Below are 225,699 nucleotides of genomic sequence, written 5' to 3'. Positions count from 1 at the left end.
CCTAGCACAGGGATTTGTACAATTACTGCTTCTTATTATAAATGTACCAAATGGAAGAAACAATCTCGAGAGGAATCAGCTTGTGAAAAGCCTTGCTCTTAAGTGAGAATAAGTTTAATGTGGCCAGAAATAAGGGCTATCAGGAGAATATTTCAATAATGAGATTATGATGCTCATTTGCCTCGAGGGCCTCTGTGAAACTGAGAAAGGCCTGGTTCATCTCCATTTATTAATGCAACCAGGATATCAGAAAATATAAATAAATTATGGGACAGGGTGACACAAAGTTGTGATGTGGTCTTAAATATTTCTGTTTAACAAATTAATGCTTTTCCTTTAACTCCAAAATACAGTGCATTATCATTCTGTGATTCATACAATAATTAGGCGTGTGTGTGCTCTGTCATGCCCAGCTCTTTGCGACCCCAGGCACTGCAGCCCGCCAGGCTCCTCTGTCCATGGGATTTCCCAGGCAAAAATACTGGAGTGGTTTGCCATTTCCTTCTCAAAGGGATCTTCCCAACCCAGGGATCAAACCCACATCTCCTGCATCTCCTGCATTGGCAGGTGGATTCTTTACCACTGAGCCACCTGGGAAGTAGGTTATATTAAAATACATTCATTCTTCATGCATGAAAGTGAAGTGGTGTTTTAAACTTTATTGAGTGACATAATTTAACCACTTTGTGTATCTCTTGTTGCTGTGGATACAATTTCATTTAGAATTGATGTCTAAATCTGAGAATTTTCAAAAACTGAAAACACAAGCCAAATGACCCTTTCAGCCACCTGTGACAAGTGCCATCTTACAAAGGTTCACTAGAAATGTTTTAAATAGATGCAAAGCATATCCAAGTAAAAATTATCCACTCATGTTTCAAAAGAATTATACACTCATCCTCCATAATGAGGAGAAATAATGTACAAGTTTCCAATGCATAAGCCCTCTCTGTCACATAAATGTAAGCTCACAGGTGTTGACCAAATAAACAAGATACGACCCACTGGATATTCTCAAAATATTAATTTTTGATCATTATTAGTTACAAATAAAGTTTTTGAGTATAGTACTTGCTAGATACAGAAAATAAAGCAGTTGTACCTTGAAGTCAACCTTCACTAAAGAATTAAATAACTTGATTAAGTGGTATAAATGAGGCACCAAGTGAATGAAATAAACATTTTCTATAGCAGTGAAGAGGATTAAATCATCATAAGTGGCTGGGGTAGGTGGTCAGGGACATTTGTTGGAAAACTGGAAACTGGTAAAATTTTAGCCTAGCAAAGATAAAATTTAACTCATAAATTTAATATCCTAATCTTGGATCTGAAAACCAACTACATAGGTCCATGGAGGGGGATATGTGAGTTATCTGAAACTCATATTAAAATAAGTCTTTAGTGCTATTGGTTAACAATAAATTTAAAATCATTCAACAATGTCATTGAAAATAATCTTAACCAATAGTACTTGAGATATATTACACAGAAGAAGGAAAGTGATAGTCCAGGCCACCCTGTGTTGGTCATACCACACATGGACAGATGTCTTCAGCTCTGGAAGTCACAATATGCGGAACTGAAAAATATGCTGCCACATTTTCAGAAGAGAGTAATCAGAATGATGAATAGTTCCACGAAACTTTAGATAGCTGGAGAATGTAAGATTCAGGGGAATAAAAGTTTACTCAGTATAAGAAATGGCTTTATAACTGAATTACCTAGAAATATACTGGGCTAACTTGAGTGGTAAATTTCTACAGGAAATATTTAAACATGGGCATGACCACTAGGCAGAGATGTATGATGGCATGCTATGGGGGATGATGAAGGATAGAAAGGATGCTGGATGTTCTTTGCTTGCAAGTCACAGAAACTTACTTGAACTTCTTTAGGAATGATGAGAGGTGGTTACTAGAAGAATTTACACAGTGGATTGAAGACTGGAAAACTTGGCTGTGTTCCAAATAGCCCCGGATGTTTGCTTTCTGTTTATTATGGCCATCATGATCTTTATTTCATGGAATTTTGGCTTTTTTTCTGTGGATCTATCCATTCCTCTCTTGCAGCTGACCAGTTAGTCACTCAATTTTCCTGGCATATTTCCAGGTTCAGCTAAATATTTTCATCTCCGTTGAGCATAGCCTTTTGAACTATAACTCCTCCTGGCAAGTTGACAGCCCAGAGATGCGTTCTCTTTGGGTTAGTTTCCAATCCCTTATCCAGTCAACGGCCAGACCATTGGACCAGCTATTATGGCTTTCTTGCCAAGCACTGGGGAATAGGGCTGAGGAAAACAGTTTGAGCTAAAGTTGGACCTGGGCCATGGCCTGAGCCATGATCAGTATACATGGAAGCACACATAGTTTTCAGTTTCCTTTGGAACTTGTAACATCCTAATTCTGTGATGCAAGAGAGAACTGGAGTTGGACATCTACAATTAAAAATAAGATAAGGTTAGGTTATGACAATATAAAGAATATGGTGGAAACATGTATTATTGGAATAAATGACATAAGAAAGAAAAAAGGGGTATTTGGAACTAGATAAAAGCAGATTTTCATTTGTTTTATTATTATTTCTCATTACTTTTCAGTTTGATCTTTGGGCTTCTCTGGTGGGTCAGTTGGTAAAGAATCTGCCTGCAACGTGGGATACCTGGGTTTGATCCCTGGGTTGGGAAGGTCCCCTGGAGAAGGGAAAGGCTACCCATTCCAGTATTCTGGCCTGGAGAATTCCATAGACTGTATAGTCCACAGAGTTGCAAAGAGTTGGACATGACTGAGCAGCTTTCTCTCACAATATTGATCTTTACTAAATACTTTACTCCTGTTAACGGTAAAGTTACCATGTATATACTGCTAAACAAAAAGTAGAGAAGGTATGCACTTTCTTAAAATATAAAATATTTTTTTAAAACATGAAGCATTGTGAGTATTTCATAAAGTTAAAAATCACATATTATATCATTACTGGCTGATTTCTGTATATTGAAAGCCATATGGGGAAACGAAGTGAAAGCAAGAAGAAACAAAGCATTTTTAAAAATTGATCTTTTTTTTTAAGGTACTTGTTTTTAATTTCAGTTCATTTTGCTTTAATTTTCCTTTCCTCAGCTGTGTTTTTTTTCTCGCAACTATTCCAACCTATCTCCTTAATTGTTGTTCTTTAGTCACTAATAATCCCTAAGTCATGTCCGACTCTTTTGTGACTTCATGGACTGTATCCCACCAGGCTTCTCTGTACATGGGATTCTCCAGGTGAGGATACTGGAGTGGGCTGCCATTCCCTTCTCCAGGGCATCTTCCTGACCCAGGGATTGAACTCACGTCTCCTGCATTGGCAGGTGGATATGAGACTCTTCAGAGGTTTTCTAGAAAAACGTCAGTGTAAACAAAGTAATCTCTTACTGCATAGCCAGGCAAGAACTCAGGCCAGTTATAAAAAAGTTTTAAAATAGTATGGGCAAGAGTGATAAGAATCTCTGTATGTTTGTTATAAATACTACTACCTTCTTCAACTTAAGGACCCACATTTCCCTAAGGGCCAGAAAAAGAGCAACACAGAAGGCAGTCGTTCTCACGACCTTGCTTTGCGGGGACCTGACCCAGATGTTGTGAGAAATACAGGACAGCAGAGTCCTTAGTGAATTTTTGTATGTGTGATGCTGTCCTGGGCTTGAGTGTCCCCACTACAAAGGTAGAAAAAAAAAAAGTAATTGAATAATGTGAAACATGCTGCAACCAAAATGTGAATTATCTAGAAGGAAGAACCCATGGACTTGATGATTGAAAATGTGAAATAGTAGCATCAACCAGAGTAAGAAGACCATAAAAAGGCTGTGTGTATGTTTTGAAATTTAATGTAAAAATCAGAATGTTTTTTGGTATGGAGTGTGTCCTACTAGAAAACCTATAAATTTTCTCCATTAGTGAGTTCCAGGGAAAAATAAGAGCAATCTGATAAGTTTAAGGTACCCCTTCTCCCCTTTCCTCCCCCTCACAAATTAAATGGGGAAACTGAAAATAAATCATGTATACTTTTGCTTTTATTTCCCTTTTGGGGAATTGCCATAACTGCATCTTTATCTTACTTTTAATGATCAAGGTCTAGCTCCAACCCTACTTTGCACTGTGTAATTGAGGAATTACAAGTTCCAGAGGAAACTGAAAACTATGTGGTGTTTCCATTTATGCTGATCATGGTTCAGGCCATAGTTCAGGCTCACCTTTAGCTCAAACTATTTTCCTCAGTTCTTGGCAGGGAAGCCAAAGTAGCTGGACATGGACTGGTTGAAGGATTGGAACCTAACCCAGTGGTTATCAGGCACCATAACTCTTCCCTGATTCAGCTAGAGGGAAAACTACATTTGTTTGTTTGTTCATTTTTCCATAACCTAGTTAGAAGATCTATTTCCCTTTGAGAAATTCCTTTTGAAATAATTTTCTATTTTAAGTATTATGTGACTTTGTGTACTTGTTTTATTATGTCTCATTTATATACTTCCCACATATTTATGGGTAAGGAAAAGATGAAAAATAATGTTAAAAAATGAAATATGAAACACAATAAACTCTGAAATTATTGTCATGCCATATTCCATTTGTGATAGGTTTCTGTGTTGGTTCATATGATCTCTAGTCACTTTTCTGATAAGCCACCAACTGACATCTTTTTGTGTCTGCTGATAAGATTTGAGAGAGGCAACCTCTTCACTGATTCCAGTTATAATAAAAATATTCACAGTCAGACATGGTGTTTGGTGGTTAAATTATTCATAATTCATTTTTCAAGATCCAGTGAGCTAGTCCTCAAGGTAGGAGGCATAGGACCTGGGATCAATATTACGGGGACTTCAGATCATCTAGACACCTATTAGTCAATTTGGCTACACAGCATCTCTAAAGAGTTGTATTTGGGGTCTAGAGGATGGTACAAACATTTTTAAACTTTTCTCATGTTACAGCCAGCCCAGATAGAGTCTCTCTCAGGAATCTGGGAATTCCACCCACCCTTTTTTCCCCCTCTTTTTTTGTTTTCAATTTCTTCTCCCAACCAATTCTCTCAATCCATTCTTCCTTCCCCTCTCTTCTCAGAGGATAGACTCCAGTTTGGATGTAGTAATGTCGAGTCTTGACTGTCTCTGGGCAGAACTTTGATCCTTCTTTATATTTTGTACACAGTGGAACAAAAAAAGGCTAACTCTGTTAACACTGTCAACTGTTACTTGCAGCCTAAATCATGCACACCATTTCCATAAGGTCTTATTAAGTTTCTCTCTTTACCATTTTAATTTTTAATAGTTACACACATTTCAAAGAGAGGAACAACAGCATCTGCATTTTAGCAAAATGACTCTATTCTCTGTTATAACTGATGGAAGCTTCAAGATTTTCTAGGCAATCTGATTGGAGCCAGAGAAGAGGAGTTTGTGGGGCAGGGGATGGTTGGTGGTTACCTTGTTTGTTTTGAAATCACCTTGGCATAACAAATACTAATTAAAATACAGCTTTATTTTTATTTCTTGTTTTTCCCCTTAAAATTTATTCAGTAGGAAAATGTTCCTTCATTACCAAATGGTATTTGCAACAGCTCCCATGATGATTATAGGTAATAGACTCTTATGGTCTTGATTCAGTAGTTGAAGTTTTCCCGGAAAATGGGTGGGCACTGGAGGTCTAGGAGGCAGAGGGAAGACTTGGCTTCTTCTTCTTTGACCCCTTTATTCTCTTCATTTTGCCAAACAGATTTTGGTATCTCTGGCATTTGAGAGTCTAAAAAATGTTTCTCTTTCAAGTTCATGACTGATGTCCTTTAAACAGGCTTCTGCTCTTTAGACTTAAATGATAAAAGCTTTCTCTTTCTCTTGTAGGTTGATTTCATGGGTTCTGAAAATTCCTCTTATATTACTGATGGTCTCTCTATTAAAGTTCCTGTAACTTTACCCCAAGGATTGTTTATTCCCTCAGAAGATCCTGGCAATCTGGCAGTCCATATTTTAAGTGTATGCTCTGAGTTTTGAAAAAGACATACATCCTTGTAACCATTTTGCCAATCAGGATATAGAATATTCCCATCACTCCAGTGAATTTCCTTGTGCATTTTCACAGTCAATCCTCTTGCACTCCTGAACTCAGGCAACCCCTAATCTGTTTTCTGTCACTATAGGTTAGATTTTCCATTATAAAATTTCATGCAAATAAAATCATATTGTGCATATTTATTTGTGTCTGGCTTCACCAACTTAGGATAATGATTTTGAGATTCATTCATGTCAATGAGTATATCATCAGTTCATTCTGTTTTACTGCTCAATAGTATTCTACTAATTGATACAACATAATTTGTTTATCAGTTTACTTGTATATTTGTGTCCAGTTTTCAGCTGTTATGAATAAAGCTACTGTAAACACTTCTGTACAAGTCTTTGTATGGGCAGTTGTTTTCTCTTGGTGAACACTTAGTAGTATTTTGGGTTAACATGATAAGTGTATGTTTAGCTTCATAACTGATGCACAATTTTCTCTCCCATTAGCAGCGTATGAATGTTCCAGTTGCTCTACATCCTTCCCAATTCTCGATATAGGCAGCTTTAAAATATTAGACAATCTAGTAGAGATATATATATATATATATAGTGATACCTCATTTTGTTTTTGATTTGCATTTTACTGATGGCTAATGAATTGAACATCATATATCTTATTTTATGAAGTAGATGTAGGAGACACAGGTTCAATCCCTGGATCAGGAAGATTCCCTGGAGAAGGGAATGAAAACTCACTCCAGTATTCTTGCCTGGAGAATCCCATGGACAGAGGAGCCTGGTGGGCTACAGTCCATTGGGTCGCACAGAGTCAGACATGACTGAAAGGACTTTGCACAAGCACATCATTTAAAATAGTTTGTTCAGACACAGTATCCACAATTCAAAAGACCCTCAATAAATTTTTGTTGAGCTTATAGTAACTGAATACAGAAAATGTCACTCATTTAACGAATTGTGTCAAGTTTAAATAATTCTCTGGTATTTATGAGTCACTGAGCAAGTTATCAAAGGAAAAGGCTAAAACTAATTCTCAAGAAGTTAAAAGAAATTGTACATTCTCTTCTGCCTATCAAATATCATCTTCAGGCAATTTGCTCACGGCCACATAGCTGTATCAGAACAAAGATTGAAAACCACATTTTCTTCATTCTCAATTTAGTGATAGTGATAGTGAAGTTGCTCAGTCATGTCCAACTCTTTGCAACCCCATGGACTGTAGACTGCCAGGCTCCTCTGACCATAGGATTTTCCAGGCAAGGATACTGGAGTGGGTTGCCATGTCCTTCTCCAGGGGGTCTTCCTGACCCAGGGATCGAAACCAGGTCTCCCGCTTTGCAGGCAGTCTCTTTACCATCTGAACCATCAGGGAAGCCCGTAACTAACTGATGGGCTGGGACAATCCACTGCAAAACCCAGGGCATCAGTCTGTTTCATTGCTTTGTTATCATTAAGTAGCCAGTGAGAAATAATCTGATAAAAAGTCCTTGGTTTTACACATAGAAGTTCAGACAAAAAGTTGCCTGAAGCAAGATTCTATTTAGGCAAAGAAATACAGGAAATAGAGCATTATAATAAGACTCAGATGTCAAGAACAGGAAACTCCTGTAAGCATCATTGATTTGGCCATTTTGATGAAATTGTTTTCCCTGAAGCCCTCTCCTTTGTAGTATTCTTTAACAGAAAAAGTGTACTTAGCCCTTAAGGCATATTTTAATCATTATTCCTCTCTAACATGGCACATTACATCGACAGCTCATTTTAAGTCTGAATTTTCCTTATTCTGAAGTACTTGCTTTGTGTATGCTATTTTTTTCCACTGAATTATAGTGTACAAGGAGAAGTGGGCTCTCAAATCACCAGACAGAATATGTGAGCATCAGCTTAATTTGTAGTCAATATTCATTATTGCTCTAAGATTCGTTCCTTTGGTAGTTTAATCACAGCTCTTAACAACTGCCTTGAAATTTAGAGATAAAAATAATGTCTAATTTTGGTATTCTTAGAATCTGTCTGTAGACTAAGCTAGATGGGTTTACTTCAGAGTTTTTTCCCATGTTAAATACTATGGAATCTGCTTTAAATCCTTTTTGAAAAAAAGTGGAGGTATAAATAACATCCACATACGGTATTTTATTCTTTAAGCAAAAGGATTGACAAGAGTTTGATTTTTCTTTTAGGCCTGGTTGGCCTGAAGTAAACTTGAACATATATGAAAGAAATTCAGCATAGTTGAGTAATTTGTCTACAATCACACAGTTAATGGTGGCAACTCCTGGAATAAAGTTCAGCTAATGTATTCTTTAGCCATGTGTTGTCCATTAGCTTCTAGTCCTTGGATTCCCTAAGATTAAATTTTAATAGTTTATCTTCATTTAATTGGCAAAGGGACTAATGTTACTACAAAATAGAACTTTTCCTTTTCCTTTCAAAAGGCTATATTTGTGTGTTCTCCTAGTAACTCTTTCTTATTCCAGTTGCTCAGAACCAATAAAGATAAATAAAGTGGACCATTTTAAAAAATCTTTATTGAATTTACTACAGCATTGCTTTTCTTATTTTAATGTTTTGGTATTTTGGCCCCGAGGAATGTGGGAGGTATTTTGCTCCCAGACCAGGGCTCGAACTCGTATGTTAACAGAGTCCAGCTTATTCCATTCACAGATTGTTCTTAACTTGGATTTGACTGACTATTTCTTCATGATTATATTTAGACAGAATATTTTTGGCAAGCATACTAGATAGATGATGATATATCTTTCTAATACAGACTGTAAAATGTTTAAATTCTGATATTGCCTTTCTTCTAAGAAATGATATCTTTTGGCCAGCACTCAAGTAAAGTAGGAACATCACTTTTTAAATTGAATTTATCCTGTTTTATGCATTTTGAATTTCCTCTCCTGATTTTTCCTAGTTTATTTACTTATTTGCAGGGTAACACAATTAATTATAGTTTTATTAATAAGAAAAGAAAGGGAAAACCCTGATGTAGCTGAAATTACCTTAAGTTACTCATCTTTGGGCTTCCCAGGTGGATCAGTGGTAAAGAATCCGCCTGCCAAGGCAGGAAATGCAAGAGGCTTGAGTATGATCCCTGGGTCAAGAAGATCCCCTAGAGAAGGAAATGGCAGCCCTCTTAATTCTTGCCTGGTAAATCCCATGCAGAGGGGAGGTGTGTGTGAGGTCACAGAGTCAGATACTACTGAGCACCACTCTACTTACTTTGAGGTCTGATATTAATTTTTTTCAGCTTAACTCCATTACGTATATTCTCCTGATCTAAATCCACTAACATCAGTTGTTGAAAACAAACTTATTTAATGTATCAACTAGTTACAATTTCATTTTATTTCAGTAACCTAGAAAAAAAATCCTAAATTAAAAAAAATTTAATATTTTAAAATTGTTTACAGAAGGGCAAACCTACCATTACATCTATCCCTGATGTGACTTCTCATAACAATTTTGAACAGAACTTTACTTTGCACGGTTCAGTTGAAACAGAATAGTTCTTCCCCCTCCCCTACTTTCTCCTTCTTCTTCTTTCTTACTTGTTTGATGTGTTTGATCTCCTTTCCTTTCAGCCCTAAATAAGTAGTCAGTGGTAGGTGACTGATGACTGATCTGAGGATCAGAAATTCTCTTCCAATGCCTAGGATGCTTTCTAAAAAAAAAAAAAAAAAAATCCCCCAATAATTGTAATTTCAAGGAAAATCCTTTTTATTTAGCCATCCTCTGTTTATCTTTCCAGTTCTCTTCACTTCAAATTAAATGGTATTTTCTTTTTCCCTAAATACTTAACTGTAGTTTCTTTGACTTCTGTCGGGTGTTAGTATGTTGATTCAATGCATGTTTTTATGAATAAAGAAGGGAACCAGTTTAATATTTTAGATAGTGCTGGAGTTTCACTCATTTGACCTAACTTGGATTCCCAGCAAAATGAGTTCTTAAATATGTTTATTACTGTTTGGCCAAAGGCAGGAAATGGGTTTTCAATTTGCACTCTCTCCCGTGTCTACCCTTCCTTGGTCTCTCCCCTCCTCTCCTCTCTCTATTGTTTCCTTCCTCTCTGCTCGCCTCCCGCTTCCTTCCTTATTTCCAGCGTTAGCTTTAAAGAGGAACAGTAACAGAAGAAATCAGAATATCTCTAGCAGACTTGTCTCTTTTGTTTCCAAACCACTACTAACAGCAGAATTACTCATAGCTCCCCCACCACCCACCATGCTATTTAAATATCCCTCTTGGGACATATTTTTCCCTACATTTTCTGTTCTACTCTGTGGTCATGGCTGTGGGGGAAACACTGAAAGCAACGCCTCACACACATGACCACATAAATGTTTATTAGTTTTTTATTTGTAAATCTCTGTCCTACGCAATCTATACAGTTTTTCATTGCTGACATCCTTGTTTATCACTGATTTCAGATAAAAGGCCGATTTGGTAGTTCGGAGAAGATCGTATCCTCGCCCTTGTTTTGAATGACAGAGAGCTTAAACCATCACAAGCCAATGAGAATGTGTGCTTTCTTTAAAACATATAAGACATGTGGCTTTGGCAGTCTCTTTTGTTTATCTTGCACAGGAACTCATATTGGAAAATATTTAAAACCACCTTAAATCGGCCGATGGGCTATGGTTTCTCTTTTAATTTATATTAGCTTGGTAAATATTTTCTTGAGTGTTTTCTCTGCAGTGGGTGCTGAATCAGATACTAGGGATGAATAGGAAATTGGCCCAGCTACCAAGCTTTTCACCATGTGGCTTCAGTAAAACAGAAGACAGTTTTATAGTAAATAGTAGATGCTAATAAAAGCACACTGTGTGCTGGGATTTAAAAGCTTGCATTTGGGTAAATGATTTAATCTCCCTGGATCCCATTTCCTCTCTGTAAAATGAAGGAGTTGAATTAAATGATATTTTACACTATCTAACGTTACAAAATCATTTTACCAGAGTTGTGCTGGGCCTGATTGCCGTCGGCGCTGTTCGCTCCTCTCCCTTCTGCTCCGGGGGTGCAAGTGATCCCCTGCAGGTGACTTTTCCAGGCTCCAGTGTTAGCTGACTTCTGGGAGGATTAAGTCAAGGGGAGGCAGGCTTAAGTCCATGGGGAAAGACTGGAGGGCAGGGTAACAAGTGGATTTGGAGGCGAAAGAAATCAAGACCACTCCTTGCTCCTCTCAGCTTTGCATGGCTCCTCTAGTTGTTTTTATCCCCTTTGTGGCCCCAGCCCCTACTGTGTCCAGACCCACCCCAGTTTCCGCAGGGTCATCCTGGCCTCTTGGTTCCAGGTATTGCTCATTTTTCCGTTGTTCCTACAGTTTAAGAATGATAAACCTTCCTGCTGTTGCCCATCGCCAGGGTTAATTACAGTGGCTGTTTAACTCTTAGCCTCACCATTCCCCATGAACCTGCGTATTTCCCATTCCTTCTACTGTGAACACTGGAAATGGTTTCTGTTTTTCTGGTTAAACTGTGACTAATCCACAGTGTTTACTTTCTATTTACTTTATAGCAGTGAAAGCGCTCTTAACAATTGAGGAAGAAAAATATAAACATAGATACATTCACTGAGCTCACCCAAACTAGATCTTACAGTGAATACTGGCATCAAAAGAAATGTTTGTTTTATGTCCCTTTTGGTTAATTATTGAAGGAAATACAGGATCTACTTTTTTATTGAAGTCACCAGCTTGAGTTTTTTGAACGTTAATGCCCATGTAAATCAAGTTGGGGGAAATCTTTAAAGAAGTACTACATTAGATTGTGTGGTTCTTGAGTCTTAGGACATAAAAATGACTTTATTATACCCTCTACATCTACAGAGCGTATCACTTTTCCATCAAGAATATCAATGAAAAATAAAATTATAGTGATAAATGTATTACCAACCTAAAGTTTTGGTAAAAAGAAAGAGATGTAAGAAATTGTTTTACAGATTTGGCTAAAGCACTGTGCTTTTCCTGCATTTCTTTTATCGCCACTGTCTTTAGGTTGCTAAGATACTTTCTTTATTTTTGGCAGTCTCACCAGGAAAGGACAAGAATACAAACTGAGGTGATTTCATTTTTAAATGATAATGTAGTTATCTCTTGTGGAGATTTTTAAAAATTTGGTTTATTCACCCAAAAAGAAAGAGATAGGATATAAATTCACTCTATTTCTCTCCCCCCACCAAACATTGGTTATAAAGAAGGAGAGACAGTCATGGTGATTGGGTGACAAGGAAAGTGATAGTATCAATGCTGATACATTGAGAATCTGAAAGAGAGGAATCAGGTGGATACCTGTCAGAGGGTCAGTGTGTTCATTTCCCATTGCAGGTGACTTAGAGCACACACTTGATAGCTTAAAACAGCATAGTTTTATTCCTTCACAATTCTGGAGGCCAGAAGTCTGACATCAGTATCACTGGACTGAAGCCAACGTATCAGCAGGGCCACGTTCCCTCTGGAAGTCAAAGAGGAGAATTTGTTCGTCTTGTCTAGCTCTAGTGGCTGCTGGCATTCCTTGGCTTCTGACCTCACTGCTCAATGTCTGCTCCTAGGGTCCTATTGCTTTCTTCTCTTCTGGAGTAAAATTTCCTTCTAATTCCCTCTTATAAAAACATTTGTGATTGCATTTAAGGTCCACCTGGATAATCCAAGATAATCTTTATATTGCAAGATCTTTTCTCACATCTGCATAGAACCTTTTGCCACATAAAGTAACATTCACAACTTCAGGAGTCATGATTGGAACATATTTTGAGAACTTTATTCAGTCTAGTATAGCCAGATAAAGTGTGTAAAGAGATTTTTGTGAGTTTTGTTTACATGTGGTCTGTAAGAGTCTTTGCTGCTGCTGCTGCTGCTGCTAAGTCGCTTCAGTCATGTCCAACTCTGTGTGACCCCATAGACAGCAGACCACCAGGCTCCTCTGTCCCTGGGATTCTCCAGGCAAGAACACTGGGGTGGGTTGCCATTTCCTTCTCCAATGCATGCATGCATGCTAAGTCACTTCAGTTATGTCCGACTCTGTGCGACCCCATGGATAGCAACAAAATATTCCTGTCTTCAGGACTAAGATCTTTTAAGGATTGAAGAATATTCTTAACATCCTGGTTTCACGATGGATGTGAAAAGAATATATTCTATGGCGTGGATGAGTAAAAATGCTGCTTTATTAAAACCAATAAAGTCAATTTTAATATTCTGTGAATGTTGTGGAAAAGTGTGCATTCTCTGTATAAAGTCCAGCTTAATTATGCCTATTCAGTTCAGTTCAGTTCAGTTCAGTCGCTCAGTCGTGTCTGACTCTTGTGACCCCATGAATTGCAGCACGCCAGGCCTCCCTGTCCATCACCAACTCCAGGAGTTCACTCAAACTCACGTCCATCGAGTCAGTGATGCCATCCAGCCATCTCATCCTCTGTGGTCCCCTTCTCCTCCTGCCCCCAATCCCTCTCAGCATCAGAGTCTTTTCCAATGAGACAACCCTTCTCATGAGGTGGCCAAAGTACTGGAGTTTCAGCTTTAGCATCATTCCTTCCAAAGAACACCCAGGGCTGATCTCCTTCAGAATGGACTGGTTGGATCTCCTTGCAGTCCAAGGGACTCTCAAGAGTCTTCTCCAACACCACAGTTCAAAAGCATCAATTCTTCGGCGCTCAGCTTTCTTCACAGTCCAACTCTCACATCCATACATGACTACTGGAAAAACCATAGCCTATGCCTATTATTGGAAAAGGCAGTGGCACCCCACTCCAGTACTCTTGCCTGGAAAATCCCATGGACAGAGGAGCCTGGTAGGCTGCAGTCCATGGGGTCACTAAGAGTCGGACACGACTGAGTGACTTCACTTTCACTTTTCACTTTCATGCATTGGAGAAGGAAATGGCAACCCACTCCAGTATTCTTGCCTGGAGAATCCCAGGGACGGGGGAACCTCGTGGGCTGCCATCTATGGGGTTGCACAGAGTCGGACATGACTGAAGCGACTTAGCAGTAGCATGCCTATTACTGTATTTTATAATTCTTCTTGAAAATTGTTTCATCTCCTTGATCCACTTGTTAAAGGCTATGTTAAATTTTAAGTAAATGGCTTCTTTCCTTCTTAACAGTTTATATTTTATGTATTTCTATGCTATCTGTATTGTTAATGATTAGTATATTTTTATTGTACATTATAACTTTCATTGTTGTTCAGTCACATCTGATTCTTCATGACTCCATGGACTGCAGCATGCCAGATTACCCTGTCCTTCACTATCTCCTGGAGTTTGCTCAAGTTCATGTCCATTGAATCGGTGATGCTATCTAACCATCTCATCCTCTGTCGCCCTCTTCTCCTTGGCCTTCAGTCTTTCCCCAAACCAGCGTCTTTTCCAACTAGTCAGCTGTTCACATCAGGTGCCAAAGTATTGGAGCTTCAGCTTCAGCATCAGTCCTTCCAATGAATATTCAGAGTTGATTTCCTTTAGGATTGACAGATTTTATCTCCTTTCTGTCCAAGGGACTCTCAAAAATCTTCTCCAGCACTACGGTTCAAAAGTATCAATTCTTTGGTGCTCAGCCTTCTTTATGGTCCAACTCTCACATCCATATATGACTATCAGAAAACCATAGCTTTGACTATAGGGACATTTGTCGGCAAAATGATGTCTCTGCCTTTTAATATATTGTCTAGGTTGTCATACCTCTCTTTCTGAAGGGCAAGCATCTTTTAATTTCATAGCTGCAGTCACCATCTGCAGTGATTTTGGAGCCCCCCAAAATAAAGTCTGTCACTGTTTCCACTTTTTCCCCTTCTATTTTCCATGAAGTGATGGGACCACATGCCATGATCTTCATTCTTTGAGTGTTGATTTTTAAGCCAGCTTTTTCACTCTCCTTTTTCACCCTCATCAAGAGGCTCTTTAGTTCCTCTTCACTTTCTGTCATTTAGAGCGGTATCATCTGTATATCTGAGGTTGTTGATATTTCTCCTGGAAATCTTGATCCCAGCTTGTCCAGCTTGTGATTTATCCAGCCCCCCATTTTTCAAGATGTACTCTGCATATAAGTTAAATAAGCAGGGTGGTTTTTCCTGTGGTCATGTATGGATATATGAGTTGGACTGTGAAGAAAGCTGAGCGCCAAAGAATTAATGCTTTTGAACTGTGGTGTTGGAGAAGACTCTTGAGAGTCCCTTGGACTGCAAGGAGATCCAACCAGTCCATTCTAAAGGAAATCAGCCCTGGGTGTTCTTTGGAAGGAATGATGCTAAAGCTGAAACTCCAGTACTTTGGCCACCTCATGCGAAGAGTTGACTCATTGGAAAAGTCTCTGATGTTGGGAGGAAATGGGGGCAGGAGGAGAAGGGGACGACAGAGGATGAGATGGCTGGATGGCATCACTGACTCGATGGACGTGAGTCTGAGTGAACTCTGGGAGTTGGTAATGGACAGGGAGGCCTGGCGTGCTGCAATTCATGGGGTCTCAAAGAGTCGGACGAGACTGAGTGACTGAACTGAACTGAACTGAACTGAACCATATAAAGCCTTGTCATACACCTTTCCCAATTTTGAACCAGTTAGTTATTCCATGTCTGGTTCTAACTGTTGCTTGTTGATCTGCATACAGGTTTCTCAGAAGACAGGTAAGATGGTCTGGTACTCCCATCTCATTAAGAATTTTCCACAATTTGTTGTGGTCCACACAGTCAAAGGCTTTAGTATAGTCACTGAAGCAATTGTAGATGTTTTTTCTGGAATTCCCTTGTTTTTTCTATGATCCAATAGATGTTGGCAATTTGATTTCTGGTTTCTCTGCCTTTTCTAAACCCAGCTTGTACATTTGGAAATTCTTGGTTCACTTATTGCTGAAGCTTGTCTTGAAGGATTTTGAGCATAACCTTGCTAGCATGTGAAATGAGCCCAATTGTGTGATATTTTGAACATTCTTTGGTATTGCCCTTATTTGGGATTGGAATGAAAACTGACCTATTCCAGTCCTGTGGCCACTGCTGATTTTTCTAAATTTGTTGACATATTATTGAGTGCAGCACTTTAACAGCATCATCTTTTAGGATATGAAATAGCTCAGCTGGAATTCCATCACTAGCTTTTTTCATAGTATACTTTCTAAGGCCCACTTCTCACTCCAGGATGTCTGGCTCTGGGTGGGTGACCATGCCATCGTGGTTATCTGGGTCTAAGACTTTTTTTAGTGTTTGGTTCTGCTGTATATTCTTGTACCTCTTCTTAGTCTCTTCTGCTTCTGTCAGGTCCTTATCATTTCTGTCCTTTATCATATCCATCCTTGCATTAAATGTTCCCTTGATATCTCCAGTTTCTTGAAGACATCTCTAGTCTTTCCCATTCTATTGCTTTCCTTTTTTTCTTTGCATGGTTCACTTAAGAAGGCCTTTTAATCTCTTCTTGCTAGTCCCTGGAACTCTGCATTCAGCTGAGTATATCTTTTCCTTTCTCTCTTGCCTTTCATATCTCTCAGCTATTTTTAAAGCTTCCTTAAACAACCACTTTGCTTTCTTGCATTTCTTTCTCTTTGGAATGGTTTTGGTCACTGCCTCCTCTACAATGTTATGAACCTCTATCCATAGTTTTTCAGGCACTCTGTGTACCAGATATGCTCCCTTGAATCCATTTATCACCTCCACTGTTAATCCTAAGGGATTTGATTTAGGTCATACCTTAATTGCCTAGTGGTTTTCCCTACTTTCTGCAATTTTGTGATAAGGAGTTCATGATCTGAGTCACAGTCAGCTCCAGGTCTTGTTTTTGCTGACAGTATAGAGCTTTTCCATCTTCAACTGAAAAGAACATAATCAATCTGATTTAGTATTGACCATCTGGTGATGTTCATGTGTAGAGTCATCTCTTATGTTGTTGGAAGGGGGTGTTTGCTATGATCAGTGTGCTCTCTTGACAAAACTGTTAGTCTTTTCCCTGCTTCATTTTGAACTCCAGGGCCAAACTTGCCTCTTACTCCATGTGTCTGTTGACTTCCTACTTTTGCGTTCCAGTCCCCTATGATGAAAAGGACTTTTTTTTTTTTTTTTTTTTTTTTTTGGTGTTAGTTCTAGAAGGTCTTGTAAGTCTTCATAGAACTGTTCAACTTCAGCTTCTTCACCGTTACTGGCTGGCGTATAAACTTGGATTACTGTAATATTGAATGATGTGCCTTAGAAACGACCAGAGGTCATTTTGTTGTTTTTGAGATTGCACCCAAGTACTGCATTTCAGAGTATTTTGTTGACTATAAGAGCTACTCCATTTCTTCTAAGGGATTCTTGCTCACAGTAGTAGTCTTAACGGTCATCTGAATTAAACTTGCCCATTCCTGTCCCATTTTAGTTCACTGATTCCTAAGATATTGATGTTCACTCTTGCCATCTCCTGCTTGACTATGTCCAATTTACCTTGATTCATAGACTTAACATTCCAGGTTCCTCTGCAATATTGTTCTTTATAGCATTGAACTTTACTTTCACCACCAGACATATCCACAACTGAGCATCATTTGCACTTTGGCCCAGCTACTTCATTCTCCTGGATCTATTAGTAATTGCCCCCTGCTCTTCTCCAGTAGCGTATTAGACACCTTCTGACCTGGGTGCTCATCTTCTGGTATCATATCTTTTTGCCTTTTCATAATCTTCATGGGATTCTTGCAGCTAGAATACTGAAGTGGTTTGCCATTCTCTCCTCCAGTGGAGTACTTTTTGTCAGAACTCTTCACTATGACCTGTCCATCTTGAGTGGCCCTGCATGGCATGACTCATAGCTTCATTGAGTTACACAAGCCCCTTTGCCATGACAGGGCTGTGATCCATGAGGGGTCCTCCTACTGTAAAGGAATTAATTTGCTGTTTTTTTCATTTCTATTGGCTTTCTAAATTTGACTCACACATTTTTGCCCTTATGAGACTATACTGTTAATGATCCCAGATTTTGCTCTTTAGATAGATTTAGTGACTCCAGTCTTTGTAATCGGAGAAGGCAATGGCAACCCACTCCGGTACTCTTGCCTGGAAAATCCCATGGACAGAGGAGCCTGGTGGGCTGCAGTCCATGGGGTCGCAAAGAGTCGGACATGACTGAGCGACTTCACTTTCATGCATTGGAGAAGGAAATGGCAACCCACTCCAGTGTTCTTGCCTGGAGAATCCCAGGGACGGAAGAGCCTGGTGGGCTGCCGTCTATGGGGTCGCACAGAGTTGGACACGAATGAAGTGACTTAGCAGCAGCAGCAGCAGTCTTTGTAATATAATAATTATAATGAATAGGAATATATTGCTGATAATATAAATTATAATTTTTAAAGTGTTTTTATGTTTCATGGAGGCATTTGTATAATAGAGTGTCTTAAAAGCATGGGTCTGGACTCAGACTACTCTGTAGTGCTTTGTAAAACTGGGAACACCTTTTACTCAAAGCTGGCTGTGATCGTATCTGCTGCTAAGGGGGTTAATGAGACTGAAGTTCACTAGACAAAAGACAGATGGCTACTCAGCGAGGTGAGTAAATACAAACACCAGGTGGGCAAATTATCACCAGCTTGGGTTATTTAAAACTCTGTTGCTTGTCTTTGTATCTGAAGGCTTGGTAAGTCATTCTTCAATCTGTACCATTTGGAATTACCTATAATCCATGACTGGAATTATTATATTTGAAATCAGAACCTGGGTGTACTCAGTGTGAATAGGGGTGTTTGAGAGGATGCAATGTTTTCTCATAAAATATGAAAAAGCATATATGAGAAATGAGAAAAAACATATATAAAACATGAAAAAACATTGCAGTGGGAAGGAAAAATACATACTTGTCCTAGGATAGTGATACATTACCAGAGTCATTTTCCCTCCAATGTTTTCATTGTGGTGAAATACACGTAACATAAATTTTACCATCTTTACCATTTCAAAGTTTGTAGTTCAGTGGTATTAAGCACTTGCATATTGTATTGAAAACATCACCACCACCCATCTCCAGAGAAGTTTTCATTGTACAAAATAGAAACTCTTACCCTTTAAACAATATCACTCAGTTTGCTCTCCGCCAACCCCTGGCAGCCACTACTCTTTCTGTCTCTGAGTTTGACTACTCCAGGTTAGTCATATAAGTAGAATCAAATAGTAGCTATCTTTTTTTGTGACTGGCTTATTTCTCTGGGCACAGTGTCCTAAAGTTTCATCCATGTTGCAGCATGTCATAATTCTCACACTTTTTAAGGCTGAATAATATTCTACTGTATGTATAGATCACATTTTTTTATTCATTCATACGTAGATGGACATTTGAATTGTTTCTACCTTTTATCTGTCGTGAATAATGCTGCAATGATAGAGACATTTTAAAATGTGGATTTAGAGCATTTTTTTTCTGATAGAAACATGTTGATGATAAATGGATCATCATAAGAGTATAAATCGTGAATGTTTGTAAATGAGCCAGAACCAGAAGTCCTAGTCTGAAAGCATAAATTGTAGCTCATGGGATTAAATAATAACCCATTTTGGTCAAAGTGTCACCTACGAAGAAGATCTTATGGTGTAGGAACACCAATTGTTTATCTATAAAATGTTTGGTCATCATGACTTTGAAGATTAAAACTTTGGTATGATCACCCACAGACTTTTGGGATTCCTGGAGCCAGTCCTTATTCAAGTCCCAAGTGAACACTAGCAGGTCTGAAAAGGAAAAATAGAAGCAACTACTGGGAGTGATGAAAGATATTCATGGCCCAAGCAAAGACTTCCTAAATGAAGTACACAGTGAGCCAATGCAATAACTAGAAGGGAAATTATGGTGACTGTTAAAGGCTGTTTTAAGACGGGGCCCATTGCTGCTAACTTTGGCTGAATTCAAGACTGCATCGAGACTAGGGTACACTGAAGTTCTCTGGTAGGGTCAGTCATGTAATTTTTGCTTCTGGGTTTCAGGACTGTTGATGACTTAGAACCGAAACTAAGGCTAGATCTGTGGTTGACTATGATTTGCATTTTTTTCTCTCTAATCGTATTAAATGACTAGGTTTCCCTTCAAGTTATACCACCAAGGCTTTGCTCGGATCTTAATTATTAGGGGTAAGCTCTTGTATATTCCTGCTTTATCATAGTGTTAGTTCAGTATTATGTGGGTGAATTCAGGGAAGATGTAAGCAGAGTCTGCAACTGTCCTGGCCAATGAAAAAAGGATAGTCCTACTAAAATGTCTTAGACTTTTACCCTGAACGCAGATGAAAACGGCTGTCAGTATCCTAAAGGAGTACAGATGTGCACTGTTATTAACATCTCTTAGAGCTCAGGGCACGATATGTGCTCATTTTCTTAAGCAATTCTGGGAGTGAAAACTGTCATTTTGGAGAATTGTGTCTTTAACTTCCATTAATAATACAAATGGAGAAAATGTAGTTGGGAACAGTGTTGAATTTTTAGAGATCCAAAGATATCTTTATGGAGAGTGCATTTGCTCTATTAAATCTCCATCAGGTAAACTCATATTTTAGAGGAGTGGTAAGAGAAAATTTCTGCAAGTGTTTAAGCCTGGGAAAATGAGAGGGGAGAGATACAAAATGGGGCTGTATGAACTAGGGTTGTAAATGAGAGGAGAAGTGAGAACCAAAGAAAATCTCTTAGTGGAAAAGGTAGGAACTGAAAGGGAAATATCCTAAAGAAATGCAGATCAGCCAGAATAAAACTGCCAAAAAAAAAATTAGTTTCAAAGAAAAGGAAGACATTAGTGGGGTCAGATATTGATTAAAATGGACTGAGATGAAGATGGAGAAAAGGGTACTGGACTCAAGAATTTGGTTATTAGTAACAGAAGGCAATGGCACCCAACTCCAGTACTCTTACCTGGAAAATCCCATGTACAGAGAAGCCTGGTAGGCTGCAGTCCATGGGGTTGCTAAAAGTCGGACTTGACTGAGCAACTTCACTTTCACTTTTCACTTTCCTGCATTGGAGAAGGAAATGGCAACCCATTCCAGTGTTCTTGCCTGGAGAATCCCAGGGACGGCAGAGCTTGGTGGGCTGCTGTCTATGGGGTCGCACAGAGTCGGACATGACTGAAACGCTTAGCAGCAATAGCAGCAACAGTCTTCATGAGCAAATTTCAAAAGAGTTGTAGGAATGGAAACCAGGGGTTAAAGGAACTATGGCAATTGAGGAAAGACATGAAGAGTCAGTATCTTTGCAAATATAGAATTGGATGAGTAACCTGGGCCAGTCCAGCTTTTTATCAGAGAAAGTCCACTTCCTACAGCTTAGGTTCTAACAGTAAGAATGGGAGACTCTTTTAAAGGGGAAGTTTCAACCTTTATTACTTTTCTCACAACAGAAATTGTGATCCAGTGGTGATATCCAATCATGATTATCTTACCTCAAGGTAATACTCATTAGGACTCTGAGGAGCACATTTTTCTGTTTGATGAAACCATCAGAAAGCAAGCAGTCATGATGTCTAATCTTAGAAGGGTTTTGTGTCTTCTGTGAAGACACTCAAGGACCTGTAGTAACTTGCTTAAGACTGACTCTGGTGCATGTATGAGACAGTCAGACTGTACATGGTGCCCACTGGATAATCTTTGACTATAGTGAGATTTCCTGAGACATTATTTTAATACTGGGATTAACAACTGCTTATAGAAATTCACAGAATAAATAATTTATAGAGGGAAAATAAAAGTGAAGTGTAATTTTAAATTATATTTTGCAGCTTATTACTATGATATGCATGTAATTAATAAATAGCACTTGGCTTTGTGGCATACAGGAGATAGCTTCCTACTTTGCTGTGTGTGTGTTAGTCACTCAGTCATGTCCAACTCTTTGTGACCCCATGGACAGTAGTCTGCCAGGCTCCTCTGTCCATGGAATGTTCCAGGCAAGAATACTGGAGTGGATTGCCATTCTCTTCTCCAGGGGATCTTCCTGACCCAGAGATTGAACCCGTGTCTGCTACATCTCCTGAATTGGCAGGCTGGTTCTTTAGCATCTTAGCCACCAGGGAAGCACCCACCCCACCCTGCCATAACCTATGCTCCTGTTTCCATCTAAAAGCTCAAAGTTCCGTCTTTTATTTTGAGGACTTTCTGTTCTAGAATGGTTTAGCAGCTTACAATCCATCACATTGTAGCTAGCTTTATCTACCAATCTCCTTCAGATGCATTTCTTTGTTTCAAGCTCCTCCAGTCAGATTTCTCTGTCTCAACATCCTATTTGCTCATCAAATAGGAGAGGTACCTTCTTCTCTGCATATGGAATCCTTGGGTTTTACTGAGCTGAAATTTAATACAGGAGAAATAGGAAAGCTAGTTTGCCACTCAGAGGGAGGGTGGTGTGTTCAGTTTGCAGATAGGAAGGTTTAGATGGCCTGTAGGCAACTGTGGAGGGATTGGAATTGAGACTTAGGTGGAGATTACTGTGGAGATATTGGAATTGAGATTTAGGTGGTAGATTACCGTGGAGGGATTGGAATTGAGGCTTAGATGAGAGGTTACTGTGGAGGGACTGGAATTGAGGCTTAGGTGGTAGATTACTGTGGAGGGATTGGAATTGAGGCTTAGGTGGTAGATTACCGTGGAGGGATTGGAATTGAGGCTTAGGTGAGAGGTTACTGTGGAGGGACTGGAATTGAGGCTTAGGCGAGAGGTTAGGTTTGGGAAGTCAATGGTGTAGTCATAGTAGGAAATGATCATTGGCTTTAGAAGTCAGGATCAGTAGCCCAAGGGAACATATATGAACGGATATTGGAACTGAAGACTGAATCTTGTAGCAAAAGTAAGGAAGAAGAGTTATTGAAGGAGACGCAGAAGCCAGATAGAAAAGCAGGACGTGCCTGTCACATACCTCTCACAGTAGGCCTTGTAACTTCAAATGTAGATTTGTGAAGTGATTTCTGAGTGAGATCATGCCACTGTATTTTGTATGTATTGACACTTAATTTACTAATAGTAGACACTTAAAACAAACCAAATTGTTTGGAATATTAAAAAAGGAAGTGGCTTGGACTTCTACTGACCAATGGTTATATTGGAAGGAAAATCAGGAGGCTCTTCTGGGAATGGATAATCAAAGATATCAGAGGTGTCAGATGTTGAAGAGACATCAAAGAGAGTGAAGACAGAGAAAGGATCGTGGTATTCACCAAGACCACTGGAGTGCCTTAAGTGAGGGGGTCCAAGTATTGTGGTAAAAGGAGGTCAAAGAATTAGTAGCTGGTAAGAAAATGGTAGTAGTCTCAAACACGTTTCATAAGAGAGTTGGAATTAGAATTTTACAGTGTGTGTGTGTGAATGTGTGTTGCTTGTTTTGTATGGTGTGTGTGTGGGGGCCACTTTCCCTTAGTGTGTTCGTTTTGCCTCTTATGTCCTATCTCTGCCAACACTTCCTATTCTTTAGGAAAATGGAATCCCAGCTGGAAGGCAAGCCTGTCATTCAGTTGTCATAGTGCCTGAGCACAGCATAACAGGTTTTTTATTCACACTGTGGTGCTGAAAGTCAGAGGTAGGTTCTAAAAATTACCCTGGCGTCTACTGTATTAAGTTATCTATAAAAGAGCTTTTCAGAAAATGGGAGTGGTTTCAAACAACCCACTGTGGAGAGGACAAGTGGGATCTTGTGTGGAGAATCCTGGAGCCAAATGTAAATACCTGCTGTCTACTCTTTCCCAACTGCTTCCTTTGAGGGCAAGCAGGGGCCATTTAAACAGGGAACTGGGCAGGATTTTACTATTATTGTTGTTTAGTTGCTGTCGTGTCTGACTCTTTGCGACCCCATAGACTATGTCCCTCTAGGCTCCTCTGTCCACTGGGATTTCCCAGGCAAGAATATTGCAGTGGATCACCATTTCCTTCATCAGGGGATCTTCCTGACCCACAGCTACATGTTGTTATACCACAACCATCAATATCAATGACTGCTCACATATCATCACCTGAGCCAGAACCAGGAACTCGGGGATTGACTTACTGTGGTAGTCAGGTAAGAAGTACAGGAGCCATTGTTTATGACATGTCTACAGAGCTCCCAGGAAGCATTTATTTGACGTGTACATTTAATTCTACAGTCCACTGAAGAGCATTCCATGAGGGTAGAAGGAACATGCTCTAATCTTCTCAAGTTTTCTTCTCCTCTGCTTTTGTGCTCAAGCACCTGCATAATCCTTGTAGATCCTACAGAAGGAATAGGCAGAACCAATGTCCATTCCTGGTGTCAATAGACAGAGTGCAAGTAGCTTAATTTGGATTTGTTTTTACCTTTCTGATTTTTAAAAAATACCTGTGCTGTGTAACCTCTGAGCCAATGCAGTGAGCCTTGGAGGCATTGGTATTTGCACCATGAATAGTATTTTTTTCTCCTCATAAACACGGGTGATTGTTCTACTCTTGATGATATATCCATCTGTCTGTCTCTATTCAATTCTCATTCATTCATTCATTTGAACATTTATTAGGCCCACCCCAAGTGCTATGCCCATCCAAGGAAACACAAAAAGACTGGGAATATTCCTTGCCAACAGGACCCAAGACCTGTACAAATGTTGAATCAAATCTGACTGGAATTTAGATCAGGGAAAGAACACATAGAGCTGAGAACAAGAAGAGATAGGTTCTGATAAATTTTCTATTGAACAGTTAGTCTAAATAGGTCTCTATATGGTAAGGATTGGACCAGAAATTAAGATAAGTTGGATTTTAAGTCAAATTTTGAACTCCTTGCAGGAAAAATGTGCATATATGCAGGGTCATGGTAATTAGAGTGCTGGGTCCTATTTTAAAACACTTTAATCCTGTCTGATTCAGAATTTCATTTCTTGAAGGATTTACTTGCATCATATCAAGGTGCTCTGGTCCTTTAAGTTTCTGCTGCTGCTAAGTCACTTCAGTCGTGTCCGACCCTGTGCGACCCCATAGACGGCAGCCCACCCTTTTAAAATCTGGATACTGCTCTGTGCCTAGGCCTTGGCCCCTGTTAGTGAGTGCAGAACAATGAAAGTTTTCATCAGTTTTGTACATTGACCACTAGAGGGTAGCATTTTACTTCTTTTAAGATTTGCTCCTACAAAATGCTGAGCTGTATCTGGAGGGCTTTGTGGTGTGGAAGATCTTCAGATGTTTGCAGTGAAACCCACCACTCCCTGACGGATGTGTAAAAAGCAGAAGAAACAATTCTATGTGACTCGTAGGCAGAAAACCAAATCATTTGACCAAGTTGTTAGTCTTTATGGTTGAGAAGTTATCATGACAATTAAAATCGAAATTCATAATTTTACAGAGCCTCATCAGGATGATTTGTTTTCAGAGTACATTTGTCATGTATTTTTTCCTGGTTTATATTATCAACCTCTGTGAAACTTACAGTGCTTTCAAAATATTTCATTTCTTATTAAAGTGCCCCATCATACCATAGTTAAACACACACACAGCCTTTTGCTAAGAAGATGGAATAGCATACAGGATCCAGTGGTTAGATTCAATAAGTAAATGTATACTGAGCATCAGTGGAGTACCAATTAAGCATTGTGATTTATTAAAGAAAAAAAAAAAGTCAGTCTTTTAAATAAAAAGCAGAACACTTGCCTTGGCAAGAGCCAAGTGCCTTTTGCAAGGCTGGCTTCTTCTTAATCCTAATGGATGAAATGTCATTTTCCAGACAGGCCATTCCTGACCAGCTAATCTACATAATGAACCCCTTCCCTCATTACTCTGTTTTACAGCACCCTGTTCATATTTGTAATTGTATACTCACCTCTTTGTTTACTTGATCGATGTCTGTGTTACTCACAGATAATGAACCCCATGAGGTCAGCAATCAGATCTATTCTGGAGCATGTCCAGCATCTAGGGGAGATCCTGGGAAATGGGATGCATTCAGTAAATATTTGTGGAGTGGTTACATTTCTTGTTCTATGCACGAAAACCTTGTTAGGTAAATCAGTTACATTCTGTTAGTATTATTTATGTCAAATAACATTATGAAGCCATATCCATTAGCAGCTGTTCTTAGTGACAACCAAAATGTTTGTCAAAAATGGTTCTTTAGTAGGAAATTGGATTTAGCCTGGTATGGGATTTTCAAATAAAATATTCTAATCCTTTTAAAGATGTAATGTGTCAGCATATTTAAGATTTATCAGGTCTGAGGTCCAAGAGGGAGGGTACATATGCATACGTACAGCTGATCCACTTCCTTGTACAGCAGAAACTAACATGACATTGTAAAACAATTATATTCCAATTAAAAACAATTAAGTAGGTCTAATATTTCTGTTTCTGACAAATGTTCCCACCTGGACTGCTGGCATCTGTTTTGCCTGGGCTGGTGTCTGAGGGCTGATTGATCAAGGCTGTGTTATACCTACTGATAAATATTTTGAATATCACCTTTGTCTTTTATCTTTTGACAGCACAGATAACTTCACTTTTTTAGAGGAGTATTGATATTTAAATTAACTTATTGGAATTTTAACATAGTATACACTAGAGAAAATGTGTGTGTGTGTGTTGTGTAGAAATCACACAGGCAGATCAAAAGATAAGCAATTAGAAGTATTATGCAATGGACTCATAAAAGAGTTTGCTGCAGAGTTAGCTGAAACTTAACTTCAGAACTTGAGTTTTTAAAAATATTTATTTATTTGGGTGTGCCAGGTCTTAGCTGCTGCATGCAAGATCTTTACTTGTGATATGTGGGATCTAGTTCTCTGACTAGGGATTGAACCCAGGCCCCCTGCATTCGGAGCATGGAGTCTTAGCCACTGGACCACTAGGGAAGTCCCTGGTTTTATATTCTGAGTTGGGGGAATGCAGATCTGAGAGTCAAAACTCTCATTTTGAGCCACAACTGCATAACTTCTGGCTCCTTAACATTGGGCTTTACTTACCCATTTGTAAAATGAGGTAAATGGACAAGATATCTTTGAAGTCTATTCTGGCCATAAATTTTTATGATTCTTTAGCACGTGTTCTTTTAGTAAGTAGAAGACTTTCAAGATAAATACAGGGGAAACAATAGTATCCCCCTATTCCAGTGTCTCCAATCTTACCCACTCCTCAAGGTAATACAATTAATATAGCTGTATATTCTTCCAGCATTGTTCTTGGCACCAATAAATATATATAAATATATGTAAGTTTCTTTATCCAAAAAAAGGTAGATAAACACTTCACTTAGATGTGTTTCCTAACTTATAGACATATAAATATCTTCAGTGTTAATTTTTTGTCACAATGCTGCTGCTGCTGCTGCTAAGTCACTTCAGTCGTCTCCGACTCTGTGCAACCCCATAGATGGCAGCCCACCAGGCTCCCCCGTCCCTGGGATTCTCCAGGCAAGATCACTGGAGTGGGTTGCCATTTCCTTCTCCAATGCATGAAAGTGGAAAGTGAAAGTAGGAATTCACTTGGTCATGTCCGACTCTCAGCGACCCTCTGGACTGTAGCCCACCAGGCTCCCCCGTCCATGGGATTTTCCAGGCAAGAGTACTGGAGTGGGGTGCCATTGCCTTCTCCGTTTGTCACAATAAATAATACTTTAATTAAGTCATTATAGAAATATGACTGCCTACTGAAGTTTTATTTTTTCTATAGGATACATTTACAATCCTACATTTTTTGGTAGGATACATATGAAATCCTGCATTTTTCTGTAGGATTTGAGGGTCAAAAGTATGTGAAGTTTTCGTTTTAACAGATAATTCTTGATTTCTTTCTAAAATGTTGGTGATAATTTCAATTCCCAGCACTGATGTAAAAGACTGTTGATTTACCTGCATCCTTGCCGACACTGGGGTTACCTTTTTAAAAAAATTGAGTCTGAAGACTGAAAAATGATGCCATTTTTGTTGAGTTTGAATTTTTAAAAATTTTATTGATGTTATAATTATTTTTTTTTTAATTTACAATATTATATTGGTTTTGCCATACATCAACATGCATCTGCCACGGGTGTACCCGTGTCCCCCATCCTGAATCCCCGTCCCACCTCCCTCCCCATACCATCCCTCTGGGTCATCCCAGTGCACCAGACCCAAGCTTCCTGTATCCTGCATCAAACCTGGACTGGCGATTTGTTTCTTATATGATATTATACATGTTTTAATGCCATTCTCCCAAATCATCCCACCCTCTCTCTCCCACAGAGTCCAAAAGACTGTTCCATACATCTGTGTCTCTTTTGCTGTCTTGCATACAGGGTTGTTGTTACCATCTTTCTAAATTCCATATATATGCATTAGTATACTGTATTGGTGTTTTTCTTTCTGGCTTACTTCACCCTGTATAATAGGCTCCAGTTTCATCCACCTCATTAGAACTGATTCAAATGTATTCTTTTTAATGGCCGAGTAATACTCCATTGTGTATATGTACCATAGCTTTCTTATCCATTCATCTGCTGATGGACATCTAGGTTGCTTCCATGTCCTGGCTATTATAAACAGTGCTGCGATGAACATTGGGGTACATGTGTCTCTTTCCCTTCTGGTTTCCTCAGTGTGTATGCCCAGCAGTGGGATTGCTGGGTCATAAGGCAGTTCTATTTCCAGTTTTTTAAGGAATCTCCACACTGTTCTCCATAGTGGCTGTACTAGTTTGCATTCCCACCAACAGTGTAAGAGGGTTCCCTTTTCTCCACATCCTCTCCAGCATTTATTGCTTGTAGACTTTTGGATAGCAGCCACTCTGACTGGCGTGAAATGGTACCTCATTGTGGTTTTGATTTGCATTTCTCTGATAATGAGTGATGTTGAGCATCTTTTCATGTGTTTGTTAGCCATCTGTATGTCTTCTTTGGAGAAATGTCTAGTTCTTTGGCCCATTTTTTGATTGGGTCATTTATTTTTCTGGAATTGAGCTGCAGGAGTTGCTTGTATATTTTTGAGATTAGTTGTTTGTCAGTTGCTTCATTTGCTATTACTTTCCCCCATTCTAAGGGCTGTCTTTTCACCTTGCTTATAGTTTCTTTTGTTGTGCAGAAGCTTTTAATTTTAATTAGATCCCATTTGTTTATTTTTGCTTTTATTTCCAATATTCTGGGAGGTGGGTCATAGAGGATCCTGCTGTGATGTATGTCAGAGAGTGTTTGCCTATGTTCTCCTCTAGCAGTTTTATAGTTTCTGGTCTTATGTTTAGATCTTTAATCCATTTTGAGTTTATTTTTGTGTATGGTGTTAGAAAGTGTTCTAGTTTCATTCTTTTACGAGTGGTTGACCAGTTTTCCCAGTACCACTTGTTAAAGAGATTGTCTTTTCTCCATTGTATATTCTTGCCTCCTTTGTCAAAGATAAGGTGTCCATAGGTGCATGGGTTTATCTCTGGGCTTTCTATTTGTTCCATTGATCTATATTTCTGTCTTTGTGCCAGTACCATACTGGCTTGATGACTGTGGCTTTGTAGTAGAGCCTGAAGTCAGGCAGGTTGATTCCTCCAGTTCCATTCTTCTTTCTCAAGATCGCTTTAGCTATTCGAGGTTTTTTGTATTTCCATACAAATTGTGAAATTATTTGTTCTAGCTCTGTGAAAAACACTGTTGGTAGCTTGATAGGGATTGCATTGAATTTATAGATTGCTTTGGGTAGTATACTCATTTTCACTATATTGATTCTTCCGATCCATGAACATGGTATATTTCTCCATCTATTAGTGTCCTCTTTGATTTCTTTCATCAATGTTTTATAGTTTTCTATATATAGGTCTTTAGTTTCTTTAGGTAGATATATTCCTAAGTATTTTATTCTTTTCGTTGCAATGGTGAATGGAGTTGTTTCCTTAATTTCTCTTTCTATTTTCTCATTATTAGTGTGGGAGACTTCTCATTATTAGTGGGAGACTTCAATACCCCACTCACACCTATGGATAGATCAACTAAACAGAAAATTAACAAAGAAACACAAACTTTAAATGAAACAGTAGACCAGTTAGACCTAATTGGTATCTATAGGACATTTCACCTCAAAACAATGAATTTCACCTTTTTCTCAAGCGCACATGGAACCTTCTCCAGGACAGATCACATCCTGGGCCATAAATCTAGCCTTGGTAAATTAAAAAAAATTGAAATCATTACAAGCATCTTTTCTGACCACAGTGCAGTAAGATTAGATCTCAATTGCAGGAGAAAAAATATTAAAAATTCCAACATATGGAGGCTGAACAACATGCTGCTGAATAACCAACAAATCACAGAAGAAATCAAAAGAGAAATCAAAATATGCATAGAAACGAATGAAAATGAAAACACAACAACCCAAAACCTATAAAAGCACTGTAAAAGCAATGCTATTCAAATTATGAACAATAGTTTTATTTCTCATAGAAATTCTACTCTCTCATATCAATCTTTTAACATATTGTTGCATTGACTTGTTATTACTTCATTTATAATTTTGCACCCAAATTTGTTAGAGACATTGATCTACCCAATTAAGAACTATATTACCAGGATTTGAAAATTTTGGTCATCATATTTTCATAAAATAAATAGGAAGAACTTTCTTTTTCTGTACTATGGAATAGTTTATATAGAAAGCAGATTATCTGCTTTTATCTGCTTATTATATGATCTTTTAAGATTTTAAAATGTGACTTATTTGAATCAAATTGTTTTAACATGCTAAAAAGAATATAGAGGGATGCTACATTTGCTAGAATTTTTTTCAAATTTTACTTCTGTCTCAAGAAGCATATAGGGGAGAATAAAAAGGAGCTTGCTTATTTATTCCAAGGAAGCTCTAAGCATCAGACAATTCTCACAAAGCAATTTTGTGGAGAAAATGAATAATAATAACCCAAAGGAAGTAAATTCATACCACCATAATTCTCTTTACTGAAAAAAAAAATATCTTTAAAATGAGGAGCTAAGGAAATTAAGCCTATAGGGAAAGTTTTAGGTTGTTTAATTATGAGGATAAACCCAAGCATATGTTATTATAAGCACAAAGTTGTAGATACTAATACTTCCTTTGGGATAAGAGTAGACAGTGAAAATGATTTCTAGCTAGGTCCATTCCACAGAGATGGATAAAAAGTTATTTATTTATGAAATATCCAAATCAATGACTATACAAAATGACCCACTCATAACTGGCCCATTTTCTAAGACCATGTGTGTGTCTGTATAAATGTACATTTTGTTTCTCTTTCCTATTTACCCAGTTTGATTCCAGTAGCACTTCTTTTGCTTGTCGTTTAGTTGAAAATTATAAGTCCCAGGACTCATATCCAGGAAATGCTGCTTCATTTAGTTCTTCCTTTGCCTTGACCAATGAAAACTTCTGGATTCCACTGAAATTTTTACATGATGAATAATTATTTTGCATAATCCGGAGCAAAGTGTTTTCTGGTACCATTTTTTTTCCCCTGAATAGTCTCTGTCATTGTGTAAGAATGAGGCAATTATAATAACAAATGTTTGAATTGATCCACCTCTTTAATATTATGAAGCAAAAAACTTTGTAAAGATGTTATCATAGTCCAACAGCCAAAGTCTGAACAGTCAGCATAAGGAAAATGGAGACATTTCATAACAGGCCTCATAATTTCTCTGAAGCAGTATATACTGAAGGAATGTACATGTATATGCTTTTGGGAAAAATCATATACAAGGGATGTGAGCAAGGGATGAATAAAGAGTTCGTGCATGTCAACTACTCAGGGAGAAAAGATTGTGTATCCTATTTTGTTTGGATATGTAATAAAACTAATTATGTAGAATTATGGAGACCAGCAAAGTCCCTGAACACTCCCTGTGTACCAGTTTTTGCATTTTTGAAACTGGAAATACTGGCAATAAATTTTTTATTAAGAAAGATTACATGAAAGTGTATTTGTTGTAGATCATGACTGCAGAAAGAGAAAAGAACAGATGCAGGCTTGGGAGGCTTAAGATGAGTGTGGAAGTGATAGGTGAGTCTCAGAGAAAAAGAATAGAAATTTTAAAAGATTAAGAGATCAAAGGAAGGGAATATGTAATTATGGAAAATTAATTTAAAAATTATTAGTTTGTAAGACATATCTTTTTCTGTCTTCTGAGGGGCATTAAAAAAAAAACAGAGATAGTTCTAAAGTTGTTTATTTCTCTTACTATTCAGTTTTAAGTGTAATCACATTTTATTGCTTAATGTGTCTGTAGATAAGTTTTCTGTTGTGTTTGACAGTGAACCACGATGTTGCTGAGATCAACTAAATTTTCTTAATTTTAACTTTATCTTGAAGGTGAAACATCTTAAGAGTGGTATTGATACATTTGTATTACACAGATGGGTTCACTTTCCTATTTCTATGGTTTTTATATCATATTAACCACACTGACAACACTCTAGATCAGTGATTGGCTTTTTCAACATTTGACTAAGATACTTCCACATTTCTATATTTCTATCGTGTTATTTATAACACTTCAAATCAGTTTGGTAAGACATTAGATGAACTATATAAATCAGCTTCCTTAATTGCACACTAATAAGCTTAGCTTCTTGTGAAGGTTTTTGTTTTGAACAGGACTGTGGAGGTGCTTGTGTTTAAAAAAAAAAAAGCCTCTACAAATAGGGAAAGATTGAGGCTTGCTAATATGGAACCCAGATCTAGTTGCTTAAAAAAGAAAAGTATGTAGGAAGAGCCTATAATTTTCATTACTATCTTTGGGCTTGGAGAAATGCCCAGGTTAGTGACAAAGGGAATTTGGGGGAAGACTCTAAATCTACCACATTGTAAGAGAGAAAATGGAAAATCTGATGGATAGCTTCATTTAAAACATAAGCCATGCAAAATCTTTGAGAGTTAAAGTAGTAATAGCAGGATCTCCATTGATTGTTTTTTCAAATTGAAATATATTAATACTATGATTTAAGAACTTAAATTCTTTTAAAAATAAGCAGCAATGCAGTTGAAAGCCATTAACTACAGTCAAACTGATTATGAATTTGCTTCTTGGGCTGGTTTTCACATGTTTCCAGCAATCCCATCTTGAAACCTTATTGTCTTCTCTGATTTTTATCATTTCTTTTAAGCACCATTTCTCTTGCATCCATTCCTTCCTTTTTCAGGCTCTGTTTTATGATGACTAAGGCATTGCTTCTCATACTGGAATGTACACATAAATGCCCTGAGGATTTTATTAAAATTCAGATTCTGACTCTCTAGGTCTGGGGTGGGGCTGGGGGGTTGCATTTTAATGAATTCCCAGTGATGCCTGTGCTGTTGGCTTGTGGGTCCTACTTTGAGAAGCAGGACTTTCCAGGATATTACAAAGGCCTCCTATGTGATGATCATGAGATTGCTCTTTCTGTAGCACTTTCTAAAAAACTCTCTCATTGTTGGAAAACATTTCATTGCTGGATCTACCAAATCTAGTTTAAAACCAAAATGAAGTCATTTGCCACCCTTCAGAATTCTGCTCCAACTTTCTAACTTTATCCTCCACCACTCCCTTTAGAGAATGTTGATGAACCCGTTTGCAGGGGAACAATGGAGATGCAGACAGAACGGACTTGTGGACACAGTCGGGGAAGGAGAGGGTGGGATGAATTGAGAGAGCAGCATGGAAACATATATATTACCGTATGTAAAAGAGATAGCCAGTGGGGATTTGCCGTATGACTCAGGAAACTCAAACCCAGTGCTGTTTGACAACCTAGAAGGGTGAGATTGTGGGGGAAGGTGGGAGGGAGGTTCAAGAGGGAGAGGACGTATGTATACCTGTGACTGATTCATGTTGATGTATGGCAGAAACCAACACAACATTGTAAAGCAATTATCCTCCAATTAAAAATAAATAAATTTTTAAAAAGAATGTTGCATTTTGATTAAATAAGTAAAATTTTCTGTCTCTGCAAAAGTTTTAGTTCTACCTAAGGGGTGGATCTAGCATGATTACTGACTCTTTGACCCCCACCTCCCAAATCCACCCCAGAAGAACAGGGGGAGAAAAATAGAGGAAATCGTGGAGAACCCCCTGATTTGAGGGATGTGGTAAAGGGAGATGTTTTGAACTCATGTGTGATGGTAGCTTTGCACAGGGACAGAGGCAGCCCAGCTAGTCTGTGCATGTATGCATGCTAAGTCACTTCTTGTGTCCAACTCTGTGACCCTATGAACTGTAGCCTTCCAGGCTCTTCTGTCCATGAAATTGTCCAGGCAAGAATACTGGAGTGGGTTGCCATGCCATCCTCCAGGGGATCTTCCTGACCCAGGGTTTGAACCCATATCTCTTAATGTCTCCTGCATTGGCAGGTGGGTTGTTTTTTAATTTTTTTTTTTTTTTTTTTTTACCACTAGTGCCACCTGGGAAGCCCCAGCCTATCTGTAAGAGGCTCAATTAAAACCTTCTCCCTCCATTTCTTTGGAATGATGCAATACCAAGCTCTGTACCTGCAAACTCAATCCAGGTGTTCCCAGCAGGGCAAATAAGGCAGTCTAGACACCTAGTGCTTTTGAGAAGCAGACCTCAGGACTTTCCATACTCATTCCTTCCTAAGCCTTGGGGTTGGGGAAGTACAGTCTCTTACATTTGTGAGGTGAGCAGTAATTTGCTGTGGTTTTATGTATCATCTTAGATTTAATTAGCAATGTTCTATCTCCTCTATGAAAAAATCTTGGAGGTATTACTTCTATGTTCTGGAATAATTTAAGCATAATTAGAATTATCTGGTCTTTGAGTGCTTAGTAGAATTCTCTTATGAAGCCATCTGGGCCTATTGTGTTTTCAGTTGGGTAATTAAAAAATTTTTTTTCCTACTTTTTAATATGTAAATTAGTCTACTTAAGCTATCTATATTTAACAGGGTCAATTTGGATCAGTTAAACTTACTAGGAAATGTCTGTTTCATCTCTGTATTTTTGGCATTGAGTTCCTTCTCTTTCAGTGGTTATTTCTTATTACAGTATTTATGCCCCTATCCTTTTTATTCCTAATTAAATTAGCAATGAAATGTCAAGCTGGATAAATCACAAGCTGGAGTCAAGATTCCTGGGAGAAATATCAATAACCTCAGATATGCAGATGATACCACTTTAATAGAAGAAAGTGAAGAGGAACTAAAAAACTCCTGAAGAGGGTGAAAAGGAGAGTGAAAAAGTTGGCTTGAAACTCAACATTCAAAAAACTAAGATCATGGCTTCCAGTCTCATCACTTCATGGCAAATAGATGGGGAAACAGTGGAAGCTGTGACAGATTTTATTTTCTTGGTCTCCAAAATCATTGTGGATGGTGATTGCAGCCCTGAAATTAAAAGACGCTTGCTCCTTGGAAGGAAAACTTTGACAAACTGGACAGCGTATTAAAAAGCAGAGATATCACTTTGCTGACAAAGTTCTGTGTAGTCAAAGCTATGGTTTTCCAGTAAGAGTTGGACCATAAAGAAGGCTGAGCATCAAAGAATTGATGCTTTTGAATTGTGGTGCTGGAGAAAACTCTGAGAGTCCCTTGGACTGCAAGGAGATCAAACCAGTAAAGGAAATCAACCCTGAACATTCACTGGAAGCACTGATGAAGCTGAAGCTCCAATACTTTGGTCACCTGATGTGAGGAGCCAACTCATTGGAAAAGACCCTGATGCTGGGAAAGATTGAGGGCAGAAGGAGAAGGGGGCAACAGAGGATGAGATGGTTAGATAGCATCCTCAACTCATTGTACAGGAGTCTGAGCAAACTCAGGAGTTGGTGAAGGACAGGGAAGCCTGGAGTGCTGCAGTACATGGGGTCACAAAGAGTCAGACACGAATTAGCGACTGAACAACAGCAGAGTTATTAGAGCAAGTAGTTTTCCCCACAAAACCCAACATTTCATTTATTAATTCTAATAATTTCTACTTTATTACTTTCTTGTGCTTTCTTATGGTTTACAATGATGGTCTGTAAACCTGATATCTCAAGATAAGATATCTTGTGCTTTTCTGTATATGGAAGGATGCAAGAGCCTGGGCTCACTGAAATCATTCCTCTGATAGTCATCTCAGCTTTCCGGGGTCAGTATTCTGTGTTTTCACATCCTGAGTTCCCTCAGAGTGCATTGTTGGGGCGTGAGTGGTAGCTGTAAATCTGATATCTTGATGGCTGCAACATCCTTTGTTTACTGATATGGCAGGCATCCCTTTTTGTTGTTGTTGTTGTTGATACTTTCTGTCCTTTTGTTTGTCATTTATTTGAGATAGAAAGAATGACTACTTTTTATGGGCAAAAAAAAAAAAAAAAGAAATTGCTGTTTTTGACTCATGGATGAGCCCAGAACTACCTATGGCAAAGTGTCAAGAATCTTAAGCTATCACACTGCTATTTTATATAAGGCTATGTTATATGTCTTTATGCTCAACTCCATTATTCCCTGGTTATTATTTCATGTTAGTGAAGTTTATACATATACCTTCACTTGGCAAGTTGAATATTTTGAATACTAAGCTAAGAAATACATGTACACACCCAATCCGTCCCCACATTTGTCCTGCTGTTAAGCCAAGAGCTACATAGAAATTTGTTAACCAAATCTGGGGTATACTGGTTTGTTGGGTTACTTAAGGCTTAAGCTCTTGGATTCAGGATCCAGGTTGCCTAGGTTTCAATCATGGACCCTCTGTTTGTTATGGTAACTCTTGGAGGCATACTGAAACATTTCCGTAGGTTTCCCCATGGGGTTGTTAAAAAGGATTAAATTAACTCATGTTTGCAAAATGTGTAGAGTACTGCTTTTCACTGTTTAACAAACTAAAATTTAAATAAAAAATTAGATGCTACCAGTATTAATGATCTTTTGTCACTTATCAGAGCTTGTTCAAATTTTTGCCACATGATGGATCTCAGAAATTCCCATCGGGTAGCTGGCCAGGTGGGTGCTAGTTTGGCAGGCTTCAAATCTGACGCTTGGCCTCTGTGCTCAAGGTCTCAAGATGGTAGCACAAACTCTGTTCTCTCTGGGGGTGGAGAACCGTTGAAGCTTTTAGTGAGATGAATGTGAAATAAATACACATAAGAAAAACATACTGTCTGACTTTGCCATGAGATATCTTTTAATTTAGCAATTCCAAGACAGATCTATTTGCAAAATGGGAATAGATACCCAGGTTAGGCTGATAGAGGACTCAATATTCTGTTGCTAAGGATCTTAGCCTATTCATGGTTTGCTATTTTTAGATTGTGTAAGAATGAATCAGAGACCTATGATTAATTATTAATGATTGTGAAATAACACTGTTGGATGACAGGAAGTAGAAAGTTTTAATAACACCTGCTTTGAGGATTACTTTTAACAAACACATAAAAGGGATTTTTGAAGTTATAGTTTGCCTCTTTGGAACATTGCTTGTTTTGAAATATTTTTTTTCCTAAGTGTCTGTGGTTTAGTCCTATCTTGAAAAGACCTTGGCAATGAGAAGCTCTGAAAAGATTAATTATAGCTCTTTACTTATTAGCATGCAAACTAAATTCTTAAAATTGGTGAATGTCTGACAGCCTGTCAGATTAAAAGAAAACTGTTTTTTCACTTTGGCTTTCAGTGTCTATAGTAATTAGTGATATTGATCATTTAGTAAGCCAAGGCTCTGTGCTCTCTGGGTTAGCCTGATAAGAAAACTCAAGGGTAGAGAAGTTAATACTTGGTCAGAGTCATACTGGTAGTAAGGGATGGATTTGTTGTGAGCAGTCTGACTCGAAAGCCTACACTTTAATATAGATTTATTTTTTGTTTCATGTTGAAGACCCCTCATATATATCTAATCAAGAACATGATCAGATTATATCTTGTATGAATTTTATTCTTTCATATCTTACTACAGCCATTCATTTGTTTAATAAATACTGAGCACACACTAGGCTAGTAATTGATACGCTTGAGTATTTATTCACTAATGGCTTAAATGTATCATTTTACTTAACCCTTGCAGCAACCTCAGGCCCTAGTTTGGAGATTTACTGGGTACCAGATGTTGCTGACCGGAGAAGGCAATGGCACCCCACTCCAGTACTCTTGCTTGGAAAATCCTATGGACGGAGGAGCCTGGTGGGCTGCAGTCCATGCGGTCGCTAAGAGTCGGACACGACTGAGTGACTTCACTTTCACTTTTTACTTTCATGCATTGGAGAAGGAAATGGCAACCCACTCCAGTGTTCTTGCCTGGAGAATCCCAGGGATGGAGGAGCCTGGTGGGCTGCCGTCTATTGGGTCACACAGAGTTGGACACAACTCAGCAGATGTTGCTGACACAGGCGTTGAGGATAAATGATGAGGAGACAAAATATTCTTGTTTTCTTGGATCTTATCCTAGTGAGTAGAGACTGACAATAAAAAAAAATAAGCAAGTGATAATATAAAGCTCATCTAAAATGATCGTCCACCATCAAACTCCAATCAGGGTAGGGAGTTGGAGAGTCAGGGGCATGTGTTCTTACTTCAATAGGGTGATGAAAGAAAGTCTCACCAAAGAGATGACATTTGAGCAAGAACTTAAAGAGATGGAAGAGCAAATGAAGTCCACATCTTACTACATTTAACTTTAAGAATTTCATAGTTGAGGACATGTACCAGATAGCTTTCTTTTACTCACTTGCCCAGGATCCACTCTCTGCCCTCTATACCCTTCCTTTTGTCATGGGAGGACAGGCTGTGTGAACCACATCAAGAGGCAATTTTGGGAACTTCTAGCATGAGATCAGAGAGGAAAAGAGAGTGAGGTCAGGATATTTATTCCCTATCTGTCTCCAAATGGAGACTTGGATAATATGGGGCATCAGAGAATCATTAGCCCTATTTTAGCAAGTGAAAATATAATACTATAAGATGAAATAATTTGATCTAGGTATAACCAGGATGGTGCAATTAAGTTAAAAATGCAACTTGCTTCAAGTACCTAAACTTTTGCTTACTGAATTAGCCCATGGAAGGGTATAGTTCTCTTTAGAGACCCCCTTTATGCACTGATGGCATTTATTGACCCTATATCCAAAAGAACATATGTGCACATGCACACACACACAGTTGCTTGCAGTTTCATTGGGTTAACAAACTTGTTGAAGCTCTTCTGCTACTGAGTTGTGGGTTCCAGAATAGGACCCCTGGCTCTGTGGAAATGAGAGCCGCCTCCTGCCTTCAAGTGACTTGTTGCATGGAAATCTCAGCAGCTACCATGTAACTGCTTAGTTTTGTGGTTTCAGTGAGAAAGGCATTAGTTGCTCAGTTATGTCTGATCCTTTTGCAACTCCACAGACTGTAGCCCACCAGGCTCCTCTGTTCATGGAATTCTCCAGGCAAGAATACTGGAGTGGGTTGCCATTCCCTTCTCCGGGGATCTTCCCGACACAGGGATCAAACCCGGGTCTTCTGCATTGCAGGCAGATTCTTTACCATCTGAGTCACCAGGGAAGCCCCTGTTTCAGTGAAAAAGGTAAAATAAATATTCTCCACTGTATTTGGAGACTAAACTAAGCTTTAATATGCTTTTCATGTCTAGTCATACAAGCAAGCCATGCACTGTCAGGAAGCATTTTCAAAATTAATACTTTCTATAGATTGCATATGTTTATTAGGAACTACAATATTTTATTCAAAGGTACAATGTGTCTGGAAATGATTTAAAATAACTTAAAGTATTATTCTGATATACTATCCTCATAAAAAATATAGAACAGTTGAAATCATCCTTTCCTCTAGGATGACCCGAGTTCTTTGAGGGCATGGGCCCTTCTTTGTCTCTGAATTCCCCACAACATAGGAACCCATCAAATATTGATAGCTATAAAATATTTCCATTAAAAAATCACATTTATATTAATTGGTGATAAATTGATATGAACAGTTCACGTTCCTATATTCAATAACATCTAAAGGAGGTATTTAATTCAGGGTAAGGATAGTGAAAGAATTTGTGGAGATGGACTGAACTCACACTTTTAAGGCTTTGGGTATTTTCTATATAAGTTAGCAGGCACATACACACACACACACACATGCGTGTACATGCACACTATAAAAAATAAAAAAACTATGACTCTTTGCATGAAAATCTTCAACAGTGTTTATAATTCAATAAGTTGGTGGTAATTTTTTGTAGCTTCTGTAGGAAACAAGTACATGTACCTAAAAATAAACAATGAAAAAACTTATCTGAACCATTTAGAGTAAGACCAATATAGTCACATAATTCTACATTTGCTTTTTCACTTTTCTAAAGCCGTGTGTAGAATAGACACAGAAGAAGGAAAATAAAAAGTTTGTGGTTGTCTCATGAGCCCACAATCCCTCTGACCTCTGGTTCCTTCATCACATCACCTTCTTTGAGTCTGAACCTCCTGGCTCACTTTTATAAGGGCCCCTGTAGTTATAATGATCCACTAGGATAATCCAGGATAATCTCTTCACCTCAAAATATTTAGTTTAATCACACCTGCAAAGTCTCCTGTATCATGTAGGGTAACACAGTCACATATTCCAGGAATTAGGGCGTGGCCATCTTTGGGAAGCTATTGCTATGCCAACCACACTATGATAATGAACTTCTTCCTTCAAGTGCTGCTGCTCTTTGAGCTGGGAAGTAGCTACCTTGGCCCAGAGTTTTAATTTCTAACCACAGAATTACAAATCTCAGTCTTTGCTTCAATATTTATTAATGAATAGGGTTTAGTTCTTTTTATTTATTCATGAGTTCAAGCCTTCATTTAATCAATAAACTCTTAGCTATTTATTTTGTTGACAGTGTGCTTCTTTCCAAGAAATTCTGTAAAATGTTAACTGATTATTTGACACAGATACAAAATGCTGCAAGTTGCAGAGGTGAACTAATTGTTATTGTTACTAGAGTTGTTATTTGCTGTCTGATGATGAGGTGTTGGTTTGCTTTTTTTTTTTTTATGGAAAGAGTTTAATGCTTAGAGTCTGATACAAAAGCAGATTTCCCTTTTAGGTAGTACTGTGAAAATATCCATGAAACCATCATCAAACATTGCCTCTCAGCAAGCAATTCAGGAGTATTAACGATTCCACTGTTTTATGTCCAATATTCTCAAGGTAGCAGTAGATTTCCCTAAGAAAGATGATGTGGCTTACAGAAAAAAATAATAGCATCAGCACTTTTTTCCCTTCCAAGTGCAAAGGACTATAATTTTTAAGAACCATCCCACTGTAGTTGTTGTTTTTGTTCAGTCACTAAGTCATGTTTGACTCTTTGCGACTATATGGACTACAGCACACCAGGCTCCCCTGTCCTTCCCTATCTCCCAGAGTTTTCTCGGATTAATGTCCATTGAATCAGTGATGCTATCTAACCATATCCTCTGCTGTCCACTTCTCCTTTTGCCTTCAGTCTTTCCCAGCACCAGGGTCTTTTCCAATGAGTCAGCTCTTTGCATCAGTTGGCCAAAGTATTGGAGCTTCAGCATCAGTCCCTCCAATGAATATTCAGAGTTGATTTCTTTAGGATTGACTGATTTGATCTTCCTGTCCAAGGAACTCTCAAGAGCCTTTTACAGCACCACAGTTCGAAAGCATCAATTCTTTGGCATTCAGCCTTCTTTATTGTCCAACTCTCCCAGCCACAGATGACCACTGGAGAAACCATAGCTTTAACTTTACAAACTTTTATCGGTGAAGTGATGTCTCTGCTCTTTAATACACCGTCTGCTGCTGCTGCTGCTAAGTCGCTTCAGTCGTGTCCAACTCTGCATGACCCCATAGACGGCAGCCCACCAGGCTCCCCCGTCCCTGGGATTCTGCAGGCAAGAACACTGGAGTGGGTTGCCATTTCCTTCTCCAGTGCATGAAAGTGAAAAGTGAAAGTGAAGTTGCTCAGTTGTGTCCGACTCTTAGCGACCCCATGGACTGCAGCCTACCAGGCTCCTCCATCCATGGGATTCTCCAGGCAAGAGTTCTGGAGTGGGTCGCCATTGCCTTCTCCAATACACTGTCTGGCCATCTCTAAATCATAAAATGCCTAATCACCCAGAATCAGCCTCATTCTCAAAAAGAGGTTCATGGAATGTTGAAACCAGAAGAAAAACAAGAGATTATTTAGTCTAATTTTTTGTACAAATGAGGACTCTGAGACCCAGAGGGGAAGTAATTTACCCAAAGTCAAACAATTAATTAGAGCTACACTAGTATTAGACTCAGTTTAATTTCTTTGACTTTTCTTTTGTGCATATTTCCATTAAGAAATATGTTTTGAACCTTCCCTAAAAATATGGCTGTGAGTTTTAGCACGATGCTGCAACAGAAGTGACTGCTTGAAGACCCCTTGTCTTGTTCTTCTTTTTCTTTTTTTATGACTATTGCAAAATATTACTTACATCTGTGTGTGTGCATGTTATGCAAATCATACCTGCTGGTTTCTCTTAGTTGCAATGACCAATAGAAATATGGTGCCTGCCTTTAGAGTCATTGGGTAAAGTCTTGAGTTCAATTGAAATCTAAGTGAGTACATGGAAGAACCAAATGGGTGTTGCTGGCTTCCTTATGAGTCATCAGTGTAAATTATGGAGGAAGTAAGAAATAAACCTTGACAGTTGATGATATGTCATGACTTAAGTAGCAGCAGCTCAGGGAAGCCAGGATGTGTAAAGAAAAGAGCCTGACTAGACAGGGACAGAGGAGTGAAGAGATTTAGGTTAATGTACAGCTGAGAGAAAGGCAAATTCCCCATTCTGACCTGATTCTAATTTCAAGTATCCTGCACCTCTTCCTCAGTATCCTTCTCTGTAGTCGCTGAAGATGTTTAAGTGGAGAAGTGATGTTATTGAAGCAGTTCTTTATGGCATGTAATTTGCCAAACTGTGCTGAGTGTTGTGGAAAAGAGTGTGTCCAGATGCACGGGGACCAGTTTGGAGGTTAACAAAAGTGTCTAAACACAAAGTATTAAGGCCAGTGGGAACTCCAATCACAGAATCCATGAGGCGCCCATGGTCCACCTCCCTCCCCTTCTACAGCAATAGGGGACCTCTTCCTCCTCTCATCAAAGGCCAGTCTCTCCTGTATTGTCAATGCTATTCTTTCCCATTTCCTCAAGAACTTTTCCTTTTATATCTTTTTTCTATCCTACTTCCCGCCTCCTTATTGGTCTTTCATTTTAACATTGTCAAATCTCTTTCATCTTAAAAATGAAATTTCTTCTCAACTCTAGCCCTGCTAGAAGGCTAGAGATTTTTGTTTCCTAATGAACTTTTTTGATGTCTCAAAGAACTGTCAAGATGCACTGCTTACATATGCTCAATTACATAAAATCACACAATGACTTTGCATTTGCTAGCTTTTTCATAAATTAACAAATAAGTCCCATCAGTTTTGATTCCCACTGCCTCCATACAACTCTTCTTGCTAAGGTCACCAGTACTCTCCTGAAGCTACAACCCAGGCACACTATTTTCTATCCTGACTTGCATGCCCTCTGAACAGCTTTTGCATGGTTGACTGCTCATCCCATCTGGAAATAATTTCTTCTTCTGGTTTCTGTAACACTGAATTCTCCTCATTTTCCTCATTCTTGAGTCCTAGTTCTTCTTTCCTTGGTACTCTACTCTGATTCCCCACGGAATCACATTCTTTCTAACCCCTTCAATTATCATCCATACAGCAATAGGTCACTAATTTATACCTCCAGTCAGGATCCTTTCTTTGGACTCTGAGACATGTATATCCATTTGCTTAAGCAACAAATCCACTTCAGTGTCTCAGAGGACCTCAAACACCTGTTTCCCCAATAGAACTCACACTGCTGCTGCTGCTGCTGCTGCTGCTGCTAAGTCGCTTCAGTCGTGTCCGACTCTGTGCGACCCCATAGATGGCAGCCCACTAGGCTCCGCCATACCTGGGATTCTCCAGGCAAGAACACGGGAGTGGGTTGCCATTTCCTTCTCCAGTGCAGGAAAGTGAAAAGTGAAAGTGAAGTCGCTCAGTCGTGTCCGAGTCTTAGCGACCCCATGGACTGCAGCCCACCAGGAGCCTCCATCCATGGGATTCTCCAGGCAAGAGTACTGGAGTAGGGTGCCATTGCCTTCTCCCAGAACTCACACTATTTACCTGAACATCTCTTTCTCCCACTGATTTCAGACAACTGAGCCACCATATCTTGCCTGGAGAATCCCAGGGACGGGGGAGCCGGGTGGGCTGCCGTCTACGGGGTCGCACAGAGTCGGACACGACTGAGGCGACTTGGCAGCAGCAACAGAGCCACCATAACCCACTTTTTCATGTGAGAAACCTGGGTAATCATAGATGTTTCTTGACACTTTCCCTCCTCTATTCTGTGGCATCTAATCAGTCACTGCATCTAGCTGATTCTGCTTCCTAAATATCTTAAATATTTCTTCCTAAATATCTTGCCCCCCACTCCATTTCTGCTGCTGCCACTTTAGTTTAATAAACTTTCATAAGTCACTTGAGCCATTGTAATTGCCTCCTTATGATTTGCTCACTAAAAAACCTCTCTTCCACCTCTGATTCATTTTCACATAATGGCTGGAATGTTACCATAAAAACCTGTGACAGCCACCAGTAATGATGAGAATTTTGATATAAGGTAATTTGTGATCGGTTACTACTCCCCATCCTTCCTCCCATTCTCAAACAGAGGTGAGGTAAAGTTCTCATTTTTTATTGGAAAGGTCCAAAGGAGCTGGCATCATCAACTCGATGGACATGACTGTGCAAATTCCGGAAGACCATGAAGGACAGAGAAACCCAGCATGCTGCAGTCCGTGCGGTCACAAAGAGCCGGACATGACTTAGGGACTGAAGAGCAACAGAAGGAGCTAGCGAGGCCCACGGAGGAAACTTCAGAAACGCCTATCTTGGGACATGGATAAGGAACTTCCACTCCCCCAGTTTTTGCAAGTCCGGCTTCCCTACATGAAATCCTCAAAACAAAAGGTTTCTGATGTTGCTGCTATTGTCTTAGAAATCCTTTCCGTAGCACTCAGCATCATCCTGACCATCCTGACCAGCATTTCACCTTGAATGGACAACCACCATTAGATGGTGCCAAACAGAGGCTGGGATGAGACCCCACCAGCTTGGGGGAGTTTGGACAGCTCTTCTGACTCCCACAACTGACAGCCTACTGTCCTTGTGGTTCCTCCAGGTGACTCCAGTAACCTAACCTTAACAAATGTTATGTTGGTTTAATGTATGTTTTCCACGTTTAATGGCCATGGAAAATCCGGGACCACACTTAATGGAAAAGCTTTAGTGAATTTTTATAAACTGAAATCAGAATGTGTCACTTCCCTTGTTAAAAATCTCCCACAGATTCCCCCTGGCCCCCGAGAATAAAATCTCTATAATCACATGGGTTCTAAGGCTTGACTTCAATCGCCATTACTTTTGGGGAATGGGCAGTGGGCATGAATGTGGAATCCACTTTGCCTATAAGACTAGTGAATGGTGGGGCCTGGGGCTTCTGAAACTGTATTTCCTGTCTAAAGGTATTCAGAGTCAGTTAAATATAAAACCTAGTAAATTAGAAATATGCCAAAGGAGGGGAAAAGCAATTTGACTATCACTCCACTCTGGTCACATCTGCATCATCCTGCCCATTTGCAGGTTCGTGAAGATGTCAAGCTCCCTCCTACCTCAGAGTTTAAGAATAGACCATTCCCTCTGCCTGGAATGCTTTCCTCCTTCCTTCTACCTGATTAATGATTTCTTGCCTTATATATATTACTTAGAAATCACTTCATCGTGGGAATCTGTCCCTTTTGTACTCCCAACTTAAATTAGATTCCATCTCCCTGTTCTAGCATACTTATCCTCTTAGAATTTTTTTTTAAAATTATGATTATCTAATATCTATCTTTTCCTCCCCATCCAGCCACCCATCTATCCACTGAATCATCCTTTCTATAAATCCTTCTTAAAGATCTGCTTTTCACCAGGAATCTTCGATTTGTTGTAAGCAAACCTATGGCAGGATTTCTAGCATTGAGTGGTTGGAAAATGAATACAGACTAAGTAGACAAGGGGATTGGAAAAAAAAAAAAAAGCCTGGAAAAATGGCAAGAATGCCCTCAAGTAAAATATAGGACAATTAGGATAGAATCAGATTTTAAGGCAAGAGGAACTGTCCTTTTATTTCAAGACTGTGATGAAACCTTCAAAGATTAGTGTCTAGTATACAAGAGAATCTGCAGGACTAGTTGAGAATCATCTGCAGAAGTATCATATATGAATGAAGCTCTGAGAATACTGACAGTCTCTGAGGTATAGAATGGAAATAAAGAAGAAAGAATGGCATATTTGAAGGACATCCCAAGAAAGTTAGCTCAAGAAGAATTTTTCACATTTTCTACATAATACAAGGTAATAAAAATCACTTTTTCCTAAAAAAGAGAATACCTCAAGTAAAATAAGAAGGTTAAAGTCCCTAATGTATACCATTCCACTAGCAAAGAATGATATAATACTTCTGAGGTGGAAAAAAAAAAACAACCAGTATGGTTTAATTCTTGTTTGGGCAATAATTGTTCTGTAGTTGTAAAAGTTGGAGCCTTAATTAGCCAATTAAATCTTGCTTTCCTTATCCTATTATCTAAACATATATTTTGAGATGTTGAAAAAACTCTCCTTTATTTGAAACAAGCTCTGAAAATATTATTCGATAGAAACCCATTTGCACAGTGATTGAGTCACAACAAATCCAGATTCCCGGAATCTGTGAGAAAGACATGTGCTTGTCATGTCATCCCTGCTTGAGGACCCGGCAAGTTTCTCGACCAGGTTTTCTGTGTTGCTATGCTACGTCTAGTCACATGAGGGCAGCAGAGAGGCAGGTAGACACCCGCCCTGAAGAGCAAATCTGAGAAACCTGAGGCTCTAATTTTGGGCGTAGTGTTTTCAGAAACATCCTTTCAAAAGTTAAATCGCATGTTTTATCTTTTAAAACAATCGTGGTCAATCGGTTTGCTTACTTTTCTTTTTTAAAAGAAAAGGGGGACCTGCATCTAGGAATAGGTGAATGCTTGTAAATACAGACATTTGCAATCACTGGACAGAATGTACTTCCTGATCTTTCTTGCGTAGTTAAATCTAGGACAAAAGATTTACTTAGTAAGTACTCAATTATACCGTCTTATATCAGAATGAATAATTATTTTGATCTAGCACAGTCTAAACCCCATCTCCTGTTTGGAGACATATGGAGGCACATTTTAATGAAATGTAGTTTGTATGAAAGATTGCTGAAATGTACCAGGCTTTGTATTAGCTTTGTGAACTGTCTCTGGCTGTATGATAGGTTTCCACAGAAAGTTATTGGGTCAGTTTGACTCATAACTGAAACTTAATGAATGCTCAACTATAAAGATAGAGGTTAACCTATTCCACCTGCCTCAGGATTTCTATGTCTTGAGAATCTCTCTGTTCTCATAGCCAGATGCCTTTTCCCCACCTGCATCCCACCTCAGTTTCTAGCCCCTCCATTCTGTTACCTAATTAAATTCTCCAGGCTCCTCAAGTCACAGCAGAGGTGTTTTCTCCAGGCAGCCAGCTCCACTGCTTTTCAATCTCCTTGGCTATTGTGTGTCTCTCCCGTTTCCTCCCATGGAGTCCTGTAAGCCCCTCTGGGAACTATGCCTTGTTCCTAATTTTATCTCCAGCACCTAGCATTGTGTACTTAGTAGGAGCCAACTTAAAAAAAAACCAAAAACTTAAGAATCTTTATCAAGTCTTTTCAAGGAAACATAAATGAAGGGTAAGAGTAGCAGAGGACTCTATACTGTGAAGAAATGGTTAAAAGAGGTTTTGTTACCCTGCCTATTGTAGGGTGGGGATGGGGAATGTAACATTTGAGGCCAAAGCAAAGATGGTGGAGATCAATTTTTTTCAGCAAACATTTGACAGTTGGATATGATTGGCTAGACCCAAGGCCTACAACTAGTCCTGTATGAGTCATATGACCCAGTACTGATGAGAGCTGGGGCTAAAAAGAAATAAAAGCATGTTTGTGAAAATGCTTTGTGTCGTGCTAAGCACCTAGGAGAGCGAGCGCTGTCATCTGTTTAAAACAAAAGCAGCAGCTTAGACCTTGTAGTGATCTTAGCAAAACACTTTTCCCTTCCCTTAGCTTTCTGGTTGTTAAGGTGGTTCTCTCAAGGGCATCAGCTTGTGCTAGAGGTCACTGCGGTGTGATGAGGAGAGAGAGAAAGAGCTCTTTCTGGAGCAGACTCAGCTTGCCTTCTTAGCATCTTGTTGCTAGGTAACGGCTCCGCCAGTGAAAGCTCATCTCCCTCTTCAAAGATGGAGTGAGGTCTTGTTGAGGGAAATGCAGTTTGTATAAATTGGACCATATGCAAACAGTATTTTGCTCTAATCCTCAAAATTGCCTTATTCTATAAGGAAGACAAATAATTCCTGCTTAAAATCCTGTTACTTAGCAACCAGATACTATAACTCTTCTCTTTTTGTTGCAAAGCAATATACTTCCTTTTTAATCTTATTGATTTATTTTTACCTTTCCACCCATATGCCTTTCCAAATTGATTTAATGAGATTCAGCAGGGCATTGTTTTGTGGTAGTATTTCCCTAGACTGCTGAATTAATTTCCATTTGAAAAATTACTTCAGATCTGCTGCTTCTAGCCAGCACCTAGCATATTGCTTTTAGTGCATATTATACTATGATAAGATATAATGGGTTGTCAATTCAAAGAGCCAATATTTAAAGAATTGGTTTTTTAAGGGGAAGTGTAAATAAGTTAGTGTTATTTGTAAATATCTAAAAAACCTACACGTGGCTTACTAGACTCTAAAATTTCGAAACTCAATATGGAATAATTGCTTGCTGAGAATTGTGAAATACCCATCAGACTCTAAGAGCCTTTTGTATTAAACTTCCAATATTTCAAATTGTAGGTCAATTTAGAGAGCAAAATTTGCAATTTGCTTTTATTTTCATCTCAAGATAATGTTACAAACTTTTGGAAGCTAGTGGCCAAACTGAAAGAGCCACATAATTTTTTTTTTAATTCTGGAAGACTTCTGAGTTTATAAATAGAGATGTTTTAACTTAAAAGCAAGGTGTTTTAAAATTCTTTTCTAATAATTATTGTGTGAATTAAAAAGAAAGGGTTTATTGGAAGAAAGCCACGTGAGGAGGTTGAGAATATGTCTCAAATCCACCCCCTGAAAGGTGCAGGGCTTGGGATATTTACAGAAAGAACAGGGTGGCTTGGGGAGTGGGGAAAGATGAATAGAGATGAAAGGTGAGGTAGTGCTCGCTCTGTGCAGGTGCAGCTAAGCTACATGCTTCTCCATGGGAAGTGTGTTCAGAACATAGTTGCATTAGTATGTTATAAGGGTGGAGCTTTTGGCCTTCTCATATCAAAAGGCCACTTATCAGATACTTGTGCAAACCTAGTTGAAGGGTCGGTGGTCCCAACCAGTCTCAACTGGTTTGAGCTCAAACTGGACAACAACTGACTCCAAATTCCTAAAAAAAACTTGAGCAAACATCTTAAGACACTTGGGTCAGAGACACTACTTTAAGGGGCAGTAAAGGGGTCTTTTTAGGTTCTGTGGTGCTTGGGGAATATGCAAGTTTTCATCTAAACAATTAAAGTGAGCTGAACAGTGAAGGCAGGTTACAGTGTATTGTTTCTTGTTGTTAGGTTGCTCAGTCATGTCCTACTCTTTGCGACCCCATGGACTGCAGCACACCAGGGTTCCCTGTCCTTCACCATCTCCCTGAGCTTGCTCAAACTCATGTCCATTGAGTCAGTAATGCCATCCAACCATCTCATCCTCTCATCCTCCTCCTGCCTTCAATCTTTCCTAGCATCAGGGTCTTTTCTAATGAGTCAGCTCTTCATATCAGGTGGCCAAAGTATTGGAGCTTCAGCTTCAGCATCAGTCCTTCCAATATTCAGGACTTATTTCCTTTAGGATTGACTGGTCTGATCTCCTTGCAGTCCAAGGGACTCACAAGTCTTTTGAACGCCACAGTTCGAAAGGATCAGTTCTTTGGTGTTCAGCCTTCTTTATGGTCCAACTCTCACATCCATACATGACTACTGGAAAAACCATAGCTTTGGATGGACCTTTGTTGGCAAAGTAATGTCTCTGCCTTTTAATTATGTTGTCTAGGTTTGTCAGAGCTTTTCTTCCAAGGAGCAAGTGTCTTTTAACTTCATGGCTTCAGTCCCTGTCCACAGTGCTTTTGGAGCCCAGGAAAATAAAGTCTGTCACTCTTTCCATTGTTTCCCCATCTGTTTGCCATGAAGTGATGGGATTGGATGCCATGATTGTAGTTTTTTGAATGTTGAGCTTCAGACCAACTTTTTCACTCTCCTATTCACCCTCATCAAGAAGCTTTTTAGTTCTTCTTTGCTTTCTGCTATAAGGGTGGTGTTATCTGCATATCTGAGGTTATTGATATTCCTCCCAGCAATCTTGATTCCGGCTTGTGCTTCATTCAGCCTAGCATTTCTCATGATGTACCCTGCATAGAAGTTAAATCAGCAGGGCGACAATATACAGCCTTAACATACTCCTTTCCCAATTTGGAACCAATTGGTTGTTCCATGTCCAGTTCTAACTTTTGCTTCTTGACCTGCATACAGGTATCTCAGGAGACAGATAAGGTGGTCTGATATTCCCATCTCTTGAAGAATTTTCCACAGTTTGTTGTGATCCACAGAGTCATTGGCTTTGGCATGGCTATAGTTAAATGCAATGAAGCAGAAGTAGATGTTCTTTTGGAATTCTCTTGCTTTTTCTATGATCCAGTGGTTGTTGGCAATTTGATGTCTGGTTCCTCTGCCTTTTCTAAACCCAACTTGAACCTCTGAAAGTTCTCAGTTCATGTACTGTTGAAGCCTCACTTAAAGAATTTTGAGCATACTTTGCCAGCCTGTGTGATGAGTGTAATTGTGCGGTAGTTTGGACATTCTTTGGCATTGCTTTTCTTTGGGATTGGAATGAAAATTGACCTTTTCCAGTCCTGTTGCTACTGCTGAGTTTTCCAAATCTGCTGCCATATTGAGTGCAGCACTTTAACAACATCATTGTTTTGGATCTGAAAGAGTTCAGCTGGAATTCCATCACCTTCACTAGTTTTGTTCATAGTGATGTTTCCTAAGGCCCACTCCAGGCTTGATACTCCAGGACTTCACACTCCAGGATGTCTGGCTCTAGGTGAGTGATCACACCATCATGGTTATCTGGGTCATTAAGATCTTTTGTGTCTAGTTCTATCTATTCTTGCCACCTCTTCTTAATATCTTCTGCTTCTGTCAGGTCCATACCATTTCTGTCCTTTATTGTGCCCATCTTTGATAAAATGTTTCCTTGGTAGCTCTAATTTTGTTGAAGTGATCTCTAGTCTTTCCCATTCTATTGTTTTCCTCTATTTATTTGCACTGATCACTAGGAAGGCTTTCTTCTCTCTACTTGCTATTCTTTGAAACTCTGCATTCAGATGGGTATATCCTTCCTTTTTTCCTTCGCCTTTTACTTCTCTTCATTTCTCAGCTATATGTAAGGCCTTGTCAGACAACCATTTTGCCTTTTTGCCTTTCTTTTTCTTGGGGTTGGTTTTGATCACCGCCTCCTGTACAATGTTATGAACCTCTGTCCATAGTTCATCAGGCACTCTGTCTGTCAGGTCTAATCCCTTGAATCTGTCACTTCCACTGTATAATCATAAGGGATTTGGTTTAGTCATACCTGACTGGTCTAGTGGTTTTCCCTACTTCAGTTTAAGTCTAGATTTTGCAATGAGTTTATGATCTGAACCACAGTCAGCTCCTGGTATTTTTACTGACTGTATAGAGCTTCTCCACCTTCACCTGCAAAGAATATAATCAGCCTGATTTTGGTATTGACAATCTGGTGATGTCCATGTGTATTGTTTATTAGACAAGTTATAGTTGAATGGATCTAACTGATGACTACCGTCAGTTTCAGTTTGACACTTGATTGCTACCCAACATGAAAAATTCTGATCAGAAGTTGGAAAACTTGAATCCTTGAGTGAGTTTAGTGAGGTTGAAAGGATTTTCTGTGCCATTTAACTTTTTTATTTTTTCCTCCCCTTACTGTACCCTCCTCCCTCTTTCCCTCCCTCCCTTTCCATTTCCTTCTTTCCTTCTCCCCTCCTTCCTTCCTGTCCTTTCTTTTCTTCCTATCCTTCTTGCTTCATGTGTCAGTCCACTTATCATTTGTTGATCTTCTTCTCTGTTAACATTTTTTGGTAATGATGGAACTCTGCCTTGAATCAGACTAAGAAGAAAAAGGGTTTGTTCACAACAGAGCTGAACAGCCCCATGTCACGGTCTGCAGTGCCATCAGAATGCTTTTCCTCCCTCTCTCAGTTCTGCTTCTCTCATCATGCTCTTAAACTAAGTTTATCTGTGTATCTGTTCCCACGACTTTTGTTAGCTTCCTGGACCATATGTTCCTAGTTTAAACAGAAAGGGAAGACCTCCAATTTACCAATATTTTTATCCTAGGAAAGGACCAAAGAAGGTAATCTTGAGTCACATACTTACTCGAAAACCAAATCGTGTGGCCATAAAGTAGAAAAATGAAAGAAAATAACAGCTCCAAATGTTTGAAAAGGAGGGGTGTTTGGGGGGAAGATGATGGTGCTGTTGATTTCAAGGAGAGGAATGCTAAGCAAAGAAAACTAAAAATAATCACTACCCCATCATTTGCCATGTACTTCAGGAAAAAAGATTGGTTAGATGTACTCTTGGATTATTAAAAGTTCAACAGCTAATGGGATAGCAGGTTTATAAGCTGATACCTTAAAAGCAGTGTTACTAATACAATTAAAGCTTTCATAGGGTTCTCTAGGATCTTATAGAAGGTGAACCGGCTTGCCTAGGAATACTGAGCTGCAAAGTAAGAAGAAATATGCTTGGTGAGCTGTGGAGATGGTTGTTACCAAGGACACTACACTTTTGCAATGATACTTATATTTATATTTTCAATCTTGAATAGTGTATAAGAATATGCCAGGGTAACAAAGGAAGCAGACATTAAGGCAAATGAAACAGCATAGACAAGAAGAACATGGTACATTTATGAAATGTTAGCCATTCAGTATGAATCAAACAATGAGTAAATACTGGGACTTGCTGGGAGATGTTGGCACAAAGAAGCAGGAACATTATCACAAAGACCCTTAGGGGCCATGATAAAGTGTTCAGTTTATCTTGTATGTGAAAAAGAACCCTGAGCAATTTTAGAGACAGGGAGAGTTAGTCACTCAGTCATGTCTGACTTTGTGACCCTGTGGACTGTAGCCCACCAAGCTCCTCTGTCCATGGAATTCTCCAGGCAAGAATACTCCTCTAGGGAATCTTTCCAACCAAGGGATCGAACCAGGTCTCCCTCATTGCAGGTGGATTCTTTACCGTCTGAGCCACCAGGGAAGCCTGTAAATACTGGAGTGGGTAGCTTATCCCTTCTCCAGGGAATCTTCAGGTAAGTACACATTATTGTGGAACAATATTTAAAATGAAAATGGAAAAGACATTGGAGTCCTCATTTTAAACCTGCCTCGGAGTATGTATATGGAAGTGGACCCTACTGTACAGACACCTTCATCATTATTGGTTTAAATTACTGCCTCCAATCTTTTCAAGATGCCACACACATAGACACTATTAATATTTATACAGCAAACAGTTGGCTTTAGGAAGGTGTTTCTAGCCAGGGTTACCAGCCAGGAGTTCTGGGTGCTCTAGGCCTTCAACTATCAGCGGTGAGGGGTGACGATATAGATTCATCTCCACAGACAGTAACCTACTTGCTGCACACTGTGGTAGCCGAGAAACTCTAGTGCAGAGATCTGCCTTAGAGGAGCAGCAGTCACTTGTTTGACAGGTAGTAGAAATAATGATAAAGTCATGGATGACAGTAAATTGAGATGGGAAATGTTCAACCCCTTAAAACCTTTCAAGATGTCTTATTCGGTGTTCTTTTTTCTTTTTAATTAAAAAAATTTATTCTTCATTAAGTTCTCTACATATGAACCTTCAAGTTGTAAACTTTCAAAGATGTGAACTTGCATTCCATTAACATCAGGCATAAGTATAACTGCAGCTTGCCCTCCATCTCCTATTGCGGATGATCCTTCAGCTCTACGATCTCCCACCTCCTCTCCCTCCTGCAGTCAGTGACTCTTCTTGCCTGTTCACTTGATGCCAGCCCCTGTGTGCCAGCTGTTGTCATGCACTACAGTATTTTTCAAGGCACGTTAAGTAAGATTAAAAACATTTTCTTTATTTTTTTTGTCTTTTTTTCAGGAATGTATTATTTGTGTGAAAAGTAAACCTATTACAGTACAATAGTATATAGCCAATTCTAAAGTCACTTTGGTTGGATACCTATGCTAACTTTGTTGGACTTAACGAACAAATTGGACTTACAAATGTGCTCTCAGAAAGGAACGCTTTTGTATGTAGGGAACTTACTGTATTTTTTTGGGGGGGGGCACTTTACTTAATCAACAGAGAATTTTATAAAGACAAAGTTCTTTAGAAAAAACAGATTATTGTGTCTCCCTTACCAGAGCACATGCTCGCTGGTGTTTCCTTCTCAAGCAGAAGAGCAGCACCCTCCTCCGTCACCACAGCAGAAACTGGATGGGGTAGAGAGAGGGCCTCAGAGAAAGTACGGGCTAGACTTTGACCCTGAAGCTAGGTGAAGGCACCCTATGCTAGGACAAAGCTCTGCATGGGGCCCTACCCTGCTAGGGGTAGGAGTGGAATCGGGGATCTGGTGTAGGGGTATCAGGAGAAGCCAGTGACCTGTAAGGACGTTCAGCTGAAAAAAATATGTGGAAGTAAAATGTGTGAATAATACAAATGCATCATTGTAATGGGCACTTTTTATATAATTTTACCTGTTACCATTTCTAGTTTAAGTATGTACCATCATTACCTCCCTCCTGCAATTTTATTTTTCATTGTGCCATTATTTTTCAGATATTCTCAATAGTACACCCATCTTACACATCAAACAGGGATATAGTCAGAGAAATGTTCCACACAAATAGGTCTTTGAACTAAACTCAGATGTTTGCATTGACTATGCTGTTTAAAATTCATTTATTCAGTTTCTAAGCCTGTTTGGTGTAGTGGTACAGATACGAAATTTGTCAGTTTTCTAAAGCAGAGCCGAGAAGTTCTGAATTTATGATGTTTATAATATTTTTACAGGCAATAGATATACATCTGTAAGCTTATTACAAAAACCACTTGAATTTTTTTGTTCCTTTTACCTATTAGAAAGATTATATCTCTTGACCACACTTAACCTATGAGCTTTTCTCTGCTCTTTTTCTTTTTTTAAAAAACAATTTACTTATATACCACTCCATTTAATTAAAAGAAAAGAGAATTAAACCTTTATCATAAGATTATTATCACAATATATGTCATATTTGGTTGAGGTACTAGGAACTCAATTAGTGGAAGCTTCATGTTAGTGAAATGAAAAGTTGGAGAAAATGCTTCCACCTTCCCCGTGTCATACCACCTACAAATAGTATTAGGAAATAGGGATCTTCACATAATGCATCATGATACTCAAAGTTTCTCTTGATTCCTAAAAGGAGATTTCATCAGAGGATCATTAGAATGGCAGTGCTATACATGCAGGTGAATTAGAAAAAATACAGTTATTTGAGGGAGCTTCCGCAGTGACTCAGTGGTAAAGAATCTGCCTGCAATGCAGGAGCTGCAGAGACATGGATTTGACCTCTGGGTCAGGAAGATGCCCTGGAGGAGGGCATGGCAGTCCACTCCAGTATTCTTGGCTGGAGAACCCTGTGGGCAGAGGAGCCTGGCAGGCTACAATCCATGGGGTTGTGAAGAGTCAGAAATGAATGAAGCAACAGCATGCGTGCACAGTTATTTGAGAAGTAGCATATAGACTGAATTATAGGGAACCTGGAAAGGAAATGACAGTAGTTGATAGCACAGTGCCTCTGATTATGATGAACCTTTAAATTAAATTTGTTTTGGAATCTGCCTGCTTTATGTTGCTAATGCAAATGTTTTACTTGTAATGGCAGAGATGAAAATATCCGGTTAGATCATCTCCTGCCAATGTAAAATAGGCTTCTGAGTTATGAGGGCTTTGTCCCTACCGCTATAACACTGTTGAATCAAACTCAATAGTGTTGGAAAAATATATCCTAATGTTAAAGGTAGTTATTCTGATTTGACTGTCCTGTTAAAAAGCAGCAGTAGAGTCGAATATCACCATTATGATTTTCAGATAACCCAGTTGCATAGGAGGTGACTCAGCAGAAGTGTCAAAACTGAAAGCAGCCTGTTATGTCTGATGAACTGCCAGTCCAATGCGCAGAGAGCTTCACTGATCTTTGATGCTATTTAGGTTGATATGTAGATTTTCTAGCCCAGCATTTTCAAAGAGTCACTATGCAGCAACAGTACTAGATCAAAAGCAGTGCTAGTTGTTATTCTATTGAACTTCAAAGAGTCATTGAAAATCATGAAGCAAGTTAAGGGGAGTGTATTTTATATTTAATACCAGAAACTCATGAAAAATGTAAGGCATAATGTCTTGGCTGAAGTAGGGATATTCTAGTAGCTTTGTGTTTAAAATTTCTCCAGCTACTTCTCACCGCAGCCTCTCATGACTTCTCAAAACCTATGGAGATGCAGATAAATGGGAATTCTCACAACGCAACTGCAGTCTGAAGCTGAAACTTAACCTGTTTGTCAAAATCTGAGACGAGTTTTAAATAACTTCAACAACCATAGATGAGATTTTTAAAGTGCAGATAATATACTTTTGGAGAAGGAAATGGCAACCCACTTCAGTATTCTTGCCTGGAGAGTTCCATGGGCAGAGGAGCCTGGTGGGCTACAGTCCATGGGGTCGCACAGAGTTGGACACGACTGAGCGACTGAACAACAGAGCGAACAACGTGTTTCTGTGGTGGCTCAGACAGTAAAGAATCCACCTAATGCAGAAGATGCGGATTCCACTCCTGGGTTGGGAAGATCCCCTGGAGAAGGAAATGGCAACCCACTCCAGTATTCTTGCCTGGAGAATTCCATGGACAGAGGAGCTGGCGGACTACAGTCTATGGGGCCCCACAGAGTTGGACACGACGGAGTGACTAACTCACACACACTAATGTGAACAACAATGAGTAGCTCTCTCAGAATGTAAAAGAAAGAGGCAAAATAAGGAGAAAAATCAAATCAAATCTTTATGAAGAGTCAAAAATGGAAAGTCAATCTTAAAATTACACATGTTCTGAGGAGGAGACTTGAATAATCAGAAGTACCAAAGATAATTGTTGAAAAATGTCATCAGATGATAATGATGGTTGAACGAGTTCTCTCTATTTATTCCAGACAAAATCAGTATGAAGAAATGTATAGGTAGCCACATCTTGGTAATTAAAAGTATTCAAGTAGAGTTATAAAATATTCAAAACCATTGAGGTCATAAAAAGTAACTTCTTTGTAACAAGATAAAAATCTTGATGGCATCAGATGACTCCTCTGCTTTATAGGAAGACTCCTCTGCTATGTAGGAAGATAATGAAACCAGCAATTGGTACTAATTTTCCATAAAATTTATAAGGAAAAGTGTTACAATTCAAGGATTTTATATAGAACCAATTCTTTTATGAAAAAAGACAGGAAAAGTAATTCTTACATTAGCAAATTCTCAGAAACCTCCTTATCTGTATATTTTTAAAGTAACATGAAAATATACATTAGTGAACCAAAAGACAAAAATTACAAATTCAAAAATGAAATGTCATATAAAAAGCATTTAGGGCCCTGCCCTTACTTTCTATGAACCTCAAATTTAGTAATCTCATGGGATTAAGTGTTTACAGGTGAATTTGGAGTCCAGGTTACCACCTTAGCTTTTCCATATTTCTCCCAGCTCTTTACAACCCCTTTGTAGCACCAGGAAGTCTGACATTCTTGCAACATTCGTTGACAAGTGGTTCAGAAAATCTGTTTTAACAACACAGTTTAACCACACTGAAAGCAAACTGTCTTGGTTAAGGCCAGTTGCTGGAAATTTGTTTACATGAGAAAGTTACCCACCCTATCTGTGCCTTAGTTTTCTAATCTGTAAAATGGGAGCAAAAATAGTACCTATGTTATAGAGTTATAAGAATCAATATATATTGATGTTCATTATTATTATTTCATATTTTGGAGTAATACTTTCTATTATGTATTTTACATGTGTACGTTGGAGAAATGAATAAAAAGCAACAATCTTCTCTGATGGCAATAGAATATAGTATAAATATACTGCTTATACTGTGTAATACAAATAGGTATAACATAAATTCTTCTCAGCCACTTTTTAGTAGTGTGAATTTTCACAAGTTGCTGAGTCTCCCTGAGCCTTGAATGTTTTCGTCTATATAATGGGGTAAATGATTTAATGTAGGGGTAGGGTGTCCAGCACATCCTGGTTCGCTCTGAATGTTTCCAGGTTCTAGACCTGAAGTTCCACCTTCAGAAAACTACTCAGTCCAGACAAACTGGGACCAGTGGTTACTTTATTATAGGGTTGTTAAGATCTCACACATGCTTAGAATAGGACCTTAAAACATAAGGTTCAATAAATATTTTCCATTATTTGTATACTTTTTGTAGTAAGTCTTCGAAATCTAGTGTGTATCTTACACGTACAGAACGTAATTTACATCCACCATGTTTTAAGTGCTCAGGAGCCACAGATAGCTAGTGGCTACCATGTTGAACAAACAACTTCACACTAATGCTAGAATGAGTTGAAGAAGATAGGTACTTCCTCCAGACTGCATTCTTTTCTTTCTACCAAGAGGAGGATGATAGTTTCTCATCTAACTTATTTCACATACTCAGAATTTCCAAATCTATAAATTCTTTTGTGAAGTCAGATATTGTAGTTAGATGAAATAGAAGGATATTAGTTTATCTCTGATTTGGGATTATCCACAGCATTGATAAATAGCATGATACATTTGAAAGATTTTATTCAACTACATTCTGAGAGGAGCCAGGCCAAAATGCGTTAAGCTAGGAAAATCTGTGGCTTATTATATTTTACCATTTACTTATTTCTACATGGTTTAAACTTAGCCACATTATTCTGGGCTAGAGAGCAGCTTGAATATGTGAGGCTTTTTTGGTTTGAAAATAATTTTTTTCTAAGAAATTATTAATCAAAATAAGAAATACAAAACAGTGGTAGCTAAAGTTTAATGCTTCCAAATTTTTGTATCAGTTGTCTACACCCCAGACAACTATGAACGGGTTGTAAGAGATATTTGTTTTGTTATCCTAATGGATTTCAGAAACTTTTAAGGCTTTTCTCAGCCACTGCTAAATTTTAGATGTTCTGCCTTAGTCTTATGGACCCCACATAGATTATACAGTCAATAATATCATAATTAAAAAATGAAATGAAGGCAATTAGATTTTATCTTCCTCTGATACTGAGTCCTGGTTAGAAATGAAAGTAAAATAGCAATAGCCTTTAAAAAGATTTCTTATTGCTACTGCTACCGCTAAGTCACTTCAGTCGTGTCCAACTCTGTGCGACCCCATAGACGGCAGCCCACCAGGCTCCCCCGTCCCTGGGATTCTCCAGGCAAGAATACTGGAGTGGGTTGCCATTTCCTTCTCCAATGCATGAAAGTGAAGAGTGAAAGTGAAGCCACTCAGTCGTGTCCGACTCTTAGTGACCCCATGGACTGCAGCCTACCAGGCTCCTCCGTCCATGGGATTTTCTAGGCAAGAGTACTGGAGTGGGGTGCCATTGCCTTCTCTGAAAAAGATTTCTTAATGTCCTTTAATTACACCCATTAAGTGAAACTAGGAAAAGTAGCTCAAACTAGACTCAGCCTTTTCTACATATTTCTGGACTTGAGTAGTAAAAACCAATCCAAAATCTATTCTCTGGTTATTGCAGAAAAAATCTAGAAGGGAGATGTTGAGACTATCTGGCCCAGGGTGTCAAGCTCCATCTCAGATGCCAACCCTAATTGATTATTAGTGGCTGTATGTAAGGCTGTGCTAAAAACTGTGAGATCTGCTACAGCTCTCTGTAAAAGATGACTAAAGTGAGGGGACATATGGGCATCCTTACCTTTCATTAACAGTAATCCTTACAGAAAGGGAGCTTCTTGCCCAGTAGGGGAAAGGTGAGAGAGGTGCGATCATTATCTCAGCAGACTGTCTGGAGCTGCAGGCAGTATTGTGTGAAAAACTGGGTCAGCCGGCTGCTACGTCTAAAGGAGAATTTTGCTATTGGAATTCTACAAAAAGGGGTAGAATCCTGGTACAAATGCCATTATTAAGGGTAGCTGCTTGCCCAAGCTGACTGTATGTGCCAACATGTTTGTTTAGTGGTCACCAGTGGGCATTAGCAGAGTGTGGAGTGATAATAACAAAATATAAATTTTAAAAAGTGGAAATCTCTTAAAATATGCATGGAAAAGGCAAAGCAAAATATTCTAAAAATCATTTTTACCTGCATTTTACTGGAGAGTAGTTTATATTTGGATCTTCTTACAAAGAGATACTTTTTAATGTGTAATTATAGACTGTAAGAACTAGAAGTAATTTTGCTAAATTCAACCTCATCGTTTAACAAATACATAAATGGTCCAAGGAAGATGAGCAAGCTCTGAGGTCCAAGAGTTAATGTGTATTAGAACTGTGTCCAGAAGGGGTATTTGATTTTAGTAAGGGCTCAGGATCTGAGCATCAGAGACCTGCTGTGCTGTGCTTAGTTGCTTAGTTGTATCCGACTCTTTGTGACCCCATGGACTGTAGCCCACCAGGCTCCTCTGTCCATGGGGATTCTCCGGGCAAGAATACTGGAGTGGGTAGCCGTGCCTTCCTCCAGGGGATCTTCCCAACCCAGGACTGAACCAGAGTCTCTTGCATTGCAGGCAGACTCTTTATTAGCCGAGCTACCCAGGAAGCTTAGGGACCTACTAGGATCCCTTAAAGATTATTTATTTCATTTTACTTCTCATGGATAGAGGTTTCCCAAAATTGTTTTGAACAGGTAGCTTTTTATTGTCTTTAAAGAGCCCTTTTATATTTTTTTATTTTCAACACCTAAATATAAAAGGGAAATCATTTTTTAATCTTTCCCATATTTCACTTCACTACTTTCCTTGAACTACTTTTTTAAAAGAAGATAATCTAGTAATATCTTTCTCATCTATTACCTCATCTTTTTAAACCTATAAACAATTTCAGTAAAGTCATATTTTAGGTAAAGAAAATCCATAGCTAATAAAAATTATCTGTAATATATAGTTTAGAGCTCTCTTTAGTCTATTGCACTTAATGTCTAGTGACTGGATGACTCAGTGAGGGAAAAAAACCAACATTAGCTATAATTATATGTAAAATTTAGTTTGGGGAGTGTTATAAAATGTCTTGCTGTTAGTGAAAAGATAATATGTTTATTTATTCGCTAAATATTTTGTTCTAGGTACTGGGTATAGTGAAAAGTTGAACACCAAATGCCCATAAGATCCTCCTATTTCAAGGGTAGAAATGCACAATTAAAATGTAAAAATGATATAATTTTTAAACAATGTAGATAAAATGCTACTGAATACAGAAAATGTAGTCCAGGAAGACCTCATGGATGAAATGACATTTGAGGTTTTTGAGAATTTCCAGGGCAGACACGACTAAGCGACTTCACTCTCACTTTTCACTTTCATGCATTGGAGAAGGAAATGGCAACCCACTCTGGTGTTCTTGCCTGGAGAATCCCAGGGACGGCGGAACCTGGTGGGCTGCCGTCTATTGGGTCGCACAGAGTCGGACACGACTGAAGTGACTCAGTAGCAAGGCAGACAAGACAGGGCATCAGTAAAAGCAGAGACATAATGCTGTGTTCCACTTTTAAGGAACCGTGAGTAGCCCAGAATGACTAAAGTTCAGGGTGTATGGGATGAGGTGACAGAAGATGATTCTAGAAAAGTGTATTGTATACTGGAAATATATCCTTAATACATGGAGAGTGGTCAGTTTTTTAAACTTGGAAAGTGGTATAATGAGATCTGTATTTACAAAGACAGCACTCATGGCTGCATGCAGGGTAGATTGGAAAGGAGAGACTGCAGGGAACCGAAGGGAACTGACGCTGGGAGATTTAAGGAAGAAGGTGTTACTCAGGAGAGCGGCCTCATGGTCTCTCATATAAGCTTCCTTCTCTCTTGTTCTCTTTCTACTGATTCACTTTACATATGTATCATTTTGATTCCTTGAGACAGACTACAAGACTTGTCATGATCTGGCCCCTGTCTGCCTTTCAAGTCTTGACCCACCTTGCTCTTCCCATTTCTCATAAACTCCAGTGAGCTGTGTGTCCTTCCATTTCACTCATGTTACAAACTCCTTCCAGTCTCAAAGCTCTTACACACCTAGTGACTCCTGCCTAAACCAGGCCAACTAATGTTTTTAATTGAGTATATAATTGCATTACAATGTTGTGTTAGTTTCAGCTGTACAATGAAGTGAATGAGTTAGATGTATACATGTCCTCTTGGGGCTCCCACCCCCATCTCCCATCCCATCTATGTCACCACAGAGCGCCAGACTGAGCTCCCTGTTAGGCTAACTATTTTTTATGTTGCAGCTTGGAGTTACTTCCTTGAAGGATTCCTCTCCTATATTCCTTTCTCTCAAAATACACAAGCACTTGTGTACAAACATATATACCCTAGTCCTAGTATGTTCCTCCTGTCCTCTCCTTCAGAGTGAGGTTGTATAAAAAGAAAGCCTAGCCTAGACTTGGAAAATAATCACTCATGCAATTGTGTGCTCATTGTCCATCTCCTTCACCTGAAAAGGTTTTAGATTGTGCTTTTGTTTTTAGTGCCTATGTGCTCAGTAAATATTTTTGAATAATTGAACATGGTTATTCATCTATGGACTATACAACATTATTGCTCAGAACCAAAGTCTTTGTATCTGTGAGACAGAGTAAGAGGAAGAGAGAAAAGAAAGGTTCTGACTGATTTAGTCATCCTTCCATCAGCTTTTTTTAACCTGAGGTTGAAGGTGGCAAGATTATTCAGTGTGTGCTGCTCACTCAGCAGGGGCTGTGGGCATTGGCAGGTTTCATAACACTGGGCATGACATGGCAGATACCCCAAAGTATATTTAATATGTTAGTAGCCAGATAAGAGGAGGTGAGAAATTTATATATGGATATGCAGAGGACATTTCAGAACAGAAAGCAAACTATACAGATGGAGAATGACTGACCAGGCAAAAATGTAGGCTCAAAATTATTTGGATTCTATTCAGTGACTAGCTGTGAGTCAATAGTATAATGCTGTCATTTGAAATATGTTAATAAGAGGATATTATGTAACTACCTCCCATACTGGTCATTTATCATAATGCATCTGTTCTAAGCTTCTCTCCTTTACCTACAAATGGTAGAAGAGAAGAAGACTAGTGTGATGGTGAATAACAGAAATTAATACTGTGAAAACTGGACTTATTAGAATAACCCAGAGAGAAGAATATTGAGGAAATATTATTTTGATTTAAAAAATGTTCTTGGCCATAAAATATCAATCTAACTTTTAATTGCTACTTAGGAACAAGAAGGAATAAGGTTGTTGTTCAGTCGCTAAGTTGTGTCTGACTCTTTGTGACCCCATGAATTGCAGCACACCAGACTTCTCTGTCCATCACTATGTCCCTGAGTTTCTTCAAACTGATATCCATTGAGTCAGTGATACCATCCAACCATCTCATCCTCTTTTGCCCCCTTTTCCCCTTGCCCTCAATTTTTCCTAGCATCAGGGTCTTTTACAATAAGTCAGTTCTTTGCATCAGGTGGCCAAAGTATTGGAGCTAAAGCTACAGTATCAGTCCTTCCAATGAGTATTCAGGGTTGATTTCCTTTAGGATTGACTGGTTTGATCTCTTTGCATTCCAAGGGACTCTCAAGAGTCTTCTCCAACACCACAGTTCAAAAGCATCAATTCTTCAGTGCTCAGCTTTCTTTATGGTCCAACTCTCATATCCATGCATGACTACTGAAAAAAACCATAGCTTTGACTATGTGGACCTTTGTCAGTAAAGTGATATCTCAGCCTTTTAAAACACTGTCTAGGTTTGACATAGCTATTCTTTCAAGGAGCAAGTGTCTTTCAATTTCGTGGCTGCAGTCACTGTCTGCATTGATTTTGGAACCCAAGAAAATGAAATCTGACACTTTCTACATTTTCCCCATCTGTTTGCCTTGAAGTGATGGGCCTGGATGCCCTGATCTTAGTTTTTTGATTGTTGAGTTTTAAGCCAGTTTTCTTACTGTCCTCTTTCACCTTCAAGAGGCACTTTGGTTCTTCTTCACTTTCTGCCATTAAAGTGGTATCACGTATCTGAGGTTGTTGATATTTCTCTCAGCAATCTTGATTCCGGTTTGTGATTCATCTAGCCAGGCATTTTGCTAATAAGGTTAAATCAATACAATTATTAACAAGGTCATAATCATTTGGAGGGCCTTCCTTAATGGCTCAGTGGGTAAAGAAACCTCCTACAATGCAGGAGACATAGGAGATGTGGGTGCGATCCCTGGGTCAGGAAGATACCCTGGAGGAGGAAATGACAACCTACTCCATAATTCTTGCCTGAAAAATCCCATGAACAAAGGAGTCTGACGGGCTATACAGTCCATGGGGTCAGAAAGAGTCAGACAGGACTGATCAACTAAGCCCGTAGCACAAAGTCCCTATTATGCTTTCACTGTTATTGCCTCAACGCCTAACATGTGCATGCATGCATGCTCAGTCACTTCAGTCATGTCTGACTTTTTTCAAGAATCATTGCGGTTATTGATTGTCTCTTACCTCTTCTGCATTGGCAGGTAGGCACCTGGGAAGCCCAATGCCTAACATATTTTTTGGCAAATAGGGAATTCTGAATTATAAGTTGAGTGAATGAGTGAAGGTGTTAGTTATTTAGTGCTCATATGTATACCCTTCTACGGAAATAATACCAAACAAATTTGTTGATATCTGAATATTTATAATATAAGGAACTGTCCTAGGATATTTATATGTATAAACACATGCATATGTATAAAATTTATTTGAAATGTAGGTTTTAGAATTATTCGGGTATGGTGTGGCCAGCAGATCAGGGGTGACTATCATTGACAAGATAGATTGTTACTCACAGTTCCCAAGAGGAGGGCATTCATCATACCACTCAAGACCATAGGGGGCCAGGGTCAGTCAGGGGGCAAACAGGTTAAGGAGAAAGGAAGTGCAAAAGGCTTTATGGTTATTTTCACCAGAAAGAATGAATGAGGCAGGATAAACAAACTTAGAAGGTTTAGGATTGGATAGTTTGAATAATTTCAGCAAGCTTGGGGCTATAGGGGTGGTTTCTAGTTGTTCAGCACTCAATCCTTCAGTGATTTAGGGCAGACAGTGTCCTCAACTATGTGTGTGTGTTCAGTCATGTCCAACTCATTGCAATCCCATGGAGCCCGCCAGGCTTCTCCGTCCTTGGGATTTCCCAGGCAAGAATACTGGAGTGGATTGCCATTTCCTACTCTAGGGGATCTTCCTGGCCCAGGGATCAAACCCATGTCTCCTGCATTGGCAGACAGATTCTTTACCACTGGGCCACCTGGAAGCCTCCTTGCCTATGGGAGCCTGATGAAGGAAACTGGGTGCAAGTCTGTACTCTGGGCGGGTATGGACTATGATATGCATATCAGAGTTGTGCTCATGGGTAAGTTGTTTGCTATCTTTAAAAATTAGCTAACCCTGGGAGACTCAGTCCCCACTTGGGTCCACAAAGTCCCCAGATGTCAAACCATCATAAAATAACAGGAAAAGAAAACCCCATGATTAAGTCACAACCTCCTGAGGTAAAAATTGTTATGCAAAATTTCAGATGAACATGGAGGCATGGAGAGGTTAAGTAACTTTCTCAAGGGAACACAACTAGTAAATGGTCAAGCTGGATTCAAACCGGATAGTATAGCTTCAGAGATTCAGTTTTTTAATATCATATCAATACTATATATACCTCATATGTACATAGTCAGCAATTATCAAGTGAGACAAAAAAGAAAGTGTAATAAAAGTACACACAGAACCAAACAAAAAAAAGCTGAGCTAATAAAATCATGAGTATAAATGTGTTTAATCAGTGATTAAAATTTTGGTGAGAGGTAGATAGGTCATTAGATCAGGGAGAACTTTTATTCATACTTTTTTCTTACAAGAAAGACTTCATAGATGATAGGGTTTTTGTTTGCTTTTAAAATGAGAAAAAAAGGGACACAATTTAAAGGCTACATTTCCATATTCTATATTATTTACTCTATTGAATCATGATTTTTTAAAATGAGTTTCTTTGTTAGACATTGGCCATGTACGGCAGAGACTTATTAGTATCTTACCAATACCTGCCATTCTCATTGTACCAGAATGTGTTAAATATGGAAACTCTTGTGGTAGAATAGTTGCATGAATAGATAGATGATGACATGATGATAAATGCATATGATAGACAGATACAAAGTACAGGACTTTTGAAGACAATGGCCTGCCCTGGGTTGCTCTGAACCCCATGTTCCAAACTTAAATTTCTTCCTTATTATAGCTCAAAGTACTATCGACATGAAATAGCCACTTTAGAGAGGTTGAGACTGGTTCTGATTGCACTTGGGTTTTTCAGCAACCCAGCATACTCCCCAGATCATTGTTCCCATGGTCTTCATTCATTAGTTATACAACTGGGATCTAAAGGTTAGGGTGGCCCAGCTGTGCTGAAGCCAAACTGGAGGAACTCAGAGAGATCATGATGGGAGACAGTTAAATATTTAAAGGTAATAAGAGGGATGAGGATTAGTGTTGCAATAAAATGCCATTAAACTTTTTTAAAAAAAATCCAATCAGCATATTTCTCTGTAGGGTTGGTGGTTCATTTTACATCCCTTGATCTGTAGGATGAGATTTGTTTCTCCTGGGAGAACACTTCACCAAGCATACCAGAGTTAATTGCATCTAGCTATTTTAGGTTGTGAAATGAATGCACATTGAATATTAGACTGTTCATATCACAGTCTTTTGCAGAAAGTGAAAAGCAAAAGGGCATATTCCCACATATTTGTTTAAATTTTAATTGCACTTTGAAAAAACCCAGAAGCTTGTAGCCAAGATTTGCAGATATGAGAATCTAGGTTGTCATAGTAGTACACAAACTCTATCTCTGAGATTATACAACAGTGTTTAAAAAACAAAAAAAAAAAGATTTAAATAGTTTTTTCAGCAAGTCAATAAAATATTTCAGAGAATTATTATGCTAGATTGAGTGATTAATCCTGTTCATCACATTCCATGGATGATTTCTTTTTGGTGCTTGTTTTGGTTCAGGAGGTTTTAAAAGCAGGTTTCATGAATAATTGCTAGAGCTATTAATTTACAATGTAGACTCTGGACTCATTTCCCTTATATTGCGGAAGACAACAGCTTCCTGCTTTATATCAAGCAATCCCAATTTGACTGATCATCATTTTTCTTTTATAAATATCTGCAGTGCAAGAAGAGAACAAAATCAAAGAAAGTTGTTTCCATTTGTGATCCATATTAGAACTAGACATGACCTATTATTTTTATTATTTACCAGTTTTAAATATTTCTCTGCTTGCTTTTATTTATTAGCAGTGGCTGGAGGGTGTGAATTTATGTGAGTTCTCTGTTTACTGAAAAAACCTTTTTAGAAAGTTGCATTGTTGTTTATATTATTTGAACTTTCATACTTTAGAGAGAGTTTCAGTAAGATGTAGGGCATAATAAATTAGCTAGCTAAGTGTATTTTAAAGGGATTTTTGAAAAATCATTTAAATTGGTACAAGTAACTCAATTCAGAAATAATTTATTGAACACCTACTATGTGACAGCCTTGTGCCAAACTAGGATTACTAATATGAATAACACATATTCCAAGGAAAGAGTAACTGAATTCTTATTTTTATTTTCTGTTATTGAATTTTATAAATGTGAAATATAAGCTCAATAAAAACTAATGATTATCAAAGTTTGAAAATTTCACTTGAGCCACATTCCTTAGATCTTATATTGGGATGTTTATGTTTAGCTAATCCCCTTGTTTCTAGAAAATAATAGAATTCCTAAAAAAAAATTGATATTAATATATTCTTACTATTCTATTTTTTTTATTGCTTCTGTTTTATGTTTTGGTGTTTTGGATGAGAGTCATATGGGATCTTAGCTTCCGACCAGAGAAAGAACCCACAGTCCCTGCATTGGAAGGCAAAGTCTTAACCACCAGACAGCCAAGGAAGTCTCTATTCTGGATACACAAGAACCAAAATCATCAGTGAATTAAAATGTAACTTACCTGTAACTAGAGAGTGGTCAACCAATGCCATATTAGCACTTCAGTAGCTTCTGCTCTTTGCCAGTGTTCTTTCTGAGGGAGCCTTGGACTAACTGCCTGATGAAGGCAAAGGAGAGTTTGTATTGCTATAGATACAAACATTCCAAGGTCCTGGTGGAGGGATTAGGCTTTTGAGAAAGGGTTAGATAAAGAGCATTTACCTGAGACTAAAGTGGGACCCATGAAGAAAAAACCAAAAAAAACCCCAAACCAACAGCTTACAAGTGAAAAATATTGACAGAATATTCTTGACAGATAATAAACTTTTGGCCATTTTTTGAACTCGTTTATGTGATACTGAGTGTTCTTAAACTACATGTTATTTTTACTTTGTGGTGTGATATTTGTAGAGCTGTAAAAGCATTCTGAAATGTTGTATGTCATATTAACCAAATATATTTACATTAAATCTATCTTTATTTTACCTCTGGTCTATTCTTACATATACCATCTTACTCCACCTCTCTCAAAGTCATTACCCCAGTGAATCAAGAGCTATGTTATTTTCAATTTTTTATAAAGTTTGATTTGAAAACTTTGCCAATTTAAATTAAAATTAATATTTTTTAATGAAGAAAGTTACTCTTTGGGGTTTTATTATTTCAGATTTTCCTTTCTTAGGTAATCTGAGCCATGCCATTGTGGAGTTATTTAACATTGTGTGTGCTCAGTTCATCACAACAAACTGTGGAATATTTTTAAAGAGATGGGAATACCAGACCACCTGACCTGCCTCCTGAGAAATCTGTATGCAAGTCAAGAAGCAACAGTTAGAACTGGACATGGAACAACAGACTGGTTCCAAATCAGGAAAGGAGTACATCAAGGCTGTATATTGTCACCCTGCTTATTTAACTTATATGCAGAGTACATCATGAGAAATGCTGGACTGGATGAAGCACAAGCTGGAATCCAGATTGCCAGGAGAAATATAAATAACCTCAGATATGCAGATGACACCACCCTTATGGCAGAAAAAGAAGAACTAAAGAGCCTCTTGATGAAAGTGAAAGAGGAGAGAAAAAAGTTGGCTTAAAGCTCAACTTTCAGAAAACTAAGATCATGGCATGTGGTCTCATCACTTCATGGCAAACACAGTGGAAACAGTGACAGACTATTTTTTGGGGCTCCAAAATCACTGCAGATGGTGATTGCAGTCATGAAATTAAAAGATTCTTACTCCTTGGAAGGAAATTTATGACCAACCTAGACAGCATATTAAAAAGCAGAGACATTACTTTGCCAACAAAGGCCCATTTAGTCAAAGCTATAGTTTTCCAGTCATCATGTATGGATGTGAGAGTTGGATTATAAAGAAAGCTGAGTGCCAAAGAATTGATGTTTTTGAATTGTGGTGTTGGAGAAGACTCTTGAGAGTCCCTTGGACTGCAAGGAGATCCAACCAGTCCATCCTAAAGGAAATCAGTCCTGAATACTCATTGGAAGGACTCATGCTGAAGCTGAAGCTCCAATACTTTGGCTACCTGATGCGAAGAACTGACTCATCTGAAAAGACCCTGATGCTGAGAAAGACTGAAGGTGGGAGAAGAAGGGGGCAACAGAGGATGAGGTGGTTGGATGGCATCACCAACTCAATGGCCATGAGTTTGAGTAAACTCTGGGAGTTGGTGATGGACAGGGAAGCCTGGCATGCTGCAGTCCATGGAGTCGCAAAGAGTCGGACACGACTAAACCTCTGGACTGAACTGAACTGTGCTCAGTTCAACTCTTTGTGACCCCATGGTCTGTAGCCCATCAGGCTCCTCTGTGAAAATTTCCAGGCAAGAATAGGAGTGGGTTGCCCTTCCCTTCTCCAGGTGATCTTCCCAACCCAGAAATCAAAACTTCACCTCCTATGTCTCCTGCTCTTGCAGGTGGATTTACCACTGCACCACCTGGGAAGCCCATTTAGAACCAAATTCAGTTTCCAGTGTCTGTGTATGTATGTGAATGAGTAGATGTGAGGGAAGGAGGGGCTTATACTTACAGTGAGCTCAGAGAAATGTTAAGGTTATAATAAAAATGTTTTTTGTAATTAATATACAATTCTTTTTGAGCACAAATCTAGTCAGTACTTTCTCATAAATATCATTCTCGTATTTATGGGCAAAAAGGGAATTCAGTTTTTAAATTATTATAGCCTTTGGCCTAAAGCCATGGATTCTTTAAGTAAGTACACATTTGAAACAGAATTGGTGATATAGTCATGAGAATTTTTTACATAAATTATTTATGTAATTCATAACCATTTATGTATTCATCTCCCATATCTGTGAAAGTGCCATTTGTGAGATAGTTGCCAGAAGGAGTTAGGAAAACATATATTTAAAATATTGTTATTTTATCTTTTTTTTGGAAGCCAGTTTACACTCTTCAGCCAGCCAGAAAGAAAAAAAACTAAAAGATTTGACAGCATTTCCTGTAAGGCCCTCAGAGAAGGAACACATCACTCCAGTAGCATTGAATTAGCATGCATGTATGCATTTAGACTCATATAACTGAGTATACACTTGAAGTGTTAATTCTATTCCCCCTGATTCACACAGAACCAGAGACTGTATCTGTTTGCCATGGCAACGCTATCTTGATGAAATGCTTTGGGCCCTTTATCGAAATGAGTCATGCTCTGGTAGTGACAACATGAGTCTCTTTCCCGAGCACTGCAGCAACTGATTCTTGTGTAAGGAGAAGAGGGAATGTTTCATGTTTCATGGGTGTGTGGGCTGTAAACAGAACAAAGGGGTTATCTGTAATTCAGACTATAAATAAATTTCAGAGTTAGCAACAGTATTCTCACTAAGGGCCCTGTTCCAGAAAAGCCTTAAATGAAAAATTTTTGTTTGAAATTTTGCTAAAGAGAATCCAGGCATAATGCAGAATTGCACATTTTTAAATATCTTTCTCTAATTACTTTGGTTTTTTTTTTTTTCATACAGCCTATTCCTGGTAGACTTATTCCTGCCACTCATATAATAATAATATTGCAAAAATGTCCTCAAGATGGTCCAGAGCATTAAGTGTCTGAACCCAGGGAATAGTAAAACAACTTCCATCCACAGTGCTAACAGTGACATTTTTTTTTTTTTCAGAAGACGTGCTGTTAACCCAAGAATGATATTGCTATAAATAGGATGCAGGGGTTTATTATCTAACTTTCTTGCTTTAGTGATAATAAAACTGCAAGAGATAATGTCTATGTTAACATCTGGTAACAACTCTATGACATAATACTATATGTTTCTGTGTATGAATTGTGAGGTCTTTGTATATAATTAGCATAAAGAGCTTGTTACCCTTAAATAGCACTGTTAAATGCAATAAATAAAAAGCACTACTATAGATGTGTTTCTAATATGTGACATCAGACCATTCGACATTGACTACACTTCTAATTTCACTTTTGATGCGTATGTGGTTGATTTTTGAGAGACATGTTCTGATTCTGGCCTACTTCTTCTCTGCCTGAACCATATAATCTCTAACTTCATGATAAATGTATAATCAGATCAATGCTTTTGTGTGTAGTATGTGTAGCGATGTTTTATTTTAGAGGAGTGACTTTCAAATTTTTGATCTCGGGATTCCCTTAAACGAAAAACTATTGAGGAAGGACTCCAGTGAGTTTTTGGTTATGTGAGTTATGTATTACTATTTACCTTATTAGAAATTAAATCTAAGCAATTTAAAAATATATACTAATTTATTTTAAATTAACAAAATTATTACTGGTAACATAAATAACATATTTGTGTGTGTATGTGAAAAACAACTCTATTTTCTAAAACAAAAGGCATTTAGTGAGAACAGTGACACTGTTTCAAACTCATACAAATCTCTTTAATGCCTGATTTAATAGAAGATAGCTAGATTCCTACACCTGCTTCCATGTTTAATCTATGACAGTACATTGTTCTGGATGAAGTGTATGAACATAATGTGGCCTCACCTAGGTATATAACTGGAAAAGAAAGAAGCATTTTAATAACTTTTCAAATATGTTTGGATATGTTGTTGAAATTGTTCTTTGATAACTACAATAAAACTTAACAAGTGGGTATTTCTTAAAAATTAGTTGCAATGTGCCATCTAAAATCAAATCAGTAAACATTGGATACTCTGTGACATTTAAAATCTATTGGTCTGTCTTGCACATGGAATGGATATTCATTCCTATGTGATTTTTTTTTTTTAACCATCATAGATTGGTCAGTTGGAAAATAAGGCTTCACTGAGTTATGCTGATCTTCCCACCATTAACACATTTCATTATACAGCACACAAAAAAATACATTTGTTAATACCATTACTGAACTCATCAGAAAAGTTTTAAGTATTGGGATGCTGTCAGGTTTGCCGCAGTAGATACACATTTTCAAATTTTTATTTCTGCTTGAAAGTTCAAATTTCACCACTGGCAAAATAGTGTCAGTTGTTTTCCTTGAAGTGACAGGATTATTTCGTTCACTTCCAAAAAAGTGCCTGTCAAATACTGAAGTCTGAATAACCATAGCTTTGTCTGTCAGTTGTTCTTTCAAGTAAAAGTGCTGTTCCATGAAAAATGCAGTTAGTTTATCTCCAAACTCAATCACCTATTTCTTTTCCTCAAAATGGCAGATATAAAGCAGAAGGAATTTTTTGTGTGTAGTTCCATTTTGTTACACAATACTCAAAATTCAGGTACACAGTGGTCATGGTTTTATAAAATTAATACTTTTTTCCTGCTTCATCTAGCACATTTTTAAGTAAAATTGGATTTTTGAAATACAATGCCTACTCATACCATTTGGTGTCCCTGCCTTGACTCAGACTAAGCCATCTCCGGTTTTATCTACCTATGCCTTGGCACCATCAAGGCAAATGTCAACATAGTGAAAAAGGCAGATACCATCTTGTATTATGGGTGTCTCGGTACTATAATGAAAACAGTAGACCCTCGAAGGGGTTTTGTATACTACTGTCTAGAACCCGGTTCTACCACTTTATACCACATTCTCCTTACCTATTGCCAGGCAACAAACCACCTAAGAAATTATTGGCTTGAAACAACAATTTATTTCCTCTCATAATTCTGTGAATTAGTTTACTTCATAAGGGTGACTTTTACTTAAGGTTTCTAATGCAGTTGAGGTCAACGGCTAGGACAGAATCATCCACAGCCTTCCTCCCTGTATTCATCAGGGTTCATCAGAGAAATCATTATAATATGTACAGTTACATATAAATATATAAAGGAGAAAATTAGTGGCTGCCATGGTTATGGAGGCTGAAAATTCCCATAATTTATCATCTGCAAACTGGAGAACTAGGAAAATCAATGTAACTCAGTCAAAATCTGTGAAAATCAGAGGGAAGGGATATGTGTGTAGGGCAGTGGGGATGATGGTCTAGTCCCAGTCCTAGCAAAAAGGCTGAGAATTAGAAGCACCAAAGCCTGAGAGCAGAAGATGTTTGTCTGAGCTCAAACAGACAGAGCAAATTCATCTTACCTTCACCTTTTCACTCTATTCAAGCCCTGAATGGATTGGATGATGCCCACCTGAATGGGTGAGGGAATCTTCACTACTCAGTCTCCTAATTCCAGTGTTATTCTCTTCCAGATACACTCTCACAAATAGACTGAGAAATAATGTTTACCCGCTACTTGGTCATTCCTCAACCCAATCAAGTTGATACATAAAATTAGCCATCACACTACCTCACATGTTTGCTTGTGAAGATAGGGCTGGAATAGCTGAGGGATGACTGAGCATCTCACTCTCAAAGTGGCCTTTCCACTTGGCCAGCTTGGGCTTAATAGCATGATGGTCCTGGGGTAGTTGGTTTTCTCACATGCTGGCTGGTTTCTCCCAGAGAGAGTTTTCTAAGAGATACGAATGAGACAGCCAGTTCAGAAATTGGCATCGTGTCATTTCTGCTGAAATCTAGTGGTCAAAGCAGTCACAGAACCCATCCAAATCTGAAGGTGGGAAGCATAGACCCAATTCTCTACGGGAAAAAGGAAAGGAATTTGTCACTATCTTTTAAAAAATAATTTAATTTATTTACGGCCGTGCTGGGTCTTTGTTGCTGCACAGGCTTTTCTTTAGTTGTGGCGAGCGGAGGCTCCTCTCTAGTTATTGTGCATGGACTTCTCACTGTGGTGGCTTCTCTTGTTGTGAGGCATGGGCTCTGGGGCATGGGAGCTTCGTGTGGCTCCTGAGCTCTAGAGCACAGGCTCAATAATTGTGGTGCTTGGGCTTAGTTGCTCCACAGCATGTGGGATCTTCCTGGATCAGGATCAAACACACATCTCCTGTATTGACAAGTGGATTCTTTACCACTGGGCCACCAGGGAAGCCCCTGTCACCATATTTAATCTGCCACAAACAGTGTGGCATAGAGAAGTCATATTCTTAGACTTCTCCAAATCTCCTTTTTCTTATCTATAAAAAGGAGATCACAATAGAGCCTATGTTGCATCATCTTACAATTGGTTGACCTAATCGTGCAGCCCTTAACATGGTGCTTCTCAAACAGTAGACTTCAGTATTCGTATACTCCTTTTGACTTTTATTTTATAGTTAGGCAAAAATTAACCAGTATTCCCTGTGGTTTCAATTCAGCTTATCCTTTTAGAATTTCACCAGTTTGAACTTCTGGCAAATAACCCTTTTCTTCCTTTGCTTGCTTATCATCAGCATTCTATAGGAGCTATTTCAGTGAAGACAGAGAGTGCTGCAGTGTCAGAGAACAGGCTTCGCTCCAGGCTGTATTTCACTGTTGATGAGCTTGCATTAACATTTAATAGCAAGTGGGTCTCCATCCAAAAACTGCTCAGAGTTGGATGTAATGTCCAGGTCAGATCTCAAATCATAAACTCTGTAATATATTGGTAGACTAGATGGCTGGAGCTTGTAAGTAATGCCTCTTACTCTCCTGGGATAACCCCCTGAAGAATGCTTTTATTGTTTCATCCTAAATTTTACTCATTAGCATGCTATTTTACCATGTAATGCTAACAAGCCACAGATCAGCAGTCCCTTTCTGCTTTTTAACTTTAACAGAATTCCAAAATCAAATGGGAAAAAAAACTCTTGTACCACCTGTGAATAAGTCAGATGTGTTAAAATGGATTTCCCAAACTGACAGAACATAGGAAATAACCCATTAAACCTTCTCTGCTAGGTAAGTCATTTGTTACTTTACCTGGTAAACTTGAGTACTTCATCTGTAAATATAGTAAGTTTGTAACTTTTCTTTCATTAAGAGACAAAGGAGAGATATAAAGGCTGAAATTTATAAAGTCCAATTAAGATTTTATAAATTTACAAAATAGCAATTAAGAACCTATGTTGAATAAAAGTATATTTCCACCTTTAAAAAAATATGCTTCAGTGTATCATCATCAACCTTGGTCTAAATGGTAGAGATGAGTGTGGTTTAGCAAGCATCATACTCTCTAGATCTTGTTTAATACTTACTTCTGGTACATATTAAATATTTTAATAAGTAAGTACTTTCATAGTTACTTCTGAGGCTAAAATTTTAACTTTTTGCCAACTGGCAAGGAAGTACTCAGCTTCTACTGCAAAATTTTCTTTCCCAGAATAGAATTTTAATGAGAATGTCATTTGTATGTATTAGTATTAATAGTAGTTCTAATTTTTAAATGTGCGTCTGAGTAGTGAAAAATAATGGAAATTGTTAAAAAAAAAAGAAAAACCAAACCCAAAACAACCCTTCCCATCAGTTAAAGTGCCTTTAAAAAAATATTTTTCCAGACTATATAGTCTTAGGTTCCTTTTTAAGTCTTACCTTCTTAAATCTAAGTTATAATACTGTCTCCTACTATTTGAAAAGTAGCTAATAAATCTTTTCCTATTTAGATGCCAATCTTTTGACATTCACAATTAGCCAGAAACCATCTGTAGGCATGCATCCCATTTCTGTTGCCATCTCACACTCTGGGGCATTTAAGTATTACCAGGAGATCCCTCCTACTTGGCAAATTGTTAATTAGGATAATGGGGGTAATGAACTTGAGGAAATGAAAGCATTCTTTTAGAAGATTGGTTCTAGTTCTTAGTAAACTATCTCCTCAACTATCTTCTAAGAATATGGTTTGGTCTCTGTTTAATATGTAATAGACCTCAGATGACTTCATATTTCTAAGACTTGGTACTTGAAAACAACCAAAGAAAACAGTCTTGTTTTGTTGGCATAGTAACCTCATATACATACTGAACAGACAGGGCAACTTTGATTGAATCAAGTTGATATAATCAAAATTTTAGTCTTTGTTTTAAAATACTAAATTATATCTTATTTCCCCTTTAAAATCACATATTTAGTTAGCATCTGTTTTGCTGTGCAGCACAGCATGTGGGGTCTTAGGTCCCCATCCAAGGATTGAATCTGTGACCCCTGCAGTGGAAACTAGGAGTCCTAACCACTGGATAACTAGGGAATTCCCTAATTAGCATCATTTTAATGTACATTCATTAAGATGCAGAGAGGAAAGCAGAGGTTATCTTAGATGGCATAAACTATGTACTTCCAAGCATAGTTTTTTATACTTTATATATGTGAAATAAATTTTATAGCATTGTGGGAAAGTCAAAAGATAAAGTTTAGCCTGGTGGTTAAACCCATGGCTCAGCATTATGGTGAACAGTGTGGAGATTCCTTAAAAAATTGGAAATAGAGCTGCCATACAACCCATCAGTCCCACTGCTGGCCATACACACTGAGGAAACCAAAATGGAAAGACACATGTACCCTAATGTTCATTGCAGCACTGTTTAGAATAGCTAGAACATGGAAGCAAACTAGATGTCCACCGGCAGACGAATGGATAAGGAATTTGTGGTACATATACACAATGGAATATTACTCAGCCATTAAAAAAATGTATTTGAGTCAGTTCTAATGAGGTGGATGAAACTGGTGCACATTATACAGAGTGAAGGAAGCCAGAAAGAGAAACACCAATACAGTATATTAATGCATATATATGGAATTTAGAAAGATGGTAATGATGACCCTATACAAAAGACAGCAAAAGAGATACAGATGTAAACAATAGACTTTTGGACTATGTGGGAGAAGGCAAGGGTGGGACCATATGAGAGAATAACATTGAAACATGTATATTCCCATATGTAAAAGAGATGATCAGTGCAAATTTGATGCATGAAGCAGGGCACCCAAAGCTGGTGCTCTGGGACAACCCGTAGGGATGGGGTAGGGAGGAAGGTAGGAGAGGGGCTCAGGATGGTCACATATACACCCATGACTGATTCATGTTGATGTATGGCAAAAAACCACCACAATATTGTGAAGTTTTTTTGAAATATTATAAAATTAGCCTCCAATTAAAATAATTAAATAAATTTAAAAAAGGAAACAAAAAAAACCATGGCTCAGGAGTCACCTTGGTTTAAATACCTACCTTCTAGTGGCTGTGTGACCTTGGTTCCATTTCTAAACCTAAGCCTCAGTCTCCATATCAGTGGACCAGGGCTAAAAATGGTGGCCTCTTTCACAGGGTTGTTGGGGAAATTACCTGACATGATTCTTTCAGAGTACCAAGTATATGAATGTAAGGCCTATAAATGTTACATATTTATCTTACAAAAATTAGAACACTCAATTATTTGAAGTTAAATGTGGAAGACATCCAATTCTATACATTTATAAGGAATGATTTTTTTCTTTCTTGTGTAACAATAAATTACAGTAATCATCATGAAAACAAGAGACATTTATATCACTTAACTATAGCCATAAACTTAAGTGCTCTGAATATGTTTCTTCCTTAGCAAATTGTGCATAGTGATTTATCAAATTAAGGATGCATATTTGAATATATATTCTGTGTGTGTTTCTTGAGGAGTCTTATTACAGGCATTTAAAAAAAGTCTGAAACATGAAATAAACATGAGTAAGTAAAGAAATAACCTGTTATCCTGTTGGTACTAATATTACCAATCTCTTTTAAACTTCTTCCCATAAATAAATTCACATGCTAGTGTGTTCATGCTTATGCATATGTTTTTATAATTCAAAGGCTTAAATTATTTGTGCACTTATTTTCTAGACACTGATCATACATTAATATTATTTTATGCCCTGCCTTTTCTTATTTAACAGTATCTGCAGCCAAGAGTTTACCCTACAGATATCCTGCAAAAGAACAACATTACATATGCACAAAATTAAATCATTGTGTCATTGTTTATAATAGGGGAAAAGTAGCTAATTATTTTGAATTTAAAATATCAAAAGTAGAGTTAAAAAACAGCCTTTTTTTTTTATAGTCTCTCCTTATACATAAGCTCTTAACGCTGGTTTATCCTTCCTTCCTGGGCTTTCCAGGTGGTGCTACTGGCAAGGAACCTGCCTGCCAATGCAGGAGACATAAGAGATGTAGGTTCAATCCCTGGGTGGGAAAGATCCCCTGGAAGAGGGAATGGCAACCCACTGCAGTATTCTTTGGACAGGAGAGCCTGGTAGGCTACAGTCTGTAGAGTTACACAGTGTCAGACACAACTGAAGCATGCATGCATCCTTCCTTCTTTGGTTGAATTCAAGATTATCTTCCTCTTCATTCATTCATTTGGTCAGTTAGGTAAGTCACAAAATGTTTATTGTCTGCTCTTTGTTGGGAATCTGCCAGGCCCAGTGATATCACATGATTAGTTCCTTCAAGTGACATATAGCCTTGCCACTTGGTTAATAGTTTCCCACTGGCTCTGGCCAGGAGACAGGCGCCAGTAGCTTTGTGACTCTAAATAACCTCAACATTGAAAAAGTGAAGATCATAGCATCCAGTCCCATCACATCATGGCAAACAGATTGGGGGAAACAATGGAAAGAGTGACAGACTTTATTTTCTTGGGCTCCAAAATCACAGCAGATGGTGACTGCAGCCATGAAATTAAAAGACACTTCCTCCTTGGAAGAAAAGCTATGACCAACCTAGACAGCATATTAAAAAACAGAGACATTATTTTGCCAACAAAGGTCCGTCTAGTCAAAACTATAGATTTCCCAGTAGTCATGTGTGGATGTGAGAATTGCACCATAAAGAAAGCTGAGTGCCGAAGAACTGATGCTTTTGAACTGTTGTGTTGGAGAATACTCTTGAGAGTACTTTGGACTGCAAAGAGATCAGACCAGTCCATCCTAAAGGAAATCAGTCCTGAATATTCAATGGAAGGACTGATGCTGAAGATGAAGCTTGAATATTTTGGCCACCTGATGCAAAGAACTGACTCATTTGAAAAGACCCTGATGCTGGGAAAGATTGAAGGCAGGAGGAGAAGGGGATGACAGAGGATGAGATGATTGGATGGCATCGGATGGCATCACCGACTTGATGGACATGAGTTTGAGCAAGCCCTGGGAGTTCATAATGGACAGGGAAGCCTGGCCTGCTGCAATTCATGGGGTCATAAGGAGTCGGACACGACTGAGGGACTGAACTGGAACTGAATTGAACTTGGTTAATTCCTTTTCATCCTTCAGATTCATTTAGGTATCCTTTTGTACAGGAAACTAGTGAAGACTGGTTTAAGTGCCCACATTTCTGTTCCTCTGCTGCTCCTCTAGCAGCTTGCATATCCTCCTTTTCTTAGCCTTATCGCACAGCATTGCCATTGTTTGTATGCTTCTTTGTGCCCCATGCTAGTAGATTAACTCCATGGCTGCTGCTGCTAAGTCGCTTCAGTTGTGTCTGACTCTGTGCGACCCCATAGACGGCAGCCTACCAGGCCACTCTGTCCCTGGGATTTCTGCAGGCAAGAACACTGCAGTGGGTTGCCATTTCCTTCTCCAATGCATGAAAGTGAAAAGTGAGAGTGAAGTCGCTCAGTCGTGTCCGACTCTTCGTGACCCCATGGACTGCAGCCTACCAGGCTCCTCTGTCCATGGGATTTTCCAGGCAAGAGTACCGGTGTGGGGTGCCATTGCCCTCTCCATGGAGTAGAGTGTATATTATACTCCTAGTTGAGACTGTCTACTCAGCAGTTAGCACAGTGCCAGGGACAGTGGGTTATCAGCAAATATATTAGCTGAATCAATGATCATTTTGCCTGAATTTTGCTTTGACTTCTCCATTGTCCCTATTTATATGCTTTGTTTCAGTTTTTAGTTCTTGTGTTTAATTATTTCTTCCCTGTGTGTGCGTCAGAGCCGCCTGACCCTAATTGGGTAAGACATTGTCTATTTAATCAATCTTTTTCCATGTCCAGAACAGAACAGTTCATGTGATCAAGGCTTTAGACTCAGAACAACTTGTCCTGAAACTAAATTATTTTAAGCTTAAGGGCATGAACCACAGAGTTTTCTATTTTCTCACACCTTCAGGTTCTCTACATCAAAGGATATTCAATAAATATTAAGTAATGTAAAAGTGATTTCAAAGAAAATATTGACTAAATATTGAAGTGGAATAGCTAACATGTCTGATAGTTTTAGAGAGGCAAATCCTAAATAGGACTTGAATTTGGCAGGTTTGGCACCAGCCAGATCTGGATTTGAGCATTGGTTCTGCTACTGACTTTGTGGTCTTGAGCCTCAGTTTCTCTATTTAAAAAATATTAGTAAAACTTATCTCATTGGAGTCTTATGAAGGATAAATAAATTAAAACTTTTATAAATGCCAGGCAGATAGTACAGTGCTCTGTAGAAGCTTTTTCTTTGATCCTTTATAGACTTTATTAATATGAAATAGAAGATTCTTAATATATTATTATATATACATTATAAATATATACATTTATATATTATGTCTGCATTTTTATTGGCTATTTTCTTTTACAAAGAGACCATTTTTATTTATTTATTGCAAATTTATTTATTTATTTTTGGCTGTGCTAGATCTTCATTGCCACCCAGGTTTTTCTCTAGTTGTAGAGAACAGGGGCCACTCTCCAGTTGTGGAGCAAGGACTTCTCATTGCGGTGGCTTCTCTTGTTGCAGAGCACTTGCTCTAGGGCTGGTGGGCTCAGTAGCTGCAGCTCTCAGGTTCTAGAGCTCAATAGTTGTGATGCAGGGGCTTAATTGCTCTGCAGCACGTGGGATCTATCCTGATCAGCGATCAAACCTGTGTCTCCTGCATTGGCAGGCAGATTCTTTGCCACTGAGCCACCAGGGAAGCCCCAAAAGACATATTTTTAAATGAATGTAAAAGTCTCTGTGTCTTTATAATTCTGGGTATATAAGAGTGTATGCAGTAAACAAATGAATTTTATGTTGCTGCTTCCAGAGATGGAGAAATCTGGATACTGCACCAGAGTGTCAAGAGGATACAATTCTGCATATACCCTCCTTTTAATCAGGTGGTCACTAAAAATTTCCAGTTCCAAAATGAGTTGTAGAAAGTACTTATTTAAGTTAAGGAGAGTTGGCCACTTTAAAGTGGAATGCAGGATATATCATTTTTATTTTAAGGTAAATGATTGCTCCTATGATATGATATGCTTTTCAAAGCACAGTATTAAAGTTGAAAAGAAATCTTTTAATTATGCATTTTTATTTTTTTAAGCAGTATTGAAGAAATCATGTTATTTAGAGTAGAGACCAGAATTGGGATTGAGTTGTCTTAAACTCTGGTTCTTGAACTCTGTCATTACATCAATATGCAAATGAGGGAATTATAACTAAAAATAATTTTATACATAGTACATGCAAAAATGTAGCCTAATTCTAGAGTTCAAATTTCTATGGCATCCTCTGTTTCAGAATTACTTAAAATAATTCTGGGAGAGTTGATTAAGTTCTGCTGTTTTGTCTTCTGTATGATAACACAAACTGAGAAATCATTATATATTTAAGTTGAGTTAACATCTTGAAATAAAACTTGAAAAGGGAAAATTACACACATATATGTATATATTTAAGGTTTTGGGGAGGCCAAATTTATTCCCCTCAATCACAGATACAGCTGCACAATCTGAGGTCTATACTGGAGCACAGCCAGCCCACAAGGGTTACTGCCACTCACAGCAAATCTGAATGTCTCCCTGCAGGCAGGAAGATCCAGAAATAGAGCCCGAAAAGTGGAAGCCAAGTTTTCATGTTCTTTCTACTAAAACCCTTAATAAGAGACTTTTCTCCTTCCCTGGGAGGAGTAAGGAGGTGAACAGAGCCTGAAAATATTATTTTCTCACTTTTCCCTCTGGGAGAATGGGTTGAAAATTTCCCCTATGAAAACATGAGGAGCATGTGTTTGTGTGTGTATGTATATATGCATATGTGTGTGTGTGTTATATTGATACTAGTAACACATTTAAAATTTATTCTTTCTCTATATGTATCTCTAGCGTTTATATAAATATGTATGTATACATAAATACATATACATACTCTCCTTATGAGAGAGAGAGAAGGGTGGGGGCAGAGAGGAAAAGGAAAAAATAGAAGGAAATTTTTCAATAGTTTCAAGTTTCAAAGTAAAAAGCCAGATTACTCATAAAAGTCCAGGAACATCAGCTAATTTAAGATAAATTGCCATCATTATTTCTACCTATCTTTGACCTTTTATTGTTATGATTAACATTATTGTCATAATATGTAATATCACCAGAATCATGAAGAGCTTAATTATGATCATGACATCATTTTTCAGAATGTAATACAAGTGTGCTGCTGCTGCTGCTAAGTCACTTCAGTTGTGTCCGACTTTGTGCGACCCCATAGACGGCAGCCCACCAGGCTCCCCCGTCCCTGGGATTCTCCAGGCAAGAACACAGGAGTGGGTTGCCATTTCCTTCTCCAATGCATGAAAGTGAAAAGTGAAAGTGAAGTCACTCAGTTGTGTCCGACTCTTAGCGACCCCATGGACTGCAGCCTACCAGGTTCCTCCATCCATGGGATTTTCTGGGCAAGAGTACTGGAGTGGGGTGCCATCCTAATAAGTGCATTTTGCTTTATTATTTGTTTAAGATCCATTTTCTTATAACATTTATGGTTTGTTTCCCATGTTTTTTTCTGGAAGGATTGTGGTGGCATTATGTTATAAATTCCTGTGTTTATATACTTGATTATGCTTTCAGAATCTACAAGGATAAAGTCTTAACTACATAAATACCTATTTCCTTACTTAAAGATCAAAAATTCTACGTATATTATCCACCAACTGAAATTTTAAAAAAATTGGTAACTTTAGTATTATATATTGTTCTTGAATCATATATGACAAAAGAAATTCACATTTTTATATAAGGACTTAAAATCCAAGAATATGATTGAGTCAATTTTCTTTTAGAGGTTTTTTCAAGAAAAGAGCTTACAGTAATTAAATAGTAAAATTGTTTATATGTAAATTTATTGTTCATTTTATTATTTACTTTTTTCATTTACATACTGCTTTTTCAGGTTTGCATTCTCTGCCAAAGGATACAGGATGTCAACATAAACTGAAGATGTGACCATAGATTTTCTAGACAAAGAAGCTGTGCTTAGAATTTAATGACTACAGAATAAATGAAGAAAGGTTATTTATGTTTGTGCAGACAGTTGAAGTATAAAGAATGCTATTAAATTTCACTGACTCCCATTTTCACTTTTAATTATGTTTTAATTCTAGTTGAATTATTTGTTTTATAATATAAATAAGATATTTTATAAAATAGCAGAAGTTCTTTATAAGTAGTAAATAGATTTCATATTTTATTCCTGTTTTAGTCATTTTTAATTTAAAAATATTTATTTATTCTTATCTTTCTATACACATTAGTGGTATTTAATGAAATGTTCCAGTAACTTAGTTGGTATATAACTTTCTTGGAGAAACTGTATACTCTGGTTATAATATTATTTGTTTATGTTTATTAGGGATTCCCTGGTAGCTCAGCTGGTAAAGAATCCGCCTGCAATGCAGAAGACCCTGGCTGGATTCCTGTGTTGGGAAGATCCCCTGGAGAAGGGATAGGCTGCTCACTCCAGTATTCTTGGGCTTTCCTGACGCCTCAGCTGGTAAAGAATCTACAGTGCGGGAGACCTGGGTTCAATCCCTGGATTGGGAAGATCCTGTGCAGAAGCCAATGAACTTCTTTGTAAGGGCTTCCCTGTTGGCTCAGATGGTAGAGAATATGCCAACAGTGCTGGAGACCTGGGTTTGATTGTTGGGCTGGGAAGATCCCCTGGAGGAGGGCATGGCAACCCATTCCAGTATTCTCGTCTGGAGAATCCCCATGGACAGAATAGCCTAGCAGGCTACAGTCCATGGAGTTGCAAACAGTCGGAGGCAACTGAGTGAGAACAGCAAACACACAGCATTGTTAATTTATAGGAAATTAAATTTCACTGGAATAGTAGTAGCTTTGCCTTTATTAAATCTTAGAAGAAATAAATGGCTTTTCTAAAAATAGCTCTTTGATCTTTTTAAATTTTATTGAAGTAGATAGGTGATCAAAGAGTATTTTTATTGTCGCTAATATCGCAGTCCATGGGGTCGCACAAGAGTAGGACACGACTGAAGCGACTTAGCAGCAGCAGCAGCAGCAGCAACAATATCATTGTATTGGTTTCCCTCCCGACCCCCACCCCACTTCTCTTTCAAAGTACTTGGTCATTGCTTGATGTCCACTGCAAGCAGCAAAAGTGTTCACCACTGTTGTCCCAAGCTTGTACCAACTAGGTCTGCTCTTTCTTCTCAGAGGACAGAGGAGGAGGCCTCTCCTGTCTCCATGACAACCGTGTGTCCTTGGGGAAGCTGCTGGTAGTGAAAGACCTTCTGAGAGCTGGGGGACGGGAGGGGCCGTTTCTAACGAAAATCTCACCTCATTTCCCCTCTTTCCAGCGCAATTTGCTAATTGTGTCTTTCTTTTTTTATGTCTCTACCTAATGCTGTACCCCAAAGCCACACACTCCAAACCTGATTTCATAAACAAAGAGCCATATCACCAGGATCTTTCTGGCATCTGGCACATAGTTTCACCTCCTCCTCCCATGTTTTGCGTTAACTTTAACTTTGTCTCTAGTTCTCCAATTCCCTGAGATGACTTAAATATTAATGATCATTGGAAAGTCAAACAACTGTCTTAGCCTGGGAATATTGTTGCTATACATTATGAATATTTGAAAGGAAAAAATGTTTCTTTCTTTGCTTTTTATTTAGACAGACTTACTAGTATAATTTTAAAATGTCGCTCACAGGAAAAAAAATCGCTTCATGGTTAGAAAACAAAGATGTGTGCTATATAATATATATTATTCAAACCTAAATTTACCAGATTAATTCATTAGGGGATTTGATTTAATTTGCCACAAATTCTCAGCAATATTTAACATATATACTTATTCCTTTAAATAAGCTCTGTTCCAAGAAGATAAGTTTAAATTTTTGCTCTGTGGCTCTATCTAGTAATGGTACTGGGCTGCTACAATAACCTTCTCTCTCTCACTTTTCTATATTTTCTTTCAAGTCAGTCTCTTCCAGTTTTATGGCTTAAACCAGATCCTGAATCAGATAAATTATCAATACTCTTGTGTTAGGAGTGTCTTGGGTCCTGCAGACTTAGCCTGGTGTGGGAACTTCAAATGGAACGAATTCAGATAAGGGGAACTACGTTTCCCAGAATTCCCTTTGCGGCCGGCTTCAGCTTAGCGAGGTACATGCGCAGAACCTGAGCAGCCACCCTGTCTGCGCCCTGAGATGGAGCGTGGCCTCAAGCAATGGGGCCAGATTGTGCCTGTGGTTGCTTGCGTTGTAGGCCCCGGATAGCACTTAGACCTGCGACTCCTCTGGATCCCGCCTGGCCTCCTTCTTCACCTTCTCTGGGTCCTAGACCAGGCTGGTGTTCGGCTTTGCGCGTCAGGGGCCAGCCTCACCGGCAGGCCACTCATCCTTTGGATCTTCTCTTTTGTCTTTAAATCTTGGACCTGGTGCGTGCACAATGAAATATGACCAGATTTAAGCGTGACAGATTCACAATTATATGGGCGACCTTAGCCTTCTTTTCTCCGTAACTAATAGAATAAGCAGACAAGAGGTCAATATAGAGATGCGTAAACACTATAAATCTCTGTACCTCACGATAGGAGAATAGACATTGTTTTCAAAGATGTGTGGAATATTTACTGAAAAAGACTATATGCCATCTCTTAAGTAAATCAGTAAGATTTTATCTTTTAAAATTTTATTTTATTGTACACACACTTAAGAGCTACCCTCAACACATTTTTAAAGTATATAAAATATTGTTAACTGTAGCTACTATGTCGGAGAAGGCAATGGCAGCCCACTCCAGTACTCTTGCCTGGAAAATCCCATGGATGGAGGAGCCTGCTAGGCTGCAGTCCATGGGGTCGTGAAGAGTCGGACACGACTGAGCGACTTCCCTTTCACTTTTCACTTTCATGCATTGGGGAAGGAAATGGCAATCCACTCCAGTGTTCTTGCCTGGAGAATCCCAGGGACAGGAGAGCCTGGTGGGCTTCCGTCTATGGGGTCGCACAGAGTCGGACACGACTGAAGCGACTTAGCAGCAGCAGCAGCAGCAGCTACTATGCTGTACAGAAGATCTCTAGAGCATATTCATCTTGCTTAATTGAAACTTTGTGCCTGTTTTAACTTCCCATTTCCCCTTCCTCCAACCCCTGGCCCAATCACCATTCCAGTCTCTGCATCTATGAATTTGCCTAGTTTAGCTACCTTGTATAAGTGGAATTATACAGTATTTGTTTTTCTGTGAATGTTTTATTTCACTTCCTATCATGTTCTCAGGGTTCATCCATGTTGTCTCATATTGCAGAACTTCTTTCCCAAATAGTATTCCATTGTATGTGCATATACCACACTTTCTTTATCTACTCATCTGCCAATGCACATTTATTAATAGATTATTTCCGTACCATGACTATTTTGAATACAGCTACAGTGAAAATGGGAGTGTTGATATTTCTTTGAGATTGTGATTTCAGTTTTTTGGATAAATAGAAGTGGAATTGATGGATTGTATGGCAGTTTTATTTTTTCATTTTTTGAGGACTCTTCATACTGCTTTCCCATTGTAGCTGCACCATTTTGCATTCCCACCAGCACTGTGAAAGAGTTCCAAATTTTCCAACAGCTTGCCAATGTTTATTATTTTCTTGTGTAGATTAATGCTTTTCTTTAAATTTGGAAAGTTTTCAGCCATTATTTCTTCAAATGTTTTCTCCCTTACTCTCGCCTCTCCTTTCGATATGACCATTGCACATATGTTCGTGTGCTTAATGGTGTCTCACCTTTCTCTGAGGCTGTTTATTTTTCTTCATTTTTTCCTCCCTCTGTTTTTCAAGTGGTGTAATCCCTATTGATCTATCCTGAGCTTTGTTGACTTTTTTGGTCTGCCAGATCCAATTCACTGTTGAACCCCTGTAATGAAATTTTCACTGTAGTTATTGTTTTTAATTCTTTAGTTTGCTATGGTATGATTTGCTTGTTTTTTTTTTTTAATTTTAAATTTTTATTTGCTTAATGATTTAGCTGACCTAATTTTGTAAAGTCTATTTCCTTAGTGCAGCCTCTAATTTCCCTGCTTAGGTTGTTTTCCCTTATTTTTCTCTTTTAGCCTGGATAACTTGATATTACCCTGGGGTCAGCATCAGCACTAGCTACTTAATTGGTCAAAGGTTCTGCTTGAGCCTCCTTGGCCAGTTAATTTTTTCCACTTCACCACTGGATGTGTGTTTGGCTTGGAGGCTTGTTTTCCCAGGCCAGGGACTTTGGCCCCAGGTTTAGTCAGGAACTAGTAGTTAACCGATTGCTGCTGAGGAAGTACAACCTTGAACATGCACACAGTCTTTCAGACGGCCAGGGATGCGTCTGAATTTTTTTAATCCTGGCCTCCTAGGAGTCACTTTTGGGTGAAAATAAACTTCTAGGAGTTTATTTTTCAGTCAGTATTTGGTTGAAGGTTGCCCTTAAACCCTTCATGCAAGTGAGCCTTCCATCCTATTTTGATGGGTTTGCCTGCAGTTCAGAGAGTACTGACATGTCTGCCCTATGTCCTGTTCTGATTTCTCCTGACTGGGTAAGGCGTACTGCACAGATATAGCCTTCTTGACCCATAGACTTGGCTGTGGTCTCAATAGGGCTCTTTGGCTTCCTCATTCCTTGGTTCACTCTATAAAACTAATGGCTGCTCACTGTTCTGCTTGTATCATGGAGATACTGCTGCTGCTGCTTCTAAGTCGCTTCAGTTGTGTCCGACTCTGTGCGACCCCATAGACGGCAGCCCACCAGGCTCCCCTGTCCATGGGATTCTCCAGGCAAGAATACTGGAGTGGGTTGCCATTACCTTCTCCTTCATGGAGCTACTAGCTTCCTCTTAACTAAATGTTCCTCCTAGATAGCTCTTGGTTTTCCATAACACCCTTAGACATAGAGTTCAGTTCCAAGTAATGTTAATCTTAGGAACTGTTATAGAGCTTTTTCTCCTGTTGGCCTGTCTGGACAGAACCCCCATACCACTGCAGCTGAATTGAAGGTTGGGCCCTGCTTCTCTCTAGATGACTTCCTTCTTTAGGAGTGGGCAGTCGATGGTGAGTGGTAGCCCCTGGTCCAGACATGCCACTCCTGGAGTGGAAACTCTGACCTCTGAGTGAGCTATAGTGAGTGTAGTTGGGGCCCCAGGTATTAGCTGTAGTGGGTGTAGTTGGGACTCCAGGTATTCCTCAAGTCTGTCATAACTGGGACAGCATTTGTGCTATGCAGATGGGGACTGGGTGAGAGAAGAGACACCTGGTCCTCTCAGGGAAGCCTCTCTGGAATAGAATTCCTGTAGTACTTGGCTGGGGATGGGGACTGGGTTGAGGATGAGAAATGAAGGCAGCCTGTTTCTCCTGGGACTGAGCACCAGGGGCAGAGGGAGTCCTGTTTTTTCAAGTGTTCCTCGAACATGGAACTGGGGGCAGGGGAAGAGAGTGAGTTGTGGTTCAAATGCCACATCCCTACATATCTTTCTGATATTTAGTAGATTTACTTGAAGGAATGTTTCTCTATTTGCTGTGTGCCATTAGGACAGTTTCCAGAGATCTTAAATAACTGGTTTAATAATTTTGACCACTTAAATAGTTGTTTAGCTGCTGAGTTTCTTACTCACTTATTCTAGACGATTAACCTAATATATATATATATATATATATATATATATATATATATATATTTCACTTATGTGAAGAGTAAAGTTGGTCAGTAATTTTTCCTTGTGTTACTGTCCTTGTTTAGGTTTGGTATCAAGGTTTAGTTTAGCTTATAGGATGGTTTGGGAATGTTTCTTCTTTTTCTGATTTGTGGAAAAGTTTGTATATGCCTATCTTTTCCTTGAAATTTGCTTGAAATTTGAAACCAGGTGTGTTTAGTCTCTCTTTGTATGGGGATGTGTACTTTTAACCATTGATTACATTTCTTTTTTTTAAAAGCTACTGATTAAATTTCTTTTTTTTAAAACTATTGGTTAAATTTCTTAAAGGTTATAATTTTTCAAAAATTTTTATAATTCAAAAATTTTGACAATTTGTAAAAATTATTTTATTGTCAGTATTGGTGTGCTGTTTTTCTCAGAATGTATTCATTTTATTTTTCAAAAATTTTGAAAAAAAGCAGTTTGTTGTATCCTCTATTATTATTTCAATCTTGGCAGTACCTGTAATTTTTTCCTTATATTGTTTACTTTTTTGATCAGTCTTGCAAGAGTCATTAAGTTTAAGACAGAAATTTGTCTTTCTTTATTCTATCACTTTAAAAATATTTCATTAAGTTTTCTTCTCTATCTTGCTACTATTTACCTGTCTTCTTACTTCTAGCTTCCTTGGAATTATTCTGTTTTTAAATTACTCCTGAACTCACTAAGTTTTAGCCATTTTATTTTCTAGTAAAAAGATTTCTGGCTGTAAATTTAAATTTATCTGCCTTTGACTACTACTTTAGATTCATCTCACAGTGTCTACAGCGTGGTATTTTTATATTATCAAACTATTTATAATTTTTATTGTATTTTTTTAATCCTTAAGCTATAAATAAGTATATTTTTAGATTTTAAGATTTTTATTGATCTCCAAGGTTCTTGACATTCTCCTCTATAATGTCTAATGTGCTGGATTAGATTTTTATGTTAGATAATTATATTTTCAATTATCAAATTTTCTTTTGGTTTATTTTATTGCTTCTAATATTCTTTCAATATTTCCTATCTGTTCATTCATTATAAGTGTATATTCTTTTTTTAATCAATTAATTTATTTTAATTGGAGATAAGCATATGTTCTTTTACAGACCCTAGTACAACTATATGACTGCTTCAGAATTTTTACCTGTTAAGTCCAACACCTGGGCTTCTGTTTTATGCCTTTTATTTTGAGTGTTGTGAAAGATATCTTGCAGATTCTCTGGCTTCTATTCTGTTCCTCTGAAGAGTATACGATGAGTTCAACTCCAGGCTCTTATCTTCCCTGCAGTGGGCAACAACTGAAAACCCTGAATGTTTAAGACTTAGCGTGGCTGCTTTAAATCTGTCACACATGGGCAAATTTAAGGGATCAGCCAGATTTATATGGTTCTGTCACTTTCCAGCTGCTGCGGTTGTTTCAAACTGTGCTCTCAACTTGTAAATTTCTATCTGAAGTTCAGCTCCCTCTTTCACTCTGTAGCTTTGTTTTCTCATTTCTCTACTATGAGTTCATGTTCCTGGGACTTTGTGGGAAATCACTGAGGCCTGACCTGGGGTGTGGCCTTTTAGAAAAGATTTCAGTTAGTTTCTACCAGGATCTTGGGACCACCAGCAACCTGTGTCTGCTTTAAATTGAATATTTGCCTTGCCTTTTGTAACCAGGCACTGGTATAAGTTTGGACCATAAATACAGGTGAATCCTGGGTCTATAACTGTGCGTCAGAGAGACTTTTTTCTGTAAACCAGAGTTAAGACCAGACAGAAACATCTGCTGCCTAAGGTTTAAGGTTTTCTTTTGATCTGTGTTTGCAAGCTTGATCCTTAAAAATGCTTTCATTAAGTGTGTAACTTTTTGTGGGTCTTGAATTTATTCAGGATCTCTAATCCACATTGGATCTAAGTCTTTGTTTTCTGTTCCCTGTACACAGGCAATCAAAACCAAGCTATAGGTCACTGGGATCGATAGAACTCCACAGGATAGCCACTGACTTAAGTACTAGCTTACCTTTCACTATCACCTGTAAGGTATTTCCCTTGTTTCCTGGTAAAATTTTTATTACCTGTTTCTAGATATTTTGGGAGAAGGCAATGGCACTCCACTCCAGTACTCTTGCCTGGAAAATCCCATGGATGGAGGAGCCTGCTAGGCTGCAGTCCATGGGGTCGCTAAGAGTCGGACACGACTGAGCGACTTCACTTTCACTTCTCACTTTCATGCACAGGAGAAGGAAATGGCAACCGACTCCAGTGTTCTTGCCTGGAGAATCCCAGGGACAGGGGAGCCTGGTGGGCTACTGTCTATGGGGTCGCACAGAGTCAGACACGACTGAAGCGACTCAGCAGCAGCAGCAGCAGCAGATATTTTGTGACAGAAGGGTTTTAGTGTAATTGTCCCATTGTGTGCTGGAAGTATACATTCACCAAGCAAAATCCTAGTTATCAGTGTATTATCAGAGTACTTATGAGTTATTCAAGTGAAGAATATGTGCATGATTAAGGTAGTGAAATAAAACCTGACTACAATTTTATTCATGCAACATATTTCTAATTGAGAACCACTAAAGAAATCTATTCTTTCACTGGCAGAATTAATGGAAATGAAGTTTTTATTTGTTTGTTTGTTTCAATAGTTTTTGTTAGGCAATTGGCATTACTTGTAAATTATAGTTAAAAGGTATTTCTTAGATATTTGTATATCTTGTAATTAATTGTGACTGGTTTATCTGAATTTAGATGATGATAAATTTGAGAGTCATTCTCAATAAGGTTGAAAGAAAATTTACTAGTGTTACTGTTTGGCACTTAAGTTTTTTTTGTATGTTCCTGTAAGAAATCAGGAAAGATTTGTAAGAAATTGTAAGAATCAATTCTAGTAATATATGTGAAAACTGATAGTCACATACCTTTTAGATATTGGTGATAAAGGGTAAAAGGGTGATAAAATTAATGAAATGTGTCCCATACCTTGTATGTACTGCAATCTATTAGAAAAGATAAGTAAAAGGAGGTAATATAGCACAGTATGGTTCATGGCATCCTAGATGTACTTAGGGAAGTCTGAGGAGAAAGGTTTTAGGGCAGTCTGAGGAAGCTTCATAAAAGATGATGTTTGAGCCAGTTTTTGGAAGATGGCGATGACACCACCCTTATGGCAGAAAGCGAAGAGGAACTGCAGAGCCTCTTGATGAAAGTGAAAGAGGAGAGTGAAAAAGCTGGCTTAAAACTCAACATTCAGTGTGGAGATTCCTTAAAAAACTGGAAATAGAACTGCCTTACGACCCAGCAATCCCAATACTGGGCATACACACCGAGGAAACCAGAATTGAAAGAGACACATGTACCCCAATGTTCATCGCAGCACTGTTTATAATAGCCAGGACATGGAAGCAACCTAGATGTCCATCAGCAGGTGAATGGATAAGAAAGCTGTGGTACATATACACAATGGAGTATTACTCAGCCATTAAAAAGAATAAATTTGAATCAGTTCTAATGAGGTGGATGAAACTGGAGCCTATTATACAGAGTGAAGTAAGCCAGAAAGAAAAACACCAATACAGTATACTAACACATATATATGGAATTTAGAAAGATGGTAATGATAACCCTGTATGCAAGACAGCAAAAGAGACACAGATGTATAGAACAGTCTTTTGGACTCTGTGGGAGAGGGAGAGGGTGGGATGATTTGGGAGAATGGCATTGAAACATGTATAATATCATGTATGAAACAAATTGCCAGTCCAGGTTCGATGCATGATACTGGATGCTTGGGTCTGGTGCACTGGGATGACCTAGAAGGATGGTATGGGGACGGAGGAGGAAGGGGGGTTCAGGATGGGGAACACATGTACACCCGTGGAGGATTCATGTTGATGTATGGCAAAACCAATACAATATTGTAAAGTAATTAACCTCCAATTAAAATAAATAAATTTATTAAAAAAAACACATTCAAAAAATGATGATCATGGCATCCAGTCCCATCCTTTCATGGCAAATAGATGGAGAAACAATGGAAACAGTGACAGACTTTATTTTCTTGAGCTCCAGAATCACTGCAGATGGTGACTGCAGCTATGAATTTAAAAGACTCTTGCTTCTTGGAAGAAAAATTATGACCAATCTAGACAGCATATTAAAAAGCAGAGACATTACTGTACAGACTAAGGTCCATCTAGTCAAAGTTATGGTTTTTATAGTAGTCATGAATGGATGTGAGAGTTGGACCATAAAGAAAGCTGAGCACTGAAGAATTGATGCTTTTGAACTGTGGTGTTGGAGAAGACTCTTGAGAGTCCCTTGGACTGCCAGGAGATCCAACCAGTCAATCCTAAAGGAAATCAACCTTGAATATTCATTGGAAGGACTGATGCTGAAGCTGAAGTTCCAATACTTTGACCAATTGACTTGAAGAACTGACCCATAGGAAAAGACCCTGCTGCTGGGAAAGACTGAATGCAGGAGGAGAAGGGACGACAGAGAATGAGATGGTTGGATGGCATCACAGACTCAATGGACCTGAGTGTGAGCAAGCTCCAAGAGTTGGTGATGGACAGGGAAGCCTGGTGTGCTGCAGTCTATGGGATCACAAAGAGTCAGACATGACTGAGTGACTGAACTGAACTGAACTGAAGTAATAATTTTTCAGGGTGAAAAAATAGAAAGACATTTCAGGCAAAGACTGTAGGATGTGCCAAGACAGGAGAGATATCAAAAAGTTGTGTAATTGGAGATTATGGATTCTGTGGGGAGGAGGCATGAGTTGGGGAGTGTTGGCCAATGATAGATGATAGTCATGGGATATGTGAGGGGCACTTTATGCAGAGATTTTTTTTAACTCTGTAATAAGATATGGAAATGGATTCTCTGACTAATGGGGTGCTGTCAGTTTTAGAAGATTTCAGATATGTATTTCAGTGTGTCAGCTGGCAGAAAGACTGCAGAGAAGCAGAGAGAAGAAATATTGCAGATGGAAGGATGCATGATAAGAAGTCAATTACAATAAAAGTTTGGATGCATCAAATCATAAAAGGCTTCTCTGTGAAAGAATAAATCATTTTAGGTGTTGTTATAAGAGAATGACGTGCATCTTTTATTCTTTTGCCATAAAAATTAGTGCTCTAGGGAATATAAGACATAAGCCCAACTTCTTGAAGTTTTGCGGCAAATATTAATGACAAAGAAGTAGTTGTCATTACTTGTAGTTCAAGATAATTTTATGTATAACTAATGATACTGTTGTTTTAATCTCTTCTGTTATATATCAGATGTTCTCTTTTAGAAATATGTAACACTATAGGAAAGAAATAATAACCATCCTTTCAACTATTTAAAACATTCTTCACCTTTGTCATATAAAACCTTTGAGGCCAAGGAGGCTTCTTCATTAATGGGGCTACAGTCAAGGTGAAATGTTGTGTTTTTATTTATTTTTAAAACATTTTTGGCCACACCCCACGACACTGGATCTTGCCCAGGGATCACACCCTTGCCTCTGCATTGGAAGATGAAGTCTTAACCACTGGACCACCAGGGAAGTCCCTTGTGTTTCTATTTAAAGTTGTCTGAGTAATCATTTACATGGTGTATCAACAAAGTGCATTTTTCATTAAATATTACTCATATAAAAGGAAATTACTCATTTTGAGTAGGCAATTTGATTTTGAACATAAAACTGTAGAATTAAAGTATCCCTAATCCAGCACCCCCATTGAAATAGAGGGGTAATCTGAGGGGCCAGAATTGATTTTCCTAGATTACACTGCCAGTTTTATACCAGAACTGATACTAAAAGTCAAGTGTCAGAACTTTTGATCCATTTTTTTGTTTTACATTTTCCATGTCCACAAAAAATGGTCAGCAAGGACATTCTTTATGATTACTACTAGTAGTTTGAAATTTACAAGAATGATTTTTGATATTTTATTGTATTCTAGTTATTTGAAAATTAGTAAAATGCATAAGTTTATATAGCCATTATCTTTCAACTACAGTATTTGAAATGCAGAATGCAGAATACTCATTTTTCTCTCCACAAAAATAGTTTTTCATTACTAAAGGATCACTTACTGGTGATTTAGAATCATGTATTTGTGATTTAGTATCACTTATTGGTGAATTTAAGTTTCTTTAATTTCTTGGTATTGTTATTTCTGTGTCCAACTTGATTCTATTTTTAACAAAATTATATCATGAAGTTTATTAATAATAGGATTTTTCTTGTGAAAGTAGTTATTTCAGAAATCTATCAGATTACATTAGCAACCCTAAATTCTGAATGTTTTCAGAATATCCTTTAGCTAGGTATATTTTTAAAAATATATATTTTTTAACAGTTGAAGACTCTTTTGACCATAAGATCATTTAGATATAATACATATCAATAGATATATTTGGCCAATAATTATATAATGGGGTACATAAAAAGGTTAAGGACTTTGCATAGTAATACTTGACTTCTCTGTGGTGTTGGCAAAATCTGAAAATTTACTTGAACAGAAAGAAGCCAGTGAATTCCAACCAAGTCACCTTATGCCATCTGCATTGGTGAAACTGTAAAATGCATGTTTAGATCCAATTCATCAAAAATAGAAGCATTATAAATGGAGTTTTCCATTGAGAATAAATATTTCATTTTGGCCTGACATAAATCCAAGGGACACTGGAAAAAAAAAGATTAATATAATTTCTCAGTCACTACATCATTAATATTTTATGTGTAAATAGAAATTCATAAAATGAATTTAAGTAACAAACTATGTACTACAACATTTATTTACTACCAAGAAATTTGGAGATTACATAGTGAGGAGTTGAGATTAAAATGTTTACAACCAAGAGAATTAATTGAAATTGATAACTGTTGTAGATGGCTACTATTATTGTTGTTAAACTTGCAAGTTGGAATACGTGGGCTTGATCTTTTGCACACAGAAAAGTTCATAAAAACTGCTTTTAATTGACTTTATAGTATTTCTTGGTAAATCGTTCAGTAGGTTGTAACAAAATTCATGTGAACTTTTATGTATACAAATGTCAGATCAAGTACAGGTTTCATTAATTATATATATTTTAAACTTCCAACAATAAAAACAGAAGCCAAGAAATTAAATACAATAAAAAATGAAATATTTATTCATTTGGCTCAATAATGACATAGCTCACCATTCTTTTTAATAATAGCAATTCCCTGCATGCAGTTCATCAATACACTACAAGTAAATAGTTGTGTAAAAGGAATTAACATTACTCTTTTGGTTTGTGCAAAAACAAAAATTTATATCATGTTAAGTAATTGCACAACTTGGCCACTATGTTCATGGCTAAAAGGGACGGAGCCCAAGTTATATCTCTGATAGCTTTAGTGCAGCAGGAATTAAAAAAATAAGACTAGTCTGCATAAGCAAATACTACAAAAGTTGAGTTAAAAAAAAAACCTTCCATGAATAAAGGGTTATATTGAGGCAACCATAGTTGGTAGAAAATGACCTAGGTTTGAATTTTTGACCAATGTATATCCTACTGGAATGATAGAAAAAATATTATAACAAAGAAATTCACAAAACCCTTGTCTAACTTTTATTTTAGGAAATTATCCATTGAAAAGTCTAATGGATTCAAAAGTTTGGAGTTGTGATTAAAAATAAAAAGCAAAAGCATAAAGTAAAATAAATTGCCATGTCATCAACTTGAAAATAATTATCTTATGTATAAAATGCAGCAAATAAAATTGATCATATTTTTACATTATTTATATTTAAACAAGTTTTGGACATATTTTTAGCAAAATACGAAGTATATGTTTTGACAGTAGGCAGTATGCAGTGTGTTTCCTTGAATCTAGAGAGACACCATATGACACTCAAATTGAATTAAAAATGGAAAAGGAAAAGTGCTTTTAAATAACTGTAAGCTATTCTGCTTGACATACTAGACATAGAGCAGGTTGAAATCACTGTACTACCAGCATGTGACTTCTAACCAAGACTTGTGAAGAATGGATTGTGTAAAATAGAGCAGCATAGGCAATTAACATGCATTAGTGATAATCTTCAAACTGTTTATGTTTAATGAATGGTGCAGGATACATCCCTGTTGGAAGCTTGCAAAAGACACATATACTGTGGTACATATTTGATTTAATAGAGGTTGTTTATCAGGATATATATATATATATATATATATGTGTGTGTGTGTGTGTATACATATATATATATATATATATATGCAAATATGCCCCCACAGGATAAAATAACTATTTACATAACAGAGGGTGTGTTTAATTGACATAAAATGTCAGCTTTGCTGAGAGCAAAAGATGGCAAAGCAATACTGCAGCAGAAAGTGGAACAACTATTCTAAAGTGATGCTTTAGATATACTTTTCTAGAACAGATTTATTAGATTACTTTTTTTGGGAAAACATTTAACCAAAATTAAATATAGTGCTCTGGAACTTAGAATAAAATTTGCACTTGCTGAAACAGAATACTTTGCATAAAAATAATCCTTTAAAAATTAGAGGAGACTTTACAGGCACATAACTGTATAGATATAAATAAATGTAGACTAAAACACTTTCAAAATTAAAGCCATCTAGAAAATGGAAGTACCTGATATTGTTGTTAGAATTTTTTCTGGTTTTGAGCAAGAATTTCATCTCTTGGGCAAAGCTCTTGTCTGATTTTCAAGAAACTTGTGGAATAGGAACACAGGGCTCTTATATTCTTTTTTTCTCAACCTAAAGCTCATTTACAAAAATAGTGACGTCGTATTATGAATAAACTATGAATTAGCGACCAGGGAAATCCACTAGAACAAATTTTGTAAAAATATGGCAGATATGGAAGTTAAAAATAGAATAGATGCAAGTACTGTACTAAAAGTGTTTGGTGTGGTTACAATGGATCACTTTGCACAACTATCCCTATGGTCTAGGTAGCCATTGAATTTCTCCTCAGCAGTGTCAGCTGGTAAAGAAAACAGTAACCTCTTGTCAGTGTTGATACCCTGATTCACAGAGTTGTAGTGACAGAGAGGTCACTGTCTTGTTATAGGCACTGACCATGAGTATTTGTTAAAACAGTCAGTTTGGCATAGACCTCCTCTGGGAGTTCAGTTGACACATAAACTTTACCTTCTTAGGCTGTAAACAATTGATCACAAAGATAATTCTTTGTTTCTTGTTTTTACTTTTGATTTTCCCTGACCTCTTTCCCTTTGCTTTCTTTTTCTGGTTTGTCCTTCTCAAATTTTTCTTTGTCTGGCTTTGTTACACTATCATAGGAAGGAGGAGAGGTGGTAGAGGAACTTCCATCTGTTTTTTCTGGGGTGGAGTTCCCATTTAATTTGTCAATAATCATGTCATCTTTTATAGGTAAGTCTATCCTCCCTTTGATCGCCTCTTTGTTATACTCATTTACTACCTTCTTTAACCTTTGCTTTAAAAGATAACACCTGAAATTACGCTGAATGATAGCAGCAGACACCTCCTCTTGTTTGCGTTTCAGAGTGGTTGTAATGGGCTCATAGGAGACTTTGGAGGGATTTGATGCCATGAACCGATCTTCCATCTGAATTCGAAGGGCATCCATCTCTCCACTTTCACCCAAAACACGCTTTGTAAAGGCAAATAAAATGTCAAGGCAGTGGATCCTGTCCCCACTGACCATGGGCAGGTCCATGGCAATGAGCTGGACTTTGTTCGGTTTTGCTATGAGAAGAGGAGGATCCAGGGCAGCTGCAAAATCAGAGAGCTTGGAGAACTCTATGAACTGGGTGGCATCGGGATCAAACTTCTCCCAAACCTCGTAGAACATCTCAAAGTCGTCCTCACTCAGGGGCTCTGCGCTTTCTTCAGTAGCAACACTGAAGTTCTCCAGGATGACAGCAATGTACATGTTCACCACGACCAGAAATGATATGATGATGTAACTGACGAAAAAGAAAATCCCAACAGACGGGTTTCCACAGTCTCCCTTAACTGAGCTGCCAGGGTGAATTGTGTCAGGGTCACAGTCTGGTGGTGCACTGTTGAGAATAGGTGCTAGCAATCCGTCCCAGCCAGCAGAGGTGGTAATCTGGAACAGGCAGATCATGCTGTTGCCAAAGGTCTCAAAGTTGAACATGTCGTCAATTCCAGCTTCTTTTTTAACATAGGCAAAATTGGACATTCCAAAGATGGCATAGATGAACATGACCAGGAAGAGCAGGAGGCCGATGTTAAACAACGCAGGAAGGGACATCATCAAAGCAAAGAGCAGCGTGCGGATCCCCTTAGCCCCTTTGATCAGACGCAGGATTCGGCCAATCCTGGCAAGACGGATCACTCGGAACAAGGTAGGGGACACAAAATATTTCTCTATCAGCTCAGCCAGAAACATACCTATGGAAAAATACAGAAAACCACTAAACAGTGAGTATTTTAGGCTTATATGGATGCTTTTTCTTTGTGAGGTTATTGAAAACAACAAATTTGTCATGAGTATAAATCTTTACTATTTGGATCCACTTCCTAATGTTACCAATGAAAGATTATAGAGTTTTATTTAATAATTCTATAATGTCATAAACCAATGTGGACTCTTGCAAAATCCTATAAATTAAATAATCTCACATACTCGTATGGCATTTTAAGATTACATACTCACTATGAATAGTTATCCTCATATATGAAATGTTTCAACAGCAAACAAAGACTGTTTCTGAAATCTTCAAATATATTGCTTTCTTTTTGAATACTGTCATTTTTCAGTTAGTGGAAAATGACCAAGAGTGTTGGAACTTTAGATCTGTACACATGATGATTCTCAGATCTAATTTCCGTGTCACACACGTGGTAGGCTGTGGGGGATTTTTTCAACAACTATACTTCTCTGTAAATAAACCATTCTTACCTACGATGGAAAGAATCACTACCACAAAATCAAAGATGTTCCAACCTATGGTGAAGTAGTAGTATCTGAGGGAGATCAATTTCAGCACAAATTCTCCAGTGAACAGGATAATGAACACAAGGTTGATTCGGGACAAAACTAGAGTCATATATTTGCTCTGGTCATCAGTTTCTACCATCATAGTGACCATATTGAGACAGATAAGGATCATGATACTGATATCAAAAACTTGTCTGGTTACAAAATCAAAGACCATTCCTTGGAATTTGTTCTAGAAAGAGAGAGAAAACAAGAAGGTTAATAGGCATATTTCATAAATAATGAGCCACAAAATTGAAGATGAAGTCCTTCTGTATATGGCCCATGGGATGTGTACCCTTCTCACACTACCTGAAACAAATCTGTTTAAAAAAGAGAAGGAAATGAAAAATGTCATATGACAAAAGCAAAGCATAATTGTTTTATTTAGATTCTATGGGAAGACAAAGCTGAATGACATAAATTGGTGGCAACTGGCTGATAATGTGCATGGGCTTTGCTTGATTTTAATAACTGATAATTTTTACAAAAAATGTAACAACTAACAATGAAGACTTACAAAGTAGGTTAATGTAGACAGACTTTTAGATGGATGAATATGCCAGTTGATTTATTAACACTTTAGGAATTTTGAATTATGTCTTATTTCTGTCTGTCCATGACTCAAAATATCAGTCATTTTTTAAATTTAATTCTGCTTCTTTAACAATAATACTTAAATGACATTCAGTAAAGTAGGCTTATGTCCTTTTGTGTATCCTGTCCTACTTTCTGCCTCCCCTCCCTTCCCTCCTGCCTCTGCCCCGCCACCCCTGCCCAGACTGCACCATCTTAAAAATTATGCAAAGTGAAGTCATTTATAAGATTCATGAGACTTTGTCAAGTCCTAGTTCAGCAACTATAGGCTTTGTGACTTTGGGTACAATATATACCTTCCTTGGGTCTTAGTTTCCTTATTCCTTACCCATCTAAGAGGATAGATAATTTAGAATACAACTCTGTGGACATAATACACCATCTTTATGTCTTTTCACTATAATGAAGCTCTACGGGGTATGCGTTCTAGATAAATCATTTGTGTGTGTGTGTGTGTGTGTGTGTGTGTGTGTGTGTGTGTGCTGAAACCAACTATTTCGATGACACCCTTTCCTTTCTAAGTAGGTGAAAAATCGTTTTCTGTTATAACAATGGAGAGAACAAACGGCACCGAGGGAGGTCATGGGTGTTGAGTGGGAAGTTTTAAGTTCGTCTACTTAAAAGGACAGGAGGGCGGCCATATCACAGATCAGAGAAGGAGAGACCGGGTGGCTGTTGGCAGCAGTAGGTGGCAGCGGGAGCATGAGCTCGCTTTGGGAGCAGTTACCGGGAACTCTGACTTGGAACTTTTCAACTGACAAGTAAAGAACATTGTCTCATTTTTAAGAGCTTAGTAATTCTTAGAGTGTAGTAATTGCAAATTGTGTTATACAATATGTACTTTACAACTAGATCATGGTATATATATTGGTGATATCACCTAATATGTTCTGAACCAGCACTGCCCAGTTTCATCATATGGAAATAGGGCTTTGGAATGTTCAAGGAGATGAGTAATTCTTACTGCAGGCCGAGGTATGGGTTTCTGAGGTTTCTTAGACCCAAGTTTCTTCATTGCATTGTAGTATTTTTTCTGTTCCTCTGTCATAAAGATGTCTTGACCTCCAAAGTAAAGACATAGTAGGAAACTGGTTACAATCCAGCCTGTATTACAGCAATACTTTTACAAAAATATTTCTGAGTCTTTCCTTTAATCCTTCTTTTCAATTGTTAAATGGATTTTACCCTACTTCATATAGATTTATCCTGCTTTTTCGTTTTATCTGAAATTCTGAGTACCTTAACACTATGTAAAACCCATAATCACATAAAACTGTGATTAGTACAGGATTCTAATTTGATAATATTACGTTTAGAAGGAGGCTCAGGGGTCTCAAATATATTTTCATTAAAGAAAAAAAATCTTAGTCCATTTCAGTGTTGACAGCTTTATTTTTTTATTCAACACTTTTTGAGCACTTGCTGTAAGACAATGTATTCAGTATCAGAATTGCGTAGATCTACATCTATATGTATCTATATGCATCTATATGTATCTATATGCATCTATATGTAAACAAATAAAACAACCCATCACTGCAGAGATAGCAATAAACTCCAGGATTCAGAAACAGGCTTTATATAGGGGAGCGGTTCAGATGTTAAAGAATCTGCCTGCAATGCAGGAGACCCAATCATTGAACCTGCATTGAACCCAGTGCAGGTTCAATCCCTGGGTTGGGAAGATTCCCCTGGAGAAGAGAATGGCTGCCCACCCCAGCATTCTTGGCTGGGAGATCCCATGGACAGAGGAGCCTGGCGGACTACAGTCCATAGCATTGCAAAGAATAGAACATGACTGAGCGACTAACACCCTTAAGCTAGACCTTAGAGGATGATTAAGGGTTTGCTAGACAAAGCATTTTAGGATGAAAAAAAATATCCTGTGTAAAGTGACAGAGGGAAAAGAGCATACCTTGTTCAGAAAAGGGCAGAAAATCCATGTAGCTGTGTGTGTAGCAAGTGATAGTGTTAATGGTGGGTGGGTGGTTATTGAGGAGGAGGGAAGTGAATATAGAAAGTGTGTGGGCGAAGATGAAGCTGGAAGACTGGGTGGAGATAATTCCTGAAAGGCTCTGTAAGCAAGGGTAAAGCATTCAGGCCCACTGGATGGTCTGAGGCAATATGGCCATATTTCTAAGTCAGAATGACACTATAGCAGATCTGCAGAGGATGAACCTGGAGAGGAGCCACCAGTTAGAGGCTGGAATCCTCTGCGGTTGAACTGACCACATAGTGAATGGAAAAGAATATAAAAATGACCTAAGTCGGTCATGACTATGAGTGTCCTGGTTATTGGGATGTAAAAAAAAAAACAGAATCTCAGAATGGGGAAAGGTGAGAGCTGAGGAATACTTATCTTCTTTTTCTGTTGGTTGAAGTTATCTATGATGACACCAATGAATAGATTCAGAGTGAAGAATGACCCAAAGATGATAAAGATGACAAAGTATAAGTACATATACAGATTTTCTTCATATACAGGCTGAAGTTTAACCTAAATAATATTGAAAATATTAAATAACATTTAAAAACACAATAAATACTTGGGCTAAATTAAAAATTTGGTGAGTGTTGTTACTTTCTATAGAGCTATTTTTTGCCTTGACCTGAGATATTGTTCTGCAAAAGCAGTTCTTTTTTTAAATTAGTATGACCTAGTATAATCTGCCTGCAACGCAGGAGATCCGGGTTCCATCTCTGTGTCAGGAAGATTTCCTGGAGAAGGGAATGGCTACCCACTCCCTTATTCTTGCCCGGAGAATTCCAAGGATTGAGGAGTCTGGTGGGCTCTAGTCCGTGGGGTTGCAAAGAGTCAGACGTGACTGAGTGACAAACGCTACTAGTATATTGAAAGTTTGTAATTTTTATGATTGTTCTTAAATCTGTTTTACCATTGGGGCTTACCTGTACATATTCTTTAGGGTAAATAACAGTGGTATAAACAAGGCAAACATTTTGAACCTACTGTTTGTCTTACTATAATTTTTTTTTTTTTGCAGTTTTTTCAACTTGGGTTTGGAGTTAAAACCCGAGATAACTCCTTATCTTGGAGATAAGGCTTTAATAACAGAACATCTACTTCTAAGAGGAAAATTCAGCATAAACAGATGTGTGCTGAGGAACTATTTTTATTCCTATTTTCTAAATTGAGTTTCCCTGAAACTTGTTTACTTTTATCATGATATTTTTGGAGGCCGCTTTACAGACTCTGATTTATCATACTCTTCAGGGATGGAGGAGACTAGTTCCTTCCTGCCTGAGCAGTTTTCCCAACCTTAAGAGTCTCATTTACTGGACTGACCTGATTGACCTGTTATTAGATGTATAACAGACATATACGAACCAAAGTATCATTTACATGGAAGTGAATTGGCTTAAAAAGAGAATCTCTACATGCAGTTGTAAATGTTCTGATTCTGGGCCTTTCAGTTAAATTATCACAAATGTTCACTATGGAAAAATCTAGTAACTATAAATAGTTATTTGAGTGATACTTACATCTCGTGAATCAACAGCTGCATACATAATGTCCATCCAGCCTTTAAATGTTGCCTGTTAAACAACATATGTTTGAATTCTGCATAAAAACCTAATCCAACAGTATGCATTTTACCATATGAAAATATGATAGCTGTTACAAATAATTTTTGTATAATATTTTGAAATACTCTACAAAGAGCCTTGAATTCTCTACAGTTGAAATTTCAATGAAACTGAAATCGAATAGGATTTTATTTCAAACTGGAACTCGTTTTGTCTTGGAAAGTATTCTATTTTTTTCTACACTAACATTTAACTAGATGAATCTCAGGCTCAAATCACTTTCAGAAGCTAAGCTCTATCATTCAAACCTCTGGTGTGTTTAAGCACTCAATTGTTTTGGTTAATTTCTTGATTAGTTAATATATTATCAATTATGTCAAAATAATTAAATATTACAAATTTTAAAATCCACACCAAAAGATTTGCATTTCCACACCTAATAGCTCTACCTGACGATGTTGATACAATTAATTATCTGGCTAATAGTCTATACATTTAATTAACTACTACTATATATATTATTACTTTAATACACAAAATTGCTTCTTTGGCAATTATTGGTACAGAAAACTAAAAATGCTACTAGCGCAATAACAATAATAGAATAAGAAAAAACAGGAAGCAGAAATATAAAATCATATTAAAACATACTAACAACTGAACACTGGAGGAAATACATTAAAATCACTGCAAAATATCTTCTTTACAGTCAAGTCAAGCTAATAGTACAGCCGTTAGAGTACAGCTGTTATCATCAACTACTTTTGTGCTGTCACATATTAATCACTCAAAGAACATCAGAGAAATGATTTACTTGAAATCTTTTTCAAAACTCATACAGTAGGTACTTACCACTTGAAGCAGTGCAAGATAGCCAGCGCCAACATTATCGAAATTTACTTTCACATTTTTCCACCGAGCTTTCTTGCCAAGAGCCTGACAGTCACTCAAATTGTTAACTTCACTGACATCAAACATGTCACCCGTTGTCGTGTTTACACAGTGGTAGAACTTGCCAGCAAACAAATTCACACCCATAATGCTAAAGATCAGCCAGAAGATGAGACAGACCAACAGCACATTCATGATAGAGGGAATTGCTCCAACAAGAGCATTCACAACGACCTAGAAGAGGAGACAAGAATAAGGCAGCTTACAAACTGTTAAAATGGTAACCATTTCTTCCATTATATAGTTAACATAAAATGGGTGTTTAATGAGTTAAATAAAAATCTGGGCGGACAAGTTGTTTCTTCCGATACTTTCTAGAACATATTCAGTAAGGGAAAACAGACAGTGACACAACTAAAAAGCTAAAGGATTTAAGGAAAGCAAAATATTCCAAAGTATGAAAAGAAATAAACAAAAACCTGATAGAGTAAGATGGAGTCAGAAAATGTTTGTATGCTAGGGAAAAAAAGAAAAAAAATGTATTAAATACCAACAGAAGAAGTAATCATCATTCAGCAATTCACTTTAATTTTCAAAGGTATTAATGAATAATTGGTGGTATGAAAACATGGTTAAACAAACCCACCACAAAGAAACAAAGTCATGATAATGCCTTAAATCTGTGTCCCCAGATCAAACTAACTTTTGATGATGATGAAGAATAGTATTAGGAATTTGCGAGGTCATTTTTTCCCCCTACTGATAATTCCTAATTTTTAAAAAAGTGAATCAAGATGGGAAATAAGATGGAATTTATCTCTGAACATAAAAGTACTGAACGTATTCCCATTATTATTGTTCCAAATCTCTTAAAGGTCTACTTCAGGGCACTCTTTACCAACCCAGGCCAACCTATTTGATGAAGGAGATGTTCCATCACCTTTCCTCTAATTGAATTCAGAAGAGATTAATATGTATTTTCAAATCTCTAGCAGTTTGTATGTTTTATTATCTAATTAATCTGTTTTATCTAATTAATATTGGGACTATTTTGTTAAGCACTTATAAGTGAAACTATTATTTTTAAATACTGAAACATTATTTTAGAAATCAACACCAAAGAATTTTAAATTAATATCAAAACTTGAAATCCAAAATTGTAAAAACTTCATATGCTGCTGCTACGCTGCTGCTGCTACGTCGCTTTAGTCGTGTCCGACTCTGTGCGACCCCATAGACAGCAGCCCACCAGGCTTCCCGTCCCTGGGATTCCCCAGGCAAGAACACTGGAGTGGGTTGCCATTTCCTTCTCCAATGCAGGAAAGTGAAAAGTGAAAGTGAAGTCGCTCAGTCGTGTCTGACTCTAGTGACCCCATGGACTGCAGCCTACCAGGCTCCTCCATCCATGGGATTTTCTAGGCAACAGTACTGGAGTGGGGTGCCATTGCCTTCTCTGAACCAAAACCTGTTTTTTGCGCTAAAATTTGTGTAATATGACCTTCCATAAATTTTCTTATCATCAAGTAAATGCATGATACCTTTTACCATATTTTATACCTAGAATATTAATTCTGTCATATTATAAGAATTAAAAATGTTAATGTAGAATAGTTTTCAGATTAGAGCAAATTTGGAAATTTTAAATTTTGTTCAGTTGCTGTCTGCCCTCAAAAATGAATTATTGATATGAAGCCATGCATTAAGAAGGCTTACATAATGTCAGTAATACTAAAAGATTGGTATGGAAAAAACTTGAAATTACATAATAATTTTTAAAAATTTTATCTTGTGTGTTTATTTATCAAGTAACAATGAAGTAAAATTATAGTGTAACACTAAGCATTTCCTTGCTTACAGCGCATCTGGAGAGTGGTTTCATTCTTCCTGGTGAGTGAATCTCAAAGTCAAAGCTGAAGTGTTTTTTAAAAGTGCTTCAACAAACCACCTCCTAACATAAAAGCCCTATGGCCTAGAAGGAATTCAATATCCATGTGCATTTGCAAGCTGGATTAAACAAAGCTGGCCTTAGTGCTAACTAGTATTTTGAGGGGTGTGGCAAGTAGATGTGAATATCGTGTACTTTATGTTTAGATGCATAAAATGTACACTAAGGAATAGAGATGGAGGGGCAAATACAAGTGCTAATGGAAAAAGTGAACCTCATTCAGAATGCTCACTTAAAAGGGAGATCTGTAAAACAAACCCCAGGGGTTGCCGGCAATGCTTAGTTAATTATCCTAACCCCTACTTTGGTTGCTTAGGATGCAGATTTTGTCAGAGGCTACAATTTAGTGTTGTTTTCTTGCACAACAACTTTTTTATTACCAATATTAATGGAAGAAGTAGAGCACACAAAAACTTCATTACTAGTTATTTTTAAGAAATCAAACTACCTATTGAAAGGAGGAATATCTCCTCCTAGGATGAATGTCAGTAGTAAACAGTCATTATAAAATGTATAAGCAGTGAAAAGAAATAAATGGCAACACAGAGTTTGTAGTTGTGTGGAAACATCCTTGATCTGTTACCAGGAGACCTGGATTCTAGTTTTAGTACTGCCACAAAAAAATTTTTTGAGGGCCTGTTTCAGTTTCAGGAGGCTAGGCGTAGTGATCTTTAAGATTTCTACTTTGAAATTGTATAATTCTATGAAATGTCAGAAGAGTGTGACACCCCTCTGTATCTAAATCATTACCTACATTTAATTTTAATATGAATCACGAGAGCTTTTATTCTTCTTACCCTCATGCCTTCAAACCGGGATAAAGCTCTCAGTGGTCTTAAAGCTCTTAATGTCCGTAGGGATTTGATGGCACCAAGTTCTGAGTAGCCAAGAGCATTGGCTACCAAGCTAACCAAAGAAACCTGAAGAAGAAACAAATATCAGTCAGTTCACCAGGAAATAAACTATTGACTAAAGGCATGAGATGTAATATCTCTTTTTTAGTTCCAATCAAACAAAGCTTTAGACAGCCCTTGGCAGCCTTCATTTTCTACATAGTAGTGTGCTCATTTTACCTTTCCAGTCTCATATTAATTGCTTTTCTTACCAAACATCCATAAGGCTCTCCAGTTAGATATTTTACCCATGGAGCCCTTTTCAGCCCAGACATGGACCACTGATGATTTGAGATTTAATTCAAAAGTCATATCCTTCATAGATCTGTGTTTAACATCATTGATTAATAATCATACTTCATTTCCAAGTTTTGCAGTATCCTGGTTATGTGTATTGCAGGCACTGACCATACTTCCAGGTCACATTAACTCTTAATGGACTGAAATGAAACATTCTTCTTTCAATGTCTCTAATAATACCTGGTTGAATATCTTTAGTCAGTATATGTTGGATAAATAAACGAAGAAAATATTACCTGCAAAAACATTTTATCAGACCACATAGTTTCATAACAATGAAGTTTTTTTTTTTTTACCTAAACTATTGGATTTATCACTTCATGAGAAATAGATGGGGAAACAGTGGAAACAGTGTCAGACTTTATTTTTCTGGGGCTCCAAAATCACTGCAGATGGTGACTGCAGCCATGAAATTAAAAGACGCTTACTCCTTGGAAGGAAAGTTATGACCAACCTAGATAGCATATTGAAAAGCAGAGACATTACTTTGCCAACAAAGGTTCGTCTAGTCAAGGCTATGGTTTTTCCTGTGGTCATGTATGGATGTGAGAGTTGGACTGTGAAGAAGGCTGAGTGCCGAAGAATTGATGTTTTTGAACCGTGGTGTTGGAGAAGACTCTTGAGAGTCCCTTGGACTGCAAGGAGATCCAACCAGTCCATCCTGAAAGAGATCAGCCCTGGGGTTTCTTTGGAAGGAATGACGCTGAAGCTGAAACTCCAGTACTTTGGCCACCTCATGCAAAGAGTTGACTCATTGGAAAAGATTCTGATGCTGGGAAGGACTGGGGGCAAGGAGAAGGGGACGACAGAGGATGAGATGGCTGGATGGCATCACTGACTCGAGGGACATGAGTCTGAGTGAACTCTGGGAGTTGGTGATGGACAGGGAGGCCTGGCGTGCTGCGATTCATGGGGTTGCAAAGAGTCAGACACGACTGAATGACTGATCTGATCTGATTGGATTTATGATTTAGAATACAATACCTCTCATTCAGAGTGAGGATATATCTTTCTGATATTTACAAAAATGTTGTTTTACTTAAATATATGAAAGGTTAAAAAGACATGTCTTTTTCAGGAGGAAGAAGCACTATTTGCTTTGATTTTCTTTAATAGGCTGGCTTAGTCGCTTAGTCATGTCTGACTCTTTGCGACCCCATGGACTATAGCCTGCCGGACTCCTCTGTCCATGGGGATTCTCCAGGCAAGAATACTAGAGTGGGTTGCCATGCCCTCCTCCGGGGAAGCCAGCATTTATTAAATGTTGAACATTTACTATATGCTAGGTTCTGTTCTGATTGTCTTACACCTATAAATCTCAAGAAGTATTAGTATTACTTTTGCCTTTTCACTGATAAAGAAGTTGAGTTTCTCCCACACCTCTGCTTTTTTTTTTTTTTTTAAAAGATGTACAGATAGAAAGAGATGAAGTTAGAACCCAAGTGATTGGACTTCAAAACTGTATCTTACCCTTTTCCCTCCTTTACCAGAAATTCATTCTTGATCTGAACCACAAAACTCAAGAAATGACTTGAATGATTATCTTCATTTCTTGTAAGGATTATATATAGCTAGTCCTTTTCTTGATGCATAGGAGAGAGGATAATTTATACACCCACTGGATGGCCTCAGGGCCATGGTGTAAAGGTGACACCAAAACCAGAACTGAGACTTTAAGGCAGACGGAGCCACTATCCCCTTATTGTTAGCGTTGAACAGAAAAATAAATGACTTGAATGTTAGATTTGACTAGTGGCAGTATAATTTATTGAGCTATTAATTTCTGTCTAGTGTTCACTGCTACAGAAGACTGGGAAGATGGGGAAGGTTATTATTAGAGAACACACAGGCCTTCTACATTCTGGACTCATTTGCCTCAGAAGCATTCACAACTTCTTTAAGTTTCTGCAGCTGCTTCTGAAGACTTATCTTCCCAACCAGGTCCTGAGACCTGGGCATTTAAAGGGAAAGTGAAAGTGTCAGTCGCTCAGTCTTGTCTGGCTCTTTACGACCCCATGGACTATATCCTGCTAGGCTCCTCTGTCCATGGAATTCTCCAGGCAAGAATATTACCATTTCCTTCTCTAGGGGATCTTCCTGACCCAGGGATCGAACCCAGGTCTCTTGCACTGGAGGCAGATTTTTTACCATCTTAGCCACCAGGGAAGCCCCATTTAAAGGGAAGTGGCAGGAAATTTCTCATGACTGTGAAGTAAGGAAGCTCATGCTTTAAAAGGAAAAGAAATATAATGGCTAGAGCCAGGAGATTCTGGAAGGACAACAAGTTGTGGCTTCAGAGCTGAGAGGCACTACTTGCATATAACTACCCCATCACACTGGGGTGGCTCTGTGGATTGCTAGAGGAGCTGGACACTAGTGAACCCCCCTTTTTATGCACCTGTCATTTTGTGTACAATAAAAACTCATTTTATTGTATTATTGTGAAAAACTAAATATGGTTTAAACTCAATTTTGAAGTTAAAGATTTGAAATATTCTTAAAATTGGAAGATGATGCCTAATATTGGCACATGCGTGCATGCTCAGTCATGTCCAACTCTCTGCAGCTCCATGGATTGTAGTCCACTGGGCTCCTCAGTTATATTGGCAAGGTGCTGTAAAACTTACAATGATCTTTTCCACTCATGAGCTGTGTCTCAGAGTAGTCAAATGATTAGTCCAAGAAAAGGTAGCAAGGGGCAAGAACATAACTGGAATTTCTGTTTTCAGGTCCAGTGCGTTTCCCACCTCAGCAACTTCAGACTCGACCTTTCAATACAGTGTTTTAGTCTCTTATGCTCAACACAAAAGGCATTCTTACTAAGGTATCCTAGGTGTAACAGAATCTCTTTACCAAAAACTGAATTTTTAATACAAATTTACATGACTCTAGGTACCTTACTATCCACAAAACATATGAAACTGTCTGCGCTAGACGCTTCAGGGGGTGGTTTAGTTGTCAGTCACACTTTCCACATCCCAGTGGCAGTTGAGACTGAGAACGAAAGGAATAATGCAGGAAGGAGTTGATGGTTCTGAAGAAGACCTTGGAAGTCCTGTGATTGTTTAATGAACCAAGTGACATGACATTATTTCCCTTAAAAATGGCTAAAGATAATTTTTTAACTTCAGTATAAGCAGTTAAAAGATTAAAACCATAGGATCACCTCCATACATTGAAATGATACATTTCAGTGCAAAAGCTTGCTTGATTTTTAATGGAAAAATTTAGAAGTGTTTCTATTAAAACCAGAAGTGAAAAAAAAATGCCAGCTACTAACATTATTTTTTCCCCCAACATTATTACTTAACACTTTCTGTAAAAAGAAATAAGAGCTAAAACAATTAGAAAAGTAGAAGTCATTATTTACATACTTGTTAATGTTGACCTAAAAAAATCAGAATAAAATGAAAACTACTATAAATGATAATATAATTATTTTGTTGCTGCTAAGTTACTTCAGTCGTGTCCGACTCTGTGCGACCCCATAGATGGCAGCCCACCAGGCTCCCCCGTCCCTGGGATTCTCCAGGCAAGAACAGTGGAGTGGGTTGCCATTTTCTTCTCCAATGCAGGAAAGTGAGAAGTGAAAGTAAAGTCGCTCAGTCATGTCCAACCCTCAGCGACCCCATGGACTGCAGCCTACCAGGCTCCTCCTTCCGGTATTTTCCAGGCAAGAGTACTGGAGTGGGGTGCCATTGCCTTATTATTTTAGGTTCTGACTAATATATTTTTCATATTAATTTTTTAAAGTTTATATGTGTCTTTTGAAACTGCACAAAACTTAAAATATTATGAAGAAAATACAGTATAAGAATAATCTAAAATATTATTGTTTTGAGAAGAGCGATCAGAAAGGACAAATTCCACCCAATATTAAAGCTAACTATAGGATCTTCAGTAGTTAAAGCTGTCATATAAATAAACAAAGAAGTGAATGAAACGAATCTAAATTGGACCCAAGGCATACTGGCATACCAAGTTTTAGCATATAGAAAATGGTAGTATTTTAAATAAGAGGTGAAAGAAACAAGGGGGACATTTTGAAATGTTTTAAAATGTCAAAATCATTTTGAGGAAAATAGAATTGGAGCCTTACCTCACACCTTACACCAAAATAAGTTCTAGATTGGTCAAAAATTAAAACATAAAAGTGAATAAAGAAACAAAACTCAAAAAATTTGAGAAAAAAAGCATGAGAAAATGTTTTAATAATCTTAAAGCAAATGGTCTTTATAAGCATAAGAAAAGCCAAAAAGGGGAAAAAAAGGCTGATATATTTGACTAAGTCAATATGAAAACCTTTTTACATGACAAAAAAAGCTCAAAAGACAAAGCCCAAGTCGGCAAAACAGTCATACCACATGTTACAAAATAGTAAACTTTCTTAATGTAAAAAGAAGTCCTACTAATCAGTAACAAAAAGGTCATTAACCATAACATACAAATTTTTCCTCTAAACTTTCATTTTAATATATTTGAACAGCACATTTATTTATACTCCTTATTGAAATTTAACTAGAAGGAAATCTAAAGAATACACAGAGAATGCACAAAGGGACAAGAAAGAAGAAGGTTTTAAAAAATTCTCAAGTTTAAAAAAAAAAAAAAGTGCACTGGAATGATCACTTTCTCCACAGAGCAAAAGCAGCAGCAGAAAGCCAGGTGCTTGCAGAAGTAAGTCAACTTTTTCTAGTGGGCTCTGAAAAGGTTCTGGACCTGGAGGCACCATGTTCTCCTAAAACAGGGGGTAATGCATGGCACTGAGAACAGAATTGATTCAAAGTCTCTACATAGGGAAGCTGGGCATTCTTGACTGCCTTCCCCCACTTCTCCCCCGCTCTGCTAGAGAGCATAATGGAGTCATACTCCTTCGTGGCTTACAAAGTAAAATCTGTATTTGCTACAGAGGTCAGAACATAGCAGCAATAATCTGCATTGTGGTTGGGTTTCCCTGTTAGACCACAAAAGCCTCTTTAATACATCATATAATGGAGAGTTTTCCATTAATACTATCATAGGGTTTAAACAGCCTGTGGTCTAACTCAGTATTTCCGAGAGCAGGCACCTAAAGTTTCAGATTCTTAGGTGCATATCTCCTCCCTTTCAGCCCAGAACAGTTCTGTTTATTGTCAGATACACAGCTTCTAAAAAGGGCTCAGGTGGTGGTGAGGGACAGGTACAAAGCGTCCATGGAAGTGATGGCAGAAGGCTCTTGGCAAAGATGGGAAATTGGGGATAGTGGAGATGGCAGGATTCTTCAGCTGCGATGGGTAATTTTATAGTAGGAATGGAGTGAAGACCATCCAGTGTCTGAGAAATGAAGAGCATTTCATATGCATCATCAGTCAGGAATGAGAGTCCTTACACTTTTATATAAGGGGTGTTTGTAACTCACCCCTTGCTTTTTAATTTTGACATTTTCCTACTTTTATAGTAGGTTTTTGCAATTTATTTGTCTATAGCTTTTTACATGATTCAGAAATTCAGAGGAGGGCATGGCAACACATTCAAGTATTCTTGCCTGGAGAATCCCCATGGACAGAGGAGCCTGGTGGGCCACAGTCCATGGGATTGCAAAGAGTCAAACATGACTGAGCGACTAGGCACAGGAAATTCACAGTACTCACCAGACATGTAAAGGCATCTCAGTAATTATGGTTTTGTTTATGGCAGAGAGAAACTGGAGATAACCTTAGTGCTCATTCCTGGAGAACAGATGAGTAAATTCTGATGGTACATCACTGAACTGCACTGTGGAATATAGATACCATGGGTACCATAGGAATTTCATTTAAATATTCCAGACACCATTTATTTTAATAAAATGAGGATTTTGAATCAGGTGATTTCTAAGTTTGCTTTCTTGCCTGGAATTCTATGATTCAGAAATTTCAAGATGATTAAAGCAATATAACACAATATGTTATTCACGTTGGAAAGATAAATCACAGTAACTTTACTAATGGATATATCATCTTTAATCAAGTACTCACTCTACTGGGAAAATACTTGAGTGCTGGTCTGATTGATAGCATGATTACTTATGGGGTATGTATTAATAATTGGGAATTTATCCTTAGGTTTAATTATCATTATTTCTAGGAAAATAAGAATCGTTTTGACATTTAATATAATGAACACATGTTACATCTATACAGAAAAATTGAATGAACTTTCTGATTGAACTTTTTGGCCAACCCAATATATAATAAATTAATAGGTAAGGAATTATTCCGTGTCTCAATTTCTTCATCTACAAAATCAAGATTGTAACAGTGGATGCCTCAGTGGTGGTTGTGATGATTAAATGAATTAAGGCAAAGATTAGTCATTATTAATATCATACATGAGAACCCTTATCTGCCTTCACTTTCATGCTCAGAATCTTAGCAGTGATGAGCTGGTATAATCTCTCACGGGAATGCTTTTAGAAAAAAAAAGAGCCATGTGGATCTTTCTAGGAAGCCATTGCTTGGTCCAGCTAGTCACTGTGGTGTTGGTATGGTGTTGAAGAGAAGGGTTCAGACCTCCAATTCATTTTTCAGTTGGTAATCTGGAGTAGAATTTGCTGATTGACTGTGAGGTGTAAAAGAGGGAGAGGCTGAAGACAGGACCTTTAGCTTAGTTTCATAAAGACACTACTACCAGAGTAAACAGGACATTCAGGAAGAAATGTATGATTGAAGTGTAAAAGTAATGAATGTACTCAGTCAGGAGGAGTATCAGTAGGTATTATCTGGGAGGCAATTAGAAATGTGAATGGGGTTTAAGGAAAGACCAGAATTGTGCTAAAACTCATAGTCTTTTAAAAAATGCAACACAGAATTTATGCTGTTAATAGGATTATTTCTTTAAACCTAGCCAGCAAAAATTTTTTCTTGTTAATACATTGATAATGGTAAAAGAATTAGACACTTCCCAAAAAGGAGCAAAGTGAGTCATTCCTACTAGGAGGCATTTGCAGAAAAAGCCAAAGCACATACTAGACTGTTTACACAGAACTATGTCTGAGAGACCAGAAATTGATATGAAAATGACAGTAATTTATAGCTATCCAGTTCTTATCTCAAAGTTCTTTTAATTTAATCAAATCTTTCCACAAGAGCTGCAGGTAAAGTTCACGGAGGGCGGAGAAGGCAATGGCACCCCACTCCAGTACTCTTGCCTGGAAAATCCCATGGATGGAGGAGTCTGGTGGGCTGCAGTCCATGGGGTCGCTAAGAGTCGGACACGACTGAGTGACTTCACTTTCACTTTTCACTTTCCTGCATTGGAGAAGGAAATGGCAACCCACTCCAGTATTCTTGCCTGGAGAATCCCAGGGACGTGGGAGCCTGGTGGCTGCCGTCTATGGGGTCGCACAGAGTCGGACACGACTGAATCGACTTAGCAGCAGCAGCAGCAGCATGTATTGGTAAGACATCTTATTGTTTTCATTCACCGCTGCCAAAGGCAGCCATCTTCAGAGTGTAATGTGCGAACTTTTTGACTAGTGCGAACTTTTTGACCTTTAAATTTATCTGGGCTCTGTTGCAAATCACAGAACAAAGAAGGAGTACAGTACTAGATAAAGGTATCTCTGTTACTTATAGCTGTGTGACATCTCTAAATTTCATTTTATAAACCTCATTTTATTAATAGCAAAGTAGAGGTAATGTTAAGAATTACACCACAGGATTGTTGAGGATTAATAATATATTATTAAAAAGAGATATTGACAATGAGATTTGTGATGTAGGGGGTTAGGAAGCAGGGTCATTAGAGCCAGATTCCTTGGTTACAAAACCAGCTTAGCCTCTTTCTTAGTAGTGTTAGTCACTCAGTTGTGTCCAGCTCTTGTAGCTGTAGCCACGTGGACATAGCCCGTGGACTGTAGCCCACCAGGCTCTTCTGTCCACTTCAGACAAGAATACTGGAGTGGGTAGCCCTTCCCTTCTCCAGGGGATCTTCCTGACCCAGGAATCAAACCTGAGTCTCTTGTATTTCAGGCAGATTTTTTACCATCTGAGCCACCAAGCCTTTCTTATTTACTGTGTTTGCAACAACAACCTTTCTTTGCCTTAGTTTCCTCATCTGTAAAATGAGCCTAATTATGGTTTCTAACTTACAGAGTTTTGAAGATTAGGTGAATTAACATATATAAAGTGATTTTAGCCACAGTTGTACACAATAAGCACTAAATCAGAGTTACCAATTTTCTCTACTGTTAGGTAAGGCTCTTAATCAGTGCTATTCCCACAGGAAGGGCTAGGCATCTTATTGTGGCTACTAATAGCAATAACAATTCTGGCTTCATTATTGAGGATGCTGCTATGTCAAGAACAAATATTAAGAACTAAGGTGGCGGTTACCAGATTCTAGATGTTGATAACAATTGAAAATACACTTTAGAATCAGAAAATGTTCCTGTTCTGCTTTTGTTCACTTCATCAGAGCAGCTGATGAGGATTCTAAGGAGCACTTGAGCAAGCAGGATGTCTGAGTAGCAGATATCAAGCATCCATTTCAGCCACATCAGCAACCTGTGCTGTCTGTAAAGTGGAAATCACTTGCGGGCAATAAATATTTTATGATAGTCGAATCTTTACCTGGAGTGTGTTTTGGACACTTAGCAGCTTGGAATAATTTAGAACCAAATTTGAAGTTGTCACAATAGATGCCCAGTGTATTTTCTTAGGGATGAAATTTATGCAAAAATCTGTAAGGAGTAAAAGAAATGTGATTTCCCCCCCCCCCATAAACTATGATCAATTTAATACATGTTCAGTTCATTCTGTGGATAATAATAGCATCTAAAATATAGCTTGTATAGTTATAATACGGATAGTTTGGTTTTCATATGAAGATAGTATCTTTTGGCCTTTGGATAGGAGAAAAAAGTTACACAGAATCAGAAAAAGTGGTCCATCGAGTATGGCATTCTGGCAAAGAAAGACATGGTTCAAGTTGTCTGACTTGATTCCAACCAGAACTATCATACTTGCTGTCTCTGTCTCCTCGCCTCCATTCTTTCCTCAATTTTCCCAATGTTTCTAGTACTCTATTCCCATCACTCTTAACTATTATATCTCTTAACCATGACACCAATGACGTCCATTCTGCCAAAACTAATGTCATTTCTCAGTACTCATGTCACTTGCCTTCCTTAAGCCTTTGACTAAATTGATCCTCTGGACTTCTACGATACCATGTATATTCTGTTTTCCTTTTTCTTCTAATTGCTACTTCTCAATCTAGTTTACTGGTTCCTAGTTTTTTGTGTAAGTTTTAAAAGTTGAAGTGTCCCTAGAGTTTGGTCTGGGCTCTTGTGTTTGTCATGTTGCATTCTCTGCCTAGGTGAGCTAATCCAGTTGATTCATGACTTCAAAAACCATCTATTTCTGATGACTTCTCAATTCATAATCAGGTGTTAACTTCTCTTCAGAACCCAAGACTTGTGTAAACCTCACCATATACTCTTCAACATCTAATTGGCATCTCAAACTTAGTACATCCCTCTTCCATCTACCATCTGCTTGCCCTGTCAAGCCTGTTTTCTGATCTTCCTGATTCCAGTAAATGGTTTCATCTTCTACCCATTTGTTAAGACTGAAAAAAATCTTTTCTGAATCTCCTTTTTCTTCATTCTATACATCCAGTTCACCAGTAAGTCTTAACCACATTAATCTAAGACATAATCTTCTCTTTCCTAGACCATTAACACAGTTCCCTCATTGGTCTCCCTGGTTTGATGTTTTTGCTGTTCCTTCTCCATAGCCAGATGTGATCATTTAAGAACAGTAGAACAGATCCATGCTCACCATCCCTCCCTTGAGTTTCCCATTGTAACTGTAATCAGTATACATTAAATTACATTCTCGGCTTTTTGGCTATGATGTAGTATTGGAGCTTCACGGGTGGCACAGTGGTAAAGAATCCACCTGCCAGTGCAGTAGACACAAAAGACACAGGTTCGATCCCTGGGTTGAGAAGATCCCCTGGAGTAGGAAAAGGAAACATGCTACAGTATTCTTGCCTGAAAAATTCCATGAACAGAGGAGCCAGGCAGGCTACAATCCACGGGGTTGCAAAGAGTCAGACACGACTGAGTGACCAAGCACACATTGCTGCTGCTAAGTCACTTCAGTCGTGTCTGACTCTGTGCAACCCCATAGATGGCAGCCCACCAGGCTCCCCCATCCCTGGGATTCTCCAGGCAAGAACACTGGAGTGGGTTGCCATTTCCTTCTCCAATGCATGAAAGTGAAAAGTGAAAGTGAAGTCGCTCAGTCGTGTCTGACTCTTAGCGACCCCGTGGACTGCAGCCTTCCAGGCTCCTCCATCCATGGGATTTTCCAGGCAAGAGTACTGGAGTGGGGGTGCCATTGCCTTCTCCAAGCACACATTAAACAACAGTAAAACATGAACTTCTTACCATGGCCCTTGGGTATCTTTCTGAAGTCAGCATCTATTACTATTGCCCTTGTTTCATCACACACAAGCACAACAGTTTTCTTTCTGTCTCTTGAGTGTCCTTGGCTCATACTTCGGGATCTTGAGATTGCTTTTTTCTGTTCCCTCAGGTATTCAAATGACTGGCTCATTGTTATAGACAATGTCTATGTGCCCTTCAAATTCATATGTTGAAACCTAGTCCCTAGTGTGAAGGTATTTGGAGAGTCTTTGGGGGGATTAGGTCATGAAGGCAGAGCCCTCATGGGTGGGATTAGTGCCTGTACTTATAAAAGACACCCCAGAGAGCTTGTTTGCCCCTTCCTCCATGTGAAGACACAGTGAGAAGACTGCTGCCTATGAATCACAAAGTGGGCTCTCCCCAGACATCAAATCTGCTGGCGCTTTTTTATGGGGCTTCGCAGCCTCCAGAACAGTGAGAAATAAATTCTGCTGTTTATAAGTCACTACATCTATGATATTCTGTTGAGTGTGTATGTGTGCTCAGTCATGTCCAACTCTTGTGACCCCATGAACTGTAGCCCGGCAGGCTTCTTTGTCCACAGAATTTTCCAAGCAGGAATCCTGGAGTGGGTTGCCATTTCCTGCTTCAGGGGATCTTCCCAACCCAGGGATCAAAGCTATGTCTCCTGGATTGCAGGAAGATTCTTACTACTGCACCACCAGGGAAGCCATGATACTCTATTACAGCAGACCAAATGGACTGAGACACTCTTTCTTATTTATCTTCCAAAATGACACCTTCCATAGACACTCTGGCTAATACTCTCCTCCAGCTCCCATTCTGTAGTCCTTCTCTATCTCATTACCCTGTTTTCTTTCATAGCAGTGATCATCAACTGCTTTTATCTTATTTTTGGATTTTATTTGCTTACATCTTTACTGTCTATTTCATTTTCTCCTAGAGTGTTAAATCCTGTAGATCTAATAGAGCTTGATTTGTCTTATTCATATCTCCTTTATTTAAAATAGCTTGTGGCCCAGTGTTTGGAATTTTTATTAGATAAATGAATGAATGTTAATGGAATGTTAATGAATGCATAGTACCTTTACTTGGAGGTAGGGAATTGAAGAGATTACATTTGTACATAGATAAGCTTCTCAAAGTTTAAGAGCCTGTTTCTTCTAGTTTGAAGTTACTTCATATATACTTCAGTTTGGGGAGTTTTGCTTTGTTTCCTATTGAGGCTTCTGTGACTCTTAAAGCATTATACCTGATGGACTGTGAACTGTTTTAAGCATGTTTTACTTGTACTTTCAAAAACTATTTTAACTCTACATTTACTTTAGCTTACTGGATCCACTGGTCTGAGATTAAGTTGTTAGTTAAGGTTACATTAATTCATGCATTTTAGTCCCTTCTTTGAGAAAAAGAAGAAAATAGATTCATTTACTATAACACAACTTGCCCAGAGGTACCCAGTTCCATTCTACTATTAATAATCTAAATGTACTGAAAGGGAAGTAACTTGGGGGGCACCATTCTTTGACATTATTCACTAGATAATTAAGTGTCTATATTAGGTTTCTAAGGATTCAAATATGATACAAGACTTTGATAGATTTTTGCATTATATTTATTCTTTCTATATGAGAGAAATGCATGGAAATAAAGTACAGTGTAATGAGTATTTCAGTGAATATAAATTTTTCAGTAAATTAAAATATAGGAAATTTGAGAATTATCTGGAGAAGTTATGTCACTTTTGTAAGTGATCATCATACATGACAATTTTTTTTTTTTGGAACTGGAGAAGATTCTTATATATTTTGTATTCCATCATTTCAGGGAAAAGCTGGAGATTATAAATGCTGAGTTCCAAAGCCAGTTTGAAGATATAAATATAACATTTGTGCCAGTAAGATGAGAAATCTACAGGGCAAAGGAGCACTGAATTGAGAATTAGGAAATTAGGACACTAATCTCAATTTTGTTACTAAGTAGTTGTGCTATTTTAGGAGAATTCTTTATACTGAGGCTTTAATTTACAATAAACTGTTCAGAAAACTGTAAATAAAGTCTGCTGCTGCTGCTGCTGCTAAGTCACTTCAGTCGTGTCCGACTCTGAGCGACCCCATAGACGGCAGTCCACGAGGCACTGCCGTCCCTGGGATTTTCCAGGCAAGAACACTGGAGTGGGTTACCATTTCCTTCTCCAATGCATGAAAGTGAAAAGTGAAAGTGAAGTCGCTCAGTCGTGTCCGACTCTTAGCGACCCCATGGACCACAGCCCACCAGGCTCCTCTCTGTCCGTGGGATTTTCCAGGCAAGAGTACTGGAGTGGGCTGCCACTGTCTTCTCCGAAATAAAGTCTAGATACTCTTTAAGGTCCATTACAGCTGCAGAATACAAAAATATTAAACTTCTCTGTTTGGAAACTTCAGGACAACACCGAGATTCTTCTCTATTATTCATTAAAGACCAGACATGAAAAATTGGAAGTCATTTCTGATTTATTAACAGTGACTTGACTGCAGATTTCTTCTCAACTCAAAGGGTTGAATGTGCATTTTGGTTATAGAACTGTGAGTGTATATGTGGGGAGAAAGAGGAGTAGCATTTAGATAGGCCCACACTTGTCAAAGATGATAAAAAGAATGAATAAACAGATACAGCAATCATTGATTCACAGTGACAAGTGTTAGAACTAAAAATAAGGTGCTTTATGATCATTGGGAAACAGCTAGAGATAGTGCTTAAAGCACCTTTTTGGGGGTCAGGAGGGAGACTGAGAAGCCTTGTGCAGTGAAATATCACAGACTACAAAAGACCAGCTGACTGTAATTTTGCCCCAGTGCCTCTCCGTTGCTATAGTAAAAAAGTACGCTGCAAGTCAGACAGGTCTCATTATTGATACAGTTCCCATGACTACTCACTTCATGGTAATCCGATTCAGAATAGGACTTCTACATCTAACTCTTTGCCTGGTAAATATTCCATTAGCTACTAGGATATCTAACTACCTATGTAAGAATGGTGGAGAAGGCAATGCCAAGCCATTCCAGTACTCTTGCCTAGAAAATCCCATGGATGGAGGAGCCTGGTGGGCTGCAGTCCATGGGGTCGCTACGAGTCGGACGCGACTGAGCAACTTCACTTTCACTTTTTACTTTCACACAGTGGAGAAGGCAAAGGCAACCCACTCCAGTGTTCTTGCCTGGAGAATCCCAGGGACGGCAGAGCCTGGTGAGCTGCCGTCTATGGGGTCGCACAGAGTCGGACATGAATGAAGCAACTTAGCAGCATGTAAGAATGGAAATACATTTTATTGTCTCTGTGGACTTGTGGGCTGAATGAATATAGTAAATAGGTTATTTTAACATTATTCAGCAACATGCATTCTAGTAAGGGATTAAAGTTCAATCCTGACAGTTTCCTGGCCCCAAAGCTAGGTCTTGATTTTACCTCCTAGAGAAACTTTTTTTTTTTCAATTGAGCTTTTAATGAGCTACACCTGTCAATTAACAGACTGTTAGATATTCCTTACCTTGAGACCCGTAACTTTCACAAAAAGAAGAGCTGTCTGGTTGTGGCATAGAACAACTCTGTCTGTTTTCTCTTACCACTGTCCACATTGTTAGGACCTCTTCTACTGCTTTCCCATGACACTTTCCTCATTTTTGTATTTATTGTAGTTTTTAAAAAGTAGTTGCATAATTGTGGCAGAATTAGTGCAACTAGGTTCTAATTAAAGTCAAGGTTTTAATTATAGAAATAAATGAAATGTCACACTTGCCTTTTTAAAAATAATTTTATAAAAATCACTTGGGATACTTACATCGACGATCAAGAAATCTAGCCAGCACCAGGCATTAGTGAAATATGTCTGAAATCCATAAGCTACCCATTTGAGAAGCATTTCCAGGATGAATATGTAAGTGAAGACTTTGTCGGCATATTCTAGCATGGTTTTAATAGTCTTTCGCTGTTCAATGTAAATGTCTTCAAAAGCCTGTGAATCAAGAATGCTTTTATTTTACTTGAATGGCTTGCCTGCACCAAACACTTGATAAAATTGCAAGTAGTATACTTGGCACAAAGCATTAATTTGAGAAATATTGGCTAATGTTAGATTGACATGGAACCAGACAAAATCTAAAGACTGAATCTAATGGAAAATATTGGCAAGGAAATGTCAATATCCTTACTGATTTAGTGTATGGTTTCTTCCCTGCCTCTCACCCATAATCTCTATCTCAATTACTACTACAAAGACATGCTTTTAGAGAAGCAATGTAAACTCAGAAAATAACCAGAAGTTCTGTTAATGAGGGATAGACTTGGCCTATTCTAACCTTACTTTCATTGATGCTCTGAATAATCTGGCTCATTTTGAAAGAATAAATTATTTAGACATAAAAAATCCACCATCAGTCCATAAATATTACTATGACTGTGAGGGAGAATTGGATGGGATTTGACATGGTAGGTAATGTAGTTACAGAATATCCCTATAAATGGTTGTCTCAGTGAGGAAAACATCTATTAGAAAAACACCAGATGAGAAATTCCATCTGGCTGTTCATGGTTCTGATTTATTCCGTACTGAATTTTGTACAGTTAAACCCTGGGTGCCAAGCTCTGCAAGGTGTCGATGTACCTCTTGTTTTGCTCCTTAAACTAAGGGTATGCTTCTGGTATTTTTTGAGTAAAGCTATTTCACGTGAACCAGATTCTTGCCAATATGTGTCACACTCACCAAAGCACCACTACTGAGAAGGATCATGAAGACGATGAAAGTCTCAAACCAGTTGTGTTCAACAATGCTGTAGCAGGTTTTCCGAAGATTCCACCAGATTTTTCCTTTGCCTTCTTCTATACTTACTTGGCAGAATGGAAACTTTTTAATACAGCCTAAAAGATAGCATACATTGTAATACATTAGAAAAATATATTTCCATCTTCTGTAGGAAGAAATTAACTTTGCTGCTCCCTCCCCATCCTGGTCTCAAATCATCATTTTATATAGTAACTGGCTACTTCATTTCATAGTTATTTTCAGCTTCCCTCCTGTATAGTGAATCATTCTCAGACTTACATATGAGCCAGCTACCTAGAAATCAAGGAATTACTTTACCAAGAGTTACCTGAGTATAAACAGTTCCATTCTTGAACACTGCATAGGATCTCTCTTTGCCTCAAGGCCAATCATAGATAAGGACACCTCTGAGGTTTGGGGAAAAACTACATGTTCAAATTGTTTATTCATTTTTTGATGTGAACCTGGATTTTTACTCACTTCTTTTCACATGGAAAATCCCTCTGTCTTCCTGGGTCTCATCCTCTGTCAGTTTTCCCAAGCTATTTATTTTCAACCTCAGAGCTTTTCTTAGTCACACCTATGACTCATCTTGTCAGTCAGTATCTCTCTTCCTTTGTCCTCCCCCTCTTCGCTTTCATATTATTTCTAACTTCCATCCACTCTTGGGCTCTAACTGTCTGAGTTACTACTTATGGGATTCAGTCCAATCACATTGAATCAGCAAATCTTTATTGATTTGTGTGCTGGACGCTGTACTGGTGGCTGTGAAAATAATTTGGTGTCCCTGCCAAGGCTCTGCAATGCGTCTATATCCCCCAACGGCTCTGGCCACAGCACAAATGAACCACATTTGAAGCTGTAAGAGACGGGGTATAGTTATTGCGGCATCTATAAATCAAATCACAACATTGCCAGTGAAGTCTGAAGGGATTGCTTTGTCAATAATGAGACGATGTTCCAGAATACCATTTATCTCCTAGGGTTCACTTCTCCACATTCTGGGATGAAAAAAAGGACATGTCAAATTATCTTACTGTCCAGGCACAGTAACTACTATAGTATAATCAGAAAATACAGATAAATGAACTTTTTGGAAGAAAAGAGCAAAACAAAGATAAATATGCCTTCACTGTTTCTTTGAAATATTTTGTTCAAGTGAGGTATATTTAGTCTGTAAGGAAAGAGGGGAGATTGGATTTAACCATATTAGAGCTAGTTTACCTTCAGTAAAACAAGCTTCTGGTTTAAGGTCCTCCTCAGGTTCAATTTCAGCTTGTTCACCTTCTCGAGGTGGAGCAACATCAACTGTACTTCCTTCAGATGAGCTGGTTGCATTTAATTTCTGGAAACAAAACCCCATTGCAAAGATGTGATTTTTCTTCCCTTTTATTCCATCAGTTTGGAAATGCTCGGACATGGTGTGAAAAAAAAATGGTGGTGGTAGTGATAGAATTGGTTCTCTTAACAGTCCTGATAGTTTTGTACTCATAATTTAGCATAAAGTCCTATTATTCAAAACAACATAACTACCAACTTGATTCAGACAGAAAATGGTTAGAGAGCATTCAGTGTGGGTGATTTGGAAAGGAGCGATTATACTGATTAACTTCATGATCTCTGTCTATGGATGCCATGTGAAAATAATTTCATACATTAACACTCAGGCCAAATTGAGAATAGTTTGATAAGTTTGGTATATTGACATTCACAACTGATTATATTAATTAAAATGCTTCAAATCAAATTGTTATTTCCACTCTTCCAATGGAAATTTTCAGAGGGCAAAGAACATTACCAGTTGTCTATAACTACAGTTCATGTTTCTGTAATTTTAGAAAGGAAGAGCAGCAGATTAACATTAGTCACAGTCATTATATTTCAACTCTGTGCTATATTTTTCTCTGGCTTACATAATTTTCTTCTTACTTTACAAGCTGAAAAATGATGGATCTCTCTCTCTCTCTTTTTTTGAACTGCTTAAATGAATTCAGTACTTGCCAAAGAATTCTAAATGAAATGGAAATTTCTTCATGAATGACACTGCTCAGAATCTATATAGACTTTCACTAGGAGCGTATTCTGAATTCAACATGTGATCAGGCTGTGAATTTTTCCTTTAAATAAATCATTGTGACATGCAACATGGCTAGAAGAGCCACTTTAGTGTTGCAAGAATAAATATCTTATAAGAACTCTAATACCACTTGGGAAGACAATATGGATGTGGAATTCGTTATGAAAAGTGATGCAAAGATGTGACATATAGCACAACCAGGCAATGTAAAGCTTTTAGAATGAAAGAACATGGACATGTTAATGGTTTCAAAGGCCCCATTAACTTTAGTAACTGAGAGGTAGGGTCCCTCTGCCCTAGCTCTCTGAAAGAGTTAACATGTTACTGAAAAATATCCGAATGACTACCTAAACAGGTCGTATTGGAGGATATCTGACTCAAAATTCTTAGCTTTTTGAAATCACCATGCAAATGTTAGTTTAATACTTTATAATGTGAACTGTGAAGAGTAATATCCAGGTGATACTTTCGGTGGTATTACTTGGAGGATGAGGTTAACTATGTCCAGTTAAATATATTATGAAAGTTACCCTAAGTCAAGATATAATTCTATAATAAAATATCTCCATGTCCAAAGTATGCTAAGGAGAGAATAAGCCATCAATTATGGCTGATGGTTCTTAGGATCATTATAGTAAAAAAGTTTTACCATTAAAATCCTCTACTTTTTGTAGAGGTGAAAGTTCAAGACATATTTTCTTCCCTCAAAATTTTTCCACTTTTTACAGCCAGAATGTCTTTATTTTTGTAAGAAAATCCCAGGAAAGCTACTGCCGAATAAAATTGCAGTAGATTCTGGTAAATCTGAGAAAATACTAAATAACTCTTCCCTTTCAGTTTTACTGGTTTATAGGTTGGACACTATGACATTTCTTGAGTGGCAACAATAATATCCACTGTATAAATAAAACCAATAAGAAACCAAATTATTTTGAGGTTAGTTATAAAAAGCTTAATGTTTCTTCTTCCTCTTGGCCAATCCAAGCTGAAGAATTTATTCTGAGCCTGGTAATAATCCCTTCTCCATGAAGCTTTTCTTTATTATGATTTCTCCATGTTAAATTTTATGTAACATTTTGTCCATAATACTTGTTTTCTTTGACCAAATATTCTCATAAATATATATGTATATTTTATATATATACATAAAATTGTATAATCATGTACATATATACACATATATATTCGAATGTACACACATACACATATTTATACACCAAAAGATCCAAGCATAGAATACCAAGATAGACACTAAATAGGCTGAATTTATGAAAAATGAATGAGTGAATGCATTTTGTTATTACTCTTATAGAGAGAATTATGCTGCTGCTGCTGCTAAGTCGCTTCAGTTGTGTCTGACTCTGTGTGACCCCATAGATGGCAGCCCACCAGGCTCCCTGTCCCTGGGATTCTCCAGGCAAGAACACTGGAGTGGGTTGCCATTTCCTTCTCCAATGCATGAAAGTGAAAAGTGAAAGTGAAGTCGCTCAGTCGTGTCCGATTCTTAGCAACCCCATGGTCTGCAGAGCACCAGGCTCCTCCGTCCATGGGATTTTCCAGGCAAGAGTACTGGAGTGGGGTGCCATTGCCTTCTCCGAGAGAGTGAATTATAGTGATTAGATAATTTGATCTCTTCATTTTGATACACAACTCAGTTGTGGCCTTTACAGAAGGTTTAATTTTATTAGAAAATGCATTTTCTTAATGAATAAAAATTATTTAATTAATGATATTTTAGTGGTAAAAGCAAGTTTCCAAAATGTTTCTCTAAAATATTGGCAGACATTCAATAAAGAAATCTGAAGGAAGAAAGTAATAAGCATATATGCATATACGCAAAAATACACATATACTTTTCCATTTGAAAAATTTAGAAAATATACTCACCCTTCACTTCTTATTTTACCACTGTTAATACAGTTGTGAAATGTTCAATTTTTTGCATTATAATTCTCTGTCATATATTATACAAGAGTCTTATATTTAAAGACAAATACTTATTTAATTTAAAGCAAATCCTTCACAGCACAAGTAATGGTAGCCATTAATCTGAATGACAGTTCTGCTGTTTACCAAATATTGACCTCTGGCTGTATCTTTGTTGTTGGTATTGTCTTTAGATTGTGAACTTTTGTGAATGTGGTTAATACGTTTGAATATAAATACTTCCCATTTTCTAAATGTCTATGGAGGTTATGTACATTGTAAAGCAGAGAGGGTCAGTGTGTGAGCTAGTTTACCTCTGTCTGCCTGGCATTATGAAGCTTAGCATGTCTTTTGGAAACAGACAAGGACTAAACAATAACAACAAATTCTGTTCTCAAATAAGCAAAACCCATTTTACATGAAGAATTGCTTCACTGTTATCCAGGAGTTTTGCTGAGTATAAGTATAAACTCGTCAATCTTATGCTCTGGAAAACTCCTTAAGGAATGTTCAGAGACTTGATGCACCAAAGCTTAAAAAATAGTTGGCAGCCTAGTGTTCTTGCCACTAAAAAGTGCTTTGGGAAGGCTCCTTTTCCTTGGAAATTGACATAAAGCTAATCTTGATAGTTGGAGAGTCAAGCTTATTCATGGTATAGTCCCCCAGGCCCCATTTTTATCATACAAAAGTACATACACTTTATCCTATGAGTTTATAAAAATACTGTATCAACTATATAAACATTTTAAAGTTGTGAATTTATCTACATTTATAAATTAAAACTTAGACTGTGTTCTTATTAAGTTGCAGCAACTTACCAATTAAGATATACGGCCTGATAAGTTTTAGTCACTGGAAACATACAGAATTTTACTCCTGTATTTTTAAATTTTAAAATTTATATCCTAGCAAACTACTTAAGCATTTAAAATTCTGTACATGGATATGATACTATCTTCACAATCTAAACACTTCTAATTAAATTCAACACTTTGGCATTCATACTCAGATAGAGAGTAATTTGTGATACATTTTATCATAGCCATACCAAAATGACTTCCAAATTTATTTAAAAGCATGTAACTAATTTAAAAGCAAGTGACTAATGATAAATACAAAGTATAACTTACTTTCTTTAAATTGCCATAGCTGTGATACTACAATGATAAAAAACAAAAAACAAAAAACCAAAGAAACCTGAAATGAAGTTTTCCACATTAAGGAACTTGGTGACTATACTAAATAACTAAAATTAATACTTGTTCTAAATTAGTCAGAAAAATGTAATGAGGTATATAGACATAACAGTAGAAAGCTTCCATATAAAGCCACATAGTACAAGCTCATCACTTGTTTCCTTGTACTATTTTCTCCCTACCCGTCCAATATTTTATGACACTTAAGGTAGATTCTTCCATCCCTTGTAGAAACTGCTGAGTCTACAGAGGGATGATGGCTTATGCTCTACAAATGCACACTGGAAAGCAGGTTTGAAGATGCAACATTCTCCAGGCCTAATTCAGCCACAGAAAACATGCCTGGCTGTAGCAGAAGCCTGGCGCAATGCTGTGGAAGCTGCACGCTGATCCAAGAACCATGTTGTCAAAGACATGGTACCTGAATGTCAAGTTTTCAGGGTTAGCTGCAAATACAACTCATAAGAAATGATAGAATCAGCCCCCCAAATGGCCATTTCCCCTCTGATAACATGAACTTATTTAGAAATTCCCCTTTATGGCAAATATGGCTCTTAATTTTTATCCAATTAAATAGTGAAATTTAACTTTCAGAAATAGAAGAGAATGTTAGCAACTGGCCTACTTCCACCGAAATGCGCTCACATTTCATTTATTTTCAATCAGCTATCAAATGTTTGACTCTCACAAATTGCTGTATGATTCAAAAGGCAAAAATAAAAGATTCAGCCATTACAGATTGCCTTTAAAATCTAGCCATTTCTTTCAAAACTTCTGGGTTTCGTCTTGCAAGTATAAACAGACAATCTTTTGGTTATACAATCTCTCAGGGCCTTAGTCTGATCTTTTGGATATGCATATCCATATCTTGACTTGGGATATCTCACTTTAAGAACAGGTAGCCACACATTGAGGCCATGAGGCTGCTATTCCGAGGCACGAAGAACATGACTAAAACCAACAACTCTTTTTTTATGGACTATTCAATGAATGGAGAAAAACATAAACCACCTCTATTTGGTTTGACCTCAGCAAATTTTGTGCAACAACCCTGATGCTCCTTTAATTTTGAAAGAGCCTTACTAAGAACACAATATAGGAAATTGAAATTAATTATATGGTGGTTGAAGGGTAAGGCAGAGGGGCATCCAGCAGGCCAAGGAAAAGATGGTTTATCTTAGGAAGATATACAAAAATTTCCATCTAAACTTGCACTATTTTTATTTTAGCAGAAATAAACTGAAGCACCAAAATCGTTCCCTGAAGGTCAGGATAGGTTTGAAATGTCTCACATTCAATTTCACAAAGAACATTTGGAAGGCAGGGAGAACCTAATAGAAATGGGAAGCCAGCAGTTTTCTCCCGTTGCTCTCCAGATTCTGAAAACAGAGCACAGGGCCTTTTCCAGAGGGGTACGTACATTCTTGGGACCTTCAGTCAAGCATCATTTTCAAAGTCTCCATAATGGCTTTGAAAAAGAGGGAATCTTTACAAACATTGTGTAAAAGGTAATTTTCCAATACCATTTAATTCTGCCCTGCTTGTGAAGAAAAAATAATCAGATTTTCTTCAATGACTAATAATATATTGTTTTACTCCTAAAACTAAAAAGTCGTTGCTAAGTAAAATTACATAAATCGCCAGGGACCATATTTTTTTCTATTTTTTGTTAATAATTTAATGTCTGAATTTGTTGAATTTTACAATTAATCCTCAGTTATTCCTAAAGAAGAGAGTATGTATTAATTAAACCTGGAGACAAACCACAAGATCTAGTTAGATTTTTTTTCCCCCACCAAAAGCCTTGAAAACTTTTCGTGAACTAATCCTCATGAACTTTTTACTTTTGCTCAAGAACACTCACTATGGCTGATATTCCAGTAACAGGAAAAGTTGAGTCAAGAGAATTACCTAAAGATTTATTTCATCCACAAACCTACAGTAATTTTTGGAAATATCCTTTACTCGTCATAAAACCATAGTTAATAATCGATAATAATCAAAAGTAGTCTCCTTTTTGCCTGCTCAGTTTTGGGTTGAACATTTAGGGAGAAATTAATGTAGATCAGGGGGAAAAAACCTAATGGGTACACTGAATCAATTACTTAATGATCATGATGCAGTGAATTTTTCCTAGCTTGTATCATGTTGCTTTTCATCTTTTAATTACTTTATAGTGATTGCTTAGAGTTCTGCAGACACATGACTTAACAACTTTTCCAAACTACATAAAAATCCAAGATATGTGGTGCCCAAATGTATACAGACTATGGCCCTTCATATCCAAAAATTCATGATCACCTTATTCTTTTTTTTTTAACAGAGGCTTCCCACAAAACATGAAAGCAAACATTTCCATCTGGAGCACACGAATTGGATGGGTTGAAAATTATATTCACAGATCTGAATATAATGATCTGAAAATGGCAATACTAGTAAAAAAAAAACCTGCGAGGCTCATTTTGGTAATACAATTTACTTATAAGGGCTGAATCAACAACAACAAAAAGTTGTGATCTTATTTTAATGAAACAAAAGCAGAAAAAAAGTGCATGCTCTCAAATTGAACTTTAAACATTTCTATCATTTAAAAATAGATATAAATCCTATGGAGCATGCAATTCTTGCTTTTGAAAACCTAAAAAGACTAAACTGGAAAGTCATTAGCAGAATCAAATGTGGTGTTGGGACTGCCCGTCTTGCCTGACCATGCTGTGATGTCACACGATTCAGCAGACAGCAGCTGGGCACGTCTAGCACTTCCTTGCCATGGCAGGGGAAGGAACACAGCTGAGTAGCATGCAGGCCAGTCAAAATTTACTTAGAAAGTGATTGTACATGTACAACTTGCTTGGGTAACCTGGGTAAAAGTGGTGACACGAGCCTCTGGCTGGTTTAAAAACACCAGAGTTTCATTCTTGATGGCTCCAGCTTGATTTTACCCCTGTGAGAAGTAAGAATGGTAAGCAGTGAAGGTCACAGGATGATATTCCTAGATTGTGCTATGGAATTCAACTTCAAATATGATTCTTAAGAGCATTTATTCTATATCCTTCACCTAGGAAGACAATGAAACCTTTTAAGAACTAAATTGTAAAAATCCATAGTTACATAAAAATGTCAAGAAATTATGTTTATGTGAACTGTAAAAATATAAAAGCAAAATTCTATATTAAATCTTGTCACAAGACAGGTATAATTCCAAGTTTGCAAAAATAAAAAGATCACTATTTTGAAATCCATGCCTTCAATTTCCTTAAATTTTTTTCATGCAAAGCTTTATGTTTGTTTCTATACCAAGTCTTTTTATGCTAATGGTCCATAGAAAGATACACATATATAAAATTTATATTACATAATATAATAGCAATTCATATTTTTATTTTGAAAAATTTCTAGAGATCATTTCTCCTCGACTGTGGTATAGCTACATATACTTTATTATGAAAATGAGTGGAAGTAATAGAGTTGAGTTTTTAAGTACTATCTAAATTAATGATTAATTTACTGCCTCTTCTTAAAGCACAAATAATGTTGCAAAAATTTTTTTCTTTTCTTTTTCCTTTCTTTTGAAATATATTGTTCTGTTAGGTTTAACTTGTATGGTTTTTCAGTTTGTCAGCAAAAAGATATTTTGTGTCCCCCAAAGCCCAGCCCAATATGCTTTTTCTATTTGTGTTCAAAAAACTAATAAGCATAAACCAAAATGCTATTTTATGGATACATTATTTTTAATTTGTGTGTGTATGTATGAGTGTGTATGTGCTATAGCTGTTAAAAAAGAACAACCCAGCCAACATAAATATAAATCTGACTTGTGACCTGTGTTTAATGACAGCAGTTTTCAGAGATTTCAGATCAAAATTGAAATTTGCTGAAATTTATCTCAATCTGTTCTATAATGGTTATTTTTGCTTTTGTTTTTAAAAACAGTGTACAGTTGACCCTGGAACAATAAAGGTTTGACCTACTCAGGTGTACTTACACACAGATTTTTTTCAGTAGTAAATGCTACAGTACCGTAGGGTCTTCAGTTGGCTGAATTTGCTGATGTGGAACTGCAGTTACAAAACCATGTATGTGGAGTGAAAGTCATTCAGTTGTGTCCTACTCTTTGAGACCCCTACAGCTCATGGAATTGTCCAGGCCAGAGTACTGGAGTGGGTAGCCTTTCCCTTCTCCAGAGAATCTTCCCAACCCAGGGATCAAACCCAGTTCTGCATTGCAGATGGATTCGTTACCAGCTGAGCCACAAGGGAAGCCCAAGAATACTGGAGTGGGTAGCCTATCCCTTCTCCAGTGGATCTTCTCAACACAGGAATCGAACCGGGGTCTCCTGCATTGCAGCTGGATTCTTTACCAAGTGAGCTATCAGGGAAGCCCTTGTATATGGAGGGTCAACTGTAAATTGTACTGGGATTTTCAACTGGGTGTAGGGTTGACACCCCTAACACTTGTGTTGTTCAGTGGTCAACTGTACTTTTATACTTTGTGGAGCATACGTGAGAACTGCCCTACTATTTAAAAAATTCATCCACATAAAATTTATGCTTGAATTAAATTTTACTGTGCAAAATAATTTGAAGTTTTATCCTAACTTTATAGAAGTATTTGATTTTATATTAGCTTGCAAGTATTTTCCCTCTATTATATCTGTATATTTTAAACAATTTAATTTAATTCAGTAACTGAATTCTATCTACCCAAAACTAGCTAGGAAGAGGACAGATGATTATTTTAAAAATTCACCCAAAAAAGAAATCTTATTCTGATAATAAAATGTTTTCAATGGCTTGAAAATAAAGATATATTTCCTTGTTCCAAATTTATGATTTTTTAGCTATTAAAAAGATACACTAATAAGGTAGTAGTATACTAAAGCAATCATTTGAAATATCTATGGACATCATAGAGTTTTTGAAGTATTCTGGAAACCAACTTTTTGTTAAAAAGAAATTAACATATATCATTTCCATGAGTGCAGTGAGATGAAACCTATAATATTAAAGTAGCAAAAGTTTCTCAACCTCTTTGGCTTTTCTATCTCTTCTTGACCCCAAGCTAGTCTTGTCCCTAATCTTCCCTTGTTTTCTCTTTGCAATTACTTCTGTGGTGAACTCCTTTGTTTTTAAGGAATCAGATAATGATGAAATCTGTGTTATCATATCTATTTTTAAACCCTGACTTCTCATCTAGGCTGTGGTTCCCATTGTATCCCACTTCTAATTCAGTATATCCCAGTTGAATTCCTTCTTTTCCCATAAACCTGGTAACCCAAAAGATCATTTCAGGCAGTTGCATTACTATTTTTCCAGTTTCTCAGACTCTTTACTAGGTTTGTCAAATTGCCAGTTAGTCTCATCTGCCATACTTATTAACATAGCCCATATTTCTATCACCTTATTATAATCAAATGATTGTTACCTCATTATTCCTCAAGATAACCCTTATTCCTCACTCTAAACTGCTTTACTCATTACTATGGAATAAATTTTCCTAAAGCATCCCTTTCCTATTGCTTTTCACCTGCTTCATAACAGATAGCTCCTTATTGATCATATAGCCAATTCCAAACTCTTTGGCTGATTTTCAAGACTGTATTGTTTGAAACTACCTTACTCACTCAAACATGTTTTTCCACTTTCTCAACCGATACATTATTCATACTGATTATTTCACGGCTGCACCTAACTGCCAAGCTCACTCTAACTCTGGCTTCTGTTTAGTGGTTTTCTGCTTTTGGATTTCTGTTCATGTATTTGACCCACATTTCGAGGCCTACTTCAATTTTATCTCTTCATTTAACAATTTGCTATGTTCTTGCTGTTCTCAATACCTATTGCCTTTATAGTCTTATAGTCAGTCCGTTAGGATTAAACTTTTTAATAGGCCTTTAATGATTTTCTGAGTATTACCTTCCTTGAAGATTTTGAGAATTCCCTGAAAAGGGTTATATTAAGAATCTCTCCTTTATCTCTTCCTTTACCCTTACTGCCCAGAAGTTGCTGAGTTCACGGAAGTGCTCAATAAATGCTTGTTAACTAATTGATGATTTTGTTAAGTAAATCTTTGTCAAGTGATGGGAAATAAAATTAGAATTGAATTCTTATCTTACCAGAAAGAGCAACACATAAATTAGAATTGAACTCATTAAGTAGACTTTGAGTGGACTTTCAGAGAAAGGATATTATACCTCATTTTGTATATATTTTTACCTTTTTCAAAATATTTCCAAATTTACTGTTATAATATATCTCAGAAGCTCTGAAATGCCTGAAAAAAAGGCATGTGAACTGTGACACTGTCAGCTACTTATACAAATTTTGTTGCCACTGTTATTAAAAAAAGAAGGTTCCAAACTATGCAAATATGCTCACAGAATCAGATGTCATTTGTCTGATTCCTATAGTGTCACTATTTATACTTTCAAGTTAAAATCTGTCTTTATAGCTCTGTACTAGACTTAACTTCCTACTAGCATATCAGAACTCTATAAATAAGTAATAGTAAAAAATTTAATCCTGATCTCCACAACACAGAATTGGAGAATTAATAGCCTTGAACTACTATCAGAGACTCCAGTGAATTCTAATCCTGCAAGAATAACATTGCCTTTCCTTTTTCCTTTTCTTTTAAATAAGTAGTAATATGACAGTAAGAATAGCTTTTCAGTCTACAGTTCAGCTGTAATCCTTAAGTGGAGTTTTTCCAAATAGTTCTTAGTATTTCCAGGTTAATCCGGAAGACCTTATAAATATGCTCTTCCTTGACTGGGCCAAAATGTAATCATTACTACTCTTATTTTCCTAATATGTATAAAATTTTCATAAATGAATAACACTCTTATCAGTAGTCAATAAAAGGTTCAGAGGTGAACAAAACTACACAAACATTCACATTAAAATATCATAGCAAAACTTAACATATTATAGAAAGTAAAGATATGACACTTTCACAATGATTAGTAAAATATGGTTTGTTTATTTTTCTAAAGAGCATAATGTAGTGTATAAAAGAATGTGTTAAATAAAATCTCTTTTTTGGAAGGCCATATTTTTTAATCAGACTTTAAAATATCAAGATGAATATACTAACTATTCAGAATGATGATTTCCTGTGAAAAGTTGGAATTTCAATGGAAGGAATTCCCAAAGAAGAATATCTGATAATTGTCCAACATTACTGTATATATGGCTTTTAATATACTTTTTAATAATGCCTATAAACACAATAAAAATTATAAGTAACTGTGGTACATGGTTTGTATAGGAAATGCAAGAAAAACTTTAAAATCATTCTTACCTCTTTGCTTTCTTCTAGTTCTGACTCACTGCTAAACTCCTCAGTATTTAAATTTTCAAAGTCAGACTCTCCAACAGCGATTGGCACCGTTACAGTGAGGCTGGGATTGTTTATGAATGACATATAATCGTTTTCATCTATTACATATTTTTCAGCACTGCTTCCAGTACCTACACCGCTGGTGGTTCCATTCCCATCTTTAAGATAATTAAGCTCTTTGCTTATTTCAATTCCAGTATTATTAGACACACAGCTGTCTATTTTGTTGCCTTCATGGATTTCTATAACTTTTGGCTTTCTGAAAAAGGTTTTTTGGAAACACTCCCGTATTTTATTTTTCACATAATCAATTCCCTTTTGCATCCTTCCTACTGCAATCTGGAGATTGTTCATTTCATTATCATCATCAGTAGCAGCAAGATTGTCTGAGCTAAATGAACTCAACAATAAGGCCAGAAAGAGGTTCAGAACCTAAAAGAAAAAAAGAAAATTTTGCTGTATTAATATTGAAATATGTGTAAACATAATAGTTTAAGCAGAGGACTCACAGCTCTTTGCTGAAATTAATTCAACAAATGCTTCTTGACTGTTTGCTATATTTCAGACACCTTGTCTTAGTCACACGCTATTTAAAGAATCTGCTCTAAGGGCAAAATGGTAAAACAAATGATTTTCCTTTCAAACGGAGGACAACTAGGAAACTGGAGCTTCTGAGATTTAAATTGTGTCTACTCAGAGTTGCTAGTGAAAAACAAAAATCCCATTTTTGTGGTTTTGGCCAACAAGGAAAAATGGGATATTTTCACTTCAGTCATTTTACCAGTTTGTCTAGGGAATGTCTAGCTTTGTGTGTGTAAATAATGAATTTATTTATTTAATAGCCTGATGGATTGTATTAAAACAATATACTTGAAATGTAAATTCCAATGGCCAAAAGCTTTTAGAGCAGCCTGAAGGCAATGGCAACCCACTCCAGTACTCTTGCCTGGAAAATCCCATGGACAGAGGGGCCTGGAAGGCTGCAGTCCATGGGGTCGCTAGGAGTCGGACACGACTGAGCGACTTCACTTTCACTTTTCACTTTCATGCATTGGAGAAGGACATAGCAACCCACTCCAGTGTTCTTGCCTGGAGAATCCCAGGGATGGGGAGCCTGGTGGGCTGCCGTCTATGGGGTCGCACAGAATCAGATACGACTGAAGCGACTTAGCAGCAGCAGCAAAGGCAACCCACTCCAGTATTCTTGCCTGGAGAATCCCAGGGACAGAGGAGCCTAGTGGGCTGCTGTCTATGGGGTCGCACAGGGTCAGATACAACTGAAGCGACTTAGCAGCAGCAGCAGCAGCAGCAAAGGCAGATTATATAAGGTTTAACACATTTCCCATCAATATACTTTGAAGTATATCTGTCCAAATAGTTCAACAGATGGAGAAAAGTCTAAAATTATTCCAGGGTTTAGGCTAGACCCATATAATGTAAATTACTTTTCTTTTTCCTTTTTTCTTTTGCAGAAAATGTGGTCAAATCTCAGCATATCATTGGGATACATGAGGGAAAATATTATTCAATTAATTGGCAAAATATGATTAATACAGGAATAGTTCATTATAACTGATGCAAAAGAAAATTTATAGGAATATTTTTAGCTTGAAATGTAGTTACTGAATTTCAAAAAATGTTACATAGTAGGAAGACACACTCTTAGCCAGAACCCCAGTTTATTTCCTTATTTTTGTATCAGATTTGTTTAGAATCTAGAACTTCCTTATTTACAATTCTGAAAAAAGTTGCATGTCCACAGATATCCCACAAACCATTTTTTAAGAAATCTCATTTGATATGTACTTCTCAAAGGAAAGTTTCAGAATGATGAAATAAAGAAATACTCTGACAGTGCATAATTGAAAAATGTAAGCATTAAAACACACAAACATGCAAATTGTGGTTCTATATTAGTGCTTTTAAGTCAGAACTAAAAGTAAGCCTTTTAAATCTGGTCAATGTTTATACATGTGTATAACTGAAACTACAATAATTTATTTTCCTTTAATAAAACAAATTCTGGGGAAAATATATTTAGTCCCCTTCCAATTTTTTTGGATAATTACAGTACAGAGCTAAGATTTCATTGAAATTTGTCTTTAAAATTTGGTGATATGCAACATATGCCTCTGAGTAAACAAACAATATGAACTATGTATGTGTAAAGAACAATTTCAACACAGAATAGTCTTTTTCAGTGTAGAATTACTGGAGATCATTATCTTGTCAAAATAATAGTAGAATAAAAAATAATTCAAGCCATAAAAATAAAATTAGGACAAATCAGTTTTGATGCTGAAAACATTTCTTTGAAGAAGGAAAACTAATATTTTTGTCCCAAGACTTTCACAGATATATATACCTCATGTAATCCTCACATAAACTACAAGATTTCAGTTTTGTTATTCCAGTTTCATAGTTTGGAATTTGAGCCTGAGGGAAGTTAAGTAACTTGCCCCTGCTCAGAGTCCTAGTACTGGGATTTGAGTCTACATTGTTGATGGTAAAACCAAATATGTCTGTTGCATCAGGCCTCCTTCCCACCTACTATCTGATCTTGTTCTTAATTATGAGTGTTTCTAATACATACGTACCACCAGGTTTCCAATGACCATGACCAGCATGAAAACAATAAGGCACATGGTTTGTCCGGCGACCTCCATGCAGTCCCACATGGTCTCTATCCACTCTCCACACAGCACCCGGAACACAATCAGGAAGGAGTGGAAGAAGTCATTCATGTGCCAGCGTGGGAGTTCACAATCACTAGAAATCTTGCAGACACATTCTTTATAGCTCTTCCCAAAGAGCTGCATGCCGACCACGGCGAAAATGAAGACGATGATGGCCAACACCAAGGTGAGGTTACCCAGAGCTCCCACTGAATTACCGATGATCTTAATTAGCATATTCAGGGTGGGCCAGGATTTTGCCAACTTGAAAACTCGAAGCTGTAGTCAAGTGAAAATGTACTCTTAGTAGTAATCACATATAATTTTAAAAGTTAGACATCATTTTATCAGTATGTTACACTGTAGACCCACCTTTGAGGAATATAAAATTTCAAAGCATACTAATTCAAATCCATAAAAAAGTGTTAATAATACTGGAATTCTAAGTCAAATCATAATATCATTTAAATGCAAAAATAAGAGAAAATATTTCAGAAATGATAAATAAAACATTTCTGATTTATCAGCAGATATGACCATAAAAACAAATTAATATTTTAATTATAGACATTTGTGAATTTAGCAAACTAATGTCACCTCTGACTATACTTTAGAGAGTAAAAAAAAGTATTAAGAGTATGACTTATATTTTTTAATGGACATTTAAAATATAAAAGTAAATGAACTAATTTTGGTAAACATAAAAAGTTCAGTTCAGTTCAGTTGCTCAGTCGTGTCCGACTCTTTGTGACCCCATGGGCTGCAGAACAAGACCCAGTTTCCCCCTCAGTCAGTCTTCCCATCAGGAAGCTTCCATAAGCCTCTTATCCTTCTCCATCAGAGGGCAGACAGAATGAAAGCCACAATCAGAAAACTAACCAAACATAAAAAAGCTTGCATCAATTTTAAAAATACACATTTTACTTAATTTCCTATAAAAGTTTGCATATTTTAAAATATTTTTTTTTGCCAAATTCAAAAATTTGTTATACCATTTTCTAAAGTGCTAATGCAAACACATTTTCTTCTGTGTTCCTGTACTAATATATGTTGATAAAAAGATTAATTGGGTGTAAGCTTTTTATATGCATTTCTTTATAGACTTTAAAGCAAAAAATTTTTAATGCATTTAAAACATAATTTTAGAAGAACATGTGTATTTTAAAATGTGTCTTACACAGCTAATAATTATGAAGTATTTCAAACATTTTTCATCATTCTTGAAAAACAATCACACTGATTCATTTTTTAAATAAATGTTTTGCTAATGAAAGATAGAATATAAACATAGTCTAAGCAGATACCAGTCTGAATGATCTCAGTACAGACAGTCCCTCCACATTTGCCAGGCCAAGCTCCATCAAACTAAGGCTGACAATAATTCCATCAAAGATATTCCAGCCCTCTTGGAAATAATAATATGGATCCATGGCGATGATCTTGAGGACCATTTCTGCTGTGAAGATCCCAGTGAAGACCTAAAGTAACATAGAGAACAGTACTTCACAAGCATTGGCAAACTTTTAACACTGGGAATTTGTAAAGAATATTAAACTGTTATGAGTAAAAATATCTAAAATTTAAAGTGAAGAAATGTGACAAATGGATATACAAGTTTAGCATTTTTTTCTGGGGGATATTTTAAATGGGTTTGTGTTATCTAATGAATCTGCTAGATTTCCAAGACGATGCTGAGTTTATAACATTTTGTTGTCCATAATTGAAATTTAATACTGTTAGTTTATTATTAATAGCTACTTATAGCTATTGTGTACCCTATACTTCTACCATAATCACAACCAATTTTTAAAAAATATGGCATTAAGAACAAATCTATGTATTATTGGAAGTCACTCAAAAATTACCTCAAATGGGGAAAAAAACATATTTTATTCTTGATTTTTATGTTGTTTATGTTTTATGTTTATGTTTTATGTTGTTTTATTCAATGGATACCATTCTTATTTCTATAATTTTATAAACATTCCTGAAATAAGAATGAGTCTGCCACAAATGTTTCTGTAATAATTATCTCTGGATTCGTGCCTCAGAATTAACATTAATGGATAAATAGAGCAAGGAACAGCAGATTTAATTGAAAGCAGTAGGAGAACAGTCTCAGTATGCATACACCAACAATTAGGATTAATAAGTTATTTGAGAGGCTGGATGAATGTCTATTTGAAAACGGTTTTGTTTTTTAACTCAAAACCACAGGCTAAGACACCCAAGGACATGAAGAGCTATGAAATTACTCTTGCAAAAATTCTTTTAAAGCAATTATCTTAATTAACTATAGATAAAAGCTGCATATTATGACTAAAGCATACCACTTAGCAAGGTAAATCAGCCTTTACCTTGAATGAACTTTATCAAAATAACAGTATCAAGATTATTTGGTTTCCTAAAATATTAATTTAAGGAAATCTTGATCCACTCTTACAAATGTGTAAATGCAAGCTAACATCTCACTTCCCCAATCACAGAAAAACCTAAGGGAAATACCCATCCCAGAAAAAAATAGCTTAACTTCAGTTATCATTCATTCATTCTAATAGAAGTAAAACATAATTCAAGTAAGCTTAGTGCATGAAAATCCAGATATATGGTATAAAGCACATTAAAATTTGTTTTTTTCTTTTATTTTATATAAGAACTCACTCTGGAGTATTTTTTCCCTGGTTAATGTAAAATAAGTTATAAAGTTTTAGGAGCAGCTACTATTTAAATAAACAGCCTAATTATAGAAACATATTAGTTAAATTCAGTTAGAAACAATCCAGGTAAATATCTCTTCCTGTAGAAAATCATAAAGGTGAACTTTTTAGTTCTTCTGAAATGACATGAGGATGTTCTGCATTTTAAAAACCCTTAAATTTAAATTTCTTTTAAATTTATAAAAGGAATGTCTTAAATTTATATTCCTATAAGTTTATAATCATGAAGTTTATAGCATGAAACTTCTCTTTAAAAACATTTTAATTACAGTTTGCGGTTTAATGTCATAGCCTTTTATTTCTTTAAATGGTTTCAATTTAGGCCCTAAAAATCATTGATAATTGTTTTTGTTACATTTCAATCTAGTTCAGCATTGTCAGTGGTTAAGAGAAGACTAAGACAGTTAGTAAAATTATCAAATGTTTATTGTTTGGACTTAGGCTAATTATATCTTGTCTTCTGCGGAAGCTTTTTGTTTTTCGAAAGTTTGGATTACATGCTTCTGTAGACATTCATTCATTCATAAAAAATTGCTGCTTACTTACTAGACATTGTTTTAGGCTTTGAAAAGAAATACAGTGCTAATTAGGACATACAAGTTGAAATTGCAAACCCAATTCATCTAGGCTGATATATTTCTTATGGACAATACATTTATAGACTTCCGAAACAGCTTCTTTAATAAGATGTTTAGTGAAAAATCTTTAATATTGTACACGATGACACATGACAGTTAGTGAAAATATAAGCACTAAAGATAGGGATGAGAATCAGCCTGAGAGTCTGGACCAAGAGTAAACAAATTGTGAGCATTTGGGGTTGTTTTGAAGGACACTGAGCTTGAATGATCAAATGTTAGGGGTTAAGGTCTCAATTCAGGGATAGGAAAATTTCCTTACTGAGTATTTACTTAGAGAGAAAAGTTCTGTTGATACATACATTAAAAAGATAGAAATGTTCATTCTAAAGGCTGAGGTTTGAATATTGATCAGTTTGCTCCACAGGATCTCTACTTGTCCAGACTGACATTCCACTCTTTTGTAGTGAATTTGACATACCTGTAGCCTCCTTTCATTCCATTACTATTAGCTTCTTGTTTTAATACTTTTAGTTTTATCATACCCATGCCTTTGGGTTTGTACCTCCAAGTATTTGTTGTTCATTCTTTTTTGGATGATGAAATTGAAATATATTTAAAGAAAAAATGATGGGAAATCAGTCAACATTTATGATTTTCTTTTCTCCCATCTGTAAAATGGGGATATTCATCAGGTCTGTGTTTAATATTCTTGGATTTCTATCAGTATTAAATTGCTTAGCAAATTTTATTAGAAATTGTGGTGTACCCATAATTATTGTTACATAACAATTTTGTTAGTAGTGCTTAGTAAGGGACAACAATCAATTTTCTCTTATACTAGGAAAGGAATTAGGTAGCCAAATAGCACTTCTTCATTGATGCAAGAGGCTTCATAGGTGAGTTCTTGAATTTAGCTTCTAATGATATTATCTTTCAATAAACAAAGCCATTTTTTTCCTTCAAGATTTCTAAGATTTTATATTCACATCCTAAACCACACCATTTAATTAAAATAATTTGCTAATCATGTTTCTTTAGGCTTTTATTTGAAAGTAGCCTATAAAATCCTTAGAACAGGTATCATTTTCTAAGTTCCCATCTGGGTCTAGCAGAATAGAGGGATATTGTGAATCTTTAATCTCTAGTTGGGAGAGTTGCAGTAAGAAAAACAAATAGTGTAGGAGCTAGAGATCTTTATCGATATTCCTTGAAGAAAAAGTTACAGGGTAGTTGGAAATGTTTATATGATGAAGGGATTATGTAACCTACTATGTTTGATGGAAGATTTTTTGCTTATAGAATCAGTAAAATGAGTGCATGTATTTAATAGTGGTTAAAACAAAAAACAAACAAACAAAAAAACCCCACAAAAGCAAAACAGAATCTTAGAGAAACTCAATCAAGATTTGAGGTCTCTTGAAACTTAAATTTGATCCGTGCAATCAACAGGGAAATGATATAATTTTTATATGCTTCAGCAGAAAGAGGATACAAAAAAGCACATTTATCTAAATAAAGGCTGAAAGTGCCACAACTCTTTTATGGCACATTCTTTTGTTATTAATTCAAACAGAAACTCAATTTCCTTATTTATAAGGCAGTATGGAATTCCAGTTGAGCTATTCCAAATCCTGAAAGATGATGCTGTGAAAGTGCTGCACTCAATATGCCAGCAAATTTGGAAAACTCAGCAGTGGCCACAGGACTGGAAAAGGTCAGTTTTCATTCCAATCCCAAAGAAAGGCAATGCCAAGGAATGCTCAAACTACCGCACAATTGCACTCATCTCACACGCTAGTAAAGTAATGCTCAAAATTCTCCAAGCCAGGCTTCAGCAATATGTGAACCGTGAACTTCCTGATGTTCAAGCTGGTTTTAGAAAAGGCAGAGGAACCAGAGATCAAATTGCCAACATCTGCTGGATCATGGAAAAAGCAAGAGAGTTCCAGAAAAACATCTATTTCTGCTTTATTGACTGTGCCAAAGCCTTTGACTGTGTGGATCACAAGAAACTGTGGAAAATTCTGAAAGAGATGGGAATACCAGACCACCTGATCTGCCTCTTGAGAAATTTGTATGCAGGTCAGGAAGCAACAGTTAGAACTGGACATGGAACAACAGACTGGTTCCAAATAGGAAAAGGAGTACATCAAGGCTGTATATTGTCACCCTGTTTATTTAACTTATATGCAGAGTACATCATGAGAAACGCTGGGCTGGAAGAAACACAAACTGGAATCAAGATTGCCGGGAGAAATATCAATCACCTCAGATATGCAGATGACACCACCCTTATGGCAGAAAGTGAAAAGGAAACTCAAAAGCCTCTTGATGAAAGTGAAAGTGGAGAGTGAAAAAGTGGGCTTAAAGCTCAACATTCAGAAAATTAAGATCATGGCATCCGGTCCCACCACTTCATGGGAAATAGATGGGGAAACAGTGGAAACAGTGTCAGACTTTATTTTTCTGGGCTCCAAAATCACTGCAGATGGTGACTGCAGCCATGAAATTAAAAGACACTTACTCCTTGGAAGGAAAGTTATGACCAACCTAGATAGCATATTCAAAAGCAGAGACATTACTTTGCCAACAAAGGTTCGTCTAGTCAAGGCTATGGTTTTTCTAGTGGTCATGTATGGATGTGGGAGTTGGACTGTGAAGAAGGCTGAGCGCCAAAGAATTGATGCTTTCGAACTGTGGTGTTGGAGAAGACTCTTGAGAGTCCCTTGGACTGCAAGGAGATCCAACCAGTCCATTCTGAAGGAGATCAGCCCTGGGATTTCTTTGGAAGGAATGATGCTAAAGCTGAAACTCCAGTACTTTGGCCACCTCATGCAAAGAGTTGACTCATTGGAAAAGACTCTGATGCTGGGAGGGATTGGGGGCAGGAGGAGAAGGGGACAACAGAGGATGAGATGGCTGGATGACATCACTGACTGGATGGACATGAGTCTCAGTGAACTCCGGGAGTTGGTGATGGACAGGGAGGCCTGGCGTGCTGCGATTCCTGGGGTCGCAAAGAGTCGGACACGACTGAGGGACTGATCTGATCTAAACTAGTCCAGAGAAATTTTAAATTGATTTTAGTAAGAAAACTATAAAGTCTTCACAAAATACGCAATGCAACACCCATCTATGGTATATACCACAGATCCAAAGTCAGCTAAGTATCCATAATATAAGCAATATTTCTCTCTCACACAGAGAGAAAGAGAGAATATTAATGAGCTTTTAGCCAGTAGTAACAGTCAGTTTACACATTCGCCTGTTCTTACGGTTACAAATAGTTGCGTCTGTTTCCGGTCACCTGTGTTCTCTATCTTCGAGTCTTGTTTTCCTAACACTGCTACTGCTGCTAAGTCACTTCAGTCGTGTCCGACTCTGTGCGACCCCATAGACGGCAGCCCACCAGGCTCCCCCGTCCCTGGGATTCTCCAGGCAAGAACACTGGAGTGGGTTGCCATTTCCTTCTCCAATGCATGAAAGTGAAAAGTGAAAGTGAAGTCACTCAGTCGTGTCCGACTCTTAGCGACCCCATGGACTGCAGCCTACTAGGTTCCTCCGTCCATGGGATTTTCCAGGCAAGAGTACTGGAGTTAAACTCAGCTTATCCATGGTTCTGCTACAGTCAACCACTGATCAGTATTTCACCTCACTTCTCTACCTCATTATCTCCACTGATACTCAGTTATAGATTTTAGCATGAAGAGAGACATGAAAAATCGTCTAGTCCCAACACGTTGTACTCATGAGAAAACAATATTTGTGACTTTTTCAAGATCAGATTTTTAGCACAGACAACTGGACTTGGACCCAAATTTGGTGTTTTAGTCTAGTGCTGTTCCGTTTGATTATCCTATAATCCAGCATCTCCTATCCTGTGCTTCTGTACTCCATTGCTTCAACGTCAAAATTCTTTAAGACCTCAATTTCCTGCGTCACTCTGACAAATTTCCCAAATTGTTCCTAACAGTTCAACTTCACTAACTGTCCTGGGAAAAATACAGAGCTAGACCAGAACTGTTTTCCATAAGTATTTCAAAGAAAGGTTAATAGAGTACATAAGAGGAAGGAAGCTGTTTATTGAGCATGTGCTAGATGCCAGGCAAAGTGTTGTGTTTTCACATTATCTCATTAGACCGTCACAGCAACTCTGGGAGATGAGTATTATTATATCCGTTTCAATAATAGAAAACAAAGACTCAAATTTTTTTTTATCATGCTTGTCCAGATGCTGCATTATTAGTAAGGTCAAACCCAGTTCTACCTGATTCCAAAGCCCATGTTCTTTTATGGATAGGAAACAAATGGTTATTTATCAAGCTACAACCATGTAAACACTCTGAGAGATACAAAAAAAAAGTAGGATGTGATCTCTGCCATGGAGTAATATGTAGTGGAATTGAAAAATAAGAATTATGATGCCACAAGAAAATGTTTAATGTTCAACCATGTTCTATTCACAGAAATGCATTAGGAGTTAAAAGTGTGCTCAGTATGGACTGAGAGTCATATTAGAGGAGAGAGGAAGCTGTGATTGGACCTTAAAGAATACGAAGAATTGAGATGAAGTGATTTGAGTCAGGACACTTTAAATATGAATATAGAGAACTGTGAATTACTTTCCCATATATAAACATATAAACATTTGTGGGTTATAGTGTCAAGGCTGTTCTGAGAAGACTGATGGTGACTGGCTAGGAAACAATGGAAAATAAGATGACATAGGAAGGATGGGATTAGAGGGGGAGTGTTGAAAACCAGGTAAGATTGTTGAACCACAAATATAGACAATAGATACTTTGGCAAGATGAAAGCAGACTGAGTGTAGAGTACTAGAATTATAATTTTAATGGTAGCTATGGTAAAAAGGTAAAAAGAATTGATACCTAGAAAAAGGAAACAGTGGGTCTTGATATAAAATTGTATATAAGAAATAAAAGGTTTCTATTTTGAAGCTGGCGGCCTCTTTGAAACTGAAAGGCTACTACTAGAGGTAATACAAAACTAACTTGAAATTTTTAGGGCTTTCAATAAACTGTGAGAAAGATCATCTTTCAGATGTTTAAAGTTATCCTGGGGCAATAATCTATAACAGCTGGAAATACAGAAATAGAACACAACTTATAAGAGTAGATAATGCCTAGAGCTGTTGAATACATACAAATATTGAGTGAAAAACAGCCATAGTAGGCAAAAGAAGAGAAATCCAGAAAAGGAAGCAGAGATATTGAGTGATTGGAAAGATGAAGGCGCCAATTAGACACACACACACACAAATCAGTATCACAGGTGTCAAAGATGAAGAAAGTCTCAAGAATCTGGTGGGTGTTATACTGAGTCAAATAATGCAGTGAAGTTGAGGTCACTTATTGAAGTAGACACTTAGACAGTTGTTTGCCCAGTATTCCTTTTCTTCTTTCTGTTGGGAATTAATCCTCCACCTGTGTAATTCCTCAGAACTGCAATTTTCACATGAATCTACCTTCGCCAGGGTTGGTTAAACCAGAGATGAGCATCTGATCCAAGCTATGTAAATCAGAGTCCTATCATGAGAGTCTTTAAACTGGAACTGAGAAAGAGATTCAGTGTTTTTCCATTGCAGAGGTTACAAGATTTAGAACCAACAAGGTATGGGTGATCATATTTCCTGACCTACAGACAAAAGATGCAATGAATGGTTGGGCTACATCCAATCCCTTGGTTAAAGCATTTCCTGAAGCCCAGTTGCAAAATTATCCTCATATGGTTTGGTAATGCATCTTTTTCTTTCCATTTCATGAGACAGTCTTTTTATTTTCCTCTTAGGCTATTGAATTCTGTTTCTATCTTGTGCCAAAAAAAAAAGGTCTTGATTAATAAACTATTTAAATTCTTTTTTTACTTGTTCATCCATTTCAGTTTCTTCATGTAGAAGGAGGAAATGTATATGTCGGCATACACATATACAGATGTCTACCCAAGTAACATGAACCAGAGAGTGGCTAAATTACAAATGCATTTTTATCAACTATTTCTTGTCTTGTGTGAATTCTACTGAAGCATTTTATTAGGCAGTTCAGTTTGAAACAACTATGCCCTCGTTTGCATAGAAATCAATCTTTATGTATTCTCTTCAAAGAACTATTTCTTCATAAGCTGTGTGTGTTAAAACTGCATGCTTATGGAGCCAGAATTAGACCTCATGATTTCTACTTTTTTTCAGCAAGATTGACAGTAAAGATTTTAACAAGTTTACAAAGGGTAAAACACCATGATCAATCAGCACAGATGTTGGTCTCAACAGTCAGTATTCATACCAGTTGAATTCTAGACCTTATCCCTGAGAACCCCTTCAATATTCCTTTAGATATTTCTTCCTCTGAGAAAAGAGGGTATAGTTCGGGGGTTCTGCATAGCACAAATGGATTTCTTCTTTGGTCTATCTGCCCTATCTCTGACAAAGTAAATAAGTAAACTTCAAATGAACTCACCAGGTTTCCTACAGTCAACACACTACTGAATTGACCAGTCATTGGGTAGTGCTCCATGGCCATGAAGAGGGTATTTAAGACAATGCAAATAGTGATGGCAAGATCAACAAATGGATCCATAACAATTAAATTCACAAGATGCTTTACTTTTAACCATGCATCACAGCAGTCCCAGATCAAGAATATATTGGCAAATCTATACCAGCATGGTGGACATTTCTGCCTAGATTCTTCAAGTTCTGGGGGAACAATAAAGAATGAGATAGTAAATAACAATATAACCAAATTACTGTTGTTGTAGATTATACATTATTTGATAAAATTGATACTTTTACTTAGGGACGGAAGTTCATATTAGTTTAACCGACTTGAGAAGACAATTCCATTGAATATTTTCACAAAATATTTATGAAAAATGTCTTTAAGCCGAAAAAATACTTCAAACTTAATATTTTGCCTCAAGTTAAATAACTTAATTACCTATTAATTAGGTAATGGGTTATTAAATTGCTATATTTTCTTTATCAAAACAGAATTTTAAAGTAAGTTTTAGAGAACTATTAAATGTATCAATTACTGTTTCTTTTGAAAGAGATTTTTCAGAATACTTTTGAAAACCGTGATTATTATTAATATGTGTGACCCTTTATTCTCTGTCTCCACATTAGCATTGATCTTGTACACATCAAGATATAGTATGTTTTTCTTTTTAATATAGATTCAGCCCCAAATCTAGTTCTGTTATTCATATTTACTCATTTTTTTTCAGAATTCTAGCCTATTAAAAATGTACTAGTAATTTAATGGGTGAAATATATATGAAATATATGCCCATTTACATATCCAATATACCAATAGACTAAGATACAAAATATAATTGAAGTTTTCTAAAGAATTTATGTTAGATATGAATTCTGATTGGGATTTATAAAATGACAGTACTGATGTAATATTCCTCCAAACTTGAAGAAATAGGGACTTATTTAATGAATGAACAAGGAAGTAATATTTGTTGTCCATTCCTGTGTGTCAAAATCAACAAATATTTGTGTCAGCTCTTCATTAAAGGAATGTAATGGTTTCTGTGTATGTGGAAGATGGAGGAAAGATCTTTTCTTAGTGTTCCTGTGGAAATAGAACACAGGTTTTGATTTCTCCAACTCAACCCATATGCCTCCTCAACCCATCACCACTTCTATGCCTGGAGAACAGATTGAAGTTTTAGAGATGTTTCTTTGTGCTTCTGCGTACCAAAACTTAAAAAGAGAAGTTTTTCCTCTAATTGCTTGAGGATAATATAACATAAGGATAAATCCTCGCTGATGAGCTATCAAGTGGTGCAATAATCACTCGGCGGATGAGAATTGGAATCAAAAAGAAATAGAGGCAATATTAGTTGTGTAATCAATGTGACAATAGTGTATTCCATATATTATCTACTTAGGTCTATTATACAGTTCTGATCTTGGGTAAGTGACTTTCATAATTCCCTGGGAATAAGTAATAGTTCTCCAAACTATATAATCATAGAAAGCTGACTATCCCATGGCTGCCTTCTTACCCTCCATCGTGTTAGTCAAGATGCTGGCTATGCTCATGGCTCTTTGCCTTCCAGAGGAATCTTCTAGCATCTCCATTGAAATCTGGTAAGAACTTAGCCTTCTCTTTCTGACTTCCGTTTCAGTGGTGGTACCCTGCAAACCAAATACTGATGGCTCAAACCACCCTTTTCAGTGAGTAATACAACACAACATTAGCATTTCTTTGGAAAGTCATGCTACGTGCAGTTTTCCCAAGTAACAATTTTCAAATAATAATAAAATACTAATTTATTATTAAATTATAAATACTTAAAAAAATCACAGGTGATACCCTACAGGGTTAAAACAAGAATTTACCAGTTGGGTGCAATTGTATAAGGCAATTATGTTGCAGAAATATTTTAATTTACCTGTTGGAATTTCCAGAGAAATTTTTCATAAATCATTTATTATTTAGTTTAATTCAAATGAAAAGTATTTTAGCTTTCTCAATAATTAAAATCAGATTAATCTTCCCCCAAAACAAATAATAGTATTATGTAATATTAATATTAAGGCTGAATTATTTTCTTGAGGCTATATTGAAAATATTGACATATATGGGCTGATTTTTTTCTATGCACAAACACAGATGTACAATGAAATGTGTGTGCTTTCCTGAGATTTTTTAAATTATTTCCATGTGCCATCCTATAAGAAATCAAAACATTTTAGAGTCATTTAATAGACATCAGAACATTTTAGAGTCACTGTAAAATATTGGCAGTTGTACCGAAACTGCCTGTTATCAATATGTTGGTCATTAAATTATTTAATTTTAAGTATATGAAATTTCCAGAATATGAATAGACTATTATACAATTCTGGGTGAACAGACATCTGTAATAGGTTGTCATAGTGGCCATTATTTTGTGTTGAATTTGCAGATAGGAGTTTTCACCCCAAACTCTAAAAACCAGGCTCTTTTAACCTAAAGCATTTGAAAGTTAATGGTCCCATACAATTCAATTGGTTCTCAAGATTCTATTGTTTTTTTCATTCAGTAAAATCATATGTTATTTTTAAGGACTTTCATTTTGGGGAAGTAGGATAGTATAACAGGCTAAACCGCCCAGGCCTTGATTATTTCAAATCGGTGTATAATGTCAGTAGTAGCTAATTTATTATCTATTATCACCTCTGGCCGATGTCCAGTAGGTGAGGTTAGAGCTGATGGTCCACCCACCAAGGAAACCACACCATTGCAATCCACAGTGCTGTGCATCTTCCCATTGGCTGGAAGCCCTGGCACCATCCTGGATGACATACTGGCCTGACTAACGTTACTGTTGCGTCGCTCTCCGTGTCTGTGCGGCACAAACAGTGAGTCTCTCCTGCTCTCGCTGTCTTCAAATGTACTGTGTTCATCATCAGCAAAGTCATTTTCAGAACCGATATCCTTTGCCCGACCTCTGAAGCTGAAAATACTTGTTTTGCTATTGCGTCGTGGGGAAAACAGGGAACCACGGATACTTAACAGAGACTGAGGAGAGAGCAAGGAAGGAAAGAATGGGGACAGGGGACACAACTATTTAATGAAAGTCTTAATATTGCAGAATCTATTTGCTTTTGGGTAAGAATAGTCTTGCTCTTAAACACGGTTTATCAAATTTATAGAGAACACATATGTTTGGATATTTTTATTAAAGACCACAATACAAATTTAAGTAATTTTTCTGATTAGGAGTTCTAATCTGCAGTTCACTAAGTGCATGACCACTTCATTTAATCTTCACTGTAGTCCTATGAGGTGGATTTTGTTATCGTAATGTTCTAGGTGGGGAACCTGATGCTGGAGAGGACAAATGATTCTTTTTAACAGGTGGCTTTCACTCCTAAATGCTATAATCTGAAAGGGCACACAACTTGGAAACTAAGTTACAGTTCAAGTGAGACTGTTGGCTTGAATTTAAAATATTTGGACCAAGTAGGTTTCTTCTGGATGATTTAAAAAAAAAAAGGCATTATCTCTCCATTCTCCTTTTTTGAGTTTTAAAAGGAAGTTACTGTTATTTTCTGGGCCTTCTTGTCTTTTGCACATGGGCATAAAAGCCACAAAACTTATCTATGATGCTGTCTTCTAAATTTGCTAAGTTTTCCAAATGGCTACTAATGATTCACTTTGAGAGAGTATATGCCATAGCAAACACAACAGAGAGAATTCCTAGATTGTGTATAAATTATTATTCTTACCTAAAAATTTAACACTAGTTTTAAAAATACTTATACATGTCTTCACCGATAAGGGTGATGTAGAGGACAGCTTATCCTTCTAATATCAATTTAATTTTATTAAAAGGAATTGGATGATTTTTTAAAAACTTACATATATTTATGAATAAATCAAGTAGACAGTTTTTGATACTAAATAATGAGAATTTAACATTAAGTCCCTTCTTTCATTTTTTGAATGGCTTTTAAATCAGTAGCACCAAATAATTCTTTGTTTGTTTTAGCCTTGATGATAGTTTTCAAAAACATCTCTAGTCTCCTGGCGAATTTTTTACTCCCTTCCTCGTTGACAATGGCATTTCCCATATTTTGTCCCCTCCCCTGCCCCAGCGACCTCTCATGACCTGTTCTAAATTTCTGTATAGCTGGGTAACATATGTAGATACATACACATGCATATGCATACATATCCACATTCAGCTGGAAATATACCTAGACCTTTCCTTTCTTGCACGAAGCTTCAATGTAAAACCAAAAATAGTAAGTTTAGCAGAAAAAACTATAAGGAAGGCAAACTCCCTCAAATTTAGTTTTGGTCCCTCTGCCTAATTAGGTCATGCTGATTTTATTATGCCCCATTTTTAGCTTTATTTTATGGCTTTCCCCTGATTGCAAAGCACTAGAATAATCTTTTTTGTCCTCTGTGTCAGTGATATTCTGGAAAGATACTATTCATCGAGAAATGTGCTATTCCTTTGGATTTGGTTAGAAATATTCACAGGAATTAATGACTGCTCAGCTTATCCAGGCTGAGACTGTGTCTATGTGACACTCAGTTCATGTAGCAGGTTTGTCTACCCAATGTCAGGCAGTAGCTAGACTGATTTTCTAGTCATCAAAGTGATCAAAAAATTAGACATTGTGAAGACATTCATTCAGCCCTCAATAATAAGGAATGATGATGCTTTTAATCTCCTCACACTCAATTTAAATTATCAATATAATATTTTTGTGTCCACACTCATTGTTTGAAACCTTGGTGTGTATTTTGAGGTCCCAGCTTTCTGGAACTGGGATTCAGTAAGCAGAGGCAGGACACTGTGGTGGTGGTGGTAAAGTCTGACTCTTGTGATCCCATGGACCGTAGCCCGCCAGGCTCCTCTGTCCATGGGATTCTCCAGGCAAGAATGCTGGAGTGGGTTGCCATTTTATTCTCTAGGGGATCTTCCCAACCCAGGAATCGAACCTGGAGCTCTTGCATTGCAGACAGATTCTTTACCGACTGAGCTATGAGGGAAGACCCAGGACACTGGGATCTGAGAATTCAAACATAGATTCTAGGTGATTCTAATGCAGGTGGACCTCACCCTGCACTCAGAGGAATGCCAGCTTTGAAAAGAAAGTGAAGGTGTTAGTCGCTCAGTTGTTTCCGACTCTTTGTGACCCCATGGTGTGTAGCCCACCAGGTTTCTCTGGCCATGGGTTTCTCCAGGCAAGAATACTGAAGTGGGTTGCCATTTCCTTCTCCAGGGAATCTTCCCAGTCCAGGGATTGAACCTGGGTCTTCCTCATTGCAAGCAGATTCTTTACCATTGAGCCACTTGCGTAGCCCTAATACCAGGTTTGTCTTACACTAATTCCTAAGATGGTTCAATTCAATCATCTTCATATACCTGTATTAGAATATTGTCTTTGGAAACTTAAAGTCTGTCTACACATACTGGTTGGGAGTGTGTGGTATGTGTGTTCATCTAAAATGTATCTGGTACATGCCTTTAATTTGCATGTTTTTATGTTGACATGTTTTCAGAGGCGTTTCAAATCCTTGGGTTTATTTGAAATTTCTGTTCACTCTTTGGAAAGTATAATAATGGGTGTGAGTACAGCTTTCAAGACAACAGAGACTGAAAAAAGAAGATAGCAAAAATAGTATTCAGAGAAAATAAACCAAAAATAACACACTAGAAGATGCAGCAGAGTGCAGGGAATACCCACAGCTGTGGCAGCCCTTTCTCTGGAGAAAACAAGCTTTTATGCATTAAGGACCAAAAGCCCAACTTTCTTGGCCTCAGGCATGCCAAAATATAAATTCTGGGTATTTTTTTTTTGTCTTGTTCTAAGAAGGTAAATCTGAATTCTTTTTCTTAATTTTCAGTAGCGAAAGGTAAAATTGAAGCATTTAAGTGTAAGGACACAATCCTGCATGCAAGAACTGAACTTGAAGTGAATTGGGAAGTCAGAATGGAAGACACAGAGAATTTGAAGATGTTCTAATAGAAGCATGGCATTTCAAGTTAAATGTATGTGGCTTATCAACATTTTCAGTAAGTCAGCAGCTACACTTGGTTCTAGCTAGGAAGCTTCTGTTTTAAAATAAATTGCTTCCCTGTGTTCAAACAACATTGATAAAATCTTGGCAGGAGGATTCACTTTCCATTGTTTGCCTTTAAGTACTTTTTCATGTTGTACTATAAACATGTACTCTGTATTTAAGAATAAAATAATATAATAAATGTAAACTAACACCTAAAATTTATGTTAGTAGAGGACAGGGTACTCATAATTTATGGCTAATGGGCCTTAATGATTTTAAAGATATATTTGTTTTGAACATTATGCCCTGTCCACCTTGTTTGTTTGTGTAAACAAACTCTCTTTCCTTTTAGAGAGTTTTTTTTACAAAACCAGAAACTGTAAAATGCTTCTGGTATATTTTTGCTTGTGATTGTGTTAATGTTTTGTGCATATTTTTACTGGGGTATGTAACTATCAATGCTAATAGGCTATTTCTTTTACTTTGCAACATCTGCTGTCTATTTTATCCATTTATCTATCAGTCTACCTGCCTATCATCCTACCATCTCTCTCTCTTCCTATCTCCCTATCTGTCTCACTATCTCCAAATATGAAATGAACTACATATAATATATGTATATACCAATTCTGTTTTTGGTATTTAAACTCTTGATTTTCAGCTAACTTCCTATTGCTGTTGCTCCTCTTGTTTCACTCAACAGGGGCTTCTCAGCTGCGTCTTGAACATTCTGGGCATATTACCACATCAGGGCCTTCCACTTGCTCTTCAGTGAGGCTAAAATGCACTTCGATAGATAGCCTGTTCTCTTGCCTCCTCAAAATCTTTGCTGCAAGGTCTCCTTTACAGTCAAGGCTTCCCAAACCATCCTATTTAATTTTTTTTAACCACCAGCTACTGCTCTTGATTTTCTTTTCTTGCCTTTCCCCTGAAATTGTACTTATCACTTTCTGACATAGTCTATGACTTACTTATCTTGTTTATTGTCTGTCTCCTCCTTCTGTATAAAAATCCATGAGGTCAGTGAATTACATTGTTTTGTTCACTGAGTTTTTTTTTTCTAGAACTATTTCTTTCCTCTTGTGAACCATAGTAGGTGAGCAATAAATATTTGTTGGTTGGCTGACCCAGGTTAAAATAATTAGAAGAGTTAATACTTCAGAGCACATGAAATTCTAATAGAACCAAATAGTGTTCAAAGCCATAACTGTACTTATCACAGATTTCATAATTATTTACTATTCATTATGCAACTGATAAAACTTATAAGCAAAGTTGATACTATTTACCCTATTTGACTTGAAAATATGCTGAAGAATTGGGTACTTGGCATTAAATCAGAGCAAAAATAGACCATCTTTTACTTAATTCTCTTCGAGAGAATTTGGGTCATAATTTCATCCTAATGTATCATGGAATGACATCGTATCAACATAATGGAAGATACAGTACAGTTCTCACATCAAAAGACAGAAACAAAATCCAGAGACATTTCTTTGCAAAATTCATACATATCTTGCAGTAATGTATCTAATACATTAGATATTAGTAATATCTAATACTGAGATATTAAAGGCAGAAAACCATGTGCAAAAAAGGTAGGTTCATTTGAGGTCTCAAAATGGAAAAGGCAGACAAGAGATTACAAAACCTCACTGAAGGAAAAAGTTCGATAGGTAGGTTTCACTCCTCCTACCTCCCAACAAAGCAGATTGAGAAAATGGCCTCGAAATGCTATAGTGCTTAAAACTGATTACTGTAAAAGAAAAGTTATTAATGATTTAATAAAAGTCTCTTTTAAAGACAGTTTATGATATACATTTAAATAATCATATTAAATGTTAGTTCCCTGTCCCTCTTTTACATCAAATGCTACAAAAATATACGAAGATACAGAAATGACAAAACAAACTGGAATCCTTAGTAGAAAGCTGTACCTGATGAGGGGAGTAGAATTTCTTGTCACTAGTTAGTCGATTTCCATCCATGGAGAAGAGGAAACTTCTTCTTTTGACACTGTCCTCAGATTCAGACTTGGGAAACCTGTTTCCCTCTCCTTTGTTGTTTCCTTCAAGATTCTCCCTCTGTCTTCTTTTCTTTCTTCGGTTCCTCCACTCCTTAGCACTTTTGGAGCTTAATTTTGATGCTTCTGACGAACTTTCCAAGAGCTCTCCTAACCCACCTATTCCACTGAAATCTCTTGAAGCAGCTGATGCTGCTGCAACTGCCTGTGTAAATAAAACCAGGCACTATTTAGAACATGCAACTTTGGAAAACAGTTGACTGTGGTACATATGTTGCCATTTAATACAATGAACTATATTTGAAAGTGTATGTCTTTCTGGTCATTTTTATGTTTTACTACAAGAGAGTTTACTTAATAATGATACATTTTTGCATAGTATAAAGCAATATGTTAGCTTATGAATTAGAAAAGTCTGGTTTGGCACATCTTCTGAAGTCTTTTTTAAAAAACTCTGTTGAGATTAGCTTCATTTCAGGGAACAACTGCTCTCTTAAAAATATCTTCTACACTTTAAAAGCAAATGTTCTCTTAGTGGTGGTGTCTGGTCTGATTACTATTCCAATTCCATCCATAGGTTTGTTCCTCCCACTTGTGATTGTGAACAACTGAGTGGTATTTTTTTCTTCTAAATCTAGGACAAAAGACTTTTCTTTTTTTGTGAACTCAAAGCATTTAAAGTATCTACTTTTTACCTCTAGGGGGAAATAGTGGGAATGTATTGGCTAATTTATCCTCTTCCTTCATTTGAATCACATTCAGTAGTATTTATTATTCGCATTTCTGGGTTCCTGCGTACTCATCTGCTCAGTCATGTCCAGCTCTTTGCGACCCCATGGACTGTAGCCTGTCAGGCTTCTCTGTCCATGGGATTTTTCAGGCAAGAATACTGGAGTGGGTTGCCATTTCCTCCTCCAGGGGATCTTCCTGACCAAAAGATTGAACCTGTGTCTCCTTCATTGGCAGGCAGATTCTTTACCACTGAGCCACCTGGAAAGCCCTCCCATTCCTGAGGTCATATTAATCCCAGAGTCTAACACGATTAATTTATTGCATAGCACTTTTAGCTTAAAATTTTAAATGTTTATTTATTATTATTATTACAAATAATAACGAAAGTTTAACATATAAGTCAATAAATACCTGCAATAATCATTCAAAGGATTATGACTACTTCAAATATTTTCTTTCCATATTTCAACACTGAGTATACTTAAGCATTTTAGTATATGTACTGCTGAAGCAAGCGCTGCTGCTGCTGCTGCTAAATCGCTTCAGTTGTGTCCGACTTTGTGCGACCCCATAGACGGCAGCCCACCAGGCTCCCCCGTCCCTGGGATTCTCCAGGCAAGAACACTGGAGTGGGTTGCCATTTCCTTCTCCAGTGCATGAAAGTGAAAAGTGAAAGTGAAGTCGCTCAGTTGTGTTTGACTCTTAGCGACCCCATGGACTGCAGCCCACCAGGCTCCTCCGTCCATGGGATTTTCCAGGCAAAAGTACTGGAGTGGGGTGCCATTGCCTTTTCCGGAAGCGAGCACTACTTAAGCTTTTTAAATTTCTGCACCTACTAAAGAAACACAGCAGCTTTGAGGTGAAACATGGCATGCCAAATCTTTTGTATTTTTATTTACGTGAATGGTATTTTTAAATGGGAAATGATCTAAACACTAATTGGAGAGAATATGAAATTCAAAGCTGAGTTCTCATTAAGTATGTTCCTGTTTATAAACATAATCATCAAAATGGAAATAATTAAAATAGTAGACTACTGGTTCAACTCTTTACATATGTCAGTACTGAATACAAGCAACTCTAATACAGCTGCTCCTTGTTCTATCTTCTCCTCTTTGCCACTAGACATATTCTTGTCTATTCCTATAGATGGGAATTCTGTCACTTGTGTATGTGTGTTTGTGTCTGTCTGTCTGTGTGCACATTGCATATTACGTCATTTGACATAAAAAAGATTCAGTAAATGTTTGGTGAATAAGGGTAAAGAAAGGCACTATACTGTCGGTTGTCTCAGATACTGAATGGGGGTATGGGAAGAATAAGACAGACTTGACTTTTCAAGATCTTATAAAAGCTAGGTTTTAGAATAGTCTGCATAACAGAGATATATTTTAGAAAAGAACAGAAAACTCATATTGAATGCTTTGACAACATTTTCTCCTTTATTTTCTCCTTCTTGAGAAGCAGGTCCTTCTAAGTAGCTTCCATTTCTGAACCTCATCTCAACTAAAAATTTTAAAAAAGGTTTAAAACTAAAGGTACTATGAAACACATTCCATGGGATTAACATGACCCCACGGATGGGAACCATAGTATTACATATAGTACGAAATATATGTGTTGGGCCAAGGAACATGTAAAATGTTTATATTGATTGCTATATTCATTATAGAAACCGAGATCTAAAACTTGATAAAAGACAATCCTAACATTTAAATGAAACATTAATTCAGAATTTGTATATTTATAGAATGCATATAATCAGATATCCAGATTTTTTTTAATTGAATTTTTCTCTTTTTTTGGCTGAGCCATGTGGTATGCAGCATCTTAGTTTTTAGTTCCCTAACCAAGGGTCAGTCAAACTTGTGCCCTCTGCAGTGGAATCTTTGAGTCTTAAACATTCAACCACCATGGAAGTCCCAATTAAATTCTTGATCATGGATATCACTTTTAATGTAAGTAATGAAAGATGATAAATATTAAGGGCCCTTTATAAATATGAATAAATTTAATATAAAAGTATACAATAAAGTAGATAAATGAAGGACTAATTTGAGCAAGTTAAATATAGTTGCATAGTGCTTGATACATAGGAGATACATAATTTACAGCACTCCTTGAGAGAATGAAAGTATACATATTTCTTTTTATCCAAATAAAGTCCTTAATTTTCCTTTCCACTTTGTATAGAGAAAAACATAGAATTCACAGTGCCAAATCATTTATTCACTTGTTTGTTGTCAGGAGAAAAGGAAGTGGAAGTGGTGGTAATAGTCTCTTGACATAATTCTGAAACTCAGGTCCATTAAAATCACTTCCAGAATTTGTTTTGCATAAGACATGATTTCCCTTCCTAGACTGGGTAAACAGTTGGAATAACTCAAAACCAAAACAGATTTTTGTAAGGCAACAACGGTAACCTCCCGACACAACACATTTTCTGTGTCACTCGTCAGCTCGAATCTGTCACTTATTCCACTTCCAGGGATTTGTCAATTCCCTCAGAGGCAGATGTTTCCTGTCACCTCCCATGTCTGTGTACCTGTTTATACGCAGCTCTGTGACATGGCCAACGTCCTGCTTACTTAGGCTAATAGCATTACTTTCACAGTGGGTTTGCTGAATTCTTATTGTAACAGATAACAAATATGTGCTTAATATTTCCACAGGGAATAACATTTTGTTTTTCTTATCTCTGTGTGAAACAAAAGAGGCTCTATAACTTACTGTATCTGTGTGTCCTTAAAAAATAAAATAAAAATATATCTGTGATTATACTTCAGTGTAAACATAAGATCCAGTTTTTAAAATCTCATTTTAAAACCTCAAGACATTAACTATACTTATTACAATTCTACCCCAAATTATATTGGGCCTCTTAAATGTCACTATTTCTAATTTTGTCCCAAAGTTTACTGCTAAATTTTTTCTATCAGACCAATATATACTTCTGTGGAATATGCTACGCTGAGCACTTAGACATTTAAAGATCACAAATTAAATGCCAAACACAATTATGATGACATAGGACAAAACATTTCTCTCTTTGTCAGTTTGTCTTTGACTTTTAAAGTTGTACTTGGTTTGTGAGCTGAATATGACTTTTTTTCATGTCTAAACAGTGATTAGCACTTAGAGGTCTTTGAACATATATTAAATAAAAATGGAAATGATGCTAGACTTCATGAAGTCTTTAGCTAGATAGCAGTTTTTGAAGAGTCACAAGTGATTAACCAGATTGACATTACACTGGAGCCCCAGTGATCTCATGGGTATACTAAGTCTCCCTCTCTTTCTGTCCCCACCTCCCACCTCTCCATCAGCATGGGCTATTTACTGGTCACTGTTATCTGCATTGTCAATAAGGAAGTAAAATCAGCTTAGCACCCGTGCCATCCCCATCAATATTAAAACACTGGGATAATTTACCCTGAAATCAGTTTAAACTTTTGTGTATATGAACTTAAAGCTGAATCAAATCATGATTTGATCTCTGGACTCCAATAACTAACTTTCAAGTGAAAAGAACTGACATTTTGGCTGACCTAATTAGGATTTAGATAATTAGATTCTTTAAACTTCTACTAGACATAGTGTATTTACTGCTAAATTTTAAAGATTATACTCTTTTAACTGATGTAATATTTTACCCTAAAATGGCTGCAGTTCAGAATACATTCTTACTCCTGTACTGTAGGTTGGTTTAGTATTCTCATGCACATTGCTTTGTCTGTTTATGTAAACGATGATAGAATAACCCAATGCTTTAAAATACAACTAGTATACACTGTCTATATGTGTATACACATATATATTATTTCCTATAACTTTTATTTTTAGCTTTGAAATGAAAAAATTCTTTGCCCTGTAAATAGCTACCATTTCATCATCTTACAAATGTGTTTTATTTGTAACGATCTGGAATAAACTCTTGAATACTTGAAATATAGGAGAAATTCCTGGCAAGCATGAGGTATACTTTATAAGTTACACTCAAGTTATCACCAAATTAGTTTATGACTTTTTTTTATAGATCAATAAACTGTAACCATGATACTACTCTGTACCCAGTGTTAACAGGAAAATAGAGTCAGCATGTTCAGCAACTGTTAAGTATATGGTTGGTCTGAGTAACCAGATAAGCAATTCATTGTCAAATCTGTCTCACCAAAAAAAAAAAACAAAAAAAACAAAAGCCTCCGTAAAAAGTACCTATTGCTGTATGTTGTACATCTTCAGAGTAACTCAGAATTATTAAAAATTTAAATTTTCAACACACAATTCCAAGGATATACTGACATTCAAATAATGCCTCTAATGTTTGGGAACATCCATTTAAAAAAATCGCTATGCACAAAAATTATTTGGATTTCTGCTTCTGGTTGAGATATAGTAACAGATCTGATTCACTCTTCCTCCTAAAACAACCACTAAGCAGCCTAGATACATGTAACAATGGTTTTAAAGAAATTATGAATGGGGGCATTGAGTTGAGTTTTCAGAAGGGTTTTCATGTAGCAGTAGGGAATAATTAGCCTTAGACTAAGTTCTAAGTTATACCTAACAAATCTTCAAAGATTTGAAGATGGAAAAGGCTCAAACTGTTTACGAGTAATTTAACTATGTTCCCAAACTAAGATCAAGAATTTTTATAGCAATACAAAAATATCCAGCACCCCAAAAGATCAAGTTTCAAGTGTGTGGAATTTAACCAAAGTTTGCAATAATTGTAAAAAAAAACAGGGATATATAATCAATAATGAACAGAAATGATTAAAATTGATCAAGATCTGACACAGATGTTAGAATTTGCAGACAAGGACTTTAGGACTCTATAAACATTTATTATAACTGTATTGTGTATGTTCAGTATGTTATCTATGTGGGAGAAGTAAAAGAAATTCCAATCAAGCTTTTCACGATGAAAACTATAATGTTTGAAATGAAAATACCCTGGGTGGGACAAAGACAAATCTGATGATGCAGAAGAAAAGATGAAACAGTAGAAACTATGTGAACTGAAATTAACAAGCTAATTCTAAAACTCATATGCAGCTACACATTTTAAAAATATATTTGACCAAGAATAGTCAATACAGTCTTGAGAGAGAAAAATAAAGTTGGGGAGTTACCACTATCTGATTTCAAAACTCACTCAATAGCTACAGTGATTAAGAGAGTGTGGTTTTGGTGTAAAGAGAAATAAATCAATTGAACTAAATAGAATCCAGAAATAGACTTACTCACATATGGACAATTGATTTTGACAGTTTCAAAGGCTGTTTAGTGGAGAAAAAATATTTTGTTCCACAAGTGATGCTGGAATAATTAGGTATCCATATGCAAAAAAAGGGCTTCCCTGGTGGCTCAGGTGGTAAAGAATCTGCCTGCAATGCAGGAGACCTGGGCTCAGAACCCCTGGAGACTGGACTAACTACCCACTCCAGTATGGTTGCCTGATGATTACATTGACAGAGGAGCATGGTGGGCTACAGTTCATGGGGTCACAAAGAGTCAGATATGAGTGAGCAAATAACACAACAGCAATAAATTTTTAAAAAGGTTCAACTCTTAAATCACACCACCTTACAGAAAAATTAGCTTAAAATGGGTCTTTGACCTAAATATAAAACATAAAACTTGCAGAAGAAAAATTAGGAGAAAATATTTGTGATGGAGACTTGGCAAAAAATATCTTAGATGCTACACCAAAAGCATGATCAAGGAAACAGAAAAAAAAATCTTGATAAACTGTACTTCATCATAATTTAAAACTTTTGCCTTAAAAAGTACAGTTAGGAGGATGAAAGACAAATTACAGATTGGGAAAAAAATGTATGCAAGGAATAGTTATCATGAAGGACTTATTTTTTTTAATATATAAAAATTACTCAATCTCAATGATAAGAAAACAACCTAGCTAAAAATATGGGGAAGATAGTTGAATATCCACTTTACAATAGAATCTATACAGATAGAAAATAAGAACAAGAAAAGATGATCAGCTTCACTAATTGTTAGGAAAATGCAAAATGAGGCAGAAATGAAATATTGCTTAGTAGAATGGTCAACAGGCTTCCCAAGTAGCTCAGATAGTAAAGAATCTGCCTGCAGTGCAGGAGTCCTGATTTGATCCCTAGGTCAGAAAGATCCCTTGAAGAAGGGAATGGCAACCCCCTCCAGTATTCTTGCCTGGAGAATTCCCTGGACAGAGGGGCCTAGCAGGCTTCAGTCTGTGGGTCGCAAAGTCATGACTGAGCAACTAACACACATGTAGAATGGTCAATAAGACTGACCACACCAAAGTTGGTGAAGATGTAAAGGGTATAATTCTCACCGACGTGAATTTGTATTTTGATTTGTCTTTCCATGACTTTCATCTTTCAATTTATGTTTTTTCTTGTAATCAAATATTGTTCTTCTCTCTTTTTTCCTCAAGACATGAATGCCCCATTCTCTATGTCCCCCTAGCCCAAACAGCCTTTAATACTAATGAAAATTTAAAGTTGGCTCTAATAGCAGATGCCTTCCAAATATCCTGATACCCTATTGTGCTATAGAAATCCTGAAGAATGATTAAGCATAGGTAGGCATGAAGTTTTGAGTTCAAAATTTGAGATCACATTTGAGATCAATCAATACAGAATAAAACTTCAAGTGTAATTAGGGGTGAAATAGGAATATTTGGAAATACCAGTTATGTATCTTTTTTGTATTAAACTGGAAATAAAGTTCTTCCCTGAGATTTCATAAGATAATTGCATAGTTAACCTCATCCTGAATATGTTTTCTACCCTGAGCTAATTTCCTCATGAAAGTGAAAGTGAAAGTCTCTCAGTCCTGTCTGACTCTTTGTGACCCCATCTACAGTCCATGGAATTCTCCAGGCCAGAATACTGGAGTGGGTAGCCTTTCCCTTCTCCAAGGGATCTTCCCGACACAGGAATTGAACCCAGGTCTCCCACATTGCAGATGGATTCTTTACCAACTGAACACAAGGGAAGCCCAAGAATACTGGAGTGGGTATCTACCCCTTCTCTAGCAGATCTTCCCGACCCAGGGATAGAACTGGGGTCTCCTGCATTGCAGGCAGATTCTTTACCAGCTGAGCTATAAGGGAAGCCCTCAGTTTCCTCATATATAACATCTAAAAAGTTACTTTGACCCTAACTTAAGAAACAATTTCAAGTTTCAATAGCTTTCTCTTTTCTAATGACAATGCCAGTGTGCCATATGAAAAGCCAGTACCAATTTTACCTCTGTGGTACAATATGCCTACTTTAAATAACAATGATGATATTAATAATTAATAACATTAACAATGATGATAATAATAATAAAGCAGCTTTGCTTTTTATCACCTGAGCTTCTTCCTGTTGCTTTTTAATCTGTTCAAGCATCTGCTGAAATTCAGCTTCTTTCTGTTCAGCCTCTTCCAGCGTTGCCTGATTCTGTTCTTCATAGGCCATGGCCACCACAGCCAGGATCAAATTCACCAGATAAAACGAGCCCAAGAAAATCACCAGCACAAAAAATATCATGTATGTTTTTCCAGCAGCACGTAATGTCTAGGAGGAATAAAAAGATCAATCTCAACAGTATTTTATAAAATGCCCCCAAATAAAGATCTGCTTACTAACATTAGATAGTCGGAAGACGAATGCTTATTAGCATACAATATATTTGACCAACATTATTTTTTATTTTAAAATGCACACACACACAAGTAACATTATTTGAGACTTTACTGTAGTGTCATTTGATGTAAGCATACACCTTTTAAATTTTTACATATTGGATATACATTTGAGGACTACTAAAATGCTTTTTCTTAGAGTCTATAATGCAGGAAAATATTACAAGTAAGAATACTATTTTAATTCCTTTCAGTGGAGTTACTACTCAATCCACACTGTCTTTCCACGTCATCTAGAGATAACATCGTTTTTCCCTCCTAGAGCCAATTAACCTTAAGTTGAATTTGAAATTTTTATATAATTGAATTTGAAAATCTTTTCACATGTTTCACATTATGTTTCACATAATATCCACAACTATATTATAAGCTCAAGTCATGAACATTCTCTGCATCCTCCATAGCCCCTAGCAGAATGCTTCTCAACAAAGAATGTCAAAATATGTGTACTGACTGAATGAACAGTTGGGATCCTAGGCACACTCACTTTATGATAGACCCTTCTCAGTATTTTAGAGTATTATAGACAAATACCTCTACTTGTGATTTCATATATGCTCATAAATTTAAATTCTATGCATGTTATTTTGAACCTTACTGCTGTGCTCTGAATGCGAGTGTCCTACCAATTCATGTGTTAAAATCCTAATGCACAGTGTGATGGTATTAGGAGGTATGGTCTCTGAGAGGTGCTTAGGTCATGAGAGTGGGACCCTCATGAATGGGATTAGTGCCTAATAGAAAGAGTCTCCAGAGAGATCCCTAGACCCTTCCTCCAGATGATGACACAGCAAAAAGTTATCAACTTATGAGCCAGGAAGAGGGCTCTTGCCAAAATGCACTCATGCTGGTGTATTGATCTTGGACTCCCCAGTCTCCATAACTGTGGGAAATATATTCCTGTTATGGTCTTTTGTTATTGCAACCCAAAGGGACAAAGACATTTACCAGCTGATAAAGGTTCTCCCAGTAGTCTTGAGTCATGAGTCGAAACAGAGACAAGAAAGCCCAGCTAAAAGTGTCGAAGCTTGTGTAGCCATAGTTGGGGTTTCGACCAGCCTTCACACAGATGTATCCTTCTGGACATTGGCTGCAAGAGAGAGGAATGGAGCTGGGCTCAGCAGAGCAGTTATAGCTATTTGAATACATATTGATTTATAGGAATTGTCAAAACCCAGAGTTGCTCTCTGTGATGAATTTTCTTGCTTTCTTATCCAGAACACTTTAGGTAATTGCTCACAGTGAAACTGTTATCAGATGAAATTTATCAGGAAAACCAATAGAAAACTCAGGTGCACAGGAGTCCTATTTATAGACCTTTAGCATGGCAGAGCTGCAGAAATCACACATTTTTGCACTGACACCTCTCTTTTCAAAGTGGCAGCAATCAATGATTAAAAATGAAAACCCAGAAAACCCAGCCAAAAGGTAGGGAACTGCTTAATAAATTACTTCATTAGCCACTTCTGTAAAAATTCCTAAAATACAATTTTTATTTTAGAATAATTTTAGATATGCAGAAAAATTACAGAGTACAGAAACTTCCCATATGTCTTATGCCTGGTTTCTTGTATTACTAACATCTTACTTTGGTATGTTTTAGTCAATATTGATACATTATTATTAATCAAAGTCTGTCATTCATTCTTATTTTTTCAGTTTTTCCTTGATATCCTTTTTACATTCCAAGATCCCACCCAGGAGGCCACATTATGTTTGGTCAGCATGTGTCTCTAAAGCTCCTTTTGGCTGTGACAGCTTATCAGATTTGCCCTTGTTTTTGATTACCTTGACATTTTTGAGGAATACTTGTCAGGTATTTTGAAGAATTTCTTTCAGTTGGGATTTGTCTGATGTTTTTCTCATGATTAGATATTGAGGTTATGGATTTTGGGGAGGAAGACCACAGATGTAAAGTATCATTATCGTTATATCATATCAAGGGTACATGCGATCAATATGATTTATCACTGTTGATAATAACTTTCATCACCTGACTTGAGATAGTGTTTGTCTGGTTTCTCCATTGTAAATTTACTCTTTTTTTCCTTGTTTTTCCATCCTGCTCTCTTTAGAATAGTCATTATGTGTTGCCTACACATAAGGAACAGGGAGTTATGATCTACCTTCTTAAGAGTAGAGTATGTGAAGAAATGTATTTGGAATTCTACATGAGATTTATCTATTATCTCATTTATTATCTAATATTCAATCTTTTATGAGTATATACTCATGGATATTCATTTTACACTTGGAATTATAATGCAATTATATGTATAATATCATTGTATAGTTTTGCTTACATTGTTCCACTTTTGGCCATTGGACGATTTTCAGGTGACTCCTATATCTTTGCCATCACTCATGGTGGTATGTGTTTTGTTTTTGTTTGTTTTTCCACACTTTCTTACATTCTGGCACTACGATATGGTCCAGGCTCATCTTTCATACTTCCTGCCCGAGTCCTAGAATCAACCATTTCTCCAAGGAGCCTTTGCTCTTTTATTGAAGAGTGGATTAGAAACCATGATAGGGGTGTGTCTGTTTGTGGATACACATTTGTCTCCTTGCCCTGCCAACTGAGGGCCCGGAAGCAATGACACTGCCTTGGCAATAAACACGGCACCCAGATCGTGATTTCTAATACTATTCATATAGCCACCTGTGCCTAGGTTAAACTAAACGTGAGGTCATAGTCATTTCTCGAACTTTATTTCATTATTGCTGGATCATTCCAGATTCCTCCCTTTACTTATCTGTAACCCCTCACTCCAAAAGTGAGAAACCTGAGTTCTGTCATCTACTATCTATATACTTAATTATTCAGTGCCAGTGTACGTGCATAATTGTTTCTGGATTGTTAATCCATACTGTGATGAGAAACAACTTTATCAAGAAGAGTATAGTTCCTTTTGCCTTTAGTCTTATAGGCTCCATTCATTTCCAAAGTTACTTAGATTAGTACCTATTCCCTTCCTTCAGTTTATTATTTAAATGTATTTAGATACTTTGTCACATTCTGTGTTTCAACCTGAGATCTCTCATCCTCACACGATTAAAAAAAATTTTGCATATAATATTAAGTCTTTGTGCTGTAAAGTTTTGTAAATTTGACAAATACTTAATATTTACCATTTCAGAATCATACAGAATAATTTCTCCACCCTAAAAAATCCCCTATACATTACCCAGTCAAGCCCCTACTCTGAACCCCTGGAAAACATTGATCTTTTTATCATCTCTATTATGTATCTTTGGAGAAGGCAATGGCACCCCACTCCAGTACTCTTGCCTGGAAAATCCCATGGACGGAGAAGACTGGTAGGCTGCAGTCCATAGGGTCGCTGAGGATCGGACATGACTGAGTGACTTCACTTTCACTTTTCACTTTTCACTTTCATGCGTTGGAGAAGGAAATGGCAACCCACTCCAATGTTCTTGCCTGGAGAATCCTAGGGACGGGGGAGCCTGGTGGGCTGCTGTCTATGGGGTCGCACAGAGTCGGACACGACTGAAGTAATTAGCAGCAGCAGCAGCATTATGTATCTTTTCCAGAATATCATGCAATTGGAATTAAACAGAATGTAGCTTTTTCAGATTGCCTTTTTTTTTTTTTTTACTTATTTAGATGCATTTAAAGTTCATCAATATTTTTATGGCTTTATAGTTTATTTATTTTTATTACTCAATAATATTTCATTGTATGAATATACCACAGTTTGTTTATGTTTTCAGCTCTTTAGGGACAACTTGATTGCTTCTGGTTTCTTGTGATTGTGAATATAGATGGTATAAATAGATATTTACATCAGGCTTTTGTGTGGATATAAATTTTCAAATTAGTTAGCTAAATAGTTAGTGGAGTAATTACTGAGTTATATGGTAAGACTGTGTTTATTTTGTATGAAACTGCCAACTTGTCTTTTAAGTGACTGTACTATTTTGCATTCTAGCCAGCAGTGAATGAATGAGAATTCCTGTTGTTTTGCATCTTCACCAGCAGTTGGTATTGTCAGATTTTTTTGTTGTTGTTAATTTTAGTCATTCTAATAGATATATAATAGTAACTCATTACTGTTTTACCTTTCAACGCCCTAATGACAAATGATGTTGAGCGTCTTTATATATACTTATTAGCCATCTGTGTATATTCTTTTGTAGGTATCTGTTCAGTTTGCCCATTTTAAAATTGGGTTTTTTTTTTTTATTTTAAGGGTGCTTTGTGTATTGGGGGTACAAATCATTTATCAGATATGTATTTTGCAAATATTTTTCCCACTCCGTGGCTTCTCTTTTCACTCCCTTTACAGTGTCTTTGCAGAAGCTTTTAAATCCAACTTATAAATTATTTCTTTCAGGTATTATGCTATGGGGTTTATATTTTAAAGCTCATCACAAAATCTGAAGTCATGTAGCTTTTATTCTATGTTTTCTTAAAGAATTTTTATAGTTTTGTGTGTTTTGCATTTAGGTTTATGATTGGTTTTAAGTTACTTTTTGTGTATAGTATAAAGCTGTATCTAAGTTCATTTCATTGCACATGAATCCCCAATTCTTTTAGCATTCTTTCTTGAAAACACTTTCCTGTCTCTATTGAACTGCATTTTCTTTGTCAAAAATTCATTGACTACGTTCTTGTAGTCTGTTTTTTTGAGTCTCTGTTCTTTTTCATTGATCTATATCTAGTATTTCCCAATACCATATTGTCTTGATTACTATAGCTTTATAGGGAGTCTTAAATGGAGTAGATTTCTTTAGAATTGTATTTGATGTTTAACAATAGAGTGACTATCAATTTTACCGTGTAAATTACCTGACCCATAACAGATACTCAATAAAGGGAAGTGATTACTATGGTTTAATAGAGATAAAGTATACATTAACCCACCTTATCCAAAATTTTATCTAGGCTTTTACATTAACTATAATAATAAAAACAGTAGCCAACATGCAATAAATGTTTATGACAGACCAGGTGCTAGTCCAAGTGCTTTATATGTATTAAGTAACTGATCACCGTAACAACCTGAAGGGAGAGATGATATTACTCTTCAGTTTAGAAATAAATAGACTTAAATACAGACAGCGTCACTCTTTTCCAAGGTCAAGAGTTTGTAAATGGTGGAGTTAGGATTTGAACCCAGGTATATACGAACAGTTGGGGAAGGGAATGCCTACCCACTCCAGTATTCTTGCCTGGAAAATTCCATTTACAGAGGAGCCTGGCAAGTTACAGTCCATTGGTCACAAAGAGTTGGACACGACTGAAGTGACTTAGCACACACACTCATGTATATGAACTGTAGAACTTATGCTCCTGTTCTCCACCCTCTCCTATCAAAGTTTGGGAAAACTATCAGGAAAAGAAAATTCCCCCAAATTCTGTCTTTGTTACTGGTCTATGGTTTTAGTAATCCTCTTAGATCTTTATAACCACACCAATTTCCCATCTTCTGCTGCTGCTACTGCTAAGTCGCTTCAGTCATGTCTGACTCTGTGTGGCCCCATAGACGGCAGCCCACCAGGCTCCCCTGTCCCTGGGATTCTCCAGGCAAGAACACTGGAGAGGGTTGCCATTTCCTTCTCCAGTCTTCTGGGATGACTCAAAATATGTTCTCTGTAAGTTCTGTGATCTAAGAGTCACTATTGCTATCCCTTGGCTTTAAAAAATTTCAGTCTCTATCCTGAGTTATGGGCTTCAATAAAGAATCTGCCTGCAATGAGAGAAACCCTGGTTTGATCCTTGGATTGGGAAGATCCCCTGAAGGAGGGCATAGCCACTCACTCCAGTATTTGTGCCTGGAGAATTCCCCAAGGACAGAGGAGCCTGGTGGGCTACAGTCCATGGGGTCACAAAAAGTTGGACCTGACCAAGCGACTAAGCACAGCACAGCACCCTGACTTATAATTAATTTGCAGTACTTTTGGAAAAATATGCTAAGTATGAGAGACTAGCAGGATGACTAAGACATTACAGCATCTCTTATTGTGTAATGTGACAGAAAAGAACTATAAAATATGCAGACGCAGACCAGAACATGCCTTTGACATACATCTGCCACTTGGATTCCTTGTATACAGGGTTTCATCCAATTTCAAGAGTATCTGAGTTTCTCAAAGCAGTTTTCCAACTGGGTTTGCACCCTGATGACCATGTTACAGCCTGGATCTTTTCCAATCAGGCTGAACTTATCCCATCAATACATCCTGGTGGTACTTTATGGTTTAATCGTTAAGTCTTGTCCGACTCTTTGTGACACCATGGACTATAGCCCCATGGACTATATCCTCTGTCCATGGGATTCTCCAGGCAAGAATACCGGGATGGGTTGCCATTTCCTGCTCCAGGGGACCTTCCCAACCCAGGAATTGAACCCAGGTCTCCTACATTGCAGGCAGATTCTTTACCAACTGAGCTATGAGGGAACACATCCTAACACCAGTCAAAATGTGCCCATCTTGTTTTTCCTTCTCTGTAATTCTTAACTGACTCTGATGGGTTTACAGATAAGACAGACACTGGACCTTCATTCTTGAAAGAAAAATTCATGTACATATTATCTGTGAAATTCTGGATAAAAGGTCTTCACCCAAAGGGATGATTTTAATGACTGTGAGTTTAGAATAAATACCAATCCCAAAAGATGGAGAAAGTACTTCCTAGGTGGGCAGCACCACTCTTTGTTAAACACATGCAAGACTACCCTTGTATATTTTCTTCCTATTTACTTTTGCTTTTTCCCAAAGTGTTCTACATCTTAAAAAAAATTTTCCTTACCCTGCATCTGATCCATTTCCACAGAGTAAAGGGTCATTTTGTCCATCCAGAACATAAAAGTGACCTGTTAATATAAAGAATAAACTATTTCATATCAATCCTATTGACATTAGGGATAAATAGAATTTGTTTATCTCAGTTATTTCCAAAGTGGATACCAAAAAAGTAATTTACAAAGATGGCTTCAAGCCCACAGCTTCAACTATTTATAGTTAAAAACTCATTCAGCAACACTAAGATTAACAATGGAGCAATATTTCTTACTGTCATCTTCAATGTAATCCTTCCAGTTAAATGTGCTCATTGTTACATTAACAAATGTCCCATTTGAATTCATTGTGCCATTAAAGAAAGAGGTGGTGTTGGTTTCAAAAGCAGAATCGCTTGGGGGCCATTGTAAGCATTTATTCCGCAGGTTGCCCATGAACAGCTGCAGACCAATTAGGGCAAACACGCTCAGACAGAACACAGTCAAGATCATGACGTCAGAAAGCTTCTTCACAGACTGGATCAGGGCCCCCACGATGGTCTTTAAACCTGTGGAGAGAGAATGAGGTCAGCTGAGGAAGAGTGTCAGAAGCCACAGAGTCTTCTTAATGGTCATAATCATTCTCTTTCCCCACAAACAGTTGCCTGTCTGTTTAGACACCAAAGCTTTATGGACAGCCAGATGGTTTGGGAAATGAATGAAGAGCAGATTTTTTTTATGAGCAGTGTGCTTTTGGGAGGTTTAAAATGAAAGGGTAAGTATCTAGGCAGGAAGTTTTTTTTTTGGTTTTTTTTTTTTTTTTTTTTTTTTTATGTGTAGTTTTATGTGCTGCCATGAACATGTAAAGACAAACTTGCAGTTATTTTTCATGTCACATTTTGTGTTTCAGGAGGCTGTTTCTCTCCAACCATTTTTTAATACTACCTTTCCAAGTTGCAGTGGTTTAGAGGAGAAAAGAATTTTAAGATAATAAAAATCCCATGCCATGTAGTACATGCCATTCAGTAATAATCTTTTCTCCTTTGTAAGAGGAGATCCACTTTCAAAATACATCTGTAGTAAATGGGAAAATCTAAATCAGTTAGTAAAGCCATGATAGCAAAGCTTTTATAGGATGTAAAAAAAAAACATTGCATCATTAATGCACAAAAAAGGGGGTGAGAAAGAGAGCAAAACTAGTATTTTGTATAGACACCTCATGCAATTCTCTGTTAAACTCAAAGGCTGACTTTATAAATAAATATTTAATTTCATTTGGCATTCTTGAAGATAAAAAAACAAACATAATAAGCCACAAGGCTAATGTCACATGTGTAATTTCAACCTCAGTATTATTACAGTGTATTTAAAGTCAGCCTCGGTGTTTAACCTAGCTCTCACCTGGAATGACTGAAATTGTTTTCAATGCTCGGAGAACTCTGAAGGTTCTCAACGCTGAGACATTGCCCAGGTCCACAAACTCTGTCACATATCTGTAATAGGGAGTTCACACACAAACACAATAACAGAAAAGTTGGAGATATAAGGGGTCTACCATCTTACACCAGTTACTTCTTACCTGGAATTACAGAAATAGTTTTCAGAGCTCTCAAGACTCTGAAAGTTCGAAGAGCTGAAACATTGCCTAGGTTTACAAATTCTGTTACATACCTGTAGAATTAAATCAGAGTTACTGATAGTTTTGGCAAAGTTTATACTACATAAAGAATGAAAAGTGGGTTGGTCTGGCATATAGAGCCCCTTGAATTTTACGGAAATGCTAGACTTCAGGGTGCCATGTGCTAAAAGCTACCTTTAAGGAATAAAATTTTGTTGCTTTATTTCAATACAGTTTTCACTAATATGAACGTTTGTTTGCAAAACTAATTAAAGTACAGTTGGTGGTATTAAATTTATAGTCAATGAATAACTTCATTTTGATGAAGTAGAAGACTATGACATGAAAGTAATTCCATTTATTGCTCATTTATCAGATACATTTACCTTGCAATATATATTCTAATATGTATTCTCAAAATATATGAGGCATATAGTTAATTTGGCTAACAAGCAAACTCTACATTTAAAATATGTCGCAACAACCTGTTTTCTACTACACCTGTTTCACGCCTTTGAGCTTAACATGGTTTTAAAAATACTCACGCCATGACTATGACACTGAAATCCAGCCAGTTCCATGGATCACGAAGGAATGTAAAATCTTCTAAGCAAAACCCTCTTGCCAAGATTTTTATAAGTGACTCAAAGGTATAGATACCAGTGAATGTGTACCTAGGAAAAGCAGCCAAACAAAAATTAACAATTTCATTTGAACTGTTAAAATACAGCAAATCTGATTCTTTTGTGGTTTTTCCGTTCACTAAGATGGAATTCCTTATTCCCGCCTATAAAAAAATCTACTAGTTTAGTCTTACGAGTAAAGGGTTAAACTGAAGAGCTAATATCTTCTACTAAGAGTTTGATCTTGTTTAAATATTTAGGTTTGATAGTAATAGTTTCATGTGTTTCATGGATAATCATCAGGCTTGATCCTCTAGAGTAACACTGTCCAACTGAAATTTAATACAAACTACATATATAGTTTTCAAATTTCTAGTAATCAAATAAAAAGAAGAAATGAGTAAGCTTAATTTGCATGTTATATTTTATTCAAACCAATGTGTCTAAAATGTTATCTCTTCAACAATTAAAAGTGGCCACATTTCAAGTTTCAAATTTCAAGCTGCATGTGTCTACCTTCTCCCTCACTAGACAGTGTAGCTCCAGAGATAACATTTCTTGGATTTGTTTATTTATAATAAAACATTTCATTCAGACTTCTTAATGATTAGAATAATTTGGGAGATATTTTATGTATCTAATATAAAAAATGAACTTCCCCTTTATATCCTTAAGATTCAGGCATAACGCTGTAAATCTGCTTCTCTCATACACTCACCAAAAATGTTCAGTTCATTAGTGTTCTATGTGCGTGTGTCTACACAATTACCAAAATTCAGGGATAACAAAATTCCTGAGTCTAACCTCACATCAGTTACTATCTCTATGCACTTGGGCCAAATCAGTTCAGTTCAGTTGCTCGGTCGTGTCCGACTCTTTGCGACCCCACGGACTGCAGCACGCCAGGCCTCCCTGTCCATCACCAACTCCCAGAGTTTACTCAAACTCATGTCCATTGAGTCGGTGATGCCATCCAGTCATCTCATCCTCTGTCATCCCCTTCTCCTCCTGCCTTCAATCTTTCCCAACACCAGAGTCTTTTCAAAAGAGTCAGTTCTTCGCATCAGGTGGCCGAAGTATTGGAGTTTCGGCTTCAGCATCACTGCTTCCAATGAATATTCAGGACTGATTTCCTTTAGGATGGACTGGTTGGATCTCCTTGCACTCCAAGAAACTCTCATTTAAACATGCTCAAATTCAAATTTCAGTCCCTCAAATAGTGAAATACTTTTCTGTTTGCTGTTTGGTAGAGGAGAAGGCAATGGCACCCCACTCCAGTACTCTTGTCTGGAAAATCCCATGGACGGAGGAGCCTGGTAGGCTGCAGTCCATGCGGTCGCTAAGAGTCAGACACGACTGAGCGACTTCACTTTCACCTTTCACTTTCATGCATTGGAGAAGGAAATGGCAACCCACTCCAGTGTTCTTGCCTGCAGAATCCCAGGGACGGAGTAGCCCGGTAGGCTGCCATCTATGGGGTTGCACAGAGTCAGACACGACTGAAGCAACTTAGCAGCAGCAACAGCAGCAGGAGTAAGATTAAGGTCCCTACTCCTATTTCTGTTTTTGGGAAAGGAAGAAAATTTGTGGGGACATTTGGAATAAATGGTGAGTGTTGATAGCTATCCAAGGAAGAGGGTCTTAGAGCTTAACGTTTAAGACAGCTTTGTACAGGACAGGTGTTCAGATATACCTGTTAAAAAGCTAGATTGAATGCGTCAGTGAGAATCAAGGGGACCTTGATTTTTCCTGGCTCTGACCCCACTAGGTTCTTAATCATGTTGATTCTGTCCATGTTACAAGGTGTTTTCCCCCTGTAATTTTGATATCTATAGAAATGATTTGCCTTACATATTATGACTCTCACTGTATGATATGGTCCTCGGTATGCCATCTCTCTGTATAGGGAAGATTTCTGCTATCAGTGACTTGTATTTTCTTGTCAAAACTGACTCCTCTTTTCATTGGATTCTGTTTTTTTAAGGTTTTTGTTGTTTGTTTCTTTTACTGTAATCACTTATGTTTTGCTTGTTTTCCTGCTGCCTTGCTGTCAGATGACTAGAGATAATTGATTAGGAAACCTGTGCAAAGTTTTCCAACTAAACAGTGTAAATCAAAAGCTTTTGTAAAGCTGACTTTTCATAATGGATATAGGCATCTCAAAAAATAACTTAAAAGAAAACTGCATATTCAAATAATAATACTTGTGTCCCCTTTGCTGCTGCTGCTGCTAAGTCGCTTCAGTCATGTCCGACTCTGTGAGACCCCATATAGACGGCAGCCTACCGGGCTCCGCCATCCCTGGGATTCTCCAGGCAAGAACACTGGAGTGGGTTGCCATTTCCTTTACCTGCCTTTTAATAACATTATATAAATAAATTCATACACATTTAAGTATGTCAATAATTTCTGCAGGTAAAAATACATACAGAATAGTTTTATACAGGTATATCCACTTGTTAAGCCCCAAATTGTAAATGGTAACAGAATTCTGTTAAAGGGCTTGTCTCAACATAAGAACTGGATTCTCTACTAGAATGATTTCTAGGGAGCTTTTTCAATCTACTGTCAAAAAAGTCTTTAATTTGTTAAATCACTGATGAGTGATGGCTTAGAATGATTCTGTAAATTCTCATAGAAATCTATAAAAAACAGAAATGAAAGTGTCAGTATTTGTTATAATAGCTTGTCTCCTATTGGACATTACTTTAAAAATATAATGGTAAAAACATACAATTTTCTTTTTCACTAAAACCTGATCATTGTATTAGCCCATTACATAAATAGACGGTCTAAGCTAAACACCTTCTGATTCACTAAGAAAAAAAAAAAGCATGTTTCTTTCACAAATAATCTTATATGTGATTGACAATTTGGGGAATAATGCTGTTATAATGCAAAGATTTTTAGTTAAAGCACAGTTTTCCTCAGCACTTTAATGTTTTGAAATAATCAGGGGCACCTTTTCCTTCACACTTATATACAATATCCTAAGCAATAAAAGACCTTAATACTACTGCAGAAAAATCGACAGATGTTCCTTCTTTCGTGCAAGCAGGGTGTAGTTTAACATGCCCAAAATACTGTGCTTAGACCTTTCACTCTGTATTAAAATATTGAATCAAATGTTTTACTTTGATGATATCATTGCCAGGGTCTCCATTTCAAGGGAGGAAGGACAAGGCCCAGGTCTAAGACTGCAGAGAGGTTGCTGGCTAAGACTTTAGGTACAAATGTCCACAGAGATTTAACTGGGCAAGTGTCTTTTTATTGGGATTGTTATGTTTTTTTATTAGCATTATAATTACAAAGTTTTAAAAGTTTTGAGAGATCTGTCCATAATCACGTTTTCTCCTTAAGCCTTGTTATTATTTGAATAGGGTTTTGCAAAGACATTTTGCTTCCTTTACAGATTTGTGATGTTTCTAGTACACATGTGTGTCTAAATAATCTATGTATCTAAATATAACAAAATATCAAAATAACTTAAACACCTAAGTGTGTTTTTTTTAAATGTACCTATTTAGTGTATAAATGAATTTCCTAGTGATATAGAGCTAAACACCTAAATCAATTTTATCAGAATATAACAGTAGTAGTAATATAGTAGAATAAAATAATTTTATTTATGCTCAAATGGTCATTGTATTTTATCTAAAATTCATAATTGTGATTCAATCTTAACTTTTATGATAAATGATTATTTAGCTTCAGTTCAGTCACTCAGTCATGTCTGACTCTTTGCGACCCATGAATCGCAGTACGCAAGGAAGGCCTCCCTGTCCATCACCAACTCCCGGAGTTCATTCAAACTCATGTCCATCGAGTCGGTGATAGCATCCAGCCATCTCATCCTCTGTTGTTCCCTTCTCCTCCTGCCCCCAATCCCTCCCAGCATCAGAGTCTTTTCCAGTGAGTCAACTCTTCATATGAGGTGGCCAAACTACTGGGGTTTCAGCTTTAGCATCATTCCTTCCAAAGAACACCCAGGACTGATCTCCTTTAGAATGGACTGGTTGGATCTTCTTGAAGTCCAAGGGACTCTCAAGAGTCTTCTCCAACACCACAGTTCAAAAGCATCAATTCCTTGATGCTTAGCTTTCTTCACAGACCAACTCTCACATCCATATATGACTACTGGAAAAACCATAGCCTTGACTAGATGGACCTTTGTTGGCAAAGTCATGTCTCTGCTTTTGAATATGCTATCTAGGTTGGTCATAACTTTCCTTCCAAGGAGTAAGTGTCTTTTAATTTCATGGCTGCAATCACCATCTGCAGTGATTTTGGAGCCCCCCAAAATAAAGTCTGCCACTATTTCCACTGTTTCCCCATCTATTTGCCATGAAGTGATGGGACCAGGTGCCATGATCTTAGTTTTCTGAATGTTGAGCTTTAAGCCAACTTTTTCACTCTCCACTTTCACTTTCAGCAAGACGCTTTTGAGTTCCTCTTCACTTTCTGCCATAAGGGTGGTGTCATCTGCATATCTGAGATTATTGATATTTCTCCTTGCAATCTTGATTCCAGCTTGTGCTTCTTCCAGCCCAGCGTTTCTCATGATGTACTCTGCATAGAAGTTAAATAAGCAGGGTGACAATATACAGCCTTGATGTACTCCTTTTCCTATTTGGAACCAGTCTGTTGTTCCATGTCCAGTTCTAACTGTTGCTTCTTGACCTACATATAGGTTTCATTTAATAACCTTTCTTAATCAAATGCTATCATTTGTTGAAAGAAATATGTATCTCATAGGAGAAATATGCCCCCCCCAAAAAATTCCCTTGTTTTTCCATATTATGCAAATAATAGTTTCTTAGAAGTGTTTAGTTTGACTTCAAAAAGTGGAAACCATAAGTCAGACCATAATTTAAAGGAGATTGCTAGAGAATTTGAGTGTGCATTTCTCATTCCAAGAAATCATTTTTACTTACTCTACATTCTTTGTCCAGTCTGGAGGATTACTCAAGGTCATAAATACACAGTTGGTCAAGATAGTGCACATGATAAGCATGCTGAATAAAGTAGATTATAGTTAAGGAATAAATGCTAGTACAATATTGTGGCCATTTACAAATAATCCAATGCAAAAAAAACCAAGTTACCTGTAAAATTAATTTTACTTATTTGTTTTAAAACAGTGACAAAGAAAAAAACGAAACTCTGAAGTCTGTCATATATTCTTTGTATTCTTGGTTCGTTGTTTTTTTATTTTGCATCATTCCCTCACAAAACTGAATTCAATAGAAAGAGATCTCTGTTTGAAGCAAATGGGAATTTTCTAGTGTAAGTCTAAAAGTTATACTTCAGCTACCCTTTAAAATTTCCACTGATGGACAAAAAGTTAATGAATGGAAATATAATAAACCTGAGAATGTATATCCCTGTGTATTCAAGGATTACATTGATTGATTCTACTGTAATTAGGAACTCTAGTAGCCTTACAGTGATGGAACTTGTTCCTTTAGCATTTACCACATAAGAATAAAGGGAGAGACAAATTCTGCTAGTGAGCTAGTTTTATTTTCTAGCTTTTTATTTTCACTTGCGAGTATAGGAACTTATCAGGACATTTAATTATCTTTCTGTATCTTGTCCTTACCATACCTAAACACACACTGTTTTTAAACCTTTCTAAGAATTAGCTGTAATGATTTTTCTTAGAATTTCAACCCAGACTTCACTCTAAGAAAACTTATGATTACATTTTTTGAAGTAAATCTTTCTGTTTTAAAATGTAAATACTTTCCAGTATCAAACCATAAACTGGGAGAATTCAAAAGCACTTCAAAAGGCTATCCGTGCTCTTTTCCCTGTCTCTAGGTTAACCCTGTCTCTTTTGTCTCTCTTTTAGTTTTTACGTTGACCTGTTTTGAATCTGTTTGTATAAGATGCCTATTTTGGATCACTGCCTCTGAAGATCATCTAGTTTATTATCACTTCTTGAGAGTTTTCTTGAAATCCACACCTATTATGTCATTTTACATATAGTTTTTGACTATCATTGTAAGTAGTTTTAAGTTCAATGATTTTTAAATAGATATTATCAATCAGATGCATAGTAGTTTAATAAATATTTACTGAAGGAAGAAAAGAAGAAGAAGAAAGGAAAGAAAGCCCAGGTGATGAAGATACAGAACCAATTAAGGCAAAAAAATTTGAACGTTTGGAATATAGATAATAATACTAAGCACAGGAGGCTATGTTTCTTTAATAATGGTTATATATGGTCTAATTGAGGTTAATAAAAGTTTGAAGGAGATTTGCTGTTGTTCCTGCTACACAGTGTGTTTCATTTACTATCATAGTTTTCTTTTTACTACTAGAATCATAATTGTCATTCTACAATAATCTTGTTATAAAGAGCAGAAAATCAGTGAGTACAATAGATTAAATAACAAGGTTACCAATTAATCTGAAAGAATTATATATATATTATAAAAAGAATAACATTCTTTATAAAATCAGCTACTAGAAACAACATTTTAGACAATTCACATAAAAAGGATATGAATGTACCAAAATCTTAATAGCAATTTTCCTAATAGGGTTTAGTGGAGTTAAAATATACAAGGCAGAGGTGGCACTGAATCGGAAAATTGCCTTCCCTTTATTCAATACTATAAAAGTCTGAAAAAGAACACATGAGAAAAAATTACTAGATTAGACATGTGGCTTATACGAAGAGCTTACACACATAAAAACTTTTTACCTGATTTGTTTGAACTTGTTTAAGCCAGTTTGTATAAGTATAAACATATTAGATATCACTTTTTCTCCCCTAAATTAACATATAACTACAAATAAAGATACAATGTACTATTATCTAATCTGTCTCTCAGGTATCAATTTCCCAATTTAAACTGATGATCCTACACAAAATTTGTATCAAGTTGTAAATTAACTTTGTGGACTCTAATTCTATTTAAGGCTTACCATCTGTCCCCAGTTTTGGTAACTTTTCAGATTATTCTGTACATACTGGTATTAAAATAATCTTTTATAAATATTTTAATTATATCAAATCTTTTAACTCCAAAGTTTATGAAGCTATTTTTCCCTGTGGTAGTTGTCCTACTTTAAAATGTTTAAACAGGCTGAATAAACTGGTTTTGCTGGTTCTATAGATCTGTTGTAATACTGAGAAGGACCAGCCACATTAAGAATTAGGCTGAAATGCATCATTTCAAAGGGCATTCTGTCGCTAAATTCCTATGACCTGAACCCTATAATCATCAATTTAGCATTTAAGCTGGGCTTCCTGATGACTCAGATGGTAAAGAATCTGCCTGTAATGCAGGTCCAATCCTTGGGTTGGGAGGAACCCCTGGAGAAGGGAATGGCTATCCACTTCAGTATTCTTGGGACTTCCCTGGTGGCTCAGATGGTGATTACCTACTAGGTCTCTCTGGAATCATCTTTTATTTCTTTTCCCACCAAAGCACCTTTGTTCCAGCCAATTCAATTCACTTGTCAATCCCACTTACTATCAACTTCTCACTCTGATTCTCAAGATGAGTGTCATAGAATCCGAGAGGAAGGAGGCACCTGAGAGGTCATGTAATGCAAACTTACTTTTGTTCAGGTCCATAACAGACCTGACAATATGGTTCCATCTACAATAACCCACTCTTATATCAAATGTTCTTAGTTCTGTCCACATGTTAGAATCTCCTGGGGTGATTTTAAAATGCTGTTATATGGGATCCACCCGAGAACAACAGAATTAATTTCTGGAGGATGGGCATAGACAATGGTATGTTAAACATTTTCCCCTAGTGATTCTATATGCAGCCACGGGTTGAAAATCCCTACTCTCCAGGAATGTCGTCAGCTGTCAAAATCATCTCCACCATTATGTCTTTCCAGATAAATCACACTGCCTTTTGATCACTTCCCAATTGTTTCCCTTTTCCAGTAAGTCTTAGTATATTAATATACACACATTGGCATGCTGCTTGTAATTATAGTCAAGCAGCAATTATTTGTAGAGTTCATTCCACTGAGGACTAGCTTAGAAGTTGTTATAAATCATTGAGCATAAAGAACCAGTTACCTACTTTTTTTTTTCATTTTGTTTTTACACAGCATTTAATAGCCTGGTTTGCAAATAAACTCTTGTTTCAGTTAAATGTGAGTTTACCTTTAAGTTGCTATTTACTTTTAAGATATCTATTCTATATAACTGTTTAGTTATGAATATGTTTTCACTATTCTCAAGTTTTACACGATCAATTTGAATGCCATTAAAATGCATTGCGATGTTGCTTATATGATTAAAATAACTAAGGGCTGTATCCTAGACATTCATGTTCACTGACAACATGCTCTGTTTGAATAGAATATTGTGAGTGTAATATTTACATTTAGTGAATAGAAAATATTTATATATAAGTGTAAAGCATAGAGAAAGCGACTTCTCTGCACGTTGCCTTTTTGTATTCAAGACCATAGACCTAACCAACTATTTTCTATGAACTATAATCTATAGATTTGAAAAATGCTTTGATAAGGGAAAATAAGCTATTCTTTACTAGCACTGAGATTATTCACAAGGGAGAGTGGGCACTGGGATGCCTGCTCTTGAAACACAATGCATTAAAGGATTTTTGAATTCATAGGATTAAATCATTTAATATTATAGTCAAGCAATCTGGGTCTGTTTAGATATTCAATGACAGCAATAACATGTAAAGTTTACCACAGTTTAAGGTGCATTTACTCATTTTTTTTTTTTAAACAATATCCCTGAAAAAGCCAACTGTAACATTGAGAGGATTTTATTTTGAAAAATCTCCAAGGTCAGAGTGAACAGAAATGAACTGTTTCTTTAAACATGGAAGCCTCGCCTCTTCCCATAAGATTAGCCTTTGCAGTACTAATGGGATTAAAAATGACATGCCAAGGGCATCTTCAGTGAATTTACTGATTCTGGGATAAAGCAGACCTTAAGAAAACAATCCCAGTTTATTTCTGGAGAACAACCCCTCACAGAAAGAAAATCTTGGGTTCTGAGAAGTGAAGAATAAAAGGTTGTTGTCCTGAATGGTGAACAAATGACAAGAAAGGCATTTGAAATTTGGGGCTCTTTTGTTGAGAGATATATTGAAGCTGAAAATTATTTGAGAGAATGACTGATAAATAGAGGAGAGATCAATAGTGTCAATTCCAAAATCTGTTCTCCAAGAAATAGTAAGAAATGATGTGACTTAAGAAAATAGTACTAGATATTGCTACTAAGGTGATGAGTGTTATATCTGAAAGTATGTTAAACTGGTTATTATCTACTTTGGAATGGTGCTTGCTTCTTTTTCCCGGGTAAATGTACATTTTACAGGTTCACTAAAGTTTTTACTACTTAAGGCAAGAATAAGTTCTCTGAGTAGAACCATATCCATCAGAGAATTGAAAATTATATAACTAATTTTTAAAAACATTTTCTTTCATTATATGATAAACACAGTATATAGCTTTGCTTAGTGATTAAGAGCTCTGGAGCCTGACTGCCTAGGCTCAAATCCTAATTCATCACTTACGGAGTGTTAACTTTGGGCAAGTTACGTAACCTCTCTGTGCTTCACTTCCCCATCTATACAATGAGGTAAATGTAGTACATGCCTTGTTTTTTGTTGAATATTACATAAGTTATACGAGTTAAAGCACTCAAACAATACCTGACAAAGTATGAGCATAGCAAATTTTAGCTATTACCATAATCACTGTCACTAGTCTCAAGTTTCATCTGATCAATTTGAATGCCATTAAAATGCATTGTGATTTTGCTTATATGATTCAATTAGGTATGCAAAATTATAACATTAATTGATGGAATCAAAGTTTCATAATGCTTTATAATTTTAAGACGCCTTTCACCTGTAATTATTCCATATAATTAACAAGCTTTATACCATAGTTTACATTCCAGAACTTCTCCATTAGCTTCTTACATTAGCTCCTTCTGTCCCAAGAGCTATTTTCTTCAATAGCCCTTCATCCTTCATCCTTATAGACTCATCATAAAGGAAAGCAGGGCAAAGAACAGTATACACTCTAGATGTCTCTTAAGATGAGTCATGGCCATTATGAATAAATATGGGTTCTACTCTTGTTGTCAGACAGGGAGGCAATAAAAACTGACTTTGTTAGCACATAGGGAGCAATTCTGTTTCCTAGCGGCAGCCTCACGTTAACCAAGCTTGAAAGCCTGATATGAAGTTAAAATGCCAATCTATTTATATACAACCAGATAGATCACTGTCACATGGGTTGGAATAATTGCTGTAACAGAGCCAGCACATTCTTTCCTTTAAGCAGATGTACGGGAAGACGAATTTTAATAAGATACTCTTTGTTGAGCATGGAGTCCAAATAAGCAGACTTAATTAATTAATATGGATGTTTGACGACATCTCGATTAGGTGGCACAGTGTAGGCCCTCCCCAGTGAAGTGACTTTCTGAGAGGAAAGTACTTTCAGGACTACTACTAACTGAAAATCTGTCTCCCTGAAAAAATGTTAATATTTTTCTTCATTATTCTCTTTTGCCCCTCCTTAATTTTACCAATTCCCTATCTTAAGGATACGTAAAATTCCTTTAAGTAGCAAATACTTTTAATCATGTCAAAGTATAAGTCATACTGTCATCTCTTGAAGGCATCTTTGCAAATATATAGTTTGAATCAATAATTTCCAGAGGAGAATTTTCTTCTAGTTTCTTGGGGAATATCTCACTTGCATCATCTATATGTAATAATACAGTAACTAAATTTCAAAATTTTCTTTACCAATTCTATAGTAAAGTACTGGAATAAATTACTTTTAGAACTATATGAATGTATATTATATGCCACCTTTCATGCAGCTAGTTTAAAAGGAAACAGAAAGAATCTGTACTTTAACATTATCCTCTGTATGTACATAGTTTCAGAAGCATTCCTTCAGAGCAATAGGGCTAGTTCCAGGTCTGAATGGTTGTCAGTTCCTTTAGCCATCGTTGATCTTATAAGTTGTATGCTGCTTAAAGAATACAGTTTCTTTAGCCATTCCTTTTAAAAGGGCTGGCTTTGACTAATAAAAGTGCTCATTTTTTCCTTTAATCTGTAAGCCAATAACTCTTGGTGATATTAATGTTTCTTTAGTTTCTACATGGGCCAGTTTTTATGTCTGTGAATGTGAAATATAAATCATGGTTGTAAGCTGCCAAAATACCTAATTAGAGAGCACACAATCTATCATGAATTCTTTATACTTCCTATAAAATACTGCACAGTTGGTTTAACATAAAAAACTAGCTAATTCTGACAGAATTATATGGTTATTATAGTATTAGAAAGACACAGTCATAATTGTTGATTTAAACCATATATAGTTGGAAAAACTTGAGTTTCTGTTTCGGTTTTTTTGTCTTCTGTTCTTGACATTTTTTTTTTTCTGAGTGATGTTTTAACAACATATAGGTGTTCTGGAATCTAGCCTGTCACAGATTAAGTTTAAGAGAAACTCCCAATCAGGTTACTGGACGCCCAAAAAATGTATCTTTGGGTGAACATTTTTTTCTATCTTCCTATAGGAGGATGCTAAATAAAAGATTATTTATTACCCTCTAGACTACAAATCTATCGTGAAGAAACCTCAAGTCAAAGAACTGAACTAAAAAATAAGGATATGTACCCTGTAACTCTTCTTTCACACAGCTATTATTCTGTTGTCTACTATGTGTTTAAATATGTCACCAATAATAGATGTTTTGCTTTGTTGGTGTCAATTTTAATTTTGTCAATATCAGTGACTGTGAAATTGTAGAAATGGTTCATCTCTATATCACTTCACTTTGGCCAGATCTTGACTTCCTTTCTTATGTTTCTGCTCATTATATTGTACTTAAAAATAAGTGGAAATAAGTGTTATAAAATCTTAAACAATAGAAAACTTATGGTGCAGTGTATCCATGAGCCCCAGAAAAGTATATTAAAGTTCCAAGTTAAAAACTTATGGGAAGGATAAAATCAACACTCACTTTCTTATTGATATAGTAGGGGTCCAAGTCCTCCAGCGGCTCTGACACCATCCCTGGAGGGATATCTCCGTAAATGAATGGAAGATTCTTTCCAGCCTCCAAGTCACTGTTTGGCTTTGGTTCGTTCTCTTCATCATTGTCTTGTTCTCTCTTGGGTTTCTTGGCTTTCTCTTCTGCAGCACGTTTTTCGATAGCAGCAAGAGATTCTCTAGTAAAAAGGCGGAAGCTTTCAGGTCCTGGGGGTACCAACAGTGCCTGTGCCATCTTTTCATCCTGCACATTTAATTACGTTTAGCTTCTTGCATAAGAATAGCCTGCATTTTAAAAAAATGCATGAGGGTTAGGAAAGCAAGAGAATGAGAGAGATTAAGAAAATCAACCAAGATGTTATTTAATATTTCTTGTATTAATTATTTTAACGTAAACACTAAGTAATGCTTTTCATGCTGCACTACAAATTTTAACTTAGAAATATCATCCAATCTAATTTTCAATAAGACTTTATATGTCTGTTCTGATACCTTTACACCAACGCATAGTAAACATTTGGTAAAGATTAGTGCCAAGAATGCTTGTCGATAAGATTACTTAGGGACCCATTATTTCTCTCCCTCCTCTTTTTATCATATCTTACTAACACTCCAAAGAAAAATATCCTGGTGACAATACAGTGGTATACCGCCGACTCATAAAATCTCAGGGTAGGAAAAGAATTTTGTGTAACCCAACCACTGTTCTAATTACCAGCATCATTGAACACTGGTTCTAAGGCAAGGTCTGACTGTCAGCATCGACAGAGAAGTCAAAGCTGTTTCCTTTTAGCTTTTCACTTAGGTTCCTCCTGAGGTATCTTCTGAAGCAATACTTTTCCTGTCTGCTCCTCTTTAAGTATTCCAGGACAGTTTTCATCTTCCTGAATCTTTCGTTTGGTGTAGAGTAGTAAAGGAATGGACTATGGAGCCAGATTCCTTCTTTTCTAAACCCTGGCTGTCACTGTTGAGCGGCATGACTTTAAAAATGTAACCCCTCAGTGCTTCAGTCTTCATCTATAAAATGGGGATAATATGAGTACTGAACCCCTCAGGTTAGTAAGGAATTAATAAATTAATTTGCATTAAATATTTAGACTAGTTTCCAGAATTAGCAAGCATTGTGTTAGTGTCAGTGATCGTAATCTAATTATCATTAGTTCCTTCCTTCAACCTTTTCCTCTGTTGTGGTTTCAAGCATCTTTGCAATTCAAGCCACTGTTCTTTAAATAAGGTCTTAACTTGCTGGAACTACAGCTGATTGTGGAGCTTCAGGAATGGACTGGGGAGTGCAGAGTACAGGGGGACATTCACACACGCCTACCCCATGGCTGGAAGAGGAAAGGAGGAGACAAGGCAGACATGTAGAGAGGACCTGCTCAATTTCCCAGGGGAGGGAAGAAATTCTATCTGCTGGAAATGTGACAGAACTGTCAGAAATACAGGAAATCAGCTAAATTTTGAAACATGAGTTAGCAGTTATTTTATTTTGCATTGTGCCAAGGATCTCATTTTAAAAATCCATATAGAAAATAGAAACAATAACAATGAAATGCAATGAGTACATCAGTCATCTTGTAGAATGATCTACAACCATGGCATCAGAATAATCATGGAAGTCATCTGTGATATTTCCCTATCCCCAGACACCTACCTTCCTCTGCCCCCTCACTTACTCTAGTCACCATAGTAGTTTATCCCTAAATGGCATTCTAATTCTTGGCAGTCCGTTGCATGGAGATAGTGAGTTTCCAGAGAAGGAGAAATTCTAGATCTTATAGTGACATAAGAAAAATAGTGACTCAAAAAAATGTATGTTTTTGGAGTGTATATCTGAATTACTGGTTCCCAGATCTGTCCCAGTGACAAAAAATATTTTAATACCTATGTCTTTCCATTGAATTCATATTCATAGTATGATATGATCATTATATTTCCTGCTATTATGAAGGTATATTCCAGATAAGTTATAAATTATCAGACTTGTTAAAAAATTGTGCCATATCCCCTACTAGTTCTGAAAAAAGAACTTCTGATTTGTGATGGGACAAGGCTCTTTCTTATGCTCCATCAAGTGGTATATGGATCAGAAGGTTTGGAAACAGTTATTCTGCTTTACTTGAAAATCAATCAGCTCTCTATTTTGTGCCTTCTAAATTCATGGTAGATGCACAAAGTAGAATGAATGGTTTCAGCCATTTTATGTTAAATCCAATGGCGACATAGTCATTTCAACTCTAGGCAGCTGTGGAATAATCACAGCGTTTGTACTTTTCAGTGGGGAAGGAGTTTGCCTTTAACTGAAAGCCTTAAATAACCAGGGATGTGTAATCCACCTGTCTCTGATCACCTGTCATGAATTGAATGGATAAGGGTTCTTCCCAAGTGCTAAATGAAAATGACAAAGCATGAGAAAAATATCTTTAAAATTTTCTGTGGAACTTGGTTGCTCTCTTAAGGGACAAGAAAGGTTGCTTTTGTAGTTAAGCATTTACTTGAACTGATTTTGGTTTCTTTATTGACAGTGGGATGAAAACCTTGCCGCAGTTGGTTTCAGAGTCTGTGAGTACTGAGTTTGTGGTATCGAGTTTGTCATTTAATCTTCCTCAACCTCTTTAAAGTACCTGCCTGCCAATGCAGGAGACAAAAGGGATGCGGGTTTGATCCCTGTGTCAGAAAGATCCCCTGGAGTAGGAAAATGGTAACCCACTCCAGTGTTCTTGCCTGGAGAATTTCATGGACAGAGGAGCCTGGTGGGGCCCCCAGTCTGTGGGGTTGCAAAGAGCTGGACACAACTGAGCACACACAAGCAAGCAACCTCATTGACATCGAAATACCTTATCATATATGTGGCAACACTTTTCCATAAAGACATAACTACTTTTACTCATTTAATTAGAGTCTCCTGGCTCCTGAATTCTAAAATGAAATTATTTTAAACATATCTAATGTAGAAAATCTTCCAGTAATCTTTATAAATGACTTTGATTTCTCTGAGATGACACAAAAAAAGGTACCATCACAAAATCATGACAATTTATTTTAAAATAAATAATTTATCTTCGTTCACTTATCAGGGGCCAGAATAAAGATCTCGAGTCTTGATCAAAAGGAAGTAAAGACGTCTCTTTGAAATTACCATGCTGGTGTCTCTAAATCCTGAGAAGACAGTCCAGCTCTAGACTCTCAGCTTTTTGTCTGCAAGGAGACCTAGGGTTTGCTCAGTATTTGGGTAGGCTGAGACATTAAAGATTATAGTGAACAGAGTTACTTGGGGCTTCACCTATAGTGTTGCTATTTAGAAACCTCTCGTAGTTCTTCAGTAGTTCTATTTTAATTTTTTTCTATTCTTTCTTGTTCTTTGTGAGCTTATTATACTGAGCTCTTACATAACTTTATATTCCTATTAGGACAGACTTTAAAAAATTAATTCCTGCTGATGCCTTGGTGTGGAATATCTATTATTAATGAATATATATGCATTATAATTTATTAAAACACATCAAATTTTCTCTAGAACTGTCCTTGCAAGGACAAAAAAGGAGAAAAGATCTGAGGAGATGATCTCTTTGATTAAAAACTCTATGTTTGTTAATGTGTATCAATAAAAAAAATGCATCCTTCTGTTAATCAAGAAAGACTGTGGTTCAGAATATCTTATTACAGGGATGGATGACAGAATTTCAAACCTGGAAGGAAACTTAGGGTCATTTATTTAGGAAATATTTATTGAGGGACCACTCTGTATCAACACTGTGCTTGAACTAGGTACCCATAGTCTCTGCCTTCAAGGAATTGACTGTCCATTGGGAGAGACAGATTTTTATACTAATAATTATAATATAATCTTATATAACTGGTTATTGTCTGAGGTGCATTAAAGGGAGGAGTTTATTCTACCCAGGGAAGGGCATGGTTAAGACAAGTTTTCCGAAGGAAGTGATATTAGGGTAAGTTTTGTAGACTGGTTGGAATGTGACCAGCAGTGGTAGATGGGGGAAGGTGGGAGGAAGCCATATCAGTAGAGACCTATTAGGTAGGCAGGGGGGAAGCACGTATATGGACCCAGAAATAACAGAGCGTGGATTGTTTGGGAAGAATTAACTATAAGAAGTTCATTATGGGTGGAAGTCAACCTGCCTAAAAGGGAGTGGAAAAATAAAGGAATGGAATTTATGCAGGATATAGATCACCAAAGGCCTCATTCAGCACGCTAAGGAAAGCTGTAGGTGGGACACGCATGATCACTTTAAGATTGGAAAGATGGTGGCAGTACGAAGGATGGACAGATAGGGAGTGATCCTAGAGCCATGGTTTTTAAACATTTTGGTTTCAGGATCCCTTAATGCTCTTAAAATTATAGGTGACTTCAAAGAGCTTTTGTTTAAGAGGAGACTTATCTATCCATATTTACTGTACTAAAAATTAGAATAGAAAATTTAAAAACATGTCTTGATTAACTTAATATGTTTACATATAAAACAGATTTTTAATGAAAACACCTTAATATACCAATCATGTTTCAAAATGAAAAGAATTGAGTGAGAAGAATGAACTTGTTTTACGTTTGGGCAAATCTCTTTACTGTCTGACTTAATGGAATATAGCTAGATTCTCATATCTGCTTAAGAATTCAATCTGTTGAGATATGTTGTTTTGATTAAAGTACAAGAAGAAAATCCCCTCACAAATATGTAGTTGGAAAATAGGGAGCATTTCAATTTCTTTATGAAGCAATTGTGAACATTTTTCTTTGATAAACATTTAAAACTCTACAAATGGTAGTTTCTTAAATTAGTTTCGATGTGGAATCTAAAACTATCAGTGAACTTCTGATTGATCTTGCCCTTTGGATGGATTTTGTACCATCCTGCACAGATCATTTGGAAAATATCAGCACATTGCTATGCAGATTTTCCAAATTTTGACCAACTTTATTATGTAAGATTCAAAAATAGCATTTGTTAATATCACCATTGATCTCTAGAGAAGATCATAATGTATCGGGAGACTGTCAAGCTCCCAGTTCAGTTCAGTTCAGTTCAGTTGCTCAGTCGTGTCCGACTCTTTGCAGCCCCATGAACTGCAGCACGCTAGGCCTCCCTGTCCATCACCAACTCCCAGAGTTTACTCAAACTCATGTCCATTGAGTCGGTGATGCCATCCAACCATCTCATCCTCTGTCGTCCCCTTCTCTTTCCCAGCATCAGGGTCTTTTCAAATAAGTCAGTTCTCCCAGCTTCAGGTTTTCCAGAATTCCAATTTCCCCTTGAAAGCTCCAATTTTAACATCGACAACAACTGCTATCATTTGCTTTCCCTGAAGTGACAGGTTTTTCCTTTATTCACTTTTGAGAAAATATGTGCCAAATATCCAAGTCTGAATAACCAGAGTTTGTCAGTTCTTTCTGTCAAGTGGAAATGGTGTTCCGTGAAAAAGTAATGCGCATTCAGTTCTTGACTGAAACAGTCACACAACTCTTTTCCTTGAGACAGCTTTAGTGCTCAGTCCACAGAGGAAATGCTTTCTGTATTCTTTCCCTATCATCATACAGAATATTAAAAATAAGTGTTCTATAGGGTCAAGATTTAATAAAACTAATAATTTTTACTGCCTCATCAAAGATGTTCTTATGCGAACCGGCATTTTTTTTTTTTTTCCTTACCAAAAATTGTGGTGAAGAAAACAAGGACTCCTCCTACAGTTTGGTGCCACTGCCTTGATTCCTGCTCAGGCGTTAGCAGTTCTACTTCCATGACTTTAGCACTATAGGTGCAAACGTCTGAGCAGTGAAAAAAGGCAAATGTCAATTTGGTGTTTTTTAAGAAAATAGTTTAGACCTCACAGACACTCTGAAGCGAACTCAGGAACAGCCCCGTGTCTGAAACCACCCTTTGAGAACAGCCTCCCTAAAAGGAAGCAGATGGACACCAGTGGTTTAAAGCAAAGGGCAAGAGAATTTTATTGTAGCTTTACTACTTGAGGGTGTGGACTTGGCGGTCAGGACTGCATTCAAGCCCTGGCTCCACTATGTTCTAGCAATGTGATAATTTTTTTTTTTTTATTCTTCATACTCGCCAGGTTCCCTATGAAGGTAATGAGAGAAATGACAGCACATACTTCATAGAGTTAATGTTAGCCTTTAAATGAGAAAATGCACTGAAAGCTGAGCAGGTGCCTGGAGGATAGAAGGTCTTCAATAAGTTAGAGAGAAAACAAACCATGGCTGGAGGTTTGTACTGAAGGCACAATTAGGAAGAGAAAACCAATGAGATTTTGTGATGATTTGATATGAAGGGTGAAGAAGAGTTATGGGGTCAAGTTCATCTCCAGATTTCTGGTTTAAGACTCAAGTTTAACCCAACCAAGAAGTAGAGGTTTGTAGGAATAAATTCTGCTTGAGTTTTATTTAGTTTGAGATGCCTGTGAGACAACTGGATGTATATTTATCTGAGACTCAAGAAAGCTGTCTGGGCTGGGTAAATGTTGATTAAGGAGTCACCAGTTAAAGCTGACAGAGAAGGCAATGGCATCCCACTCCAGTACTCTTGCCTGGAAAATCCCATGGACGGAGGAGCCTGGTGGGCTGCAGTCCATGGGGTCGCTAAGAGTCAGAGACGACTGAGTGACTTCACTTTCACTTTTCACTTTCATGCATTGGAGAAGGAAATGGCAACCCACTCCAGTGTTCTTGCCTGGACCAGGGATGGGGGAGCCTGGTGGGCTGCCGTCTATGGGATTTCATAGAGTTGGACACAACTGAAGTGACTTAGCAGCAGCAGCATGAAAGCTGAAGAATACACAGTACATTATTTAGGAAAAAATTGGAAATATGAAGAAGCAGGACTCTTGTGATTACCATTTTTTAAGGAGAGGGAACACAGAGGATATTAGACAGTGAAATTAGAACAGTTATATAGATGCCAAAAGAGGAATTTCTAAGGAGTTAATTAAAAGGCATGCATTGGATATGACAAAAAGCCCAGCTACCTGCCTTTAAAATAAATGAGGAACAGGCACAGAGAAGTAAAGTAATCTTCATTGAAGTATCTGTCTATTGACAAACACAGATTGTTGCCCTAAAGCGACACGTTTTCCGTACATTCTGTTCTTGACTGATTTTTCCTATTATTGTTGACATTTGTTATCTTGAATCTTACTATTGTGTGATTTGATATTAAAGATCTAAGCTGTGTATAAGTACAGAAAAATAGATTTGTGTAACCCAGTTCAGTTTTCCAGGTTCACATATCTGTGTGCTGTGATACTAACATAAGCTGCTGAAAACATGTAAAACCAACGAATACAATGAGTACAAAATTAATAACTGTTAGTGAATCAGAATCTGAGAAAAATGGCACAGTAAATATTTGAGATATGCCATAGCACTACCGCAGCAGAAACAAAAGTATTTTTTCCACTAGTCATTTAGCCCGTGAAGTCTCATCTTGCCTAATTTTCCAGAACAGAAGACAGTTTGGTGAATTGTATTGGTCTATAGCCTGTTAGTATCAATAGTCTCTCTCCGTCTCTCTCTGTAGGGATTTTTATAATTATGTTACAGACAAAATCAATTAGTTCTGGTCTATTTCCATGGAAACTGAATTATGTCAGAGGCTATAGATTTGCCATCTTCAAGGAAGGAAAGTTGTTCTGTGTCATACAACTTGAGAGATCAGGGAAGGAAAAAACAACATCCGAATATATTTTCATGTTCTTGACGACAAGAGAGAGTTGTCAGAGAAAGACTGGTTTCATTAGTGAGAATAGGATGCTGTCTGTGTTTTCTTGGTAACAACAAAAGAAATAGGAAGGGTATAATCTAAAAGATAGAATGGACCAATTAACTATTTTCCTACTAAAGAAAGTTATTATTTTTTCCAAAGGAATTTTCATTTAGGGCTTATAAGTGGCATGTGTGACCAAAAGCATATTTTATCAAAGGCATACACATAGCATTCAACACATTATAATAATAACCACTGGGCACTCACCAAGGCTGAATAAAATATTATTGTCTATGTTTTAAAAGTTTTGAAATTATTGCTTTGTTGGTGTGCCTACCTAACCAAGTGACTTTGAGGATTAAATAATAATAATAGATAAAACTCAATTGAATGATCACTATGTCTTAGATAATTTACGTCATGTAATTTACGTACACTAACTTATTTAATTGTCATTTTAACCCTATGAGGGTATTACTATTACTATTTTCCCCATTTTACAGATAGGAAAACCTAGGTATAGGTAGGTTGGATAATTTGTCCAAGTTACAAAAGTAATAAGGAATCAGGATTTGAATACAGATAGTTTAGGATAAAGCCTGGGTCCCAAGCCTGCAAAATGAGAAGAATTTTAGTTCATGTCTTCAGAAATGGAATTACGATGAGTCAGCTACCTTATTAGGAGGTTATTATGTATAGAGGTTGTTATGTATGTATTAAGTTAGGAATGGGGTGGTACCATCTAAGAAGCACAGCAATAGAGTCCTCACCTTTGCTTTAAAATACAAAACAAACAGGAATGAATTAATAAACATAAAAGGCACATCTAATAGATACCTGTTCACATGTATGTTAAACATTTTGGAGCTATTTAAAGGTAAATTAAATTAACTAACGGTCTGGACAAACCTATTGAGAAAGTAACTCTGTAGTGTGGCTATCACCATACTATGGCCAAATACAAATTAAATCTCGACTTTCTCTACTATTGTTCCCTTCCTGTCAGATAAACACATGATTGTCCATAAAAGAACTATTTTGGTCTTTTTCTACCTGGACTTAATGTCAGGCATCTGAAAAAAATAGCTGAATGTGAAAGCAGAAGTTCATCTCTGGCTTCAGAACAGTTTTTGTCTTGGAAATAATTATTATCTTTTAGGAGATGATGTTGCCTGTGACTTTATCATTATCAGATAGATATATGCTCAGAGAGACAACTGCTAACTAATAATGACAATTAAGCCAATATTGTAATAAACAAATCAGCATCACTGGTTTTATCAGCTCCTCAGTTTGTCTACTGTGTTTTCAAACTGAAGTAAATTTTGTGTTCATCTTCCCAACAGCCATTCCACTTCAATACCTCTTTCAAACCCCTTGCCTATCATTAGTTAAGGATTAGACATTTGGTCCAGTTCTGGCCAATACAAGGTGAGGGCAAGTCTGCCAACCTGGCATCTGTAAAAGTTTTCTTCACTCAAAAAAGACTGAGGGGGAGACAGAGTTCTCGGTCCCGTGGACATTGTTGCATCAGGGTATGATGGTCCTACTGCCGGCACTTAAAACCAGGAGGCGTGCCACTGTGAGGGCAAAGCTGACACGCTGAGGGTGGCAGATCACAGAGACAGATCTGCCCTTGGGCTCTTGATAGATCACTCACCTCCTGGACCCAAGCAGCCTCTGCACTGCTTGTTAGTTCAATAAACATCCTTCTTGACTTAGATAATTTTAGACAGCTTTTTTCATTAGTTGCGGCTGATACACCAAACAAATAAACACTCCTCGGTAGGTTCAAAAACTTGGCCAGTCCAGGAGCCAGCTTACAGTCCAATTCTGACTACATATTTAGATGTCCTTTATCCTATACACATAGATGACCTACAGAACCAATTACCAAATAAACAAGTTCAACTAAATACAATCCTGGATAATTTGCTGAATACACAAGATGAATGTGTCTCTTGAGAGAAAAAGAAATAAAATGCTGGTTTAGTTTCTCTTGACTTACATCAATAGCCTTTGTCATCTTTCCACTCCCTGAGGTCATCTCTGCCATGTCTCTTGAGTGTTTTTCTCTTTGGGAGGAACAAACTAGCAAGGAGGCAGGAAATCCCTCTTCTGCCTACTTTTTGTCCTGAAACTGTTGCCATTGTTAGTTTACTAGATTTTAGTTTACTTTGCACAAACACGATTTAGACCCACTAGAAGTTTAGGTACCTTATATAGTCACAGCACCTTTTTCCGGAAAAAACTCCAGGCCAATTCTGGGAATTATCTCATCTGTTCTTATACGACCCTTATAAGAGATTCTGTGTTTTTATTCCAGTATGCCACTCTGCCACAAATCCTTGACAGGTATCTCATCCCTGATGAACTCTGATGTGGCTTGACATTACCTTCCTTGTTCCATGATCTGTGAAGAAAGAGAACACAGGTGAAGTGAATCCAGCACCTTTGGCATTTGGATTGATATGGGTACTCTGTTTCTGGATCTGGATTTTGTATGCACTTTGTTTACTTATAGTCCTAGATCAAGAAATCAGGACTGACACGAAACATGATGTGTGAGCCTTATGAGCAGCGTACCTTTGTGTGCTCAAGGTGATGATGGGACCGGGAACCATTGTCAGGGCCCTGCAGTGGGCATGGGACTCACCTCCTTCAGTGGCAACCTTGATTCCAGTCCTTCTGAAGACAGACTGGAGCTCCAGGGCATCTGCCTGTTCTTCACCTCCTACTTCCTTCCCTCCTCTCCTCTCTTTACTGCCCCTTTGCTTCTTTTCTTCAAATACCAGAAAGATCAAAGAGGTAGACCCTTGGAGTGTAGGGTACACATGGAGGTTATGGGTTATTATCCTAATTCCTTTTCCTCTCCACCTAAAATCCCATTTTATTTGCTAAGATAAGACCAATAAACTTTATTCAATGGCTTCTATGAATAAATTTTAGATAAGCAGAGGTGAAAAAAACCAGCATGTTAAACCAAGGCGTAATATATATCAATCTGATGTCATAGTCCTTCCGGCTATAACCATTAGCAATGGCTAAGCCTAGTTAAACCAATGATTATTTAAAAGGACAATATATGAAAGTGAAAGTGTTAGTTGCTCAGTTGTGTCTGACTCTTTGCAACTCCATGGACTGTAGCCAACCAGGCTCTTCTGTCCATGGGATTTTCCAGGCAAGAATCCTGGAGCGGGTTGCCATTTCCTCCTCCAGGGGATCTTCCCAACACATGGATCAAACCCAGGTCTCCCACATTGCAGGCAGATTATTTACCATCTGAGCCACCAGGGATACCCAATCAGTATCCCTGATTTAAATCAGCAATTAGTATTTTTTAAAATATTTCATTTCACATATACAAATCTTACATGGCAAACCAGTCTGGATCCTCATGAATGAATCTCTTTTTACAATTTACTGTGAAAAAAAAAGTCCCATTAAATGTCACCTTTTTATTTAATACATAGTTTTTTTTTTTTAAACTTCATCTCCAGAGGAGAACTCACTCCTAAGCAGCAAAGCTCTTCTTTAATCTGTCATCAGAGTGATCTTTTAAAAATATGTATCTTATCCTTATTAAACTTTATAAGTGCTTCTCAGTGAGTTATACTTAGGAAAGTGTGCCGGTGCCTTTATGATCTGGCCTTTTTCTTTCCTCTCTTTCACTTGGTAGCAACACAGACCTGGCTCTGCCATTTGCTAGCTGTTTAACATTGAACATGTTACCTGACCAGTCCAATTTTTAGTTTCCTCTCTATTAATGGAAACTATAATACCCATGGAAAGAGGGTTGTTGTTAGAATTAAATGATCTTCACACACACACACATGCATGTAGAGTCACTTGTACAATAGCTGGTATAAAGTAGGTTTTCCATAAAAGCTGGAGGTTTTAGTAATAATAGAAGTAGCAATAATAGGAATAACAGTATTATAGTTATTATTACTTTACTAATACCCATCATCAGATCTTGAAGCATTAAATTGCATTCAAGTATTAAATTGTTAAATTTATAGTCCTTAAATAAATGTTAGTTGCTTCTACTTTATAGTCACAGGCTAATAAACACTACTTCTCTCCTTCACAGCATATAAATAACTGAGTTTTCAATACCTTGATCTCCATCCTGACTTATAATGAGCATGGTATTAAATAACTAAAATATCAAATTTAGATATTCTAAATTATGTGCAGTCTTTTCTTTGGAGACATTTTCAGCCTTTTCTCTGGTGCAGGGGTGAAGTTGGGAGGACTAAATATCAAAGAGAAACTAAGAACTTAAGGATGAACAGAAGAGTAGAGTTTGAAAAAGCATGCCAGAAAGTTCTGATTCACTTGAGTTCTTCTTCTTCACCCTCCCCTTGTGAAAATCACTGATTCACGGATTAGAGAAAATATATCTCACGGCCTGGGCTCCAAATGGGAGAGATTTTTTTCAGTCTCGAGTACACATGGGAAATAGTGATTTCTGCATATGGTTTCACACTCCAATTTAGGTCCAATACTTTGAGTTGTATTATGTCTTAATAAGATCTCTATCTCACTCATCATTCAAAGAAGACCACGGTTTATAGATTAATTGTAAGATAAAATAGGACTACTTGAGTTAAGAAGAGAATGAGGATTCTTTAAATCAGTTCTGAACTTCAGTGAGCATAAGAATCACTTGGACTGCTTACTAAATCTGTAGACTTCTGGGTTCAATCTATGGAGATTCTGAAAAAGATGGTCTTGGGCAAGACCCAGGGATCTGCATTTTAAAACAGTTCCTTAGATTAATTTGATGGAAATGGCACATAGAGTACAGTTTAAGAAGGTTATTCTGAAAGGAAAGAGTAGAGATTACTATGAATATGAGATGGTCACTTTATATAATCAAGGCTGGAATTTAGCGCTAATGTTCCCAATAGGTAAGGAAAAGTGGAAGTACACAGAATCATATGTATCTGATTTTATTTTAGGAAACAAAACCAAAAAAAAAGATTCTTAAACACTGTGTGTAAAAAGACAATCTTTCTCCAAGAACCAAACTGACGGAAGAAGTTTTGCTATCAAGGAACACTACATAACATGCTTAGCAGATATCTTAAATTTAATTTCACAGAAGACCCATACAAGGTTTAATCTAATAAGACTTATACTAATGGTTAAAGTAGTTGAACTCAGTGAATTCCATTAAGATGGTGATGAGATAAGATGATTTAGAAACTATACTTTCAGATTATTTAATATAAGTATTGGACCTACAGATCCCCCCAAAATGGATAGCCTGCCTTTGAAATTATCTTAAAAGAATTTTAGCAGTTCAAAAATTAAGGAGAATTCTTTATACCATGAATGAGGAAGTTGTTATTCAAAGAGTATGACAGAAACTTTACTCTAAAAAGGGTAGGTGTCACCAGCTGAGGAACTTTGCTTTAATTTTATTTTTCTTAGCTCATTTTTAATTATAGTGTTAATATTATTAATTGTAATATTAATACCAACAGTTGAATTTTCTAGAGATGAGTTTTATATTTCCTTTTGTGTAGGTTTATCCTAACAATTGATTTATCCTTTAATTTCTTCTAGTCCAGTGTTTAATTTTTGTCTTGAAATTATCTTAAAAGAATTTTAGCAGTTCAGAAATTAAGGGGAATTCTTTATACCATGAATGAGGAAGTTGTTATTCAAAGAGTATGACAGAAACTTTACTCTAAAAAAGGTAGGTGTCCATTGTTTTTAAACTTTATTTTGCCTCTTTAGTTTATCCTTTAACTATTTGCAAGAATACACAGAAGAACTATACAAAAAAGATCTTCACGACCCAGATAATCATGATGGTGTGATCACTGACCTAGAGCCAGACATCCTGGAATGTGAAGTCAAGTGGGCCTTAGAAAGCATCACTACTAACAAAGCTAGTGGAGGTGATGGAATTCCAGTTGAACTATTCCAAATCCTGAAAGATGATGCTGTGAAAGTGCTGCACTCAATATGCCAGCAAATTTGGAAAACTCAGCAGTGGCCACAGGACTGGAAAAGGTCAGTTTTCATTCCAATCCCAAAGAAAGGCAATGCCAAAGAATGCTAAAACTACCGCACAACTGCACTCATCTCACACGCTAGTAAAGTAATGCTCAAAATTCTCCAAGCCGGGCTTTGGCAATATGTGAACCGTGAACTTCCTGATGTTCAAGCTGGTTTTAGAAAAGGCAGAGGAACCAGAGATCAAATTGCCAACATCCACTGGATCATGGAAAAAGCAAGAGAGTTCCAGAAAAACATCTATTTCTGCTTTATTGACTATGCCAAAGCCTTTGACTGTGTGCATCACAATAAACTGTGGGAAATTCTGAAAGACATGGGAATACCAGACCACCTGACTTGGCTCTTGAGAAACTTGTATGCAGGTCAGGAAGCAACAGTTAGAACTGGACATGGAACAACAGACTGGTTCCAAATAGGCAAAAGGAGTACGTCAAGGCTGTATATTGTCACCCTGTTTATTTAACTTATATGCAGAGTACATCATGAGAAATGCTGGACTGGAAGAAACACAAGCTGGAATCAAGATTGCCAGGAGAAATATCAATCACCTCACATATGCAGATGACACCACCCTTATGGCAGAAAGTGAAGAGGAACGAAAAAGCCTCTTGATGAAACTGAAAGTGGAGAGTGCAAAAGTTGGCTTAAAGCTCAACATTCATAAAACGAAGATTATGGCATCTGGTCCCATCACTTCATGGGAAATAGATGGGGAAACAGTGGAAACAGTGTCAGACTTTATTTTTTTGGGGCTCCAAAATCACTGCAGATGGTGACTGCAGCCATGGAATTAAAAGACGCTTACTCCTTGGAAGGAAAGTTATGACCAACCTAGATAGCATATTGAAAAGCAGAGACATTACTTTGCCAACAAAGTCCATCTAGTCAAGGCTATGTTTTTTTCTGTGGTCGTGTATGGATGTGAGAGTTGGACTGTGAAGAAGGCTGAGCGTGGAAGAATTGATGCTTTTGAACTGTGGTGTTGGAGGAGACTCTTGAGAGTCCCTTGGACTGCAAGGAGATCCAACCAGTCCATTCTGAAGGAGATCAGCCCTGGGATTTCTTTGGAAGGAATGATGCTAAAGCTGAAACTCCAGTACTTTGGCCACTTCATGTGAAGAGTTGACTCATTGGAAAAGACTCTGATGCTGGGAGGGATTGGGGGCAGGAGGAGAAGGGGACGACAGAGGATGAGATGGCTGGATGGCATCGCTGACTCGATGGATGTTAGTCTGGGTGAACTCCGGGAGTTGGTGATGGACAGGGAGGCCTGGCGTGCTGCGATTCATGGGGTCGCAAAGAATCGGACATGACTGAGCGACTGAACTGAACTGAACTTAACTATTTTGGCGGCTTCCTGGTAACTCATGCAACAGTAAAGAATCTGCCTGGCAAGCAGGAGACCCGAGTTCAATCCCTCACTCTACAAGATCCCCTGGAGAAGGAAATATCAACCACTCCAGTATTCTTGCCAGGAGAATTCCTTGGACAGAGGAGCTTGGTGGCTACAGTCCATGGGGTGCCAAAGAGTCGGACGTGACTGACTTTCATTTTTACTTCACTTAGCTATTTTTAGCCATTTATGCAGCTTTCTTTCCTTTCAATCCATTTATCCTCCTTTATGTTGACATAATGTACCTGCTTCAGAATTTTCCAGATCAAAACCATTTCTGGCAGGCATTTGACTGTAAAACTCTGGGGACTCAGTTAGCCCTTTGTGCAGGGGCTGAAGTAAATCCAAAGCCACACGCTAAGGAGTTCACAAGTATTGTCATCAGGTCCCTGGCAGCGTTTCCCCGTGGGGAGGGGACCTCCTTCCATCTGGATGGGATTGCTGGTTGGCTTTCAGCGTCTGTAATAGCCCTATCCTACCAGCTGCTCCTTTGGTTTTAGGACTTGAAACTGTTATCAGGTAAATAACTTCAAATGGTCAAATCACCAAGATGTTATGAAGTAATATACTGAGAATTTTGTCTAGGAAGGAAAACCACACATCTACTTCTCTGGGTACTTCAGATTCTCCTGGAGTAAATTTGACCATTAGAAGACTAAATGAAGGTCTCAGTTAATTTAAAATCTGGGATTTCTTTCTTTGAATTGTATTAAATTCATTTCTGCCTTACTCTAAAAATGTTGAGGCTGAGACTCAGAAGCTTAAATGTACATTCTAAAACAGTGACTTCATTAATGCGCAATATTGAACAGGTTTAATCATCTACATTTTCTCCATTTTCATCGTCTTCAACTGCCTGTTGCTCATGGATTTTGAAAAAATAATGTACCATTTTACTTTATTTTTTATAAAGAGATAAAATATAATAAAAACAAAAAGTTGTTGCTGTTCAGTTGCCAAGTTGTGTCTGACTCTTTTGTGACCATATGGACTGCAGCCCACCAGGCTCCTCTGTCCATGGGATTCCCAGGCTAGAATACTGGAATGGGTTGCCATTTCCTTCTCCATAAATAAAAGTTAAATTTCTTTAGATACATGATTTAAAAGATGTATTGGAACTTGGAAGTCCAGTATTCTAAAACTGAAAAGGCTCCTTCTGGCATCTAGTTTCACCATTAGAGTGTTTGTCAGTGGTCCTCAAAATTTAGCGTCAGAATCACCTGTAGGACTTTTAGTAAATCACAGCTTGCCAGGTTCCACCCCAGAGTTGCTTATAGATACAGGTGAAGCCCCAAATTTTGTGTTTCTAATAAGCACACACAGGATGCTGATGATGTTAGCCCAGGAATCACATTTTGACAATGACTGGCTGATAGAATCCAGAAATTGTTTTGTTTGTTTGTTTGTTCTGCTTTTTGTTGTTGAACTTAGAAGCATATGTGCCAGTCATACTGTTCTCATTTTTATGATTTCTCAAAGATAATAGCCATAGCTTCTTCAGTCTCATTGTTTATTTGTTTAATGTCCTGTGGTGTAATTCTTCTGAACCTGGAAGCTTAAAATGATTTATGGCAGTATTTCACAGAAGCCTGCAATAGCTTTGTAAGCGTCTCCCTGATTCCGGCCTGACTCCCATGGAGCCTATTTTCACCCAGCAGTCAGAGTGATTTGGGGAAAAGAGAAAACAAATCGAGTTATTTCTCTGTGCAGGAGCCTACAGGAGCTACCCAGAGAAAAGGCCAAATTCTGTATAATTGCCTCTAAGACCTTATGAATGGCTTTCCAGTTACCTTGCTGAACTCATCCTGAACTCATTGCTCTCCTTTTTTCTCACTCCTCTCTAGCCACACTGGCTACTGGCTGTCCTCTGCACCTCCCAAACGCAGATATACTGCTCAGTCTCCTAGGAATGTTCTTTCCTCTAGATAACCTAACTTTCTCATCTGCAAGTCTTGGTCAAAACTTTACCTTTTCAAAGAGACCTTCTGTGCTTCCCCTCCATCTCCTTACCCCACTTTATTGTTTCCAAAGCACTTATCACCTTATTATGTACTATATAATTAACTGATTTATAATGTCTATTATTCACTTTCTATTTTTCCTGGGTAGAACATAAGACTTAAAGGAGCTGGAATATTCCTTTCTTGGTCCCTTTTGTTCACCAGTGAATCCCAACTACTTAGAACAGTGCATGGCACATAGTGGGTGCTCAACAGATATTTTTTGAATAAATGAATTACTTAATGTTAGTTTCTTATAAAGATTTAAACTTTTTACTTAGATTTGCTATTTCAAATTCAGCCTACAACTACTCTTTAGAAAGTCTTGTATTCTATTTAGGTAGCATATTTTATAATAGCAAAGTCTAGAAAAAAACTGAAATATCCACTCATATAGGATTGGTTAGGTAAATAAAGTAACTTAGTTTTGTGTCATATAGCCATGAAGATGGTAAAACATAGAAAAGCAACAAAAGCCAAATACTGTATAGGCACAATATTTGCTAATTATGTAGTTGTATTTCTTCTAGATCACATACATACATTCAAAACCTGTTTACCTCAAAGATTATTGACTAAGTATGCTGAGTTTGGGCTTCCCTGGTGGCTCAGGAGTAAAGAATCTGCTGCCAATGCAGGAGACCTGGGTTCAATCCATCCCTGGGTCAGGAAGATTCCCTGGAGAAGGAAATGGCAACACTCCAGTATTCTTGCCTGGGAAATCCCATGGAAAGAGAAGCCTGGGCTACAGTCTATGGGGTCTCAAAGAGTCGGACACAACTCAGCGACTAAACAACAACATGCTGAGTTTATCAGACCCTCTTTAATACAAAGCAAAGTGAGGAATGAATATTTTACTTAAAGAATTCCACACCTCAAAATATCTTAGAGAAGGAATAGTAATGATAATAGAGGACACTGACTTGCTCTGTGCCAGGCACTGATTAGCTCATTTTTATCTTGACAGTAACTCTATGAGATAAAGGTGATTATTGTCCTCATTTTGCAGATAAGGAAACAATAGGATTCAGAGAGGATAAGTAATACGTCCAAAGTCACATGGCTAGTAATCATGCCACCAAATCCAGTGTCCTTTTTTTCTTCAGTTCAGTTCAGTTTAGTTGCTTAGTCGTGTCCAACTCTTTGCGACCCCATGAATCGCAGCACTCCAGGCCTCCCTGTCCATCACCAACTCCCGGAGTTCACCCAAACCCATGTCCATTGAGTCGGTGATGCCATTCAGCCATCTCATCCTCTGTCGTCCCTTTTTCCTCCTGCCCCCAATCCCTTCCAGCATCAGAGTCTTTTCCAATGAGTCAACTCTTCACATGAGGTGGCCAAAGTACTGGAGTTTCAGCTTTAGCATCACTCCTTCCAAAGAAATCCCAGGGCTGATCTCCTTCAGAATGGACTGGTTGGATCTCCTTGCAGTCCATGGGACTCTCAAGAGTCTTCTCCAAAACCACAGTTCAAAAGCATCAATTCTTCGGTGCTCAGCATTCTTTACAGTCCAACTCTCACATCCATACATGACTACTGGAAAAACCATAGCCTTGACTAGATGGACTTTGTTGGCAAAGTCTCTGCTTTTGAATATGCTATCTAGGTTGGTCATAACTTTCCTTCCAAGGAGTAAGCATCTTTTCATTTCATGGCTGCAATCACCATCTGCAGTGATTTTGGAGCCCCCCAAAATAAAGTCTGACACTGTTTCCACTGTTCCCCATTTATTTCCCATGAAGTGATGGGACCAGATGCCATGATCTTCGTTTTATGAATGTTGAGCTTTAAGCCAACTTTTTCACTCTCCACTTTCATTTTCATCAAGAGGCTTTTTAGTTCCTCTTCACTTTCTGCCATAAAGGTGGTGTCATCTGCATATCTGAGGTTATTGATATTTCTCCTTGCAATCTTGATTCCAGCTTGTGCTTCTTCCAGTCCAGCATTTCTCATGATGTACTCTGCATATAAGTTAAATAAGCAGGGTGACAATATACAGCCTTGACATGCTCCTTTTCCTATTTGGAACCAGTCTGTTGTTCCATGTCCAGTTCTAACTCTTGCTTCCTGACCTGCATATAGGTTTCTCAAGAAAAAGTAAAAATCAGAGGCTCTCCCTAAAAAATAATTTACTGATTTGTTTCTCCAGCTTCATCTTACATGCTCTCCTACATGTGTGCTCTTCCCTAGTCAAATGTATGTTTGCCATTCCCCAAAAGTCCCGTCTCTGGCCTCTGACTTTCAGAACCCTTCCCTCTGCCTGAACGCTCACTCACCACCAATTACTGCCTGTTAAAATCCTACCTATACTCCAAGGCTCATCATACCTAAATTCTGAGTTAGAAGTTGTTTTGCCTTCCTCTGAACTCCAACAGCTTGCACAGATTGTCTTTAAAATTCATATAATAATTATAATACTCTGGCTTCTGCTTTTATTAAGGATGTGCCTTATTTCTTCTACATTTTAAATTTCTTGAAGATAAAGATTTTATTGCTTATCTACCACAGTCAGCAGGATATTATTAGATATCTTCTGAATATTATTACCTAAACCGAATTCTGCTAATGCCCTATCCAGTGTGTTAGCTCTGGTCACATGTAGGAATTGAACACTTAAATTATAGCTAGTGCCAAATCTGAAATGATAATATTTTTGGATATTGGCTTAAATTAAAAAAAAAAAAAAACCAGCATTAGTAACCTTAATTTCACTTGTTTCTTTTGTCTTTTTTTAATGTCATTATCTAGAAATTTTCAAAGTACATATGTTCATCTCATATCTGTAGTGATGAGTGCTGGTTCAGTGTATACCTTTCTCCTATTCCTTTTCCATCCACCAAATGATCAAACCTACTAACAAATGAATTAAGAAAGCAGGCAATCCCCTGTTCTGAGATGCTCTAAAAGGGAGAGGCACACTCTCTCTATCATTTTCTGTTTTACTTGGTTAGATGGTTGTTTTTGTCTTTAATTCCTAGGATTTTGGACCAAGAAACAAAAGTGAACATTGTGTGTTTGTGCATGTGTATGTGTGTGTGTGTAAGAGACAGAGAAACATGGAAGGTAACATTTAAACACATTTAAACATCTAAATCAGAATATAACCAGAATTATAGAAAGCTTTCTATTTTGAAGTAAACTGGCATCAAGGAAAATAGAAAGCAAATAAAGTTCTCAGCCCAGTAAACAGCCCTTGATCCATTTCTATCGTAATGTCAGTTTTGCTTCAGCCATAATAGAGAGCCCTGCAAGTTGCCCCCAGCCACGTCTCTCCTCCTGCTTGCTGGTGCCTTGTGCTTTAGGCAGTTTCTTTCCAGGCAACCACAGACTGTTTACTGACTGTAATCAAAATGACAGCACACTGTTTTCACAACCCAGTGTTGAGTCGATTGCCTTTTTCACTTGGCAACCTAAGGGAGCTTGAGGTATAACTTGCACCACTTCAAGATGGTGGTGCTTACTTCATATGTAACCTGCATCCTCTGAGGCTTAAACTACAGAGGAATTGAGAGTTATCTAGCATGCAGCAGAGAGGCTGTAAAATCAGCCTTCAGGTTAGTGCTCGTGGTAAACTCCACTGGAGCACACTTATTTAGGTGTGGCTGCAGTTCTGCTGTGGTTCTTCGCCAGCCAGAACCCAGCCGCCTGAGCAGCTTCTCTTTTAAGCATCCCCACCACACCCCTGGTGGGCTGCCATCTATGGGGTCACACAGAGTCGGACACGACTGAAGCGACTTAGCAGCAGCAGCAGCACCCCACCCCCACCCCATCCCAGCTAGATGGTTATAATGTTGTGGAGTCTGACCACCTTGAAGATGGAGAGGAGCGGCAGAGGAGAGTGTAATACAATAAAAACGTGCCCTGCCCCTAAGAGAGACAGAAGAAAACAGAATTAGGGGAATGCCTGTGATTTAAGTAATCTGTAAGTTCTAGGCTTGTCTTTGGCGTCACTTGCTGTGACATGTTGAATGCTCAGTGTTTTTGGTATTGAGTGTCCACATCTGTTATGGAGAAGGAAGGGGGGAAGTGACTAGTTGATATGTAGCACCTCTTTTTATCTCTAAAGCACTGGAACTCTGTGCTTGGTGTATTCCAACATTCACCCCTTGTGAGAGACAGTGATCTGAAGGTGCAGCAATTACCTTATACTCTGAACTCAAAGGGTCATTGAATATTGGACTAACGATGTAACTGGGGTTGGCTGTGTTATACGTTTTAGAGTCTGTCTTCATATTCAGAATACTTTATGGGCTATGTGCTTGTTCAAATTTGAGCTATGTTTTTTTGATGAATCAATATTATGAATACCTTGAGAAGAGTATAGCTGGAGGGTTGGTTGCTGAAGAGAATTGTCCCTCACATCTTTTCTATTTAGATACTCAATTCTGTACACATAATTTCTTCCTAAATCGGTGATATCAAAAATCTTCTATACAAATAACAATTAAAAAAAAAAAACTAACAAAACCTCAAGTCTAGGTTTCAGTGAAATACGATCAGTCATTGAAGAAAATGTGAAAGCACGGAGAGTCTATGTTTTTCCTTCAGCCACTCAGCACATCATTGGTACCAAAATAGAGCAAAGACCTCTGTGCGCTGCCCGAGTTAGGTGTAGATGTTACCACTTATTTGGGTTTCCTTGTTGGTCAGCGGTAAAGAATCCCCCTGTAAAGCAGGAGACATTCAATACCTGCATTGGAAAGATCCCCTGGAGGAGGGCATGGCAACCTACTCCAGTACTCTTGCCTGGAGAATCCCAGGGACTGAGGAGCCTGGCAGGCTTCAGTCCATAGAGTTGCAAAGAGTCGGACGTGACCAAACTGACTGAGCAGGCACCCACATTACCACTTAATTGCAGCAGGATCACACAGTGGAGGGTCTCTGCATGTAAACACAGCAGGGATACTGTTCAGAGCTCAATTCTTTGGGGGCTAAAGGAAGCCAGAATGCTACAGGCAATAGAAAATTACATTTGATGCAAAATTTTCCTTAGAGATTGCAGCAACCAATATGCTAATTAGAGTCAAGACAGGCGTAGCCTGCCTGGCCTTTCCCAGGATGCAGGATCTAGCAAGACTCTGGCTAGTGAGGGCTGCAATCATAAGGAGAAACAAAAGCATTGAACAGAGGAGATGCTAGGAAGGACAGAGCTGGAATTTGTGGCATTTCTACAGTGTTCTTGAACTGAGAACTTCTTCAAGTATGGAACTTGAACTAACTACTCAAGGATATGGATAATTTAGGATTCTGATAAAATTGCCTGTGCAATGTTGGGCATTGAATTCATTTATTCTTCGAATGTCTTTCTCCTTTTAAAAAAATAATAGACTTTATTTTTTTCGGGCAGTTCTAGGTTACCAGAAACTTGAATAGACAGTTCACAGACACAGAAAACACACTTATGTTTACCGAAAGGGAAAGAGGGAGGGGAGGGATAAATTTAGGAGTTTGCAGATACAAACTACTATATATAAAAGAAACAACAAAGGCCTACTGTATAGCATAGGGAACTATATTCAGTATCTCATAATAATCCATAATGAAAAAGAAAAAAATGCATATACATATATGTGAATTACTTTGCTATACACCAGAAACTAACAACATTGTATGTCAACTATACTTCAATTTTTAAAAAATCCAAGAAAACATAAAATATCTATCAAATGTTGAAAGAAAAAAGTCAAAGAGTTTCCATATCAAGTGTGCCTCTTTATGTCTTAGATATTTAGTTTTTAAATGTTTTATTCAGGAAGAAATTGAGAATAAATAGAAAGTATTTTGTTATGCATAAAGTTTCCCAAATTTAGCTTTGCTGAGGGATCTGGATTATTGGAGAAAGTGAGTATTATTTTATGGTTACATCTGTCTCACAGAGTGTTGTTTCAAACGTAATACAGTTATAGTACATTTAATGGATATTTAAAAGAAATGTGTCTTAACGATGACTCAGGATAATTTTGAGACACAGAGTAAACAAGTTTAACAAATGTATTAGAGAGCTTACTACTGCAGTTTCCAGGGCGTATTTTAACTCGTGCTAATTTGCATAGAGATCTGCATCATGATTTGGATGTGCTCTGCCACTTTTCATTTACTCCTGAGCATTACCCTTCCCCTTTTCAAAATATACTTAATGCTTTTGAATAACAAATTGGAATTCTTTTCCCCAAAGAATCCACTTATTTCTCACAGTTGTTACTGTGTTGGTAGAGGAAATGGTCATATCAACCGTAAATTTTTTGCTCTCTACACTGACTAATTTAAGGTGTCTTTACCTTTCATTAAAAAACATTTCTTTTTGGTTCAGTTCAGTTCAGTCGCTCACTCGTGTCCGACTCTTTGCGACCCCATGAATCGCAGCACGCCAGGCCTCCCTGTCCATCACCAACTCCTGGAGTTCACTCAGACTCACGTCCATCGAGTTGGTGATGCCATCCAGCCATCTCATCCTCTGTCGTCCCCTTCTCCTCCTGCCCCCAATCCCTCCCAGCATCAGAGTCTTTTCCAATGAGTCAACTCTTCGCATGAGGTGGCCAAAGTACTGGAGTTTCAGCTTTAGCATCATTCCCTTCCAAAGAAATCCCAGGGCTGATCTCCTTCAGGATGGACTGGTTCATTCTTATTAATATTTTACTGGTTTGTTATTTATATTTTTATTGTAGACTACCTAAGTACTTTGAATATAAAGGTAGGATGTCATTAAAAAAAAAAAAAATCAGTGATCTAATCCCAGTTTGAGAACCCAAGCACCATTTCATCGACGTCTACCATAAACTGAGCCCAGATATAATATAGTGTTGCTTCTGTTCACCATGCAACCACTAGCCTCCTGTTTCAAAATACATATATTCTCATCCTGAGATTTAACAGCTCTTTCATATTGGATGATAATTTTCGTGACCTGGTTGAAAAAATGGTAGAAATCATGAAGAAAGCATAGTTAAGTAGAAATATTAAAGGATGTTTCTCCAGAGGAAAGACTTTAGGATATAATCTGCTCTGAAGGATGGAGAGGATTGCCTTTATAGAGGCTACCACAGACTCTCCCTAGTTGTGGAAAGGATTGTGGGAAATCAACATGGAAAATCAACTGTGATGTTAACCCAGAAAATGTTGAAAAGGCTGACTCACCTTCATAATGGAATTCATTTTAGGAAAATCAATTCATTATTAATTCCACTTAACTATTAGGTTAATTCACTTTTTCCTCAGAAATGCCACTTTCTGACAATACATTTTTAAGTGACTTTTGGCTTTAAATAATTTGTTGGTTTGCAGATCTGCTTTACCTTGAAATCTGCCACAATTGAAGTTTCAATAATTTGAAATCAATGTTTTGTTTCCAATTGAATGAACTGGCTATTCGAAAAATTATCTTTCAATGACCACTCTTATTTGATTTTAAGACTTAATTTTCAAAGGAACAATTTACAAGGTACAGAATAAAAAGAGGGCGAATCTTTGGTTGTACAAATTGAACTTCATGGATGCTTATGTCTAAGTGTGCACAATCGTTTGTATTGTTAGTTTGAAAAATATATCACAACCAGCAGCTGGGTCAACTTTCTAATAGAGGTAAGGGTAGGAAATTACCAATTTGAAATATAAAACTGCTTAAACATATAGAGTGAATACCAGCCTTTTTAACTGAAGGGGAAATGGACACGAATGTACTTTTTGTTACTTTAAGTATTTGCATAGTCTTTTAACTTAACACGTGCCCACTTGTTAGAATTTTGAAATTATTCTAAAAGCCATTTCTCAGTTGTCTTTCACTTCTCTAGCCAAACTTTCACTAGCTTTTCTTGTTTTTCTCCATCTTCCTTTAGTCAATTGCTTTTCAAACCTGACTGCATGTTTGAACTATGCTTGCAGAGCTTTTAAACACTGATGCCCAGGCTCAGCCCAGCGCATTTAATTGAATTGGCCTAAGGTGGAGCAAGCTTTACTCTTTTTTTTTTTTTAGCTTTGCTCTTTTTGAAGCTTCCCAGATGATTCCAGTGTGTAGCCAGAGCTGTGCCCCATTCTCTGAATAAGCTCATCATGTTTTATCTGTTTCCATTTTCTCTCAGATGTTTGTATCTCTATTTCCTTTAAACTGTTTTTTTTCCCCCTCCTTTTATTATTATTGGTGAGGTTTAAAAAATCTGACTTTTTTTTTTTCAGTTTTCATTTTGCTTTTTCTTTCTGATTTTCCATGTACTGGTGAAGAAGTTCTCATTCCAGACATATGTATTTGATTTTTATTCTTATCTAATACCACCAAGTTTTACATCAATGAAAAAGAATGCAATATATTTGTGTATTATACTTTTGCCTGTTCTTTCAATGCTAATATAATAATGTACTTTAATTTTTGGAATTGATATATTAAGATTGATAGTAGAGCCCGATAAAATTGTTGAAAACTAATATGAAGAATGGGTTTACTTGAGTTGTCATCATTAATGGCTATGATTAAAGATACTTTAATAAGATATTTTGGAACTTTGAGACCATGTTAACTCAAGGACATGTAAATATTCTATTAATGATATCTTTTATCTTATCTCAGCTAAGGGACATGTTTTTCCTACAAATTTCAATAATTTCAGAATAGTGTAGAAGTGAGAATATTACATACTTCATCAACTAGCATAGCCGTAACAAGATATCCATAGCAAGAGAAGTATTAATAGCAACAAAAAAAGGGGAGTAAAAGGATCTAAGTAGATAAAATTCAGTAAAGTAGTTAGCAGCAGTAAAAACAGAATTTTTGGAGGGAATATGTAGAACATCCAAGGATTTGAAATAAAAGAGAAAAACGGTGGGCAGTTAGTTAAGCCTGGAGGAGCAGATAGGAAATATGAGTGCCTGTGTGGCACTTCCTCCAAATACAGTCAAGCCATTTCTTCTCCGTGAAGTTTATTTACCCTTATTGGTAAAAATACTGGTTGGATCGGCAAAAGGAAAAAATACCCGGCCAAAAATCCCTTGGCCATATCCTGCCTGTAGGTATGCTTTGTGGAATCTATCCAATATTGTAAATAATTTGAAATAGATGATAACATTTAAAAAGAGGGAAGTTTCTCAAAAAAGAAATCTAGATTTTAAGCTTCTTTGGAAAAATTGTTAAATTCAATAGTCTCCTGGCCCTTAGGAGCAGTCCTTCTTTAGAAAGCACATGGGCTGTGGAGTTTTTTAGTCCCAACCTGTCTTGCTTTACTCATTTCTCTCACCTGCATCATGCATGTAGGAATTTGGGCTTATTTCTTGGAGAATTCATTCTTAAGTGTATGCCCATCCATGGTGTAAGTTCCATGAAAAGAAATTGCTTGGAATACTTTGTCTATGGCCCTACCATGCTGAATGGACTCAGTCTCATCAGAATACTTTGCAAAAGCAATTTACATAAAGAAAAATAAATGTTACAAGCAAAAACAGCAAGGACATAGAGAAGCTAACAAACAGGTGATTGGTTCTCAAATAGAGGCGTGAGCCCATTAAATGTGTCCTATTAATAAGCTCTGCATGAATATTTGGGGTTTGGTTCAGAAGTGCAATGTCACTTAATAACAGGAGCTGGGATTTAGTGAATTATTCCAGTTCAAGCTCTTGGAAAAAGAAAAGGACAAAATGTTCTGTACGACCGAAGTAAGAATAGAGTATCTTCTGAATATTAGGAGATTAAAATTCCCAAAAGTGAGCTTCTTGGCAGAAAATGGTCAAGGTTATTTAAGGAGTGACTTCCCATCTTTGAAATCACCCATTGAATAAAACAATATTAAACTACTGTTTAAAGATTTAAAGACCATCATTTCTTTCTCTTTCCTCCAGCTCAGAGCTTAATCACATGCAGGGCTCCCTATATGCAGTCTGCGAAAAGCATGAAAACCTAATTCAACTATTACAGAAATAACTCCAAACTTTTAAAAGGTTTCTCTGAACTAAAACAACCCCTGAGAGGGAGGAGGGAGGAGGGTTCAGGATGGGGAACACATGTATACCTGTGGCGGATTCATTTTGATATTTGGCAAATCTAATACAGTTATGTAAAGTTTAAAAATAAAATTAAATTAAAAAAAAAAAAAAAAAGAAGAATACAAAATTCAAGAAGGAATGGTAAGCAAGAAACTGGTAAATCTAAACAAGTAATGACTATATAAAATAATAATGACTAATTTGTGATGTATATAAACAGAGTGGAAATATATTATTGGATAATATGAAAATGTAAAAAGATATCTCATAATTAAAGCCTTCTGGGATTTTGTGTAAAAAAAAAAAAAAAAAAAAAAAAACAACCCCTGAGAATTCCCTAATACAGCTACCACCTAGCATATGTTTATATGCACTGTATTTGTGTTTAATAGGTAGATTTAATTTGTAAGCATGCTTATAAGTTACTTTGCAGTTACTCTCTATTCATTTATCTTGAGCAGAAATTTCTTTAAAGTTCTCTCTATAAAGTCCTTTTTTACTTCAAAGCCTAGACAAAAGAGGTGGTGTATTATAAGAATCACTCAATAAATAGGAGGCATATTAAAACTTCTGTTATGCAGTTGAGTAGGTATTCATATAAAATTTAAAGAATTCTTCTATTGTGGCTAATTAGGTGTCTGAGCATAGATTCAGATTTTAGATATCTACAGAGCTGGTGCCCATCAGACAGGTCAGCAAGCACATCTTTGCTTAGCAAGAGAGCAAGATTTTCTTTATTAACTTACTTTCAGGTAAAATTAACAGAAAATTAACACTATTCTGCTCTTAACTCTACACATAAACCCATTAAAATGTATGCAAAGAATGTGTTAACTTCACCCCAGTGTGAAAAATATTATCAAGTAAAGCTGAACTAAAGTGGTAGTTTTCTAATCAAAGATAAATATATGAACTTGCAACTCAAGAGGCAATAAACTTGGCTTTTATCTTTCCCAGATTTTATAACTACCTCAAAGAACAACCTACCTCAAGAACTTGTAGTTTGGATACCAGGTTCTACATAGGATTGCCATTAAAGGTGTTTATGGTGTAAAATTCAAGTGGAAGTACAGATAATTTAGGATTAAAGTTAATAAAAATTTCAAATAGATCCCTAGGACGGAAGTATACTGTTAATATCCTAAATTATATTTCAGGAGTTATGTGTGTGTGTTATCATATCTGACTCTGTGACCCCACGGATTGTAACTCACCAGGCTTCTCTGTCCATGGGATTCTCCAGGCAAGAATACTGGAGTGTATTGCATTCCCTTCTCCAGAGGATCTTCCTCACCCAGGGATCGAACCCTAGTCTCCTGCATTGCAGGCAGATTCTTTACCATTTGAGCTATAGGGAAGTCCTTATTTCAGGAGTAGGTGGATAAATTAATCCTCAAGTTTTAGAAAACTGGTAAAACAATCATCAATATTAAGGTAGAATGAATAATATATTTTAGATGACAAGGTAAACATTATTCCCAACCTTCAGTGAGTTCACAGTGTTCCTATACATGAATGATAATGAGAAAGAAAGCAATCTGCACAGCCGCTCATGCAAAGACATTTCACCATCTAGTCACATTTCATTCCTCAGTGGAAAAAAAAAAGTGTTTTTTTAATATGCTTACACTTATGGGTGCTTTCATTTAACCCCTAAAAATAAGCAATCAGAAGAGCTGGGAATGAGCTGGAGTCAGGAAGATGGACTAAAGCAGGGCACTGTCTAATTGAGAAACTTTCGCCTCGTGTCTTGAAGACTCTCAAACTCAAGGCCATCTCAGATCTGTCTAATCATAAGCCCATTAAGTCGTCTTGGCTGCCATGAAAATGAAACTGACATCACAGTTATTTGAGTCAGTTTAAAGAGGCCTAGGGTGGTTGAAGGGAAAGATTGGGAGGCCTGGGGTGCTGAAAAGACCTCCCAGCTCTAGCTCCCTAAGATCCCAGTAGCACACAGCTGTCAAGAGCATGAAGCTGGGTTTGTAGAAAAAATCCTTTGTAGGGAAGCAGAGATTTTGCTGTTTGTCAACAGTTTCATCCGGCAGTTTGACTTTCCACCTTTTATTGCACCATCAATTCTATTTAAGCAGTAGATAGTTTGAGTTGATCACAAAGCCCACACATGCAGTCATTTCTGGGATTTAGGTTCTTTAACTTGATGGTCATAGTGAAATTAATTCTTGGTGAAACCTAGGTTTTTCTCCTGACTTCACAGAGGCCTTCTGTCTAATAGTTGTATTGATTAAAGCACAAGCGAAATAAAGCCTTTTGCCCCTATTTTGTTAAAAAGAAAAAAGCCTTAGAAGTGGGGTCCATGATAATGTATCATTGGCAAAAGAGTGGTCTTCTAGAAGGTAAGAGAGTTCTATGAGCAATTCAGGAAATGGCTAGGATGTTAACACTAATTGATATTATTATAAAGAACACATTTTGTTGTTTCAGCAAGGGCATGCTTCCAGGATAAGAACTATTCCCTTTTCAACTACGGAATTTCTTGGCAGTTTCACTGTATTCTTCCTGTTGTTGTAGAAGACGCACTACTGTCACCAGCATTAAAAAATAATACCTATTCCTTTTGGCAAGCGTTGGTGAACAGGGGAGGAGGGATGGGTTGGCACTTAATTGTGCCCCAGGATATGTAATAAACACTGGACAGACAGTATTTATTTACACAATGCTGCAATGTCAGCATCATCATTCCTGTTTATACAGGTGATATAATAGAGGCTCAGAAGGTTAAAATCTTTGTTAGTTAATAGTGGACCTAGGATTCATTTGGGACTTCCCAGGTGGCTCAGTGGAAGGATTCCACCTACCAATACAGGAGACGCAAGAGACACAAATTCGATCCCTGGGTCAGGAAGATCCCTGAAGTAGGAAATGGCAACCCATTCCAGTATTCTTGCCTGAAAAATTCCATGGATAGAGGAGCCTGGTGGGCTGCAGTCCATGGGATTGCAGAGAGTTGGACACGATGGAAGCAACTAAGCACGCACAATCACGTATATGAATCAAGCGCATACACACACACACACACATATAAGATTCATTCCACTAGCCATTGCTCTTAACCGCTTCTCCATGTTGCTTTCTGGTTGTTCCCACCACAGAAGGAACTGGCTAAGGACCTTTAAACATCTCTATTTCTCTATCCTCATGTTTAGCACAAGATTAATGGTAATATAAAACTCAGTGAAAATCAGAAATATATCAGATTACAGTTAAGCTGAGAAATCAATTGGTGAAAATCCAGATAAATTAGGAACAATGAATGAAAAGCATCCTTATATATCCTTGATTCCCATTTCCATATTTTACAAGTGTCCCTTCTGAGGCAACAAAACTCATTAGTAGCAGAATTTGAATCAGAAATCAAGACTTCCAGCTCAGTGCCCAACCTATTTTTCTCTACCACACCAGTACATTACAGTATTATTTTTGACCTAACAAATGAAGTCACTACTAGTTCTTTTTAAGAATAAGATACCAAACGTATTTGATATATCATTTAATTAAAACATATTTGATTTCTAACAATTTTCAAAGAGCACATTTGGTGAATAACTCTGTATGCATTTGCTCTTCACATGGTTACTACAAATATAGAAAGAATTAAGAGATTCTTGCAATTATACTGATAAAAATATTACTAATAGGAACAAAATATAAGCATCCATTCATAAAAGTAAAACAGTTCAGAAAGACCAGCTCTGGTGTTTACACAGAACAAAGTTAAATTCAGTCACCTGTAGTTAAGCTTGGAGTGTACAATATGCTCAAGCCAATTAGCATCCTTTTCTGGGAACCCTTTGCAAAGAAACAGTTTTCTTTATAGCCAATGGTAGGAGCTCAAAAATATATAAGACCCAGGGATTTTCTGTGAGGCAACCACTATTTTGTAATTTTTTAGGGGAAGTATTATTGCTAGCCAAGGTAAAATCTTGGATGAGAAATCAGTATTTTTCCATATCATTAGAGATTATAGTTGTTTTTAAAGCAGAGGCCGCAAGTTCTATTTTTAGGCTGGTTTGACCAGTACTGACTAGAAACCCATGTTGAAATCAGAGGTCTTTATTCCACACAGGGCACTCACTGCTTGGACTGATTGTGATGAAATGTTTTCATGCATAATCTTCTAAGCATATACACTTTTATCTTTGTCTCCATGTGTTACATTATACCACCTGTTGTATTTTTTAAAAACCTCTATGATTTTTAAAACTCTTCATTAAATGAATACTTATAGATTTTCTGCCAATGATTTTCTGTTCTATGTGATTGCTAATTGAATGCAATCTTTATGATTATTCTATAAAACATTTTAAAGAAACTGCAGAAAATATAGATTATAAAATAAATAATTGCTTTTTGTCCAAGTAGCCCTCCTTGATAATTAGTAATAATAATGATAATAATAACCAGTTATTAAAATATATACAGAAAAAATACAGAAATATATAAAGCTTATAACTCATCAAGAGAGTCAATACCCTTTAAATCAATAAATAAAGTGGTAAATAATGTAAAATGAATATGTTAAAATAAAAAATAACACATAATGGAGTATTTAGGGATAGTTTTATTACTAGAAGGTTAAATCTCATTGTAATGGGTTAGTATTGGTGAGAATAGATTATTTTAAGACCAATGGTAATGTTTTTCAAACAGCTATACACCTCTATATTGTTATCATTCCCTATACGCATGGCCTCCCAAAGCTGTTACAAAAAGACTAAAGCACGAGAATGATAGTCCCAATGTCACTATACATTTATGCTCAAAAAATACTAGGTACACTGGACATTTAAATAGAGAAAGTATAGCCACAAAATCAATTAGGTTAGCTTTGTGTAATAAAAAATATCTTCTCTTGACTACAGTGAATCATAGGCATCTACATGTTTCAAAAATACAAGCTCAGTAATGCCTAGTCTGTACCATAAGTCACCATTTCTAGACAGAGGCTCTCCCTTTGAGATAAAGGAATAGTAAGCAGTTTACACATCAAATGATGCCTTTGGTCCTTGTAATTGACATTAAAACAACATTAGGTTAAAAACAGCAGCATGAAGATGATTTAAAATAAGAGAAATGATCTGGTTGTTAAATTCTATGTTTCAGAAAATTGAATGTTTTGCCAGCTTACCTGATGAAACAGAGCCTTATGGATCACAGCATAACAAAGCCCGCATCCAAGATGGTTAGAGTATAAAGAGCCTTCCCCTGCAGTTGTTCAAATTTTTGGCCACAGAGGTTTACATATTAACTACAGTGCTTCCCCCCCAACCCCCCCTTTGCTTTCTCTCTGAACAAGAAAACAAAGAAACCTTTCCAGAATCCTCTCTGCTTATGCCTCCGCTTCCTGTTCTGAGATTCACTCTATGGTACCCAACATATATCAGAAAACAGATTTGAGGGGAAAAAAAAAAGAAAAAAAAAAAAAAAAAAAAGCTGACAGCACTCGACATGGTACCGCCATCTACTGGCAGACACACAAAATTGAACAAAAGGATAAACATCCCCATTATTCTTTATCATACCTATGCCCTGCACATGAATATGCAAAAAATATTCTTTTGCATACTAAATTGTTGGAGTATGCAGTTTTCTGATATTCTATATTTTCCTAAATTTTCTAAGTTTACAATGTTGATTCAGCCATAAATGAATACAATTAAAAACCCTCCAAATTTCTGTTTGAAAATCAGGTTTATGGACTACATGTAGAGTTTTGCAAAATCTCTCTTGTGGCCTGCTCTAATCTTCTGAAAACTTTATCTGCCCACTGGATGAATTCCTTCTGAGTGAATAATCTGTCCTTTTAAAGAACAAGGTAATAGTCATTCACTGGCAGTCATTTTGTGTTGCTTTTTTGTAAAACATTTATAAGTAGTAATATCTGGGAAAGTATTTTTAACTTCAGTGAGGCTTATGTAATTTAGATCTATGGATTATGTGTTCTATGTATATGACAGGAGGAACAGGTGAAATTCATCTTACATATGATAATATAATCAAAGGTTATGTATTATTATATCTATGTCTTTAAAATATTGTAGTTAAGAAAACATGGCTTATAAGGATATTGAAACACACAATACATAAGCCAAATGACTTTATCAGTTTATTAAGAGATTTCTTAGCTAATCAAAGTACATTTCATTTGACTTTTCAATTTAATGTAGAGAAAGCAGCTATAATTTTATTAGTTTTTCATTAATTAAATATGTTCATATTAGGGAACACCTTACTATACATCAGGCTCTATGGTAGCTTTGAAAAGACGAAGATGAAAACACGGTACTTGTCATCAAGGAACTTATGTATAATGAAGAGAGGAATATAACGGATGCCATTTTTTTTTTTACTATGTGCTCAAGGAGTACTTAGTTTTTTAATTCTAGCCCCCATTTGCCTAATGGCAGAAAAATAAATCCTGTCAGTTTGAGGTGGACTGAGTCACTTGGGAATTTTTCTAGTGATTTCAGGTTTACAATCTTCTCACGGGGACTGATCTCAGTCTGGAATATATTTAAGGAAAGCAGAATATGATCCCCAGCCTCCCACTTCTCTTTGTGGCCATTTAGTGGGTTGTGCGTGCTGCAGTCCATGGGGTTGCAAAGAGTTGGACACAACTGAGCGACTGGATTGAGAGTCTTGTATGATTCTGGAACATCATCAACCCTTCACTCAGACATCTGCCAATGTGCCTATATTCCTGTTGGGCCCCAGAAGCTCCATCGATTCAGTTTTGCATGGCAGCATCCCCTCTTCATGACCATTAATTACCTCAGGTTTTGTCAGCTCTTTTTCTCGGGTAACTTTTGCTTCTGTACTTAGGGGAGGAGGGAAGAAAAGCAAGTAGCAACTTTCCAGGGTCACTCTGGGCTATAATTAGCTGACGTAAGTCCCACGTCCCAGGCACCCCACACGGCCATCTCTCATCTCCTGTTTCCATCCCATGGAGCATAATATGCTCTGTGGGCTTCAGAAAAATGAGGCACAGTCCCTGCTATATTAGAAAATTTCAGCTTCTTATCTTTCTGCTTTTTAGCTACTCCTGGGGAAGGCAAACTATGTAGGAGGTCCTTAACAGACACCCCAGTTGGTTTGAGTCTTGCTTCCTCACAGACTTCCTTTCCAGCCCCCAAAGAGTATAGCTTGAATCTCTTCCTTCTGTGCCAGTAGTAAACTGGATCCAAAAGTTTTCCTCGGAAATCGTCTGTCTTATCCATAATGTGATAATTTGCTGCTACAGCAAAGGATCGCACTGGTTAGCTCAGACCCACAGACATTTATTATCTCACAGTTCTGGAGGTTTGAATTCCTAAGTCAAGGTGTCAGTGGAATCATGCATCTTCTGAAAACTAGCATCCTCCCTGTGTCTTTCAGCTTTTGGTAGCCCAGATATTCCGTGGTGTGTGACACTAACCTTAGTCCTTGTCTCCATCTTTCCGTAGTGTTCTCCTGCATCTCTTTGTATCGTCTTCCCTCTGTGCTGTCTCCACGTCCAAATTTCTCTTTTATAATGTCACAAGTCATTTTGCATTAGGGTCGACCGTAATGATTTCATTTTAATTTGCTTATCTCTGTAAAGACCTTGGGCTTCCTGCTGGCTCGGATAGTAAAGAATCCACCTGCAATGCAGGGGACCCGAGTTTGATCCCTGGCTTGGAAAGATCCCCTGGAGAAGGAAATGGCAACCTACTCGAGTATTTTCGCCTGGAGAATCCCATGAATGGAGGAGCCTGGTGGGCTACAGTCGCAAAGAATCAGACACAAATGAATGACTAACACTTTACTTTTTTTCAGAAAGACCTTATTTCCAAGTAAGGGCATATTTTGAGCCCCTTGAGATTAGGATTTCAAATCTTTTTTTTTTCTTTCTTTCTTTTTCTGAGGATATGTGGATGCAGTTCAACTCATACACTTAGATTAACACCTTTTAAATTTAAAACACAAGAATCTGAGGATTCTTTTTTCTGTTTCCCATGACAGTTCCCCATAGGGAATGATAGTTTAGATATCTGGCCAGAATGTTAGCAAGTGGCTGGGGGAAGAGCCTCGGGTAATAGTGAAGAAATTAAGTAATAACAATAACAAAACCCCAAATTTATTTAGTACTTTGTGCCAGATGTTGTTCTATGCATTTTGCATATATTCATTTAACGCACTCCTAGAAGGTATTATTACATACATTCTACAGATGAAACAGTGAAATGTGGAAGAAAGTAAAAGCATATCAGTTAGCACTTTGCATATCTTACCATACAGGTAATTGTAATCTAGTAAGATAACTGTTATGATACAAATATGTACCAGTGCTGGAGAAGCAGAAAGGAAATGAACTTCCACTAATTTAGACCACTGCTACTCACACATTCAGGGAAAATTCAAAACAATTTACCATTTTGTCGTATACATTTTCTGTCATGAGATATTTCTCTTTTTGAGGAACTTTTATTTTTTTCTCTTGTCACAGACAAATTTATCCCTTCACTGCATGTTAAGTCGCTTCAGTCATGTCCGACTCCTTGCAACCCTCTGGACTGTAGCCCGCCAGGCTTCTTTGTCCGTGGGATTCTCCAGCCCAGAATACTAGAGTGGTTGCCATGCCCTCCTCCAACGGCTCTTCCCAACCCAGGGGTTGAACCCACATCTGTTATGTCTCCTGCATTGGCAGGCAGGCTCTTTACCACTAGTGCCAACTGGTAATATTTATTAACTGCCAGTCCCTAGCATGCCATACTAATTTTTCCACTAATAATGTTACTTAGAAGTATGTTCATTCGGATGTCTACTTTTGGGTATTCATTTGCTCAGGAGAGTTCCTGGTAGTGTTTCTGGAAAACTGATTTTTATTTTAGTTGATTCTAAGCTGTGTGTGTGTATGTGTGTGTGTGTGTGCATGTACACACATTAAAGTATAAACCTTATTCTTAGGACATTGAGGGGGAATTATCATGGGATAAAATTTGGGGGAAGAAAAAGAAAAGCAATGAAGTTCTATAACAAATCAACAGACAGAATTATAATTATAGCAATAATTATATAATTCTTACTGAATATAAATTATATTGGATGAGTATAAATTATACCACATTTTACAGACAGAATTCATACATCATCATGAAATTATTTGCCTTATCTGATTCACATAGTCGTTGCTGTCGGGAGCCATGTTAGGCATTACTGACAAAATGGAGGCATGGCCCCAAGCCCCTCTCCTCATCTTGCAGGCACGGCCCCGGGATGAAGGAATTAGGCCTTGTGATTCTGACTTGTTCTTTCCTTTCTTCTGTTGAGTTGGCTGGAAAGAATGTTAAGGTGCTTGAGAGAAGCATGAGAAGGCACAAAGCCTTCTGCAGTTTTGCCCAGAAAATAACCTATAAAGTAACCATTGACATTTGTTCAAGGATCTTTACAAAGAATGTCCCAGGATGAGCATGTAGGCCGCAGCTTGAGGCCATGGGAAGGATTGTTTTCTGAGACCTGTTTGTGAGGGAAATATTTATGGCAAAAGAAGTTTGCTGAGTTTAGGGTTTAGGAATAATTAAGAAAACAGAGACATTACTTTGCCAACAAAGGTCCGTCTAGTCAAGGCTATGGTTTTTCCAGTGGTCATGTATGGATGTGAGAGTTGGACTGTGAAGAAAGCTGAGTGCTGAAGAATTGATGCTTTTGAACTGTGGTGCTGGAGAAGACTCTTGAGAGTCCCTTGGACTGCAAAGAGATTCAACTAGTCCATTCTAAAGGAGATCAGCCCTGGGTGTTCTTTGGAAGGAATAATGCTAAAGCTGAAACTCCAGTACTTTGGCCACTTCATGTGAAGAGTTGACTCACTGGAAAAGACTCTGATGCTGGGAGGGATTGGGGGCAGGAGGAGAAGGGGATGACAGAGGATGAGATGGCTGGATGGCATCACTGACTCGATGGACATGAGTTTGAGTGAACTCCGGGAGATGGTGATGGACAGGGAGGCCTGGCGTGCTGCGATTCATGGGGTGGCAAAGAGTCGGAAACGACTGAGCAACTGAACTGAACTGAAGAATAGCTAGAAGCCTTTTTAGGAGATAGTGATCTTAAGATGCTATGGGCAAACAGGATTTAGAAAGATAAGAAATAAACTGAGGAATGTAGCATGAGTTACAATGCAATCACAAGTTAAGTATAGGACGTATAAGAGAAAGTAGATAATAGATAGTAAAGCTGATTCAGGAACTCTGTTTGAAGGACAACAATGATTTCTGGAGACAATAAATCTGGGTGGGGGAAACTGAAAATGTCAAACCTCTGACCTAATGCTTTTGTCAAAATATAAAGGAGAACCTGAAGCTTGAAATAAACATATAGTTCCGTACTATGAGTCAGAGGCTACATTATCGTCTGCCAACACTCCTCACCCCTTCAGGCTGATTCCCTGTCTGCTGGAGCTGGACTCCGGCACATTGCTAATTTTTTAATTGCTCCACTAGGTCTGTCAATGAGTAACAATTATTTTCCAGACATACAAACCTGATTTAGCATTTTTCTTTTAAATTTTCCTAGATATCTCCCTTTTGTTGCCTTCCTCCTCTACCTTACAATTTGGAATGGTGGTTCCCTGGGCCTGGACCAAGCAAAAATCTTGTAAATCTGAAAAATTCAGGACACTACATGAAGCTAAGATAAATATATAAAAATATATTTAATATCCTAGATGCATCTATGAAGTGAGAGTAGGATACCTTGGGGGAATAATATAATAAAAAGTGCTCATAAATTATATAATAGATAAAACAAGGGGAAATCATTAGACAGTTTTAAAGAAAATAAAGACATATTTTAGAAAGTTGAACACAACACAAAGATATAAAAATGTACTTGGGGAAAAAAGCACCAATCCCTAAAGTAAAATACCAAATACATACAGTACAAGACAAATTTCAAGGGTTTGACAGCTGTCGTTTTTAGGGGAGGAAAGAAATGAAGGGTAAATGTATGGAAATTTCAGGATTTGCTGTGTATATTTCTTTTCTGTCTGAAACATATACAATTATATATGTGTGCATTACCAGTGCAATTAAAAATATATTTAAAATACTAAAAATACACTAAATATGTACCTTCATATTTATTTTTCCCTCAGTTTTTCCCTTTTAGTTGGGTTTAGACTAGATCCCTTCTGCTATTCAAAGAGATCCTGGAATATGTCTTCTTTGAGAAGAAGACATCCTCATTCATGATGATGCTCAACTTCCATGCTTCTATCTTTAGTCACCTTAATAGTATAGTTACCTACCACTCTGCTTGCATTTATTTTTATTAATTGCTATTTTATGAAAACTTAGACTAATTTACATTATATTTTCTGTCCTTTTATATTTCTGTAGTCCATTTTAGATCAGAATCTCATGGCGGTAAATATTGACACAAGCACACTTTGCCCAGTGCTTAATATACATGGTGTAAATTACAGCATGAAATAACTTCTTTGTTCTGAGAGAAAACAATGAAATATTTTTACATTTATTACATCTTTTTTTCTTTATAACACCTCTAGAAGTTGAGAAGTGTAGATATTTTTCACATTTGATGGCTGAGAAAAATTGGTACAGAAAAGCAAAAATTACATGGTGGTAAAGTCGATCTGAAAAACAGGATAATTGTCAGTTTCAAGTCTATTCAGTAGACAATATGATTTTATCTCATGGGCTCAAATATTCCAGATGTAACAACTGTCAAAATATTACTTAAGTGTGCTTCAGTTCAGTAATATTAAAATATTTTTATCATTATTATAAAAGAATAATGCAGTAAGAAATTCTCTGCTTCCAGGTGATTCCCAAATATAGATTACCTCCATGTTGTAGCTATCCAGCTATGTAATTACAATTATCTGAAGCTATCTTGGGCCATGATGCCTTCTTAATTGCTATTCCCTTAGTTCGAAATTATGTTTCATCATTGCCTTTTTCATCCCCATTTCCCTTCTAACACCTGGACAATTGCTGTTTCTTCTTGGAGACTCAGGATAATAAACCTGATATCCTGTCCTGCTCTCCCCATAAATGAATTATATGCCCTCTTCTGCTTTTCCCAGACTACGGGTAGCATTGTATTACATGGTTGTACTTTATTATTTCCAC

At 37.2% G+C, this 225,699-nt stretch overlaps 1 protein-coding gene across 4 annotated transcripts; it reads right to left on the bottom strand.

Moving 5' to 3' along the window:
* Window positions 1–96,661: 96,661 nt before the first annotated feature.
* LOC102393604 (sodium channel protein type 3 subunit alpha) lies at window positions 96,662–218,858 on the bottom strand. 4 transcript variants are annotated; one of them, XM_006058565.4, is made up of 28 exons: window positions 218,718–218,858; window positions 196,397–196,592; window positions 186,424–186,737; window positions 180,919–181,037; window positions 179,342–179,431; window positions 174,330–174,458; window positions 173,568–173,659; window positions 172,463–172,735; window positions 172,199–172,262; window positions 166,369–166,510; window positions 165,086–165,292; window positions 156,904–157,194; window positions 151,619–151,963; window positions 150,462–150,594; window positions 148,901–149,139; window positions 140,434–140,607; window positions 139,052–139,408; window positions 136,416–136,886; window positions 125,139–125,259; window positions 123,855–124,009; window positions 122,934–123,107; window positions 108,304–108,426; window positions 105,523–105,795; window positions 104,626–104,679; window positions 103,484–103,621; window positions 102,089–102,193; window positions 100,450–100,720; window positions 96,662–99,938 (listed from the first exon to the last, which is right to left on the bottom strand). In XM_006058565.4, the coding sequence occupies exons 3-28, from the start codon at window positions 186,685–186,687 to the stop codon at window positions 98,743–98,745; spliced, it is 6,000 nt and encodes a 1,999-aa protein (XP_006058627.4). In that variant the 5' UTR covers window positions 186,688–186,737; window positions 196,397–196,592; window positions 218,718–218,858; the 3' UTR covers window positions 96,662–98,742. The 4 variants fall into 4 exon arrangements, with proteins under 4 accessions (XP_006058627.4, XP_044790439.2, XP_044790445.2 ...); XM_044934504.2 differs by lacking the exons at window positions 173,568–173,659; window positions 180,919–181,037; window positions 186,424–186,737; window positions 196,397–196,592; window positions 218,718–218,858 and adding an exon at window positions 173,746–173,837 and having other exon boundaries at window positions 179,342–179,848; XM_044934510.2 differs by lacking the exons at window positions 180,919–181,037; window positions 186,424–186,737; window positions 196,397–196,592; window positions 218,718–218,858 and having other exon boundaries at window positions 179,342–179,848.
* Between the last annotated feature and the right edge of the window lie 6,841 nt (window positions 218,859–225,699).

Source organism: Bubalus bubalis, chromosome 2 (assembly GCF_019923935.1).
Source record: "Bubalus bubalis isolate 160015118507 breed Murrah chromosome 2, NDDB_SH_1, whole genome shotgun sequence".
NCBI lineage: Eukaryota > Metazoa > Chordata > Mammalia > Artiodactyla > Bovidae > Bubalus > Bubalus bubalis.
Note: the sequence above shows the minus strand (reverse complement) of the source record. Positions and strands in the feature narration are given on the sequence as shown.

Bases quoted from the DNA above. Each gene is read 5' to 3' on its own strand.
- LOC102393604 (XM_006058565.4), bottom strand. From the start codon at position 186,687: ATGGCACAGGCACTGTTGGTACCCCCAGGACCTGAAAGCTTCCGCCTT. The intron at 179,432-180,918 runs ATATCCTTTTTA...ACTATAATCTAC, and splicing joins ATTAAGATTTTGGTACATTC to TTTATTCAGCATGCTTATCA. The intron at 172,263-172,462 runs GTAAGAAATATT...TTATATTAACAG, and splicing joins GGATTACATTGAAGATGACA to GTCACTTTTATGTTCTGGAT.